The sequence below is a fragment of the Xenia sp. Carnegie-2017 genome, unplaced genomic scaffold (assembly GCF_021976095.1).
Source record: "Xenia sp. Carnegie-2017 unplaced genomic scaffold, XeniaSp_v1 HiC_scaffold_22, whole genome shotgun sequence".
NCBI lineage: Eukaryota > Metazoa > Cnidaria > Anthozoa > Malacalcyonacea > Xeniidae > Xenia > Xenia sp. Carnegie-2017.
The window spans coordinates 4,146,923-4,405,136 of record NW_025813485.1 but is presented as its reverse complement, the minus strand read 5'-3'; the positions used below and the strand labels follow the sequence as shown (position 1 = coordinate 4,405,136).

The 258,214-nt window shown below is 33.8% G+C and overlaps 23 protein-coding genes and 9 long non-coding RNA genes across 37 annotated transcripts in view; 12 read left to right on the top strand and 20 right to left on the bottom strand.

Moving 5' to 3' along the window:
- Positions 1-16,932: 16,932 nt before the first annotated feature.
- On the bottom strand, positions 16,933-30,703 carry LOC124446573 (nuclear factor related to kappa-B-binding protein-like). 2 transcript variants are annotated; one of them, XM_046997416.1, is made up of 30 exons: positions 30,542-30,703; positions 29,096-29,173; positions 28,146-28,201; positions 27,957-28,024; positions 27,152-27,222; positions 27,015-27,071; positions 26,703-26,758; positions 26,531-26,590; positions 26,068-26,098; positions 25,958-25,985; positions 25,700-25,875; positions 25,527-25,614; positions 25,215-25,416; positions 25,048-25,141; positions 24,613-24,639; positions 24,354-24,453; positions 24,134-24,205; positions 23,889-23,965; positions 23,783-23,817; positions 23,076-23,136; positions 22,918-22,998; positions 22,588-22,731; positions 22,438-22,494; positions 22,108-22,231; positions 21,923-22,002; positions 21,465-21,685; positions 19,729-19,973; positions 18,935-19,075; positions 18,532-18,612; positions 16,933-17,554 (listed from the first exon to the last, which is right to left on the bottom strand). In XM_046997416.1, exons 1-30 carry the CDS (start codon positions 30,599-30,601, stop codon positions 17,520-17,522), a joined length of 2,706 nt encoding a protein of 901 aa, XP_046853372.1. In that variant the 5' UTR covers positions 30,602-30,703; the 3' UTR covers positions 16,933-17,519. The 2 variants fall into 2 exon arrangements, with proteins under 2 accessions (XP_046853372.1, XP_046853373.1); XM_046997417.1 differs by lacking the exons at positions 28,146-28,201; positions 29,096-29,173; positions 30,542-30,703 and having other exon boundaries at positions 26,073-26,098; positions 27,957-27,978.
- A 2,251-nt stretch (positions 30,704-32,954) lies between these two features.
- LOC124446631 (peroxidasin homolog) lies at positions 32,955-38,921 on the bottom strand. Its single transcript, XM_046997477.1, has 6 exons — positions 38,776-38,921; positions 36,050-36,613; positions 35,388-35,844; positions 34,934-35,154; positions 33,584-34,687; positions 32,955-33,345 (listed from the first exon to the last, which is right to left on the bottom strand). Exons 1-6 carry the CDS (start codon positions 38,840-38,842, stop codon positions 33,320-33,322), a joined length of 2,439 nt encoding a protein of 812 aa, XP_046853433.1. The 5' UTR covers positions 38,843-38,921; the 3' UTR covers positions 32,955-33,319.
- Positions 38,922-43,406: 4,485 nt separating this feature from the next.
- Positions 43,407-45,923, bottom strand: LOC124446292. The gene is made up of 2 exons (XR_006948388.1): positions 45,557-45,923; positions 43,407-43,717 (listed from the first exon to the last, which is right to left on the bottom strand). It is a non-coding gene; the product is annotated as an uncharacterized LOC124446292 (long non-coding RNA).
- A 1,139-nt stretch (positions 45,924-47,062) lies between these two features.
- LOC124446290 (histone acetyltransferase KAT7-like) lies at positions 47,063-54,870 on the top strand. 2 transcript variants are annotated; one of them, XM_046997128.1, is made up of 16 exons: positions 47,063-47,684; positions 50,402-50,513; positions 50,739-50,851; positions 50,963-51,044; positions 51,240-51,575; positions 51,639-51,651; positions 51,733-51,778; positions 51,941-52,018; positions 52,178-52,432; positions 52,949-53,134; positions 53,232-53,321; positions 53,406-53,546; positions 53,619-53,712; positions 53,785-53,931; positions 54,273-54,379; positions 54,506-54,870. In XM_046997128.1, exons 1-16 carry the CDS (start codon positions 47,622-47,624, stop codon positions 54,617-54,619), a joined length of 1,977 nt encoding a protein of 658 aa, XP_046853084.1. In that variant the 5' UTR covers positions 47,063-47,621; the 3' UTR covers positions 54,620-54,870. The 2 variants fall into 2 exon arrangements, with proteins under 2 accessions (XP_046853084.1, XP_046853083.1); XM_046997127.1 differs by lacking the exon at positions 47,063-47,684 and adding an exon at positions 50,035-50,290 and having other exon boundaries at positions 51,639-51,778.
- Positions 48,931-52,955, bottom strand: LOC124446291. Its single transcript, XR_006948387.1, has 3 exons — positions 52,629-52,955; positions 52,239-52,346; positions 48,931-49,134 (listed from the first exon to the last, which is right to left on the bottom strand). It is a non-coding gene; the product is annotated as an uncharacterized LOC124446291 (long non-coding RNA).
- Positions 54,871-55,314: 444 nt separating the features above from the next.
- Positions 55,315-106,199, bottom strand: LOC124445395. Its single transcript, XM_046996118.1, is given in 91 exon segments — positions 55,315-55,839; positions 55,918-56,084; positions 56,224-56,421; positions 56,615-57,418; positions 57,501-57,663; positions 57,950-58,113; positions 58,356-58,520; positions 58,764-58,850; positions 59,115-59,342; positions 59,815-60,099; positions 60,191-60,424; positions 60,785-61,285; positions 64,643-64,922; positions 64,987-65,234; positions 65,319-65,596; positions 65,684-65,972; positions 66,060-66,130; positions 66,133-66,235; positions 66,705-66,949; positions 67,378-67,546; positions 67,618-68,065; positions 68,251-68,464; positions 68,684-69,175; positions 69,267-69,595; positions 69,935-70,137; positions 70,242-70,379; positions 70,461-70,606; positions 70,704-70,899; positions 71,035-71,223; positions 71,535-71,950; positions 72,039-72,159; positions 72,358-72,534; positions 72,666-72,827; positions 72,962-73,263; positions 73,732-73,866; positions 74,202-74,609; positions 74,750-75,235; positions 75,238-76,077; positions 76,178-76,473; positions 76,717-76,979; positions 77,116-77,567; positions 77,930-78,114; positions 78,116-78,212; positions 78,543-78,887; positions 79,047-79,592; positions 79,679-80,229; positions 80,497-80,761; positions 81,056-81,268; positions 81,549-81,719; positions 81,892-82,137; positions 82,837-83,004; positions 83,576-83,956; positions 84,728-84,850; positions 85,149-86,051; positions 86,403-86,741; positions 86,973-87,104; positions 87,244-87,579; positions 87,671-87,925; positions 88,353-88,526; positions 88,649-88,918; positions 89,057-89,368; positions 89,520-89,722; positions 89,864-90,242; positions 90,344-90,457; positions 90,591-90,834; positions 91,011-91,249; positions 91,372-91,722; positions 91,808-92,281; positions 92,725-93,129; positions 93,323-93,549; positions 93,633-93,789; positions 94,116-94,644; positions 94,920-95,028; positions 95,222-95,669; positions 96,079-96,408; positions 96,537-96,845; positions 97,175-97,993; positions 99,000-99,113; positions 99,223-99,407; positions 99,886-100,014; positions 100,667-100,945; positions 101,049-101,217; positions 101,916-102,293; positions 102,397-102,525; positions 102,802-102,926; positions 103,205-103,274; positions 103,427-103,840; positions 104,274-104,499; positions 105,127-105,214; positions 105,772-105,892; positions 105,997-106,199. Coding segments are annotated over 91 exon segments (25,251 nt in total). The 5' UTR covers positions 106,088-106,199; the 3' UTR covers positions 55,315-55,547.
- A 1,952-nt stretch (positions 106,200-108,151) lies between these two features.
- LOC124446127 (zinc metalloproteinase nas-6-like) lies at positions 108,152-111,631 on the bottom strand. Its single transcript, XM_046996942.1, has 5 exons — positions 111,441-111,631; positions 110,146-110,283; positions 109,080-109,200; positions 108,535-108,710; positions 108,152-108,410 (listed from the first exon to the last, which is right to left on the bottom strand). The coding sequence occupies exons 1-5, from the start codon at positions 111,532-111,534 to the stop codon at positions 108,169-108,171; spliced, it is 771 nt and encodes a 256-aa protein (XP_046852898.1). The 5' UTR covers positions 111,535-111,631; the 3' UTR covers positions 108,152-108,168.
- Positions 108,336-109,088, top strand: LOC124446128. Its single transcript, XR_006948348.1, has 2 exons — positions 108,336-108,440; positions 108,555-109,088. It is a non-coding gene; the product is annotated as an uncharacterized LOC124446128 (long non-coding RNA).
- A 2,457-nt stretch (positions 111,632-114,088) lies between the features above and the next one.
- Positions 114,089-114,940, bottom strand: LOC124446587. Its single transcript, XR_006948486.1, has 2 exons — positions 114,777-114,940; positions 114,089-114,698 (listed from the first exon to the last, which is right to left on the bottom strand). It is a non-coding gene; the product is annotated as an uncharacterized LOC124446587 (long non-coding RNA).
- On the top strand, positions 114,587-120,884 carry LOC124446582. The gene is made up of 8 exons (XM_046997421.1): positions 114,587-114,954; positions 115,851-116,282; positions 117,341-117,609; positions 118,209-118,374; positions 118,735-118,754; positions 119,724-119,872; positions 119,984-120,006; positions 120,076-120,884. Exons 1-8 carry the CDS (start codon positions 114,660-114,662, stop codon positions 120,495-120,497), a joined length of 1,776 nt encoding a protein of 591 aa, XP_046853377.1. The 5' UTR covers positions 114,587-114,659; the 3' UTR covers positions 120,498-120,884.
- Positions 120,661-125,709, bottom strand: LOC124446583 (serine/threonine-protein kinase Chk1-like). Its single transcript, XM_046997422.1, has 13 exons — positions 125,476-125,709; positions 125,302-125,398; positions 124,615-124,738; positions 124,473-124,537; positions 124,328-124,397; positions 124,149-124,255; positions 123,760-123,841; positions 123,325-123,429; positions 122,504-122,690; positions 122,256-122,424; positions 121,372-121,503; positions 121,184-121,285; positions 120,661-120,993 (listed from the first exon to the last, which is right to left on the bottom strand). The coding sequence occupies exons 1-13, from the start codon at positions 125,535-125,537 to the stop codon at positions 120,925-120,927; spliced, it is 1,371 nt and encodes a 456-aa protein (XP_046853378.1). The 5' UTR covers positions 125,538-125,709; the 3' UTR covers positions 120,661-120,924.
- Positions 123,365-124,968, top strand: LOC124446586. Its single transcript, XR_006948485.1, has 3 exons — positions 123,365-123,483; positions 124,385-124,427; positions 124,631-124,968. It is a non-coding gene; the product is annotated as an uncharacterized LOC124446586 (long non-coding RNA).
- A 134-nt stretch (positions 125,710-125,843) lies between the features above and the next one.
- On the top strand, positions 125,844-126,312 carry LOC124446585. Its single transcript, XR_006948484.1, has 2 exons — positions 125,844-126,001; positions 126,073-126,312. It is a non-coding gene; the product is annotated as an uncharacterized LOC124446585 (long non-coding RNA).
- On the bottom strand, positions 126,219-127,335 carry LOC124446584. Its single transcript, XM_046997423.1, has 5 exons — positions 127,273-127,335; positions 126,742-126,798; positions 126,603-126,623; positions 126,479-126,532; positions 126,219-126,408 (listed from the first exon to the last, which is right to left on the bottom strand). Exons 1-5 carry the CDS (start codon positions 127,316-127,318, stop codon positions 126,275-126,277), a joined length of 312 nt encoding a protein of 103 aa, XP_046853379.1. The 5' UTR covers positions 127,319-127,335; the 3' UTR covers positions 126,219-126,274.
- A 592-nt stretch (positions 127,336-127,927) lies between these two features.
- On the bottom strand, positions 127,928-136,175 carry LOC124447071 (U2 small nuclear ribonucleoprotein auxiliary factor 35 kDa subunit-related protein 1-like). Its single transcript, XM_046997973.1, has 14 exons — positions 135,761-136,175; positions 135,156-135,247; positions 134,951-134,984; positions 134,483-134,536; positions 133,624-133,732; positions 132,513-132,653; positions 131,324-131,368; positions 131,142-131,189; positions 130,948-131,003; positions 130,604-130,724; positions 129,842-129,934; positions 129,505-129,560; positions 129,288-129,397; positions 127,928-128,942 (listed from the first exon to the last, which is right to left on the bottom strand). Exons 1-14 carry the CDS (start codon positions 135,793-135,795, stop codon positions 128,371-128,373), a joined length of 1,566 nt encoding a protein of 521 aa, XP_046853929.1. The 5' UTR covers positions 135,796-136,175; the 3' UTR covers positions 127,928-128,370.
- Positions 136,176-136,271: 96 nt separating this feature from the next.
- On the bottom strand, positions 136,272-140,616 carry LOC124446332 (programmed cell death protein 10-like). Its single transcript, XM_046997180.1, has 9 exons — positions 140,274-140,616; positions 139,083-139,136; positions 138,447-138,504; positions 137,988-138,047; positions 137,827-137,883; positions 137,289-137,358; positions 136,785-136,878; positions 136,629-136,711; positions 136,272-136,555 (listed from the first exon to the last, which is right to left on the bottom strand). Exons 1-9 carry the CDS (start codon positions 140,358-140,360, stop codon positions 136,468-136,470), a joined length of 651 nt encoding a protein of 216 aa, XP_046853136.1. The 5' UTR covers positions 140,361-140,616; the 3' UTR covers positions 136,272-136,467.
- An 87-nt stretch (positions 140,617-140,703) lies between these two features.
- LOC124446330 lies at positions 140,704-142,887 on the bottom strand. Its single transcript, XM_046997179.1, has 2 exons — positions 142,735-142,887; positions 140,704-142,662 (listed from the first exon to the last, which is right to left on the bottom strand). Exons 1-2 carry the CDS (start codon positions 142,750-142,752, stop codon positions 141,097-141,099), a joined length of 1,584 nt encoding a protein of 527 aa, XP_046853135.1. The 5' UTR covers positions 142,753-142,887; the 3' UTR covers positions 140,704-141,096.
- A 1,938-nt stretch (positions 142,888-144,825) lies between these two features.
- Positions 144,826-146,573, bottom strand: LOC124446392. Its single transcript, XR_006948420.1, has 2 exons — positions 146,354-146,573; positions 144,826-145,000 (listed from the first exon to the last, which is right to left on the bottom strand). It is a non-coding gene; the product is annotated as an uncharacterized LOC124446392 (long non-coding RNA).
- A 391-nt stretch (positions 146,574-146,964) lies between these two features.
- LOC124446389 (plancitoxin-1-like) lies at positions 146,965-151,048 on the top strand. The gene is made up of 5 exons (XM_046997233.1): positions 146,965-147,147; positions 148,283-148,539; positions 149,361-149,651; positions 149,745-150,076; positions 150,764-151,048. Exons 1-5 carry the CDS (start codon positions 147,005-147,007, stop codon positions 150,884-150,886), a joined length of 1,146 nt encoding a protein of 381 aa, XP_046853189.1. The 5' UTR covers positions 146,965-147,004; the 3' UTR covers positions 150,887-151,048.
- Positions 151,049-151,436: 388 nt separating this feature from the next.
- LOC124446391 (COX assembly mitochondrial protein 2 homolog) lies at positions 151,437-154,634 on the bottom strand. The gene is made up of 3 exons (XM_046997234.1): positions 154,444-154,634; positions 153,317-153,388; positions 151,437-151,694 (listed from the first exon to the last, which is right to left on the bottom strand). Exons 1-3 carry the CDS (start codon positions 154,519-154,521, stop codon positions 151,605-151,607), a joined length of 240 nt encoding a protein of 79 aa, XP_046853190.1. The 5' UTR covers positions 154,522-154,634; the 3' UTR covers positions 151,437-151,604.
- A 4,688-nt stretch (positions 154,635-159,322) lies between these two features.
- Positions 159,323-167,935, top strand: LOC124446099 (complement C1q subcomponent subunit A-like). The gene is made up of 9 exons (XM_046996906.1): positions 159,323-159,948; positions 160,143-160,239; positions 163,125-163,160; positions 164,223-164,240; positions 165,233-165,268; positions 165,537-165,563; positions 166,099-166,229; positions 166,451-166,517; positions 166,986-167,935. Exons 1-9 carry the CDS (start codon positions 159,592-159,594, stop codon positions 167,402-167,404), a joined length of 1,188 nt encoding a protein of 395 aa, XP_046852862.1. The 5' UTR covers positions 159,323-159,591; the 3' UTR covers positions 167,405-167,935.
- LOC124446100 lies at positions 160,263-161,088 on the bottom strand. The gene is made up of 2 exons (XR_006948343.1): positions 160,976-161,088; positions 160,263-160,722 (listed from the first exon to the last, which is right to left on the bottom strand). It is a non-coding gene; the product is annotated as an uncharacterized LOC124446100 (long non-coding RNA).
- A 2,194-nt stretch (positions 167,936-170,129) lies between the features above and the next one.
- LOC124446098 (NADH-ubiquinone oxidoreductase 49 kDa subunit-like) lies at positions 170,130-176,125 on the bottom strand. Its single transcript, XM_046996905.1, is given in 17 exon segments — positions 170,130-170,574; positions 171,019-171,076; positions 171,810-171,893; positions 172,049-172,086; positions 172,089-172,143; positions 172,625-172,702; positions 172,934-172,985; positions 173,387-173,506; positions 173,585-173,670; positions 173,742-173,819; positions 174,128-174,202; positions 174,602-174,714; positions 174,872-174,992; positions 175,082-175,162; positions 175,355-175,458; positions 175,805-175,938; positions 176,002-176,125. Coding segments are annotated over 17 exon segments (1,419 nt in total). The 5' UTR covers positions 176,106-176,125; the 3' UTR covers positions 170,130-170,536.
- Positions 176,126-178,761: 2,636 nt separating this feature from the next.
- Positions 178,762-183,042, bottom strand: LOC124446976 (AMMECR1-like protein). Its single transcript, XM_046997871.1, has 5 exons — positions 182,840-183,042; positions 181,714-181,830; positions 180,752-180,866; positions 180,099-180,189; positions 178,762-179,252 (listed from the first exon to the last, which is right to left on the bottom strand). Exons 1-5 carry the CDS (start codon positions 182,989-182,991, stop codon positions 179,095-179,097), a joined length of 633 nt encoding a protein of 210 aa, XP_046853827.1. The 5' UTR covers positions 182,992-183,042; the 3' UTR covers positions 178,762-179,094.
- Positions 183,043-184,069: 1,027 nt separating this feature from the next.
- On the bottom strand, positions 184,070-216,329 carry LOC124447070 (dynein axonemal heavy chain 3-like). The gene is given in 99 exon segments (XM_046997972.1): positions 184,070-184,327; positions 184,536-184,599; positions 184,711-184,758; positions 184,943-185,005; positions 185,354-185,454; positions 185,571-185,643; positions 185,856-185,948; positions 186,050-186,109; positions 186,906-186,966; positions 187,032-187,099; positions 187,205-187,297; positions 187,390-187,482; positions 187,594-187,653; positions 187,740-187,842; positions 188,655-188,752; positions 188,974-189,111; positions 189,205-189,317; positions 189,395-189,488; positions 189,679-189,765; positions 189,844-189,911; positions 190,269-190,446; positions 190,516-190,641; positions 190,763-190,934; positions 191,115-191,201; positions 191,296-191,369; positions 191,558-191,662; positions 191,818-191,922; positions 192,005-192,085; positions 192,161-192,298; positions 192,513-192,578; positions 192,651-192,701; positions 192,774-192,860; positions 193,237-193,290; positions 193,548-193,665; positions 193,807-193,940; positions 194,079-194,183; positions 194,295-194,390; positions 194,477-194,632; positions 194,830-195,030; positions 195,136-195,207; positions 195,383-195,541; positions 195,760-195,819; positions 195,889-196,174; positions 196,257-196,390; positions 197,160-197,336; positions 197,835-197,942; positions 198,057-198,247; positions 198,369-198,506; positions 198,913-198,980; positions 199,145-199,239; positions 199,610-199,747; positions 199,891-200,004; positions 200,541-200,760; positions 200,837-200,912; positions 200,915-200,984; positions 201,069-201,087; positions 201,173-201,253; positions 201,512-201,669; positions 201,745-201,889; positions 201,968-202,153; positions 202,590-202,723; positions 202,990-203,104; positions 203,243-203,343; positions 203,498-203,541; positions 203,544-203,627; positions 203,998-204,085; positions 204,272-204,391; positions 204,462-204,626; positions 204,769-204,912; positions 205,017-205,154; positions 205,261-205,431; positions 205,553-205,672; positions 205,840-205,948; positions 206,043-206,241; positions 206,884-207,025; positions 207,094-207,246; positions 207,324-207,552; positions 207,704-207,771; positions 207,902-207,992; positions 208,174-208,277; positions 208,393-208,428; positions 208,523-208,621; positions 208,719-208,820; positions 208,981-209,109; positions 209,313-209,504; positions 209,692-209,886; positions 210,032-210,227; positions 210,406-210,536; positions 210,707-210,910; positions 211,283-211,487; positions 211,686-212,134; positions 212,431-212,626; positions 212,786-212,916; positions 213,133-213,237; positions 213,358-213,953; positions 214,247-214,335; positions 214,722-214,813; positions 215,121-215,198; positions 215,922-216,329. Coding segments are annotated over 99 exon segments (12,321 nt in total). The 5' UTR covers positions 215,946-216,329; the 3' UTR covers positions 184,070-184,181.
- A 176-nt stretch (positions 216,330-216,505) lies between these two features.
- Positions 216,506-220,215, top strand: LOC124445506 (DNA excision repair protein ERCC-5-like). Of its 2 annotated transcripts, none has more exons than XM_046996232.1 (8): positions 216,506-216,708; positions 217,291-217,466; positions 218,105-218,220; positions 218,372-218,464; positions 219,063-219,105; positions 219,169-219,300; positions 219,414-219,648; positions 219,774-220,215. In XM_046996232.1, exons 1-8 carry the CDS (start codon positions 216,621-216,623, stop codon positions 219,899-219,901), a joined length of 1,011 nt encoding a protein of 336 aa, XP_046852188.1. In that variant the 5' UTR covers positions 216,506-216,620; the 3' UTR covers positions 219,902-220,215. The 2 variants fall into 2 exon arrangements, with proteins under 2 accessions (XP_046852188.1, XP_046852189.1); XM_046996233.1 differs by having other exon boundaries at positions 216,512-216,708; positions 219,777-220,215.
- Positions 219,909-225,785, top strand: LOC124445505 (DNA excision repair protein ERCC-5 homolog). The gene is made up of 9 exons (XM_046996231.1): positions 219,909-220,695; positions 220,809-220,928; positions 222,449-222,662; positions 223,253-223,321; positions 223,454-223,529; positions 223,712-223,772; positions 223,933-224,057; positions 224,185-224,269; positions 224,805-225,785. Exons 1-9 carry the CDS (start codon positions 220,222-220,224, stop codon positions 225,240-225,242), a joined length of 1,662 nt encoding a protein of 553 aa, XP_046852187.1. The 5' UTR covers positions 219,909-220,221; the 3' UTR covers positions 225,243-225,785.
- Positions 225,786-225,888: 103 nt separating this feature from the next.
- Positions 225,889-226,606, top strand: LOC124447068 (helix-loop-helix protein 2-like). Its single transcript, XM_046997971.1, has 2 exons — positions 225,889-225,939; positions 226,328-226,606. Exons 1-2 carry the CDS (start codon positions 225,889-225,891, stop codon positions 226,604-226,606), a joined length of 330 nt encoding a protein of 109 aa, XP_046853927.1.
- A 3,838-nt stretch (positions 226,607-230,444) lies between these two features.
- Positions 230,445-235,435, top strand: LOC124446861 (dynein light chain Tctex-type protein 2B-like). Its single transcript, XM_046997747.1, has 5 exons — positions 230,445-230,689; positions 231,072-231,205; positions 232,586-232,655; positions 232,856-232,919; positions 234,992-235,435. The coding sequence occupies exons 1-5, from the start codon at positions 230,637-230,639 to the stop codon at positions 235,037-235,039; spliced, it is 369 nt and encodes a 122-aa protein (XP_046853703.1). The 5' UTR covers positions 230,445-230,636; the 3' UTR covers positions 235,040-235,435.
- On the bottom strand, positions 235,211-238,698 carry LOC124446859 (adhesion G-protein coupled receptor G2-like). 2 transcript variants are annotated; one of them, XM_046997745.1, is made up of 6 exons: positions 238,176-238,698; positions 237,583-237,695; positions 237,230-237,483; positions 236,427-236,493; positions 235,650-236,049; positions 235,211-235,618 (listed from the first exon to the last, which is right to left on the bottom strand). In XM_046997745.1, the coding sequence occupies exons 1-6, from the start codon at positions 238,611-238,613 to the stop codon at positions 235,583-235,585; spliced, it is 1,308 nt and encodes a 435-aa protein (XP_046853701.1). In that variant the 5' UTR covers positions 238,614-238,698; the 3' UTR covers positions 235,211-235,582. The 2 variants fall into 2 exon arrangements, with proteins under 2 accessions (XP_046853701.1, XP_046853699.1); XM_046997743.1 differs by having other exon boundaries at positions 235,211-236,049; positions 238,176-238,697.
- Positions 238,699-238,719: 21 nt separating this feature from the next.
- On the bottom strand, positions 238,720-253,642 carry LOC124447066 (VWFA and cache domain-containing protein 1-like). The gene is given in 21 exon segments (XM_046997968.1): positions 238,720-238,977; positions 239,047-239,193; positions 239,451-239,698; positions 239,805-239,864; positions 240,254-240,334; positions 240,912-240,947; positions 241,016-241,245; positions 242,256-242,400; positions 242,575-242,921; positions 242,998-243,186; positions 243,716-244,031; positions 244,124-244,225; positions 245,216-245,329; positions 245,332-245,395; positions 245,769-245,835; positions 246,148-246,274; positions 246,501-246,639; positions 246,753-247,033; positions 247,125-247,269; positions 247,338-247,937; positions 253,614-253,642. Coding segments are annotated over 20 exon segments (3,381 nt in total). The 5' UTR covers positions 247,623-247,937; positions 253,614-253,642.
- Positions 253,643-256,112: 2,470 nt separating this feature from the next.
- The window catches only part of LOC124446863, a 5,476-nt gene continuing 3,374 nt past the window's right edge, over positions 256,113-258,214 (top strand). Inside the window, exons 1-2 of one of the 2 annotated variants that reach the window (XR_006948545.1) lie at positions 256,113-256,689; positions 257,389-257,613. This is a non-coding gene — a long non-coding RNA (uncharacterized LOC124446863). Of the gene's footprint in view, positions 256,690-257,388; positions 257,676-258,214 lie in introns of those variants that run through there. The other variant, XR_006948544.1, reaches the window with a different exon arrangement.

The following is a 258,214-nucleotide window of genomic DNA, read 5'->3' as shown; positions in this document are numbered from 1 at the left end:
AAACGATGAGTTTTTAGACTCGCGTGGCAAAAAATATCAAACATGCTTGATATGTAAGAAAAGGTTCTTGAGCCGTAAAACTGAGTAAAATTCATGAGCACACAGCGAGTTATCGCCTGAGCTAACGGGCACAAGTGATTTTTACCTCAGCTGATAGCTCTCGTGTGCTGCAGGCTTTAAGAACTATATTATATTATTTCAACCAATCACCATGGTATATGCTATTTTCAGAATAATTTTTGTGGGTACCTATGGAAGTCGGATGTACATTCTGCGTGTTTGTAGGTCGAATGGCTACTGCAGAAATCATTTAAACAAATTATTTGAAACATTGATTTTATCACTATTCCATTATGGCATCGGGGTCTGGATGCATTACGCATTTCCACACATTTTGATGCCAAAGACTATAGTTCATGATTTTCATTCATTTTCATGCCAAAGACTATAGTTCATGATTTTCACGCATTTTCATGCCAAAGACCATAGTTCATGTATTTCCATGCTTAAGACTATAGTTCAGGCATTTTGACATATTTTCATGCCAAAGACTATAGTTTATGATTTTCACGCATTTTCTTGCCAAAGACTATAGTTCATGCATTTTCATGCCTAAGACTATAGTTTATGTTTTTTGATATATTTTCATGCCAAAGTCTATAGTTTACGCATTTCCACACATTTAATGCCAAAGACTATAATTCATGCATTTCAACGCCAAAGTCTATAGTTCAAGCATTTTCATACATTTTCATGCTAAAGACTAAAGTTCATTATTTTCATACATTTTCATGCCAAAGACTATAGTTCATTCATTTTCATGCCAAAGACTATAGTTCATGATTTTCACGCATTTTCTTGCCAAAGACTATAGTTCATGCATTTTCATGCCAAAGTCTATAGTTCAAGCATTTTCACACATTTGCATGCCAAAGACTATAGTTCATTCATTTTCATGCCAAAGACTTTAGTTCATGCATTTTCTTACCAAAGACTATAGTTCATGTATATTGATGCCAAAGACTATAATTCATGCATTTAAACACATTTCAACGCCAAAGACTATAGTTCATGACTTTCATACATTTTCATGCCAGACTAAGTTTAAGCATTTTCATGCCAAATACAATAGTTCATGTATTTTTATACATTTTCATGCCAAAGACTATAGTTCATGTATTTCCACACACTTTCATGCAAAAGACTATAAATCACGAATTTTCATGCAAAGGACTATAGATCATGAATTTTCATGCAAAGACTATAGATCACGAATTTTCATGCAAAAAACTATAGATCACGAATTTTCATGCAAAAGACTATAGTACACGAATTTTCATGCAAAGGACTACAATTCATGAATTTTCATGCAAAAGACTATACATCACGAATTTTCATGCAAAACACTATAGATCACGAATTTTCATGCAAGGGACTATAGATAACGAATTTTCGTGCAAAAGACTATAGATCACGAATTTTCATGCAAAAGACTATAAATCACGAATTTTCATGCAAGACTATAGTTCACTAATATTGATGCAAAAGACTATAGATCACAAATTTTCATGCAAAGGACTACAATTCACGAATTTTCATGCAAAAGACTATAGATCACGAATTTTCATGGACTATAATTCACGAATTTTCATGCAAAGACTATAGATCACGAATTTTCATGCAAAAGACTATAGATCACGAATATTCATGCAAAAGACTATAGATCACGAATTTTCATGCAAAGGACTACAATTCACGAATTTTCATGCAAAAGACTATAGATCACGAATTTTCATGCAAAAGACTACAACTCACGAATTTTCATGCAAAGACTATAGATCACGAATTTTCATGCAAAGTACTATAGATCACGAATTTTCATATTAAAACTATATTTCACGAATTTTCATGCAAAAGACTACAATTTACAAATTTTCATGCAAAAGACTATAGTATACGAATTTTCATGCAAAAGACTATAGTACACGAATTTTCATGCAAAGAACTACAATTCACGAATTTTGATGCAAAAGACTATATTTCATGAATTTTCCCTCAAAGGACTATAAATCACGAATTTTCATACAAAAGACTATAGATCACGAATTTTCATACAAAATACTATAGATCACGAATTTTCATGCAAAAGACTATAAATCACGAATTTTCATGCAAAACTATAGTTCACGAATTTTCATGCAAAAGACTATAGATCACGAATTTTCATACAAAAGACTATAAATCACGAATTTTCACTCAAAGGACTATAAATCACGAATTTTCATGCAAAAGACTATAGATCACGAATTTTCATGCAAAAGACTATAACTCACGAATTTTCATGCAAAAGACTATAGATCACGAATTTTCATGCAAAGTACTATAGATCACGAATTTTCATATTAAAACTATATTTCACGAATTTTCATGCAAAAGACTACAATTTACAAATTTTCATGCAAAAGACTATAGTATACGAATTTTCATGCAAAAGACTATAGTCCACGAATTATCATGCAAAGAACTACAATTCACGAATTTTGATGCAAAAGACTATATTTCATGAATTTTCCCTCAAAGACTATAAATCACGAATTTTCATGCAAAGGACTATAGATCACGAATTTTCATACAAAATACTATAGATCACGAATTTTCATGCAAAAGACTATAAATCACGAATTTTCATGCAAGACTATAGTTCACGAATTTTCATGCAAAAGACTATAGATCACGAATTTTCATGCAAAAGACTACAATTCACGAATTTTCATCAAAGGAATATAAATCACGAATTTTCATGCAAAAGACTATAGATCACGAATTTTCATGCAAAAGATTATAGATCACGAATTTTCATGCAAAGACTATAAATCACGAATTTTCATGCAAAAGACTATAATTCACGAATTTTCATGCAAAACACTATAGATCACGAATTTTCATGCAAAAGACTATAGATCACGAATTTTCATGCAAAAGACTATAAATCACGAATTTTCATCAAAGGACTATAAATCACGAATTTTCATGCAAAGACTATAGATCACGAATTTTCATGCAAAAGACTATAGATCACGAATTTTCATGCAAAAGACTATAAATCACGAATTTTCATGCAAAGACTACAATTCACGAATTTTCATGCAAAACACTATAGATCACCAATTTTCCTTCAAAAGACTACAAATCATGAATTTTCATGCAAAAGACTATAGTATACGAATTTTCATGCAAAAGACTACAGTACATGAATTTTCATGCAAAAGACTACAGTACATGAATTTTCATGCAAAAGACTACAGTACATGAATTTTCATGCAAAGAACTACAATTCACGAATTTTCATGCAAAAGACTATAGATCACGAATTTTCATGCAAAGGACTACAATTCACGAATTTTCATGCAAAAGACTATAGATCACGAATTTTCATGCAAGGACTACAATTCACGAATTTTCATGCAAAAGACTATATTATACGAATTTTCATGCAAAAGACTATAGATCACGAATTTTCATGCAAAGGACTATAATTTACGAATTTTCATGCAAAGGACTATAATTCACGAATTTTCATGCAAAAGACTATAGATCACGAATTTTCATGCAAAAGACTATAACTCACGAATTTTCATGCAAAAGACTATAGATCACGAATTTTCATGCAAAGTACTATAGATCACGAATTTTCATATTAAAACTATATTTCACGAATTTTCATGCAAAAGACTACAATTTACAAATTTCCATGCAAAAGACTATAGTATACGAATTTTCATGCAAAAGACTATAGTCCACAAATTATCATGCAAAGAACTACAATTCACGAATTTTGATGCAAAAGACTATATTTCATGAATTTTCCCTCAAAGGACTATAAATCACGAATTTTCATACAAAAGACTATAGATCACGAATTTTCATACAAAATACTATAGATCACGAATTTTCATGCAAAAGACTATAAATCACGAATTTTCATGCAAAACTATAGTTCACGAATTTTCATGCAAAAGACTATAGATCACGAATTTTCATACAAAAGACTATAAATCACGAATTTTCCCTCAAAGGAATATAAATCACGAATTTTCATGCAAAAGACTATAGATCACGAATTTTCATACAAAATACTATAGATCACGAATTTTCATGCAAAAGACTATAAATCACGAATTTTCGTGCAAAAGACTACAATTCACGAATTTTCATGCAAAACACTATAGATTACCAATTTTCCTTCAAAAGACTACAAATCATGAATTTTCATGCAAAAGACTATAGTATACGAATTTTCATGCAAAAGACTACAGTACATGAATTTTCATGCAAAAGACTACAGTACATGAATTTTCATGCAAAAGACTACAGTACATGAATTTTCATGCAAAGAACTACAATTCACGAATTTTCATGCAAACGACTATAGATCACTACTTTTCATGCAAAGGACTACAATTCACGAATTTTCATGCAAAAGACTATAGATCACGAATTTTCATGCAAAGGACTACAATTCACGAATTTTCATGCAAAAGATTATATTATACGAATTTTCATGCAAAAGACTATAGATCACGAATATTCATGCAAAGGACTACAATTTACGAATTTTCATGCAAAAACTATAGATCACGAATTTTCATGCAAAAGACTACAACTCACGAATTTTCATGCAAAAGACTATAGATCACGAATTTTCCTTCAAACGACGACAATTCACGAATTTTAAAGCAAAAGACTACAATTCACGAATTTTCAAGCAAAAACTATAGATCACGAATTTTCATGCAAAAGATTATAGATCACGAATTTTCATGCAAAGACTATAGATCACAAATTTTCATGCAAAGGACTATAGATCACGAATTTTCATGATAAAGACTATAAATCACGAATTTTAATGCAAAAAACTATAGATCACGAATTTTCATGCAAAAGACTATAAATCACGAATTTTCATGCAAAGGACTACAATTCACGAATTTTTTATGCAAAAGACTATAGATCATGAATTTTCATGCAAAAGACTATAAATCACGAATTTTCATGCAAAAGACTATAAATCACGAATTTTCATGCAAAAGACTATAGTTCATGCATTTTCATGCCAAAGACTTTAGTTCATGCATTTTCTTACCAAAGACTATAGTTCATGTATATTGATGCCAAAGACTGTAATTCATGCATTTAAACACATTTTAACGCCAAAGACTATAGTTCATCATTTTCATTCATTTTCATGCCAAAGACTATAGTTCATGCATTTTCATGCCAAAGACTTTAGTTCATGCATTTTCTTATCAAAGACTATAGTTCATGTATATTGATGCCAAAGACTATAATTCATGCATTTAAACACATTTTAACTCCAAAGACTAAGTTCATGATTTTCATACATTTTCATGCCAAAGACAATAGTTCTTGCGAAAATTTGTTAAATTGCGTGATTATTGTCTTTTTGTGAATAATTGTGAAAATTTCTGAAAATGTGTGAATTATACTCTTTGTATGAAAAATTGTGAAAATTTGTGGAAATGCGTGAATTATAGTCTTTTTGTGAAAAATTGTGAAAATTTGTGAAAATGCGTGAATTATTGTCTTTGTATGAAAAATTGTGAAAATTTGTGAAAATGCGTGAATTATTGTCTTTGTATGAAAAATTGTGAAAATTTGTGAAAATTTGTGAAAATGCGTGAATAAAAGTCTTTTTGTGAAAAATTGTGAAAATTTGTGAAAATGCGTGAATTATAGTCTTTGTATGCAAAATTGTGAAAATCTGTGAAAATGCATGAATTATAGTTTTTTTGTGAATAATTGTAAAAATTAGTGAAAATGCGTGAATTATAACTTTTTGTGTAAAATTGTGAAAATTTGTGAAAATGCGTGAATTATAGTTTTTTTGTGAATAATTGTAAAAATTAGTGAAAATGCGTGAATTATAGTCTTTTGGTGATAAAATTGTGAAAATTTGTGAAAATGCGTGAATTATAGTCTTTTTGTGAAAAATTGTGAAAATTTGTGAAAATGCGTGAACTATAGTCTTTTTGTGAAAAATTGTGAAAAATTGTGAAAATGCGTGAATTATTGTCTTTGTATGAAAATTGTGAAAATTTAAAATGCGTGAATTATAGTCTTTTTGTGAAAAATTGTGAAAATTTGTGAAAATGCGTGAATTATAGTCTTTGTGAAAAATTGTGAAAATTTGTGAAAATGCGTGAATTATTGTCTTTGTATGAAAAATTGTGAAAATTTCTAAAATGCGTGAATTATAGTCTTTTGTGAAAAATTGTGAAAATTTGTGAAAATGCGTGAATTATTGTCTTTGTATGAAAAATTGTGAAAATTTGTGAAAATGCGTGAATTATAGTCTTTTGTGTAAAATTTTGAAAATTTGTGAAAATGCGTGAATTATAGTCTTTTTGTGAAAAATTGTGAAAATTTGTGAAAATTCGTGAATTTTAGTCCTTTTGTTAAAAATTTGTGAAAATTTGTGTAAATGCGTGAATTATAGTCTTGTTGTGAAAAATTGTGAAAATTTGTGAAAATGCGTGAATTATAGTCTTTGGTTGAAAAATAGTGAAAATTTGTGAAAATGCGTGAATTATAGTCTTTTTGTGAAAAATTGTGAAAATTTGTGAAAATGCTTGAATTATTCTCTTTTTGTGAATAATTGTGAAAATTTGTGAAAATGCGGGAATCATAGTTTTGCATGAAAATTTGTAATCTTTAGTCTTTTGCATGAAAATTTGTGTACTAGAGTCTTTTTCACGAAAGTTCGTGTACTATAGTATTATGAATAAAAATTCGTGATCTATAGTCTTTTGCATGAAAATTCGTGATCAATAGTCTTTTGAATAAAAATTCGTGATCTATAGTCTTTTGAATAAAAATTCGTGATCTATAGTCTTTTGCATGAAAATTCGTGATCCATATTCTTTTGAATGAAAATTCGTGATCTATAGTCTTTTGAATGAAAATTCGTGTACTATAGTCTTCTGCATGAAAATTCATGATCTATAGTCTTTTGCATGAAAATTCGCGTACTATAGTCTTTTACAAGAAAATTCGTTATCTATAGTCTTTAGCACGAAAATTCGTGAACACGAGTTGAAAAATCACGAATTTTCATGCAATGGACTACAATTCACGAATTTTCATGCAAAAGACTATAATTCACGAATTTTCATGCAAAAGACTATAGATCACGAATTTTCGTGCAAAGGACTACAATTCAAGAATTTTCATGCAAAAGACTATAAATCACGAATTTTCATGCAAGACTATAGTTCACGAATATTGATGCAAAAGACTATAGATCAAATTTTCATGCAAAGGACTACAATTCACGAATTTTCATGCAAAAGACTATAGATCACGAATTTTCATGCAAAAGACTATAGATCACGAAATTTCGTGAAAAAGAGTATAGATCGCCAATTTTCATGCAAAAGACTAAAATACACGATTTTTCATGCAAAAGACTATAGATCACGAATTTTCATGCAAAAGACTATAGATCACAAATATTCATGCAAAAGACTATAGATCACGAATATTCATGCAAAAGACTATAGATCACGAATTTTCATGCAAAAGACAATAGATCACGAATTTTCATTCAAAAGACTAAAATACACGAATTTTCATGCAAAAGACTATAGATCACGAATTTTCCTTCAGAAGACTATAAATCACGAATTTTCATGCAAACGACTATAGATCTCGAATTTTAATGAAAAAGACGACAATTCACGAATTTTAAAGCAAAAGACTACGATTCACGAATTTACAAGAAAAAGACTATAGATCACGAATTTTCATACAAAAGATTATAGATCACGAATTTTCATGCAAAGACATAGATCACAAATTTTCATGCAAAGGACTATAGATCACGAATTTTCATGCAAAAGACTATAAATCACGAATTTTAATGCAAAAAACTATAGATCACGAATTTTCATGCAAAAGACTATAAATCACGAATTTTAATCCAAAAGAGTATAAATCACGAATTTTCATGCAAAAGACTATAAATCACGAATTTTCATGCAAAGGACTACAATTCACGAATTTTCATGCAAAAGACTATAGATCATGAATTTTCATGCAAAAGACTATAAATCACGAATTTTCATGCAAAAGACTAAAAATCACGAATTTTCATGCAAAAGACTATAGTTCATGCATTTTCATACCAAAGACTTTAGTTCATGCATTTTCATACGAAAGACTATAGTTCATGTATATTGATGCCAAAGACTATAATTCATGCATTTAAACACATTTTAACTCCAAAGACTATAGTTCATGATTTTCATACATTTTCATGCCAAAGAGAATAGTTCTTGTGAAAATTTGTGAAAATGCGTGATTGTTGTCTTTTTGTGAATAATTGTGAAAATTTCTGAAAATGCGTGAATTATAGTCTTTTTGCGAAAAATTGTGAATATTTGTGAAAATGCGTGAATTATAGTCTTTGTATGAAAAATTGTGAAAATTTGTGGAAATACGTGAATTATAGTCTTTTGTGAAAAATTGTGAAAATTTGTGAAAATGCGTGAATTATTGTCGTTGTATGAAAAAAATTGTGAAAATTTGTGAAAATGCGTGAATAAAAGTTTTTTGTGAAAAATTGTGAAAATTTGTGAAAATGCGTGAATTATAGTCTTTGTATGCAAAATTGTGAAAATCTGTGAAAATGCATGAATTATAGTCTTTTTGTGAATAATTGTAAAAATTTGCGAAAATGCGTGAATTATTGTCTTTGTATGAAAAATTGTGAAAATTTGTGAAAATGCGTGAATTATAGTCTCTTTGTGAAAAATTGTGAAAATTTGTGAAAATGCGTGAATTATAGTCTTTGTATGAAAAATTGTGAAAATTTGTGAAAATGCGTGAATTATAGTCTTTTATGAATAATTGTAAAATTTGTGAAAATGCGTGAATTATTGTCTTTGTATGAAAAATTGTGAAAATTTGTGAAAATGCGTGAATTATAGTCTTTGTGAAAAATTGTGAAAATTGTGAAAATGCGTGAATTATTGTCTTTGCATGAAAAATTGTGAAAATTTGTGAAAATGCGTGAATTATAGTCTTTTTGTGTAAAATTTTGAAAATTTGTGAAAATGCGTGAATTATAGTCTTTGTGAAAAATTGTGAAAATTTGTGAAAATGCGTGATGTCTTTTATGAAAAATTGTGAAAATTTTGAAAATGTGTGAATTATAGTCTTTTGTGAAAAATTGTGAAAATTTGTGAAAATGCGTGAATTATAGTCTTTTTGTGAAAAATTGTGAAAATTTGTGAAAATGCGTGAATTATAGTCTTTTTATGAAAAATTGTGAAAATTTGTGAAAATGCGTGAATTATAGTCTTTTTGTGTAAAATTTTGAAAATTTGTGAAATTTCGTGAATTATAGTCTTTTTGTGAAAAATAGTGAAAATTTGTGAAAATGCGTGATTGTTGTCTTTTTGTGAATAATTGTGAAAATTTGTGAAAATGCGTGAATTATAGTCTTTTTGTCAAAAATTGTGAAAATTTGTGAAAATGCGTGAATTATAGTATTTGTATGAAAAATGGTGAAAATTTGTGAAAATGCGGGAATCATAGTTTTGCATGAAAATTTGTAATCTTTAGTCTTTTGCATGAAAATTTGTGTACTAGAGTCTTTTTCACGAAAGTTCGTGTACTACAGTATTATGAATAAAAATTCGTGATCTATAGTCTTTTGCATGAAAATTCGTGATCTATAGTCTTTTGCATGAAAATTCGTGATCTAATCTTTTGCATGAAAATTCGTGATCTATAGTCTTTTGCATGAAAATTCGTGATCTTTAGTCTTTTGCATGAAAATTCGTTTATTATAGTCTTTTGCATGAAAATTCATGATCTATAGTCTTTTGCATGTAAATTCGTGAACTATAGTCTTTTGCATGAAAATTCGTGTACTATACTCTTTTGAATGAAAATTCGTGATCTACAGTCTTTTGAATGAAAATTCGTGTACTATAGTCTTTTGCATGAAAATTCGCGTACTATAGTCTTTTACAAGAAAATTCGTTATCTATAGTCTTTAGCACGAAAATTCGTGAACACGAGTTGAAAAATTGCGAATTTTCATGCAAAGGACTACAATTCACGAATTTTAATGCAAAAGACTATAATTCACGAATTTTCATGCAAAAGACTATAGATCACGAATTTTCGTGCAAAGGACTACAATTCAAGAATTTTCATGCAAAAGACTATAATTCACGAATTTTCATGCAAAGGACTATAGATCACGAATTTTCCCTTAAAGGACTATAAATCACGAATTTTCATGCAAAGGACTATAGATCACGAATTTTCATACAAAATACTATAGATCAGGAATTTTCCTTCAAAACACTATAGTATACGAATTTTCATGCAAAAGACTACAGTACATGAATTTTCATACAAAAGACTACAGTACATGAATTTTCATGCAAAGGACTACAATTCACGAATTTTCATGCAAAAGACTATAGATCACGAATTTTCATGCAAAGGACTACAATTCACGAATTTTCATGGAAAAGACTATAGATCACGAATTTTCCTTCAAAAGACTATAAATCACAAATATTCATGCCAAAGACTGTTGTTCATGTATTTTCATGCCAAAGAGTATAGTTCATGCGTTTTTACGCATTTTCATGCTGATGACTATAGATCACAAATTTTCAAGCCAAAGACTGTTGTTCATGGATTTTCATGCCAAAGAGTATAGTTCATGCGTTTTCACGCGTTTTTATGCAAAATAGGTAAATAATGCTCTTTTTCAACTTTTCATGCAAAATCTTTGGGTGAAGATTCCTCGTGGGCGATTCCTTGAGTTCTTGCCATATAGGGTTATGATTTAGGCCCCCGTGTACACTATACCGGATTGCTATCGTAGGAAGTATAATATTCTTTGTATTAAAGAGAAGTGAAATTGTTCAACGTAAGAAACACAATCAAATAGACTAAATCTATCAGTTTAATAAGCTTTTACTCTGAACAGCTAATCCTTTAAAGCAAATGAAGATGTTGTGATGAGCGAATCCGGTATAGTGTAAACGCAGCCTTAGTTTTATAGTAGTTATAAGCATGAACGGTTTCCGTTGTCTGTTGAGATATTGTGGTGTTGTTCCTAAGCCTTTCAGGGTACTTAACGACTCCAATTTATCAGTTATCAAAGGGAGATCATTACAGTGTTTTCTAACAACCTTATTAGGCAATATATATGTTCTCAACCATTATGTTATAAATCACGGAGGAAGTTCAATTTACCCTAGGGCATTATACTCAATGCGTTCATTCAGCACCATTCTAATAAAAAATCTAAAGCTTGTTTAGAGCTTGAATTAGAGTTCTAATGTGAAAAACTTTACAACAGTAGACGTGTTTTCTCTAATACGCTCTTTGCTGTGTAGTGATCTTGTAAACCAAAAGAATGGAACAATTGGTTTGTGAAACAGTTATCGTCTAAAAACGGAGGATGGTTCAATACTTAAACCAAACACAGATATATTCTCGAAGTAAATGATCAGAATACTTTTATTTTGTCCATTTTGGGAGCTCTGCTTATAACATTTATAATAATATGAGATTACTTCCAGTTATACCTTTTAGTATCTTTTTGTAAGATTTTATTATACAAATGATCTGTATGGTAGAATCATTACGTCGGAAATAGTTATATGAAAAGACAAGAGCCACCAATTTTATAAAAAGCATAAAAGAGATGTATTTTGGATAAGATATACTTTAGAACTGCTTAACAATGCATTTGCGTGTATGTATGTTTTTTTACCTTTTATATCATATTGAGAAAGATTTATTGTTCTCAATTTTCTTTATTTCATAAACAAAAACCACGTTCATCACACAATTTCAATAAATTTGAAATGAAAAAAAATTGGTGAATATAATTGTATAACCATCTTACATTTCATGAGATGAATGAAGAAAGAAAAGGGGGTCACAATATACAAATTTAAATTTGTTTCAGTAAAAACGTCTTCTGGGCGAAATAATGTCAAAGAAATTCGTAATCCTTTAGAGGTCCACATGTCTTTATCTCCAAAAGTATACCCTGAAATAAAATTACTATATATATAATATATACATCCCTAATAAGACTTTCCTATATTACATTAATGTACATATTGAAATGTTTTAAATTACGTCATAACAAAAAAAGGAGACAAACGATTTTCATAGAAACATTTATGCTCCAAGTATGAGGAATTGGAGGAATTTCAGGACTAACTTCACAATAAAAACAGTGTATTGGGAATCGAACCCAAAGACTAAATTATACCGTTCATTTAACGTGTCCGTAACTACTATTTTGAAAATTGGGTAATTTAGAAGACTTTGTATTTATTGAAAACATTTGGATGTATTTTTATAATTCAAAATTAAATCTTCTTGAAACTTTTGCAGCTCAAAGTTGGTAAATTATTGCTTGACCTAGTAAAAAACCTTATCGAGAGAACAGATTGGTTACAACAGGAATAGACTTTTAGATAGCATCTTGTTGAAAGCAAACTTGTTTCGTCATCTTAAGATATTAAGTATTTGCAAAATTGTCTAAAGTCCTTTAATTCTCTAAACTATAGTGAATGAGCAGAATACAAAAACATAAAATTGGTCTTAAGCGAGAGAATGTGAAAAGAGGGCTGCAATTTTATCTTATTGATGCCATGTCGCTCAGCTTAGCATAAACTTCAAATGTTATTTCTTTTGGTTCCATGCATGGTTGTATAATGACAGCAGTACAAGTTTAGTCCCACACCAAGGTCACTGTTTTTTTTAAGACCTAACCGAAATAAAAAATCCCTAATGGAAAAACCTGAACGGTTGTAAACCAACACCGAACACAAAGGCACGAGAACTTGGAGAAAACTGAACAGGAAAAAACCATTAGGGATTTCAGCCGAAGTTCCGCGCCCCGGGGGACCTTAGAAACAAAAATCTTTACTTACCTTTGCAACGATGCAAATACCAAAAAAAAAAAAACCGTCATTTCTCAAAAGACACCTTCAAGTCCAAAAATCTTTCAAGTATTTTAGTTATGGATATAATTCGCCATTTTTAACGTACATACAACGTACGTACAAACCGCCACATTTTAGTTTTACCGCACGTAAACCGATAAGCGAACTCGACAATTTTCTACTTTGGACGAGAAAATTGTTTAATTTGGATGGGAATTTCTTTCAACGTGTGTTTTTCTTATCTAATCCACATCCGAATCAGTCGCACCTAGCGCCACCTTAGCAGTCCCTATTTTGCACTGTTTCATTCAGTGCTTGGCGCGCCCGGTGCCACTAACGCTTAAAGTTGGAGCAAGCGCTTGCTGCATGACATGGATTAGATAAATGTACTTCAAAATATTAGATAAATGTACTTTAAGCAGACAGACGAAATTTAATATTTTTTGAACAATTTAGAACATTTGAAGAAGCACACGTTAAGTTTGGTTAATGAGGGACCGTGGATGGTTTAACCAAACAACCGGCAGCGCTTAATTTAAGTTATGTTTTAGTTTGACAATTATCACATAGATGACTAGATAGCAACGCGAATGGTGAACATGGAAACCATCGTGTAACTATTTTGTATCATATGTGACAACGTCTGCGGTTTGTCTTCATGGTAACCATCAAAGAAAACAAACAACGTGCTTTTATTAAAACTATGTTTCGTGTTAGTTTGGTTAATATGAAGCCATTCCGCATACTTAGACCTGGTGTACTAAACATTTTTATATGCCTGTTTTTGCTGTGGCTTGCTGCATCGAAATTCCCAGGAATGAAGTTTTCTTTATAAGAAAACAACATATCCATTTTTACATTTACAGTAATTGCCACGCCGCTCCTAAACTGTAAATGTCTTGACAAACTGAAGACTATTTGAGTTTCAATTTGTCGATTTTAAAATGACTGACAAGATTAAAGTTTCCTTCGAAAGATTTTGAAAAATTTAGTCATTTCTCTTGATAGTGGAGTTCATCCTTTAAATTTATAAAGGTTGTAACCCCATACTCATTATCTAAGCGTAGCAACTACCCGCTGCAACTACAGCGCATGCCTAAGCTATCTAAACTTCCTACCTGCGCATGGCACCGGAATTCCGCCCTGAAAAGGAATGCCCCTTGAAGGAGGTAACCCTTCATGCCCTTAACTTAACTTAACCTAGTGCATGTTGCACCTACGGGTGACCTCCAACTGGGGTGGGTTGAACTACTCATGCATTATAGGGGATACAGCCTCCAGGAGTGCCTTAATAGTCACTGTAGAAAGCCATTCATGAAATTGGCTAACTACAACGACTGCATGCTTTTACCGTACTAGGGGAGAGATTTTTTCTTTCCACCAAAACGACCATCTTTCCTTTGTCTTCAATAGGACTTGCTCGCTTGATCCAGTCTTCTAAGGTCTTCTTACAGATGCTATTTGCATCCTCTACGCTAAGGTACCATTTGTACCCACTAACCCCAAGTTGAAGTTGCCTTCCTTTGGCCAAACTTCACTTGCATTTCCGATTCTAAGCTACATGGTCCTGTCTATCCTTCTGCGAAGCAACAACCGCTGCGATCATGCGTAGCTTCTTAAAGCAGTATATTCACACAGAGGTTTTTCAAATTCGAAGTTAAATTATATAGAATAAACACAATTACATGTCGATCACAGACTCAAACGTTGATACAACTTCACAAATGCAAATATACAAATTTTAAATTTTATTAATAATAGAGTAAAAAACGCTTTTATCCCCTCTCAATCAAGACTATTTTTGAAAATACAGTTGTAAATTTCTTTACTAAGATAAAGTTATTTGCATTCCTGCATTAAAAAAATAGTCTTATAGTGGAATATACTGCACACCAGGATTTGTTTGGGCTATTAAGTGAATTTTAATAGAGATTCGACCTGTTAACAGGCTTAACTCTTATCAAAAGGTGTTTTTATTACACTTACGGTTTTCGACGAATCCTTGGCAGTTTGATGTTTGACTACGATAAACGACGAATCCTTTGCCAATTGTGAAGGTGAAATGAGCGGACGCTGAGCACGGACAGCCACACGGAAGCCCAAAACAGTTTTTTTTTAAAAAATTCAAAAAGTTGATGGAGAAACCATCGAATCCAATTTTCAGGCTACCTGCCAAACATCCCCGATTTATGTCGACGACGGCAAGCACAGAAGCAAGATTGGCCATTTCTTACAACTGTGCATGTCGCTTACGGCATAAATATCGGAAATATCGACAGTCAGTCGGAAAATTAGGATTTTTAAGTTTTGTATTTTCATGCTAAAACAAAATTCCATGTTTTTATACCGAAGTCTTTTCAATTCAATTTCAATTATTGTCAAAATCTGGGCTTTTGATAATGACTTTGTTTTATTCTTCTGTGAACCAAATTCTCATACCACGATAAATCAACGCTTGCAATTCACTTCTTTTGACCATGCTGGAATCGCAATGTTTTCCCAGGAAAAAACCAGAAAAGATGTTTTAGAGCAGCCAATAAAACGGTCCAATAAAACAATTGTCCGTATACACACGCGGACACAATACTTGGAAACTGTTCAAAGGCAGTATTTAGTGTTTGCCTTTTAGCTTGTGATATGAACCTCTTTAAGGACAGAAGTCTAAGTTTTAAACTTCATTAGCGTAAACATAGTCCATCTTGATCGTTGTTCAAGGTATCTAAATGAGATAATCGAGGATATTACGTCAGTTCACAACATACATCTTGCAAACTTATAGACAAGAATATGAACGTTAAAAAGATACTTACTTTGAACATTTTATTCAATAAAGCCGTTTAAGGGAAGTGGAATTTCATTGAAAGTTATAAAATGTACAGCTGCCTAAGACAAATTGTTCTTTTTATGTGTAGCTCAGCCCACAAGGGATGTTCAACAAAAGCCACATCCGTATCCACCGAGAACAATGACCACTTTCTTTACTTAAACGAGTACAGCATCATGTTGAATATAACGCACCAACATTTGTTCGTTGTTTCTCAATCTTATTTGGTAACCACTTGTCGTTTATGGTTTACCAAAAATATTCAAGTCTAAAGTAAAACATATAACAAATATTTGATTCCATAACGAAAACTTTGCATAAGTAAAGGTCACTATATCGTTCTTATTTCACACATTAATGAGAGAAATAGTACTCTGTTAAAACGAATAGCAAAACACACATTTACCTATACTTGGAAAATTCTCAAGATATTGAGTTTCAAATTCTTATGAACATTCTTCGTGCTTGTAATGATGTACAGAATCAAATGACAGATTCTAAGTCCGAGTTCGTTTTTGAGCATTACACCATGCAGTTGCATAAACGTGTTGTGTTCTTATAGGTCAGTTTATACGTGCGTCATCAATTGTACATGGTATTCAGTTAAAAAAGGAATTATTAACTGCACCAACAATTATATTTTGAACAGGTGTATAAAAAAGATGACCTTTAAGACGATATTTCAATAGTTGCATGATTACTACGCCAATCCCATTCGTGCAGTACTGTGCATGTTTTGACGTTAGAACTTATGTCAAATTTCAAAGAGCAGAAAGCTTTTGCGCTTGTGACCAATAAATGATAAATTCGTATGCACAAGGGCTTTGCATGCACGATGTCCCAAAAATATCCCCACAGTACAAAACACTCTTGGGCGTTATTGTACGTCGAAGTAATTAATCGCGATGATAGAAGCAAGCAAAACGATTTTACAAATGAATGGTTTTTTTGTCTCAGAGGTAACAGAACGAGCGTTCCATAAAAGATGAGTAATCTGCATATGGGGACAATACGTCAATTTCTGAAGGTTTTCTTGTTTTTATACACCATTAACATTGTGGTCCCCCCAAATATGACACAATAGAACACATCTCATTGTTCATTATTAATTTCAACATACACAAACAGCAGTTAAGGCACAATGAAGTTATTTCTCTATCGTCATTTTTGAAGAGGATTAGCATGTTTATTTAAAACTGTTTCTCTTTAAAATCACCATACGACAATTAGAACTTGAAGTAATTTATCTTCAAGCAGGAGTAAACGCTACTGAAATGAATTGCATTCTCGAGACTAGCCATGCGCAGTAGACACAGTTCGTATGCCTTATTTTATTCAATTGCATTGGTAGATACTGAGGCTGCGTTTACACTACCGGATTCGCAAAAAGACAAAATGACTAAGAACATAATCATACATATATACCACACAGAAGTAGACAAGTTTGTTATTGCAACCATGCAAAGTGGTTAATTTTTCAAAAACATAAAATAGTTATACAATGTAGCACATGCATGCAGGAAACTTAAAAGGAGACAACCATAATACACATATCAACAATTTTCTCTGCTTAAATAAGCTTGGTTTCATTTAGGAAAACACTTAGTTAAGATGCTCTCATTGGGCTCGGAGTAGAAATTAATTTTTTGATAATTGCTCGTCTTGCTGAAGTGAGATGGTCAATATCCGCCAAATGAACTGCCACGACCCTGTGCTGTAAATATAGTTTAAAATACATAATGTAAGACATGCAAAATACCTCAACATATGAAAAACAACTGTAAGAAAAACATAAAATGACAACAACTTAAGAAAGACAGGGTGTATAAAAAAAAGAACCAAAACGTAACAAACAAACCTTTTGTAAAATTGGTTATGCCAATTCCTATGGGCTAATCCAGTTTATGCTAATCCTATCCACTAACAATATTATATGCACCCGTGGGATTAACATATAGGAGAGAGGCATTGAAATTATCACAATACAATTTCTAAAGGTCATTTTTTTTATACACCATGTATACATTTATCAGAATTGTTGACAGTGAAATACTAGGAGGGATCGAAATCTCAATACGTATAAAGATCAGAGACCACTCTGAGGCCAGTAGATAAAATATAGGTTTAGTAAGGAAAAAAAAGAAAAATGACTATATTTTTGTCATAACGTGAAACTGCCATATTTGGACTGCAATAAAAATTGTGAACGTAAACTATAGACATGGGAAGATCGATAATAGGAAGCTGGCCGTGGGATACTTGCATGCTGTATAATCCGTAGAACTCAATGTATTTCAAAAGAACTTAACACATCCTTCATCATATGAAGACCCCCCCTCTTTTAATTGTTGATCTTCCTTCCTACATTCCTGACTTAAGTCGTTAAGGATGCTATATTTTAAGGAAGAAAATATGGAGGTGCAGTAAATTGCAATAGAAATTGGTTGAAAATATATTGGAAAAACATATGATAAATAAAGTCTGGATCGTTTCACTAGTCAACATGTATACATAATCCTTTTCAAATGAAGTCAAATGTTGTCTTAAACGACGATGAAGACCAAATGCCAGCCAATGATGATTTACGTAACTTTGACTTTCTGTTTGATACTAGATTTTAGCTATAATCAAAGTCTGTTTCCTGTTCGACACATATCTAAGCTTGGGGTACGTTGAATGAAAACATTTTACCTCGTGGATTGCTTTGAAACATTGACATAACACTGTTGAATGGAAGTCTTTGTTCTCTTGTTTGTGATGAAGTAGAAGAATCTAATCACAAATGTGGGAAAGTATGTCAGAAAATTTGCTATTGAATGACAAAGAATTTCAGATGCATTTCAATAATTTGTCGCTTATCATGTGCAGGTTTTTGAACAAATTTTTATTTTTTGTACAATGCTGCTCGTCACAACAAGATAGATACTCCGCGGGGAATTCTTTTATCGTTAAAGAAATCTTGGCAAAAGTGAAAGTTTTGTCAACAGGAAAATTGGTATAGACATATTTCGAATTTTAGATAAATCATAAATGAACATAAATCAGCTAGACATTAACCAAGTATAAAATTAAATCGTAAAATCAACAGTAATACCTTGCGGCCGAGAAACAGGTTTTACAGGAATGGATTTATTTTCATCACTGCTATCTGTCTCAGTGTCGCTGTCAGCAGAACTACTACTATCAGCTTCATTCATTCCAATGTTTGAAGATGAAGTTAATGATCTATTGAATTCTTGATCAGGAAACATTAAAATAGTCTCATAATTTGAAATTGTTAACTTTTTAATATTTAATGTATAAAAACTGGCTAAAACAATGCTTATATTACTTCAGTAATTCATAATTTTGCATTTCATATGTTTTATACCAATTTATTAATTCATAAAGTGTTTTCTATTGAGATGTGAAATGAGAAAATGAGAAAGTATTGCAATCCCCTCAAGATTATCCTAAAGCTTGTTTTCCACTAGCCACGCATCGTAACGTATCGTAGCAAAACGTAACAGGGCGCATGCGTGCTTATGAATTTGATGGTCAATAGGCGCAAGCACGTATGCGCCATGTGCCTACGATACGTTACGATACGTGGCTAGTGGAAAACAGGCTTAACACAAATCACAATTGTATGATGTACATTTTTATCGATACCAAGTTTGCCATCGCCTCATATAAATATAGATAAATTAATTCACTTATAATATTGTTACAAACATCTAAAAACAAAAGGCATCAAAGCGAAATATATTGTCTAAATAGTGAACCAAATACTTATATCAATGCAGAAATTAAATGCATGTTAAAAGTAGCGTAGACAATGTCGTCAATAAGCTTAACACCTCATAAAATGAACTGAAAAACGCAAGATATGGGCAAAAAAAGTCTCACCTGGTTGGTTCATTAAAGGCGTAGTCAACGTTGAGGCAATATGTAAATTTCCAACAGGTCTTACACGTTGCATAACATTTCGATCTTGGTTCAAAATCCGACTGAAAGGATCCGTTAATTGTTTCGTGTGAGGTAATGGTAGTACGGGACGAACAAGCTGTACAGAAGGTAAACTATCCACCTTGGACACAGCAAGTAAAGAGGATTGCGATAGTGTTGCCAAGTCTTTAGTACTGTTCAACATGCTAAATAAAAGCATTAGATTGCTATGAATGTTACGTGTCCAACATACTATATAAAAACGTTACATTGATACGAATTTCAAGTGTATTAAATAATAGGTAAAAATAATGCAGTAAAACGTTCACTGATATAAAATTTTTTTATTGAACAAGCTTTCGGCTGTCTGTCTACAGCCGTCGACGGGTTATAAAAGAAATGAATAGGGTGTAACACTATATAAATACATAAAAAAAAAGCCGAAATAAAGTAGTATGATATAATGTTCTATGTGATAGGTATAGTTACTGTTTTTTTAAAAGAATATTATATTGTGGTGGAAGTGATCTTGAGTTGTTATCAGCTGCTTTAGTTATTCCAGTGTGCCATGATTCTAAAGTTTTTCGTGTTCTGTAGTTTCCTCTGTCAATGATACAAACATTTTCGAAATCAATTTTATGGTTATTGTCCCAAGCATGGATAGCGATGTTTGACCCCCGAGTGTGTCCCAATTTGATATTCCTCGTGTGTTCTTCCTTTCTTGTAAGGAAACATCTTCCTGTCTCACCGATATAACCCCAATCGCATTCTTTGCAGAGTATTTTATAGATGACATCGGTTTGCTCTTCAATAGGTGGTTTGAGTTATGGGAATTCTTGTTGTAATGTCTTAAGTGGTTTGTTAGTGACTCTTATATCGTATTTTTGTAAACTTGTTCAATAAAATTTTTTATATCAGTGAACGTTTTACTGCATTATGTATAATCCTGATATCGGATCACGCATTTTTCCTAATAGGTGAAAACATTAAGATTGATAAGAATGTCATGAGTTTAACATACTACAAAAAACATTAGATTGATATGAAAGTCACGTTGTTTAACATATTATATAAAACATTACGTAGATTGATAAGAAAGTCATGTCGTGTATTACATAAAAAAGTAGATTGGTATGGAAGTCAAGAACTCAAGGCTTTAACAAACTAGACAAAACATAAAATTGATTTAAAACTCTCGTTGGCACGTCAATAATTTATGTTATGAATTAAAATTTATGACAAATATGTAAATCATTAATTTTAGTTTGATCTCGGCTTGTCATAATGTACACTTCATCTGAATAAATCATTTTAAGAATAAGATTCGCTGTTCAATAATTGATAAGGTTCAAGTTGTTATTTCACTGTTCTTTTGAGAACCCAATAAATCATTTTAAGAATACGATTTATTGCTCAAAAATTCATAAGGTTCAAGTTGTTATTTCACTGTTCTTTTACACGACATACACACTGTAAGAGTAACTTTAGATTCGACAAGTACTCTCTCTTTTCGTATTGTAATTCGAAAGAGAGAGTATTTGTCTCATGAGAGTACTCATTTCTTATGGTAATTTTCCCTCTCTTTTATCCGTTTATCAAAACGGCAGCGATATGTTTGAATTTTGAAATGCCAATGTACTTGAAATAAATTGAAGCTAAGAATCAGTACATCCAAAGTACAAGAATCAATTTCCTACCTTTCTGATGGTACTGTTTTCGTTTCTTGCTTTTTCAACAGAGTGGGAGGCGTTCGCTTTGTTTTGTTAAATATTTTGGCCTTTGTCGATTCAGTTGAGACGAAATTTGACGTCACTAATTTCGCGTTTTGATTGTCGCTGATTTCGTGTTTAGGTTTTTCATTTAAACCTGCAAGCGATATGTCCGCTGTACCAATGATCGCTGCCTCTTTAACCTTTTGCTGTAATTGTATGAAAGCAATGATAGCAGAATCATTAAATGCAACATTTCCTATATTAGCAGCAAACAGCAATTCGGCATGGCTTTTTAGAGTCTTCAATTATTTCCACATGATCTCAAAAGCACCAGATTAATTATGCATTTAAAATTGACGACTTCAATATTTGCTAAGTGCTAAACCACACCACCAATTTTCGTGAATGGTTATTATAAAAGCTCTTTGAAACAGTTGTCAAACCTGTTGTTTAATCATCTTCTGCTTTTGATTTTGCTGTTTTTTCGCACGGGCGGCTGCAGCACTTGCTTCGTGAAGCTTTTCTATAATTGTCAAAAACATGAATATAAATCAAATGGTTAAGTTTTAATACGCAGTAAAAACAACAGCAGCAATCGAAAAAAGGGTATATTTTTGACAGAAATTACCAAATTCTTCAATAGTCCTGGTCTTATGAAGATATATCCAAACTTTCCGCGCATTATCGTACTTCACACAAGGATCTTTCTCATAATGCAGTCGATCTAGTGCTCCACTTACGACTGTGTGGATCTATATATAGGATTATCTGCCGTGGTTTATATTGGTAGAAGTTTAACTCCGTTTATAAAAGTTCCTTTAAACTGTTCACTAGCTTTAGGTAAATATAGTAAAAATATTTTCATTGCAAAAATTTGTCCCAAATATTCATCAGAAGAAGGAAAGGCTTCATATGTTTAACGTCAATTTTTAGGATGAAGTACAAACGAAACTTATACCTGCCCATCAGTCGCATTTGGACTGATGTATTGTGAATCCTTCAGCAAAAGACAAACCTATAGATTAATCATGCATGCATTAAAGAACGAGACGGAAAATCAACTTAAAAATAAAACGACTTTCACTCATAAACCAATGTCCATAAGCACCTCAGCTCTAGTTCCTTCTCCATTAGGAAGTCTTGCAGCAGCATCACGTACTAATGTTAAAATGGTGACGTATGGAGGTCGTTTGGAAACTAATAATGAATGCTCTCTTGCTTTGTTTAAATTGGATTCTTTCGTAAATACGCCCTAAAACAACGGAGATTTTTAAATCATTGTAAAAACCATATAATGCATACATATGACGCGAGTATTTACGTACTTTTTCAAGACACATCAAAACTTTTAAATACAAAGATATAAGGAATTTAAAAATCCAACAAATTCTAAAGGATTGATTATCATATTGAATATGTATGATAACTATATACGAACCTTTACTGGAGCGACTATCGATTCAAATCCATGCATCTTGTAAATAAAAGGCTTGTGAGGATTTTCATATCGTAATTGTTCCTGCAGCAAAAACAAAAGTTTTCTGTGATGAAAATTATGAAAACCTTTTGTCAAAACCCAATTTGCACGCAACAAACCTGTTCTTGATACTCAGATTTCTCAATATCTGTACTGGGTTCAACAACATAATCAGTGCGTCTGGATGTAAACAAACATAAACACATAAAGATTAACGAAATTTCGATGAAAAAACACATAAAAAGAGATGAAAAGAAGAATGGATACCCAATGGGGAAATTTGTGAAAGCAAATGGACACTGACATGCACAAGACCATTCATAGTAGCGTCAAAACAGAGTTTTTTTTACATTCTTAAGGAAAATTATGTTTTAAAAATGAAACGAAGGCGAGACCAATAGCTTAGTCGAACTCAGTCCCAAAAAGATGCTAAATTTGTTATTTTGAGCAAGTTTTCGTGTATTTCTTCTATGACACGGAGCAGCCAGAAACGCAGGCTCTAATCAGCAAAACAGTGCCAAAAGCCCCACGCAAAAAAGAGCGAATCAACATTTGCTTTCATGTGTTTCTCCTTCGGTGGGATTGTTTCCCCAAATTGCGCTATCTTATCCAGTCTTTAGGCAAATTCTCATAGTCCATAATCTCATTTTTTATAAGGCTTGAATTAAATAAGGCAAATTGTTATCTGGCGAATAAGGCGAATTCTGCACGGCTGTTGACAAGATCATTTCAACAATACATGAAATCCATGTCAAACAATGAGATGAGCTGCAGAGTTAAATTTTTTAAAATTTCGACAAACAAAAATACACATATTTTGACTTACGGTATTACTGTTGCAGCTGAAGATGGCGGATTACCCTGCGATAAATGTCAGTTAAAAATGTCAATGTATCACAAATTCATAAAATACAAATCAAATAATCACACACCGTAATTGCATTATCTTTAAAGTCAAGCCAATGTTCGAACAAAGGAACAAGATCACTATCTTTGTCACGCAAAGTTCCTGTACAATGATGGTGCGAAACATAAAGTATGAGCGGACATGTTAAAATTTTTCATCCCAATCTACCCACAATTGCTAGAAAATTATTTCCACGGAATTACGATCCTATGGTACGGTTTTTAAAAACATTACTGATACTATGATTTAAATATATAGAAAGCACGTTACCAATCCATTTCCACTGATGAACCTTCTGCTTGAAGATGACCATAGGAATGTATGGGGGACAGTTGTGTACATCTAAATAAATTAGGAATAATGTAATACACAAATCGGTCATACAGAAAACGATAGACACGAAAGAAGATGACATAACATGCAATCTACTCTATAATTTATACTGATTTTATTTGATTTGAAAACTGTACATAAATAAGACAAAAAGAACCTTTTCCACTGCCAGCAAGGAATTTTAAAGCACATGGTATCAAGTCAATCCAATTTTTTTCTTTTTTACTCCAAGCACTGGCATCGAACGAGGGTGATTGCTGAACAAATTTACAGAAAACCATTATCTTATGATATCTTATGATTGAGCTTTACTGTAAAAGAGAGTAGGAATTACCGTAAAAATTTTAACCTATATATTGCTAATAACGAAGACAGTCTTCGGTGCCAACAAGATTTTGTAAGTTATAGATACGTACCTGCCAGTCACGAACCATTCGTTCCAACTGAAATAAACAAAAATAACATCTTATGTACAGCAGGATTCAGCAGTAGCAAGAGTTCATTATAAGCAGGATTTACGTCCTTGTACTAAACCAATAAACATGCAGTTCGAACCTAAGCCACCACCGCTAAATTAACTTTGAAAAATTTCAATAAAATTTGAAGTTTCCATTTTTCCAATTGTTTTTACGTTTAAAATATTTTGCTATATGAATATTTCTAACTGAAGAAAATATCTGTGATAATATTCAAATTCGTTAACTAAAATGTGCAACTTAAAATTTATATGTACTTACTGATCGCTGGAACCTTTCGTAAAGTCACCATTTACTGAATAAAAGTTCTCAATCTCTTTGAATAGAACTTTACTACATGCATAAGAAATGAAGAAGTGAGCATACTGTATGTACCTGATCAAGATCAGCGGTAGTGTCAGGAAGATCCAAAAATATATCACGCAATAACGAAAAGAAAGATGGACAATTTCTGCGCATTAATTTGAGGCTAAATCAATGAAAAAAGATCGTTGCTTTTTTTTAACATTATTTACGTTATGTATTTTTAAAAGTCAATCAACCTTTTAACATCATCTGCACCATCAATGCTAAAATCGACCAATGTATCATCTATCCTAGGTTTTTGGAGAGAAGAAAGGCTAACAGCAGGCAAAGTGGAAGCAGAAGATTGATTTTTTGTAGCTGCGCTTGGTACAATGCGCTTTTTCTTCAACATCTTTTTCTTTTCACGTTTATCTTTCACTTTGTATTTTCTTTTTATGACTAAATGAAAAGGATTTTTGTTTTTCTTTCGCTTCAATACTTGAACAACAACATATTTTTCCGCTGAAGATAAGCAAAATACATGTAACACTATGAAACGATAAAAGAACCTGATTTTGAAGATTTTCTTGCGACGACATTTGTCCTGGCAATTACATCTTCCAAAGTTATGTATTCAGTTTCTAGCTCAGGTGAAATCTGTAGAGTAGATCCCTTTTATTAATAATAAGTAATCAAATGTATCATACATGCAGATTTTCTTGTATCATTAATCATAACATACCTCTTTATTAATCCGTTTTTTCCAATGACTTTGCAGCAGTCTATAATAATCTTCTTCAGAAAACAGACGCCTTGAATCTGGAGTTACGTTACCCGTTTTACGGTCGCCATTATGACGATTTGTGCACGGAGCTCTACTATTACCATTAAAAACAAAATGTGTTTCTGTGTTAATATCTATAAGAAAAATAAAAAGATTGAAAAATAATATTCGTCTAAAATACATAATATGAATATCATTACTATAAATAAAAAATACCTTCATCGTCTGAAGAAATACTCTGATCCTGCAAAATTCAAAAAGAAAATACAACAAACATAAAAATTAAGAAAATAACAATTACTCATTTATCCAAGATACACATTAACCTCACACTCATCTTTTATCTCATTCAAGAATCTATATAAATTTACAAAAAATATGTCAGTTGTAATTGATGTCAGACATAAAACATTCATTTTGAGTTTCATGGTGACTACGCCAGGTCAAATTAACACACTGCATGTAACGTGCGAATACTGTATACAAAATTATGGACGTAATCTTTGGTCAGTTTGGTGAGTGATTTTGTTAAAGTTTTTCCACGTAACAATGTTAAAATAAAAATATGGCTGCTTGCTTGAGGGTAGAAGGATGGTGCGAACAAACATATCAACAAATATAATCTCCCTCCCCTCAAGGTAAAAAGATAAGTACGTTAGACAACTTTAAGTTTCTCAGTGATTCCATGAGAATATACACAAAAATGATGACAAAATCTCAGGGGCAAAATGACAAAAAGTTCCCAATAGTTTCGCGGAAATTTGATAAATTTACATAGCGGTGCATTACCTTCTATATTTTGCTTCGAGACTTCCACTTAAAGCTTCATGTCGAGCTCGGTTGTTATAGCTGCATATAAATAGAGATGCATTTGATATTTAGGATCAATCAAATTGAATAATGTTCAAGCCAGGAATCGCAAACATAGTAAAAGTTACAATCTAATGGACACAATAAAGACCTTAAAAACATTGATGTCATTAGTTGAGCGTTTGGAATGACTTGAGTCATAACTTCCTGCAAAGAAAATATCATTGCAATAAATAGATGTCATACGTGCGAATGACGTATATTGAAAACGAATGTGTTTTAGTAGTGTTAAATATGAATTTTTTCCAACTGAAAACTATCAATCATATTTGAAATTGAACAAGTGAGCTTTTATGACATTTATATCTACATTTCTTTCAATTTTTGAGAAGCATTGGTGATGAAGAGCAAATGAATTGAATAAATAAGTACTAATTAACATCCATGTCTTCGTATATGATACCTCTCTGGAGAGAAGAACGCCCATGATTAAATTGCGATAAAATTTCTTCAACCTGAGCTAAATGTTAAAAGATACAAGAAGATGTTCAACAAAAAGATTCAAAGAAATAAATACTCATTCAAAAATGATAAACCTACCTTGTATTCCTTCATCTTTGCTTTCTTGCACATTTTCCTGTAATTGACGATGTCAGACGTGTAAAGGCCATCTATAAAATAATGTTAAACATATTGAATACAGGAATTGAGGGATTTAGAAGAAGCTACGCACATTCTTATAATCCGTGCTAACTTCACATCACACATTACAATGAAACTATAGGCGAAGTCTAGCCTGCAGCAAACATATCCAACGCCCCCCCCCCCAAAATAAATTTGAGAGATTAAAAATCTTGCACCAAATCCCTAAAACCACACCTACATAATGTAACTGCGATGTTCCACAGTAACTATTTGATAGACTTCTTTTTTGTATCCGTACAGGAGATCAAATTTTAAAAGTATACCTATGCGCATGCCCTGGGATCTCCTTACAAATTCCATGCCTCCCCCCCCCCAAAAAAAAATTTCATAAAGTGTCCGCCACTGATTGCACACATCACATTTTAAGGATTCAAGAAGCAAAAGACATACAATTGTATCAATTCGTATCTTCCACTGAATACTCAGTCTCCATTAAGTTATTTATTATATTTTTCAGTCTCCCATTAAAAAATAATTCTATTCTTTCGTTTCCCATAGCAAAAAAGTTCTGTTCTTCAGTCTCGTATTAACAATTTCAGTTCTCAGCATTTGTCGATAGTTGCAGATACGTAACTAGAGTGGATTTTCTTACTGTACAGTTTATAATCCAGACGACAATTTAGTCAAGAATTAACGATAGAGCAATCATATTAAAAATCAGGCTTTCCACTCATATTTCCATAAAACATGCAGCCAATACCGTGGAGTTTTTGTTGGAAAGTTTGCAATGGATTGCCAAACTTAAAATTCTCTCCATTAAAAAGCGATCTATAGAATTTACAAAATCACAAAAACATAAACGTACAGTGTAATTAAAAGTTTAAAACAATCGAAAAAGTAAAGAACAGATCGTTGAGGTGAAATATAAATAAGCATGACAATAACTTGCCGTAGATTATCTTCCTGCGCATGCGGGTAATCAGTAGGAAGGACAGGAAGGAATTTCTGCAAGTACAGAAAAGAAAATTACGTACATGCTACAAATTATTACAATAAATAACAAGAAAAAGGGAAAACGATAGTTGTTTTGGCCAAAAACTGCCTGTAAGTAATAAAACAAAAATAATGGCGAAATTCATAGTTAGAAGCGTTTTTCTAACTTGGCTGAGTAAATATCCCTATTTTACGTTTTCATTTTGGTCAAAAAGACCAAAAAGTGTTCAAAAGTTTAAGTACAGTGAAGAATTCCAGGAATCCAGACAGCAACGCACCAAAAAGTGCAACATATGGCACGATGCGGAGCTGCAACTATTTGTAAGGGAAGAGAAAGAAAAAGGAAAGAGGAGTTCTGAGGAGCTATATAATCTGTAAAATTGTTTTGACAAATCAGTGGAGTTCTGAAAACATAAAGGACCTAAAAGAAACTTAGAGATGCACAACTTCAACTTGAACGACGAGTACTCTAAACTTAGTCACACAATGTACCGTTGCCAATCTTACTGTAGCTAATCCTACTGTAGCTAATCCTACTGTAGCCAATCTTACTATAGCCAATCCTACTGTAGCTAATCCTACTGTAGCCAATCTTACTATAGCCAATCCTACTGTAGCCAATCCTACTGTAGCCAATCTTGCTGTAGCCAATCCTACTGTAGCCAATCTTACTGTAGCCAATCCTAATGTAGCCAATCTTACTGTAGCCAATCTTACTGTAGCCAATCTTACTGTAGCCAATCCTACTGTAGCCAATCTTACTGTAGCCAATCCTCTTACTTAGCCAATCTTACTGTAGCCAATCCTACTGTATCCAATTCTTAAATGTAAAGCAAGTCCTACTTAGTATTGTTCTCCCATGTTTCCAAAGTCAAATGAACTTAAGACAGACATGTCAGCAATTACCTTTAAATGACTTTTGTTTTCTGGAGTTAAAACATGCTCCCATGTTTCCAAACTGAGTACAGATGCAAACACTTCAGGCTACAAAAAATAGAAGAAATTATTTAAAAATTGGTAATTTTATATGAACAACAGAACAACTTGTTGCAGGTTTAGTTTATGGCACTAAATCCTCAAATCGAGACCAGAGATAATGTGGCACTACTGAATACAACAAGAATAACATTAAAGATGCATAATCTACAAAAAATAGTTTGAATCTTGATTATGCATCAGAATGGCAGGCATTACACAGATTGCTTGATAGGTTTAGAATGCACAATTTAGCAACTCTCTTTGAGCATTATCTTTCATGAAAAGGGATGTAGATAGAATTGTGTAAGCACATTGTAATTTCAAAGTTCATTTCTATAATGCAATTCATTTGTATAATGATAAATATTATTCTCTGATACCTTTATTGCAGTGGTGCCAGTAAGGGGGAAGCAAGGAGTGATGACTGCCCCCCCAAATATTTTGCAAAGTTAAGTCTTTATAGATGTAAGTTGAAAATGCCAGTGTTATCGAACAGAGCGTAATATATGTAAATGACATTTTGGTGGTGGTTTGCTCCCCCAAAATAAACCAAACAACTGCTTTTTTTCCAAATAGTAAAATCAATCTCTCTTGTGTTTGGTTACTCTGGAACATGACCACGTTTACACACCTACGCGCACTTGGCATTTACTTCTTGTAGGCCCCAAATTTTTGCTTTCTCTATAGCAACTTAGGAAGGTACATGATACACTGTATAGCATTAGTTACTTTTATCCTAGATCCCAGGGCCCTAAAAAACATGAGGCACTTGGCATTTGCAGCATTTGAAACTATGTAAAACCTGTGCTTCTCTGAAAAGAATAATACAAAATTGTCACACTGGCAGCATATGCATGTTTAGTGGGCTAAGTACGTAACTAAATATTGTACTTGTATTGAGATTGCATAGGTGACTTGCTAAACTGACACATATGATTTGACTTATTGTATTGAATTGAATTATTGTATTTATTGTATCGAATTAGATTTCACATAACCACATTAATTATTACACTGTACACACTAAACATCTTGTCAAAAGACAAATTGACAACATAATTTCCAGACTGAAGGTTGAGCAAACATGCAATATTTCAATCAAAATGTTGAATTTAATAATATCTATGATCAGTAGCTGAGCCTGCAGAAACTACAAATAATTGTTTTGAAAATTACGTAATGCAAAACCAAAGTGATCTAAGGCTCTCAATAAGTTATGGTAAGACCAAAATAACCTAACCCCTGACAATAAACACAAGTAACAAAAGAAATATGTAAAATGTTCCACTAAACAAGAAGTCCTAGCCTCGTCCCAGACCCCAGTCACCTACAAAAATGAAAAATGTAGCATTGAAGTTCGAGTTTTTAACGTACGTTTTCAATTAGTTCAATAGGAATATCAATCTCCGTCCCATGAATATTACATTTTTCCATCTTTAATAGCAGGACTAAAATTTAGATCAAAACATACTACCATATTGCCATAACTCAAATTGATTTGTATTGAATTATTATTTGTTTGTGTTGAAAATGGTGTTGAATTGATTATTTGATTTGAACAATTGATGAGTCTCAGACTTGTCAGCGGAAATTTGCAAACACCCACATCCTTACTTCATATAACGTCGTGTTTTTAAAATCTAAAGACTCGACACTTTAGTCATAAGGCCCCGTTTACACTATACCGAATCGCTATCGTAGCAGGTTGAATATTCTTTGTATTAAAAGGCAATGAAATTGTTCAATGTCAGAAACACAATCAACTAGAATAAATCTATCAGCTTAATAAGCTTTTACTCCGAACAGTTAACTTAACCCTTTAAAGCAAATGAAGATGTGATGAGCGATCATGAGCGAATCCGGTATAGTGTAAACGCAGCCTTAAGATAGACTGGTGCTAGCTTGTGAATTTGTTAGTTATTTTCAATTGTGCTATTTTTCAATGCTTCATAGCGTCCTTCGAAAATCTTGGTGTGACATTTTTCAAAGGAGAAACTGAACCGATTATACTCTCCAACTGAAATAGCGGATTATTTTATCTAACACAGATACTACAAATGTTGCTACAAGCATTCGAATGTAAAGTTGTTTTGGAGTGCGTAACCCTAGACGATGTCACTCAAAAATAATCTCATAACAATAAAATACGAAGAATATTATAAAAAATAAAGGATAAAGAATATATAAAAAATAAGGAGCTTAATGTTCAAACGCTATTCATCCGACATAACTATTTATGTCTTAAAAACTTAAATAAACATTAACCAAACTCTGACCCTAACCAAGATTACTGTAATATTTTTACGTTTTGGTTGATAAAAAATGAAAGATTAAGTCGATTTTGAGAACGACAAAATATCTGTATAATTCGATAAAATCCGACTTACCGGGGTGGGGTTCGAACAGTGGCGGATTACTAATTTCGGAGCCTGTAGGCTAAGACAAAGTTTTGGGCCTTTAAGCAATATTTATTCCTCCCACTAAGTTCAGTTTTTCTGATACACGAAGAAGTCTTAGAAACTACACATTTATCTTAACCCTATTGTACTTTAAATGTATTATTGCATATTGATCAGGGGATTCAGGGCCATGAAAATGTCTGTTTTACACTTTACGTTATTGAAGTTATATAAAATGTATTTAATGGAGTAGACTTGTACCTAATTTGTATAATTTACAAATAAAATTTTGACTAAAATAGCTAAATTCATATTATATTCATTGTTAATTTGTGCATGTTAATTTTATTTAATGTACTGTATTTACCAAATTACCATAAATGAACAGTGTAAAATACGTTTTATGAAGTTCAATGGCTTTGCATGCAAATAACTGTTTAGTTACCTCAGGCAGTGAGTGATAACTCGTGTCAAAAAATTTTGTAAGCAGTGTTTCACTTTTAAATTTAAAGTGAAAACGAAAGTTAATACATGGTCATTTTTCGCCATCCTGACTTTCAATCAACACGTTCAAATCACATCAGCGAGGACATTTTCACATTTTATTAACGGCGACTTTCAAAGTAATTAGAGCATTACTTAAGTAAAAACATTATTGCCTCGGGATCTTTTGTTATCACAGGGATATGATAAGTCTCGTGAGGTTTAGTAAAAGTCCAAGGGCTGCGACTCCATCGGACTTTTACTAAACCTTCCTCGGTTTGCGGGACATTTGATCACTAATATCTCAGAAAGCATGCGTTTACTTATAATAAATTTAGTACTACTCAAACAGTACTACTTCTATCCCAATCGTGAGGAAATCTATTACAAGTGGTATATTGTCATGCTAAACTCATTCTTCATAAAATGTTCAACCGGATTTTCAGAGGACTTAAACTTAAACATAAGATTTTGTAGCTTTTCTTGTTTCATATGCAATGCGAATACTTTATTTAGTATAGTGAGAATACTTTTATTGACACAACAAAGCACATTTTAAATACGCAAGTAAATACTCAAATGAAGTTATTAGTAATACCTGTTACCTATTGACATAAACTTCTGCTGTTGCACTTGAAAAAAACTAGAAGATTTGGAAAAACATTGTGGATTCGTAGGAATATTGGTATTCAACTGGTTTGTATTACCCCCTCCCCCACCCCTTCCTAATCTCTTCTCTGAATTTGCCTTTATGTGAGAGCACTATCTCTTTTTCAAATTTCAAATTTATAGCACAAGTTTATAAGTCGTTAATTGGTTAAACTACGTCATGAAAATTACGTTAACTGAAGATTATGAAGAATTCGAAGATGTAGATCAAAAAATATCTAATAAGACAGACATACTTTCTCTTTCAGTAACTTTTGTTTCGCAAGATTTGCATGAAAATTGCACGGAGAAAGAAGGATTACACGAAAATAAATAAAAAGTACTCTATAAGATATTTGAAATACATGCAATTTGTTAACACAAGCAACTTTTTGCTTGTCTTTGCTATACCTTGAAATACATATAATAATTATAAGTACATGGTTTCTATATAAGTTGTGTTTGATTGTCCTGAATAGAAAATCTACATTAATTGACTTATTCTGATCTATTCATATTTAATTAAAATGGCTAAATAAATAACAAAAAAGTAAATGAATAGCTAAAATCCATTTTGTCTAATTGATTGAAAGACTTCAATTCTCAGCACAGTGTTAAAACTTTACACAGCAACCTCTCGTTTTTTTTCTGCAAAATAATTTACAATTTGTGAGAGATTATATACAGCAAATCAATTTGTTTAATATATGCAACCTATGATAATTGATAAATACACTTTTGCAGAAAAGCACCGAGAATTTTATGTAACTGAATAACTGATTAACTGTAATCATAACTTCTAATCATATTAGTATTGTTTTTCCTGATACATTTATCATATATTTATCATGTTAATATTAAAACATGAATAAATAAGGAAACTAACCTTTCCACATCTTGAGGTCAAGTTTCGGGATTCGCTCGCACGCTATCCTTTGATTTGTAGTTAGGAAAGCGTTCTTTTGAATAGAGACGATATTCAGGAGGTTGTCACAGTAAACTCGGGATAATGAAGATTTTTTAATTTCAGCTAGTTGTTTTCGAGAGAAAACAAAGTCGTTAAGATAAAAGAATCGATCGCCATCTCTGAGAGCTTCCATTTGTTTCTGGATAATACATTTTGCAGTTGGTCCAACAACACCACCCTCCACTGGATCCTCCGCCAGCAACGATACCCATAAATCAGCTATCCCTGGATCATCGTTGTACAATTTACTTAAAATTGATCTAGTTGTTGAGTTCTTAATTTCATCGCTAGTTTCATCAAATGTTGCAGCATTTTTAAGAAAACAAGCGACTCTAAAGCTGTTGTATCCTGGAAGGCCATGATCACGTCCTCGTTGGATGTTCAACGCGGCTAAATTCAAACCAGGAGAGTTAGGACGTACAAATAAGTTTTCCAAGAGATCATTTGCTAGTTTACGATCAAATGACTGCGAGCTATTGGCAATAAGTCCAAGAAGAAATGGCTCAACTCCCAGTTTATTTATCAAAGTGTTATTAAAAAATGCAAGCCTTAAAGGTAAAGGATCTGCTATCGGATCAAAATTTTTATTAAGCATATCGAATGTAGGTCTTATAAGACTGTGACCAAATCTAAAGGCAGCCGTAGCAAATGAATTAAAGATGCCTGGATTGACATTAGGTTGATATAATTTGTATGGATTGAGAGGGTTTGGACCCAAAATTAGAGGAAGGAAATCTTCATATGTAATTTTTTGTAAAATCGCTCCAACAATTTTCCTTGCTTCTTGATATTTCCTTTCTCCATCCCAACATGGGTTGAGTTTTTTCAACTCGTTCACAATTCTGTTGTGTTCACGAACGAATAACGTGTGCATAGATAGTAAGTTCAGCTGCTCATTAGAACGAGCATCACCAGCCAGAAAACATCCACCCAATTCCTCGCAAAAACCTAGTGGTCCTTCAAGTTCATTACTATCCAATGGAGGAAGATCACCATTTAAGGTAGTTGTAACATTAAGTAAACCTGCAAGGTGAATTGAGTAAAAAATAATGTGGCATTTGGCATGTCCCGATGCATAATCAATCAAAATTCATAAAATAGAGTTGAAAAATTCTATGAAGCAACAACTTATTATACGAATGCTCTTTATAGCTTTGAGATTATAGAACTCAACAAGATAATGATGCAGCTATCTTTTCTGTATTTTTGGCTAGTTTTTTTAAGGTTTTTGTTGTGCTCGATATAAAATTAAACTGTGAAAAAGTATACCATCTGAACTTCGTAGCATTTTTGCAAGTTCATCCGTCGAACCGTAGACTTGAGAACCATCAACGAATGCAGTAATTTCGTTCTCTTGTTCACGATGAACTAACCGGCCGAACTCATCAACAAGACACGTAGCACTTGAGCGCGTAAAATTTATGCACGTCTTGCTTTTTTGATCCACAATGGTGAAACAAGGAGGGGTTGTAGATATTTTGCCGAAACACCTAAAGGAACAGTGTGAATACTTAATTCCTTACATAGCAAGATTAATTCATTTACAATTAATTCCTGCAGAGGATATTTTAAATTGTCGTACAAAATATCTGTACAAAACAGTTGGGCAAGTATTTTCACAAGCTCTACAGAAATAAGAAAACAATAAAAATTTGAAAACTGGTGAAATATCCTAGACATAAATACCAAATCTGTACAAATGATTTCACAATTTTATACTTACTTAATGTTACTTGAACAATTTTCATTGCCTTCGCCTTCAGCAGTAAAATCAATATCATGATCTAGAAATTGTCCCCACTGCATCACAGCGTGAGAAATCAGATTTTGTTTAGTTGGCTGATTCACTTGACCAATAATAAATTTTTGTGCAACTTCTAATGCTGAAGGGAGTTGAGGTGCAAGAGGTTGATAAGGATAGCCGATAGGATCATTTATACCAAGGACATCAAAATATTTTGCGGGTACCAATCTACGAAATGCGCTCGGAGCAGAACCATATGTTGGATTGAGAATATTATTACATGTTCCATTAATTGTCCGGTATTTTAATGAAAGACAGTACCGTGCTGTCGCTTTTGTTTCTGTTAAACTTTTGCATTCAAATTTATTGCGAACTCTCTTCAATAAATGTTGAGAAAACAAGATGTTATATGGAAGGAAGACACCTTTGAGGATCGCTAAATAAGTGACAATTGAACAAAAGTTATCATGTTATACTCTTTACATCAGTTCGTTAATCAACAATAGTAAGTAAGAAACCGTTGTAAAATTGGAAAGTGAATAATAAGATCGTAATAAAATTAATAAATAAAAACTCGTATAAAATAATATAATTTTGTCAAAAACTCGTCCTTCAGCGGATTGTTAAATTTATAAAATTACCTTTTGAAAATCTTCTCAATCTCAATTTAGTTTTAGCCACAACTTTATCATAAGCATCATGAAGTAATTCTTCAACAGCAAAAGATGACTCTGCATCTTTTTTACCGCGTTTAGAAAACGTTCTTCTAATTGTGCGTAAAAACCTATGCAATAAGATTGCCTTGTTAGGTATCCGTGGTCTAAAACGAATCTTTAACCTTTTTCTTCTTCCGATTAATTTCAATAACTCCGAATTGCCATAGTTTATCGGCAACACAATTACTATGACAGTAATTCTCAAAATGATTTTTTTATTTCGAAGTATTTGAACGGTATGTCGAAATAGTGAAGTTCTTCGCACAAATCTCGAACGAGATCTTATCCAGTTCACTAACCCAGTGTTAGAATCAATACTGATGATTTGGCTTTTTGCAGAAAGTCTAAATTTAAGACCCGAACAATCAGCACAAACGCGACCCAATGGACCTTGTCTCAAACCAGAAGATACAATAAAATATGCAGTTCGTCGACGATTCATTCGACGAAATAAGAAGCTTCTTTCTTCAACGTCGTCATCGTATGCGTCTATAATTATTTAATTTATAATTAATAAACAACAAAAGTAATTTTGGTTATAAAGGGTTACCCAGCAAGTGAGTTACCATACGTCAATATGTTTTATAAGAAGCCTTAACATGCTGGGAGCAGGGTTTTCTTATCACGTTGATATGGGGTATCCTAGCAGTAGGACTATGATTTTGTTTACGTAAGTCATTTCGTCATTGAAAACACGTGAGATAGGGTACCTGTCAGCGGGTTATGTTCACATCAGATCTCCTGAACATATTCACATGTTAAACAATATCGAGGATAAATTCCTTACAAAGCATATAAATGAACTACACGAGTTTACAGATTCAAACAATGAAATTCGAGGCCATGCGCGTCTAAATGGAAGTTTGGAGACGGCAATGAAGGTTTTGGTTCTCTGAAGGCTAATTATTTAATGAAAAAACGCTCAATATTAATTTGAAACTATTTTCGAATTATTCATCCATATAAATGTATGCCTCATGACCGTCATAGAAGCCGAAATGTTTCGTTTGCAGTCAACTACAACATGATGTGCAACTGTCTTTCACACCACAGACCTGTCAGCGGTAAGATTACCCTTCCGAAAAAGATAGCCTGGCAATAGACCTTTTCAAGGTTACCGTAGCCATATTGCAGGGGGTGCAAAAACATTGGGCCGAGCGCGCGGTCACGCATGGCGTCCATATAAATTACTAATAAATGCGCAAAAATTACCCTTATACATATTGGCCATTTCTTTCAAAAATATTTCTCAAACTCATCCATTTTAATAGTCAAATTATTATTTGCGATTTTTTATACACGTGAGTCCAATTTTGTGGTAATCAAAAAGCGGAAAGTTAAAGAAAACATTTGTTTTTTTTGAGCAACTTGACCGTCGTTTGAGCGATGTTCTTGAGTTTGCAAATGTGCGGATCTTATAAGCCAAGTCAAACGAACTAAACCCTAAACTAGCCGAGTAGCCGTGAGCAGTCATAGCCGAAATGGTAAAAAATGCGCGTTGTGCAGTTGGATATTGCGATAATGATAAACGCTATCCCTATTATTAAGTTAAGAGGTCTCACGTAGAAAATTCAGTTTTCATTAGTGGCCCAAAGATCAAGCACTTGCTGAAATTTGGCGAAAACAAATTGCAAACAGCAGAGCCGATGACTTTAACCTAAAGCCTGGTGCCCAAGGTACTTTAGTTTGCTCAAATTATTTTCCCTTGGTAAGAAGAACCCCAAATAACCGCGGAACGGATTATCCTTCGGTTTTTATTACGCTATCAGAGTACGAGCAATCGAGGACTCCGCTTAAACGTAAAGGAGGAGAAACATGGACGACATCAAAGCGTCCTCATCAATCCTATGACACTGAGTATTCTGATTCAAGTTTTAATGGAAATCCAGCAAAATCTGAGGCATCTTTACTCCCTGTCCCTTAGGAATTTGAACAGTTGACGAGGGAGTATGATGTAAGGTTTCACACCGGCCTGCCATCGACTAACAGTTTTAAGTGTGTATTTGAATACTTGGCTGTTTCTTCTTCTGGCTGTTAAGACGCCTTACATAATAATAAAAATAGCAATGTCACTTTACAAATAATTGGAAATACTAATAAGAGTTTGCCGTAGAATAGTTCCTCGTGATACTTGCTGACTTTGCTGTAGACATGTGCGTGTGTTGCGAACTCAAGAACATCGCTCAAACGACGGTCAAGTTGTTCAAAGAAAACAAATGTTTTCTTTAACTTTCCGCTTTTTGATTACCACAAAATTGGACTCACGTGTATAAAAAATCGCAAATAATAATTTAACTATTAAAATGGACGAGTTTGAGAAATATTTTTGAAAGAAATGGCCAATATGTATAAGGGTAATTTTTGCGCATTTATTAGTAATTTATATGGACGCCATACGTGACCGCGCGCTCGGCCCAATGTTTTTGCACCCCCTGCAATATGGCTGCGATAACCTTGAAAAGGTCTATTAGGGGTTACCCTACCTCATGTAAACGCTCGCCAATTTTTGAGTCGCTTGAAGCTAGGGCTTCATGTAAACAGGTCGTCATTGACATCAAATGAGTTGGTAATCGATTATTGATGACAAATTTCAGACATATTAATCAATTAAGGTAAATAAGTAAAGTCAAAAAATAAAAAGTTGTACTTACATGTCAAAAATAAAAGACAGCAAACAAAATAGACAAGACGGATGAAGAGATTCGCGTTCCAAACCATATTTTGGCAGCCTTCCTTCTCTTTATGACAGTGAAGTGTGCTTTGTGATCCGCAGGAACACAGTCACGTCTTTTTAACGCTATGGAATTCAAAAACAAAATGCATGACTACACATTGGAATTAAAAAAATAGTTTCATGTCAAGACTTATTTACATGTTATATAACAAATTTAACATATTGAGTTTGTATTTTACTTTAACATGCCGCTTTCAACAGTCATTTTAAGGGTTTTTGAATATAGCACTTTGAAACAATTCAGCAGGTATGTGCTTCGTGTATATAAATATCTCTTAATTTTTTTTCTTCTTATCTCTGGAATTTTTGAAGCAAAAAAGCTCATTGTGTTTATATCAAAATAGCAAATTCTAGCAGTCTTTAAAAAAGACGTTATTTTAAGATAAGAATAGGGATGTAATTAACTAATTTACCAATGAATGATTTATGAAGAAAAAACAAACGTTCTTTACGGTCTTTGAAAATCATTTTTTCTAAGTTTTTTTAACTGAAGTTGAGAGAACGATTTAAGCCAACCACAACACGAAACCTTTTTCGTAATAGTAAAAAATGCTGACTATTTTTGATCAAAAAACCGATACCTCTCATGCATGTCATAATTACATGTAAAAACTTGCCGACTATTCTTTCAACACCCACACTCCTCGCTTGTTATTTCCCTGATGTCATAACACCACAGTTATCCAACTAATCAAAACAAGCACTTGAGATTGCAATGTTGTTAGTTATTGCTTGCTCTTTGCAGCTACAATTACCTGTTTTACTTTTTGTAGAAATCAAGTCGAAATTGAATAGAAATTCGTCAATTTGCTCTTAAAATATTATAGAAATGGTGAACCAAACAAAATCATAAACCAGGAGTGCATGTGTTCGCTTTATCCGCTCCTAATTACGCATTCTCTAAAACTTTATAATACTGATCAATTATATGATATAGTTATGAGGAATGAAAGTTCTGTTTCTTTCTGAAGTATATGTCTTTTATTTTCTTGTAATGTCTTGTATTGTCTTATAAGTGTTTTATTTTACACAAAATGCTGTAGAATTACCAACTACCATATTTTTCGGGGTTTTTTGACAGATTGCTAGTATAGCCTTTAGTTGAATTTAGTCTTTGCAACTTCAGGATTCATCTATTCTAGCTTTATATAACAGTCTACTTCTGTGTTGGAAACTTGCACTAATTAAAATATGAAATAGAATTAAGCAAAATCCAGTTTGTATGAATCAATCATGCTATTCTAAGACGCTTTGTAAAACTTGTAGTGGATGTGTTCTGCGTTAAAGTATTCAATTTGTTAATGTCTTCTACTAATATGAATTTATATAGATTCCATTTCAAGTGAAAAGCCGAAATTTGACATTTAACAAAATCAAGTCATGCAACCAAGGAAGAAAAATGCGCAAAAAATACGTAAAAGAAAATATTATAAAGTCAAAACGGTACATTGAGAAAAGACCCTCACGTTTTATCACTTATTTTTACAGGTCGTGTAGGAACTCAATGTTCAATAGAGTATTTAATGTCGCTAAATTTGAAGCAAGCAGCAACATATGCAAATATACATATCAAATAGCAATGCTAATCTAGTTTAGTTTTTGAAAACTCACTTGACTGTTTATAAGTTTCAAAAAAGTGAACATTAAGTTTGAAATTTTCATGATAAATCAGCTAAAATAATATTTATTTTACGAAATTTTCAAGACAGTGCTATTGCCATGCACATGACTTCAATACAGGATGATCTTTATAATATAGCTATGGTCCAGTAATACAGGAGCAACCACTGCAGCTATACTTTTGTTTCGTTTTACGATCACTTTGTTCTTCATTATAATTCACTATTAAACATTTCAAAAATTCCTTTAAGGCATCTGCTCCTCCTGATGCGAGATCTCACTGTGATACTTTCTTTTCTAAACGCCATTTATTGCTGGTTACTATATTTTTCTTAGCATGCATTCTACCTCAGCACAACTTTTCAATTTGATTTCTTACAACCTATATACCAAAATAGCTGCATGTTTACTTGAAAATCATTTACACAGCATGTGCTGGAATGCAATTAAAAATCAAAATATTAACACATTAAATATTTACTGTTGTATGAATGCGGTGAAAAAATCCATTCAACTTAACATCATCGAAACTCTTCAAATACCACACTTGTATAATTATGTCACTTGTACATCATTATTATCAGTACGAAAGATCGATGAGAGTGCATTCCAAATCAGACAGAATAATTAGAACCATTCCTCTTATTTTGTTATTCATACACTACCTTAATTATACGTAAATTCCGTTTTGTAGTTTTTGCTGCAAAGGACATCAGGAAATAGAGTTTTGTTCAAAAACAACTTGTGATTCAATTCGTTTAAATCACTCGTCGCTAAAATAGCCTGTGAATGGCTGTGATTTCAACCAGGAATTAGCTTTATAGTTTATCTCGAGCCCTTGTGGCTGATTGTAGGTCTTTACAATTAGTAGCTAACATTTTTAAAAGCAGTCAATGACAGTTCTGCTTAAAGCTTCGTTATTTGTTTTGATTGTCGTTGAACTTTTGAAATACTTAATGAACCAAGTATTCAATGTTCCGCTTATGTTACTAAATATAAACGCATAAAATAACAAATATGGCTAAGATTAATTTTTGTTGATAAGTGTTACATAACTTTTCGACATTGCAATTATCATGGAGCGAACAAACCAGATATAAAATCAACCACTCGGTTACTTATTGCAACTCAAAGCGATATCTACAATGAATATTAAAACACTTTCAAAGAAGCTCATATAGGCTAGAAAACAACAAGGCTGGAAATAGTTTATACATCTTGTTCATCATCGATTATCCTCGTTATGAACGTTGGCCATTCGTTCAATATAAATCTACAAAAAATGACTAGCAATCACCGGATAGCTAAAAACAACATTTCATGAAGATTATTCGTACAACTCTTAGAAAAAATTCTTTGGTAATAACAAGAACCTTAGGTAGAAGCATTTTCTTCACCTTAACATGATATGCATCAATAGATCTGATTTTCAAACTTGCAACATCCACTTCATGTATCACTTATAGTCGATGGAAAATATAAATATGGAGTAAAAAGCAATAATAGTCTATCAGTGTCACGAAACTAAAATTTCAGGTCAAATCTTTAAAATTATATTACATATTATGATGGAGATACAAGCATATAGATTACACTTAGCTATAGAATTAGTTTTTGCGACTACATAGATGAAACAACAGAGCCTTCTACTTATTAGTTATTGCAACTAAAAAATCAATATGAAAACACGTCAAATATTTACAACTATGTATGAATGCGGTGAACCCAGTCGTTCCACTGAATAACGCCATAGAAAATTTTCAAAATAATAGCACAGTTGGACATAGCTATTAGTACGAGGGCGTTCCAAATAAGATAATACATTTTTAGTATTCACCTTCAAAAAATAATTGCAACCACTCAATTATGTTATCGATTCGATCACTACTTACGTATATTCCTGGTATTTTGTAGCTTTTCTACAAAGGCTTCTTTCTTTGCATTTATATACAGGTTTAACATCGAGTAGTTACAAAGAAAATTCCAGCATTTAAAATATTAGTACTAATGTAGAAACAACTCAGGAGTTTTAAATCATTCGAAAAATAACCTGTGATTTCAACCAGGAATTAGCTTCATGGTACACAGAATATCCCAATTGTACTGCACTATTTTCATTCTCCTTCATAACATGGGATTTATAATGCATAAAACGATTTTGAACACCACTAGTCAGTGATTATGTCCATGCAGTGCCTTGTCAGGATTGAATCGTAGGGATGCAAGCAAATCAGTCACAATTTCGCGATTTTCCTCCCATGTAAAGGGCACTGGAAAGTTGAAGGGCACTGGAATACTACCTTAATGTACTCAAGAATGAAGATGATGGATTTTTCAAGTAATAAGGCTTTGAAACGGAATAACGAAAGCTCGTTGTGTTTATGTCAAAATAGCAAATTCTAGCAAATTCTAGCAGTCTTTAAAAAAAGACGTTATTTTAAGATAAGAATAGGGATGTATTTAACTAATTTACCGATGAATGATTTGATGTTAGGACAAACTTTCTTTACGGTTTTTGAAAATCATTTTTTTCTGAGTTTTTTTAACTGAAGTTGAGAGAACGATGTAAGCCAACCACAATACGAAACCTTTTTCGTAATAGTAAAAAATGCTGACTGTTTTTGATCAAAAACCCGATACCTCTCACGCATGTCATAATTACATGTAAAAACTTGCCGATTATTCTTTCAACTCCCACACTCCTCGCTCGTTATTTCCCTGATGTCATATCACCGCAGTTATCCAACTAATCAAAACAAGCACTTGAGATTGCAATGTTGTTAGTTATTGCTTGCTCTTTGCAGCTACAATTACCTGTTTTACTTTTTGTAGAAATCAAGTCGAAATTGAATAGAAATTCGTCAATTTGTTCTTAAAATATTATAGAAATGGTGAACCAAACAAAATCATAAACCAGGAGTGCATGTGTTCGCTTTATCCGCTCCTAATTACGCATTCTCTAAAACTTTATAATACTGATCAATTTTATGATATAGTTATGAGGAATGAAAGTTCTGTTTCTTTCTGAAGTATATGTCTTTTATTTTCTTGTAATGTCTTGTATTGTCTTATAAGTGTTTTATTTTACACAAAATGCTGTAGAATTACCAACTACCATATTTTTCGGGGTTTTTTGACAGATTGCTAGTATAGCCTTTAGTTGACTTTAGTCTTTGCAACTTCAGGATTCATCTATTCTAGCTTTATATAACGGTCTACTTCTGTGTTGGAAACTTGCACTAATTAAAATATGAAATAGAATTAAGCAAAATCCAGTTTGTATGAATCAATCATGCTATTCTAAGACGCTTTATAAAACTTGTAGTGGATGTGTTCTGCGTTAAAGTATTCAATTTGTTAATGTCTTCTACTAATATGAATTTATATAGATTCCATTTCAAGTGAAAAGCCGAAATTTGACATTCAACAAAATCAAGTCATGCAACCTACGTAGAAGAAAATATTATGAAGTCAAAACGGTACATTGAGAAGAGACCCTCACGTTTTATCACTTATTTTTACAGGTCGTGTAGGAACTCAATGTTCTATAGAGCATTTAATGTCGCTAAATTTGAAGCAAGCAGAAACATGTGCAAATATACATACCAAATAACAATGCTAATCTAGTTTAGCTTTTTGAAAACTCACTTGACTGTTTATAAGTTTCAATAAAATGAACATTAAGTTCGAAATTTTCATGATACAGCAGCTAAAATAATATTTATTTTACGAAATTTTCATTACAGTGCCATTGCCATGCACATGACTTCAATACAGGATAATCTTTATAATATGGCTATGGTCCAGTAATACAGGAGCAACCATTACAGCTATACTTGTGTTTCGTTTTACTATCACTTTGTTCTTCATTATAATTCACTATTAAACATTTCAAAAATTCCTTTTAAGGCATCTGCTCCACCTGATGCGAGATCTCACTGTGGTACTTTCTTTTCTATACGCCATTTATTACTGGTTACTATATTTTTCTTAGCATGCATTCTACCTCAGCACAACTTTTGAATTTGATTTCTTACAACCTATATACCAAAATAGCTGCATGTTTACTTGAAAATCATTTACACAGCATGTGCTGGAATGCAATTAAAAATCAAAACATTAACACATTAAATATTTACTGTTGTATGAATGCGGTGAAAAATCCATTCAACTTAACGTCATCGAAAATTTTCAAATACCAAACTTGTATAATTATGTCAGTTGTACATCATTAGTCAGTTTGTCAGTTGTCAGTTTGTGCATCAGTACGAAAGATCGATGAGAGTGCATTCCAAATCAGACAGAATAATTAGAACCATTCCTCTTATTTTGTTATTCATACACTACCTTAATTATACGTAAATTCCGTTTTGTATTTTTTGCTGCAAAGGACATCAGGAAATAGAGTATTGTTCAAAAACAACTTGTGATTCAATTCGTTTAAATCACTCGTCGCTAAAATAGCCTGTGAATGGCTGTGATTTCAACCAGGAATTAGCTTTATAGTTTATCTCGAGCCCTTGTGGCTGATTGTAGGTCTTTACAATTAGTAGCTAACATTTTTAAAAGCAGTCAATGACAGTTCTGCTTAAAGCTTCGTTATTTGTTTTGATTGTCGTTGAACTTTTGAAATACTTAATGAACCAAGTATTCAATGTTCCGCTTATGTTACTAAATATAAACGCATAAAATAACAAATATGGCTAAGATTAATTTTTGTTAATAAGTGTTACATAACTTTTCGACATTGCAATTATCATGGAGCGAACAAACCAGATATAAAATCAACCACTCGGTTACTTATTGCAACTCAAAGCGATATCTACAATGAATATTAAAACACTTTCAAAGAAGCTCATATAGGCTAGAAAACAACAAGGCTGGAAATAGTTTATACATCTTGTTCATCATCGATTATCCTCGTTATGAACGTTGGCCATTCGTTCAATATAAATCTACAAAAAATGACTAGCAATCACCGGATAGCTAAAACAACATTTCATGAAGATTATTCGTACAACTCTTAGAAAAAATTCTTTGGTAATAGCAAGAACCTTAGGTAGAAGCATTTTCTTCACCTTAACATGATATGCATCAATAGATCTGATTTTCAAACTTGCAACATCCACTTCATGTATCACTTATAGTCGATGGAAAATATAAATATGGAGTAAAAAGCAATAATAGTCTATCAGTGTCACGAAACTAAAATTTCAGGTCAAATCTTTAAAATTATATTACATATTATGATGAAGATACAAGCATATAGATTACACTTAGCTATAGAATTAGTTTTTGCGACTACATAGATGAAACAACAGAGCCTTCTACTTATTAGTTATTGCAACTAAAAAATCAATATGAAAACACGTCAAATATTTACAACTATGTATGAATGCGGTGAACCCAGTCGTTCCACTGAATAACGCCATAGAAAATTTTCAAAATAATAGCACAGTTGGACATAGCTATTAGTACGAGGGCGTTCCAAATAAGATAATACATTTTTAGTATTCACCTTCAAAAAATAATTGCAACCACTCAATTATGTTATCGATTCGATCACTACTTACGTATATTCCTGGTATTTTGTAGCTTTTCTACAAAGGCTTCTTCCTGGTATTTTGTAGCTTTTCTACAAAGGCATTTATATACAGGTTTAACATCGAGTAGTTACAAAGAAAATTCCAGCATTTAAAATATTAGTACTAATGTAGAAACAACTCAGGAGTTTTAAATCATTCGAAAAATAACCTGTGATTTCAACCAGGAATTAGCTTCATGGTACACAGAATATCCCAATTGTACTGCACTATTTTCATTCTCCTTCATAACATGAGATTTATAATGCATAAAACGATTTTGAACACTACTAGTCAGTGATTATGTCCATGCAGTGCCTTGTCAGGATTGAATCGTAGGGATGCAAGCAAATCAGTCACACTTTCGCGATTTTCCTGCCATGTAAAGGGCACTGGAAAGTTGAAAGGCACTGGAATACTACCTTAATGTACTAAGAATGAAGATGATGGATTTTTCAAGTAATAAGGCTTCGAAACGGAATAACGAAAGCTCGTTGTGTTTATGTCAAAATAGCAAATTCTAGCAAATTCTAGCAGTCTTTAAAAAAAGACGTTATTTTAAGATAAGAATAGGGATGTATTTAACTAATTTACCGATGAATGATTTGATGTTAGGACAAACTTTCTTTACGGTTTTTGAAAATCATTTTTTTCTGAGTTTTTTTAACTGAAGTTGAGAGAACGATGTAAGCCAACCACAATACGAAACCTTTTTCGTAATAGTAAAAAATGCTGACTGTTTTTGATCAAAAATCCGATATCTCTCATGCATGTCATAATTACATGCAAAAACTTGACGACTATTCTTTCAACACCCACACTCCTCGCTCGTTATTTCCCTGATGTCATAACACCACAGTTATCCAACTAATCAAAACAAGCACTTGAGATTGTAATGTTGTTAGTTATTGCTTGCTCTTTGCAGCTACAATTACCTGTTTTACTTTCTGTAGAAATCAAGTCGAAATTAAATAGAAATTCGTCAATTTGTTCTTAAAATATTATAGAAATGGTGAACCAAACAAAATCATAAACCAGGAGTGCATGTGTTCGCTTTCTCCGCTCCTAATTACGCAAAATCTAAAACTTTATAATACTGATCAATTATATGATATAGTTATGAGGAATGAAAGTTCTGTTTCTTTCTGAAGTATATGTCTTTTATTTTCTTATAATGTCATGTATTGTCTTATAAGTGTTTTATTTTACACAAAATGCTGTAGAATTACCAACTACCATATTGCTCGGTTTTTTTTTGACAGATTGCTAGTATAGCCTTTAGTTGAATTTAGTCTTTGCAACTTCAGGATTCATCTATTCTAGCTTTATATAACGGTCTACTTCTGTGCTGCAAACTTGCAATAATTAAAATATGAAATAGAATTAAGAAAAATCCAGTTTGTATGAATCAATCATGATATTCTAAGACGCTTTGTAAAACTTGTAGTGGATGTGTTCAGCGTTAAAGTATTTAATTTGATAATGTCTTCTACTAATATGAATTTATATAGATTCCATTTCAAGAGAAAAGCCGAAATTTGACATTCAACAAATTCAAGTCATGCAACCAAGGAAGAAAATTGCACAAAAAATACGTAGAAGAAAATATTATGAAGTCAAAACGGTACATTGAGAAGAGACCCTCACGTTTTATCACTTATTTTTACAGGTCGTGTAGGAACTCAATGTTCAGTAGAGCATTTAATGTCGCTAAATTTGAATCAAGCAGCAACATATGCAAATATACATACCAAATAGCAATGCTAATCTAGTTTAGTTTTTGAAAACTCACTTGACTGTTTGTAAGTTTCAGAAAAATTAACATTAAGTTCGAAATTTTCATGATAAAGCAGCTAAAATAATATTTATTTTACGAAATTTTCAAGAAAATGCCATTGCCATGCACATGACTTCAATACAGGATGATCTTTATAATATAGCTATGGTCCAGTATACAGGAGCAATCATTACAGCTATACTTTTGTTTCGTTTTACTTTCACTTTGTTCTTCATTATAATTCACTATTAAACATTTCAAACATTCCTTTTAAGGCATCTACTCCTCCTGATGCGAGATGTCACTGTGGTACTTTCTTTTCTAAACGCCATTTATTACTGGTTACTATATTTTTCTTAGCATGCATTCTACCTCAGCACAACTTTTGAGTTTGATTTCTTACAACCTATATACCAAAATAGCTGCATGTTTACTTGAAAATCATTTACACAGCATGTGCTGGAATGCAATTAAAAATCAAAATATTAACACATTAAATATTTACTGTTGTATGAATGCGGTGAAAAAATCCATTCAACTTAACGTCATCGAAAATTTTCAAATACCACACTTGTATAATTATGTCAGTTGTACATCATTATTATCAGTACGAAAGATCGATGAGAGTGCATTCCAAATCAGACAAAATAATTAGAACCATTCCTCTTATTTTGTTATTCATACACTACCTTAATTATACGTAAATTCCGTTTTGTAGTTTTTGCTGCAAAGGACATCAGGAAATAGAGTTTTGTTCAAAAACAACTTGTGATTCAATTCGTTTAAATCACTCGTAGCTAAAGTAGCCTGTGAATGGCTGTGATTTCAACCAGGAATTAGCTTTATAGTTTATCTCGAGCCCTTGTGGCTGATTGTAGGTCTTTACAATTAGTAGCTAACATTTTTAAAAGCAGTCGATGAGAGTTCTGCTTAAAGCTTCGTTATTTGTTTTGATTGTCGTTGAACTTTTGAAATACTTAATGAACCAAGTATTCAATGTTCCGCTTATGTTACTAAATATAAACGCATAAAATAACAAATATGGCTAAGATTAATTTTTGTTGATAAGTGTTACATAACTTTTCGACTTTGCAATTATCATGGAGCGAACAAACCAGATATAAAATCAACCACTCGGTTACTTATTGCAACTCAAAGCGATATCTACAATGAATATTAAAACACTTTCAAAGAAGCACATATAGGCTAGAAAACAACAAGGCTGGAAATAGTTTATACATCTTGTTCATCATCGATTATCCTCGTTATGAACGTTGGCCATTCGTTCAATGCAAATCTACAAAAAATGACTAGCAATCACCTGATAGCTAAAAACAACATTTCATGAAGATTATTCGTACAACTCTTAAAAAAAATTCTTTGGTAATAACAAGAACCTTAGGTAGAAGCATTTTCTTCACCTTAACATGATATGCATCAATAGATCTGATATTCAAACTTGCAACATCCAGTTCATGTATCACTTATAGTCGATGGAAAATACAAATATGGAGTAAAAAGCAATAATAGTCTATCAGTGTCACGAAACTAAAACTTCAGGTCAAATCTTTAAAATTATATTACATATTATGATGGAAATACAAGCATATAGATTACACTTAAAATTAGTTTTTGCGATGATGGAAATACAAGCATATAGATTACACTTAAAATTAGTTGAAACGGAATAACGAATTATTCACGAGGCCAAAAAGTAGCCAATGAGAAATACACGGGGAGCAAGAGTCTTTTGGTTCGTGGAAACTTTTCAATAAAAATGATATTGATTTACAGTACATAAAAGGATTTCCACTAGCAGAGTATTAGTTCAATTCAGATATACTTTGGTGAAGATGAAAACCTTTCAGCCAAGTAGGTCTCTTGTACTGGTGGAAGATGTAAGAAAAATGTTACATTCTGCTGTATTAATTTGCCAAAATGCAACTGAGTTTTCCACCTGTTTCAGCTGAAAAACTTTGTCAGTAGCGACGCACACATGATTTTTTTAAAACAATGAATGGAGTTTATTTTCTAAAAGAATGAATAATAACTTTGATGAAATAATTTTGTCCTATCTACCGCTTTTTAGCTCTAACCATTCTATTCAACAGCTCACTCATAGTACAAAGTAGTTTGCCAAATCTCACCATATCTCAAATTCCTATATTCTGTCAAATACATTGAAGATCAAATACAAAAAACTTTTATGTATTTGATTCTCAATGTTTACCTCAAATCGAATGTACTCTATCTGTTCGTAGTCTTCAATCAGAGTTTTGATTGGTTAATAATGCAGAAATATGGCGGACAGATTGAGTTGAGGGCAGGTCGTTGAATTGATTTTTAGTCTTTGTGTGAAATTGGATGAAAGAAAAGTAAAAGGAATAATACCCAAGTGTATATAAATTTATTTAGTTCATATACATTTATTTTTCCTTTGTGCAGTCGAAAAAGTTTGTGAATTTTATCTTATTATTTATTAATTTGCTTGGTATTTTATTTATTTAACTAGTTTATCCGAACTAATTAGTACGATAGTTGAAGGTTTCTTTCATCTTATATAGATACTGATAATGACTTTGCAGCCTTTGCTTTGCACTCTATGTAACACAGAGGTATTGAACAAGGCTGACGACAAATTTGAGTTTGTCTCTTGTTCAATTTGCAGCGACTCGTGTAAGTTTATATAATTGCTAAGTTCAGTTGTCGAGTTGTGCATCTATATTATTACTTGATTATTTCATGCATGTGAAGTACAATTGCCATAGTTTCAATGTTAATCAAAGGCATTTTTTAGTCTAGGAATTACAATAGATGACTCTGAATTGGGTTAAAGGAAAAGAAATTTAGAGTCATCTATGGCGAATCTAGCTGTTGAACTGTCTGTTTTTTATATTCTAGTTCATTTTTCGTGTTTAAAATTACCAAGAAAATTAAAGAAAATCATCCACTCTTATTCCTGGCAATGCAATGATTGTAAATGCTGTGAAATCTGTAAAATGGACACTTTGGAGGTTAAAGATTTACAATATTTTTATTTTAATATTTATAGAATTCAAATTATGTACTGAATCTTTACAGTAAATCATATGATACACATTAGCAATTTATGTTTACTCATTTAGAGGAAACTACTCTGTTGTGATGGGTGTGATCGTAGTTATCACACATTTTGCTTGGAACCTAAATTGGATAAACTACCAACAGGTATTATAAAGCTCAGTATAGAGGTGTTGTTGTTGGTTAAGAAGCTCAGTTTCAGGCAACTTTTATGAAGGCTTTTTTCATGTCTACTTTGCTTTTCAATTTCAAGAAATGTTATTTCATATGTGAATGGCTATTTTGCAATTGCTTCATGAAATTTTTCGTGATGATATTAATGTTGATATTTTTTAATAATAGGAGAGTGGTTTTGTAGTCAATGTATGGCTTGTAGCAAAGACATAAAACCTTTATATGACAAATCATCTAGCAGATCCTCTTTTCGAATGTCCAAACGTTCACCACTTAACAATGATATCAACTCTGGAATGATCACTATATCAAACAGCTCACCATTAAGTTCCCGGAATAGAAATGCTTGGAGCTTAAATGAGGAAACTTCTTTGACCTGCACAAGATCCAAAAGAAAAAGTTCACAAATTTATTTTTCTACATCACCCAAAAAGAAATTGACATTGTTGAATAATAATACAGGGAAAGATGATGATGAAAAAATGAGTTTAAAAGTTGAAAAAGGTGAAAGTAATGTGTAATACACCCCTAATTGTACAATGAAATTTAATTTGTTCTTCTGTATAGGTCTAAAGAGAAGGTACAATTATCGCAAATCCTGTCATGCGCCTAATTGTGATGAATTAAGTCAAACAAATGCTTCACTTATCTCTCATCATAGTGCTTCAGGCTGTACCAAACTTCACAGAGATCAAATGAAAGCAGAGGTATAGCTGCTTATGTGTAGTGTAAATAAGTTTAAGCTGCAAATCCATAATGAAGATGCGTGTGCTTGCTTCTGGCTCATTTGATGACCATCTTAATTTTTTAAATTGATTTATTCAGTGAAGATTCAACTAATTGTATACTTACGTTTTTTGTCCAACAAGATAACAGGGAAGAAAAGCGAGGAAAACAAAGAATTAAACAACTGTGAACCCTTCAGGAGACGAAGCCAACGTAAGACGGTAAGAGGGAGAAGATCTAATTTTATTCAACTCAAACAAGATTATACGTCTTACTGTAACGCATTGTCGGATTCTAATTTGTATACAAAACGTCGTTGTGACGTTTGTATTTCTCTGGTTTGAAAGTGTTGGTATACTTGCTTACGCATTTTTTAACAGATTTCAATTTCAAATCAAATCACGCAAACTCACACACTGAAAGTAAACGTATCTTCCTTACCCTGGAAAAACAATAAACAATCTCCCAAAAAACTTGCAAAGCCTGAAACGATGACGCCAGTGACGCAGACTCCAGTCTCTACGGCCTCTTATAAGTTGATGTTTAGCTCTGAGGAAGAGGAGAAATTGAAAAAATTAGTTACTGAAAACGACTTTGAAATGTTTATGAATGCCAGAAAAGCGACTGAGATTTTGGTAAGAATATATCTGTAGGAGCTATTTTATATATGGCTATGAAGACTTTACTAAAATAATCTTAAACCATTCATCTCCATCTAAAACTCGTGTTTAACTCTTATTATGCATTAGCTATGTATTTTAACCTCCCTCAGTCTAACTAACTTTCCCTAAGATTACTATGAAATAAAAAAGAACAGAAAATGTAAATTACCTTGCGAGAAGAACTTTATTTCGGAAGCAATTCACAAAATCTTCATCTGTTTTATCTCCATAGATACAGTGAAAAACTATAACATGTTTGCAGATAAAGCTAAACATACCATACCATAATATATCCTGTACTTTATAAAGTCTTGATTATTATCTACTCTTGCACCTAAGAATAGCAACAGAATTACAATGTGACTTTCACACAAGTGAATGGAGAATTGCCCATATTGTATCAGGCTCTCCTAAATTTTTAAAAGAAAGTTTTTTTTTGTTGTTACGCAGAGTTTAATATAATTAAAAGCAATCGTATTTGATATACAGGATAAAATGAAGCCTACATTTACCAGTACAAGTTGTAATGTTCGTAAGATCGAGTTTGGAAAGTTCAATATTGATGCATGGTATTCATCTCCTTATCCTCAAGAATATTTTCATCTACCAAAAGTGTACATATGTGAATTTTGTCTCAAATACATGAAGAGTTTGACCATCTCAAGAAGGCACATGGTAATTATGACTTAACTGCCAGTTTGAATGTAGAAATGTCAGCGTTATGATTTATGAACGCGTGCTTTATTTATGCAATTCTCGATTATAAATACAGGCGAAATGCTCAAGACGGTATCCACCCGGCGATGAAATATATCGAAAAGGAAATATTTCGTTCTTTGAAGTTGATGGTATTAAAGAAAAGGTGTTGGAATGAATAATGGCATTTTTTTGGATGGCAGATTTCCTACTGACATTTTATTTTCTTGTTTTTATTACACCATTCCAGACGTATTGTCAAAACCTTTGCCTTCTTGCAAAACTTTTTTTGGACCATAAAACATTGTACTATGATGTGGAGCCCTTTCTCTTCTACATTCTGACTCAGCGTGACAACACTGGTTGTCATATAGTGGGATATTTTTCTAAGGTGTGCATATACATAATTATTTAAAAAAGATTTCTATTGCTTTTAATTTTTCTTTTGGTTTCATTTTGTTAGGAGAAAAAATCGCGTTTCAATTACAACGTTTCTTGTATACTATGTCTTCCACCTTACATGCGTCAGGGGTTTGGAAAGATGCTTATTGCATTTAGTAAGAATTGATTAGATTTTATTGCTATTGCCCAAAACACTTCGTTAATGCATGTTATTTTTATTTTTGTAGGTTATTTGTTGTCACGCAACGAAGGTAAACCGGGATCACCTGAGAAACCTTTGTCAGATCTTGGGTTAATAACTTACCGAAGTTATTGGACTGACATAATTCTTGGATTTTTAAAAAGTATCAAAGATGACGCTGTGTCAATAAAAGGTTTAAATTGGAGATTATATTTATTCTTCACAACTTGTGTATGTTGAATAAGAGCGTGTTTATAATTATTGTTATAATTAATCTGTATACAGCATTGCGCATGTCTATTTCATTTACGACGCGGCCAAAATACTCCTGTAGTTTTTTACTACATGCATTGTCGGTTTGTTAATTCGTAAAGCAATTTCACTATGCATGGCCAAGCTTTAGTGAGCAATCTTTATAAGTTACACACATTTTAACCCATGCATGTAGCTATTGAGTTTAAGTTATGAACGCGATGAACACGAATGTAATGAGGACGACATACAATTGATTATTGTATTCTCTTATTATCACAGACATCAGCATTTTGACTGGAATAAACAGTGCTGACCTTATTAGCACATTGCAGTACATGGGAGTTCTGAAGTATTGGAAAGGATGTCATATCGTTTTAAAGTCCGAAGTTAGTTCAGTTTTTACTCATTAATTTACAACGTATTGTACACGTTCACACACAAGCATTTGTAAAAAAATTATTTATCAATTTTTTTATTTAACTAACTGAAACAAAAATTTTTTCATTTTATAGGATTTATTCAACGAATACGAAACAAAAATGAAGAATCGTCCACCCGACCACAGGACAGTTGATCCAAATTGTCTTCAATGGACACCACCCAACAAGAGAGACGAAACGTCTTAATACAAGACCAAAATGCTTTTCTTAACAATTTCTTAGAGAGAGTTTTTTTCATAGATCAATTTGGAAAACTTTCGTGGGGTACAAACTTGAAAAATGCATTGCAATATAAAGAAAGATTGTAAACAACAACGATTTTTATATTAATTATCAATTGTTAACTTTGTTGACTTTGTATGGCGAGGGAAACGCTGTCAGTTGTCGCATATAATTTTGTTCGTTTAAATTGATTCTTATAAAATTTCGTTATTTTATGTCACTGTTATCAATTCCTCTTGCACAATTGGTCTATGTAGTTTAAACTTTCATTAAGTCTGTTTTCCACTAGCCACATATCGTAACGTATCGTAACATGGCGCATGCGTGCTTATGAATTTGATGGTCAATATGCACAAGCACGCATGCGCCATGTTACGTTTTGCCACGATACGATACGATACGTGGCTAGTGGAGAACAGGCTTTATGCGAATGATCGAGGTCTACTACGGTTTTGCCATATAATGCTACCCTGCTTTATATTAGAAAGGAAATCCCTCTCGTATATTAAACTGGCACCGCTATAACTTAACTCGTCTCATATAGCATTATATAGCAAACTGTAACTTTCCTAATGCAAACATTTTAAGTTAGTTTAGTCTGTTTCATTCACGACGCTATAAGTAAAAGTTTATAAACATTCAGTATACATACACAGGTGTACATCACAAGCACCTTTATTTCCCTCGTTTTTTTGTGGATTGAAATGGTCGGAGTCGTTTCCATACTTCTTATAAGACATCTAGAGACATGACAGGACGTAAATAAAATAATAACAAAATGCCTACCAAATATATTTTGTAGTAATTCTAAATGTACTACTATACATGGTCTGCTACAACTGCTACAGATATTACAATTTACGGTACTTAATAAATATGGTTAAAAATTATCTTATAGAAGGCCAGCTTCTTTCTTTTTCTTGCTAATTTCGTCTTCCAAAAAGGTTATTTTCTTTAGCAACATTTCTTTTTTCATGGTAAATCCACCAAGCTGAGCCTTTTTCAAACTCCTTTGATGTACGTCAAATTCGCCCTCGTCACACACCGATCGTAACTGGGATTCTTTTTCAACGACTTGAACAAGCTCGGCATTTTTATTATCAAGTTGCTTTTGAAGCTCATTTAGCTGGGCAAGAAGCAAATCATTAGGAGACTTATAGCTACTTCTGGATCTTTCGTTTGGCCTAATGAACGAACGAAATGTTTTATCGATACTTGAAGTCACTATAAAATGATATTTATGTCATATAAAACCTCCTTACCTAGAAATTTTTGATGATGGAGCTGAATTCGGTGGCTTCAATTGTTGCAGACGGGTCGTGGCAAATTCTTTCGTGGCCTTAGTGGGTGAGTGAAGCGTTTCTAGATATCCACGCAATTTTACATCATCCATGTAAGAGTTTCGATCGATCATACGTTTATTAATAGCCTGAATGAAGCATTTTTCCTTTTCAATTTAACTTCATGATATTTATGCAATTTGAATAATTCATTTTAAAGACAAAAATATAAAAGTAGTGTAGAATTATCATCAGCGTTACAGAGAAGATCATACTTGCTCTACATACCTGTGGTGAATAATCAGTATCATTAATACTTGAAACTTTAATATTGAGCAACTCACTGACAACATTGGTTCGTTCAGACATCGTGGTCACGTGTTGGAAGGCGTTTTCAAGAGGCGTTTTGCTATTAACTAAAGTGTGGGCTGCATCAGTAGAACGCGCTCGAGCAAAGAATAAATCTTGACAACATATCCTCATGGCCTGTATAAATACAACACATGATATTAAATAATCTGTTCTTTCAATTTATATAATTGAACGAAATTTTTGATTTCGGACTACAAAAACTAACATTTACACTAAACATAGATGTTTAAATGGATGCATTAAAAGTAAGATTTCAATGAATATGCAACACGTTAATATATATAAGAAAAAGAGAACACTGACAAACCTTATAAAATGCACGTAAGAAACTTGGATTCTGATCATCAGATAAGTCGCCAACAAGTATATGGGCCAAACAATGCATGATTACTACGATAAAATCACCAACTGATTGAAGGCGTTCCTCACGGACAAATAGAATCTGTCGGCTATGTTCGTAGAAAAATGAATTTCTGAATGCGTTATTATCATAGTTATTTGGAGGAATGTTTGATGCAAGAAGTAAAGTGACTGATGGTACATTCATACGGTTTTCTAAAAGTTGAGTGACAAACACACCAAAACGGTACACAACAAAGTTTGCTGGTGAGAGCTCGTTTATATCGACCGGATAAAGGTCCCCGGAACAAATCCACTGCGCATCCTTAAGATCTATATAAGGTCTTCCTTCGCCGGCTCCAAGAACTCCGTTTCCTCCGGCAAATGAATTTTGGTTTAAGAGTTCTTCTATTTGATCAACAGATGCCAATACAGGGGAAGACATAAGAAGTGACAGCAAATCCCTTTCAGTTAAATTTTCAGCAAGGCCCACTGTCACAACTGGAGAACCACCAGCAACAGGCATGTTTTCATGCTTAGCTTGATCATCAAAAATCCTGGACGTTAACGCATAATGCGCATGCTCAATTCCTATTTCATCACGAGAACTTTCTATAGATATTTTATGTAAATTTTCTGGTTCTTTAGACTCTTTCCGCTTCTTCCGTCGTGCTTCCAATTTTTCCTTAAGTGCAGCTTTCATGCGTTCTTGTTCGTTTTGAAGATTCTTTTGAAACTTCGCCATGTTTGCTTCATGCTCCTTTAGAAGTCGCTGATATAAAATACATAAAATTTTTTGATAATAAATATGCAAATGAACGAATATTTTTATGGAGTAATTTTATAAAATTTACCTCTTTTTCTGGTTCAGCTTGCCCTTGCTGGGCAAGCTCAAGTTTTCTCTGGGCTTCTTTTTCCTCATTCTGTCTTCGTTTTCTATATTTACGTTCTGCTTCTCTCTCAGCAAGACGTAAACTTTCACGCGATCTTTCTTCTTCAAGTTCTTGTTCCATTTGCCTTCAACACAAACCAAATGAAATAAGGTAAATTCATTACTGAAACTGTTATGTGTGAGGCTGTTTTACCTGTGTCATAATTATATTTCATAGGCTATAATCTGGTTGCAGTCGACAAAATATTAAATATTAAAAATAATACAAGATTACACCATTTTTTCTAGATGGTTTTAAAAACACAATTAATGATAAGAATCGTAGAAAATCATCCTATTCAATATAAAATACTTCATGTTAATAGCTTTTAGCACTTAAAGTATCTTTAAAAGTAGACAAATGATGTTCACCTGATTTCATTGTCCATCTTTTCCTTTAGAGTGAAGCTTTCTTTTCGCCTTTCTAGTTTCATTTGCCTGATTTTCTCCGAAATAGCAAAAGTTGTACGTTCTCGAAATTCCTCAGCATTTTGAGCAGCTCTTGCGGCCTCTTCTTCATAGGACTTGCTTAATTCCTTCAAAACAAAAAGAAACATTTTCGTATACATATCATGCATATACAACATTTCGACTCTTTTTATCAGGAGAGAATTTTTTGTAAATTTTCAACTAATCGACTTTCCTTGCAGACCATATATCCATCCCAGGCAGCATTGCCAAACATAAAAGTGACAGTAAGTGATTTTATATGATTATATTGCACGCCACCTGCATGCAGGTTACGATATCTCTGATTTCATAATGCTGCATGATTTACCTCTTTCGTCATAAGATCATCCATGTTTCCCGCCAATTCATTTAATTGTCTTTCCCTAAGGCGAAGACGTTCATACGCCTGTTTAACTTCGAGTGATGGTTCAATATAGTTTTCTGCTTCTTGCAAGCGAGTTTCTGTTTCATTATCAAATTGATCCAACTCTCTCTACAAACCATTCATCAGATTATTGATAACTTAAAACATTGTTGGCAAGTAGCTACCACAATTGTGTAAATTAAATTTCAGATCATGAGCACCATTCTAATTTTTGAAATATATTGTTTTCAAAGTGAGAGGAGAGAAAAATATTTAGCTAAAAAATCTTTAATTTAAGTTTATATCCATTTTAACAATGAGCATAACCTTCTCATTGTTACTTATAGACGAACAATAATGGCGTGTACATACCTTATGTTGTATTTTTAGTTCAGCTTTCTTTTGAGAAAGTTGATTCGACGTCAGTCCATCTGGGTTCAACAGTAGCTCAATAAATTCCTATCATAGATAAATAATACATACAGTGAGCGAAAACAACCAAAAACGAAATTCCATGCAAAACAAGATGTCAGTCAAGGTAAAACGCCATCCTTCTGGTGGTGAACGAAAACGTCTGGAAGACTGTGTTATAACGATGTAAACAAATTTTGCTAAGCTTTAACGAAATAATTCGCTGACAATAATTCACCAACTTAAAGTAACAAATAAAATATTTCCCCATTCTTAATAATAATAACGTGTAATAATAATTTTCAACATTACTTTTTCGTGTTCAGCAACTTTGTCATCTTTTTCCTTTTGTCGCTGTTCACAAATCATCGCTCGCTGTTCGTCTTTTTCCGCTTTTGTCTCACTTCTGAACTGTTCTTCAAGCTGAATCTTTTGATGAATATGATGTTGCTTAAGAACCTCGAAAATCGTATTTTCGGCATTCTTTGAATCCATATCACGTAATTTCTCAGCCAGTACTTTCTTGCGAGTTTCGACAATCTATTTGAACAAATTTTGAATTAAAAATAATCACCAGGGCAAACGAAATAGAACGTCTTAAATCTTTACTTCCTAATAGAAATAAATCTGATGTCCGAGATATCAAAACTAGGATAAGGCGTTTCTTAGTTTTTCTATTTAAGGATTATTGAAATTAAAGCGCTGAGGTACAAAAAGCAGTGATTTTGACATTTTCCCAATTTACGGCTTGCTCGACCAAGGAGGCATTGCAATACTGCTAGTTGAAAAAAATGAGTGAATGTTAGCATTCTGAAAAGAGCTTTTAAAAACCATATAATTCTAAGAAAGAATGATGAATTTTACGAGGTTTTAGAGGTTAAGGTTATCAAAGAGTATTTGCGAGAACTCTATCATCCATGTATTCACCATGGTAGCTAATAGAGTATAACTGCGCGAAGTTATATACAATGCTAAAGAAACGCTGATAAAAATCTCATTATTATGATCTTACGTGATTATCTTCAACTTCATTTCTTTCCACTTTTTGTGTGACGAGTTCTTTGGAAACCTCAGCTTCGTGTTTTTTTGCCAAGATAGATACTTGCATCTTTCGCCTTTCAGCAATCTTATTGGCCAAGGCGTTCAATTGTCGATCTTTTTCCATGTTGATATTCCTACTTAACATGTCCAAGTTAGCTGTGTGTTCACTCATAAGTCGCTTTGTTTCTTCTTCCGATAAACGATTGTTTTCGTCATGTATCTTAGAGTTAAAGTGCTCCCTTTCCGCAGCAATCATCTTTAGAAAATAATAAAAGATAAAGAGTGTAAACGATTAAATGCATGTGTGAATGTAGTACTGACAAACAACTCCAAGCAGAACGCTATACCTTCTCTTTTTGAATCTCCAATTGCTTCTCGATAGTACTTATTCCTCTGTTCTTGGTATTCTGCAATTCATTTTCCATATGAAATATGTCTTTCTTATGCTTGATTTCCATATCTTCAAGCTTCGATGTTTGTATTTCTTCGAGCGATTGCATTTTCTCAATCAAACCTTCTTTCATTAGTTCTTCGGTTGTTTCTAACACATCATTGGTGTAGAAATCTTGGGATGTTTGAGCCTAGAAGATATCAACAATAGATAAGATAATCAATTCTCAGTTTCAAACTATGATTTTTCAAAACAAATTTTTATATTATTTTTAATAAAATAACTATAATATAAAAATAATTTTATATTATATTTAATAAAACAGATTGTTATATTTGGAAAAAATACATGCACGAGTGAGTTTCATTAAAAAATACATGCATGCACGAAATTGCACTAGTCCGAAGGACCTCATTGCTTGACTAACTAATCAGTGGCACTTTAAATAACATCTTACAGAAATTTGCACTGGGATTTCGTAAAAAATTGCACTGCTCTAAACACATCAGAATGGGAAACTTTCTAGAAAATTGTTAATTAGAAAACTCACATGTTTTCTTGAGAGAGCCACGGCTTCGTCTTTCATAGCTTTTTCTTTAGCAAGAGTCTCCTTCATTCTTCTGCGTGCGACTATCTTTGCATCAATAATAGCTTTGTTATATTCTCTTTTGCTATCTAATCGTTCCCTAGCTTCGGTCGCTTGTTCGAAAAATTTTGCTACAAACGAACGTTTTTCTTCATCAGACATCGCAGTTTTATGCAAAAGGCCATTAATAATTTCCGTCTTTCTATCTTCAACTTCGTTCTCATTTATTTTAGACATGACATTATCGATGAGATGTTTTTCGCTTTTCTCCCTTGATCTTTCTCGTTGTTTAGCCAATTCAATGATATTTGCTGCTGCTTCAGATGCAGGATCAACAAGTGCTAAAGCTTCCTCTTCAATTTGTGTTAATCGAACACCTCTACCACTTAAAGCACGGCGCTTCTCTCGTTTTGATCGCATTTTGTCTTTTAGGTCCTGGTGTCTGATCGATATTTTACCGGACACCTGAAATAAACATGTAAAATATAAATCCTTTTATCAATTTTGAAAACTATATTGAGCCGTCAGTTTCCTTTTGAATTAATATGGTTGGAGCCCGTCTTGCAGTACAAACAACATCCTCAAAATTTACTCCTGATGGATAAACCCGTGAGTATAAGAACCAAGACAAAATTATATCAGATTATCAACAGTAAAGGAGCGAAAATTTAACACTGCGTTTACATTTTCATTCAAAATATAAAATATACGATATTTATGACAAAATATATACAATCTTTATGTCAAAAATATACGATATAATGTCGTGTATCCAAGCTCATATTCGTATCAAGCGAATGATGATAGGTATTCTAAACATACTACATAATAGTCAAACTCAAAAATACAATACAATTATACATCTGATATAACGCGATAAATTTAGTGGTAATTGAAAAGCTAAATTATTCTTCAATAACACACTTAATTATTATTGGTCGATAAAATACCTTAACATAAATGAATGACACACAACTTTGAAATCAATAAAAAAGTAGACTCCGAGACAACAATCGCTTCTCTCGTTATTCATAACATTGAACTACAGGTACATCGAATCACTTCAAGAAAATACTCGCGAGAATGCTGAGACTCAACATGAAGTGTATGAATGATTTAATTGAGACATAACAATTAAGGCAAATTATGTAGGAATTGCTTCAATGATCATGAATGTACATATTGACAATGTTTGAGATGTTTCGATAAATCTTGGCAGTACAAAAGAAAAACTGTTTTATACCTTAATAAAGATTTCTAAATACAATTTTTTTCAATAATTTACATATCATAGTTGTAAAAACGACATTCTAGTGTTCAACATGAAAACTTTACACACAATGTACGTACCAACGTACAGAAAATGTAAAAAAATGTGAAAATACAAAAGTTTATAAAGCGACATTTGTTAGTCCAAAGTAGAAATCATACGTTAGAAAATAGAAAATACTAGATTAAATACACATGCAATATTGGGCTTGTACAACGATGACGTCTTGAACAAAAATATTTACATATAAAGAGACGAAAAAAGACTCTTTGTAGAAACTAAACATTAAAACATAGCAGAAAAATGAAAATGTAGCTAGCTATGATAATGAGAATAAATTAATATTAACAGCATCCTCAAAGTTGCTCTATCGTTAAAATATATATAGTAGAATATAACTGTTTCAGAATATACTACATACTATAGTAATGATTTTTTGTCTTGGATTGAATTGCGTATAACGGCTGTTTCTTAGTTCAACGCGTAGCTCATAGCCTCCGTCTCTTTTAGTATTGAATTTCTATCTCTATGATTTACTTTCTAATGAAGGAATTTGTGGCTATATTTGTGACTACATTAGAACGTACAGCACGTTTTTAAGTTTTACTAGGCGTCTTTCAGAATATGTTCATTTACATAATAGCTATATATGCAGCCATCTCTAAGTTCTTTCATACAAAATTAATTGTATCAAAAAATTCTGAAAATTGACAACTAGCTTTCTTCATATTCAAGATAAAAGTGTGCAAAACTATTCTGTTTCCAAACTCTTGTTCAAATCTTTAATATGGAAATAACGTCAATTTTTGTATCCTTTTTTTTGTGTTCAACAGTTGTTTGAGATCTGCCCCATTGACATGAATTGACACGTAGCCCGTTCACACATATTAACTTATCAAAACACTTATCACGAATACGGTCGAATACAAACAGTTCCAGTGATTCGCCAGGCGGAAAACGAACTCGTAATAATAAAAATTCAATGCATAATATAATCTTTTAATCAAAGCCTTTTTGGAAATAATTGAAAAGGCATTTGATAAACAGTGACCTTAAAAAATAAAATTTGTTTGAATATGTAAATTCCTTAGTTACTTTACAGATACCTTAGTTACAGGTGATAAATTTCTTGTATGTTAATTTTGACGATTCGGATGTAAAAAATAAATACATACAATGCGAATGATGTGATAACGTTAACAATAACTTTGATGATTTCATAATCTTTTCCCAATTAATCCTTCTTTTTTTTTACTTTATGGTCCATAAAAGAATTTCCACATTTAAAACCTCTTTCAACTTTCAAGGTATACTTCTATTTTACTGGATATTAATCACTATTTCCTCGGTCGTGAATTTGAATCCCAAGTCACATCGCTCAGTCACAACACTTTATTTTATTTTTATGTAAATTTGCATTTTTGACTTGCAAGAAACTTAACACCTGTAACGACGTACATGTAATTTACATATTTAAACAAATTGTCGAAAATAGAAATGATGTATTTCGTAACATGCAGAGCGTTACTGTTGATGAAATACAATTTCAATTATTTTTAAAAATGAGTTTGTATAAAATATTAAGTTGGGCATTGATTTTTGTAATAGAAGCGTTATTAATCTAATGACGTCTTCAAACACTATAATTAATAGTTCAGAGAACAAGTGTGAATCAAGCCACTTTGTAGGGAAGTTATATTTTATACTGAGATTCAATTTAAGATGAATAGTGCACAGCAATCCCTTATGAAACACAGGATATCTATATTATCTAAATGTACCTTTGACAGCCGACACAACTTTGTTCACCAAATAAGGTGATTTAAAATATCTTCCACACGAAAAGACCAGTAACCACAAGAGAAAATTATTTCACTATTTATAAAGGGATACTTCGACGTATTTGTAAGCGTATTTTGAAAACTCGTTCCCATTAATTGTTCGCAGTGAAAACTATGCCCAAAGAAATTACCATAAATGAAAAATCTCTGTAAGTTGTTTTAGCTTTATAATCTAAATGGAAGAAGTTAGGAACCAAGCTCCAACTCAGATTGAGTCAATTTATGACGTCATACAACAACAAAATGACCATCAAAGCGTGCAACTCTTGAAAAGTTTTAATGACAAAAATTTCGTACAGTAACTAATCATGTAAGGGAGCTTCACTTTTTAACAATGAATATCAACGATTTTTCAAAAATGTTCACATATAGGTTTGAGTACCCCTTTCAATAATTTCTTTACGCTTCATGATATGAGTTATAAAAATTTGCATACACGGAAAGCCAAAACTTGCTCAAAGTAAAATTTATCAATTAGATTGATAGAAGTCGACGTTAGATAAATAGACGCCGACAAACGCAAAACTGCACATAAATCGTTTATTTGTGAAAAATGAAATGTATTAATTTGAAGTATAATATTTCTTATTTACGAGTTTGCATGAGAAAAATGAAAATTCTTAATGTGTACAATCATCAGTCCAAATTTGAATGAAGAGGAATCCGTTAAACATCATTCATTATTTAAAAGAGAACAAAATAACAAATTACCTCTCTTAATTCATCAATAGCAACCTCGATGTCTCCAGGGGGGACCAATGTACTCATAGCACGAGCTAATGCTTCCATTTCTGCATCAAACTGTTCTTTGCGCAATGTATCAAAGGTGTTTTGCAACTCATCATTCTCGTCAAATTCCTGAAGATCAATCAAAAGCCGTTCTTGTTCTCTGGCAAGTCGTAGTAAATCTTGTTCGACTTCGTCCTCATTTGGAAGATCCAAATCTACCACCAATTCAATCCCAGCCCTTCTGGCCTCCTCCTTGTGACGGCTACGAAATATTTATACAATGAATTGAGACATGTCAAATCAATGAGAATAATACACACGCATACTTATATAGATCTTTCTTCTTTTTCAGTCGATTTCGCTTCAGGCGACGCCGAACCTCTTTCAAGTTATCATCTTTTTTAGAATCCAGGTCTCGAAAGGCATTCTCTATTTTGATCGAGTATTCACTCAACATATTTTCCATTTCTTCATTCGAAGAGGCTCGAAGAACTTTCTCTCGCAGTTCTCCATGAAGTTCATCAAATTCGGCACGTTTTGTTTGCTGACACTCCTCAAAAACATCTTTAAACGCCTTTAATTCAAACATAAAACTTAGCTTGTCGTAGAAATATAGTGTATATTATTAATATATTTATGCAAAAATACCAAAGTTTACCTGTATCTCATCTTCACGCAAATCATTTTCAATCTCAACGCATTCTAACATGTGTCTTTCACGTATATTTTGACTTAGTTCATGTCTCGTGTTTTCACTCCATTCACCAACAGCGGCTAGTTGTGAAACGCTAACAATACCGCTACTGAAGGTTTCACCAAGTTGATCAACTTCAAGACTATTTATAATCTGATCTGCAAGAACTGACGGATCTTTTTCATTTTCTTCATCCAACACCTTTTGCACTTGTGAAGGATGAACACTTTCTTGGAACGATGCTTTATTAACAGAAGATAAACCACAAGTTAGAAAGTAAATGATGAACTCTTCATTTCAACAATAATTTTGATCTATAAGTAACTCACTTTCACGAGTAATGTCTGTCGATGGTACATTAAACATGTCATGATGTAAAGCTACTGTCCTTCTGTTCGGTTGTTTATCATTGACCATTGTAATATCTGCAGAAACTGTAGAAGTCAACTGATCATCAGAAGCAGGAAGACCTTTCTCTTGAATTAAAGCGATGGCACGTTTTAATAGCGGAATGAGCTCAGAACTCATCTCTGTCTGCTGCTGGATATCGTCTCCAAAAACTCCGTTTGATATGAAACTAAAATCTCCAGCATAGGCACCTTCTCCGCCAAGAATTAACTGATTAATAAAATGTAAGATAAATTTTACACTTATCAAACTATTTCACTAAAATGGATTATTTTTCACATGTTTTAAAAGGCTTACTTTTGCCTCACTTAGAAGTAATTCAACTTTCTCTCTGACGTACTCCAGGGCTGCAAGCTCTCTATCGATTTTTCAATTTTATTTTGAAGTTGGTCTTCAAGTTCACTTCGAAATCGATTTTTCAAATGATGAAATCTTTCAGTAACGCTTGCCTCAGCATCAGGATTAAGAGCACCCTGGATAAAATTTACCGAGCATTTTACCATATATTAATCAGATGAATGTATCTGCTAAATAAGATATTAAAAGAACTTCAACTAAAGCCATTGTCAAAAAAAATATTCGAGAGAGTGGTCACTGCACAAATTTTGGCTGGCAATCTCTAGCATATAGTGCCAAAATAGACCTTATTAAAGTGTCGTATAATTAAAAGCATGATAAGAGCAATAATAATTACCATGTAGGCAAGAGCTAATCAGCACAAACGACGTACAAATGACATTTATGATGAGCAAATGCGCAACAGGGAACTTAATTTAAGGCTATTTACTACAAGTTTTATGGTTGCTGGCCATTACCTTTCTACATGCAAAGACCACTAAGGGAGCGTATTCATCACTAAGTTTTTTGAACATAGCAAACAGTAAAGCTTGTTTGACTTTTATCCCACGAGGCGAAATTTATGACTTGAATGTCAATTCATACCTCAAGTTCATCCATTCTTGCTCTATATTTATTTTCCTCAATTTGTACTTTGGCAAAAAGTCTTTCAATAACATCAACAAATCGTTTCTGACAAGTTTGGTGTTCTTCTTCCTTTTCTTTTTCAATAGAATCAAACCTTGTGATCCAATGAAGAATGAAAGGTGGCAGAGTTGCCGTTTGCTCGATATTTACATCAGCACGACGCTGCGTCTCACGACGTCCTGCATCGGATAGCGACGATGCTCCTAAAAGATATAACATATAATCATCTACGTCGCAAACGCTAAGAATTTTTGAAAAAGGAACACAATAGATGTTGCACATAATACATTATCAGCAATGAAGACATGATACCATAAGCAACAAACACATGAGAGAGCATTGCATACAATGTATTATCAATATAGATGACATTTTGCAGGAATAATAAGCACATAGGATATTGCACACAATACATTATGAACATTGAAAATATGTTAAAGCAACAACAAATACAGAGAAATTTATAAACAGCATATTATCAACAATAAATATAGATGTTACGTACACGAATAACAAATACAGAAGATATTGCATACACATATAAAGCAAATTATCAACATTAAAGACTTGTCATTCGTTTCGAGATTCGTATGGTGCGAAAGCAGAGAACACATCATAATAAATAGCTTACCTTCATTGAAAAACTCCATCAGTTCATAGACGTCATTCGAAGTTACATCATAGTTGACTAGAATTTGTTTCACCAACTTTGCTTGTGTTTCTGATAGTTCTCTCTCACGATGACGTTGACGACGCCAAAAACTTTTTCTTGCAACATACTCTTCTTCTAATATGGAAAGCTGTGTCGGCAAAAATTTATCTCTTAGTTCCAAAAAATACACTGAAACGAACATTTATTGAATGAACTAACCATTGCAGGATGCGCCTTGCGTTTTTTCTTCAGTGACGACGACAATGTCACAGGCTCGCATATGTTTAAATCCTTGTTTAATCGAATTCCACAAATTGTTGACATTTCGCCTGTTGCTGGATCTACTGCGGTCTCGCCAAGCATGATGGGAACGAGACCATTGCCATGGGGATCTTCAAGTGACCCCCCTAATGGAATGATTTCTTTTGTTTCAGCGTCCTTATCAATACCAAGAATAGGAACATCAAGTCCAGAACCGGAAATATCTCTCATAGTTGTTCCAACCAATATAGGTAGTAACTGACCAGTTGCAAAATATTCGTAAAATCCTGGAGATCCTCCAGATTCCATGAGGAACGTAGTCTGCTCTTCGTGTTTTAAGATTCCGTGTAAACGTCGCAAAAGATGCGTTTTGACTTTGATTTTCGATCGTGAAAGCTCTTTGCACCTGAAAATTGAATAATTTTTATAGCATTACCGATAAGAAAAAAACCTCAATGGCCACGCATATTAAATTGAGATGCCACGTACAAAATATATTTAGTTTCGCCATATATCTCAACAAAAGCCTTATACAAGAATTGCTTGTCACGTTGATCAACATCGAGAAAGCATACCCCACCAATTCCTCACCTAGTCTCCAAGATACTTTTTTGATGTCGCCATGACGATGCCTCATTTCCAATGACTGCTTCTTTCCACTCACGAATGGCATCAATGACACGTGACTCATTATACAGTTCACTCGCATCAAGTGCACTCTGATAGCCACCACCGATTGACTCAAGTTCTGTATCCTCGCCCGTTTCATCTATGAGTCGTGCTCCAGTAACTTTGAGAAGATGCCCTAAACAATACAAAGGCGGTTAATCTATTTTTAAAGTAATTCACAAAATAAGTCACATTAAGACGGTACAAAATTTTCTTTGTTTAAATTATACACAAATCATCATACATAAAGCATCCATTTGTCAATTCAGGCAAAGCAAGCATTTGTAAAAGGTTAACAACACTAAAACCATTTAGTAATTGTTGCAGCTACTGTATACTACCAATTTATATATACCTGATAATGGTTCAACAAAGGACTCGCCAATTATGACAGGAATCTCTTCACCTTTTCCAGATTCTGCCATGTTACCTCCAACAGGAACAACGAATCCTGTTCTCGCATCAATAGTCATTGAAACAATCGGAACTGGCTGATCTGTTTGAGGGTCGAACATCATGGATCCCAGCTCTATAGGCACAGGCAACCCAGACACAGGGTTTTCTTGACATCCACCAACGGGATGAATTTTACCAGAATCGGGATGAATAGTTACTCCCAATATGGGAGCAACGAGGCCAGTTTTTGGGTCGTTTGTTGGTCCACCATACTTAATCTCACTTTGTATAACAGAAGTTGTAAAGTTGTTTTTCACAAGTTTACCTGTGTCAGGATTGATTGGGTAAGGGATGAAAGGAATCGGTGTTTCGCTGAGGTTTCCAGCCTCGCCATTTGCATTATCAGCGGTTACGAGGAGATGAGTCGTCACGGAGTCATAAACAACATTACCTATGAAAGACCTTATTTTTTTAATTCCCTAATTCGAATAATAAAAGCCAAAAGTTAATTACAAAATATCATTTCAATACACTACTTTCACCTTCAATGGGCATCACTTTGGCTGTTTTTGGATGAACAAAGAAATGAGGTGGAATGGGCACGACAGTGAATTTGTCTGCTAACATCATATTACAAGCTCCATATTTGGGCACAAACAGTCCAGTCTGAGCATCAAGCTCAACCAGACCATCCGATAGCAAATTTCCATCAGCGTCAAAAATATCATTATAATAAAGAGGTTGTCCATCTATAGTACATAACTGAGCACCAGTCGTTTGACCAAGTAGAGCCCATGCTCCACGTCTCTGGCATTCTCTAGTCACTTCCACCGTCATGTCTTGCAGCAATACATCAATTTTCCCGCTCATCCTATGTAAAGACAAGATTGATGAAATTGAGACATTAATTACAGAATTTTGACACGATTCAGTGATCTATTGAATGAATGTATTTCATTTATTGCAACTTAATTGTCAAAAAAAAGCAGGGCTAAAACGATGAATATGCACTTCCACACATGATGCATATGTCATCCTAAATACATGATGTATTTAGGGTACATTGTTATGAGGGGAAACAATGTATATGTGTACCTTGTATCTCCCCAACATAGAAATGTACACCATTTATCTGTGTACAATATACATATATACCATTGATCTGGGCACCATGTATAATAAAAAACTATAAAAAATTTAATGCATTTACCTTTGTCGTTCTAATTGTGACAAAGCCATGTTACTTTCAGTGGTTTCATTCAAAATACGCATTGCTTCTGAAAGGGAAGAACTAAAGCACACTTGATGTTCTTGGCGTTCTTGTTCATCTTCATTAAAGACATCCAGTTCTTTGCGAAGCAGTTGTTGAAAAGTAAATCCAAGATCTTTCCTACGTTCAAGCTCGTCATCAAGCTGTAACAGAATACATAAATAATAAAAATATTATTTATCATATGATCATATCGTCATTTGCGCAAACTATACACTTAAAACAGCTTTTTTGGCACTCTGCAAACCTCTTTTCTTTTGTTTTCGTAAAGCTGTAAGTCCTCTTGTGATGCAATTGCTGATCGACCACGAAGATTTAGCTTTGCAACCCACAAACCACGCAATGACTCTGTTTGGCTGTTCACCTTTTGGTAAAGTTCTTTAGCCTACAAATCACAAGGATTGTATTTTAAGGTGAAATATTAGATTTTTATCGTAAATTCATTATTTCAATAAAAATATGCAACCTGATCCTTTTGCCGAGCAATAGATGACGTCACGTCACGTGACTGTTTCGATAAAATCGAATATAGCTCATTACAGCTAAAAGCTTCCAAATCTACTTGCTTTTCGTAGTCCCAAAACTCGTCAGACTTCATTTCGTTTTCAACGCCTAAAAATAATGACAGGAGCTTAGCTGGACCAATGGCCCGAAGATTGATTACACGACGTATATCGATTGTGATTTATAAAGAGGAATGCAGAATTACCTTCAAGTGATGCCTCCGTCTTTCCTTCAATAGTGGGCGCACCATCAATAGCGTAGAAATTCCTACGAAGTTTCTTTAACGGATGAACAGCGGATCCTTTCGAGGAGTAATCATCAAAGTTATACAACTTGTTTAACTTTCTGTATTTAGGAGATGTAAACACCATTTTTCTCCAGCCGTGTTTGCGGAATATTAACTGCAAATATGATTTACAAATGAAGGTAAAATCGACATCAATATTTGTCGTTAGGGGTCACATACAACTTCAAGATATATTTGCATAATCTATCTATAAGCAGCATGCTCTAGAATCAGGAAAACCTTGACATACCAGTCCAATAGCCAAAACGACCATGAGTAACAACAAACTAGCCATCATCAATCCAATCAACAACCAATCAGGCATGATTACAATGTCTTGTGACAAGGCCATGCCATTTTGAATAACTGCACGAGGAGTAGTAGAAAAGAATGGCCCATCTTCTGCACATTGAGCACCAAGGGCCATAACACGAACATACTACAACATATGATGAAATAAATATGATTTGTAAATAGTGCAGTAAAGATTTGAACCAAGGATTGAAGGTTTGAACAGTTCATTAATTGAAGGTTTGAACATTACATTGAACATTTTAACAGTACACTAAAGATTTGAACTGTACAACACTCAAATGTATAAAACAACAAAAGATATAAAAATTTCACAGTCATATTACATTATAGTAAACCATCGCCAAAAATGGCATAGCTAAAAAGAAACAAAAATATTTTTCCATCGTGATTATGACTTGCAACAATGACACATACGGATCATATTTGTTTACTAACCATTTTGTAGTCAGCATATTTGCTGGATTTGAAGACGTAAACTCCAGGTGAATCAAACTTAAAGGAAAACAAAGTAGAGTTTGTATTCATGAGCAAGTGCCTCTCTCTTAGGTCTCGGAAAGGTCCAGAGTCAAAATTAGCATTGGTATTATACAAGTTCTGTTCATCGTATTCCGGGTAGTTATCATTATGAACGATGAACATAACTGATGCTCCATAATCTAAACATGTAGTAGGATTGACAATTCCAGACAATGCATTGGTTGATGATGTAACAGCCAGCAAGCTACGTCGTGCACGAGATGAAGATAAAATGTTTGGTGAGGATGATGTAGAATTATCCTGTCTGCGATTCTCATTCAGTAATGTTCTAACGAAGTTTGCCGGAGGGTTATACACACCTAAAAATCCTCTTTCTGTTGCAAAAGAGATTTGATGTATGTACGGTCGTTAGAGCAAAGTAAATTAGCACAAAATAAATTATAGATAAAAACGAGCACTAACCTCCCATTTCTACTAAATTGAACGGATAACCAGTTGAATCAAGTCGAGGGCACTGATCTTTGTTAAAAGTATTGAGAAAGTTAGGAATATTGCTAAATGTTTCCAAATCATCAAACAAAATCTAAAAATATAATGAACCAATTACGTTAGAATAAAAACATTTTACATTCATAAAATGCAGGTCTATTTATCACACCAACTTATAATTTATCATTGCAGTACATAAAAATAGTCGGAAATTTATGCGTATGGAATTTAAATACTAACTTAACCTTAATTTTCTCAAATCACCAGTTAAACAACTATAAATAATTCTTACCGAGCCTCCTTCAACTGTAGTTATCTTCAAATAGGGCTTGTTTGCACAAACAAGTTGAAGGCGATATTTCTGTTCTCTGCGACACTTTTTATCACATATATCCTCTAAATCATCAACCCGACATGTACATAAACCAAGCTGACGATCAAAGCCAATAAAGTTTCCTTCATCACAAACCTAAAATGTAAATTCTTGTTAACAATAAACCCTTTTGTAGCAACACTGGTGTCTTTACAGTAACAGTAACTAATGTAAAAAAAAATAAGAAATTATAGAGGATATTTCCTTTAAAGAAACAAAAAGCTTACAGAAGAACAATGGTCTCTCCATTTGTTGGTGTCAAGACAGTTTCCAGATTGCGATCTCCAAGTTCCTTCACCACAAAATGGGTACAGTTTTCTAACACAGTCCAATTCATTGCCGTTCATTGCTCTAAATCCTTTCTCGCACAAACAACTTTGATCACTTGGCTAAAAATAAAGAAACTACTTATAGCAGTCTTTAAAACAAGAAATCAACAGTTTATCACTTTTGAAAGAAGCTGAAGAATGTGTATACAGAACTATACGGTGAAGGAGTTTTCTAACAATGACAAGTTACAGACCATGAAAACACGATGTGATCCAGAGCACTGACATTTATCTTGCCCAATAATTGGTTGTCTGGCCTGTGACCCGCAATGAAAACAAGCTGACTGCCCAGTTAGATGATTGTAGTGGTCTTTTTGACAAGGTAAACAGTTCTCTCGACGGGAGGCTCTCTCTATAGGATTGTAGGTTTTGTTTGGACATGGTGTTGGGATTCTGTCCCCTGATTCGCAGTAATATCCAACAGGACATGGAAACGAATTAGTATAAAGTAAACCATATCGCGAATTATTTGCCATTGGTTCGTCCGTAGTTGCACCTATAAAATTTGTTTAAAACTAATCTCATTCTTACAACAGGTGAGTTTATGTAACTACAAGCGACAAAAAACAACTTCAATTTAAACTGTTTTAGCATAGTTCAACTAATACATTAATTCAATTAAAGACACATGCAGTATAAACGTTGATTTATCATAGAAGTGTCCAAGGTTTATTTGTGTACCTGGTGGAAGTTTGAGGAAATAACAATTGTTATTGAATGTGTCATTGAACATTATTGAAAATCATAATGTGAAGAAATTTTGTTAATGAAAAAATCAAACAGATTTCAATTTATAGGGAAAATTGTAAGATCTTTTTATTAATTTCTTTATTATTTTCCAGAAAATCAGAACTACTATTTATTTCAGCTCCAAATGGAGACACACACCATAGTAAGTTATTTCTTATAAAATGTCACGAACGATCCATATGCTTAATATAAAGACACAAAATTCGAATACTACCTTGCAAGCAGATAACGCCAGCTCTACATCTCCTACATGGATACTTTCCAGGATCATCGTTGAAATAACCCGGTTTGCAGATAAGACAGGTGTCGTTAAATGTCTTACGGTGCGAGCCAAGGACCTCTTCATGGCCTAAATAAAGAAGTATACAGCATTAAAGCCTTGTCTGACTATCATAAGAAAAAGTTTTCAAGATTAATTGTTGATAATAGATCGTCAATAGTCGTCATCTGTTGACATCAACCAGTCGTTAATTGTCCTCATTTGTTGATGTAACTATGAAAAAGTCAGCAAAAAGAATTTTAAAAGAATGCTGCCTTATGCAAAAAATCATTGCCATGCATGTAATGAACAAATATAAGAAAAGACAACGTTCATAAATTAAATTTACTAGGACGACCAGCTATGACAGCTAAATTATCCAGAATCAAGTTAAATAGATGTTAGCATTCTTATAAAAATAACACCTTTTGGACATAAACTTGGTTTAACAACTCCACCAGTGCCATTCAGTAGTAATGGATCACAATAATAGCCCATTGGACAATGTAAATAAAAAGATGAAGCTAGAGGACAATAAAAGCCAGGGGGACAAGGTATTTCATATTTTGATCTAGGACAGTAAAATCCTGGTTGACATAACCGCGGTTGCACGGAACCACTAGGACAAAACGTTCCGTTTAAACAGGCCAAAGGAGAAGTGGTCGCATTTATTGGACATATATAGCCCCGAGGACACGGAAAGCATTCTTCAATAGAACCAGCGCCGGTTGAATTTCGATATGTGCCATTATCTGGACAAGATGTTGGCTCAATAACTGCTTCGTTGCAGAAGTAACCCACAGGACATGGACTGTTTCTATAGTTACTCATTGCTACAAAAATACAAAATAATGATAAATCAGTGATAATCAAAACAGGAATTGTTTTCTCAACATTTACACATAATCAATAACTATTTCATTAAAATAAACCACAATTCAATAAAATTTTGCTGAATTTTACTTGTCTTTACCTGTCTTGTAGCACCAATAACCGGCAGGGCAAGGTTGACATGAACTGCTGTTTGTTGCACCGACGGTGTCAGAATATGTTCCAATAGGACATGCTTTCATTGTAGCATTGTATGGACAATAAAACCCGATTGTACATGGAACGGCTAAAGTGTTATTTTCACTACATATCTTTCCAGCAGGACACAATTGACAATCCGCAGATGACTTAGCACCAGACTTATCAATAACCAAACCTCTAGAGCAGGCTACTTTATTTAGAGCTCCTTCTGGACAGTAAAAACCATAAGGACACATCTCACCAACTGTTTTATCAAAGCCATTGGGTATTGGCGTGGGATTGCCTTGGTAACAAAGATAACCAGCACTACATGGACCAGATATTTCACCACGCTGGCAAAAATGACCAACAATGCAGGGTGAGCATTGTGAGGCATTATATAATCCTGTTGTATTATCCGAAGTGTAAGTACCATTGGGGCAAAAATTGGTTGATAAGTGCTACCCGGACAGTACGAATGTGATGGACAAATTTCAGGGATGCTTGTATTCCCGAGACAAAACCTTCCAGGTGGACAACTAAGACAAGTGTCATTGCCTCGATTTGGTTGATATAGACCAGGATTACAACCCTTAGGGTCAGAAGTACCCGGTGGACAATAATGTCCAGATGGACATAAGAAATTCTGAGGTTTAGAAACCTGAATAGGAACATCTTCAGGACAGTAATAGCCTCGATCACACTCTCCAGACGGTTCTGACATACCAGCTTTGTCGCAATACTTTCCAGGTTCACAAGGTGCGCAATCTTCCAACTTTGTTCCACCTGTACTTCTGCGCATGGTTCCTTCAGGACAGAGTTCTGCATGAGTTGTACCATTAATACAATAACTCCCCTTGGGACAACGTTTGTTTATCGAATCATTGGGTGTCTTCGATATTGCCCCACTTAAGCAGAGATACCCTTTAGAACAGTAGCCCTTAGGTTTTTCCAAACCAGGACGATCACAATACAAACCAGCGTCACAAGGCAAGCATTCGTTCATGTAACGTGCAGATGTATTTGTCATGTAAGTTCCTGTTGGACAAGCTTCACCTCTATCATTGCCACCAGAGCAAAAGTGACCAGCGGGACAAGGTTCTGGTACGATTGTTTTGTAATTGGGACAGATGCTACCTGGTGGGCATGGTACACAGGAAGCTAGACCCAACTTAGGACCATACGTTTTTGGTGGACAAGGCTCTTCTTTGACAACACCAGACAAACAGAAATGACCTTTTGGGCATTGATAACCTTGAGAGCTGTTTACTGGGTTGGGTACAGTGGAACCTAATTTCAACGAAATGAAATTTTTATCATTAATACCGTAGTCAAATCTATAAGAAAATGTTGATAATCAAAAGATTTGACAAATTGGACTTTAACTTACCAATTAAACAGACAAATCCAGCTTCACAATCTCTTTCTTGCATAACACCATCAATAGGAACACAATACTTGCCAGGACTGCAAGGCTTACAGTCAGTTTTGTTTCCATTACCAGTAGAATTTGTATAGGATCCCCTTGGACAAGATATCGGACGATAACTTCCCCTTGGGCAAAAGTGCCCAATTGGACATATGCCCTCGGGTGGATTGGGCATTTTTGTACCATTTTTATCACAATAAAAGCCAGGAAAACAGAAATCTTGAGGTGATGTTAGCCCTGATTTTTGGCAATAGTATCTACATAAAATGATCGTGATAAAAGTTTCATGTAGTAGAAGAAATGTGTAAAACAAACAAAAAGGTTTCTGTGTAAAACTAGGTTGAAAGCGTCGGAGACAGATATAATCACATTGTGCTATGAAAATATCCTTTTGATCAATCGCAACAATGTTGGTCGAAACATCACTCAACAATTGACTACTAAAACAATTTAGAAAATTTAGAAAGAACAATTTAAAAAGTCATTCAAGTCAAAAATACCTTAATGGACAATCAAAACATTGCTGGGGGCGAATATGTCGTGTCACATTGCTCCATGTACCAGGTGGACAAGGAAATTCAGTGGCAAATCTAGTGCCACGGGGACAAAAATGACCTTCGGGACATTCCAAACCAGTCAAGTTGTTTACAGGAACATTGGTATTATCACAATAGTAGCCCTCTTCACAAATGCGACATGAAGTACTGTAATTTTGAGGTTCGTATGTACCGTTGGCACAGCGCTTTGGTTCTGGAGATCCAGTCTAAGAAAGTAAAGTAAATTATTTCCTTAGGGTAAGTCAAATTTAACTTTACAATAACTAGATGTGTATACTCGATAAAGAAATCATGGTTTCTTTGATATTCAATACCATCGAAAGTATCATAACACCAACTAACCTTACAGTAATGTCCAGACGGACAGAAATATTGAGTGGGTTTTGATGAGCTCTGACCAGGCGGACAATAATACTTCTCAGAACAGAAATCTGTAGGCTCCGTCAAATTATGCCCACTACAGTACATACCAGCCGTGCAATTGATGCATTCTGACTTTTGGACATGATTTGTGCCCGGTAAATAAGTACCAGGATCACATGGAGTAGGATATTTACTTCCAACTGGACAAAAGCTGCCTGGTGGACAATCCTTTTGTCTTGCAGAAGTGGATTTTAATGGACAATAATAACCTGCATCACAATAATTGCCAGGTACAGACATACCCGAAACAGGACAGTAACGGCCCTCGTCACATGACGTCATAAAAGATGAATTTCTTGGACAATAAAAACCAGGTTGACATTTATAAGAAGATGGTTTTGATTCAATGTTACCTCCCGGACAGTAATAACCTAAAATGAAATGAAAACACAGATGTAAGTCGCCTTAGAACAATGATACAATGGAGATCGCCTTTACGTAAGATTTATCTTTACAGCTCAATAAGAGCATATGAAATTGCCGAAAAAAATTTTCTCCGCGGTCAACAATTCTGTTCAAATGCCTCGATAATGGAATGAACAGCAATTTATTTCTTAGTTTAACATTCAAAAACAATTGCCTTGATAATTCAATGAACATCAGTATAATTTTTAGTTTATCATGACAAGGAGCATAAAACGTCACAAAACATTTGACAGAAAATATAAAACGTTTACGTTTTATATGGAAGATAATACGAGATCACATAAGAATTACACTTGTGCAAACATACCTGGAGAACAAAAGTTAGAAGGCGCAATATTTCCCCATCCAGAACAATAGAGACCAGGTGTACATTGTTGACAAGCTGAAATATTCTTTCCACCAAGGAGATGATTGTAAGTACCGGGAGGGCATTGCCAGTGATTAGAATCAGGAGTATTTTGCAGGCAGTAATGTCCCTGAGGACATGGAAAATTTATAGTCTGTTGTGTTTCCCATGCAATAGTAGCCACTAGGACATTGCTTACAGCTTGAACGACCTTCCTCGTCATTGTATGTTCCAGCATCACAACCTGTATTGAAATATTTGACTCAAATCTTAAAACGCAAATTACACGAAAATTATGATTTGTAAGATGAAATAAAAAATGTGTTAATACGGAGGCAAGCGTGTATAAATTATAAGTGAACTTAAGCAAGTAATCTTTTTTAGACGAACATTCTTCGCAATTAGCTCATGTCGTACATTTTTAACATGACAACAAAAGCAATGAAATCAACTGAGTTCTATAAACAACTGTTTAATTGATGTAAATAGCACGAACTTGATACATTTAAAGTACATCAACAAGAAATCCTTGCATCAATAAGATTAATACATCACATTCAGTGCTACAACGTACCTTTGTACATATCACTTCCTTTTGGGCAATAATAACCACGAGGACAAATATCACCAATTACCAAGTGCGTAAAATTTGCTGGACAATATGTGCGATTGATCATGATTGGATTAGGTACTGAAACACCACGTGAACAGAAATAACCAGCCTCGCATTGCCCACTAGGGGCAGTTAAGTTTGTTCCACGGCAAAACTTGCCAGGGTCACAAGGTTTACACTGTTTCACCTCATATAAACCATATAAATCATTGTACGTTCCAGGTGGACAAGCGTTCAAATCATACCCAGTTCCAGGAGGACAAAAAAAGCCCGGTAGACAAAGTGTTTTGACCGTTAATACGACACCTGACATAAGAAATAAAAATATTGTACAGTTTCAAATTTAAAAATGAACTTTTTAAGGCAGTATACACTCTATATTTGCTTAATAATGAACATTACACTGCACTCTATATATACAGAAAAATGAACTTTGTATTAAACACAAAACGACAAACACTTTACCTGGAATGACATTCTCCGGGATGCAAAAGTATCTTTTTGGACACAAATCACATTGAGATGCTTTCGTGTAATCAGTGTACATTCCAGCTGGACATTTTCTGAATTGTGAACTTTCCGTAGGACAATAGGTTCCAATGGGACATTCAACTGCAGTCTTGTTTAAGCTGCCTCGAGGACAGTAATAACCGTCCTGACATATTCCAGTTGGCATTGTAAGACCACTAATTTCACAGTACTTACCTGCTGTACACTGAATGCAATCTCTTTCTGTTCGAGCCATAGTTCCATTAAAAAATGTCCCAGCAGGACAAAGTTTAGGATAATGCGTACCACGTTCACAGTATCGTCCTGATGGGCATGGTGTTTGCCGTGTGCTGGACGAGCCTTCTATACAATAAAAACCAGGAGAACATAAACCAGCGGTTGTCACCATAGCTGTCTCATTACAAAAATGTCCGCCGGTGCAATTTTCGCAATCACTTAGTATTTGACCACCATTACTAATTCTGAACGTTCCGACAGGGCATTCACGTGGCTCATCAGTTCCTGAAAATTTTAAGAGAGATTTTGGAAGAGGTGCGTATATTTGGAAGCATTACGTACATCTTTTTTTAATGTCAAAGGCTACTCACCTTCAGGGCAGTAATATCCGGGAGGGCAAACATTTGCATCACTGCCATAGGTTGGTGTCGTGATATTTGCACCCTGTCGGCAATAATAACCTGCAGCACAAGGCTTATATGGAGAAGATAGTCCAGGTTCGTCACAAGAATATCCACCAGTGCATAGTATGCAGTCCCTTTCATCACGTCGAATTGTCAAATTATTAAATTTTCCACGTGGACAAGGAAACTGGGTTGCATACGCAGTCTGTCGAGGGCAGTAATATCCAGTGGGACATGTATAATTGAGATAGTGTGTTATGGGAATGTCGCTACAATAGTAGCCAGGCTCACATGGTTTACACTCAAACTTGCCAGCTTCATTCTGGTAAAATCCAGGAGGACAAGGCTCCGGTTGATCATGACCAGAACATCTGTGTCCCGTGGGACATTGCTTCCAGTCCTTTCTAGTGGCACGGCCATCACAATAATAGCCAGAATCACAATTATCCGTGGGGTTAGTTAATCCAGATCCACCACAGTACCAACCCTCAATACAATCTTGACAGTCTGTAAGGTTTCTGAAAAATGAAAATTACATAACATTAAAAATAGAAACAAACGGATCTACTGCTACAACGACGGCAAAACTTTATAAGTGCATCTTACTTACTTTAAACAATCACATTAACATTCACACATTGGGGGGCGGGGGGGAACAATACACTTCCAATGAATCGAAAAATCACAAAATGTCAAAACTACGGAAATATTATGCCAAAATTTTTCAATGTTGCTTTTTGATTAGTAGAATTTATTAAGTGAACTTGATGTAAAAATATACATACCTGTTACCGGTTGTGTTAAGAAAAGTTCCTATTGGACATAGTTGAGGCGTTCTACTTCCTTTTGGACAGTATTTTCCGGTTGGACAAATATTTCCAGTCTTGTTGTCAGTTGGCTGAGATTCAATGGCAGCTGATGTACAATACCAGCCAGCTTCACACTCATGTGTAGGTTTGGATAACTGATCTGATTGACAGTAATAGCCAGGATCACATGGCAAAGGATGTGAGGAGCCATTAGGACAATAATACCCACGTAAACAACGTCCTTGGCAAAAAATACAGGATGTTTGTCAGCAAGGAGAAAAATGTTGTCGATTGACATGTAAATGTATTCTTAAACTCTTCCTGACTTTGTGTTACAAAAAATCGCCTTTGTGCTTGAAGCTGCTATGCATGTTCATTGTTTTGCTAAATGCTAAATGTCCATTTTATTCAATACATCTGACATAATACAAGACGTGAATAATACATAACACAATATGAAAAGAAAGAAATCGAGCTTATAACATTTTTCCAAACTGGCTGCAATGTACAAACAAAAGAAAAAATTATATGCTACCTGCAACAGGTTGAGGCTCTTCTGAACCACCACTGCAGTACCATCCAGCCGAGCATTCATTAGTTGGATTTTCGTTGCCAGTTCCTTCACAGTACATACCCGGAGTACAGCTAAGACAAGCTGAATGATTGGTTTGGGCTGTTTTAGGATTGAACGTCCCTGGTGGACATGGATATTCTTTTGGTCGAGTGGTATTTAAACGACAAAAATGACCTGTATTACGAGAAACAGTATTTACAAAGATTAATATTGAAACTGTACATTACCAATTCTGATTGGATAAGTTGAAAGTACCATCACATAGCAAACTTAGGCAGATATAAAACAATTGCCTTGAAATTAATTTATGAACATAGATTTTTTATGCCATAAGCATTATTTTATTTATTTCAACGTATGTAACCTAGATATCTAATCCACAGATGACATCGCAACTTTAACTAAAGTCGAATGTTGCTTTTTGCATAAGAGTATTTCATTCAACTCAACATACCTACAGGACACTCATTACCAACATAATAAGAAGCATTGTAATGACAATAATAACCAATAGGACAAGGTTTACAAAACGTTTTCCCAAGGTCATCTTGATAAGAGCCATCAGGGCAACCGTATTTTTCTCCGTTTCGACAATAATGTCCAAGTGGACAAATGCCACCAAAGCCTAAAGCAAATGATAAATAAATCACAAAGATCGAGTATACAACAAGTTTCATATTATCATATAAAATCTTCATAAACATAATCTCCAAAAAGTCCAAACCAAAACATTGAAACTTCAATTGCACTTTGACAGAAACACCCTAATAACATGAACATCATTTCTGTTAACTAACCTGAATGGTGTCCATATATGCTACAATTGTTCGACAAATCGGTTTTGTTCCCAGCATGCATTGGATCAGGTCTGTCCACACCAGACTCGCAATAGTATCCACCAAGACATTTGGCAGTCGGTTTTGTGGCATTAAGTTTGTCACAATAATAACCGCGGTCACAAGGATTACATTCTGACTCTTTACTGAGACCAGTTGAATTGCTGTATGATCCTTTCGGACAAGGTTTCCAATTCACGCCTGTTCCTAAGTTTCAAATTGTGAAAGGAAACTAAAGAAAAAGCTGCAGTAGAATTATAACTTGTGAACGTTATTTAATACGTCAGGAAGAAAAACTCGCATTTCAGAATTCTCATTTAATTCATTAAATCTATTTTTGATCACGATACACCATGTCTATCAAAGTATAGCTTTCGAAGATCCATCAAGGTGACTTTACCCCTGCCAATTTCAAAAAATCAGCATAGTGGAAAACAGATTGAAAATTAGTGTGTACGTAAAGTGTGCAAGCACTGATTGGGTACAAAAATGCAATAATAGTGAACATACATACAGTGATGGTGTACATGCATGCACTGATAGTACATACATGTAGTGATGGTGTACATGCATACAGTGATGGTGTACATACATGTAGTGATGGTGTACATGCATGTAGTGATAGTGTACATACATGTAGTGATGGTGTACATACATGTAGTGATGGTGTACATGCATGCAGTGATGGTGTACATGCATGTAGTGATAATGTACATGCATGTAGTGATGGTGTACATGCATGTAGTGATAGTGTACATGCATGCAGTGATGGTGTACATGCATGTAGTGATGGTGTACATACATGCACTGATAGTGTACATACACTGATAGTACATACATGCACTGATAGTGTACCACACAGTGGAAGTCTGGGACAAGGTGAGTTATATATGAAGTAGTGCTTACCGGCAGGACAATAGAAACCGGCAGGACAAATGCGATAGCCAGACTGTGGATCACCTTTGATTACGTTCTGAGGTAAACAATAATATCTCTCTGGACATTGCTGGCAGATTGCTGATCGAGAAATGTTGGTAAAAAGACCGGGCAAACATTCCCGAGGGCTTCCACTTCCTGGATGATATAGAAATAGAAGAAAATGTAATGATAAGATTTATCACAGTAGATGTGTTTAACGTATCGTTGATTATTATACGTATCAGATAAAATATCTTGTTCTTTCTCCAATTTATTTAAGCAGCGGGTAAAACTGATATCTGTATCATACAGAATTTAAGTAAATACTGTAAGCTGATTGGTTTAAAGCCGTGTTCATAGGACGACAAGTTAACGCAAATTTCCAGCTGGAAACTTCACTTTAATTCGCATGTTTTTTCGTATCTGTGGAGAATTTATTGTAACAATACGAGAAAATTATCAAGTTGAATTTTGTGATTCTTTGGTTAGATTACACCTCTTGGTCGTCGTCTTTGTACAAAATTTCAGGCGCTCGCAATTTTCACTGCTGTTAATATAACTACACGTATAACAACATAGAAAATGTCTTACATTTTTCTTACTTTAAAAGGAAAAGATTTCACTAAAAGTTTACCAAAAACTGGAGCAAATGATATACTAAAGGTTGATAAATTATGAATTTATGTGTATATTGTTCATTGAATAATATCAAATTGAGTAAGTATACCTGAAGGACAATGAAATCCTATTGGACAGTCAACTTGCATCATGCTCTTTGATCCAATAGGACAGTAATAACCACTTTGGCATTTACCAGACGGCGACGTTTTACCGTCCGAGTCACAGTAAAAGCCAGCCGTACAGTTAGTACATTGAGATTTTTTCCACAAATGTGTTTGATTGGAAAATGTTCCAATCGGACATGAAATTGGTTGACCGCTTCCAGTAGGACAATAACTGCCTTGAGGACATGTTATTTGTTGTGAAGATGTTGAATATTTGGGACAATAGAACCCTTGCTTGCATGGTCCTGTAACGTTGGTCCAACCAGGAAACTTGCAATAATAACCTTCAGTACAAGGTGTACATAACGAAGCATTTTGCAGACCTAAAGAGAAACTACATATAAACTTGAAAAGCATTTGCAATAGTATTTAAAATACGAGAAAGAGCGTTTAATCAGATGACTTTCAACCCGCCACATTCTGGTTTGATTGTTTCATGCTCAAAATGTTAACTAGCATAAAATATTATAAAAGTATACATAATGAACGTGAAAATTAAGGTGTCATGTACTTTATCAAACATAAAACCATGACACGTAGTAAGTTGTTATGGTTTACTTCATCGAATGAAATGCTTTTTAAATAATTGATAATTTTTCGAAAAGTAATTAAACTATAAAATGGACAGACCAGAAAACCACGGTAGACGACAAAAAATTATAGAGTTCCCAGGAATTCTGAAAACTAATGAAAACTAACAGTTCTAAAACAACAAAAAAACCCAAGACAAAAGCAAGTAACCCCAAGAGAAAAAAGAGAAAATCTAAAGAGTTCTGAAAAGAACCTGTTTACAAATTTGAGACACACATCTTTATTTCTTTTCAGAACTTTTCAAATTTTGTCTTGTTTTCTCATGGGTTTTTGGTTTTCTAGGGTTTCAGTACTGTTGGGTTTCTATTAGTTTTGAGAACTCTTGAGAATTCTATAATTTTTGTTCATTTACCATGGCAATTGCACTTTTCAAGACAATATTTACATTTGTCATCATTTGTTTACATAGCTTCATAGACATATACTACGTTGTATCACTTCTCTAAAACAAATTGAACCAGTATAAAGAGAGACAAAAAGTCAAACAGACGAAGCGCACTCGCCTGTAAGATTACTAAATGTCCCAGGGAGACACGGTTTAGGTTCATCAGTTCCTTCTTCACAGTAACGACCAGCAGGACAGATGTTGGCCTCTGCATTTTGAGAAGGTGTAGATGTCCTAGCTCCTAAAATACAACAAAATGTAAAAGATGGAATCACGTAAGTCTACGTCTATAATTATGTCAAACTCCGACGAATTAATCTCTAAAAGGATATTGCAATAAATATCAAATGAAACCCATGACAGCAGTTGAACTAAAGGAAACGAAAGGATTCGAGTGAAAGTAAGCAAAGATAGCACCATAGATTTTGACCACGGTCTGAAATCTTAGAGTTAACTATTTGAGCAAAGGTTTGTTCGGCTTTTCTTAGTTGTATTAAGTACGTTATTACACTAAAAAGCACAGTTGTAAATAAGTTTACCTTTTTTACAAAAGTATCCAGCAGCACATAATGTATTGGGATAAGTCAATCCTGGATGACCACAATAGTACCTGCCAAGACACTGTGAACATTCTTCTTGCAAGGCACGTCCTGTCAAGTTATTAAAAGTACCAATTGCACAAGGATACTCTTTAGCAAATTTAGTTCCAGGTGGACAGTAATAACCCTCAGGACACACAAACGAATTGTAGTTCACGACTGGAGCTACAGTAGCATTACAATAAAATCGTTTAGGACACTCCAGACACGAAGATTGTCCCTTGCGATCTTGGTACGTTCCAGAAGGACAAGGTCGAGGTTCACCATCACCTTCCAAGCAATAGTGACCGACGAGACATGAATAATTCACAGGAGTATTGCTTTCCTGACCACCAGGGCAATAATAACCGTAAGAGCAATTACCAGATGGTTTTTCTAAGCCAGTACCGTTACAAAACATACCAAGAGGACATAACTTGCAAGATGCATTGTTAGTTGCTTCATACGTGTCAAGATAATAACCTGGAGCACACGGTTTTGGAGATTTGGAGCCTTCTGGGCAATAATAACCAGGAGGACACCTTCCTCCAGTTACACCATCAATAGGGTTTGATATGCTAGCACCCAGAGTACAGTAAAAACCAGCTTGACATTTTGCAGTGGGTGAAGACAATCCCGATTTTGCACAATACCAACCGCCATCACAAGGTTCCATTTTAGAAGAGTTGCTGGGACAATAGTTACCAGCTTCACATTGTCCGCCGTGTGTTATCGTCATATTCCTGGTTGCACTACCGTTACAGAACCATCCAGAGCTACAAGGTCCACTTGGCCAAGATAGTCCGTTTCCTTCACAAAACATCCCAGGAGTACATGCAGTACAAGATACTTCAGATTGCTGACCTAATAGAGACACAATAGCCGTTAAATGGAAAATTGTTTACTTTGGAAAGAAATCGTTAAATTGTGACATTCAAATCCCTGCACAGCTCTCGGAATTTGTTTTTTCAAATTGATATTTTAAAAAAATAGTCGATTTTCACTATTTTAAATGCTCATACAGGATGGCACTGGCAAAAAAACCTACAAAACTAAAATCTTTTACAGCTCAATTGTACTCATCTATATAATATCTTACATACGTGTATAACACTTAGTGTTACAATATATACACTTCATACTCTTTCAGTGCTGAAATTGGATTGCAGGAAAAGCTAAATGTTTTAACTAACAAGGTTCCCAGTAAAATCATACCTGTTAAAGCATTATAGGTTCCTTCTTTACAAGGATATTGACGAGCATGTTTGGTCTTATTCAAACAATAATGTCCAGTTGGACATAAGTTTCGAACAAACGAGACAGTTCCTAGAGGACAATAATAGCCCTCGGGACAGTCTTTGCACACGCTACGTCCCTCTTCATCATTATATGTCCCAGATGGGCACTGTGTCGGTGAAGATGTCTCTGCCAAACAATAATGACCTTTAGGACATACATCTCCAATACCAATATATTGACCAAGGTAGACGTTTAGAGGGCACGTATAATTGCTTGAATTGTACGATCCAGTGTACGGTTTAGAAACAGCCACACCTGTGACAAAATAAATAATTTGATGAAAAAACAAAAAGTCACTCCATTACATACACCCCCCCCCTCCTCGACCTCTCTCCTCCTCAAAATTGACATTTGAGCTCGAAGTATGTGCCGCAGTTATATACTTAAGAAAATACATTTTTCAAAAAAAAAACACCTCCATAACAGCTCTGAGCATCTCAAGATTTATTGCTACGTGTCTTAATGTCTATTTTTATCTTTTAATACCTGAAACACAATAATATCCAGGAGCGCAAGGTCCTGACGGAGACTTTAAACTGTGACCATCGCAGTAAAATCCAGGCGTACAATCAACGCACTGACTATGTGAATATAATCCAGTTTTGTTGCTGAAAGTTCCTAAAAATTGATAAAAACATGGCAAAAAAATTATATCATGATAATGAATGGGCGAGAATTCTCATAAAAGAGGAACATAAAATGATAAAAATGACAGTTTATTGAGATGATATTTGAGTAAAGAATAAGCCACATATACCTGGTTTACAAGGTTTTAAATCGGCCCCAGTCCCTTGTGGACAATAGAAACCAGCAGGACATATTTTGTAGCCTTTTGTCAGGTTAGTCCGACCGCCATTATTCCAGGTTAACGGTAAGCAGAAATAGCCAGAAGGACAAATTTCACATTCGCTACGCGAAGTTGAATTAGTGTAGTAACCAGCAGGACAGGATTTTGGTCTCGAGCTACCTTCAGGACAATGAAAGCCCGAAGGGCAATCATATGGAGTGGGAATACTGGAGTTTGTTGGGCAATATGAGCCGTTAGCACAGGGACCAGTGACATTTCTTAATCCTGGAGTCTCGCAATAAAAACCTAGAAAAAAATTATCGTGGTTTGGAATAAGAATGAATGTAAAGATTATACAACTGCATGAATGATATAAAATGAAAATATACAACCAAACCTTGTGTGCACGGTAAACAATCAAGTATATGATCTTGATGTTTGTTAGGTTGAAATGTACCAACTGGACATAACTCTGGTCCGCTACTTCCCAATAGACAAAAGGCTCCAGCAGGACAAGGATTCTCGTGCTTGGAAACCGAGCCTGGAGGGCAGTAGTATCCGGGATCACAAAGACCGCTGGTCGTGTTCAAGCCAGCTTCAGCACAGTAATAACCGGATGGGCACGTTTGGCATTCCTCTTTTTTCTTAAGAGCTAAAATATGCAATAAAAAATCATCATGAAGTCGCCACTCCTAGGAAAACTTCCGCTACAGTAACTGGGATCTTAGAATAGTGCAAAGCTTAAAAAAATACCGATCACAATATTGATCACACATTGTTATCTTGATTAAGTAAGTGAAAGGTAAACAAGCACAAACCTATAGATATGTCGAAAATATCAGAGACACGCTTTCGAAAAAGTTAATATAGTCTAATATATAGTTCCTATACTAATCACCGTACACATAACAACACTGCAAAGTTGTCAAGTACTAAAATGATAAAAATATGCGACTCCATTTCACAGTTCCACCAGAAATGCGATAAGAATAATTAAATCTTACCACTAAGTTCATAATCTACTTAAAAACAGGTCTTTTGTATCAGTAAAAATTGTCGTCAATTTTCCATAAACTTGCCTGTTTTGTTGTTTAAAGTGCCCTTAGGGCAGTTGTACGGTTCTCCTGTTCCGATGGGACAGTAATGACCTTGAGGACAAATGTTTGCATCATATCCTTGATTTGGAGTGGGAGATGACGCCCTTCGTCTGCAGTAATAACCAGCTTCGCAAGTTCGATTAGATTCTACCATACCTGCAAGAAATTTACCAATCAACGTCATATCGGCATAAGAATAAAAGTTGAAAGTACTACATATTTTTAAAAATGAAATATAATGTATTTCAGCTCTTGCTCGATAAAAAGACAAATTTTACCTGATTCTGAACAATAGTACCCTGGCGGACAAGCCAAACAATCGTTTTCCTTGGTCCTACGAAGACGACCATTAAATGTTCCAGGTTTACAAGGATTTTCATAGGCAGATTTACTTCCGTTGGGGCAGAAATATCCTTTCGGACAAGGGAAACTGTAGTATGATGATTGATTTTCAGGACAATAATAGCCTTCCATACACAAGTTACATGCAGATAGACCAATTTCTGAAGCAAAACGCCCGGCGGGGCACGGTTTAGGCCAAGAAGAACCTAAAAATAGCATTTACATAGTTATTTATTTACATAGGGTGTAAACAGAGAAACACAGTTAAATTACAGAAATCGTTTGTTCAGAGAAAAAGACATCGTTATACGACAATCTTATAAGACCTTTAATACTTTTTATACCTTCAGGGCAGTAATGTCCCACAGGACACACGCCTCCAAAACCCGTCTCACTGTCATCATAATGAGGACACGTTGAGTTACATAAAACATTGGTATAATTCTTTCCATAAGGTTTAGGTCGATCAACGCCGAATGCACACCAATGACCTGGTGAACACTTCGCTGTTACATTTATCATATTGGGTGAGCCACAGTACATTCCAGCATTACAGGGTTTGCATTGAGATACGTCATAATACCCTTCATGAGGTCCATATGTCCCACGAGGACATGATTTCAAATCTTTTCCCGTACCCTCAGGACAATAATAACCTACAATTGCAAAACGTATTGAGACTACAGTTAAATTGCTATTTGGGAAAAATTAAAAAAATTGGTAAAGTAAAAAATTCGTTTGCATCCATACACGGACATTTCATCGACATTATCCAGAGTGCAAATTACAAAATACACGATCACTCACCTTTAGGACATGGTACAGTTGTACCAGCAATTACACAGTAGAAACCCGCTGGACAAGGCTCACATTCGATAGCACCAGTATAGTTTACGTACGTATTATTGCGACATTGTATAGGTTCAGCATCCCCACCAGGACAATAATGACCAACTGGACATTGAAATCCCACTGGTTTAATATACTTTGAGCCAAATGGACAGTAGTAACTAAAAGATAAAAACAATTACTTATCATTGAAACAAATATCATAGTACACTTGCGAATGTTTGAATAATATTCAAATGAAGCTCGAATTACTTCATTTGTAACAGAGGTTTTTTTGCATACTATACACAAAGGAGACTCACCCAGCGCCACAACGACCCGAAGGTTTATCCAATCCAACTCCATCACAATACCAACCAGGTGTACAGTTAAAACAGTCATAAATATTTCTTCCTCCAGTTATATCCCTGTATGTTCCAAATGGACACAGTTCACCAGACTTGCTACCGTTAATACAGTAGCTACCGTTAGGGCAAACCAAATAATCTGGGCGATCAGCACCGGTAGGACAGTAATAGCCAGCCCAGCATTTCCCAGACGGTTTGGTCAAACCGAACTCACCACAAAACATCCCTTCAGTACAATTGACACATTCGTCTTGTGAAGTAAGTTTAGTCTTGTTGCTAAAAGTTCCAGGTGGGCATTTTTCAGGCTCAGCAGTGCCTTTCGGGCAGAAACGACCTAAAGTAAAACAAACACAGACGTTACATTTCCAATGGAAACTCTTCATAAAACATATAAACACCATTTAAACACCGTTCAAACGAAATATGTATCCTTACCTCGAGGACATGGTCCAGCATTAGAAAAGTTGAAAGAGCCAGGTTGGCAAATTGTAGTATTATCTGTATACCTCTCTGGTGTGCTGACAATTGCACCACTTCGACAGTAATAACCTGTAAACAAAGTAACCTAAAATATAAAACTTGAAAGATATGAGCAAAGAATTAAAGGATAGGATAAGAACCGAAACTTCGGCTAGGAATAAAACAAAAAAATATGAATACTTTCAAAATCCAACACACGTACCAGCGTCACAATAAGATGTAAAAGTTGATTGTCCCAGCTCAGCACAATAATACCCCCCTGGACATGGAAGACATTGTGTTATATTTTCCAATCCAGTTTCATTACTAAATGTTCCACGTGGGCATTTGTTCTGATATGCGCTTTTTGTACCAGCAGGACAGTAATGACCCACGGGACAAGAACTGTTCTCATATAATACAACGGGACTTAATCGATTGTCACAAAAATACCCACGAGGGCATACCTACATAAAAAACAAAAAAGTTTCAACAATTAAATAGCAATTATAACAAAGCAATTTAGACAAATTATTTGATACGATATGTATTTTCTGGTTAAGATTGTTCGTATTTGTCTCTTCAATTAAACTTACGAAGATTTTTTTGCAATGGCAATTGGAGGTGAAATATAGTTACGAACCTTGCACGATCCTTTCATTACTTCATCTTGATAAGTCCCAGAATCACAACGTAATGGTCCTGTAGAACCTTTGGCGCAAAAATGTCCTTTGGGACAGATGTAATCGTTAGGATTTGAAACAATTTGTCCTGGAGGGCAGTAATAGCCAGCATTACAGTCATCTGTTGGAACTACATTCCCCCATCCTTGACAGTATTTTCCAGAAGTGCAATTGTTACACTGAGATACATTTACATTTCCTGGAATAAAAAACATGTCGTTCCAGGTTACCCAAGAATTAAGTGAAATAGAAGAAAGACAAAAGCTGTCATTTAGAAAGTTTAAGAAAATGAAACGCTTATTTTTATAAAATTCTACATACCTTCGCTATCCACGTAAGTTCCAGGTGGACATTGTGTGTAATTAAAACTACCCCTAGGACAGTAAGCCCCACGTGGGCAGGTATTACCAACAATACCATTTGTAGGTGTAGGTGTATCAGCACTACCAAGACAATAGTAACCAGGGTGACATTCTCCATCTGGATGAATCAATGTATACCCAGTACATGTCTTTCTAGGTGGACACGGTATTGGTGCAGGAGAGCCTGGCGGACAATAAGTACCAGGCAAACACGGTCCTCCACCTTCTTCAAGATTTCCCGGCGTCTTGCTGATCGATCGGTTGCGGCAGAAATATCCTCCATCACAAGGACCAGTCACGTGACTTAAACCTGTTCATAGAAAGTTGTTGAAATAAAAACATTAACATACCAGATAAAGCTGCGTAATTTATATATTGCGAAGGTTATCGTGTACCTTTAGTTGAACAATATGAGCCAGGAATACACGCCTGACAATCACTTAAGGATGTGCGTGATGTAAGATTATTGAATGTTCCTTGAGGGCAAGGATTGGCGTCCTGGATCATAGAATTTAGCGGGCAATAGTACCCGGGAGGACAGGGAAATGGGGATGTAGTGTTTATAGGACAGAAAAAGCCAACAGGACAATTTTTGCACGTTTCTTTCCCAATATCATCGTTATATTTTCCTGCTGGACATGGCTTTGGCCAATCACTGCCTTCCACGCAAAAATGACCAGCAAAACATTTCCCTCCAAGTGTGGTATTTGTTGGTTTTGGAACATGAGATCCTTCTCTACAATAATAGCCCGGAGCACATTTTCCAGTAGGACTACTCTGATTACCATATGCACAATAATATCCAGGAGGACACGTGTCACATTCATCAGCACTATTTAACTTATTTCGACCAGGTTTCGCAAACGTGCCTACAAAAAGTAACAAGATGGCCATCATCAATCTACTAATATTCCATCACAAAATATATTCTTATAAAGCCAGTAGGATAGCCAGCCTGCAAAATTTAGTCCTGCGTTATCATAAAATCATTATCATTTAAAAATCTTTTGTTTTGCAGTGAATTAAAAGAGAAAACTTTGCACAGCACGAAAAAATTTGCGAGCTAGCTACTCCACTGAATAAAGCATTTTTTATTTTAAGTAAACACATAGCATTTTTGATCCTTGTAATAAAATTGTCAGTACTTTCTACACAGTAAAAGTGTTGGTGTTGCTTTGTATATATCAGAGCATTAAAATTATTCATTACTTTAGAAAGCTATTGTTTTTATGTTTTACATAGAGTAGACACAGAGAAATTTTGCATAGCCGAACCAAATTTACAGGATGGCTTTGCCACTGTTTTTACATACCAACAGGGCAGCGCTCAGGTGTTGATGAACCAGCTTCACAAAAGTATCCCCCTGATGGACATGGTCCAAAATTACCACTTCCATCATCAATAGGATTAGGCGTAATTGCCTTTGATTTACACCAATAACCAGCATCGCAATTTCCACTAACACGTGATAACTTCTCTTGATCGCAATAGTGTCCAGGTGTGCAATCTGTACATTCAGTCTTCATTTTTAAGCCTTCACGAGCAGCAAATGTTGCCTTTGGACAAGGTACAGGGTTACCTGTTTCTCGGATATCATCTCCAATAAGACAATAAAATCCAAGAGGACAAGTTTGAGGAAACTTCGAACCACGAGGACAGTATTTTCCCGCGGGACATACCTTGCATTTTGACAAGCCATATTCATCAGCATAGTAGCCTAAATTTTATCACCATTATGACTTGTTAACAATGTAATTTATAGGGTAGAACATGGAGTTACCTTTATTTAAATAACACAAAACGTCGTACAACATTTTCGAGTAGATAAAGCATTTTTAACGTCTTTAATAATAATTTGCAACCAACACGATGTTCATATTAATGTTTTAGACGTACGAATATGACATTACCTTGCGCACAGGGATTATCGGGAGTCTTGGATCCCTGTTCGCAAAAATTCCCCATCGGGCATTGCCCACCATTGCTACCATTGTTTGGTGTGGCCAGATATGAACCTCGTAGACAATAATAGCCAGGTAAACAGTCGCCAGTTACTTCGTGTTTACCAGTACCGTTACAAAACTTTCCTTCGTCACATAGAATACAATCATTTTTACTTTCTCCACCGTTGGTTGGCCTAAGAAGAAGACAGGAGCAAATGTACGGTGCATGGGATACGAAAAAAGGTTTATCTGCATTAAGATAATGATAATTTTCTACCTATATGTTCCTTGAGGACAAGGTATCTGATACGTAGTACCTTGTGGACAGTAGTGGCCCGGATCACATCGTTTACCCCACTCCAATTTTCCTTTAACAAATGCGGGATCCTTTGCCTCAGCTCGACCAAAGCAAATATGACCAGCTTTACATTCCCCTGAAAAATACAACTATCTATTTTGGTACTATTTTATTGAGTAAAAATACATATTACGCCTTTCAACACTACATATCTAATATATTCCATAAAGACCTTTTAGAAGTACATACATTACATATTTAAAATATTTTTGTTGCCATACTACATTGTTAATTTGGTAATATCAATGCGTTGATTTTTATTTCCAAGTATTACGTATTTGCAGAAACATATGTGTATTTAAAAGTATTAAAAAACTACTATAATATTGTGTAACACACAATAGCATCAGCTAAAAAAACGAACAGATTATATTGTTTTGATACAAATAGAACGACGTTTACCTGTTGGAAGGACATTTGCAGTACTTTGACAGTACGATCCAGCAGGACATGCAGCACAACTGGCGTTCAGAGATGATCCTTTGGTGTAGTTATTAAATGTACCCGGTGGACACTCATATTCTCGATCACTGCCACGAGGGCAATAAAAACCTCTCCTACATTCTATGGGGTGAATCATCTTGTTGGTCGGACAATAGTAACCAGCTTTACAAGGGAGACATTCACTTTGTTTATTAAATGGATTGTAGAAGCCAGGCTGACAGGGTTGTGGTGCAGATGATCCAGCAGGGCTAAAGTAGCCAGGCTCTGTTTGCGTCTGATTTGGTGTTCTTGAACCATTAACGCAATAATGACCAGCTGAGCATGGACCATCAGGACGTGGTTGGCTAGACTGAGCACAGTAAAAACCTTCGTCACATTGCGCACAATCCTGGTTATTTGTAGCTCCACCTGTCACGCTGTATGTCCCTGGAGGACAAGCCTTGGATTCAAATGATCCAATGATACAATACCCTCCACGTGGGCAAACCTGTATATTACAACAAAAGTTTATTTCTCGCAAAATGGTCAAACTGAACAAAGAATGCTCAAAATGAAGACTGGAAGTAAATAAAAAACAATGGTATTAAAATGAACAATGGTAATATAAAGAACAATAGTAACAAAAAGAACAATGGTAAGAAAATCAGATATTATCACGGAATAAATTTTTCGAGCAAAATTGTGCTTCAAAATATAAATATACTTTGTATCATGCAACCAGTTGAATTTTTTTAAGAAAACATGCTCTAAATTTTTTCTCACCATGCCAGTTATACCATCCGTGGGCGAACTGGTATTGGCACCACCGAAACATAAATAGCCGGCATCACACTGACCTCGTGGCGTTGGCAAACCTGGAGCATCACAATACCTGTAGTAAAAGATGTTGTTTTAAAGAAAAAAACTTTCCTTCTAAAGTGTAACTTCTAAAACACTTGTTTAAAAAACACACAAAAAGTCATATGACTTTTTGAAATTAGAATAGTCCTCATCATGAGCCCATTATCAAATAACAATTTAGGGAGATGACAGAGTATATATCTCTGCTACAAAGAATTACATACCATCCTTTGGTACAATTGGTACATTCTTGTAGTGCACTAAGTTTAGCTCTTTCACCATACGTTCCAATCGGACATGGTTGAGGCTCACTTACTTCAGGAGGACAATAATATCCACGTGGACAAACTTCGGGTGTTTCGCTACCCTGTCGGCAATAATATGACTGCGGGCAAGGGAAACAGTCATTGGTGTTACGAGCACCAGTTATGTTACGGAAAGTCTTAGGTGGACAAGGAATTTGCTTGGGACCGTACGAACCAATAATCAAATCAGACACACCGTTTGTAATGTTAGTTGGACAATAATATCCTTTTTCACAATACCCTGTAGGGTTGATCGACATTTCTAAACAATAATGTCCAGCGGTACAAGGTAGACATGATGATATACTTGAACCGTTTACTTCAGGATTAAACGTTCCAGCAGGACACGGTATCTCTTTTGCAACACCTAACACGTAGACAAGTGAGGTATCTTTAGAGATGCAAGATGTTGACATGAGAAGATATTTAATCCTACTGATATGATTTGTACTGTAGCAACATCACTTCCATACCTGTTAGCACTTTAATATCAAAGGAAAATTGCCGACCATACAGAGCATTTAAAAGTTTCTTATAATCAATAATTGTCGCAATAATCAATAATTGTTGCAATAATCAATAATTGGTGCAGTAATTAATAATTGTCGCAATAATCAATAATTGCTGCAATAATCAATAATTGGTGCAATAATCAATAATTGTTGTAATAATTAATAATTTTCGCAATAATCAATAATTGTTGCAATAATCAATAATTGCTGCAATAATCAATACTTGTTACAATAATGTTGGTCGAGATAAATTCATTTGCTTACCTTGGGGGCAATAATGCGCTTTTGAACAATCAGTTGCTTCGTTGACATCCTTCAATCCACCACTACAATATTTACCAGCAGGGCATGTCTTGTTTACTTCCATTTCATTGAATCCTGTAGCTTCAAGATCGCAATAACGTCCAGCGGGACAAGAGCGACAGACTGACTGTCCAGATTTACTGTATTTTCCTTTACCACATGGAAATGGTGAAATAGTTGCATTAAGACAGTAAAATCCCATCGTACAAGGAAGACAATCAGCCTGATAACCAGCTGCAACACCATTGGATTTACTACTTGTCACGTTTTTTCCATATGGCATGTACGTACCTAATGAAATGTTATTGAAATATGACGATGGAGAAAAATTTCAAATGATTTTCGAACCATCGGACAACTGTAGCAAACATCGAACGTCAGACAATAAAAACACGCATTATTTATATTTAATAACATACCAACAGGACAAGGGATTGGTTGAACAGTACCAAGCTCGCAAAAATGACCCAAAGTACATTCTTCACATTGACTTTCATTCCATTTTCCGTAGTGAACATTATACGTTCTGTTTGGACATGGAAATTGCTCAGCAAACTTCGTTTGGACAGGACAATAATGCCCGGGAGGACATAACCCACGTGGATAGGGTTCTCCTCCAGGACAATAGCTTCCCTTGAGACAATGAGTGCAGTTCTCTGGTGCATAAAGATCAGAGCTGTTTGAATACGTTCCAGGAGGACAAGGATATTTTGTTGGAGATGCTGTGCCTAAGTATGGAAATTCATCGTAAAAATTAAGTTATTGAATAGCTTGAATTGCTAATATCTAGAATCGCCATTTTAACTAAAACGCATTGTCATGAATTATCAGAAACTGCTACATATGTCTTCACATATGTATTGTTTCGTTTGAAATTGCTTTTCATCCTAAGCTAATAAGCTCTTTGTATTGGCAACAAAACTTTCTAACCTTAGAAAGCTTGTAAAAACATGTCTCTATGCTATAACTTAAAAAAATCTCGATTCCACACACGAGTGCAATTATATTATTATAAACTCTTCCCTTCCTTTCCAAATATTTATAAATTGTCACTAACCCAGAGGACAGTAGTGTCCCTGTTGGCAATCCTTCCATTTGTTGAAAGATACAGCCGTTCCCCAGCCGCATGATTTACCACGTGGACAAGGAGTACATTCTTCTGCGCTGGTGAGATCAGTACGGTTAGTATAAGTACCAGGAAAACAAGGATATTGGGATGGTGAAATAGTGCCGTTTGGACAATAGTAACCTTCCTGACAAGTATCATTGTATATCTTCTGACCCGAACGTGGACATGCATAACCAGAAGGACAGGGTTCACAATTTAAAAGATATCCAATCCTTGTTTTCGTGTTGTAGGTACCCGGAGGACACGGAGTGGGAGCGACGGTGGGTTGGTTTTGCGATCCATCAGGACAGTAGTGGCCAACTGGACATTCAATACATTCTGTTCCATTCTTTAGCCCAAGGATAGAGCTATATGTTCCGATGGGACAAGCAAACCTACGAGGGGCTCCTGTACCCTGAGGACAGAAATATCCAGCAGGACATATTTGACCAACTTCCGAACCACGAACACAATACAAAGTTTCGGGACAAGGTTTACATGCTTCAATTGATGTTTGATTTGTCAGACTTGAGTTTGTTCCAGCAGGACAAGGAAATTCGTCGTTACGTTTTGTACCAATGGGACAGAAGTAACCAGCAGGACAAATGTAATTTAAATATGAATTTAAACCACTGTTCATGCAGTAATAACCAGCTGGACAAGGGATACATGCCATAGAGGACGTGGATCCATTGTGAGGATTGTATGAACCAACTGGACACGAATAGAAAGTTTTGCCATCACACCAACCTCCAGACTCACAAATACCTATGTTGTGAAGTGTGTATTTATATGGTATTATAAAAACGGAAACGACGTCCATACAAACATGTAGAAGTGTGTACTTCACAAATAAACGACGTCATAGCCATTGATCTTCACTGAAAATTGGGGAGCAAAGAGTCACACACCAGAGGCGTGCTGGAACTTCAAAAAGAACAACTAATGGCAGCATTTGAGGGGCTCGAATGTAGGATTAAAACTTTAAAATTCACTATTTTGAATGAATTATAACAACCATATAAGCAAAAAGAATATGAGCCCTCCAATTATCGATCATCCTACGCCCATGAAGGGGCCAACAGAGCCAGGGGCCCATAACAAGTTTTCGTTGTCTCGTCGGTGGCCAGCACATCCCTGTCTACACACTCCCAGAATTAAACAATATTTTCAAGAATATAGTCTTTGTTTGCACAATTAAATAGTAAGTTAGTAAAATGTAAAAGTCATTATACGTTTTCCCCTCTCCCCCAAAAAAACATTGCAGGCGCTACAGACCTTGTGGAAAACTAATTATCAAGTTGATATAATGCGTTTTATGGCTTACTTATACCTAAATACGTCAACATAAAGGTAAGTCAGGTCTACATTTGATAACCACTGGTATTTCGGGTAACAATTTTTCTGGTATGTGCCAAAAAAAATTTAACACTTTAAAAAGACCAAAAGCAGAAGCGGAGCACTCCAAATGCGAGACACACTAGCGAAGTCCGGGGCAGGCTTCCTCGGCAAATTTTTAAATCAAAATATTCGAAAATGCCATTTCCTGGACTTTGGAGAATGAAATACTACCTCCAACTGTATGATTTCAAAAGCGTTTTACTAATCCAAATAAAAATTTGATGCCCAATATTTTTATTTCTGCGCTCCCCAAAAATTAAAAGCTCGGGAGGGGTTGTGGCCCTTTGCCCTCTACCAGCACGCAATTGTTTGATAAACGCTATCCAAAACACAATGAGGAAATAAGGTATATATAAATATAATCTTCACTTACCTTGAGAGGGTCTTGATGATGACGAACCTTCTTGACATATATAGCCAGCATCGCAAGCATAACATAGTAAAGAGGCCGGACCAGAATATGTTCCACTTGGACATTTAACAGGAACTAAAAATGGCAAATCAATTAGAAATACAGGACACAAAATTTTATCATCTGTGTATATTACGTAAATTGGAAATAACCTATACATAAAACAGTCATAAAATTGATATACCTGCTGGGTTCGAACATTCATATCCTGCTTCACATGGCTTACAAGTAGGTGAATTTTTTTCACTGTAGTATCCAGGTTGACACTTTTGCGGGCCAGCATCTTTTTTTTCACAGAAAAACCCAGCATGACACTTGCTGCAATCGATTTGACCCCCAAGAGAGTACGTACCATTTGGGCACAACTCTCTAAAAAAGTGAGAAAGAAAATCTTCTCGTCGGAACAAAAAATGCAACATGTTCGCAATTCAAAATTCTTTTTGTTTATAAAAACAAACCAACGCGGGCGCTATACAAACCGATCAGAGCTCGACCAATCAGATTAATCAATCAACCAATGAGAATTTGCAAATCAATCATGAATACATTTAAGAGGAAAAATCAAAACGTTTGTTTAAAATTTGTCTGTTTTGCATTATTCTTATTTTAGAAAAGAGATAAAAGATGTTTTTCATGTTCGCAGTGGATTATGAAAACCTAGGAGAGGTTGGCGAGAACTTTTGAGCAGGTACAACCCTGAACCCTCAACCTTCGGTCAAAGGCTTGCACTGATCTGCTCTCAAGTTCTCCAAAGACCTCCTCGGTTTCCAAAAGCCTATGCAAAAACAGTAAACGTGTTTTATTACTTAAACAACATCAACACCGTGTAACTATGTAAGATACTTACTGTATATCTTGATTTTTGTATGGACATTTATAGCCAGGAGGACAACGCGTACATCTTGAAGAATTGGATATTGAGTAATAACCGTTCTCACAAACAACTTTTAAATTCATATCCGTTCTCGGACAATATCTATAAACACAATATAACAGTTTACATCAAGAGTAATGAGCAGCATTAAAAGTGGGTAAGCGAATCATTTTGAAAAATGTCAGATATGCTTTTCCAGTAAGTCTACCTATCACAAGTTATTCAAATTCTATGCACTCTTTTCAGTAACATGCAGCAATATTAATACAATTTATAAATGGAGCTACGTACAAAATCTCAAGTATAAAACATTACCATAAAAAATACCATATCATATGAAAAAAGAGTGACAATAATGAAACTGGCAAGTAATATTCTAGCTTAATGGTATCATACAATTTTATTCGCGCGTCAAATAATGAGACCTATGTTGCTATGACCCGAATAAATACAATATATACATATATATAAATATATGTAGTGATGTTGAACAAAATCACGAAAACTACAGTTTCATCCCGACAAGCCTGTTTCGTGATTGCTCGAAGAAACAGGCCTGTCGGGATGAAACTGTAGTTTTCTCGATTTTTTTCAATATTACTACATATATTTACGCTCTGCTCTCGCTCATCGAGCCCTGTTTTATACGGAGAATCGTCACACATAAACTTTCCATACATAAATATACACATATATAAGTACATATATAAGTAAACATTACTGCACAACATTTAGAGTGTCCAGTTTTACTTACGAGCCAGCCGGGCAATTTGTACAGCTAGTTTGTTTTCCAGTTGAAAATGTCCCAGGTTGACATGCAATCTTAAAATTGCTCGTGACATTTGGACATGAAAAACCAATGGGGCAAGGTGTACAACTGATTGCTTTTCCAATTGAATACTCCCCCGGGATGCAGTCACGAATGCCGGTGCCATCACGAAATGGACACATCTTACCCGGGGGGCAATTTGTGCACATCGCTTGACCGCCATTTGAATAGGTTCCAAGAGAACAAGGAATTTCAAGAGCATGCCTATACAAAATGATAACCGAAGTTTTAATCACAAGTTTACGACATATTTATACAATACGTGATAATATTTATTCATTTAAAAATAAAATAACACGTGACAAACCTTATTGAAGGACAATAATGTCCACGTGGACAAATCGTGCATCTGATAGCATTTCCAGTAGCATACTCTCCCGCAGAACATAAAGTTTTGGTAGCAGCAGAAGCATTTGCGCATGCATAACCTGGTGGGCAACGAGTACAAACCGTTTCACCAGCATTACTGAACATACCTACGAATAAAAAACAAAAATAAGTAAACATAATAAGAAAATTTTCATTCAATATCAAGAAGCATAAGTAATGTCTAAAATCTATTCCAATATTATAAACCCAAACTCCCACAGCAATATCAAAAGCCGCAAATGATGTACGTTACAATGTACAGTACATGCAAATATTTACGTATTGATCAAAAATTTTATAATGGCATGCAAAAAGGACACTGCGACGAAGAATGTCTGGGAAACAAGATTTCCGAGACTATAACGTCAAGACTCTGGTATTCATGTGAACAATGCTTGATTCGAAGATACAGCATTGTTTTACCTTTGAAATTTAACTAAAAATTTCTTGTACTTTCCCTTACACAAACTTCTGTATATTACAGGGTAAAAAGACAAATAATTTCATTCACATCACTCTATAAATATTGAATCATCTATACATTCAAATGTTTTGTCCATTTTTTTCAGCAGGCAACCGTTCGTTAAATTTGAATTACGCATTTTGAGGTGATGAGATTACTCGTACTGCAACTGGCTTAATGAAATGATACATGCAATAATATATGTGTAGTAAAGTGTACCCATGTCAGTAAAATAACGTCATATATTAAAATAATACACATACACTGACACATCTTAAAATCACTTTAATTCTTTCGTTTTTGTGTTGTAGAGAAAATACATACGATGGCAAATAAACTTACCGCTAGGGCAAAGCTTTGGAGAACTCTTGCTATTTGCACAATAAAATCCTGCGGGGCATTTTGTACATGAAAGGGAGTTCTTGTTTGATGCATACCAGCCAGATAAACATGCTTTTGGAAGGTTATCTTTTGTAGGACATTCAAATCCAAGGGGGCAATTACTACATTGAGATGAGCCTTCTAAACTCCATTGACCCTGTGGACAACTTTTCTCTTCAAAATTTGCTGCTGCTGAGCAGTAATATCCAGCTCGACATGGAGTGCAAAATGTTCCATTGTAATTCGGTATCTCCCCATTTTTGCAACTGCTCGGAAGAACATTTGATGAAGAACATATTCGACCAGTAGCACGGTTTGGGCACTTTACACAGTCAAGCACTAACGAAGGTAAAACAATCAAAAGCAAATATAAAGCACTGCATGTCAAACAAAATATCTTCTCAACATTACAACAATAAATTATGAATGGAAAAGCTCTTACTGCTGGCAGTGCTGTAGTAAAATCCAGCATCAGCCGAAAAAGGACAAGGTTCTGGCCGTCCATTTCTGGGACATCGGTAGCCAGCAGGACAAACCGTACACTCGACAGAAAAATCTTCAGAATAAGTACCTAATTAAACGAAAAACGCACAAATATATGCATAATAATCCAAGACATGAAAATGTACAAACTTATTAGCATTCTTCCGCAGTAAGTGAAAGAACGATTTGGAAATATTTTGAAACACTTGAAATTTACAGCAAAAATAGAGTGTATTGAGAATATTGCACAAAATGTAACATACGATGAGTTTTACTTTACCAGTGTAGTCGTGTCTCCCACTCGTTTAAAAGAACAGAAGACAACATTGCATCAGAATGTACATTGTTCAACATAAATATTTACCTCCAGTACATGATACGGGAGAAGATCCACTGTAAGGACAGGCAGTACCAGCACGACAAGCTGTGCAATTGTATTTTGCTCCACCTAATGAATACATTCCTGCAGGACAGGGAACTTTTGAAAGCCTACAAATCCAAAATAAGTCAATTTAGTTAAAATATTTCGATTTAACATAATTTGCTAATAAAAGATTGATGTTATGTGCATATATTCTCCTCTAACAATTCCGATGTCTTGTCCAGTCACTTGAAAGTTTACCAATCAACTGATAAACTTTCCTCTGACATTAGAAGCAACGTAGAAAATGGTAAGAATATTAAATGACAAACGTAAAATCCTACGTATACATGCCTATATGGTGAGACATTTACGACGATAACCAGGGTGATATGGGTTTACTTACGTGGCGATTGGACAATAATACCCAGGTGGACAAGGAATACATTCTGTCCGAAATGAGGAGCTTAATGTTCCTAAATGAACAGCATGGCTATATATTAATAACTGCAAAACCTACGTATCAAATACAAACAAAATAAACGAAAAACTTGGAAGCGCAATTCAAAATAAAAAGATTAACAAAGCACCTTAAATCATCATCAATCATATCATTATCAATACGCACCTGCTTCGCACTGTTTACAGACACCATCACTTTTTCGAGAAAAAAAACCTTCGGAACAATTGACTGGTGGCAAGGATGGATCCAAACATTCGTTTCCAGCTGGGCATGGAAGGCAAACCGATGCTAAAGTCTTGCTGTATGTTCCAGACGGACAACGAGTGCAATTTATTTGTCCTTCACCACTGTAATAACCAGCCTTACATGGCAATGAATTTATTCTGTTTACACATTCTCTGCCAGATTCACATACCACGCAACTATCTTGACCAGGGACACTGTTGTAATACCCTTCCTCGCATTTCTCAGGGGCGTCAAGTCCTGCACGACTGCATTTGAAACCAGCAGGACAAATAGAACATTTTTCAGAGCGAACATAAGCATATGTGCCAATTGGACATTGTCTTGGCGAAGTTCCTTTAGCAATGACGGACAAAATTAGATACGGTATGTTGGATGATCAAAAAATTTTTCACAGATCAAGTAATTCTTCCTATTCATTTTGTTGAGACAGGAAAGTAGGGTAAGGGTTTACTTTGACTTGAATGGGAACAGGGACAAGGATAAGGACAAGGATTGGTAAAGAGATAGGGATCCATGGGGATAGAGATAGGGATGGGGATAGAGACTGGGATAGGGATGGGGATATGGATGAGGATAGGGATAGAAACATAGATGGGAATAGGGATGAGAATAGCGATGGAGACAGAGGTGATAGGGAAAGGGACAGAGATAGCCTTTTCAAGGAAAGTTACTGATCCGACAAGTAACTTTCAAGGATCGATTTCATAACTTCAACATAAAGTCATAACCAATAATGAATTACTTACATCTACAATGATAAACTCACCATTAATACACTCATAACCACCAGGACAAAAAGAGCATGTGCTGTTTCCAGCCTGACTAAAATCTCCAGGAGAGCAAGCTATTGGTTTATCGCTTCCACTAGAACAACGGTAACCTTCAGGACAAAGGGAGCATTTGGTCTGTTTTTTATCATCAGAATAAAAACCATTTTCGCAAGGAATTGGTGATACATTAGTTGTTGGACAATAATGACCAGTAGGGCAATCCTGAAGTAAAAATCAAATACCAAAGATTACAATGTAACAATTAAATTATAAAGATAACAAATTTCTTTTACGAGAAATGTTGCACATAGCAAACCACTTCCTTGGTCATGCTATAAAATATTCTAAAATATACATAGCATCACAAAACTTGCTAGATGGCTATGCTTTTGGAGACAATAAGTAAAGATTTTGCAATTCTATTCGTGCAATCAGCCTGTAATTATAGTGCCAACATCAACAGATGTTTCTTCCACACAGTGGAATAGCTAGCCTTGATAATTGGGAAGGTCAATATTAATATTAGCAGACAACAATTAATTTTAAAGGAGCTCAATGCAGAAGATGCATTAATGAATAATAAAAGCTATAAAAAAATTTCAACCACCATGGAAGGTGGTCAGGAAGAATGTTGGTTTGCTTAAAAAAGTGATCTCAATCCAGCTTATTTCTAAATTGTTTTTTTTATTATTTAATGCCATAATAGAACCACTCAAAAACTGGGTTCAACAGACCTTCAGAAATTCTTGATAATTCTTTAATACCCTTCATTAAAAAGCTTGTTGATGAAGATTTTCATCCCTATTTTGGGCTTGAAAATTTGGAAAAAAAAACTAGATTATTCCTGACCTTGCAAGATTGAACATCTGACTGGCCAGTCAAATTATTGTACGTTCCAAAAGGGCAAATTTCCGATGCATTTTGTCCCCCTAAACAGCTAGAAATCAAATATGTTTAAGATTGCACAACAATTTCTTCATTACAATTCACTAACTTTCATTACCAAAAGCAAAAACAACATCTTTTACAACATTACTCAACTGAAAGACGGTATACGAGAATGTGATGCTGTGTAACTTGTGTCGTGATTGCAAAATTCATGAATTATTAATATACAGCACTACTCAGGAATCGCTTGTCCTAAATCGTGATTTCATAATATTTTGTATTTAGGCAAAATTTTTAATCACTTCTTAAAAATTGAAACTATATCGATAGAAAAATTACTTTGGTTAATGCAATTTTACAAAGTGCTGGTGTTTTCAAACAAAATCCTTCAATGTTTAGATTATAAATAATATAGCAAAAAATGACTTGGTTGTCAAGGAAAACAGAACAGAAGAATTTTGTGAACTAATAACGAATGCAAGGTTAATAATTGCAATTTTCAGTACTAAAATATAAAGAAAAACTAATTATAAATAACACTGAACAACAACAATTTTTATACATTCAAATAAAAAATCACAAATACACTTTAAGTCTATTGCTTACTAATGGCCCACTGGACAGGCAACACACACTGGATGACTATTATTTCCAACAAGCACTTCTCCTGGATTGCAACCAACAGAATCAAAACAAGATTTCACACATGAAGTGCATTCGCAGTTTCCTGAAATAGAAGTTGGAGAAATAATGGGATTATGCTATCAATCGTCGTGACATTTAAACACCTCGACATATGAAACACCGATAAACTAATTTCAACAAATTTACCTTCAATAGGTACCATATTGACATTTAGTTTCACAAAAATCATCATCCAAAAAATGCGAACATTTTGTTGTCCTGTCGCGAACTTCTTCATCGTATGTATTGGTTAGTAACACATTTCCTTTATATCAACAAACACTCCAGCAGAATCCGAAATTCACGAAACAGTTTTTCAACAATTGAGGTAAATAAAATAGTCAATAGTCAATAAATTGTATACTGTTTATTCCTGAACAAATCTTGCGATTAAAAACTTTAGAAAGAGACATAATAAATAAATCAATGTCATTTACAAATTTGCTACAATTTCGAAGGTCATTGGCTTTGTTGTCATAGAAACTAAAAGATAACAGACATATATTTAAATGTTACTAATCTGGTTCATCGATATTATATTCAAGTTTAAAATCCGAGTATATTTATTAAAAAAATATTTTATAGCAGGTACGTTTATATTTTATTTAACATCCCAAATGGCCAAAATTCTATGAATTTTTTAATTATCGAGACGGCACAATATGCATAATTCAAGCGCATGTGCCAGTCAGTGAATATTTTACAAAAACTTCGTTTTCTTCTGCTTGCTGATTTGAGAACGTTATTATAATTCATTCAGATATATTCGATCATTAATAGCAGCATAAGCGTAGGAAGCGAGGGGAAGCTACAAAGTCTTTACCCTAAATATTCTAGGGCTAATTCCCCCCTCCCCCCCTCCCTTAGAATGATATGATAACTGTCATTGGTTTGGCTTTAGCGAATATAATTTGAATTAGCACGATTTGCGACATCATGAACTAGTCTGTTTTTGTTAATGCTTAGTAAAGCTCATAAACTTCTTTCAACCCATTGAGTGTCACTGAAATAGTCATTATGATTACTTGTTAAATTCTTTGTTTTGTGTAATATATTGATTGTACTAAACTTGATTGTTGCATTAATTGTATTGTGTGTATTGTAATGAAGCACAACTAAATAGTACAGATTTCATAACTTGCTCCAAATGCTGGGTTTGTACAGGACCCTAAAGAATATTTTAAATCTACAGAGCCCCTAAAGCTTAAAAGAATAAGAGTCAGACTCACCATTCGTCGACTTCAGTCCCCACCCGCTAAAAAATTAAATTTGTTCTTACGAGTATGACTAACATAAAATGCAATTGTTTAAAATAAAAAGAAATAAAACTTTTTTCTTCATATAGGTGACATTGATCAGTTTGGTTTGATTTCCGTCTTTATTTTGCTTGCACCTGAACGTGAGCGATATTTAACGCTTGGAATTGTTAAAAAACTATCAGTTCCTTTTAAACTGTTTTTTTTATCATGCATTTGCTCATTGCATGAATAAAAAAACTTATGTTTGAAATAAAACCAAACCATAATGTTGTCGTAAAAATGTCATTGACGAAATTGATTCACACCAGAATTGATGAGCAGCCTAAGATTATACATATTTTATACATCAATATATCTCGTTTATATCAATGTATATATTGCCACGGCACTCTCTCTGCATGCCACCTCGTTGGTCCAATGGCCTGAAGCATTGGCAAACCCTGTCGCATAGCGTGCAGGCCACAACGAAAGGTTAAGATGCGACACTCTAGTAGTGCTTAACTGTCTCGGGGTATCGGGGGAGCTTAGTTCAAACAGGATTTTTTAATTTTCAAAATTTTTCCATTGCCTGCAAAAGGTATTTTCATAAAAACAGCAAAGTTTCAAACAGCTTTGGATAGTAAATGCTGATGGTGGCTCCCTATATGATACATGGCAAAAATCTCTACCAGATCTCTATAGTACATGGCAAGAATCTCTACCAGATTCTCTATAGTACAGGGCAAGAATCTCAAACAGATTCTCTATGATACAGAGGAAGAAACTCGATCAGATTTCCTATGATACAGAGGAAGAATCTCAAACAGATTTTCTATGATACAGAGGAAGAATCTCAAACAGATTTCCTATGATACAGGGGAAGAATCTCAAACAGATTTTCTATGATACAGAGGAAGAATCTCAAACAGATTCTCTATGATACAGAGGAAGAATCTCAAACAGATTTTCTATGATAGAGGAAGAAACTCGATCAGATTTCCTATGATACAGAGGAAGAATCTCAAACAGATTATCTATGATACAGAGGAAGAAACTCAATCAGATTTCCTATGATAAGCTCTTACTTTTGTCTTTTATTGTTTTTGTTGCAGCGATATAATTTGTTTATTTGTTTGACATCGATCTTAGAAAGCTTTCTTAATTGACCAAGTTTCCTATACGGGTTTTTTAAAGATCTTAAAGTGTCCCTTCCATTTTTAGAAAAGGCTTTGTTATCATAGTGCATTATTGATAAGAAATCATAAGGCTCGCCAAGAGAATCAATTGGTCCATGTTTGTAACTCACAAAATTCCGATGCATACCTAAAGAAAAACATCCAAGATTGATGAAAGGTATCTATTATAATCACGAACTATACGCACTCGTGTAATGGAATGTATGACTGTAAGAGTTGCATGGTGACAGATTGAATTGCATTTTATGTACCTTTCTGTATATTTCTCCAGAAAACTCTAATATACTTGTCTCTATCACTGCGTGAATGTTCGTGAAAGAAACCAAGGGCATGAAGAATTTCGTGCATAACTTTGCCACGATATTTGCAGTCGTCGTGTAGTGAAATAACTTGTCGACCACCAACTCGGCCGATGGATGAGTAACAACTAGAGATATTATCAATTATGTTTTATCATCTCTTGCAATTTGCATATATAGTTTGATTTGAATATATTTTTCGTGATATTAGGTGTTGTTATGCTTCTATAGATCTTTTGTGTTTCATTCATGCACGCATAAAGAGGATTACTTTAAGTTCTTATACGACGTGTTGAAAACGATGAAGAAAAGCAGACCAGCTAAATCTGTATGACTTCATATAATTTTGTTCTTATTTGGCAATTAATCATCACCTTCACGTTGAATTGAGTAATTTGTGTAATGACAGTAATGTATGTTAAAAATATGTTGTTTCACGTCCTTATATGTGTTAATAAATCGTATCCTATCCATTTGTTGACGAATTAAACCATTACCCTTTTCCATTGGTAAACAACACATAATCATCATGAGAATTCGACCTGGGCACAAATCTTACACATGATCGTTTGGATATCTCTCTGAATGCGCGCCGAATAACCTTACGACCTCTGTTAGCTGAAATATGAAAAAAAATTGGTGAATACACGTAGAAAATGTTAAATTTTTTGATTTTCATTACCGCTATCAGTCACATTCTTTTTTAACAATCCATGAAGCATTTATGATTCCTAACGTAAAATTACATTAAAACCGAAGTTGATATTTAATTGCATATATGACTTGAATCTAAGGAAATACCATGTACTCAATGTTCATTTATATTTATTGTTGACAACAATATAATTAAGCCAATACAACATGCCATTGCATGGATTCATCAGATGAATTTCATCACGTCACAAAGTTAGGTATTCACCATGATGAAATGCATAACCATCTCAACTTTAGTGAATGCATGTTGTGTTGACCAGTGGCATGCTGGTAAGGGGATGGGACAGGAAGCCGTGGGCTGTTGATTTTTTGGATAACATAAATAAATCTCGGGAGTCAAACTTTGAATTTGGGTTGGGAAAACGCATTAATACAGTTAATAATAAAGTCCAGAAAATTAGAGCTTCTTTATTTAAAAATTTTCCGGGAGAGCACAAGCCTTGTAGTACTTGCATCTGTGGTGCTGCAATCGGGCCTTCCACCATTATTTCTAAACTGAAATCATTTTTTGGTGCTTTAACAGAGCAAAGCGACTGCCCCCAATCAGAAAAATTGCTCCCAGCCCGCCATTGGTGTTGATTAATAATTAATTTTGTGATTTTTTTGATAATTTTTACATAAAAAATGATGATGGTTGATTTTTCCTCTATACATGCATTCATGTGTTAAAGTTTGGCAGAAATTCAAACTGCTTGGACACCTGCTTGAGGTAGGTTTTGAAACGTTTGTGCATGCATTATATATCTTGTGGGTAAGTTAATAAGAATAAATAGGTATAGTCACATCATATAACTGCTTAATTATTTTAATTTGAATATAAACATGCAGATTATTTAAAATTAAACTTACAGATGTCAGCATCAATTTCGTATGGAACTATTCCTTTCAACCAAAGAAACATTTTGTTTGTGAGAAGATCTCGACGTTCACGTGATAGTGACAATACTCGAAACCTTTTATCATAGACGATGTCGCCTTCAATAAGACCTACAAATTATTGAAGATTCTTGTTTAATCACCAAATAATCACACATACAATTATATTGCCTTGTTTCTGATAGGTATTTTATATGACCATCTCACAATCATCGTGAAGTTGGTAAAACGTCTGTATTTTTCCTTAACCAATACTTGACAGTACAAAGTTTATAAAACAAAATATTAAACAACAAAAATTAAATCTTTTCATTAATTGTGAAAAATCATAAAAAATTTAGTCCTTCGATTTAAAGAAATAATGCAAGACAATATTACAAAAGGAAATTAACTTTATTATTCGTGAACTATGAAAATTTTTGCCGCGGGTGTTTCACGCCAGTTAAGTATTTTGACGTACGAATCAAAAATTAAGTCTTAAAAGCTGCAAAAACGTCACACAATTGATTTGAAACAGATAAATAGGAACTCATTTCAATTTTGTCAATTTTAAATGCAATTGGGTTAAGCGAGGATATCTTCTGCTGGTTATTGCCATCCCTGTTTGTCTAATATCTATCTTTTTGAAATAATTCAAATGAACGACCATTTACAATGTGGATTGTAATTTAATCCATATAAATGCACTAGTTTATTTATTACTGTCTACCTGTGCATTTTAAATGAAAGAAACGGTCATGTAGTAATATAAATATATAATCAAGCAATCACAGTTAGACATGTGCTAAAGGAAAGCTTAGCACATGTAGCGACATTATATTATTTTTTCATGAAGATTCTTATGGAATATTTCCTCAGTTTTTGTTGATAGTTAATGTATTGTTCATTTATATATATTATTTACATAAATATCGTCTCCTACATCAATTTAATTTATAAAATAACATTCTCAATAAAATAAACTATTTTTGTGCTAGTACAAAATTAAAATTATTAAAATTCTCAATGCTCTTAATGATAAAAAGCCTAAAGTATAAACGAACTGTTTAATTACTTGTTAAAATTCGTGACTATTTATGAAGAGATTGACTTCTGCGAAATTATTATTAAAATATCTTTTATTTTATCAATTGCTGTCTTATCACAACAAGTATATTGAGCATTCTCTCTCATTAGTTAATTGTACAATAAAACTTTACTTACATATAGCTAATAACAATTGATATTTATTTGATTTGTAAATCATTAATTACATCGGTAACACTTACTTGGTGTGGAGAGTGTTCCAACTCCGTGTTCGCTCAGAAAAATTGCAATCAGACCAAGTAAAAAAATCATTTCTGTGCAACGTTGCTGTTTCATCAAGATATTGTTAGAAATATTTAATCTTAAACTCGCCACACGCGACAAAAACACAATTCAGCCTCCACTGATTATCGCAAATTGCGAACTGTCTTAAATAACACAAATTATTTTGGATCGAATCCATCATGAATAATGTGATGAAAGATGAAGTAATTTTGTGGAATTATCTTACAATCTCATATAGTCATTTTACGTTTCATTTAAATTAATGTTGCCAGCCATAAGACATATTTCAAATTGAAAGGGAAAATCACTTTTAAAATAGGTAGTGTAGCAGCTGTTAGCCTGTTAGGGATTAAAATAATTTTACAAAATCCAACTGTTCCGTTGTGCGGATACCTCTTTATGATTTCGACATGACCACAAGGTCTGAAAAAGGTTGATATTCACAACTATTTCAGCCATTTGCTGTCCTAAGTGTTAAATGAAGGATATCCTGTTAAGATCCGAGATCACAAGACTAAAGGCAAAATGAATCTGCAGAAATGTAAATATTATCATGAGCACTCAATAATCTGTCATTAGCAAATTACATTTAATCGCCATAGATTAAACTACCTCAGGGTCTCAGACATTACTAAAAACATAAAAATATTGATGGAGAAGACCGACAAATGCGATAATGCTATTGCTATTGTCGACATTAATAGTCATTGTAGATATCAATCAAATGTTATTTGAAGGAAAGTTTTGCCTTATCAAATATGGCTATGTATTTGTGGAATGTATGGGTGACATCTTGTTTTAATGTTTTTGTACAAAACTTAATTGAGATCTACATTCATGATTCAAGTACTTCAACAGACAAACAAAAAATCGAATGAGCGTTTTGAATTAAACTCAATCAATAATAGACTTGCTGTGAAGCCTGTGGTTACAAAAAATCATTAATCAAGTATAACATATTAAAGAGCAATTTCAATATCTATTTCAGCTTATCAGCTTTCATTCCATAATGCCAGTTGGCTGTTGCAACACGGCTATACTTTTAGTGAAAGTCTACAGCAATTTCCCAAACCATATTAATTGATCAACCTTTCAGTTTAAACAAAGCTAAGAACACCTGTTGAAAACAACACCTCAACTTCTTGAGATATATTGTAATGTCATTTATAAAGGTTCACATGGGGTCAGATTTATGAATGGATATTTAATACATTTACAGGTAAAACATTTATTTAATGAAGACCATGTTAAATTTTCCGTCCGCCTTTATCGTTTTCCGTTTTGTCATAAACACGCTTATGTTTATTTATCTTTTAATCCCTATTGAAAATCATTAAAAACGAGGGACGAGTTTTTTAACAGGGCTAGCAAGTAATTTCTTGGTTTATGTAGTAAGATTTATGAAGCCGCCATATAGAGCGAATTAACAAAACAGAGGATTATCTTGTATGCAACTAAAAAGTCACGAAAACAAATGCGCAAGAGTAGCAAGACAAAGTTTCAAAATGATTGGTTGATCATAGCTACCAGTTTATGTCTAAACAAAATTATCATGCATGGTTATTAGAATCCTTATTTCCTGTTCAATTTCGTGACAAGACCTGACTGACTAAAGTTGTTAATTGACATTAGTTTATTCTGTATACTAATCTCATTATAGATGGCATGCAGACATTTCAGCATGTGAGTGTCTTTGTTTACTATTTTTATATTTTAACCAGTTTGAATTGCTCGATCTGATTTAATTAGATCTTAGTTTCTCTTATTATGCTCGTATTCGCTCATTTATGATAAATCCATGGTTCCCTGTGTATAAAAAGTCAAATTCATTGGCTTGATTTCAAATAATGTAGGACGACTGTCTGTGTGAGAAAAGACGTTTAGACCAACATGATTAATCAAATGCATGAACTTTGCCAGGTTGTATAATACAGTTTCATGCTCTTGAATAGACTTCGCACGAAAATTAGACTAATTAAGCAAATTATGACTATAACCATTGGTATTAACCAGAGGTAGATGGTGGCTGCAGAAACACAAAGAAAGATAAAACATGACAGCTTTCGACTTAATTACGATTCATTCTCTTTGTTTTGATTTATTTTCTGAAGCATGGAACAGGTGTCATTTAAAGACTGAAACTTTTTAGAAATTCACTTTAATGAATTTAAATTATCCAATAAAAATAAAATGCAACAAAATCATAGCTGACTGCAATTCTATGAACAAATATCGGTAGGGGTGAGCTAATTCAAACTGCACTTTTTTATTTATTTCGCGCGTTGTAAAATTTGTTAATATTAAATTGGCCTATTTTGACTATGTCTGCATCCCACAATTAAAATGAACATCAAGACACGTTTGAATGCTTTAAACATTTATAAATATCGGTCATTTTTAATTCTGCTATTTCGATAATTTGAAGTTCCTGTTGCTTTAACTTTTCCCGTTTCACCTATGAAACACTGAGGAAATAGGGGTCTCAACTGAAAGTACCGATGGTGTAAATACTGAAAAATTTTTCCGTCTCAACCTTTAGGTAAAAAATGGCAAATTTTAAATCAATGTCTCAATTAGCCAACTATACAACGATTACACGATTGTGTATATTGTGACGTTGTCACTCCAATATCATTTTAATTATTAGTAGCTACTTTGTAAAAGAATCAGTTTATGATATTTTATTAAAGAATAGCTCTTTTGCTTATCATTCACAAGACTAAAAAATTTTTGGCCCTTTTGCGATTACCTCCACAAATACATCTTTACATGCTAAAATAAGTTTGTAAATAAATTAATGTACATACAATTGAATAAAAATTACCAAACTGATATACTTTTGTCCATAAAGATAAACAATGCCTCGTCATTTTCCTCTCCAGGCGAAATCATCTCCAAGTGTTCATAGTGACTCGAGCTTTCGCGTAGGAATGGTAATTTTTTGGCTTTTTTTTGTACACAATGTGTGAAGAAAAAAGTCATGGTCGCTTTCAGTAAATAACGAAACAAACAATAAATATTTTTATGAAATTTTAATATGGATGTCATAAGATTTGAATGTTTACCCTGTTGGACATTTATCAAATTTCAGTTTTATAAGACTATACGAGTTTAGACTTGCAGGGAAACATTAGCAATCTGGCTTCATCATATATCGTCGATCTAAATAGGTTCTGATGGGTGGACGAATATCAACTCTTCTTCTGTGTGTTTATCTAAAGTATTTATCATTGTGTGGTACCGTAAACTTTAACTTAACTCGAGGACATATTGACAAATTTTCTAACGCTTACATCAATACTTCATGTGAATCAAACTGTTCAAGAAACGCCTGTAGTCCGTACTTCAGGGCATCCTGCATTGCTCCAAGTTGTCATAGTTGTCGCTGTAATAAGCGTTATCCTACTTTTAAATATAATAAAAGTTCAATTGGAAAATGCGTGAAAAATGAAATAATCTCATATTCATCGAGTAAGTGGTACATCACACATTAATATTCCAATGTTCATGTGATGACATGCATGCATGAAAACATGTTTTCAACTGAACTATATGCCTGCATAATTTCTATGAGATAAGAGTAATATTTTCAGTTTATGTAACGTGTATGTTCCAGTAAGTCTACATAAACTTGTTTTAGCGAGCACTAATAATTATTTTAAATTTTATTTCATTATTTGCAATTTATGAAACCTAGTTCGATCATTATTTGCCAGCGAATGCGATAACTTGTCTGAAGATGGAAATTATTTTAAGATGTATTAAGATAGATAGAAATCATAAATACATTCAGTCGCTGGCAATTAATAGATCAAAAAACTTAGTGGTATCAAAATCATCCGTATGAAGTTATAGTGTTAAGTTTAAATAATTCAATAAACGTTCTTTGTTTAAAAAAGCCACTTTACCGATAAACGCCAGGTTTCCCTTGAAGCGTGAGTTGGACGTTTCTCTCTTACAAACTCCACGTCTCTAGCCGACATTATCATAAATAAGAGTCACCACTACCTTAGCATTATGATACTATAATAACTTTGTTGAGTTGTCATTTGGACTTAGAAATCGTATATTTAGAGCTTATTTTTAAAGCGTAAAATGATGATGGATCAAGTTCGATAATTAGACGGGTGGGGTGGCGTATTCACATTCATGTTTGTTTTATGGGTATATTATTCAATTCTCTTGGTTGCACCTATCTCTTTGGTGTGAATTTAAGTGCTCGTGACGATAATATTAAACTTGATAAAAGAGTATAACGAAAGTCCTCGATATGGGTGCACTTAGTCCTGATGAAGTACGTGATTAAACTATCATTATCACAACTGTCATCGATTTTTTCATCTTAACACAAACGATGATCTGCGTAGGTAAACAAGACTGGTTCTTAACCTATCACGTGCAGTGGAAACTTTGCTTGGAACCACGATTGGACATGAGAAATCTGAGGTTGACGAATTGTTATTATGGAAATAGAGCACAACAGTGGATGTGGACAAAACATGGTCAACTTTTGAATGTGAAAACAAGGAAATGTCTTCAAACCTCGGGAGTAGTTATTTTTCTCTATAACAGACCACATCCCAAAGTAGTTTTAGCCCAATGTAAGGCAGTAGACGTGAGGCAAAATTGGCAATGTCAAGGAAAAAATGGTTTGTTCTACTTAAAGTATCACGACGCTTACTTGAATTATGACAAAAGTAGACACTATGTAATAGTATTTAAAGGTACAGAACTTGGGGGCTTATGGACCCGCTATGGATCAAATGAGTCGTTATGCTCCTCCATTTCACGTAATAAAGGTAAGTTAGAAGTGTCAAGTTAAAAAGTCAAACTATCGAATGCTGCATTGTTCTTTGAAACACGTGCACGTTTGGACTTCCCAGGACTTTTGTCCTTATATGAACTGGAAGGGATTATAGTGTTACACAATTTAGAAACTCGCTTATAGTGCTACAAAATAACCATGCAAATAGAGTTGACAATGCTGATTTTCGTAAGGAAGAATCCGTTGCCCAATTAAAGGACACAGAAAAAAACAATTGATAATTTTTCCTCCATTTCAAAAGAAATTGCTTCTTTGCTCTTTATTCATTTATTTCGTACTAAACATTTCTTGCTTTCGTTCACCTGTCCAGAAAACTTTAAAATGCCAATATGAGGCTCAATGAAATAACTCCTTTAGACAGTTAAATCGATTTTAAGAAGTTTGCAATGTATTTGGATAGGTCGAAAATTTTACCTTTATGAGCTTTTTGGGCATAGAAGGAGGTTACTTTGCGCTGGAAGTGACGTAAAAAGGAGAAAACGCAGTTCTACTTATTATTTGCCTATATTTTTTAAAATTAGCACTGTTCTTCATCAGAAAATCTTGAATAAAGACAAACAGCAATGGCGAATTGTAGGTTCCGGCGGTGAACAAATATTCCGGTTCTGGAGCATACCGACGACAAGGAGGATTTTCTTCCTGATGCAAAGACCGATAAATATAAAATTTTCGTCCAATAAAATACATTGCAAAAGTTCGATTTAACTATTTAAAGAAGTCATCTCACTGACCATGATATAAGTACTTTAACAGTACTTTTTATATCGTGTAGCAGCATATTTACCTAAACTACAATATACTGCAGAATGTGTACTTTTATATACCAGTAATCAAAGTCATACAGTATCAATTTCAAAATGATGCTATACATTTTCCCCAAGCAATAATTGATTTTTAGACTATAATGTATTTAATGAAACGATATACTTATGTTTAAAATGACAAAAGGATTAATGAAAGGTCGGTCGGCTTGTGCTTACAGTTACATAAATAACTTTACAATTATATTTTGTTCTTTTTCTTTTAACAAAGAATGTTATAAATACTTGGATGGATCAAGCATGTTTACAATCAAAACAATGGATCTTAAAAGATGTATCAACAGTTCTTCAAGTAACTGTGTAATAGAGAAAAAAGTATCAGCACCAATAGAAACAACAAATGTCAAATGTGTAATTGAATGGCACAGAACGATGTTTCTCAACTACGATCAATGGAATTCTCTTCCAAATAGAGTTAAATACTTGCAAAACAAATCATTTGAGTTGGTAAAACAAGACTCCATGAAAGCGACGTTAAAGGTAAGAATGTTGAAGACCAAAACATTTGGTAATCTCAAGCAAAATGGTGATGAAGGAATATATAAAGGGAGAAAAAGTTATTGCTTGTTTAGACTCTTCTCCTTAGCTCTGAAGACTGATAAACATATTTTATTATCAAGCACATGATGTATTCATTAGATTTTTTCATTCGACTAGTTTTCATTTCACTGTATCCATTACTGTCTTAAAAATCACTTTCAAAGTGACAAAAAAGAACAGTAATAGGTTTATCTGGCTTTAAAATGAAACAAATTCACCATTCTTGCAGCTGTCGCAGTTCATCGCTTCAGCTCAAAATGAACCATCCTACAGTTGGTAGAAATTTTGTTGCAAACATCCCGATCCAACATGCAAATTTGTCAAAATTTGACATTTCATAGGCGCACACCACTGCCCACGCACATTAGTTGCGAGCAATTGAAAATTCATGTTCACATTATGAAATAAGTTTAACTTACAAAAATCTAGATATCTTATTTCGATAGCATCCGAGAAACTTCTATCGTCAGTTGTCCAACATATTCCTTCATCATGGGAACATGAAGCATTTTCTAACATACTGTTAATAACTACCACAGGTAAATCTTACATCATCGCAGCACTTCCGTGGACAAATAATTAAACTGTACATTAGCTGCTCCAAGCTTTACTATAAATATGAACGTACAAATCAGACAGCTTGGAGAGACGGTCAAGATGGAGAAGTACAGTGCATATTAATAAAGTTCTCGGGAAACTTCAAACGTAAGTGTAATATATAATAAAAAACTTTCTAGGGTAGTTAGACTAACATGCAGTAGCAAATTATTTTGTTTGAGCAATACAACTTCATGATCAACCATTAGTAACAAACAAGTGATGGTGAGTGGTGTTGACGCTTTAGTGGTGGCATTAATGAACTGATGGTAGCACTGACGTACTGATGGTTGTGTTGACTCTTTCATGATACCGTTGTTTCACTGGTTGTGACATTGCTGCTGGTCAATTTGGTCGGAATACTTTTTGATCTCAGGCTTTATATACGCAATAAAATCTTTTATATTTAAATGCTACTGCATTCATCACAGGACAACCTCAACTAATTTTCTCTCTTTTTGCTTCTAGCCAAGTTCTTCAAAGAGGAAGTAAGTACATAGTTTTTGCGTATTCTACCATTATTTTATCAAGCACAGCTTCAGTATTCATGCTTGATAAAAATATGAAGATACAATGTTCTTCTAGCGTTTTAGAATGACTGTAAAAGTTTCGTCAGACATTGGATTAAAATCGCGTTTTGTTAATTGCACACTAAACAAAAATTATCGGGGATTCGAGCTACTTTCTTTTCAACTTTTAAATTTCCATTTGAAGACTTTTCAAGTGCGAAAATATCAATTTTGAAGGACTAAATTTATTACACGTTATTCCAGTGGTATTCCTCATGTGTTTTATAATAGAGTAATTACTGTGACACGTATACGCGTACACAAGACAGAAATTCTAAAATTACTATCGTAAATCTGAGGCAAATCAGAGATAAATTGCTCTCAATGGTCATAGTCAAAACGCAAGCAGTTTTTAAGAAGTTTTAGCATTTTATATTTTCAAGGGCTTTTTAAGTGCACTTAAAAGTGAGAGTTTGATTCAAGGGCTTTTCAAGGAGTTCAAGGAGTACCGCGAGCCATGAATCACGTTCCAATGGCTGCTGTGTGTGTGTGTGTGGGGGAGGTGGGAGGGAGGGAGTAAGCTTGGTTCGTAAAAACGTTATTTCATGTGACCCATGTCCAGGGCCATAGCCAGAACGTTAATGGGGGAGGGGGGTTGTATTCATATATTCAGTTATGCCCTGCTGATTTTTTTAAACTTAATTTACATTCAACAGAAATCAGTGGGGCACAACTAAAAACATGAATATACACCCCCCAATTAACGTTCTGGCTACGGCCCTGCCCATGTTTGAGGGGAACAGGCAATATTTTGGTTATTTGGTCTGTGACCTTCACCGCAAATGAATAATTGAAAAATATGGCTACTTAATATTACTACTGCTTTTTGCCAACCACAAAATCAAAATCTTAAGAGTTATGAATGTAAAAGAAATGATTTTTCTTCAGAAGAAAACTACACAGACCGTCCCAACGACACCAAGAGATCACAACAGACCCAATTCATTAACTACGAACGTCATTGTGGCAACTACGAGCGTTTTATCTTTGTTGATAGTCGCTGTGATCATTGTTTTTATTATCTTAAAGCAAAGAAGGTAAGTATGGAAAAGTATGTTCTACTTTTCAATGATACAAAGACAGACACTGGTAACATACAATATAAAACCCAGCAATTTAAGCTGCTAAATTTATAATTTCGTTTTTAGACAAAACACTGTACCAGGAAAAGGTAAGCACATCAATGTACCTTACGTTCTTCCTTTGGATACAAATTTCCTGATGTCATTCCTTTACCTAGTCAATACAGCTCTAAAATCATCTGAGAGAAAGAAAAAGGAGCGTCGACATCACCAAAAGGGCAAAAAGCTAACTGAAGCCACGAAAAAAGCAAATACAACCAACTGGCATGAGCCAGCGATGTACGCTGCTACAACAGACTGCGGGCTGTACGCATCAACATTTCGGTTAAATATTAATCCAGATCATACAACAACAAATGGAGCATCAAGTGAATGTATAATATACGACACAAATCACAATGGAAAACATAATATGGAAAGAAAACAAGTCGATGCTGCTTCAAGTGAAAACGCCAGGTACCATTCACATTCTACAGAAAATACTTATAATGAACCACATTCGTTGGTCAAAATGATGAAAGCAAGTGACAGCAACTCGAACGATTCCAGTTCAAATATACATATCTACAACGAGCCATAGCGAATGGAGTATGGGCAAATTTAAGCGATTCATCTTTAGAAAAAGTAGGTCGTTCGGATATAGACAAGTACCGTTATTTTGATATACTGCTAATTTGGAATTTATGCCAAAAATATTTATCGCACGTTGCAAGAAATTTAATGTCAAGTAATTTAATAATTAATTTTTATATTTCGAATGCATTTATTAATTAAACATGTTTTTCACACCTTTGAACACAGTGCAATGTTTACATAATTACTGTAGGTATGTGCTGATGTGTATCAAATGTATGAAAATACAACAAAACTTTTAAAAAATTAACACTAACTATTGTTTTGTTCTTGTCAACATAACGTGTATCGATAAAAAAGCAATAAATTACCCGTAACTCCTATAGGGTTCATTCTACATACAAATAATGAAATTTTCTATCTTACTTACGCACTCATTTAACGATATCAACCAAAGCTTTCTTCATTTCCAAAAATTGATGTTTGAACTCAATACCATCACCCTGAATGTTAGAAAAAGCTCCTTTATAATGATTTGGTAATGAAGCACTGGAGATCTCTACCTCAGACACCTACTTGCTTATATGCCCCTGTGAGCAAATCAAAACACACAACAACTAAAGGGTGATATGAAATTGTGAATCCCTTGCCATAAAAACAAACTTCCCAACCATGAACGGAAAATGAACATACCTTAGATAGTCGGAAGTCAACCAACACAGAACCATGCATTTCCATTAAACAAGCTTTAAATGACAATGGATTTCTTCTTCTGTCCACAGCAAATATACTTATCTGATCAGTTAAATAAACAAGTCACGAAATTCAATGGTACTTGGGTAAACTAACGAGAATCTCATGTCTCTAAAATTTAGACTTACCACTTTGGAATTATTAACCTTGAATTGATAACTCAATTTATCTAACACTAAACGCAGTTTTTTAAGAGTAGATTCTGCGTCAACTTTTGATGTAAATCTTGTCATTCGCTTTACCAATCTTTGGAAGGTTGTCTGGGAGTAAAGTATATAGCCCTGCATAAGTTGGTGAAGTGCTTACGTAGATGGTGCATGAGTTGGTGAAGTGCTTACGTAGATGGTGCATGAGTTGGTGAAGTGCTTACGCAGATGGTGCATGAGTTGGTGAAGTGCTTACGCAGATGGTGCATGAGTTGGTGAAGTGCTTACGCAGATGGTGCATGAGTTGGTGAAGTGCTTACGCAGATGGTGCATGAGTTGGTGAAGTGCTTACGCAGATGGTGCATGAGTTGGTGAAGTGCTTACGCAGATGGTGCATGAGTTGGTGAAGTGCTTACGCAGATGGTGCATGAGTTGGTGAAGTGCTTACGCAGATGGTGCATGAGTTGGTGAAGTGCTTACGCAGATGGTGCATGAGTTGGTGAAGTGCTTACGCAGATGGTGCATGAGTTGGTGAAGTGTTTACGCAGATGGTGCATGAGTTGGTGAAGTGCTTACGTAGATGGTGCATGAGTTAGTGAAGTGCTTACGTAGATGGTGCATGAGTTGGTGAAGTGCTTACGTAGATGGTGCATGAGTTGGTGAAGTGCTTACGTAGATGGTGCATGAGTTGGTGAAGGTTTGGAGGTTTTCCTCCCCCATGACAAACCTTGTCATATCACCAACATGTTTGTACATTCTTACTTTCTGTTAACAAATCATGTGTGTTGAAAGATTTGTGTACGTATACTACATACATGCGTACGTATGTACGTAGATACTGCAAATATAAACTACTATTTCTATACCTGTGGTGTCTGGGTGGATGGAGACTGACTGCATAGCAACATATGATCTGGATGAACAGGTTGTGAATACCATATACTGCCATCATCACAGTCTCTTTCGTCACCAGTACTGTCTAAATCCACTTTATTAAAACGACGAAATTCGGGTTGAGATGCTGACACGTGACCGCTACAAAAATTCAAATATTCTATTTCAAAAAGCGCGTTATTAATAAAATCATTTTATTACTGTACATGTATTTTCTTACTTTTGATAGGAAATATCTTCTTTTTCATTGTTAGTGCAAACTTTCTTGAATGGTCTGGACTGACAGGGAGACTTGTTGGGAGATTGTTTATTCTTACTGAAACTTCTTAAATACCATTTGTGATTTTTTATTTGTTTCACGGTGTAACGATGTTTTGGTTTTTCGCACAATATTTTCAAAAGCAACCCTAAATTAAGAACAACTTTAGTTCTGCAGACTGCAGTGCGTCCAAAACCAAAGTTGCAGATCACAGGTAACAAATTACAGGTCAATCAAAGATGTCACATTATTACAAATTTCTCGTTTCTCGCGAAAATCAGTCTATACTGCGTACGTTAACCAAGAAAGGGGGCATATTATACAATAAACGTCAACTAAGTAAAAGGGGGGAGAGTTATTCGACAACTGCCTTAAGTTATGTATCTGTCTAAAGGATTGTGATATGTACTTACGTTATTAAAAAAATTGTTTGAACAGAAGGTGTAGTATGGATCTTAGCATATCTCTGATTTTGCATATTCTCATTCCTTATTTGATATTTGTCAGTGTATGTTATATGACTTCCCAGATCTGTAATTTGTGACTTGCAACAAACAACACGTAACCTGTGACCAATAGCTGTCATTTTAGACAAGCTGGTTGATTTTAAAAGTATATTAACAAGCCAAATAATATTTATTTGAAGAGAATAATATATGCATGTACATAAAAGTTGGCTAAAAGTACATCAGACTCAGTAAATATGACCTGTTACAAAACATCCTGTGTGTTCATTCTTAATACGCAAATATTCTATAAGCTTTCGTTATGCACTGACTTACCAAAGGCTAGTGGATTGATTTTATTCCAAGGTGTGAAATGGTAGTCCTGTAATAACCAAGCATTGAATTCTGCACATTTGCAAGATGGTTCATTCCATGGCAATTCTGCAGAGAAAATTCAAACAATTTATGTGATGTAGAAAACAAATGATTACAAAGGTACGTATATATGGGAGGATTACACTATGAAATGAATGTATGTAAACTACAACTGAGAGTTAACCAAATGTTTTTCACTTGAATTGTTTCATAATTTGAAGTTTATATTTGTGAACATTTGCCATTTTTTCAATTGGGATTCATTTAATCCATAATTCAAATCAGATTCCACCAAAATGTTTTTAATTGTATTCACATTTGAAAAAATGCAGAAATCTACATTTCTTTATAACAAAAACCAACAATTCATTTGTAAACAATATCTTTTTATGTTACCTCCAGCCAACATTGCAACCAATATGATGCCACAAGACCACAAGTCAGCTGGTTCTGCTGAATACTCTTTTCTTGAGAACACCTGAAGAAAAAGCAAATTTATTTGCAAAAATAGGATGTTGAAACATCTTGATAAAACATCAAATCTAAACTGCAAGCCAAATCCATAAAATACACCAATACATACTATGTATGGTGTATGCGGATGTGTGCTCAAATTCAATCTATTTTAAGTTTAAAATCCAATATAGCATGTACGTATAATACACAGGCCTGCTGAGAGAGGAAATAATGGGGAGCATTTTCCATAAGACCCACATACATATTCCTTCTGGCAATTCGGAAAGTAAAAATATATGCATACTTTTGACAATCACAGTAGAACATACCTCTGGAGCAACATATGGAGGACTGCCACAACATCTTCCTAGTAATCTCTCTTTTCCTTGATGTCTGAAGACTGTGGCAAGTCCAAAATCAGTTATCTTCAAATTGTCTTAAAACATAATTGAGTTAAAGTTTTAATAGATTTTGTTAAGTACAATATAGTAAAATAACTTAGTCGCACCATTGTCGTCCAATATGATATTTTCTGGTTTCAAATCTCTGTGTGTTACACCTTTAGAATGAAGATATTCCTATACAACAACAATTAAGGTCAAGAGAATGTGAGTTTTAAGTAAAATAATGTTAGTTGTGTACGGATAACTTACTACTCCATCTAATAATTGTTTGAAATACTTTTGGGCTTGCATTTGAGACATTCCAATATCAGGCTCTAAAAATATAAAATGGTTTAAAATCAAAATTATTTCCTTTCATATACAAAACACATGCAACTAAAACGAACTTTACCTATTTTATCAAAAAGCTCACCACCTGATGCATATTCAAGAAACAAGAATTGTTGGTCACCATCTGTTCTACTTCCATAAAAACGTATAATATGGACATCTTGCAACATGCGATGAATACATATCTTGAAGAAAACAACAGTAAAATAAAATTAATCAATCAATAAATAAATCTATGGACAAAGGCCAACTGGAGTCAAGATCTATATAATTAAAAGGATAAAGACATGCATATATCTCATTTTTGAAACAAATTAGTAACATAAGAAAAATCTAGAGCATACGACTCTGATGAAATAAATTCGAAAAGGTGACAAATCAGAAATATTCATAGCAAATAAAATTTCCTGATGAACAGATTAGTAAAATTGGGTTTGATGTTCAGTGTTCACAATAAATGAAGTCATATCAGTATGAAATGTGATTTATTGCATGATTACGTCTTTCAAGGTCCAAAATATCAAACACATAAAAATAAAGAACATTCACAAAGCAAGCCACAGCAAAAGCAAAATTAGCAAATATACATTAACAACATGACTGAGCTATTCATGAAAAACAAACGCCACAAAAACGACACTTGGGACCTGATTTCATCATGGAATGGACGATATTCTTTAAATAGTCAAACAAATGAATAACGTGGAAAAGTAATTCATCACTTTTAAAATTTAAAGTCAAATCATACCTCTTTACGAATATCTTCAGGACATGCGACTTGCTTCATATTGATGACTTTAACAGCAACGGCTTCCTGGGTTTCCTGATTAATCGCTAACTTCACTCTGTGATGTAGTATGAACGATTGACAACAATGTAAATGGATACAGAAGTAAAAAAAGGATATAAATGAAACACGTACTCGCCAAATGCTCCTTCACCAAGTGTTGCAACAAAATTCCAACCCTCTACAAATGATTCCATCTCGAGTATTTTAAGAGAATCGAGCGCAGTAGCCAAAAATTATAAATTCGAAATTGTAATACATAGAATAAAACGCATTTCATTCTTTTTCTTGCATTTTTTCATAACAGCATCGTATCCATTGCCCATTTGATCTAACAGAAAAGCGGAATGCTTGACCTGGATCTGATAATCGCTTCGGTTTTCGCGCCTTATTTCGCCAACTGGTGCTTCCATGTCACTAATGACAAATTGGAAATGATGATAACAAAGTTTTTCGCGTACCAATCATTGAGTTCTATAAGACCTGGAGGGGAAAAGGGGCCTGGACCCTGTGGTCAAAAACATGGCGGTAATGGCCTCAAGTAAACCAATGAACTTACTCTTTACTTTTTTTAGATTTATTAAGTGAATAAGATTTACATGCGATATACTGCTTGTCTGTATACAACTATTTAGTGCAAATTGTGAATTTCTCCAAAAAGGTAAAAGCAATCCATATAATATGTATGTATTAAATGTTATGTCAATGTTGGTCTGTATCTTATTATAACAGGGTGCTGTTAAAGCAGTTGTAACAAGTACAATCAAAAGAAATTGAAAAAGAAAATGAACTTGCCAAGGTAGAAATGAATCCAAATATATATTAAAAGAAATATGTAAAAATATAAATAAGATAAATTGTAATATCAAATAAAATACAATAAGCAAATATAATAATAATACAATTAACACAATTAACTTTGTTTTTCAATAAACTATGTTAATTTGCCTTTAAATTGGCAATTTTTGAAAACATTTGTTACTCTTTTTTGAGACAAAATTTTTCTGCTTAAAATAGGGCACATTTGTTTAACATGCCCTTTTCTTTTGCAATATCGACACATCATTCCTAAAAAATATTAATGTTTCAGTTTGTTATATTAAAAACAAGAGTCTATACTACAAAAATGTGAACCTACTTGCTCTGCATTCGGTTATGTGGTGCCCAAAAAGACCACACTTCTGACATCTGCCTATAGAAATTGAAAAAATTGTAATTCTTACAAGAAAGTATTTAATAAATTATGATATTATGAACCATACCATGAAATTCGTTTCTTCTATCTGTAATGTAACAAAAGTAATACAATTTTAATATATTATTAATCAAGTAGGGTCATAAAAAATTTTTATATTTCAAAATATTTTAAACATATTCAGTAGAAAAAGATTAATGTCATACTTTGGGATGGACCACCACCAGTCCCCACCACACTTGTAGTGCTTTTTTCTTCATGTGCTGCAATTGGAAAATATTGTCTATTAAAATATAAGTTATTACAACAAAGTCTTTAATGAATTGCAATATAAAGTAAATGGTTTGAACCCGGTTTTATGATACACACCACAGCATTTTTTAATATAGTTGGCAGCGCATTCGGTTTTAACACAACTCTATTCCCAACTGTTTCCTTCATATGGTCAGAAAAATGTTCTGAACAAATCCGACCCCATTTCTTTGGGGCAAACTCATTCATAGTTCGAGAGTTTTGCTTAATGCTAGACACCCACATCTCCAAAAGATGTGGGTGTTTTGCTGCATATGGAAAGCTATAATGAGCAGAAAGTTTGAGATAAATACAATTTAAATTAAAGATTATGCTTTAAAAAAATTAGAAAAACTACAAACGAAATGGTATCACGCCATCAAACGACAAAATTACAAAAACGAGGTGCTTTTTTATCGAGCAATAAATAATATTATTTTGCCTACCGGTGCCATGAAAAGTTTCCATTTCTTGTACTATTTCCACAACCATACACCACACAAGTTATAGGCATAGGATAAAATTGAAAAATAAGTTTCGAAAAGAAAGGTATAGTATATCGCCAATGTAATTGCAATTGTAATCACTATTGTAATCGCAACAAAGTGGTTGTCAAAATCCGGGTGGGCGATAAAAATTATATTTCGTGAGCCCGCGTCTCTCCGCTGACTTTGACAACCAAAACCGCCATGTTTTTGACCACGCGGCCGCGCGCTAATAATTTTTAGTAATTTGGTTGACGTTTCCCTCCAGGTCTTATAGAACTCAATGGTACCAATAAGGTACCATGTCTGTTTATATTGATACTGTTAATATCATGCAGTACGCGAAAAAGCTATTTTTTAAGCTAAGGTTGATCAAGGGGGAAGGAGAAGATCAAAATAAAGGCAGTAGCACTGGCAAGGGGGCAAGCGCATGCAAACTCAACAAAATTTTAATGTGTTTTCAAGATTATAGTCTGACGGTATTCGTTTGTACAATCATAAAAACAAGTTAAAAAATAATATGCAACAGCCATTTTTTGCTCGGACTTAAAGCGTCCGCTTTACAGGCAAAATGATCATCATTCAAATTACAATAAAAGAAGAAAATTGTAACGTGTAAGTTTTTAACCTAATGGTATAATTTTTAAATTAAAAACATATAACATTCTTTCATGTGGTATAATTTTTGTTTAGTATATGGTTGGAGAAGTAGACCAAAGTAAGTAGTAAGCGTTGTTCAGGGCTCCTTTTTAATGAAGTTGATAACTGGGGCAATGGGATGAACAAACACAATAGTAACTATTGACGTTACTAAAAAAATTTGAATGCTAAGAATTGGAGGAAGCGCAAAAAATTTTCCAAACGAAAAGCCACCTTCACGTTCATGGAAACCAACCGCTGACTTGAATCCTTTACTCTAACCATCTTCATGACTTCTGCATTCTTTCACCAGTTTTTATAAACGTATCATGCACACAGAGTAATTGGTTGGACAGTATTTTAAAGGGGATGATACAATTTTTACATTCAATACATACGTATGTCAATGATTACACATTATCAATCTTTTATACCATTTTCAGATTCTCTTTCATCTTTAGAACGATGCTTGCGTTTCTTACGCTTTTTGGACTTATGACGATGAGATGAACCAGATTCAAGGCACTCAGACTCTGGAGTTCTTGAACAATCTTTACTCCGCTGGTTGCAATCAACATCTTTGTTTGATTTGCGGTTTCTTCTATCTTTACCTCTCGACGATCCTTTACTGTGAGAATATGGACGATGGGCCGACTTTTCGTAATCACTGTCGTCTGAATTGCTGCTACGATGGGATCTCTTTCTTTTCTTTGTATGTTCATTGTCACTATCACTAAACGATTTATCTCGATACTTTCTTCGTTTACTGTCATTTCGATATTCTCTATCATCATACCTAGAGCGTCGCTTTTCACGAAAATATTTATCATTTTTACATCTAGAATTTCGTCCGCGTTCTTCACGACGATCATTTTCATCTCTGCTGCAACGACGATTTTCCAAACATTGTTCGGACCAATCATCTGGATTGCGATAGACATGAAGAAAGTTGCAATTTTTACCACGTGGACATCGATTTTGTGCAAATAAACCTGTGATAATGGTAAAGATAACGATATGTCATATGAACATACAACCACATAGTCCTTGTTGGTCAAACTAATTTGACTAACTGTTGAATTTAGTAAAAGAACTTCCATTTAGTAAAGTACTTTAACAATTGTTAATATCTGTTAGCTATACATCTAAACACGATAAAACACAATTGCGATGTACGCAGCATAAAAAATAGAGCTTCCAAAGTCGTGAAGAGAAAACATTGTATTTTGTACACATGTTGTGTATGTAAAACCGTATATGTTTGCATGGTATCACTAGTTCTTTTAATTAGAATTTCAAGAGAATTTTATATCATAAATATATATAACTATAGTTACCGCATATAGCTGACTTCCAATTTGTCACAGGTGAAAATTCACAGGACAACTGTCTTCCTGCATACCATCGACCATTGAATTCAGCAAATGCCTTTTTGCAATCTTCTTCTCTATTAATAAATTTGAAAAAGCTTGAAAGAATTTCGCACTCAAAATTATCATTTCATTCAATAACATGTTTGCGTAAATTAAGGCTGAATAATATAAACTGAAATACCTTAAATACTGGACATAAACATTTCCACGAAGGTGCAACTCGTAATTACAACACACCTATGACATGGCAGAGGGGTAATATGGATAAAAAAATTCGTATACAGGATAAGTATAAATAATGAGATATTCAGCTTGGTTTATATATGATGTTTGAACGGCATCGTTACTTGAACAACATAATTATAAATGAAGTCGAGCAATATAAATTGATATATTTTATGCCGTAAAATCTATCGATTGTAACTGTTAGCAGACTTCTTTTCATGTCTGCTATTACGTACAGAAGATCAAGCAAACTAAAACATAGTTTTAAACTGAATAAAGTCCCATGTAATTACCGTAAACTGTGATACTCTTCCGTATTTTTCAAACTCCGGATACACATCATCATAAAATACCAGAAAGTTCTTGTACGCATCTTGCTCATCAAACTGAAATAACGAGTGTTATTGCACTGTATATGCAAAACGTTGATGTTTTGAATGTTGATGCAAAACTCCATTCTCTGTGTTTAATGATTAAAGCTTGTTTGGTCCTGTGGCGAGGCCACCTCGATAATTTTTTTTTTTTGGGGGGGGGAGCAATATACATATATTCATGATCTCCTGTTGTAAGTTTCGTTGAAATCAATTGTTTTCTGCGGATTATAACATGCATATAGTATATAAATATTGTCTCCCCCCCGTTTTATCAATGTTAAATACATTCGGTCCAAAATCATTCAAAAAGCAAGGAATCGAATTCACATTGTTTTGATCATTGTAATCACATCTCCATTCTCCATGCAGGTACAGCGCGAAGTTGTAGGATTATTTTAACTTGAAAAGTTAAATATATTTGCTGCCAGCATCTTCAAATAAAAATATTGTAACACTGTGATGCTACTGCGTCACTACATATTGTCCTTAAAGCATTTCTTTCCACATAATTTCAAACCATATACATGCATACGTTGCTTATCAGAGAAAAGAGCTTGGCAGCGAGTTTGTTAAATTCGTTTCCCAGTAAGAGCCAAACTTTTACATACTTTAACACAAAATTACGTTCTTAACTCTTCAACATTCACGAGAACTCACACTTATTTGTAAATATGTATTTACCTCTAATCCTGTATCACGATCAGCGATATCTAAAGCACTTTCTATGTGTCTTATATCGTTGTACATTGATGGAATAAGAAGTGTTGTGCTACTAGATGGTCTAGGATGCTGGCGGGAACATCTAAGAGTTTAATAAAACATAGGAAGCATAATTATTCTGTAAAACCAACAATATAAGCATGTTTACATTCGTTAATTTCGTTTTCCACTATTTTACCCAGGGTTTTTCATTAAATAAACAAAATCAAAAACGCAATGAAAAAGCAAGTATCTCACAAGCCCAGGGTGCATTTTCACGAGAAAAAAACCCAACCAAAATAGAGATCAACCGATAAATATTATACCTTTCACCAAATCTGCAGGCACCAGTTTTGAGATAGAATGAACAATTAACAACATCCTAAAAAAGTAGACGAATATCAACTATCATGTATGAGTTTTTGCACGCATATCTAAAGTATTGAGTACATACATACATACTTTTCAAAATCGTATTCTTAAATAAACATTTGTAACGATGAGTTCTGGTCATACGAACCTTTTCTGTTCCATAATTTTCAGGTGCAACAGGATTATGAAAACGATCCTTAAATGGACATTACGATTTGAAAATTCAAAAATGTCATTTATAAACAACTGGAAGAGAAATTTCTCCACGACCTTCGTGTGTGTTGAGCATATTCAAAAGGTAGTTACCAAGAAACCACAAATGAAACTCACCTGGGCAGACGGGACGTCTTTTTCTAGTTCTCTAAAAAGAGCATCCTAGCAAAAGAGTTAAAGAATCCACAGTATAACCATGTACTTAGATACAGTAAAGTAAAAATTAGTATATATATACATATATATGACACCACAAACGCAATATACGTATAACAAAACTGATTTCCCCACAAGAGAGCTAAAGAATCTTTTAACGATCATATAAACTAAACTTGGATACATGATAAGGATCAACTAATGTTACTCTACAAGACACGACATACTGAGGTAGACGAAGCTTTGACTATATAAGCATTAAGTCCTACCCCAATATGAGATATTGGCAATACAGCTGTTGACAATTTTAAAAATAGAAATGTGTATGTAAAAATTTATTTAGATCATCAAGAAGGGAATCCCAGGTTTCGAACGACAGTCTCTTCTACTCCCATGATTTTGGGCTTTTGATTTAAAGCAGAAAAAAGTCTCTAAAATGGTTGGCAGTTGTAGATGCGAGCACTGACTTCTGACTCAAGCATCAGCAACTAACCACCAATGAATTGTGGGATAAAAATTAGTAATGTAAAGTTACAAATAAAGTAAGGATACATTGAGCCCTGATAGTTAGTTTATCGTGGATAGTTCCAACATCAGATCCAAACGCAGCAATATTTCAGCAACATTCGTTGTAGCTTTATGATAATCTGTGACGTAGTTTTTGTTAAGGAATCGTATTCTTTAGAATATTCTATTTTTGTGTATTTTTAATAGGTAATCATTGCCAAACTGGCAAGTAAATTTCGAAAGTTTAAAAAGATAAACATCAAATGTAAACGTTTAGTGACGACCACATACATGGAACTGAAGAATATCTTAGAAGATCTTGTTTTGGGTGATATCTTAGAAGATCTTAGTCAACATTGAACAAACTGACTGAATATTTTAGTAAAGTGCCAATATCAGGGTCAGAAAAATAACTTCCTAACATAGCTTAATGGAATTTAAGAACATTTTAGAACTGCGTTTTCTCCTTTTACGTCACTTTCGGCGCGGTGTCACCTACTTCTAGACGCAATAAACTCATGAATATAAAAATTTTCAACCTATCAAATATATTATAAAGAAGTTATTTCTCTGACAATGATACACCCACTTTAACATTTTCATGTACTGTAAACAGTCATTTGCAAGCGCGCAACAGTCAGTATTTTTCAATTCCTTCACAAAGTGTTATTAGATTCAAGTTTTTTTCTGTACGTACCTCTTTATCTTTTATCTCTTTTTCTTTTTTCTCCTTTTCCAATTTCTCTTTTTCTTGTTGCCTTTCCCATTCTAATTTTATCACCTTCTGTGAAAAGAAGCAACAGGCTTCAAATTATTGCATGATGCTAGTTGATCAATGACTGAAAGGGTACACCACGCATTGTTGGGGTACACCATGCATAGTTAAGGTACACCACGCATAGTTGGGGTATACCACGCATAGTTGAGGTACGCTACGCATAGTTAAGGTACACCACGCATAGTTAAGGCACACCACGCATAGTTGAGGTACATCACGAATAATTGGGGCACCCGAAGCCAGTGATGGTCCATGAGGTCGGCCCTCTCCATGCGTACAACCTCGATCTTCTGATAGCGTTAATGTTTGAATAAATAAATAATCAAGTCCAAGACTTTGAGTCAAGCCTTTTGTATCGTCTAAAGTGAGACCCACTTTCAACACATATGTTATGAAATTTTAATTAATTTAGCATAAAAAGTGATTAAGATAATTTCATTCAACAATTAACTTATCAACTGCTCAATCACAATCTAATTCACGATGGAATCCTATTATGAAATCAATCATCAGTTTTCTTGCGAACTATCTTAAATCTAGAACAAAACAATTGCACAGCTGGGATTTTTTCATTTTCACATGAGAGTACATAATTTAAGTTTACTAGTTTAAAAGGAAATTTTTTTACACGTTTTACATCTCAATGATGTAGCCTAACATTATATCTACCTTTAAACAAAATGTGCAGTGTTTTTGGAAACAACTGTTTTTGGAAACAACGTTTCATGTCAAGATGACATTATCTATGTATAAACAGCTTGTTGATATTGCCACATTATAAACATTGCACCCATTTTTCCATAAATGTTCAATTGTTGGGCATTTTAAATATACGTAATACGTATGTATATCGCACGAATTTAAAAAATTCAGATGTAAATTGGTTAATATAATGGCAGGTCACCAAAAGATCCTAGCAACTTTGCACTAAAAATTGCACCATGTGAGCTTACTTATGCATGTTGAAATTTTGTACCTCTTGCTCTTCTTTTACTTTAATTTTTCTTTCCTCTTCTATTTTCTTCTGAGCAAATTCCTCTTGAGCCTTAGCCTCACGTTCTAACCAAAGTTTCTCCTTGTTTTCCCTGTTGACAAGATATATACCTCAAACATAATGTTTATTAAAACGATAATTGGCAGCAAGGAAATTTTTTTTTAATTTTTAATACACTATTAGGTAAATAAAGCATGAAACTGCATATCTCTCTTTGAAGCAAAATTTGCAATGAACTTCTTGATAATACTTTTAGCTTTTATATTCTACAAGTATTGATACATTCTACGTGGACACGTCATAAAGACAATAATTAAAAATTTCATCAGATCTAGAATGTTGTCCATTCTTTCTTCTTTACCACAGTAAAGACTTACCTACTTCGTATCTGTTAAATTTTATTTTATTTCAAAGGTTTGTCTTTTACCAAACAGTTAGCTCAACATTATAAGCCAAGAAATTGTCAGGAGTTGAAATAACAGCATTTGGTAAAAAATGGAAGGATATCAAAACAATAGGAAAGATGCAAAACTTTTATCACAACTTCTGATGAAATATTAATAATGCAAAAAATTCAATATTACCAAGTTGTATTGCCATGTGAGCTGATGTGACCTGCATACAGCAATCCATACATAATGATATAATAATGATTCTGGATGAAGACAGAACATGCATTCTATGATTGAAGTTTTTCCACATTATTTCATGTGTGTATGAGTGCAACCAACAGCAAGCAGTATAAACTAAAGAAGTACTTTTGTGAAAATATTTCTTAGTTTTTTTATTTTTTTTTTATGTTTCAAAAATTGTCCATTAATGATTGACAAGATTGACACACCTTTCAAATTTTTCTTGTTTTTCCTTTTGCAACTCATCATCTTCAATTTGTTGTCTAAATTTGAAAATTCAAATATAACTTTGAGTATCTTGATTTCAACCAATTACATTGAAGCTAAGTGACAGAGTGGCAATGCCAGCCCAATCGTTTACAAATACAATGCAAATTTTCACCACAATTATTATTAAATTTCTTTAGAAAATTAATTACATTCATTGTTTTTCGAGTGATTAAGCATAAAAATATTTGCGATGTAGAAGTAGAAAACAACCTGGCTTTGCTATTGTTGCTTTAGCCATATCATGTATAAGATCAAATGGGGCAATTAACTTAAGTTATACCTTGTTCAATCATGCATCAGTGATAAAGCTATGAAATGTGTTCATTCTGTTTTTTGTAAAAATAATCAAAACAATGGAAGAGTGTTTAAATTTTATACAGTATTAAATAGTCAAGCGGCACTTGTACCTGTAATCATGATCATTTTGAAGACGTTCCTCCTCTATAAAAAGTAAATTCTTTTTCAAACATTTTTTCAGTAATAACAAATTTCAAAATACATACATGTATGTATAATTTCACCATAATATTTTACTAACGTAATATTTACATTATGTTTAAAATAAAGTGACAACACCAATGACAAAATGTTTACTGTATGATAATTTGATACCTTTTAATTCTGCCTGCCTTCTTGCTTCTGCAGCCTTTTGCCGCCTTAACTTACGTTTTTCTTTCTGGAGGAGCCTTTTAAACAGTTTGTGGCTGTAACATCAGAAGAAAATGTGTAAAAAAATGAAATGTAATCTACATAACATGAGAATGGCATTTTTGCCTAACAGATATAGATTTATGGAATTTTTCAAAAGAAACAACCACAAAGGTGAAGTCAAAAGTAATGTAGAACAAATATCTTTTTTTGATTCTTCAAGCCCTCAGGTGTCTCCTCTACTATTTGTTAGCCAGAAAATATGGAAGGCATAACTAATGTTTTTAATGAGGCAACACTAAATCTTTAACCATAAAAAGTAAGGCATTCATTACACAGCAGGTAAAAGTAAAACTAGCCAAGATAAAACTCCTGGAAACAAAATTACAGTACAGTCAAATTTATTTGCTTTAAGATTTATAACAACGCATTTTGGTTGTAGGTTTTTCTTAGCAAGTTAGCAGCCACAGTGAATGTTTGATTGCGTTCAAAATTTACATGCAAGTTTTACTTCAACCAAAATTTATTGTTGTTTAAAAATAAAGGGAATAATAAACAAGTTAGATTACCTTAGTTTTTTTGCTGTGTTCAAATTGTCCGCCATGATAGTTGGTCAAATGACTCAAATCTCAATTTCTTGATCGGACGTAATGATCCAATCTCTAAGCCAAACTGTGGATTGTTAAACTCGCACTACTTATATAAATCAGAATTGGGAGTATAAGGATTAGGATTTGCTAGATCATTACTGCCAATCCTTTATCTCCAAGCATTAAATTCTCTGCAAATACGACGAGGAAAGGAAACCATTAACCAAGTTAGCGAACACAGGAAGATCTTTCAATAAAACTAACATGAAAATAACTAAGTTACAATTCAATTTTAACAAAACCAAACAATGCTGAAGAGTTATCATGTAGATGGGATTCTCTAAACATGAACCATTACCTGAAATTAACTTATTTTACTTATCTTGCATAAGGTCATAACTTATAAGATATAAAATAAGGTTAATGTATTGAGAACAAACCCCATCCCATTTAATGACGCAACATTCATCACCAATACGTAAAAGTAAACTACAGACGCGTCTAAAAACTTCAATTTACATCAAAAATAACTTGCACAAAAATAATGTCATAAATTATCTTACAACAGAATGTAGGAAATATTGTCAATGATACTTAGGATTATGGCTCATGTCTTATTTAACTCAACTTATATCTATTCTTATCTTTTGTCATTATTTACATTGATTTTTACAAAATTACAATTATCACTGCCTCAGGGCTCGCTGGAATTCTTGTATGATACTATTTGTCTGACTAATCAACTTGTTAGCGCTATAATAGACACTATCTTCCCTACAGTAAATAAAACCATAAAAAAGTCAACATGTAATAAAATTGTGGAATTATTTCAAAAAAATTCACTTACTTTGAATCTTTGAAATATCGCTTCAATGTATCACTGAAACTTCTGGAATACTTCACAAACTCCTTTTTATGAAATTCTAAATTCTGGAAGATCATTATTTTATAACTTTGAATTATGTTATGAGAATATCACCGCGAAAAGTTACTAACAACATACTCTTTTATGTTCCATCATTCGTCCTGTTGTAATATAACTCTTAAGAACGTCATTTACGGAATCAAGCAACTCCTTTATCGAACTGGCAATTTCTCTAAAATACATAATTATAACTACCAACTTACTGCACTCACTGACTAATACATAAAATATAAGCATTGCAAAAATATTTGGGCTTAGTGCATAAACCACAACTAACAACCTGCTATTTAAGATCTTTACAACCAAACAAAATTATTACAATGAGCAGTACGTATAGTTAACCAGTAGAATAAACAGCAATAAGAAAGATTACAAAAGGTTGAACCGGTAAAAGAAAATGACAGTACAAAAGCAAAAAAAACAAATAAAACTGAGAGTGAGGGTAAGAGATATTTGTAATAGTTGAGAAGGCAATGACAAAAGATAACGACAATCAACAAAGTCAATACAAAAAGCTACAATAGCATATTTGCACAGTATGTTGTGGAAATTCAGTAATTAATATACGTAAGGTTTACAAACTTTATTGCTTGTAGAAACTTTGATCTGTCGTGAATTTCTTTCGGAATTTGGCACAAAGTCTTTTTCAGCTCTGAACAGGATAATAGATCAGAATTTTTTAGTTCAGTGGTCACAGTGTGAGAATTAGTTCAGAAAAAACGATGTGCAATTTTTTTGACAAAAGTGTTTCTTTATAGGCATAATCAAATCGATATTACGTTAATTATTATATAGCGCTAATTGCTAAATTAATGTTTTTAAACGTAAACAAATTCATATGATTTACGACAGTGTTTTTCGTTAAAAACGCTGATTTTTGCACATCGTTTGAAAAAGTGATGTGCAATTGTTTTCATTTTAGCTAAAACGATGTGCAAATTGCACATTGCACACCGTTAATTCACACACTGGGTCATATGGTATACTGTATAAACACGGTACGATTGATAACGAATATTGTTGACAGTAACTGAAACTACTAAAAATCAATGATGTGAGGCCTAAGATCAGATTACTTTATAAATTCCTTCAAAATGGATAATTATTCAGCTTTACTCACTTTGTGCCTTCTTGTTCAGTGTTTGAAATCCTGGTTCGGGTCGATCAATAAACAAAGCTACGTAGTCATAAAAAATAAGGAAAAAATTAGTTGGATTCAGGCATACCCAAGCTAACTTTAATTGTACTGTAATAGCTCATAGACACAATATAAATTTATACCATCAATTTCTTTTTCAGACAGCAAAAGAAGTATCTCATTCATGTTATGAGGAATGGATTCTAACGGGAAAAATACATTTAAAAATAAAAGAATTAAATATTGGATTCTCCGTCAAACATGTACTTTTGACAAGACTGTTACAATATAAATTTCAGCTTAGTAAGATGTCATAGAATAGAATTGCACAACTACATGAAATGTTACTTGGTTCATGCATTCATGAAAGATAATTAAATGGCTTTGTATCACTTCTCAAACCAAAGTTTACAACATTCCTACATACTTCTCAATGAAAGAAAATGAATGAGTGAATCTTATAACTAGTCAGACAAATTCAACATTCTCTTAAAAATGTGTTCAACATTGAAATTGAATGCAATTAAGTACATGAAGAATGCTTGCGACATTATAGCAATTATTGGTATTTTGTATACGTACATGGACTACAAAATACAAACCTTGCTTGAGAATTGCAGACACAAAATCTTGACATACTCCAGGTGCTTGCAGCTCAGCCTTAAGTGAAATTAAGAGCTAGAGTTAAAGTTATTTACAATCCATATGTAAGAGAAATAAATTTCAAGGATCATTATAACTGTGCCAAAGTTGGACAGAACATGCTATCAACAAAGAATTTGGAAACAAAAATGATAACACTATAGCTATTGTAAGTTTGCAAAGTAAAGCAAAAACACAAATTTTGTAATGTACGTAAAACAATACCATAAGGTATAAAAATATCTCAGTGGCAGTCCATTGTATAAATATTAAAAGTGATTTTGAAAGTGAATAGAAAAAAGGCCCTGCAAAACACATGCCAAAAAATCTTTTTAACTTTTTAGTGTTCTTCACAAAACATGTACATCATAGAGAACTTATTGCATGTACAAAGTTTGTTCTCCGGCATGCAAAGTTTCCAAACTTAAAGTAAGCAATAGAGCAAAGAGACGGTGATGATTATCATTCAGGAAGAGAGGTTATCATTGATAAGTCACAATGGAATATATAGTGGGTGACATCAATAATTGTTGAAGCTGGACAAAATATAAGACAAACTTTCTTCATTTCATATAATGAATTAAATAAATCTCCACCTTCTGAAAAGCTCCCTGTATCCTATCTAGAATTGTTTGGTCAACATGATGGCACTGCAAATAAAAAGCAATAGCAAAAATCAAAAAGGCCTTTCTTTAAGTTTTTAAAATGAGTAAGGCCTTTGTAAACAAAAAAGCCTTTAAAAAACTATTAAAAGTTGAAGCATTAGGCATATTTCTTTTAATAGGAGGCAAGTTGCAAAAAACAACAAGACAAAAATATACTCACTGAGTTTATACTAAAAACATAAGCAATGAAACTAAGTATAAACCGGGACTTATTTTACTCCTTTTTCCTAACAAGAATAAACTATTCTATAAAATTCTTGGCCAGAGTGCAGAGTATGACATATTTTGACATATTTTAATAAGACCTTAGGTGCCCAAAATGGCAAAACAGAAGTCCATAAAATTTTTATTCGGAAGTGCTGTGGAGTCTGTCCAGAATAATGGAGAAATATATTAAGTGTGGCTAGTTTTTCTATAAACTACATCTTGGATGCACCATTGCCACACTCAGCAATCTGGATGCTGTAATACGTAGGAACCTGAGAGCTTAAAGATTAATTTGTAAGCCATGCTTATTTTATATATTAAATTACATACTTCAAACAATTATATAAGGTAAGTGGTTTAAAAAATATTTAACAATCACAAATTATGACTTATTCTTAATTATTGTATTTCACAATAGTTATTGGTCACAATTAACATAGAATGTAATGAATGTTCTCCAACACCAGCACAGCCAGCATAGTTCTACAACTTTATACTTTTCTGGTTTAACAAAAATATGTGATGTTAATGTTATGCTCTCATGTTACTCTCATTAAATTCGTTATTTAACACTGAAATGTTTTTAACAGGTATTTTTCAATTTTTAAAATAAGAAATCCTCGCTAGAACCACATTTTGAAATGCCCTGCATTTTATTGAGCGATATAAATGACATACACTACATTCATAATAAATTACCAAGCATACGTAGTACGTATTTCAAAACTTTCGCTTTATTTTTTGTGAAGGGAAGATCAAGATACAAGACGATGTAACAGAGTGTTGTCGAAAGTAAGATGACATGTTTGTAATATTCAAATTTGAGATCAGCAATAAAACTCGCACAGTCTTTTTAAAGACTTAGAACTCAGTTACGTTACACTGAAATTGTAAATAATAGATAATTATGGGTACCTTGGCTGTTTCTTTTATTGCAGGTATAAGTAACGCATTCAGAGCCAAGTTGGGTATGGGAACTCTTTCCTCGACTTCTGCCGCCATTTGTTACAACTTTACTGCTATTTTTAACAATATATTGAAACTTGGGATTTTAAAATGACCTGAAGAACAATACTTTTTTCAGCAATTTACGTATGTAGAAATGTTAACTAAATTTCCATATGAGTGTACACATCATTGTTCTTCACAAACCCAGGCCATTCGCGGCCGCATATATTTACTATGTACATGTAGGTAGACTATATACGTAAGGGGTTGAGGGCATACGTACTGCATATTCCCCATACTGTAGTACCGATACCAAAGTCATACCATGGAAGTGGTGGATGGAAGCTTGCTTCTAAATTTCTGCATAACAAACTTTCAATATGATTACGTATGCTAATTTTCATAGAATTAAAAAGTGTTGTTATTTATTGTGGCATAATTATCAGTAACAAAAAATTAATATTTTAAAATACATACTACTTATTTATAATAACATAACACCTGTGAAGTAGTGCTCTGATTGGTGTGACAACCATGTTTTGAATTTTAATCAAGCCATTCATTCAATTCCAAACATAGTAATTTAAACTGCTGATTTTAAAAATGAACATGTCTATTGGCATAGCAAGTCCACAAAATTGTGCATGCTAAGTAAATAATTTGTGTTCAGTCACTGTAAAAAATGGATTTTAAAGAAATGAATGGTGCTAAAGATGAAAAATTAGCATGAGCAAATTTACATGTTTGTGGATGTAGATCATCCAGGTTAACAGAGTCCTGAGAATGTAACTTAATATCTGTCACTTTCATGATCAATGTCAACATCACTATCAGGAACACTGTCAACATCACTATCAGAAACACTGTCAACATCACTGCTGTCCTCATCTATATCATCAAGAACAATTGCACCTCCATTACAAGCAACAAGAGAACCATCATCATTAATATCTTTACCATGAGCATTATCTGGTGAATACTCTCCCCAACACAATTCAAGCTTTGTTATGGCAAGTTGGTGTTGTGCTGTTACAACGCTGCCTTTCAGAAAGCTTAAGTAACCATAGTCACTCCTAGGTTTCTCCACGTGTAATGAACCACCATTGCCACCATATGGACCAAATGGAGTTCCTTTATTTGTTATAAATTTAAGACGATCAATCATCCACCCAGAATTGATTTCAGCTTTCACAATTCTCTCATCATCACTCAAATGAAACTCATATACACTAATGCCTTCATCCTCACTCATACCATAGTGACATAATTCAACCTCTGAGTTGTTGTAAAAAACCATTATTCCACCGATTACATGGCGACCATCCCAAAGACGGGTTACAATTTTCATTCCAGTAATAAACAAATTGGTAAACCCCATTTCAATTCCAAATTTTTCTTTTTCAGGGCCAACATGAGCATTACCTGCATGGATTTTATGGCATTTGAAAACTAAATGACTGTAATTTCGTTCACTTCTCCATAATGCTGGAGCATCATCATCTGCCCCTTCATTTGCTCCAGATTCTTCTGCTTGTTTAATGGCTTTCATGGTTCCATCACATTTGTTATGTGAAATAAATTGCTCAAATTTTTCTTTACATTGAGATGAAAGTGAATGGTAACACAATCCAGGCAACAATTCACTCAACATAATATCAATGTTATCACTTTTTGCATTCAAAGAAACATATTTCAGCACAACTTCAAGAATAAAATCTTCTTGCACTTCTGCTGATGGCAAGAAGTCTTTTTCAAAATCAACAACAACAGCATCGCATTGAAGTATTTGCTTCAAAAGGTTTACATCTAATTTAGAAAAAAATTCTTCTGATTGTGCTATTTTATAAAAACGTTTTGCTACTTTAGGCATCAACACATTTTCCAACAATTCAGCCATTTGATATTTTTCAGCAAAAACAAGCCACGATAGAAAGTTACTATCGTCAATAAATTCTTGAATGAAATCGTCATTGGCAATCCACTTGCGAATATCAGAGAGGTCTTGCAACTGAAAGTAATCGCTCGCTTTTAATACAGGCATAACGTTTAGCTTCGTGAACTTCATCTTGCCTGTGTAGGCATAATCAATGATGCATTCAATGGTAGATTTATTAAAGTTACTGATATCGACAACATCACGAGGTTCGTCTTCATGACCACTGGGTCGTTGTAGTTTAGTAAAGTGAAAATGATCTTCAAAATACAAACTAAAGGAGCTCAAAATCAATTTGTGCGTCTTAATCTCACCATCACTAACAATAAGAGTAATGTCACATAAATTACTTTCCTTATACGACTTGTACATTGTCTCAAGAAGATTATCACTGTGACCCACTCTATGGTAAAATATTTCATTCTAAAAGTACAAAATGAAAATGAAATATAATAAACAGCCCCAGCAAGATAAGTGAGTAGTATTATGACTTACTAATGGTTTTCGTTCCATAATTACCAATTTGTGGCTCGGCTGTGTCAGTGTACTACAACTGTTAATGACAAAATTCTTCCCTTCAATGATACAAGGGTAAAACTTTCTTATAGTCTTACCATGCCTCAAAGACAAAATTTTGATATTGGGCCAGCCAATATTTTACATTTACAACGTGTTCTGCGCATGTCGTGTTTGATGACGTTTTCAGTAGTAAAAAAACAAAAGTTCGGAGTCATCGCAATTTCTCTGTATATCCTTATGCAACAGCTAAAGACGATGGAAAAACTATATTACAACTTTTGCTTTTGAGCAATACATTCTGAAATATTCTACATTACAAGTGTTTTAAAAGTGCTGACTCAGCACTTTTGTTTAGTGTTATTGCTCTTTCTTAAATACATTGGAAAAGCGCCTAACCAAGAACAGTAATATTAAAATAATTTTAATGCCATCGTGTTATTGACAATCACCCCCACAATTACACAAACGAGAACAAACTAAGTGTGCTTTGACGCATTTATACAACGACTAGAACATGAACTTTTGCATCCTCAACGAAGCTGGGATTATGATCTATGTTGTCAACTGCTGCAGTTGTAAACAATCCTTTCCGTAACTTCAACGGACAAACAACGTCATCACTCTCGTACCTTGCTATTACTTTATTAGCAATGTCGGAAGAAACAGATAAAAGCCGATCGTACGAGATGCACAATCCTAACTTGAAAAAAGCGACGATAAGTGATTTATCTCTCTTAGTTCCATGAATTTTGAGGGACGTGTATATTGGTACCGGGCATTCTTTTTCTGTAGTGTGATGAGGTCTTGACGCTTCTCACTCGCGTGAAGTGTAATTGAAGACAATAAGTTGAAAGATGGTTAAGCAAGCTTGTTTTGGATCTCTTTCTGCCCGTTGTTTGATTACAATGGCCTCTTTAAGTATCATTAAATAACAACTTTTAATGATGCTGAAACAGAATCCTTTTGACAATCTTCGAAGAATTTTCCGTTGCATGAGTTCTTTGTTTGAAATATATCTCTTCTTATAATCATAGCCGCTCTTGCTAAATGCCATGCTTCCGAATCTTCTTTTGCCCTTTTAAGGGCGTTTCCAATTTCATGTTTCAATACAAGTATAGTGTCTCTTCCTTGACTTTGATCAGTAAGATTGGGAAAAACATTCAAGATTCTTTCCTTAAGTCTGGTAGTATTAATTGATCCACTTTCAACTCCAAATGCCTTCAACTTCATTTTAGAATATGTTGTCAGCTCCGTTATCTTAAGCAAAACTAAACAATCTGATTCTAGTCGTTTTTCAATACAAGCAATAAGTTCAGCAAACGCTAGCCCATCAAGGTTTGGTCCTGAATGTTCAGAGTTTGTTTACGTCGCAGTCCTCATTGCCCTAGCTCGATTATAGAGAGAAATAAGACATTTAGGATGATACTTTGCCTCCATTGCTACCATATCACGATTCGATACTTTTGCTATAAGTTGTCCGTCATTTAGCAAAACAGCACATTCCCTAACCTTGCCATCTATCTCAAGCGTTGAAGCTGCACGAAGGTTTGAAGAGTTGTCTGGTTTATCACAGAAAATGCACTCGTTCTTGGAAAATGCAGAGAAGCTTGCTCTTCTGGCTTTAATTGGACTTCCTTTTTCGATTTCAGATGCTTGTTCTTCGTCTGTCTTCTCCGCACTGAAGCCTCTTTTCAGGGCACGTTGCAACTTTGTATTGTTGAAAAGATCCCTGCGTGACTTATGCCATGATGCTTAGCGTTTCTTCAATTACATTACCTCCATCGAAACCCTTTATGTCTAGATTCATTGGTAAGATATCAATTTTAATAAATTCTTGCAGATATTTCAAAAATGAGAAGTACCAAACTCATGCATCCTTTCTTTTTGAGTTTGATGGACATTGTAGACGTTCTGCAGTGTCTTTTTGACAAATTATGCATAGTTTCCAGTCCATGAGTTATATAATATTCTACGAGGGAAGCAGTTATTGACACTACATGTGCATGCTTTGTTGTGTTTACATCTTGATCAAAAAAAGAATCTTCTAGATTAAATTGAACACGCAAATTATGAACGTCATTATATTACTATCTTAAAGCAAAATTTTACAGCAAGAACAAGTAAGGACATAATAATAAATTACTTTATGGGTTGGTCAGTGCGTACGATTTTTATGGACGAGTTGAGAATCAATTAGGTGATTGTTTTGAAGCGTTTCCAAACATTGAAGTGACAAAAAGTGCTAAAAACCAGAAATGTTAAAAGATAGAGTGAGTAAGTATTCTGAATGCTAACACAAGTAAGGTAATAAATCTTAAAGAAACTTAATTGAATGTTCTTTATTGTTTCAATACGATTTATCATTGCACTATGGTGAAAGCCGGGAGGGGCACATTGTTATACACTTTATATGCAAAGCTCACCTTTATAGGTTTGAGCACTGTGGTGACTCTACAATACAATCCATACAATGTGTAACCGTATGTCCTGTGTCCCAAGTGCAGGAGTCACCATTTTAATATGGTGATCGCCGGGAGGGCACATTGTATATACACTTTGTATATATATATATATAAGTTTGAAAATTTGTAATCCAGGCATTGAATACATAAAAGATAACAGTTTCTCCGGAGAATCTGTTATCTTTTATGTATTATTTGGGAAAGTATTGACCAAAAGAAAAAGTTGTAATATAGTTTTTCTATCATCTTTAGCGGTTGTTTAAGAATATACAGGGAAATTGCAGATTTCTCTGAACTTTACTTTTTTTACTACCGACGACGTCATCAAACACGACATTCCCAGAACTCGTTTTAAATGTAAAATATGGGTTGGCCCTATATCAAAATTTTGTGTTTCTAAGCATAGCAAGAATGTGAGAAAGTTTCATACTTGTATCATCAAAGTGAATGGTTAGGTGGGGTTTTTTTGTGATTAACAGCTGCACTAGTGGTGCTGTGCTTGAATTGAGTGAAATTTTAAAATAATGACTTATTAATTATATAAAATTATATGAATTTTGCAAATACCGAGGAACCGAGCCTGGTGGCCGAGCCAAGTCATGGTCAGTGGCAGCCATGTGGCAGCCTATTCAAGCAGACTCATCTGGATTGTACCATTGTACCAGTGGATTGTACGGTTTGTACCACCCACTACGGACTACATTGCATTCATTGCCGCTCCACGAAGGCACAAAATTTAACAGTTTAAATTTGAATGGTTCCCCTTTAGTTTTGCCCCTTGTACTATAATGGCATAACACCACCAGCTTTATGGAAAATATAGATTATATGCTTTTGTTGCTTCATTCAATAACACCAATATTGCTGAGACAACGAACATAACGTATTCACACATTTCATTACATGCAATAGACCTTGCAATCGTTTGGTAAAGTCTTGATGAATTCCTTTTCTAAACATGAAAACTGATTTGAGCAAAGGTCAAAGGTGGATGTATAATATTATATCAATAAAGCAGTCATTGTTGTCAAGTTAGATGATCTGTTTACATAAGCCACAGAATAAGGATTGTAATTACGTATCTATTCTGTGATATAAGCGTCAAGCAATACTGACACAACATATACGCTCACCTTGGTCATGCATCAAACGGGTTGAAAAACAAAAAATGTTAGAGAGATGCATTACTTTTGCTCGTTCATCCTACATAAGTACTTTAATTTGAATTTCCTTTCTCCTAACAACTTTCTAAGTACGTAAGACTGAAGAAGTGCATGATGTGATGTCGATATTTGTTTCAATTAAGTCAGATTCGATTTCTTTTCCAACCAGTTTCGATTGTTTTTCCTTGGTTTGCTCAACCTAACTTTTAATGAAAAATGTCAAAAGCAAACGGATCAATATGATGATGAAAAAATCTCAGTCTATCATTGAGCTAACGTTGTCCACACTTAATGGACAATATAATTTTTTCATCCGGCTCTCAGATTATTAATGGGAGAAAGTAAAGTACAAGTAAAAAGTCAGTATAGTTTTACCAAAATCACTCATGAGGCATAGAAATGTAATCTGTTCTGCAACCATGCAATCAGCCTTGCACTCTAGTATAAGCTGGGTAGTTTGCATTAGAACAGAGTTCTGTAATGTGATAACTGAATAAGTCTGAAGGATATTTATAGAAACTAGAAAATGATTCCATGAAATTTCACGTGCAAATCATGCACATCCCGGAAGCTATATATAAAGACTTATCTTTCGCACATCAGTTTCATATCAATTTTCCAATGTGTCCGCGTCAAGTCCTTCATACAACAAATATGCGCCATCTTATCAAAAATCTCATTGTTGCTTTAGTTTTTTATCAGCAATTTGTAGAAATTCAGTCTAAAACAAAATGTGTTGGAGAGTCCGGAGAATACGTTGATTGGTAAAGTAGAATTATGTCATTAGATACGTAGAGATTAAGAACATAGTACAATACTTTATATATCAGTATTTTTGGGTTATATTTACAATAAGTATTTCTTCTTGTTTACTTATCTTGCATATTACTTATCAAACTGTCGTCAATATGTTGTAATACAAAGGATGCAATGAAATAGCGTGATATATATTGCTATTAATCAGCGTCCTAGCGCATTTATTAATGTTCCGTGCATCATGCTGCATGATTCTATTCTATGATTATATATAACGAGCGAGAGGTTATATAAACGGGAAACTATCATCCTCTCAAGCCCCTAAGTTTTCGTGCAAACCGAAGATCATGAAGCAATACTTAGGCGGAAATTATAATATTATAAACAGATCATTTAGGCGGAAAAAACGTGGCAAATCTTGAAAATGGCATCTCGTTTTCGCTATTGTGGTTTTCGCTTTCTGCTTGTTAATAAAAATTTTTGCGCTTTTCTATAATTCAATCTATATCTTCGTTTCAAAACCTAAGAGTTGGATCATTAATTTCCCAAATATACGTAATCAAACTGAAATAGGATATGTTCGTCGTCACTGAGCGGCAAGCTTGGGTCTTAAATAAATTTTTTTCTAAATATCGTCAATAATTATAAAAAAATTTCACAGCCTGTTTGGTAATTTTTGGTTTGTCTTTGGAACAAAGATAAATGAAAATACTATCGACTCTGTTCCTTGTTTTTTCATCTTGATTGTCAATAAATGGAGGTGTCATTATTTGGAATTTGTTTTATTCTGTATTTTCAAAAATTTTATTTTGTGTTTTCTAAATTTGTCTGTTTGTCCTTGTTATTCATAGCTAGAACGTACAGTTCTTGCTGATGCTTACGAAATTTGGAGTTATATGACATTGACAACTAAAGTTGTACCTTTTCGTCACAATAATTAAACGCACTAAATGGAGGAATTGCTTTGGTTTTTGGTTTCTTTCGTTATCATATTAAACATCTTCATTTAATTTTCAAGATTTTGTACAGAGTAAAGTTTGGTACAAAAATGTGATTAATTTTAATGAAGAAGCTCTGAATATGAACTTTGAATGAATCCTCTCTCAGACAACTGGTTTTAACTTTTTCATTCGATTTCGCTAGGTATATTGTATACAAACTGCCAAAAATTAGAGAATCAGATTTTTACTATGTAAAAGAAGGTCTCGGTTATGCATATATGGACGAAAACAAAAGACAATTTGCAATGATTGACAAACCAATCAGCAGTGATAAGAGTGCAGTGGGACGGACATTACAGCAGATTTATCAATCTCGATATAAAGTAAATGGTTTGAGCCCGGGAAACATACAATCTCGACATGTTGGCTACGTTATGTATAATGATGCTAAACCAGAAGGTATGCACCTAACATTTTCTTTGCATCGGGTGAGGTCATAGATACTGTAGTTTAGAGTTCGATACTGACGAATAGAGTAGAATAAGAAACATAGGCTCATATATACGTTGCACAAGCAAAACTAATAGCCTGGCTTTAGTGCTTCTGGAGCAGTTGAGTATAGAATTAATATGCACGATGTACCAAAATATTGCCGTAGTGTAAACCGGTCTTGATTCTCTGCTCTTCATGAAGCGCTGTTTTGAAATAAGTTAAGTCACTTCTTGTAACTGGTGTTTATAAGTATTGTTAAGATAAGTTGTTGCATGTACCATGCAATCAAGAAACTTGGCCGGCTAAGAAAAGCCCACATTCTTTTAATAATAATAAATTAAGTTTGAAATCATGAATGCGTTTGAAATCATGACATACTCGACTAATTCTCTTCTGATAAACATGATTTATAATCCACGAGAAACATCCGAAATATATATGTTTACATGCTGTAATTACGGGATTAGAAAACAAAGTTGAGAAGTTTTCTATTTGTAATAACAATGCCGGTACGGTTGCATTAAAAAATGAAATGATTTCGAAATGTCTATAGAAGTGTGTAGAACACCAAAATATTACAGATACTTGTGTTAGTATAAGCTCTTCAACATCTGAACGAATCTAAAGAGAAGAACAAGAAGAGCGACTGGAAAAGATGTGTGCAATTTTAATTAGCGCAAAAAATTTGGTTGTTTTCGAAAAAATGAAAATATAATCAGCCGTCCAAGATCGTAAACTTCTACATTTTTCTTTCAACTTATAAACTATGCATGTTATACTAATTATAGAGCACGGATCATCTTTTTATGGTCATACCAAAGGTGATCTAGCATTCGATGGAACATCGGGATTCTGGCTGGTTCATAGTGTTCCAAAATTTCCACCTTATGCTGATGAATACTACGACTATCCTGAGTCAGGAAAACGTTATGGACAATCGTTTTTGTGTGTTTCCTTTAACTATTCTATGTTTAACGAAATTGCTCTCCAACTTCTGTACAACGGTCCTCAAAAATACGATTACTATCTACCAGATGTTATGGCAAGTGACTTGCCAAACATGAAAAAGGTTGTCGAAGGTGAGAAATTTGAACAGCACGATTATTTAGGCACGTTTATCAATCGTACATTATATAATATGTGTAGTGTTTTTTAATCAAAATTCGTTGTAGGTAAATATTGGTACGGACAACCATATGCACATGTTTCCAAACTTCATTCTATTGGTGGCATGACTTACATAAGTTTTGCCAAAAATAAAAATTTTGACAGTGATTTATACAGCAGTCTGGTTGCACCATTTTACGCTACTGATCTTTTGGCGGAGACTTGGCAAAACGGCGAGAGCAAACTGAAGTCAAATTGCAGTGAATATTCAGTAGAAAATGTTAACGAGGTGAAAGTTTGCGATAACCATTTTAAAGAAACCGATGACCATTCAAAGTGGGCAATTTCCAAATCTTTGGAGACAAATGCTGTGTGTATAGGTGACATAAACAGAATGGTATGTTTTTATGAATTCATTTCATTGCCTAATAATGAGTGTGGGCTACTTTGTTTTCCGTAGCCAGAGGGGAAAAGGAGCATTTTACCCAGGCGCCCAACCTAAAGAGGACCCGATTTAAGAAAGCACCTGAAATTAAGGCAATCTTTGTTATTTTGACTTTCAAGACATTTTGTATTATTTGTCATCACATGCAGCCGCATATGTTTGAAATCATGACGTCACGGTGCCATAAAAAAATGCATCCTCGGGCCCAGTTTTTTACGGCTTCTCTAGCCGTAGCACAATGCTATGAAGCAACTAGTTGAGTTCAGTTTCCACTATCATTTCCGTCGCAATTTGCACGTGTTTAATTCACTGAAAAAAAGGTACATGTTCTAAGGCAAATATCAATGGCAATTTTTTCATCATTAAAGATACAGATACTTTCATTCATGAATTAAGCGCGTGCCTATCATGCACGCACTCCTAGCCATTAGAAAGTTCATTTATTATAAAACGATATAAAAAAAACTTAAATCGATTTTGCACCCTACAGTAATTTATTCTTAAAAGAGTCGTTTAAATTAACTGTGTAGTTTAACAAGATTTATTGCTTTGTTGAATGGGCGAAAGTAGCCAAAGTAACTGACAAACAGCGCATGCTCAATGACATGTATATGTTTATTCAGTTAATATATTTGATAGGAAAGTCAATTCAAACGCGGTGGTGGTACATTATGTACAGAAAATATGGAAACGTGGAGAGAATTTCGTAAAAGTATATTATCCTACGAATCGTGTGATGTAAACTACGACCAGGTGATTTAAAAAACATGAAAAAATACCATATGTTCATATTCAACAAATTGTTCAGAATAATTGTAGAGTATGTGTAGCGCAATAATCAAATAATTACGTAATGTGAACTAACGAAGATTTTAAATTCAACAATACCTGCATAAATATATAATCTCTCATTTATTGTCTCAAGATTTGTGATTTTGCTTTATACTACGTCTCGGTGTATGCAGGTCAGCAGGTTTTCAATCAAAGCCGAGCGACAGTAATAAAATTTCAATATTTAAATCTACCAATTATGGGGTGGCTCACCAAATACCAAGTCTTGTTCACATGCACTTAAAAAGTTTCAAGTATGAGCCAAGAAACCAAGGTAACGGCGTTATGTCTTGTAGCTATATATAATATGCTAGGTAATAAGTTAGGTGATATGTACATAACACCATCTTCATATGAAAACGCATTTCCAATTGTGCTCAATTTTGTTCACAACAATTTTGAACACTCAACAACAGTTGGTGTTCAAGCTAACCATGTCATAATCTCAGCATGGTCACCATTAAGTACGCCCGCAAATCAGTTAGGGGTAACTGATAAAACTTGTCAATTTTTCAAAATACACAAAAAATTTTTAGCTTTAGTGATCGCTCCAATGCCATTAGCGTTTTGAAATCATGCAAAATATGTAACAAAATTATCGGCGCGCGCAAGCAATTATACCTATTAATCCTATTAATAAGAAGTCATCCTAATGATCAATGAAACTCTCGTGTTTTTTCGTCCACATTTCTTTCATAAGTTTCGCTTTCTCTGCATTTGCTTTTCTCTTTTTTTCTCTCTATAATTGGAATTTCGGTTCGTTTCGATATACACATGTAATTAATAACAATACGAACGCTATAAAAGCAAATTGAGAGTTAGATTATCAAAAAAATAGTACAGCATGCAATATCTATGGTCCTAATGTTGCGGTATGTACAAATACACAAAATTGTTAGAGCCATTATACAATGACACATGCATAACGAATGCTCTGATTGGTCAATGCCGTAAAAATAACCACTTTTTAAGAGAGAATTGTGTTATAGGGTTAAATCATAACACCTGTTGTTCAAGCTAACAAAGTAAGAAATTTGGCTAATGCGTATGGTTATTTTCTTTTGCAAGCTATTCAAAAGTGCTTCTTGTTAATCAAGGGCGTAAGAAGCACATTTAAGGTGGGTAGGGAGGGGGGGCATAAGCCTAGGGTGCATTTTCCTGGTGAAAAGGGCATTTAATGTTGCGACGTATTCTTTTTTACAGTTTAAATACGTTTCCATGCCAATGCTGGAAACCGGTATTACCGTTCCTTGTCGTTGAAAATTTGAAAAACACTTAAACTGCATTCTTTTGCAAAAAATTCTTTTGCAATTGACTGATTACAAATCGAATCTTTTATTTGTTTGTTCATATCTAATAAAAAGTTATTGTACTGCTTTTCTGCGCTGATGATTACAATAAAGGAAGGAACTACACGAAAGTCTTTCACCTCCAACAGTGAGGAAACCAAATTTCCTTGATTTTAAAGACAATGTGCCTTTACTTTGTCTAGGCATAATTTGGCAATTCTTAAACGTGTAATTTGCATCATCCAAAAATAAAGTTTTTCCTAAGGATTAATTTGAGATGCTACTCTTTTTCCCGACTACCTTTACCTCAATCATATCACCTGACTTTTCAATCTAAAGCATTACATGCAATTACAGAATCACCCCCGTTTCACAAACGCACATTTCCAAATTTAGTATCTCCTTTACTTGGCATTCTTTTCACAAAAGGCTTCCGTTTTCTCAGAACAAATGGGTTTTTCACCGAATTGTCTTATTATATATTTGATTTTTGTTTTTTGTTTTTAATAATATTACAAGTGAAGACTACTGGAAGATCATAACAAGATGGTAATGCCACATCTTACAAACTTATATTTACTTTGGTCATTCTATTGGTAATTAAACTAACAGTAGCATACTTTTTCCCACGAGTTTGCCACATTTTTTATGTTAAATTAAAGTTAAATTAAATTGCTCCGTTGGCATAGAATAATAAACTTACCGAGGGCACTACATACAGCTCAAGATACAGCTCATTAAAAAACCTTTTTACCAAAGTAAAAGAGCACATTTTGGGAGATTTTCAAAGTTGGGAGGGACTTGGCCCCACTGGACGCCCGGTTCCAATGCCCCAGTTGACAACACAATTCTCACTGTAAAAATGGTTAGTACTCGCGAAAATTTTACCATCTGATGATCTATTGAATGTCCAACCACCTACTCAACAAAAGGTTTTTGCAAGTCTTGCATGCTGATAATTTTAGAGATGTTTTCCTATTTGTTCATTTTTTTGTAGACCCAGTATTGCAAGGCAAACAACGATTTACTTATGAAAAACCCAATCAAAATATTATAAAATACCGAATTTTACCTCGTGTTTCAAGCACTTTCTCAACTGACGTTCCAACTCATTACATGCACCAAAAAACTTTCCAAATGAATGCTAAACAAAAAATAAATACAATTTTGTAACTAAGTTTGCATTTTCCAAAGTGAAACTGTGTAAGTGATAAAATGAAATGGTTTGACAAGGAACAGAGTCCGTTTGCCACTTCTCCCCAAAGAACGACTGCAAAGAATACTTTTTAGTGAGAATTATAAATATTTCATTATATTTTAACAAGGGTATTTAAAGGAGCAAGTTTTCAAAATACTATGGAAATTTATATGAGGCCTTTCTACTTACACAATAATGTTTGTACTTAAGATAAAGACAACTAACTTAATACATAATACTTTTACATCTGATGATGAACCACTTTTTGCGTAGTTTAGAAATTATACTGAAATTAGTGCAATTATACAATTCTAAATAAAGAAACATAATCTTAATGCTAGAATCGTAATTAAAAAAAATTCTTAAGAATAGGAAATACTTTGTATATTGATCTATTGACTGAACACAATGATTTTTCTTATGTGATGTGTTATCACTATTCGAAGTGTTTGTCATAGAAAAGGCACTTGCACTTGTTTTTACACAAGCAATGTTCAGACTTGATATTAGCCTAGCAACAATCAACATTATCACACAAAAATTACATTTTGATGGGGAAGAAATATAGCAAATGCTCCCTTTCATCTGTATTAAATTTATATCATTAAGCTGAACTGAACTTATAATGACTGGAATACTGTAAGACACACTATAAAAGCAATTTTGTGCAGCTCTTAAGTATTTTGTTACAAGTAAACTTTGTTTTTGTCGCATTTTATTCGACTGGTTGATGTCTATAATAATACGGTCGATAAATTTTTGAATACAAATGTTCGTCCACAGGATAGTCTGAATAGACATTCAGTCACATCATCTTGTTGTTTGTTTTAACTTTGCACTAAGTAACTTGATCAGATACCAAAAATAACTATAATATCTATCCGATTTAGAAGTAACAATTTCTGAGTTTAATATGCCTCGATCAGGCATACAAGCAACCGTTCAATCGTTCATGTGGTCCATAATTTCAACTATTCTATTCACTCAGTTGACACACATACCTGTTCATGGCAAGTTTTCAACATGTTAATGGCATCCAGACACTCCTCATGAAGATGTGGAGCTAAGCTAGAATGCATTGTTTGTTTTTACACGCTTCTAGCCAAAAGAGCCAAAACTCTCCTACAAATTGTCAATTGTCAACGAATATTACAAACAACTTACGCAACCATGTCGGTTTTGTCACTAGCCTGCATGCAGGTGTCAGATGAGCAAAAAATTTCGCGCGAGCTATACTTGTCAGTGGAACAAGCAGTTGAGAGCTAGACTGTGAACTGGACAATGCCAACGAGGAAAGACCAGTTTTGGTAACGTGATGGTATGACAACAAAAGTTTAGGTAGAGTCTGTTAGATCCACTTAGGCCGGTGTAGTACTTGCAAAAACTAAAGAGATTATTCGTGAAAATATTCTTGCAAACGGTTAGCATTTTTTGAGTGATTCTTAATGTTTTGCATTTTGTGTTAGTTAACACTGTCACTGAGTGAGATCTTTTAGAAGTTTGGCGGTTCATTTGGATGTTTTTAGACCTTTGTATATTCTGCTACGTTACGGAGTTAGAGAGGAAGCAAGGATGGCACCCCTAAAGTTATTAGTGAGGGGGGGGGGACTTTAATTTGACGTTGTAGCTCCAAGAACTGGTGTAGGCTGACGTTCATCGAAATCCTTCCCCAAACTCAAATTTATGACATTCTAAATCATATTTTTTTATTTTGTTTTTTCAATCTTAAACTGACAATAAAGAACCTCGATGATTTACGTCATGTAGGACATTATTACATGTTTATAAATGTCGATCGTCCGGGTTGGTATAGTCCTGAGAAGGACTGTTTTTGTTGTTGTTGACTGACGTTTCGACAACCTTAGCGGTAGTCATCTTCAGAGTCAAATGAGGAGTAAACCTCAGGTTAGCCGTATTTGTTATCTGGTTCTTACGTCATTGTATTGTGTGTACAGGAAATGTGTATTGTCATTGTGAATTAGTGCGAAGTGAAATGTTTTTAGTTGTGAAGTGTGATTTAGGTGTGATGTTTTTAGTTGTAATGTGTGGGTGCCAATTGTGTATTGTCATTGTGAATTAGTGCGAAGTGAAATGTTTTTAGTTAATCCTTTACTTGTATTGTGAATAAGTCGTTTGTAAGGTGCCGGTAATTGCTGTGACTGTTCAAGGGGGTTTGTTCCAAGTCGGTATACCAATTTCCTAATGTAAGCCGTTGTCTATAGTCATTACTGTAAGCAATGCATTTTGCCGACTCCCAGTCATTGTTGTGCTTTGTGATTCGGTGATATTCGGCAATGTGATTAGTTTTGTCTTGTTTCTTAGTAGCTCGTTTGTGTTCAGGAAGTCTTATGTTTAAGTTCCTGACAGTTTCCCCGATATAGGAGGCGTGGCAGTCGGAGCAGTTTATTTTGTAAATTGCACCTTGTCGTTCGTTGGGTTGCCTTTATGTTCGTTAGTACTTGTCGTTCGTAGTTTTTGATTGTCATGTTTTACTTATCCTTGTCTGATATTCATTTGCAGTAGACTTCTTTAAACGTCTTAGTCATATCAACCCTGACAGTGATGATATTTGTAAAAAGACCTTTTACCTAACGGAAGATAGAAACAGCTTGGTAATTAAGTTGTACTTCCTACATCTCAATGGGAAGATTTGAATGCTTTGTTATTGAAGTCATTTCACTAATACCCAAGAATCCTTAGTTGCATATGATATATTTGCTTACTACATGAAAAAGGGCTAGAGCAGTCCAGGCTAGCTGGGGTATATAGCGGAAAAATTAAAACATGCAATCTGGAATTTTTATCATTTATACAAAAAAGTGATATTTCTAATAACCATATCGTAACACGAAATATCAAGTTCGTTGTTGATCAAAACAAACTCCTTAAACCCATCTATTTGACATCTAAATGATCTCATGAATTATGTTGGCTTTCAACAAACTTGCCGTAAGCAATTATAAATTACGTACAGCCTGTCCGTTATTTTATCGTAAGTGTAGAAAAAAGCTCAGTATTTGGACTTGATCATTTTGCTAAGTGACCCTTTGAAGCACAACTTGAAAATGTTATAGATGCAAAAAACATCAAAGCACATGCTGACATGAAGGCTTTCTGCCCTCAAGTTATTCCGACACTAAACTAGTATAATGACTATACATTGTTCAATTTTGCTTGTCGCATTAATCTTCCTTTCATTTGACAATTGTCGCCGGTTTTCATTGAATAATTGACAAGTTTCAAAAATTATTCTAGCGTAGCTAACGATGATTTGAAATGTCAAGTAGCTATAAAAGTTTAAAGCAAGTTTTATTTTATATGATATCATACAGTTAATATCCTAAGTATTGACCAACATAATGCTCCTCCTTCATCTTGAAGATGCAGTTTGTTTGAACCATTGGGACATATTGGTTTTTGTTTGCATAAATAGTAAAAAACACTCAAATATTTCAATAATGACTATAAAACACACTTCAGTATAATTCAATAATTACTTTGAAACAAAGTCGAAATCATTGCTATAAATCTTGTCTCTAGCTGTTAGCCTGTATCTCGAATCCTGAGTTTGTAAGATAAGTTTTTTGAAGTGTGTTTTATCATTTATTTTTTGATAATGTCTGCTGGAAAAGGTCGGATTTTGTTCGCATGCAATCAAAATAGCTTTTGTTTGTGCTTGTTGGATTAAATATACTGATTTTTTGAACATATCTAAACTAAATTAACTATCATTCTGATTTTGCTCTTTTCGACTTTTGTCATTTTATATCAAGAGCACGTGTGAGCCATTAAATTATCTGTAAATATAACAACAATTTTTTGATAATGGGTGAGCCATTGAATCACAGATACTCTACAACATTAACATAGTTACCCATATAAAGAATTCTATGACCACACTAATATTATAAGCAACATCATTAAGCCTGAAATGTGTCAATCACTTGAAGAAATTTCTGTGTTTGGGTGGCCCTGATCCAGACTCGGGTTTCGTCATGTCACTGATCAGAGCACTTGTTATATAATATATTTTGACGACATGATGGTGTGGGTTAGCCTTTATACAACATGGCTAAGGCTGACTAAAAGTCATGTAAACGTTATCAGTGCGCTGGTTCGAGAGGGGGAAATAGAAGGGAATATTTTTCACGGCATGGTTTTTATTCAAACAACATAAAAATATTAGTTAAACATATTTTCAATATGAACATAAGAGCCCAACATAAGACTTTTAAAAAAGCCATCACAATAATAAAATAGAGAAGGATTTATTAATAACGTTTCGTCTTTAACTTAAGACATCTTCAGATTATTTAAGTTAATTTATATACACGAGGTTTTAAATAAAAGCATATATTACAGGGTGATAAATTACATGTGAGGGAAGTAGGAAGTTTAGATGACGGAATTAAGTGAGAATGGCGGTATATTAAAGAAGGTATAAAGTATATTACATTCTTTAATATACCGCCTTTCTCACTTAATTCCGTCATTTAAACTTCCTACTCCCCTCACATGTAATTTAACACCCCGTAATATATGCTTGTATTTAAAACCTCGTGTATATAAATTAATTCAAATAATCTGAAGATGTCTTAAAGACGAAACTAAATCCTTCTCTATTTTATTATTGTGATGGCTTTTTTAAAAGTCTTATGTTGGGCTATTATGTTCATATTGAAAATTCGCTTTTCGCCTGGCAAATCTCTGGCCACGAAGTTAAACATATATAGCTTATATAGGTTATATTTTGGGATCCATCCTTGCTAATGCCACGAAAATGAAACAAAAAGTTAGTTCTAAACACAACGCTATCATACCATCTAAACGAGCCATCAACCCACCTTTTAAAAATAAACTGTGGAGAGTTTTCCACCTATAGAATAGTTAAATCACAACTGCCACACAATTAGAATTTAGAAATTAGTGGTGAAATAATTTTAAATCCAACTAATATAATTTTGGGGTTGCAGAAAATACCTTCAACAGTATGCTTGACCTCGCACATCTGACAAAAATTCATTGTTAAATATTCACTTAACCTATTTATGTTATGATTTTTTTTGTTCTTTTGATCTAAATCAACACAGACACAGTCATTAGACGTCATCACTTGTCTAACAGCCTCAAGCAAAACCCTAAAAATGTGGCACCCTTACAATCTACGAGTCCCCATGCCGAATAACATAAAGTTCAACTTTAATTGAAACTTTAAAGAAGCAATTCTCACTTTTGTGGGATTTATTGCAGTTGTCAGCTCTCAGCCGTTTAAGCTGTATCCGTCAGTTGCACGCGCGAAGAACATTTTTACCTTGTGTTACTATTTTCGTCATATATTTCAATGGATTTCCCGACGCTCAACAGGACGCGCCAGTGACCATGAAAATTGCTATTCAAGATGATAAAACATCCAAACAGTTCTAATCACTAAATAAATACTAAAGCCCGTAATCTGAAACTTGCATCGAGTATCTTTATTTATGATAGTTTAAACGTAAATTACTGTCATTTAGCTACTTATGTTATTTTTCGTATGGATCTACATTGATAACATAGTATATTTGCTGCGTATTGGCAATATAAGTTCACTTAAATATATATTGGTCGTTATATTTGGAATAAATGCTTAGTTAAACACTAATTCGAACGCAATTACTCATAGTAGCGCTAAAAGCAATCACCATGAATCTGAATGACAAATGAGGAAATTAAAAGACATTGGATAGTTTTCTTACGTGCGATGCGATTGGACAGTGTTGCCTCAAAGATCACTAAAGGATCGAGTAATTCAGATTTAAGCCAATCATAATGTCTGCTTTGGTAAAGAGCTAAAATCACCCTACCATTGGATAAGAGGATGCCTTTACTCTATAGTACAGATACTTTAATACAGTTAACCTTATCGTTTACACGTGCAAAAATCTTCCAAGAATACAATTGTTGCAAAACAGGATCATTAATTTTTATATTAAAAAGCAATTTGGCACGTGTTGGATCTACATTATCTTTATGTAGGCGCTTTTGAAGGCAGAACCTTCAAAGTGTAAGGTCCAATTTCGCGCAGCGTTTATAGGCCCGTCGCATGGAACATGAAAATGTTTTGAGTGAGAAGCAGCCACAGTATATGATATCACAGCTATATACTTGCAATGGGAGATACCGAACAGGATGATATTCATGACGATTTTAAGTGTGAAATTAAAAGACTAAGCCCAACCAACACTCCAAAGGACACTGTAGTTGAATACAAGACGTCAAATCGACGGACAGCATTAAAAATTGGACTATCTGTGTCCATTGGATTTAATATATTATTTGTCGTTTTGTTCGTCGTAGTATTTATTATGTTAAACAACATAAATGCGAAATTGTCTCGACTTGATCAACATATAACTAAAGGCAATCTCACAATATTGAATTCAATGGGAACGAAGGATGCTATAAGGGATCGAAAGGTCTCTACGTCTAAAGATTTTACGGGACCAACTTCACCACAGAAGCCATCGGTAATATTTGGAATATATGTTTTCGATCAAAGTTAATATCGCAAGTATACACGTCAATATGGCTTAGTAACAGTGTCTTGAATATCCAGTTTTTATAAGACTATTGTTGTTTAGAAGATATTTAGTTGCGTTTCGTGAATGGTGTTGCGTATTAGAGTTGACCCTTTTCTTTACGCTAAATTTATATCTTTTAGAGCAAGACGCCTACTTATACTCATACTCCAAGCAAATATTCTACCACCGTACCAACTATTGTAGATGTGAATACTTGCAAATGTCAGGGCCCGCAAGGTATGTATTATAGTTTGAATGTATTTGTTATTATTTATTGAACTGCACATTTGCCTATCTTCGTATCCAAGTCATAAATTGTTTATTCTTTGGGATGAGTAACCACATTTGAGGTTAGAAAGATTAACGATTTTGATACATTGGCATGTATGCATAAATTAGTCGATAAGGTCTAATGTGCTTGGTCAATATAGGAAGTTTTCAATTAAATACTTGTCTATAGATACCACTGTTCAACTAGCATATTGTATTTTCCTTTGCGCACACGGTGCAAGCAATTTTTACGTATACAAGCTGAGGCGATATTTCCTGCGTCGCTGGATTATTGATCGGCATGATATCAGTAATTGATATTTGGATGAAGCAACAGTTTAAGTCGCTCACTCGATCGGAACGAGATCGACACGTTTGCATTGTATTCGCAAAACTTTACGACATCGATTAAAATGTTGTGCCAGCACTACTTATTTCGAAGGAATGTGCCTAGAAAATGAAAAAAAATTGTTCGGCTTACTCTGTAAGCAAACAACAAGCGTACCGAAGCATATCGTGTTGGAATCCCAAACATCGATTTTACATGTAAACAATAGTGTGAACGAAGTAAAATCAGATAACAGTGTAGACACGAGCTAGTAGGTGGCAGCATGCACCTCCCTCAATCATATTGAAATCTTTTCAAAAATACTGTCGGTCTTTATAAGTTCGAGAAGGAAAATCATTACTAGTAGCGGCAAACCTGTTTCTTATTACGATTTCAAAACCATTGAGTCTGCTTGTAGAGCTTTCTGTTCGGCAATTAGTTGAAATATTGATCACTCCAATGTATTTTAAGAAAACAACTCGTAATTTTGAAATATTATCAGGGTTATCTCACCTAGAATAAGAAAAATTAACTTGGTTCTTATAATTTTCCATCATATTAGTCAAATTCAAAAACGTACCATTTTTTGATATGTTTGTTGAGAGCTGACACAAGAGTTATATCCTGAAAGTAACAATAAATTAACACTACAGCCACGATAGATCGCAGTGCGCCTATCACCACTGTCTTAAAACTATAGCGTATCTTAACTGCCCATATTTAAATTGTGGTACACTTTTTCATGACTTAAATCAAAGTTTGCTTATGAAGAAATTGCAACGTACAACAACACGTGCGCATAACATTATTTCTGATTGTATTTATTTAACCACAAGGGTATTGCTCTATAATAACAATTGTCAAATATTGTCGAACTTGCTATAAGAGTTTGACCAGATATTGACATCATTTGACTTAATGCATAGTTTTTAATTTTGACGATTCGCGCGGAATTCTTGTTCATGTGAACATACATGCTTATTTGGTATATGTGTTGTGTCGAGATTATTCTGCAATTATTTTTTTTGCACGATATTGTAATAACTCACGAGAATATTGCCGTAACGTAATATTTACTATTCTCTTTACTTTAGCTTTTATTATTACTCGATTTTGGATAATTTCGAACAAAGTTCCACTGTAGCATTTAAGCGTCCGCTTCTTAAACTTTGTTTGTATTGTGCATACATAAGATTGATGAAGTGTTTAATTAATGAGAAATATTTTGTAGTTAACGGTCACTCGGAGTTTCCTTATTTAAAAAAAAATTACTTTTACTTTTAAATTTACTTTTTACTAAATAAAATTTACTTTTTTACTGTTTAAAATAAAAGATATCATTTTATTTTTGTAACGTCAACATTTAGCTACTCGGAGTGTGAGAGTTTCGTTTCGTTTCAGTTCATGATTTATGACAGTTTTGACACTTTACTAGAAACGGGCATTCTCTTCATTGGAATCTATATTTATACTCCCAACGTAAATTGTGTTAAACGACTCGAACAATTTGAAATATATAAATATATTTTTGCACTGGTAACAATTTGATAAAGTTGGAAATGGTTGTCAATTGAACATTCAGTGGAGTTAATTAATGCTGTTAATGTAAGCTAATGGAATTCATTGATCGAATATTTGTTTGGCGTATTTAAACCGTAAATTTGTAATAACTGTGATTAAATGAGATAAGTACTATCGTGTGATACGATCAACAAGAAGACATGCAAAATGAAATATAGCAAACTTATAAATAGCATTAAAATTTGATAATGATCGCCGCGTAAATGTTCGAGTACCATACTCTTGCAATCTTTGGAAGCAAGCTAAAATCGAATGTGAAAGTTATGGAAATTATCAAACTTGATCAATACTCAAAGTGAACATACCTCTAAGTAGCTAGCGGATTTCATGTGTTCAATTTGTTGATTGACTGATTATAATAAGAATTGTTATCAAGTATCAACTAGGACGTGCTCTAGTGCCTGTCTCCTTATACACTTTCACCAAGCTTCAAAATATTGAAGGTTTATAGACAAATTATTATATTAATTGCAAAGCATTCGCGAGTTTCAAATTTATAAAGAATGTTAGCCAATATAAGACAATTAAAAAATCATTACTCCAGAATAAAATCAATATATGTGCATAATTTTAGAATACAAATCGGGTGGCTGATTTTGTTGTTGTGTAGTTGTGATTCAAAAAGAGTGGCTCATATTGTAGAATTCTTTGCCCTTTAAGCTGTCAAATTATTTACTTATGTACTTCATAATTTCTGTTAACTATGTGTCAATCTGTCTGTTAATTGTGGCACATAAAGATGCAATAATATCTAGTTGCTCATCATACATTAGCTATGTTGGTAAAATAATGTTATGAATTAAGAAGTTAAATATAATTTTCACGAGGAAAAACATTATGACGTCATTCAAGCCACGACGTTTAAAAATTTGGAGAGTTTATTGCCTCTATTGTCGAAACGCCTTTTTTTCTTCGAGATAAGCTATTTTTTGTTTCTTTTTAGGTGAAAAAGGTGAAAAGGGTCACAGGGGAGCCAGAGGTAAGCATAGCATGGAATGGATTACCTTTCCTTTTCTAGGACATCTTTCATTAGCTAATATATTAGAACTTTATCAGGGGCAGATTTAGCTGTTGGCAAAAAAAGCTATGTATTGATGAGATTTTTATTTTTTGAAATTAGTCACCATTGGTATAAGTATTGTGTGTAGGTGTTTAATGTTTCCTAACCGCTACTGGTCGTTATGAACTCTTCGTACAACTGGGGGCAACCTTCGCATTTGTTTTAAAGACTGTAGAAAAGTAATAATAATCAGTTTGATTTTCCTTTAATGTACGAATATTCGTTTTTATAAACGTTTGATTTTGATTCATTAGCAAATTAACAAGTTTCTCAGATTACTGCAAGTAAATGTCAATGATATATCAAATGAACTTTGTTTGGTTCAAAAACATTCATTTGGGAAATTTTTGTTTCTAGTTTTGGTTTTCTTTGATAAGTTTTGTCCGATATTACAATTAATTTGTCTTTTTGTCTCTACTAATTTCGTCATTGTCAATTACCACAGAAACTGCCATCATGCCAATATCGATGATTACAAGGCATGTGTTTGTGATATTTGTGTGATGTTTTAAGATAAGACGAATAAATTATAGCGGTAAATGACTTGATTTCAACGATATTTTTTGATTTTACAAGTTTAGGAATCAAGTGTTCTGCTACTTTGTGCTCAACATTTGATTATTGGCACAGTAAAAAGTTTAGTGTATACTATCGTAAGAAATGTGATTCATAAGTCTAAAATTTATATAATCCTATCTGACGCGATTTACCTTTATAGTTGAACCAGTATTTATTATTTTCGACGTTATGATTTCATTACCAAGTATACTCTCTTTGAAATGTTTTGTATTTTGTTTTTTTAACCAATTATTTTATTTTGCCTAATTCTAATTTACACTTCAATAGCAATGTCGCATTTAATTTGCTAAAAACTTTTGTATCGGCGTCGGTATGTTCTGTTACACTTTAGCTGCCACGTGGCAGTTCATATGTACAACATGCAAATAAGTCATTAATGTTTTGCATATTTCCCATTATTAGGAAAGAAGGGACCAAAAGGTATGTTAAATTTTTTTTACAGACATTCTAACTTCAGCAAAAGACGAATTATAAAATCTTTGTAAAGAACATAAGATTACAATATCACAAGCTCTTCAAATCAGCGAGGCATACCTTCTCAATCATGATATTCTAGTATATTGGATTATAATACACGTCTCTCATGGAGACAATTTTAAATTGAATGTGTGAAGTGCATACGTTCGAGCGAGCGAAATTTGATAAACATCGGCTTATGCAAAATGCTTTATTAAAACCCTGCATGAATTACATGTCTATTGTGCTAGATAATTGGCATTGTCTAATTTTACCCTTCAGCTGTTGAAACATATTTTTTATTGCGGCATTTCTTTTGTCTTCCACTGAAAATTGTCTACGTATCAGACATTGTTGTTTATTATCTTATTGAAATTATTATTTTGTTATACAGCAGTAAATATTCTTCTTTATTACTATTCTTGAAATTATCGTAAACGTTACTTGCAATATAACTGACAATTTTTGGTCGGAGTTACGGTTGCTAGCATTTCATCAAGGTTAAAATGATGTTAAAATGCGCATCTGGTAAAATTTCTAGATTAAATTGGTGTGATACTAATATAAATTCGAATAGTTGCTGTCACCCATTTATGACACATATAGAGAAAATGTTACTTACAAAGAATCGTTTCTTTCTATCGAGCCTGTAGAGGTTACGTTTGAGTGATGTAAAACACTAAAATCATAGATTTTTTGTTATCGTTTTAGGTTGGGCACTTTACGAATTCTTTCATTAATTAATGATTATATTTACTGATACGTTTTAATCTTGTTCTTTGAATTTCAGTCAACATTCATCTTTGCGAGGTTCAATTGTTTCAAATTGATTGAAAACATAAGCCTGTGGATATAGTCTCTGCAATCAGCAGGGTCAATTCGAACACCAACGTAGAATCCAAAAAACTTAGGAAAAATTCTGACCTCTTTTGTCAAATGTTATTTTATTGTTGTAGGATCCGTCGGCCGAATTGGACCAGTTGGTGCGAAAGGTAATAGTCTATTTTAATGAAAAATGAACATATATACATAATTTTAAAGGTATAGCCAGAGAAGCATATTTATTATTTAATAATAGTAATGTTATCCATCATTTAACTTACGTATATACCAGTTTTGGAATGGTGAAAATTGAACATCCATGCAAGAGCGTATACGTCATCTATATTTTTAAAATCTTATTATGGTCTTATTTATTGATGTTAAACGTTCAACGAAATTAACGTTGAAGTGAGACTTGCGTCATTTTATTTTTTGTAGGTGACGCTGGTGAAAAAGGAGAGAAAGGTTTGTTTTTCTTCATGTTTCATGATATTCAACGTACAAATTTAAGTAGAACTGGTAAATAATTTTAATGTAGAGAAAAGGGGATTCCGTCAAAGCTATAATACTATTATTATAATATGATTATTTTTTGAACCGACGATGGATGTTAGTAATGTCTTATACAATGAATATTATCGCATCAATATTTATGTCAGTTTATTTAGTCTTATGTCGGTTTTATTAGGATTATGCAGAAACTAGTTTCATTTTTACTGCAAAGAGTAAACAAATAACTGTTTGAGTGACTACTCTTACGTAACTACTAGTTGCATAATTTGTATTCGCATATTTTATATATTTTAGTTGTTCGATGTACTGTTTGAACATTAATTTATAAAGATACTTGCATCCAAAAACAAAAGGCTGATTGAAAATGTCAAGAATGTTCCTAATAACATTATTTGCTGTATCACATTACTCAATTGAGTTTCTCTTAGAAGGCCTGATTGACTGCTGATAAAGCGTATTACGTAATCATAATGATTATTCATTCAAGGTGCTCATGGAAAACCGGGACCTATTGGCCCGCGTGGTTTAAATGGCTTTCCTGGTCCATCAGGCTCAAATGGATCGCGAGGTATGAAAGGTGAACCAGGAGTATGTGACGCCTGTAATATATCGTTAACGGTAAGAACATAATTTAATTTGATTTAAAAGTTGTGCAACTACCATATTTCATTTGAAGATTTAGATTAATGAACACTTTCCCATATTTATGACTGATGAACACCCGGTCAACATCTTTAATTTCACACTGTAAACTTTAGTTCATAGTTTAATCAAGAACTTGGCATCATACCCGTATTCAATAACTCTACGTATTTGACAATCCTATTTTGTTTTTCAAGGCGAAAAAGGAACGACCAATTGCACATTTGATTGGTATCTTCGATCAAAAAGGAATGCCAACATATGGTAAGAGAAATACTTAATGCTAGTTCTATCCATGTTTCTTTCATCTAAAAGTCTCACTGAGATTCGTTTCACGTCTTTATGCGTTAGCGAATGGCTGCGCTATGCAATGCTTATTGTACCTCCCTGTGCTTTATTCTACTGGCGTAGGTAACGAGAGCAATTAGTACTAGCATTGTTCACTAATCAAGGAAGATCGTACTTTCTTAACGTACACAACAAAATATTCCCTATACAAGGGCGAAGAACCATATGAACAAGGGGAAAAGCATTTCGGTAGTTACCTTACTGCACTGTGCTGGCTTTAAAATACACAAAAAATGTCGCTGAAAGTTGTCACATTACTGGACTGACTGATTTTTGCAATATAGAAATAAGTTCAATTCGTAATCAGTAAGCTATAAAAATAATCACTCACATTGTCCTATTGTTTTAGTATCAATATATAAATATATTGATTTTTGTTTAAAGAAAAGCTTGACGTTTGGACAATAGGAAAATATGGTCAAGCCAGTGCTGGTATGGTGAACTTTTTTACTGAACCCGGTAAAATCAATATCACGGAAAGCGGGAACTACTTCATTTACAGCCAAGTATATTTTCAAATGCCTTTCGGGGATCCAAAGACGGACGCAAAACTTTCTGCAGATGAGCAAAGTTACATGTCACATTTTGTACTGCGAGAATCTAAAGGAGAGATAGCAGTTCTCTTAAAGGGCGTTCAAACAAATGCATATCAGGGAAAGAAGGCAGGTTTTTTTACGTCGTTTGTCAGTGGTGTATTCCGTTGTAAAGTGGGCGATTCACTTTTTGTGGGAGTCGATAAAAAGTTAAGTGCGGTTGTAAATACGAACATGGATTCGACGTTTTTTGGTGCATTTAAGCTATGATTCGTCGATTTTTTTCGACGTGGAAGCGCGAGATTCCTTCATCTTTGATCACCATCCTTCTATATGACCAGGTAACCGGGTGTAATCAAGTTGAAATAACCTGTTTATGTTCCCTGCGAAGCAGGTTCATGGACCTAACATGTTGTAGGACGTGTAATAGTACACCGTTTGTGAACTTCATACAAACTGCTTGTTCATTATTTTTATTACTTCGTGCACATATGAAATGAGTCAAAATTTGACAGTACTTTCAACTTCGTTAATGCAAGCTAACATTTACTAACACAGTAAAAAAAATAACATTCTTCTGAGAGCATATTACAAACATTTTCATTGTTAACAAAACCTCAAAACGCATACAACATATGTCAGTGCTTTTGATAAGTATAGACGAACATAGGTAATGACCATATCAATCCTTCCTATTTGTTATAAATAAAATCAACCATCTTGGAAACTTTTACCCTCTATGCAGTCAATCATAAACTTTGTTGACGTCTAATTTTATCATTAAAAAGCACTTGATTAGAACAGAGTATGTAGAAAATATATTTTATGGTACATATGTATATATATATATTTTCAAACTTATATATATATGTATATACAGCTACAATATGTAGATCACGTGTGGTATGACAAAATGTGCAATGCATAAAGTGGATTACAAGCAAACTTGATAATGCAAAATGTGTTAAGTAGTTTTATCACATTAAGATGGATAATAGGTTGCTAGCGCTAGATTATTTGCTTAATAATATATAATTACATTGTTTACTTATTGACTGACAGACATAATTTTACGATGCGCTTCTACATTAATGATTTTGGTGAATATAACGTCTTACAGCATGAAGCCTTATGCAATGTATACTTGAGAAATACCACATCGTTTAGTCGCTAATGTAATCAGTAAGTTCGCTTTTTTGAGAACAAACTGGCGAAAATTTTGTTCCAGTTAATCTCATTCGTGAGGAATGTTGTTCATTTGTTAGACTTTATAAGAGTACAAGCATGAGTTAAGTTGCCAATTAACAAATTTAGCTTAATGCTATATAGTAACCAAGAATATTTCATGAAGATGCATTGAAAAGAACGACACTAGTTTATATCATGTGAAGATATGTGCCAATAAACACAACTATATTTTTAATTCTTTTTTATAAATATTAAAATTTCGATTTCAAAATTTTAAAAATATCTTATTCCCAAATTACACCTTACCCACGATTTCTTTTGATTGAGAACAATATACATAATTGATTCCATGCGAGAATTCTTGGTTACTAAAGAGAGCATAAAAAGGCTTTGCAAGTTATGTTATTTATTTGTGTTTACAGACAAAGGATATAACAAATTAACATTGTTGTACAATGTTTTTTTAGTAGAAAACACGGTCAAAAGCAATGAAAATATGCGTAAGGATTAGCAAAGTAAATATTTCCTAAATATTTCAAGGTTACTGTGTGAGGCATTTATCCGATTAGAAGATTTGGGGAATGTGTCTTTCGTTTAAATCGAGGCAGTTAAGTTGAAAAATTCCCCACATCATGGGTAAACATCAGCTCGCTCCAAAAACCGATCGAATTTTATGTAAGACAGATCACAACAGCTACTGCACTTATAGTTTATATCTTTTATTTACTTCATTCTTTGACCTTGTTGACTACAACTGAAAAATCCGTTTATATGAAATATACGATAGGTATAGGAAGAAATCCTTAGGTTAATGTATAGTAAACACCTCTATGTTAGATAATATTAATAGCAGAACCTTTATGGGTTTACACTGAATTAGACAGATATAGTCTAATGAAACGCGACCGTTGTAAATAGTAATTCCTAGTTATTATTAGATTGAGGTTTGAGTATGTATTTCAACTGTTAAGCCTGTTGCAGATGAGCAAATATATGACTGTAAGTCCTGTCATCCAAGAAGTATTTAGAAGTTTCTTGTTTGGTTAATCGTGTTAGTTTAAGCATAGTGGGTTTGTTATTCGTTTTAAATTTGCTCTTTTGTACCTGACTTAATGACATTTCTCAAAACCCTACCTTGTATCAAGGCAAATAGTGCACTCTAGACTGTAAATAAAGTGAAATATTAAAAAAACCGTGGTTATTTTCACCTTCACACAATTTTCTTTCTCGTCTCGCATGGTTCATAAAAGGGGCCTTTTTAATACGAGTGATGTGATGGAGTACCATTTAACAGTAATAACACGGATGAGGCAATGGTCTAAATATGTCACACTATGAGGCGAAGGTATAAGCATCTTATGAAACGAAATCCTATTATTACTATTATATTAGGTGTCACTAATATCAAGTTTCATTGCTATTGCAAAAAACATTCCAAATAGTTGCGGTACAACATGAGTGTGGAAGTTGAAACTGTGGTTAAACAATGATAAAATGTATGCTTCATTTAACATTGGCGAAACTGTGTATTCTATGTATTGCTAATTTATGTTCTAATAGTTCTAATGTTGATTCATAGAAACGCAGGTCATTAACATACAATGGGTGTAGAAAAACTGACCATGTCATCAATAACATTTATCCAATATGTCCGTACATGAAATAACTTTTCAATGCAATAGATGTAATGAATTAATTTACGATGCCTGCTTGAAGAAGGTATAAAGTCGGAGAAGAAAAATTATAAATAAGGACAATTTTTCAAACTATACGTCTATAGAAAAATTTTAAAGGTAACCAATTTATGTATGTTGGTTAAATTATATTTTCTTTAATAATGCGCCAAGCGCGATGAAAGAATGAGCTAACATAAGGAAGGATGAGTAACAATGTAATATAATTATACACATCAATGTATTTAAAAGCTGGTGCTAGCTTTATAGACACATATACATATTCATATAAATTTAGCAACTTTGTTATAACAAGGCAAGCTAACAAAACTTCGTAAAGGTTTTTAAGCTACAGATATCACATCATTTACTTTTGATTTCAGTATACTAATACATCAACAAACTCTGAAATTTTGCCTTTCTTAAGAAATCCCTAGGATTTAGGCAATAAAACTCTATAAAGCCCAATTAAACAACTTAAAAACCACGTTACGATTTGTAGTTCACAATTATAACAGCAAATCGACGGAAACGTTAAAGTTTACCGATCTACTTCACCGAAAACGACATCCATTGTACCTAAAAAACATTTCCCAAAAATTGTTCAAAAGAGATCGATCCAATAAAAATTTTAAATACAGGCGATTTCTACCATTATGTATCTTATATACCTAAGTGTTGTATATGAATTAAACAAAATATTTCTGAGAAAGATACTGTAAAATACTTTGCCGGAACTGACACTTGCTAATTTGCTAACACGAACTTGGCTATTATAGTCTGGTAAAACCATTCTATTTTCAATATTGTTCTAAATTTAAGACTTTAAAAAAAGAAATCAATCCGCAGACATCATTGTGCAATTTGTTATGAACAGTTGATTGACATTTCCATCGAGCAGTAGGTTCTTTAGCTGTACACAGTATGTGAGAAGGAGAAATCAGTTGACAAGCGCAGAAACATGTTGTACATGTTTGATGTAGAAACAACAAACACCAAGATAAAAATGAATTCATTAATTACCTATGATTGCAACAACATCAGCAAGCATATGACCCTTGCTCATATGATGTAACCCAGCCTACAGGTGAAAGAAAACAAAAAAAAAACTTAAAAAAGAAAACTACGATTTTAAAATACTTCAGACATATTTCTCAAGCAAGACCAGACTAAAAAAAAATCAATAATCAACGGAGTATGTGGGTGTCCTATTGAATAATTATTTACTCAGCAGGAATAGCCAATGAAGTAATTGAAGAAGACAACGTCAAGTGTTAGTTTGACAGTACTTATCAGTGATGCTAATCAGATCAACGATCACAAACAGATTTGGCTGAGTTTATATTTAAAACAATGGTTAAATTATCGTTTATTGCCACCACTTACAACTTGGTATTGATGCAGTGGTTGATTTCAATTAGCTAAATCAGCCTGTGATAGATAGTCCATTTTGGATGGATGGAAAGATTGAGCACATCAACATACAAGGGCGAAAACTGAGAGTGGCACAAAATCATGCATTTTTCAAAAAGCAAAACTTTTTAACTCGTAACCAACTTATTAAAAGAGGAATCATCGTTTAAAAGTACAGACGTAAGATTAAAATAGAAGACATTTTTGGAGCCTTCACATGTACATATATTAAGTATATTTAAATAAAATGTAATTACCCCATAAAAATACTAGTAAATAAAAATAATGATGGCGATGAAAAAACTTGATTAAATTCAAAAAATGAAAGAACAATTCTTTAAATCATTTATCATTTATTTCTTTTGTTAACGAATTAAATTCGAAAGAATAGAAGTACGTACCAAATGGGAAAATCCTGGTGCTTTAATCTTGCAACGGTATGGTCTACTTGAACCATCAGAAACGAGATAAACACCAAATTCACCCTGAAATTTGTTAAAATTCAATATACAGATTGTTGTACCTATGTAATAACATGTTAAAAGATACAGTTTGTTGTACATAAATATCTAATGTCTTGGTAAATGATAATTATTAAAAGAAAAAAATTAGAATAAGAAAGACACTCATTTCAACATACTTTAGGTGCCTCTATTGCTGTGTATGTAGCCCCTGGGGCACCTGATATCCTTCCGTATAAAGTTTAAAATGATGAATTAAAGCTTCCATGGATTCCTGCAAACATCAGATAACAACAAGTTTTATCTGCATTGCAGACATGTTTGAAATCAATACTGACGTAGACAGATCATAAAATAGCTAAGTACTATCGTGCGAAGATAAGTTAAATATATGAAAACAGAGACTTTGTCGTTATGAAAAATTCAAAAGTTGTCTTAAAAAGAGCAAATACCATGGTGAATGGTCAAATACTAACGAAATAGTTCTTAAAAGAACTGTTTAAGCCAAAACACCAAACCAACAATTCTAAAATAACTTTTTTAAAGGTAAATTCGGCCATTTCGGCAGACTGCTCATCAGGTGTCAACTTTTGCTAAACGAGAGCTTCAGAATCATGCGATATTTATAATACTACCAAAAGTCAACGTCATCTCTAAATTGAGAGATGGCGCTTAAAACGCTCTTTTTAAGTCAATTTTGAAAATATATGAAATCTCCATCATTCATAAAGGTAATTTTCCAGGGGGGTGCTAACCTTCATTTCAGATCTCTTAGGAGGTGATATTTTGGCATCATCAATCTTCACTTCACCTTCAGGCATGCGATTCAAACACTGTGTAATAAACAATATAATTATACACAGGGTTATTACTCAAATTTTACGGCAAAGTTAGTCATTTGATGATTTTCATCATCACTGCATCATCATCAACTGGAACAATTTAATGTTTTACCCAATATAATTATACACAGAGTTATTACTCAAATTTTCCAGCAAAGTTTGTGATTTGATGATTTTCAGCATCACTGCATCATCATCAACTGGAACAATTTAATGTTTTACCTGTATGATAATGTCACAACTTTGCCGCACCTCCTCGACGCGACACAAATATCTGTAATGCGTCATGATGTAAACGATGAATAGATAAAAACATATAAGTAATATGATTTACGACAAACTATGTAGCTACTCATTGGTCTGCATTCGTCGCAGAAGTTTGCACGACCACAGAGGTCATCCAAAATTAAAAATGCGAAATCTGAGGATGTCTTTTTGTGAATCATTTCTTGTGTTCCAGGTTTTCAGATCAAAATTTCCCAACTCGACTTCATGTCAAATGCTCTACACTTACATAAATCTATTTATGCATAGTAAGAGCCCAAGAAAAACGCAGAAATCGAAAAAAGGTTATAGCAACGTCATTTTATACTTATGTTACTTCTGGCGCTTTTCAATTATTACGTCGAGACAAGCGTTTTGTTTCTTTTGCGCATCCTGCAAACTCCATATTACCTGTCATAGCAATCACCGTTGACTCCAATCGGAACATCAAAATCCACCTTATCGTAAACATCGTAAGGTTGTGACTTGCGTAAGTCCCATTTAATACCAGAACCACGTACCATAACGCCGCTGTGAAATAATTCGTGCTTTAAACATTAGAATTAAAAACGAAAATTTGCAATTACGTGACATACGGAAAAATCATACCTGAAGCCAAGATTTAATGCATCTTCTGCAGTCACGATACCAATATCCACAGTTCTTTGTTTCCAAATACGATTGTTCGTTAACATCTGTGAAGTATCTTGCTTTTCGTTAACTTCATCATAAAATATTCAAATAACGTAAACAGTTGATCATGTACCTCTTCAAGTTCATCCATTCTTTGGGGAACTTTTCTTATTACTTCATACATATCATCCATTAATCCCAGTGGAAGATCCTGTTTGATTACAAGGATAGATTTTAATTAAAGATATGGTTTTGTAGCAAGTAGGCTAAAACAAAAATATATAGCGGATAACAAGTTCAAACGCAAATGTACATCAAATTATAGAACACAAGTCATAAAAATATGTATAATTTCATGCTGTGTCTAACTTCAGTCTTTAGCACATATTGACTATGATATTGGCTGCAATGTGGAATGTGTATGGACAGGTGTACATTTGCTTGAATACAACACAGTGGTTTTCATGAAAACAGGCTACTTACAAAAATTGATTATTTCAACATGAAAAAAGTTAACACCTGTGCTACACCTCCTGGACGTACATATGCTGCATGCATTCTTGCTCCGGATACGCGCTCATACAGTTCCATCATCTACAAATTAAAGAAAGATGTAGTTGATGATAGCAAAATTTTGTAAAATGAGGGATCTTCTTAAAATATGTTTACATTCACAATCAAAAGTATCTGTGTTGTGTGTATTGCAGCATGCAGCAAGTATATTATATTTATATGGTCAGACTGTCAGTACAAAAAAGGATGGAATCCCATTTTGCTAAAACGGATGATGATGAAAATATAGGCAATGGAACCCAGGTCTATAACATAAATCAACATGGCAATGTAGTGTAGACAACATTATACTTTGACAACTATTATTAAACACAATATTGTACAATGAAACAAAACACTGAAGAAGGAATATGGCATTGAATAAATTGTAATTCACACAGATCCCATTAATGTATCGAAGACAAACAACTAATTATTTACTTTTTCTCTCTCTTCAAAAAACCAAAATACTGGGGTCATTGCTCCAACATCAAGGGCATGAGTGCCAACAGCCATCATATGATTTAATATACGAGTTAGCTCGGCATACAAAACTAAAGTTGTTCAATATAAAAATAACAAAGTAAGAATATAAAACATTCATAAACAAACACTTGTGGCAATTTCAGACAAGTCACAGGAAACATATGTATGCATATTTTACAGAAAGATGTGCCAAACCTACAAAAGATATGTAGATAATGTAGTTACCTCTAATCCACTTTGCTCTCTCTGGCACCTCAATATTAAGAAGATTTTCAACAGCAAGAGAAAAACATTGTTCATTAGCCATCATAGAAACATAATCAAGTCGGTCAAAATAAGGTAATGCCTGCAGGATAAATATTTTCATTATGTACATGTCAATAAGCATATATATGTCAGAGAGCAAAATTGTTAATCTACTTCAATGACAAAAACCTGAAGATATGTTTTATATTCAATTAGTTTTTCTGTTCCTCGGTGCAACAATCCAATGTGTGGATCTGCTCTTTCAACATTCTAAATTGCAAAATCAAAGTGAGTGCAAATAAGTCAAACTCCCTCTCTCTCTCAAGCAAAACACTATTGGTTTGATAATAAAAATTGAAATGCTTTTCTATCAATACAATCAAAGGTTGTGTTTAGTTCATAGTCTCTAAAAGGTAATAATATAAAATTATCAAGATAAAGCAAGATGAATATCATAAATACCTCTCCATCAAGCTCAAGGACTAAACGTAATACACCATGCGCGGCAGGATGCTGTGGTCCAAAATTTACAGTAAGATTAGTAACTGCAGCTTCTTCAACAGGTTCTAAATGACATAAACATTAACTTGTAGGGGCCTAAAAGTGGAAACATACTTATTCTATATAATTAGGTATTTTTGTTTTAGTAAATAATATCATTTGTGATTACATTATTAAAGTGTTAATTTCTCATTATTGTCCAATAAACACTGTCATAGAGCATGAGTTCATGAAAAAAAAACACACACAAGGGAAATGACAGATTAAATTGCTTTCGCACATGATTTGAACCATGAAGCAATAATGAAATACATCATGGCTTCAGTACGTGTGCAGTGTACCCAAGTCTGAACTGATCTTTTGAGGTATAAAAATTATAAAAAGAGATAGTCTTTACAAACTATTATTCACCATTGATATCCCATTTTCTCGACTCTTCGTCAGGATATAGAACATTTCCAGTCCAATCATTCAGTTGGCCAGGTAATTTATACTGAGGTCGAAGTTCCTCTTCAGCTTCTTCACTGACCACACGTTTTAACGTCCTGCAATAATTGTGCACGTTAAGAGCACGTTTTTGCTGTCAATAAATGCTTTCACTATCTTGCCTCAATGGGATTAATGAAGGAGTTCGCTTTAGAGATCTTACGGTGCTTGCCAATCCGCCCAATCGACCAAATACATGAGAAAATTGAGAAAGAATCGGCGCCATCTTGAATAATATGACATTGCAATGATTGCATCATCAGAAATCCTACGATGTACCTAAGTATACATGAAAAAACTACGACTGCCAAAGATAAATGTTTACTTTATTCGGAGTGTCATTTGTTATGTGTTTTACTGAAAATATTTCAGTTATTTAATCGACTTTATAAATATGTAACATCGCCAGTTCAATAGACCACAATCAAAAAAAGAAAAACCAACGACAAATACACCCAAAATATTTTCTTCTCTTATGTAAGAATTTTTATGCTCATTCTATGGAAATGTAAAAAAATTAATTTTTTGAAAAAATGAACTATAATTATGCTGAAAAATTTGCATAGCAGATGTAAAAGTTTTGGCTTAAAATTTGGTGATTCCAAGCAAAGTTTTGGTATGAAAAAATGTTGGTAAATCTAAATAAATTTAAATCAGTGAGTATGATATTGAAACAAGCTATAGTAACATTAACCAAATTAGCAACATTCATAGGCGTAGGAGCAAGGAGAGTGCTAGGAAGGTATAAGCCCCCCTGAAAATATAGAGTAACAATGCCAAAATCTAAATCATCCTTCTTGTACTTAATCTCTGTAACTTTTCCCTGATATATGCGATTTACCATCGCACAGATTGCAGGAACTCCAAGAACAAAGAAAAATATGACTTAAATTGACAAAAGGATAACTGTCAATGTTTTAAAATTTAGTGAAGACCGTTAAAAAGCACAAGTTATGCTAAAATGAAATCCTAATCGTGGATATAATTTGAATCAGCACGATTTGCGACATCATAAAGACGTTAATCTTTGTCAATGTTTAGTAAAGCTCATAAACGTCTTTACGCCCATTCAAGAGTGCTTCTGATATAGTTCCATTCTTAACTTTTCAGAGAGTAAAAACGTTACATTCGTGTTTCTGTGGAGCAAAAGCGTCCTCACCGTCTAGTCATAATACATTCTAAACTCAGTCGGTACCTATGATGCAGATCTACAATGGCTTACGCCGTTTATTTGTGGAATCCTAACAACTTATTTTTCTTCACCGATTTTCTTACAGCAAACTTTATCTTCAGTAGAGTTTAGTATTTTTACAATGCAGACATCTTCATAATGATAGGGATAGGCTTTGTTGTGCATTAATTTGCACAATAAAATATCGATACTTGTAATCTTAGTATACTTTGCAAAATGCAATTATAAGCACGTGTGAAAGTACACGTTAGGTAAAATGTTGCATCATGATGAAATCATCGAGCACTACGATACTAACAATCAAATGTGTTCAATTAATTGTAAAAGTTTGTACACAAATTAAGGCTGAAATGTAAAAAATTGTTACATGCTGATTGCTATCGTCACGTTTCATAAAACATATGTACGTCTAGCTGTGTTCTTGGTTATAAACAGTGGGGATAATTTTTAGCGAATAAATCACAAGACATTTCACACATGATGTCAGCAAATATTTCTGTTATTTGTGGTAATCAAATTCTTGTGTGGTAACACTAGTTGACATGTGACTTCAGTCATGTTCCTCAAAACGTGTTCCAATTTACTTTTTTCACAAAATAAAACGGCGGATTTATAAAATTTCACTACCGTGTTAGTTTTGATGCGGGCCTTGGGACTTGAATCTCGGCCAATCAGAAAACTGCATTTTACTTAAGTTTATATGCAGCTTAAGTACGAAAAAAATTTCTTATAACAATGAGCAACTTCTCAGATATTAATATCAGCAACCAAACGTTCGATGGAGAAAATTAAATCATTGTTTTTATGGGAGTACTGGTAGGTGGAGTTGGGTGGACACATGGTGGTCTTATCGTTGAAAGATAATATTTTAACAGTTTGTCATTAATTATTTTCCCGCAGTTAATTTAATTGAAACTATGCCAAATATTTAGCTCATCAGCCAAGGCAAATCACATGTATGAAAAGAGGAGTGGCCGGAGTCAAGTAAGATTGACTGACTGCGAATGAGTGAAAACAATAGCGGACCTGTTCATTTTCCTCGAAATCGGCCAAAATTCGAAGATTTCACGTGCAAGTTTTCCAAAATGTGCAATCCTATGAACGATAGGAATAACCAAACAAAGCGCACCAAGAAAGTCGTACAATTTCATGTTCTCATTACAAACCGCATTTTAACTTTAGCCTAGAGTAAAGCGACGTCTCAAAGGTGAAGATTTAACAGTGGTTTATGTTTTGCACTGGACTTTGAAAAATACATTTGGCCTTGTGTTTCAGTAAAGCAGTGTAGTGTTTAAAACAACAGAACAGGAAGACTGACAAATGACAATGAAGGAAAAGACAACCGGTCAATCTTCAGTGCATCATGTAACAGGTCGCAAATTTCTTCTAGAACATACATAATTAGTAACTTGTAATAAAATTACTTTTCTAGAATATATTTATGAGATTTAATCCCAAAGATGTGATTAGTAAATTGAATGATATAGAATTATTTCACCAATAACCTGAACAATTCGAGAAACCTTTTTCCATTGTTGCCAAGTTCATTTAAAAGTGTTGTCATGTTTTCTACAAAGTTCTTATACTCTCAAGTCAAAGCTGATTAAGATTGAATAATATATGAACTTCAAAACAAACATGTAATATTTTGAACGACCTTGGTAGCCAATAGTGGAAAAGCAATACAAAATAAACTGTAAACATCCATCACCTTTTATTTGTTTGCAAAATGTACATTAAATACAATAAGTTTCATACATGATTGAGATCAAAAGCTTTCAACCCTAGCAAGTATTTTCAAATGACATGGGTAACTGCAAATATTACATGATAAAGCAGCACTCTTCGTAAAATGAGTATTAAATAAAATAAGATATTTGGAAAGCTAAGTATTTTCAATAACGTCAATCGAAAACTTGTGAAAATAAGACCTTCTTGGTGATTAACAACAATTTTAAAATATCCTATCGTTCTTTATAATTGTGTATAAATATAATAAAAGATAAAATAGTAATGAAGAATTCTAACGTTGTTTGGAGCTGATGTACTCACTATAATGAACAGAAACCTTCTCACTACGATACCTAACTAGCTTGGTAGCATTACGAACTTGTGGCGTTATTGTACCTCTGAAGCCTCCTTTTCGCAAGAGCGAGTCAATTGCTTCAACTTTGGTCCAACCTTGAAAGAATATGCATGCTGAAGAATACTCATCAACGCTTAAGCTTTGGTATACAGCTACCCAAAAAGAAATGCACTCAAGCTTTGAATAGTAATTATAGATAGCGATGAACATCATCCACGTCAAAGATTAACTTAATAGAGAACATGACAAACATATGCAAAGCTTTAACTAAAGCAAGGAAAGGATCCACCAGCTATCAAATATACTACAATTTCTTGTCGTGTAGCTTATATCGAATGTTTTGGAACTTTCTCCCAATTTTACCCAATTAAACAATTTTTTGCTGGTGAGCAGGTTTTTTTTGACAGCAGGTAATATTATGGCAAGCCATATTATTATAATATCAGTTGTCACTAAATGTATTTCGTGTGTGGAAGGTGAGGTGACGACGGGGTGGGTGGGTGGCGGCTTTTTTGTATTTGACCAACTTGGAGTCCAGGTTCGCAAGTGATCCCAATCATTGAGAGCCTGACCCCCGACTACACCTTATCACACCGAATAAATTTCGGTGGAAAGGAAAATGACAAAAAAATTTGTTCTGTATATCAACGCAACGTGTCGATAATGATGACCTAATGCAATGCCCGTGAATATATCATGCGATATGCGATACTCGTTTCCAGTCTGCGCGCGCCGTTCACACGATATTAACCTTGGTTACTGCATAACCTCATTAAACACATCTGAGGACATGCAAGTCAAGTTACAAAGGTCAAAATATTTGTGAATTTGTTAGAAAACACATTAGTTTTTCGCAAAAACAAATTTTCATACCAAAATAATACGATGTAATTTAAAGAAAGTAAATTACTTTTCTGGCACACATCACAGTTATACTGCACCTTGTTCTTTAGCCACCTCCGGTAGATATGTTGCTGTCTTTTTGTGTCCTTTTTCATTATAAAATTCTATCCTTATACCATGAACACCAATCTAGTAAAGTGCAGATGAAAAAACTAAAAAACACATGGTAAATGAACATCAAACAGAGAAAATCTTTTAAAGAACAACCCATAAAAATCTTCGCTGAAACTGAAAGGAACGGTTTTATTGGATTTATGTATAATGTTAGCGATGTTGTATGGAAGTGAGAAGTTGCGTACGAGGGAAAATGAAATGGTAATTCTGAAAAGAAAAAACAATGACGAGAGCATTGTGTGGTGTGTAATTGATGGAGAAAAATAAGACTGACATTTTGGTAAAGAAGTTGAAACCAAAAAACATTGATTCAGATGGCAAAGGCAAACTACGTGAGATGGTACGGGAATGTATTTAGGAGAGACATTGGTATGCTCTATGAAAAGTATTGAAGTTTGAGGTGAAGGGCTAAACGTGGAACAATCCTTTGATAAAAGTGAGATTGTGAGATTAAAAGTTTGAGTAAAAGAGATTATCAATGTAGCGAGGTGAACTTGGCAATCTGTGTATGAGGATAAACCAAAATCAAAATCTAAAATTAATTGATTGATTAGACATAACTATTCGGAAACTGTACCTCCCAATCAAAACAGTTATCTCCATCTTCAAAATTTGTTAACAATGACACCGAGCACGACAATCTACACAACTCATCAAGTGTTACAGGAGAAAATCGATTATCTCTCAAGGCACTGAAAAGAGAACACTAAAATAAATGTATATTTTAAAAACAATCTTTCATTGAGCTCGGGTGTGGTTGCGTACATCAATAGTTACAAAGGAATAAAATTTCATTGAATTTTATGTAGATGATCTGAAAGGTGCATGTTGTGGTAAGATAACTATTAGTCTACCAAGTGGAAACAAAAATTAAACTTTTAAGCGATAAATCTAAGCTTTTCTCAACTTGTAATCAAGTGCTTCACAATGTGTGTAACACAAAATATTTCAATAAAGTGGTTCACTTTTTCTTCTTTTCTTCCTTAGGGAATAGTCAAATATACACTTCTACCTAAAAGACGTCAATGTGACGTCACTTACAAACTCCAATACCACTCAGCCAAAAACGTCAAGTTCCAATAGCAGATAATTTGTACGTATATATTCCATGAATATTTTCATTCTTGTATGACATGAAATTTTTCTTCAATAAACACAACCCTTTGGTCTTATATGACTTGTCTTTGCTGTCATGATGACTGTCGACCTTAATGACACTCTGTGCTTTCGAACTGTGTACTTTGTGGGAAAAAAGACATCATGCCTGCAAACTCCCTTTCCCTCCACCCCCCACCCACTGACCCCAGATGTCACATTGACGTCTTTTTGGCTGAAATGATATTTGACTCTTTCATTATATGTACTATGATTTGTATATAAAATATCCTCCATAAAAATCTATAAAAAACCAGTGAAACATAAATTCTAGTGAGAATGTGGGCTGAAATTTATTTAAAACAATGACATATGCTTTAGAAATCTTCACCGACAACAAGATAGTTGACATCAATGACGGCAAGTTTTAAATGTCTGTAGTACCTGGATAATGTATAGTCTTTTAAACCAACATGTAAATTAATTGCAGTAAATGTTCCAATACAACCACGTAGCTTTTTTTCAGAGCCATTGCTTATTTTCCACGTGACAAACAAAGGACTGGAATTCAAAACAAGTAATAAAAGTTATGGGGCTGGATTGTTTGAGTTTCACTTGGTTAATCCAGTAGTGTAGCCAGCCCGTAGATTTTTTCACACAATGTAGATTTTTTCAAGCAATGTAAATTTTTCATCATAACCATTATTGATTCATTTATTGTTTTTACAGTGAGTGAACACAAAACAATTTACATGGCATGAATAAACTTGCAGACTGGGTACATCACTAGTTCTTGAACGGCAATAACATTTTTGTTGGCAAGAACAATTTAAATCATCGCAAAGACAAAAATATTATCAAGATATTTATGAATTTATGATAAAGATATTTACAAATAAGAATTCTACAATTACAAAATGGTTAAATAAAAATGAACAGCACGCCATTTCATTAGTATGTTTGTTACAGCCATTAGTGTTGTTTTGAAAGTTTTTGGCAATTAAAATTAGTGTGCAATAATTTATTTCAATAAATCTTGATTCGCCTCTTGATTTTTTAGAGTCTATTATTATTATTACCATATATTTCAGTAGGAAGCTACATACACAACACAGTTAGTAACATTTGGAAGTGCACAGTCTTGCTTACTTTTAACTTTTAGTTGTTGAAAAAAGGCTTGAACAGAACTATCATATAATTGTTTGTAGTGGGTGCAAATTTGATTCAAATAAATTTTATAATGTGAAAATTTGCAACTTCAGTGAAGTACACAATTCAAGAACTATGATGACATTCATGCCTAAAATGTGAACAAAATAATCAACTTGGGAAAGTCATCAATCAACTACTGTATATTTTTCCTTAGTTCTTACACAATTTTGTATTTTTTCAATAGCATTAAAGCCAAATATTGAATAATACAAAAATATTTATAATTTAATAAATTTATATAGATCTTTTAACTAGGAAAATGCCATCGACATGATAAATTTAAAGAAAAATGCTATCACAACACAGATCGAACGTAGTTTAAAATGATCTCAACAATAAAAATATTTTAATTACTTACAAAGCTGAGTTAGTGAATTTTGGTGGTTGCGGTGATCCTAAACGCTTTAAATGTGCTTGCAATACATCAAAACAAAAGAAAGCCATTTCTTTATTAACTATTTGATCTGTTTGTTGGCTAAAAGAAGCATTTCGTCCTTGCCAACAACTCATTATAAAATAAACTCGCTTCTGATTAAATATTCCCTATTAAAGTCACTACTGCTCGCTGGTGTTATTCTACCGGAAGTAAAATTTTTCACTCAAAACAACGGAAGCGGTTATCGTTGCTGCAGACTGCAGGTGCAGGCCACTATAGCAGGCGTACATTTCGTACATCGCACTGACATAGCACCACGGGCACCACTCAGTGGCACCACCGTGGGTACCACTGCATGCATGGCACTGACCATGGCAATGACCCAGGGGTGGGCCAGCGCTATGTTTTTTGGGCAAAATTTAGCCGAGTAGCGACGTAGATTTGTCGACTAAATTGCTTAATGCAATGGGACTAAGTAGCTAATGATACTTCTAAGCAAACTGTGAAAAAAGTAAAAATAAGCATGAAACACTGTATGATATAAAAATTCTTTGTGCAAGCAAGCAATGTTGCCCATCAAGCCCGGTTTCCACATAATCGTCAAATCGTCAGTCGTCGAAGAAACACCTGATATTGGCTCAGCGATTAAATGGAAACATAGTTGATGGTCAGGAATACGGATCGTCAAGACGATCGATCGTCGATATAGAATACATCGAAGGCGCTAAAGCATAGCAAAAATATAAAAAGCTTATGACATTATTTAACCTTGATTGTGCTGCATTTTTCAAAACGGCTCAAGCTTTCGTAAGATTTAAAGGGGGTTCTCGACATAATCTTTGTTTGAACAAATCTTCATTTGAAGAATGCCAATAAAATAGACCAGTTTCATCAGGCACATATAAGTCACTATGTCAGATTTATTTTGCAATAGATCTGTCTAAAATTTAATATCGTTCAATCGTTCATAAAACTGCGTGTTGGATGCTCATAGCCTGGACACCAAAAATAAATTTGGACTAGCACAAAACAAGTGATGCGGTGACAACACAAAATACAGTTACAAATATAAAATGATGACATGGCAAAGATTCTCACTAAAAAAACACCTTAATCACAAGTGTATAGTTTAACCGCCATGAGAAAAAAACCCTTAAATGTATATATGTTGTAGTTTTTAAGTTTTTTTTAATAGAAAGGAAAAGAGAAAGGTGGAAAATTTATCAAATTTATATAATTTAATAAATGCTATTTACAAAAATCTACAAAGTAAACTGATATACATTGATATATGATAAATTGATATGAATACGAGAAACGCTGCTTATTCATTTAACTGGCACAGTAAAGCAGCACCTCGAACAATCCAGTGATCTTGAGATTTATTGGTGGGCAAATGAATGGTAAAAACATAATTTGTAGAGTGACCAGTTGTTGAAAAAGTCCCATGTCGAGCACTAGTCTTGTAAACTTAAAAACAACAAATCTTATCTTCGAATACCAATGATAACATTATAGCTCTTACATATTGGTCAGGAGAGCTCCCCTCCCATCAAGTAAGTTTTGCTCAACAGCACTGTTTGTGCATCAGCTCTCTTGAAAAACTGTGCTCAAGAAGAATCAAGTTAGATTGCATTTATAGGCTATCACATTTTATAGAAAATTCAAATAGATATACCTGGGCAGTCATAATAACCAGCTACGGATTTGCCATGCGATTTTATTCTAGGCATGATGCATATCTTTGTTCTTTATTAAGATCAATAATGACAAAAACATTATGATTTATGTCAAAGTAAAATTTAAATATTTGCGCACAGTTATAGTATTTCCAGACATTATAAAAAGGATACAATAGGAAAGGGATCGTAAAGTTGTTTGAGCAATGATTCGCCAATCATCTTAAAAATGAGAAAACCTTTAAATTACGGTATAATTATGCACAACCTAAAATTTATCCATTCGATAAGACAGTTTCATACATGAAATTGGCTACTCCCTGATTCTCTATTTATAGCACATCCCGTACTATGACCCTATCTTTAATGAAGATTGTGTGCACAAGCTTATACGCTTAGTGCTTACCATTTTACTTCGATCCCATCTTGCTCCTTCCATGAATAAACCGTTAATGTAAACGTCATTTTCCTACGAAAGAAACAAAACCCAATTTTGAAACATCTACAAACCCATGCACCAACACCGCATCATTTGGTGTATGGAGTCAAACAGTAATATAGGTATTGAATAAAATTTATTCAAAATTCTATTTGTCTTCAAAAAATAATAGTTTCCACTTTCCAGCTTATTTGCATGGAACCTTTCGTTGGTTACATTTGAACTACAAAAATTTACAAGTGATTTTATTTTGCCAGAAGTAAGTACCCTTGAATAAATGAATAAATGAGGGTTACATTTCAAAAGGTTACACAAGACAGCTTGAATTGTTTATCTTAAACACGAGGAAAAACTTTAATGGTTCTAGAACGTACGTACATGTTTTGTAAACACTTGAAAATCATCTGGTTGCACTTCAAAAACAAAATCCAAGTGGTCAATGGATATCTTCTCTTTGCGTGCATAATTCTGGGAGACACCTTGAAAAAATTTTTCCTACAATTTCATGTTCACATAAACGCACCATAATAACTGGATTGCGACAAACGTAAATATTAAGTTCAACATGAAGCAAATATTTTTCATTTTCTCTTACCAGTTAAGAAAGATTGTGTGAAATAAAACCCAGAGAGCCAAAACACTTTAGGTGGACCATAATTTGACCATTTCTAAAAAAAATAACAATTATAGTCGAAGATGTAAAATGAACACAAAAAAACAACAGTGGTTACATATAGGAAAGTAGAAACATGGGATATGTTTACAAAATATAGAAAGAAATTAAAAATACCATATACCAGTAAAAACTACTAATGAAAAGGAAATAATTCATGATAAAAATATTGTGTTTCTTCTAAAATCATCATTATCACTGACATACCCGAAAAAAATCAATTCTTTGAATAAGATCGCTGATGTAACCCCCAAGAGGTTTCAGTGACGGATACGACTTTACCGCCCATGTATCTGGAATCTTGTGAAAACAATTCAACTCTCAACAAAAAACTTCACTATAGCAAACTTTACTATAGCAGCTTCCACTTTTAATGCACAATATTTAAAATTGACTCTTACCTTCCCCACCAACATGCAGCTTGAAACATTTTCCAATTCCGATGACATTATGACGAAACCCTTAATTGTAAACATGTGTGTTATATTGTTATTTACAGGAGAAATGTTTCTGTTACGTATCTTACTTCTTGATTTTTTATAAGTATAAAGAAAACTTGAACAAACAATAAAATACAAAAATCTTTTTCTTTCTACTTGCGGCATTTCATTTTCTACCGGAGGTAGACAAAACAAAAATATAGCCTCCAACAAGCAATAAAAGGTTGGATAAATATATCATTACATTACTTGATATTATATTACGTGAAGAAACTGTTTTGTTTGGGGTTTGAAAGCTTATATACATTATAAATTTGTTCGGTTTGTCCAACAAGACAATGACTCCCAAAACACAAGAGAAGTTGTTTCAGAACATCTCACAAATTAAAGGTAGACGTGATGCAACAGGAAAACAATTTACCAGAGTTCAACCTAATGGAAAAGGTTTTTTTCTTACATTTCTTCAAGTTTGACGAGCAATACACTTATTAACGTTATTTTTATGGGGGACCTTTTTTACCACCTCCTGTACTTTACTAATTTTCCAGAAACTTGAGCTTGAACAGTATACATGGTAATAGAATTTCAACTAGTTTGGAAACGCACGACAGAAGAAGTGAACAGTACAATGTGGCTTGTTCCAATACTTTTCATCGAAGTCAGATCAGGTGGTTCAGTTATGATTATTTTAGTATAATAAAGTAGTTACATTACAGAATGTCAATGTTTGGTAACAGCTTCCCAGTATCCTTTGCAACTAACATAGTTACATACACGGCTTAAAATAAATGGAAGGAAAATAATAAGAAGGAGCTACCTTGATAGCCTTCAGCAATTCCCTACAGCTTGACCGTATGACTTGCATGAGTTTGTTAAACCTGCAATAAATTCAAGCAAACATGCATAACGCAACACATAATATAGGCAGAAATTTTAGTTTTACCTCAATAATTCTTGATGAAGAACTGTGTTCATAGACTCCTCGTAATTCAGGGAATTTTTCCTGCATATGTTAAACAATCATATAAAGAAGGACGTCAATTTCGATCATGCAAATGAACCATACAATGTTTCAATGAACAGTAGCCCAAAATATTCCTTCTAAAGTACCTTGATCACTTCAATATCAAAGTCTGACGGAAACTTCGACAAAATGTCTACAATAAGTTCTTGCACTGTAGATTGAGATGATACACCACCAATCGATAACTGATGATGTAAAAACATTTTATGACTATCAGAGTTACTATATTTACTACAAATGTAAAACAAAGATGATTTCTCAATTCATACACAGATACCTGACGTGGCAAAGTTAAGAGAATTGTCTCAAACATTTCATTAGTTTCCTTTTGTTTTTTGGTGATATCTGCGTTTTCATGAAGACCAAACACCTGCAAAAATGTGAAATATCGAGATGCTTATTGATTATTTATTTATAAAAAGCAATGTTTGAATAGAATTTAGTTATTTTTCTGTCAGCAGATTTAAAAATAAGTAATTACCTCAGGATTTTCCATCAAAGGCAGTTGTTTGATGAAATCAATGTAACTCTCATAGGAGCCCTTAAGATTGTATGTTAGTGTCTGTTAAATTATATCACGTGTATCCTAAAGTATTTTATGACATGTGAATGACAATGTTACTTCACCTCATCAGGTGGAAAGTAGCACCCACTTTCAGAATATTTGTAGTTCGCATTTGTGATCGCTTTTTCACAGTAAAAAATGGACAACACGCTCAAAATAAGACGCCTTGAGTAAAAACAAATAATAAATAAAAAAATTGCAAAGTAAAAATTGCAAATTTATTGAACGCACGAGGATGTTTCAAAACAAAAATCAACCAGTAATACTGAACATTGTGAAAAAAAACAACAACTAGAGATTCAAGGTCAATTCAAACTTTCAAAAACACTGCCAATTGACTAGTAATTTAATCAACCATAAAATGTTTCATACATTTATTTCATTTCTGTTTTAACTCCCGTTAAATTTTGATTCATGTACCATGATGCAAACATCCATTGCATGAATTCATGGTAAATAATAACCACTTGTTGTCCACGGTTTCAGTAAGAAATTTTCTATTTGTTCAACGGGGTAATGTACAATACTTTATATTATGCATGGTTGGGCACGGCAAACCGATAACGGTCATTGAGGAAACGATTTTGAAATTGCATTTGTTGAAGCAACCTGAAAGGACAACACGCGAAAAGTATACGACTGAAAACGACGTCCTATCGACCAACTAGTGAGTTCATAACAGTAATTAATTCTGGATCTTCGTTTACTGATTTCGGACTAACTAGCTCACTAAATCTTAAATTATTAGGAAATCATCTGTGCATGCGCAGTTGACTCGACCAATTGTCTGAGTTCATGTTCATGGCAACAATCAATAGGATCAACTAACACCAATTTTGAGTAAATAGCTCCCTTTTTTAATGTAGTAGAGAAATTATGTACGCATATGTGCAGTTTGCATACAAGCATGCGCAGTCCACTTGAGCAATTTTTCGAATTCACAGTCATGACAAAGTTGTTAAAACAAAATATTCTACCTGTCCCATATATCCGTAACCCTACCACCATAGTTACATTCACCAATAAGGTACGTTAACGCTTCCAATGGAATGTCCTTGTAGTTATTAAGAAACATCTATGAGACAAGAAACATTAAAACAAACATGAGGAATAAAAATCATTAAAACTGTACCGAAGTGTAAAGTACAATTGTTTTCATGCAGCAAGGTATTTTTCTGGAATCACAAAAGATAAACGTGCCTTGGACAAAATTTTGAGAAGACACAAGATCACTGCGAAAAAGTACCTATAATAATATATTTGATAGAAAAAATTTTGATTGTTAGCTGTTCACACCTGTTGCTGTCGGACACTAATTCTGAGATCAGATTCATTAAATTCATAAGGAATGTTCCAACCCAAAGAACCAAAATGTCTTCGTTCTTGTACAAGTGCATGAAAAAAACACAAACCAAAGAGCAGTTTCTTCCAAACCTAAATGTTAATAAATGAGCGTTAAGTTGACAGCAATCTGGAAAAAGCACTGTACTCGCAAAACACAGAACACAAAACATGTAGAGTTTATACCACGGGTTTTTTGCAACCGTTAAAGAAGGTTGTATCAGATAAAGGAAAATTAAGATAACTTCTCAGAAGATTGGCACGAAGACCTTTGGGTGGTTCATTCGTCATCTTGATAGCTGATAACATTAATAAAATAAATGTAAATGTCACAGATGACACACAAATATAATAAAAAACTCCGTTGGGATTATACCATTTTGAAGAATTGTTACAGGAAAATCTTTCGTCGGATAACTTGTTAACCACAATCGAAAATTTGGATGAACGGCTGCCTCTGATGCGAGTGACTGCGATGGACAATATAAAATAGATCAAATAAAAACTGTTTTGTTTTAATATTTTGAAGCTAGGTTTCTATCATTAGCACAAAGAGAGGATGATTTTGGCGCCATGTGAATATTGCCTACGGAGTATAGACAGACACGTAAATTTACTGCATTATTTTAAAATAGTAATTATTTTAAAATTGTTGCTTACTTCTACATAAATCTTTTCCAAAGTTGGTAACCACGAAACAGCTAAATGACAGTTTTGTAAAACTACCCATTTCCCGTTCATTTTAGCCTTCAATATAGATAAATGTCACTCATTAATCACTTACTTACAAAAAGCTTATTTGAAAAAATCGTTAAAAAATTTTACTTCGGCAATAACTTTTTCTGCTACTGGACCTTGACCTTGTCCCAGCGATACAACTTCAAATGTCGAATCTTTGGCAGTTAAAAAATAATCATGGGGAAGTAATACCTTCAAGCTATATGTCATCTGATAGAATAAATTAGCTTAGGGACGTGCTGACCATGGGAGAGGCAACGAGAATTGATTGTGGGCCGCTGGACTAATGGGCCTCTTACAGATCATAAAAATTATAAAAGTTAAAAAATTATGAAAGCAACTTCTGTCCAAAAGATTTATACTAGTTATATCGAGTTTCTATTCGTTTTAATAGTGCAATCGGGCCCCTAAATGCCGTCCATTTGTTGTTCTTTTGAGGTTCTAACCTCCCTGAATTAGCTTGAATTAAACAAAGCACATAACTATCGCTTAACACTACCATATAAACCTACCATTATCATCAGCAAACTTCAATAAAATAGCCATAGGGTCAGTACCAGGAGAAAGTATAAATATCAAAGGTATACGACATGTTGAATCTTTAAAGCACTCATTCAAATCAAATGTTGGTGACTCAACGTAAAGGATGCTCAGATTGTTCACAATGAAATCTTGGATTGCAGTTATCATCTTCATGAAATCAAAATTTGAAAATCACCATGAAATTTCCAGTGACATAATTACAATAATAAATTTTACCTTTTCAGGTCGCAGACATCGTAGAATCAACAACTTTTGAAAATTATCCAAGTCCTCATCCCAATGATCGGGCAAGACTTCTTTATGAGGCTCATACGAGTCATAAATTTTTTTCCACAACTCAATCTTACAGAGATAGAAAACAAAATATAATGGCTTTTATAGATTAAATTCCACATGTTGACCTTGCCATTTGATGAATACTTTATGCAAATGTTTGAACTTTTTATCTTATTTCAAAACATACTTTCTTTTCAAAGTGCTGACGAAGACCTTTAAACGAAGGTATATCGGAGCATCGGACAATTTCAGCCCAAGATCTATCCGCCAGCCATGTTGATGCGGGATTACGGTGTTTGTTATCCAAAGCTACACCACCGGTCAACAAAAACTGCCATTCTTTATCGTCTAGTTTTCCACTGGTTAATATATAAAGTGTCAGATGATTTTTTGCAACTATGATTGTAGACTATTATTATACACATGAAAGCTGCAATATAGATTAATAGAATGGCATAATATAAATCATCTGCATTTCAGAATCGCAGAATGATATACCACATGTCATCTGCATTACAGAATTAAAATGCAAAACATACCTTCCTTTTAATATTTCTATACAAAGAAGGAACGAAAATACCAATTTGTCTTTTTCAAATAATGATCGATTCACATTAACGTATACGCTAAAATCAAAAACAATGAATTTCACACCAAAACTTGAATATATTCATGAAATAACGACAAGAACAATTGGAGGAAATTGACGATTACTTTTACCTATACGTGAAATGATCATTTAGATTATAGATTCGTGTTGCTATGTCGTTTGATTTCTCACTTTGGACAATAGACTATATACAATAAGAAAAAGATCTTCCTTTAAAGAGCAAGTTGACAAAATCTTGTGCTAAAATGTAAAAATGAACATTAACCTATGTCATGTAAGAAACATGATTATTGAACTAAATACGAACTTTCATGAAATATTTACTTCTTGCCCTAATATACTTAGTAAAATATTAAATTGTGTAAAGAATACCTGCAAAAATAATTTGACAAATCCAGTCAATGAATACTGATACATTGACTCAATATTTGCCAGAGATGAAATGGTGAAAAACAGAATAGAAGCATGCTTTGCAACCTACAAAAATTATTTTTAATCGTTTAATTATTGAATATTTCAAAAATTTATGGCATCGCTATTAATAATTCTATAGAAATGAAGTCTTCAAATATTATACATTGAACAATTCAAAGAATGATTAGAAATTTGAGAATATTTTATCTTCAACGTACAGGTTTGTAACCGTTTCTTGTTTGATCAATTTCTTTTTCAGTTCTCGTAGCAACGTCTTGCTTATGAATGATTTCCTTTGCCAATAACTTACTCGAAGACAGAACCTAGAAAGTTATTTTCTTCAAAAATAACCTTCTTTGAAACTTTGATACACGAGAAAAGAGTATTTTTCAATTTTATCACTACCTCAATTGCTGTCTCGTCATCCAAAATATTTCCTTTTGTCATTGAAAGAACTTCAAGAATTTTGTCTTCGATTTCCTTCAACTAAATTTCATTAATACAACGGTAATGTTGGGAATGTTTTGTTCCTAAATCAATCTGATCGCATGTTTTAAAAACCTGTTTCTTATTGTTAGCAGCCTCTAAAATCAATGTATTTTTCATTTCTTCAAGTTCTAGCTTTTCATTGGCAACAACAATTCCCAGTAACTGATCTTCCAAACCAAGTGGAGTGATCATAAAGTTCAAAAGCGTAACCTGGTTTGTCAAACTTTCGTTAGTTTTAAGACGATCTTATTTATGCTGTGATATATAAAAATTGTCATTAACAAAGTCATTAGTCTAAATGATATTTCATATTTCGCCTATTTCAACTCCTTACCAAGAACAGTTTTATCACAAACACGATTTCATTCATAATCTTAAATACAGATTATCAGATTTCAACTTCTCCTGTTCTAAATTTACATACCTTAACTGAAATTTCTGGCAGATAATGTGGATTTCGAAGTCTGCTTGTCATGTAGAATCGAAAATCCTAAAAAAGGATACGTTAAACTATTTGTCATTTTTTCGCAGATATTTAATAAAGAATAGGTCTTTATTATACCTTACTGAATTCAATTATATTTTCGCCCATCTTAATGTATTCCGCTCCAGCCTTTATAAATATTTGATGTAACATGTAATTACTACACTTTATCAATTAAATGCATACAAGTGAATAACTTACTTGCTTAAACGTTTGCCTGTGAAGTAAAGGATCCAGTAGAGGATCTAATTCTTCACCAACATTTTCCAAAAGAACAGGAGTTCCAAACTAGATAAAGAGTTCAAAAACTATTTAAGTGGTATTAAGCATGTTGTTTCAAGAAAGCTAGCCGCATTTTGTTTAAGTTCTTTCTCGCGTTAAAAACTTAGATAAGCTTGCGAATCTGATAAAAATAACCGGACCAGTTGTCATGGCAACGGACGAAATGGAAAAATATTGAACCGAAAAAGAACAAATCAGAAGGCACAAACTATGATACAGAGTTGTAAACATCATTTTTTGGACAACGCAAACAAGTCCAAATTATACGGCGACAGACAAATATAACAATGCAGATTCTTTGTAACTGATGCAATCAAAAACTTTTTCACAGCACAAATTAGTTTTTCTAAGCATTTTCACGATTCATGAGTATAGCATTTACCTGAATACAATTTTCTAAGCTTCTCGCGTAGTTTGAATCCGTCAACTTGATAATCTGTAACATTGATAATCCAATGAAAAATTGTTATTGAAGCTTTATTTTTGCCTGCATTTCCTATGACGTACAGGAAACAGTCTCTAAAGAAGAAAGTCGCCTCAGGCAGACATTTATCTAAGGTTATAAACGTCTCAAAGATGGACACTTCTTAAAAGGTTGCCGTGTCATACAATATTTTTAAGGAAATATACTTCTCTGTAGTTGACGCCTGCTTAAATTGGCCCTATTCTAAATACCTGAGAGACTACACTCACCTGAAGTTTATTTGCTTTTTCCATATTTTTTATCCAGTTATTTGCCTGTCCTTGTGGATCGATCATTAAAGGCCATCTTTTTGAATTAGTTACTATTATGGCATTGTCAACAGAAAAACTATAGAAAAAGGTTTCATGAATATACATATTTGTAAACGCTTGTCTTTGCTCGGATACATGCAATGGGAGTATAAATTTGAAATAATTGCATGGACAAGAATGATTTAAAATGAACGTCGGGATTATGACAATAGTTAACCTGTCAACAGGAAGGCCAGCCAATTGCCAAACTCTAATCTTTAATGGGTCACCGAGAGTTTTACACAAGGAAAAGTTGTCGGAAACAGGAATTCCTTTTTCCTCGCACAAAGCCCACCATTTCAAAAGACATTCCTAAAGGCAACGTTGTACATTCTTCATTATTCTCAAAAGTATTACAATTATGTGATAAAAATTAAAAGAGTCATCTACATTACGTAAAAAGTGCATTAAAGATCATTCAGCATTATATAGAACATGTTTGTTTGTGACCTGTCGAAATTCTGTGGTAAAGGGTCCAAGATACGCAACGATTGCTGATGATAATAACACATCACCGACAATATTGTTATATGTTTCTTCAAGGTCTTGGGAACACTAAATAAACAAAAATTAGAATATATATCACGTGACATCGATCACGTGTTTAGATTTAAGAAAATAATTGCTTGATAAAGTATGCACACAAAATATTTAACACAAAATTACCTTAGTCCATCTAGTTTTTTCCCCACCGAGTTCTCTCAGAAGTTTTTCAGCTCTATTCAGTTTCACAGAACATAATTTGATGTTCCTTTGTAAATCCTACAACAATTTTCGACAAAAAGGAGTAACATTGTTTATTTCTGTACACAACTATCGTTCTGACTTTTTGTGGTTGAGGTACAAACCTTTTTTTTGGTACTTTTCAATTCCAAATCGTCGTTCAAAGCTTTCAGTATTCCTTCTACTTTAGCAAGAACGGTTCTTTTCTCTTTCAAGTGACTCATTTGAAGTTCTAAATCTTCTTCGGCTTCCTTTAACTTTTTCCTTTTGGGAGCAACCAACTGTAAAGTTAATATAAAGCATGCTTGCATGGGTACAAGAGTGGTTTTAGTTCAAGAAGAGAAAAATATGAGGAACATTCTAAATAGTAAATAGTTATAGAACACTCAAACGACATGTGAAAATACATCTCTGTCATACAATAATAATTTTCGAACGATATTTCTCATATATATATTTGTGCGATCAATTAAGTTACCTTTGCAATCCTGTCATAAACTTCAATAGCTCTCACCCATCTACATAACCCTTCACAGGCAGAAGATACGTTCTTGATCAAGGCTGGATCAAATGTTGGGTTACACACGTAACTTTCACGAATATTCTTTATTGCTGAACTAGATATGTTATCTTTGTCAAAATCTTTAAGACTCTCAAGAAACTTTAGATCACCTAATAACTGAAGAAATAACAGATTACTTTGTGGAACAGAAAGTTTAATGATGCAAACAACTTTGTACACTGTGTAAGAGCCTATATGTCAGAATGCATCACATAAACCTACCTTTTTAGATGAAGTCCAGTAGTCGTCAACTAACTTTCCATTGCTATCAATTTTTCTTTCAGGTTTTACTCCCTGGTAATAAAGAAAACAAGCTTAAGAAACAATAAATTTGACATGATGAGAGAAGACAGAGACAGACACATTAATCAGCTTAAAAATAAATGATCAAAATCCAACAATGATTTCATTGTTTTTTGTAAACTATGAACAGATAACATGTGAAAAAGCAGGATAAAAAAGGTAGCACCTTTAATATACATATTGCCTCCATGACCATTTTAACTCCAGCAGGGGGATTTGTCATAGATTTTACCATTGATATATCTGATTGTTTTAATGTATTGAGTGCAGCTATTGCCGAGTGAAGAGCAGGTATGGCCACTGACAGTTGCTCCGCACATTCATCCTTGAAAATTGAGCATCGTGATTTAATTTAGTTTGGCTCTAACACAATATTCAAGTATCTTCATTATAAAAATTTTTCCAATAGTTGAAAATGTTGGTTTAAACATGGAATGAAAAAGTGATTGCTTGATGACTTTCCACTTTAGATCATCGCACAAAAATTAAATTTTATACTAGTACGGAATCTGTTAAGAATTATTGTGGAAATACTAAATTTACCTTCAATGCTTTGGCCTTGCATGTAGCTTTATTCGCTGTCTCTTCATCGGACTGCACAATCTGTAAGAAAAATGTCGATCATGCCAAAATATATAAAATATGTGTAACATAAATTGGACTAAAGTTGACCATTTTCTTTGCAGCCACTTCTGATGTCTCTTCTTCTATCTTCCGTATAAGAATTTCTGTTTCACTACTTGTGTGAATAAGCTCGGGATGTAGTTCAGTTAATTCTTGCTGCATAACAACGACCTGCTCAGAAGCATACTCTAATTTTTCCACACCAAGCAAATAACGATTTCTCAATGTTAGTAGCTCGAGCCTTTTATCATCGAGTAATGTCTTGAATGTTTTGATCAGTTCAAGGTATGAACTTGGACTTATGTAGCAACGTCTTCGCATAACTGAGAAATATCTAAAAAGAAGTTTTATCGCAGAACAGAACATTATCAAAGTAGGCTAAAAAAAGGATAACGTATACCAAGAAACAAACTAACCGTTCTGATAAACTTCGTACACTTTCATGAAAATATTGACACATGTTTACAACCTCTCTTCGTATTTCAAATGGCATTTCAATGTCGTCCAAGGACTTATGAGCTACTTTTTCCAAAGCATCTTCTGGCCAAGCCTTAAATACAGATGAATGACACAGAAATTGAAACTTAAATAATCAATTTCAAATACATTTGCACACTTCAATTGCATATAATCATTTAGCTATATTTTGTAGTTGGTTTTTAATAATTTTATTGTTTTTGCTTTTCCTTGTAGATCAACATCATCTAATTGTCAAAGCATACATTAGAATCAACGATTTATGTATTTCAACGTGTAAATACCACAACGCATAAATACAATACCGTACAAGCGTGGATTGAAAATATTAAATAAATCAAAGAGGTCGAACTATGTTACATATCAAGACGTTCAAAGATAAATTATCTTTAGTAGGATAAATTGAGCTACGAATCAACCACTTCATGATTACAATGAAACCTTGTTCAGTTGGGTCCGTGTGGCAAATAATGTATTACTAATACACGTTTGGAGTCTATGCAAATAATCCACGTGTCTTATTTGGTAGTTACAAGTAAAATAGTCGACAAGTTGTTACTCTACATCCCTGCACATTTACTAAGTTTCACATAACTTGAGATCGGTGAAAATCTAATGCGAGCATGCTTGCACTATTACTTATGTAAGATTCGACAAACACCGAGAAAGGTTTATCGCTTGCTTCAAGTTAACTCAAATGCTCCTCAGTTTATTTGAGCTTTGTTTTCAGTTTCTTTCATCTTTGTACGAGAATGAGTAAAACAAAAATCGAATGTCGCTAAAAGATGATTAATTTTTGGGGTTATGATCTTGAGCAATACAAAAATAAACACGAAACTTACATGAAACCAATCAATTGTACAACAACTTAGTAAAGAAGGAAACTTTCGTAGTCGGTTTCGAAATGCATCCCCAATGGAACTCATTGTCAAAACAAGATGAAGATTTTGACGTATTCGCTTAACAAAGTTGTTGTACATTGTGGATGGACTCAAATCACAACTAAGCTTGTCCTTTTCCTCCATGCCTGCATCTATAAAGAAAAAATACTTAATAAGGTAGTGAAAAGTTTTGTGTAGTGCAACAAAACTTGAAACATTAATGAATAAATGTTTAAATAGCGTCAAATTTTTTTTTCCAATTCTTCAAAACAGTATAAATCCCCGTTCCAGAAAAACATCGCGTTTACTGACTGAGCATATGCGCGTTTAAATTCAAATGCTCGATTCACTTAATATTTTCTGTAGAGTAAATAGTATTTCGAGTTTCACCAGAATGCTGGAATAACTCAATTAAACATTTGTTCGAAACTCATTAGATGGAATTAACGGATAGCTTTAAATTAAACTTGTGACAGTAACAACAAAAAAATACATTTTACAAACTATAAAATCTAACTTTCGATCTATTGGACGACGAAAGAAATTCAGCAACCAGCTAGACGAGATGCATAAATATCATGTGAAATAGTCAATCCTGTTCATTAGAAACATTTATGGATTTATGGGAATGTAAACAAAAATCGTGACCTTTTCAATTATTTCCATTCGTTCGTCATTTTCAAATATATTTGGTACATCTCCTTTGTTTAAAATCATATTAATATCTTCCAAAAATTGCTCATCCTGAAAAATAATGAGTTATTGCAATTTTTCGGATAAATGTATACAAGATAGTTTTCAGTAAAATATATTTCTTCCTATGCGCAGTGCGTTCGTTTTTAAAGACAATAATTTCACCTTAATTTGATAATCACCAAAGAGAAAAACTGTTGGAATTCCATCACACCCAGTTTTAACAAGTAGCTTCTTTATATCTGATATCCACTCCGTTAAACCATAGTGTTTGTTGATCTCAATTTGAAATAAATCGTAGTCTGAAATAAATGCCGCAAGGCGTGTGAGACTAGATCTACCTGATCCACCAATACCTGGAAATGAAACAATATTCTTTAATATTTCTAAGGCAGAAAACATTTTGTTGATTCAAAGGAGAAATTTTCATCAATAACTTTTGTTGTAAATTGAGAAGCATTAAATACAACAACAAACCAATAAGCAGAACGTTGCCATTTGGTTGACGTAAAACTCGACAAATTCTTGATACGTGTTCGACGGCAAACCGAAACAATACCAGCTCCATTGGTGCTTTACTTGAAGTATTATAATCGATAAGAAGTGTTCCATTGTCTGAATTGCATATAAATAATTGCTTTAATGTGTAAAAATATTTTCTATCAATACAGAGACAAAAAAGCGAAAAATACCCTTCTCATGGGCTACAAGCAAACGATTTGACGGCAATCAAAAGTTATGGCTGCGTTGCAATCAAGTAAAAGGCCTCCATGCACAGAATATTGTTCATCAGCATGCACAGAATATTGTTTATTGTTTAACAACGCTTCTTCACAGATTGAGTTGAAGCAGATCATTTTGCCACCAACTGATTTCATTAGAATCCATCCTCCCCCCTCACGTCACCCATGCTACACCTCTGTGACTCTGTCTCAGTAACTTATAAAGTAACATATCAAACAAACATTATTATAGCATTGTTTCATAAACTAAGTCGCAATGAAAACCTTGTATAATGCACTGAGATCCTGAAATTCGTCATACACTTTCTCCGATCCTTTCTTGCGACAATAATCTCCAAAATACAAGCTATTATGAAAAACAAGACATTAGTTTTAACAGCAGTTCGATGATCAGCAAAACAAAAAACGAGAAAAGCAATTGTCAGTTAAGATTGCAAAATCAATGAGATGCATAATAATTTATCAAAAAAATAAACATAACTATAATCAAAATAACTCTGTTATTATTACCTTCGCAAATCATCAACAGTAACATGAATTCCGGTGGTTATTAAATGACCACAAACATTGTTTATCTTTTCTTTGAACTCTGATCCCAGAGCGCCCTGCATGTTAAAAGATTTTAGTTTAGTCTTCACATGTAAGACATCATACAACATCTATTATAAAAAAATCGTCCAAATCATTAGAAAGAAAACTTCACATGCATTAAGCAAGTAGAAATTTCACTATACCTGCAAAATACATTTCAGTGGAGTTTACAAAAATCTAGGCGTTGAAGTCTTATTTTAAATGGGTCCTTATATGGACTAACTATGCTGTATTATATAATGGTACTTTAATGTATCAAAATAAAATAATTTGTGTCAAAGCAAAATGGTTTTATTCATTATTCATTATGTTATCCAATTGTGATAAATTAGTTATGATAAATATTTCATTCTGGTAAATGTCAAATAAAGAAACTTAACGAGCCTTGACAATTTCAAAAAACTTGTTTTGATCTTCTTCATCAACCAAGCGATCATTGAAAACTCGATAGACCTCGTGTAACCAAAGTCTTGGAATTTTATGTTTTTCCGTGGCACAACTTGCAGGAAAGAGTAAAATTCCCTTAAAAAATTTCATAACAAGATTGTAGTGACACATTCTCCAGGTCAAGATATGTCTCATATTATAAAACATCGTCAATAATCTAGCAAAAAAATCTTAGCTTTCATGGGATGATTCATAACTGATATCATAAGCTGTCTTACCTGTAAAACTCTGAAGAAATCTCGAACATTAAAAACATAATGTGATTTAGCAGGAGTTGGAAGGAAAGTTGTTATTGCTTGAGTATATACCAATAAAGTTGCATGGATAATTATCTAAACAAGAAAAACTTTAATTTTACATACTGTCTGTAGAAATAAGGCCTGCTAAAATTCATTGAGGAGCTATATCGAGGGAACAAATAGCATGTGCCCACTTAAAATTGAAACTATATTCAACGCAATAGTTGTAATTTTTAGTGAAAATATTTTTAAAACCTTGAAGTGAATCTCCTAGGGAAAAATAAAGTGAACATTGAAAAATGTACGTAAGCACGTGAACTTATACGTAGAATAAATTACAACAGCTTTTCTTTTAAATTTTTACAAATTAATGTACCTTAAAGGAAATGCCAGTGATGATTTTTTTTTTTTGGAAATTCATAACCAATAGTTGTGATAATACTTTAAAGTCAATTTTGATTCAGAGTTTCTATAATTTATTTTAATTAAAGTTGGATCTACCATTTTATGAATTTTTCATTTTGCCAGCCAAACTCATTAAACACCTCACTAATCCCGGTGATACTTTAACGAAGCGAAACATCGTGCAGAGAAAACTTTATGGCTGTTTTTTCAACTTACATACTTACTCTGGAGAATTTTTTAAGCCGAGCTTCGAAACCTTTACTAAAATGCCAGTCCATGATAACAGAAAAAATGGCGCGCAATGTATCATCCGTAAATGTTTCGATGGCAATTATATTGAAATGACGGAGTAGTCTTGAAGGTACTTCGATACGGCCTCCTCCGAGAGGACCCGCAGCTGACACCAGTAGAAAATCAACAACATTTATGACTGACAAATCTTTACTGAAAACAGAAACAAATACTGTAACTTTATACGTACACTCAATGCACTTTTTCTTGCATGAAAAAAAATATTTACCAATCAAAAAGAAACTTATGATCAACCAGTTGTCTCAAAACCTCAAGAGGTGGTTGAGCACCAAATTTCTCTTTGCAGGTAAATTCAAATCATCAATAAAAATGAAAGCTTTCTGTCCAAGACCTGGACCATAGACACCTTTTTTCGCCTAAAAAGACAACATATATTAAAGGAAAAGTTTTCTGGACAAACATTTTCATGCCAGTTAATGTTTGGCAACAATCATAAATACATAGACACTATGTAAACAACTATACATATGTACATTGCAGGGTACATATGTACATACATATGTACATAGAAGGGTACAGACCACTGCTGGTAATTCTACTTCACCTTTCCAGTTTGGCGAGGATTGAATCTTGCGTATGTTTTGCAGATGTTCGCCCTGAGAAATTTAAACAGTTTGCACTGTACCTTAAAAAAGAGCATATTTAATATTCAGAACAAAAGATGAAGTGATATGACGCGTTTCGTGTAGAAAATGTAACCGTTTTGGTGAAATAGTACGCAATGGTATCATAAAAAGTTGATGTACAGTATAGTGTGATCACGCTAGATTATACATAATGACTTAGGAAATTTTAGGCCGAAATAAAGCTTTGGTATTAAACACATCTTTAGATATATTTCATACTGTGTTCATATTTTAGTGAACACGAATATCTGAATTACTTATTCTGGTCCATGCGAAGAATGTAGTCCAAAATAACACTTGTTTTTCCAGTTCCGGTGGGACCAACAAAAAACAGATGGTTCTGATGAGTCAAGAACAAATCCAGGAAAAATTTTTGTCGTACAGTGTCAACTGTCGGAACGATCAATTCGTTAGCCTATCCATATGAAACAAGCAAGAAATTATTTAATGAATATTTAAAAGAGAAATGAGAAAAAAGTAAAAAGTTCACCTTCGCATCAGGAGGAATTTCCAGTTCAGGAATGTTTTTATTCCAACTGTGCCACGTTCCAAAATTATTCTTATCAAAATAAAAATCATAGATGCTGCCACTGACAGGAAATGTATTATTGCGTGGAAGCTTTAGCTCTCTTGGACTAAATTCAAAAATGAAAAAAATAGAATATTTTTATTACCATACAATATCATATTAATTACATGCCAACATGAATTACATTGGATGCGCCTTATTTTTTCCTGCTAAAAGATTCTTAACAAATTCACTAAATTTATTCCTTGATGTAGAATCAATATGTCCACCAGTTGACCAACATAGTGAAAAGAGAAATAACGATTGTAACCACTGAATTATATCATTTTCAGAACGAAGAGGGCGTTCATCACCAAATTCATCACTTTCCCTAAACAAAGAAAGTCTCAATATTTTCCAAAGAATACAACATTTTCCCACATAAAATAAAAACCATAAAAGACGTGCACTGATTGGTCAAATAAAAGACGTGCACTGATTGGTCAACAATTGAGTTTGCATCAGCCTGTGCAAACTGCATGTTTTCATTTATCTGTTTGGCATTATTGTTATTTTATAAAAGGAAAAAAAATCTTTTTGTGTGCTTATGCAAACCTCGGAGACGTCTCGGTCTCGGCCTTGCCTGATCTGCTCTCGAGATCTCCGAAACGCTTCGTTGGTTTGCATAAGCCTGTGCAAACACAATAAACATCTTTTACTACTTAATGCAATATAGCCACCATTTTCATAAAATTGTTTTTTCAAAAACAGCAAATATAGGATGTCACTTTTATTCATAATAAAAACAAAAGAAAATGCACACAAACCTTAATTCGTCTAACAAAGCGTTATACATGACTAACATTTGTTGTACTAAATGCATCGACGATAAAAAAACAAAATGTACACAGCATTGTTGCACAAAATCTAAAACAGGGGGGAGTAACCACAGAAACATGTCCTAAATAAAAAGAAATTTTCTAAATTACAATCTGAGTAGCAGTAGTATAACTAACGCACGTATGAACGTATATGTTTACTGACATTAGCATTCGCTGAGTGGGACTTTAAAATCACCTCATCATTATACGAAGAAAATATTATTTTCACTCCACTGAATGTTTGATTTGAAATATCTTAGCATGCCATTGATTAAAAAAGATCACAATTTTTATTTGGCACCCAGGGAGTGCAGTTGTTAGTGAAAAACAAATTTAGAAGCACTACCTGAATTATTCTCTTCATATAAACAGGTAAATTTGAAGGAAAGGAAAATGTTAACCATGACTCAACCAGTGCTTTCCAACCAAGTTCAACAGCTTCCATGTATATCATTCCACATCTTAAAGTAGTTAATTAAGTTTATAATTAATACACATGACAATTCTTAAGCTCTCATTGGTTAGGTCTAATTTCCACTGAATTATACATGTTTACTTTATTAAATATGACACACAAAACATTTTAGTCTTTCTTATACCTGCTCACTGTCGCAGGCGATGCTTGCTCTAGATCTTTCGTTTCAAAAATCATGTTTTGCTTTCTGTTCATTTGAATTATTTCCCCACTCATCAGACATAACTGCAACATAAATTATCATTAATGTAAACAAAAAGAAATTCGACAATCCAATCACCTAAAATACAATTAAAGCAAACTTGTTGACTATGATGGCAAATACTCACAAGATTGAACTTTGAATTGTCGTCAAGAAAATACTACACAATATACCAACCTTTTTGTTGTCATCTAAAACTGTGTTCATATTTTCAATCCAAAAGCATCAACTGGCCCATCAAACACAATCCATTTGCGTTCAGATGTTGTTGAAGATGAATGTTCTCGAAATATATTGGCAAGAATACCTATGCATATCCAAGTAATATTTTATGTAAAAATAGAAAAGAGAATCAAATCAATGCAGAGGACAATTGTAGAGTATTTAATGTAAAATGAAACTGACTTTGATTTTCATTTTTCAAAATCTCACCAAATAATCACGATGCAATGACATAATCGTTTGCATAATGTTTATCATAGTAAAGCAAATAGCCGTGTGTCTACAAACACTTGCTTGGATGTGTAAACAATCTAGTTTATAATTTTTCCATCCTCCCCTCTCTCCATTGATATTTATTAAAGAAAAAATCTTAAATAAAAATTTTGTTATTTCCTCTTCGTGCTTGATTGCAGTCTTTTTTACGCAGAAATAATTCTTTTGGGCAATGAACATACCATCATTCCAGTCATGTGATATAGGATCAAAGTGACCATACAATTGTGCAACAGTAACAGCTTTAGGATAAATAAGGCTATAAGTAATCTTAAAAACAAAAAAAAACATCGCTGTTATGTACTTGTACAAATGCAGTATAGTTACTCTCATTTTAAAATGTTAAGTTGTACTGTATTTGCAACAAACAAACAAAACAAATATTGTAATTTTGACTGTTTTTTAGTAAAACATGAAATTGTAGTAGATATTAGTAATTGAAAGTATTTTACAAACCGAATCTTGGCTAGAAATATCAGATAACGAGGCAGATAAAACTTTATATGCTGACGTTTTACCACAAAGAGCATCTCCAACAATCATAAAACCATGACGAACTAACATCATCTCATAAATCTACAATGAAAACGTTTTATTGCAATTTCTGACGTTTGCTAAAATAACAAAAATACTCAATTCCCGTAACCTGAACTACTTTTTTAATGAACCATTTGACAGGTTGTAGTTGCATCTTCAAGATGTTTTCTTTGATGGCATTTTCCAAAATACCATGAACGGACTCAGTAAAAGTTAAAATAGGAAATAAATCTGAGACGATTCCTTCGAACAATTGCAGATCTTGTGAAATAAACTAGAGAAAAATAAAAAAAAATGAAAGAAATTTTAAATCCTTTATAAGTTGGTTTCTTTAGATCCGAGTACGACTCACTATAAACGTGAAATTTTTCCATAAATTATACTTCAAACGTAAAATGGTGAAGAATTTTTGATACCTTTGGCAAATTTACTTCATTGATTGAACGCAAGACAAGTAAATCTTCGTCACTTTGAGGATATTTTAGTTTGAGATTCCCAGCAGCTGTAAGTACTGACTTTACTGCCCGCATACCGTAGTCATAATGAGGTTGTATTGATAACTAAAACAAAAACCATAGTAAAATAATTGTTAGTCAATACATATATAGAACGTAATACCCCTCGTTATAAGCACACATAACGTCTTGGAAGATAAAATGAGCACCTGTTCGGAGCAAAGACGATACACAGCAACAATTTTCGCAGCTAAAGCACGAGCCTTGACGAATCCCGTGGAATAAAGACTAATTTCACTTATAAGAGCATAATCTGGCACCATCATCGCTACAGGACGAAACAGCACCTAAAATATTTTACAGAAATCAATACCATTCGTGGTGGTAAATCTGTATAATATATCACAGATACAGATACAAATAGTATGTAAGTACTCTATGGGAAATTGTAACCTTTAAATTGTCAGGTAGTTCTGCTCTTCCAGCATAACCAGGGTTCATTGTAATAAATATTGTACACGTGCGATCAATAGAAATTTCAGTGGTTTCAAAAATAAAAGATTCTGCTCCATTCATCACGGCTGTTTGAATAGTTTTAATTTGTTGAGCTACAACTGACAACACCTAAAATACACCACATGAATTTGAAATGAAAATTGCTGGGCCACATTGGTAAAATTCGACAATAGTAGTCTTTGACTTTACAAAGAAGAGCACAAAAATGCATACGAAAAAAATCATTTACCTCAAGTTCAATGCGATTGAACTCATCGAAACAAGCCCAAGCACCTGACTGAGCCAAACCTTTGAAAAACTTCCCCATTGCTTTATAATCTAAACCATCTGAGCAATTGAACACAACACACTAAAAGAAAGCGGTAGGCAAATGTAAAGATTGTTTTTAAATGTTCTTTAAAAAATGATTGCATATCATTATCGTTGATTTGAACTTTAGAGAGCGAAAACATTTGAATGATTGGATTTCAGATTTAGTCCAACGAAAACATTTTTCTATCTCGATAGTAAACTAACCTGTTTTGCAACTGCTTTTGCGAGATCTTTACACGTTTCCGTTTTCCCTGTGCCAGCAGGACCTTCAGGAGCTCCACCGAGGTGAAGATGATACGCCCCCATCAAAGTCCTACAATATAAAATGATGCTTTAAAACTGATAACTGTAAGATAATATTCTATTTTATGTTTATTCATGATACAATATTGCACTTGAATAAAAACCTGTAGCATCTGTCAGTAAGTGGCGTTATCACAAGTCGGCTAGAGTTACCAAGATATTCATATGCATAATTGACCACAGTTGATATCATCTTCACATATACATCTCCATTTTCCCAATAATATCTCAACTGTCGAATCCATTTAAAGTCATCACTGTTCATTGATTCATGATGAGCTAATTCTTCCACGACATCACGACCTGTTAACAATGTTTACCATAGATAAGAGTGAGTTTTAGGAATGTAGCACACTTTTTGACAATAATTTGAGTGTGGCAGGCTTGATGGATTAGGTCACCAGAAACCACAAATTTTCTAATAAAACTCGTTTTATAAAATTAGCCAATTTTTAGAAAACAACACCGACATCATGTAGGCACAAGGCAAACACCACAATATAAATTTTGCGATAAAAGATAAGTTTTGGCAGGCACGCCAATGTTTGGGAAAGTCGAAAGCCAGTGGAGCTCGCCAGACATCGGCTGACAAAAAGAATCAAGAAATTTAAACTCATCAAATTTAAGAAAGGAGCGGTATATGAAGGGAAGTGTGGCGAATTTCCATGCAGCTACGCACATTGGACAGACTGACTGGAATTTCACAACACAAAAAACACAAAATTTGCAAATGACACACCAACACAAAGGATACCAACAATACAGTAGACGGGATAATGCTAAGTCTTTGGGTTTTTGATGTAAACTACATTAGTGAAATATGAAACATCAACTATAAGTCACAAATTTGTTCGGGGAGATCACAACATATATATTGAAAGTGCTACTTTTCGTTAAAGAAAAAGACACATTAAATACTATAACAAAGAATAAAATTTCACCAACCATGGACATCAAGAACAATCAAAGCTCCAAGAGTTATTCTTTCCATCTTTGATAACTTTCCCCTAACAAGTTTGACAATATCATCAATCTGATTAGAGCACATTTTATGATACTCTTTCAGTCCACAGTTCTTTGACATTGCCTAGATGTAAGACCAAGTTTTATGTATAGTCAAATGAACTGTTTCACTTGTTCAATATAATTTTTTACCTCAGCAACTTGTATTGTCCAATAAATCAAGTTAACTGTCAAGACAACTTGACCAGGCCAATCAAGAACCCAATCAACGCGTGACGTTTTTGAATAACTAGCCATCCCATCAGTCATGATTTTCTTTAAACTTTCTTTCATTGTAACTTCAATCTGATAAAAACAATGATTGAATTGGATTTAGCTCGCTCAAAAATCAACAATGTACGCTAATTTCTCTAGCAATATACCTGAGCTAGCCACTTTTCAACCAGACCGTTCGCTTCCGCTGGAATTATTTTTTTGGAAAACTGAACTCGTTCATTCTCTGCTGAAAACATTGCTGATATTGCTTTTGCCGGTGTGAAATCTAATTTCATAATTCCTTCAAAACATTTCTTCAGATGAGGTTGCACACGAAAGGGGTCTTTTGTTTCCGAAAGAATTTCAAGAAGTTCATCGTTTGATAAAAAGAAAAACCTGTTGGATTTAAAAAAAGATGAGATTGATAAGAAGAAATCCCTAATGACTGGTATAAATATACAAAAGATGAGGTTGACAGGAAAACATAGGTATTAAAATGGTAAATTTTGGATGTAATGAGTTGATTTCCTGTGTGCTATTCACAAACCTTGGAAAAAATAATCTTTTCTTTTCTAAATATTCATTTAGACCTTTTTGAATTCCCTCCAACATGCACTATAATCGAGAAAAAACAAATTAATTCAGTTATCTCGAATAAGACTTCCCTCAATCAAAAAAATATGGCGAAATAAATGAAAAGAAAACCTTTGTTGATTGAGAACTAAACTAAAATGTTGAAAAGTACCTCTGATTCTCTTAAACGTTGAAGTATTTGATCTTGTGACGTCACAGAGAAAACTTTTGAGTCTTTCGTCAACGATAACATAATCGCTCTCCTGCAGTACACAGAAAAAAAATCATCTTTAATTGGTTTGTTTAGAAATATTTATTACTAGAATTTTAAATTTCCAGGTACGTACATGATATGTACCATCTCATCTCATATATACTCACAATACTTCATTTAACTTTAAACAAAAGATTCGCAATCGTAATTGAAAATGATTACAAACTAACCAGTAGTTATCAACTATTCTAAACTTTCGTCCTTCTTCAGGCATTTGAGCCTGAATATCTTCTGAAGAGAAAATAGGTTCGAGGTAAAGCCATCCAGCTTGTACCTATGTATTGAACAAGCCATTATTATCAACTACGTACAATAACAAAATTTGCAGTATTAGATCGAGAGACCTTTGTAACCAAATAAATTTGTTGTTGACATTATTATGTTCATACCTTCAAGCATGAATCCAAAACGTGTTGAATATTTATCTTTAAATGAAAACAATGATTAGTTTAATAAACCCTTAGTTATCACAATAGTATAATTGCACGTGTGTATTGTGTATAGTTATTGATTGCTGACCAAATGGCTTTCCCATTGATTGATTTCCATCTCGTAAACGCTGACAAAGGGTGACGCTTTTATGGTTTGAGTTTTTACAATTTGGTCTTCCAGCAAAATCTGGCAAAAGTATGAAACCATCAAAAATAAATACGACCTGGCATAGACTCTTTTTACATGTGCTTTTATTATATATGTACGTTGTTCTGTTCAGAACCTGAATATCGTCAACAGAAGATAAAATGTTGATGCCAGTTTCTTTATAATTCACAAAACTGAAATGAACATTCTCCCACTCATCTTTTATTTTCGCTAATGCCTGAAATAGATATCAACAATATAAGATTATCGTAAGATAATTAGTCGACTTCATAACTTACTTTACAACAACATAACAAAACCATTTTGTTGGAAAAGTATAAATATAATTAAGGGAAACAATTTGTTCAATCAATCCAAATTGAAATTTCACAATGAACCTTTTCCAATGAAAATTCTTTTCCAGCTTTGGATGCAATTCCTTGCATGTCTTCGAGGTGTCTATCCAGATTATAAGAAAGCATTTCATGAAGTTTTGTCTCGGGTAATGGAGCAATATTGAACCCCACCTAAAACAATGATAACAGTACAAAAAACATAAAGCGATCTGTAAAGCACTGTATACGTGTATAAGTACCATATTTCTGTCAAAAAGGAATTTGCGACATTTTACTAGGGAAACATTTTTTCCACAAGCTAATTTGTCATCTTCATATTTTCCTTACTTCTACAAAAATTAGTGTCACAATTATTTCTTCATTGTTTTACTCACCTTTTTACTCATCATATCCCAGTGACGATCTTTCATACCAGCGGTACACAATACATTAATCAGTGGCAGCTGGACTTTGAATTTCTCAACCTTTGCTTTCAATGAGGTCGCGACACGAAAGGGACCCATTTGATCTTGTTGACCAAAAAAGGATTTTGTAAGCTTGTAACTTAACTTCCAAATGTCAGATATCTAAAATAAAAGGGTTTACAAAATATCACATGCAGAGCAGCAATGTAGTCTACTCCAGTAAATCTGACGTTTATGGATGTGTTCAAGGCCGTCGGAAGATGACTATTGGTTGGTGGGTGGCGGAGGGAGGGGAAGGGGAAGGGTGGTGGTTCACATTCATGTATCGCGCATGTCAGCGATTATTTACCTCTTCCTCTATGTCCTCAGCATCAAGTGTAATCAAGCTTGCGTTCAGCCATTTTTCCTGTTTCTCGTTAAATCGTACGACAGACCTCCACAGTTTGTCATAAGGTTCCTTCACATCCATTATCTCTTGGATGAGAGGGAATGAACTCTGTTTCTCCACACCTAATATCTTTTCTTCTAAGTTTATTTTTTGTTTCTGATAAAAATGCAATAATTGCAAAGCTGATATGAAAAGACATGTTGAATATTTGATGTCTATAAAAGTAAATCGCCTGCGATACTTAGCTGCACTTTGAACAGTTACAATATTTTGGGCGCATGAAAGTTGTTAGTGTTAGTACCTCAGCTATTAGGTTTTCAACATCTGCTTTTAAGTGATCTAGTTTTTCAACGTGACTGCTCGCTTCCAATATTCTTTCTTTGGAGTGAAGTTCCTTTGCTTCTTGTAAAACTTCTTCAACTTTGGTTTCAAACTTCTTCAGCCAACTTTTTAGTTTATTGACAGCAGAATGATGTTGGCGATTGACACGAAGGTCGCTTGAAAAACATTTTTTAGCTTGTTTCAGTAGTGTACAAAGCTTCAGTTTTGCATTGTGCTAATGATCATAAATAAAATCTTCGCAATTATCGAAATATCCGTGATGTTCCCTTTCAAATTATTAGTCCATCATAATTAACACGTCATGCACTCGCTCCTATTATGATAAAGTCTTACCTGCTTCGAATTAAAGGAGTAATTTTTTCAGGCCATAAAAAAGTTGTGTCATTAAGATTGATATGCCAATTTGTAATGAATGCATAATCCAGAATAAACAATAGCAGCTCTGCAGCTTCTTCTAACTGATTCTAAATTTAAAAAAACGCGGAGCCTGTGGTATCTGTTGGCACCATACTTGAATAAAAACTCAAAATGCTGGAATGAAAACATATGTGTATGGAAAAATGATGTTGAACATTCTCCTAACTTTTTTGCCGAAAGAAAAATACAACAAAAAATCAACACGTTGCATACAAACTTGTAAAGAGGGTAAAGGACCAAACGGAAGGTTTTCGATGTATTCCATTTGTTTAACCAAACTGCTGGTGTCATTGAAAGTTTTGGTTATTTGATCAACAATCTCATCGTACTGCAGACAAATAGTTTTGTTTACTTTGATACTTTGTTCAAGTAATTGTTGCGTTAGAAGATCGTAAAAATATTGTCCCTTCACTTTGAGATCCTATAAAAATAAGAAAAAATAATTAATCATAGCCAAAACTTACAGCAAATAAATCGAAAACAACTTGGCTTTTATAAATTAATGGCACAATTTATCAAAAATAGAAAACAATTTTTCTTAAAGTGCAATCAGATTCATGTGCTCATATTTCGACGAAGATCATTGATTTATAATATGAAAAAAAAGTAAAAGAAAACCTGACTGCATCAACGATTAAATCCTTATCTTCATATAGGTAGGCTAAGTTGATTGTTTGAAATCAAATTGATTTTACGCTTACGGTATGCGCTTCCTTCATTGTATTAAATTTCATCAAAAGACGTAGACCATGCAAACAAGTAGCAACATCTTTCTAAAAAAAACTTTATTTACCTGGTTGACGAGAGTACAGTCGAGACAAAACAGTTGCATTGGAATATGTACATCCAAACTTTTCACCAATGAATTTAAATGCTTAATTTCGTCCAGTTTAAGTTTATATTCTGCAAGCGTTTTATCTTCAACAAGGAAATTCTTCAAACGCTCAACAGATGACGATGAAAGTAAATATTCAAATTGCGAGTACAGAGAAAGAAAACTAAAAATTGAAAATCTGTTATTTTTACAAATGTTATTATAAGTCAGCTTTTGCCAAAATCAACTTTACTTGTCACAAAAATCAATAAACATGTGCACTAAGGTGTTAAAAACATGTCTGTAATGTGTCCTATAATGAAACCTTTTCCTTTATTTTGATTTCCAAACGTGCATGTCAATAAAATCAGTGAAAACCTACCCATGAGGTCCGTCTGTGTTGACATCAATAATGCTTGAAACTTTTTCCTTTACCATCAGGACAAACTGGTCTGATAAATCAGTAGAGGGAATAGTTTTTGTAGGGTTATTGTCAGCTTGATAAAAAAGCAAAGACTCGACCCTGGTAAGGTTATTAACACTGAGAACAATCGCATTTATGATTTCATTCATCGATATTTCTATGTCAAAAAAAGATGGACTGAAGCTGATTGTTTCTTCCTCATAGTCTGGGACAACGTTAACGATGATCATCTGTTGTATAATAGGAAGACATCTTTTGAACACTCCTTCAAATCCGTTTCCATCTTTGTACATTTCAAAAAAAGAAACCAAATCTTCCAAGGAACGATTCAATAAACTTCTTAAGTTATTTGACATCAGTATTGCTACACAATTAAAGAAGCTGTCCATTTTTCGAATTCTTTCATCCTATATACATAGACATCACAAAAAGGCCTTCAGTTAACGAAGATTTTCGGAGATGAATTTTAAAGTTCTCGTGTAGCAAACAGAGATGTATACATATATAGACAGAGATGCATAATAAATGAAGTTCGCTTTAAAGAAGACAAAGTATTGCAAATATAAACTGTCCTCTAGCACACAATTTAAATTCAAACATTTCTAAACTACGTCATTTATTTAGTGGGGCCAGAAGCTTGTAACCGTATCAGAAGCTATTCAAAGAGAAAAATAGAGAAGGCAGTTACTTTACGACAACAAACCTCGTTGTATGGCATCCATTCTTCGACATCCTCTCTTTTTTCGCTGATCAACGCAGCGCATTTGGGGATCCAAACTTCTCTTAAATGCTGAACAGTTTCTTTACAATTCTTCAGAACCAATCTTGAGAAGTGAGGCATGGTCAAAGGCATGTGCATAACTACTTCTTTCACATCAATTAACCTCAGGTGAGCAAATCTTGATAGAAAAAGAATGAAGATGAGTTCCAAAGAAAGAATTTGGACTTTAAAGACCAAAAACGCTAATTCAAGCATGAGTTTAGATTTTACGGTCTTTAAAACGATGATCATGAGCAAAAACAAAAAAAAAGACATATAAAAGTAACATTATACTAACTCAGTTTCCCATAGACATAGTAACACACGCATAACTATATGAGTTATATGAAGATTATTCTCCATAGAAGCTCTTGCCGTTGCCATTGATTCGTGCCATACAAAAGATTCTCTGCCAGCCGTTTCTGTAATCTAAAGTTAATGAAAATACTGCCATAAAATACTGAATTTTTTGTTCCATATGTCTATAACGCCTATTCTACTGCAAAAGTCCTTTTATTAATCATTCCAACCATGTTTATTGACCACAAAAATAATTTTTATGTTAAGGAAATGCTTAAGTTATTAGAAAAATTCTTTTGTGCTACACACATACTCTAAAAAACAATATAATTACGTTATAAAAACCTTTTTCGCCATCGTCAAACCAAGTCTTCCTTGTTCGCTTTTATCCATTAAAACATAGTCAAGGATAGATTTTCTAATGCTTAAGGTATAGTCATCCTCCATTTCCTGAATACGTATATTCATACACTTATTACTTTGTTAAAAACAGGTGCACACATGATTCATTTTTTCACGACACTCACACACCCACCACAGGATTGGAAATGAAGTTCAGACAAAACTTACCTTTGTACATTCCATTAAAATGTTTAAAAACCTATGTCGTAGAACTTCAGGAACAAAAGAATAAGCATTTTCTATCCATACAGAGGATAGGGGTGTGACAGCACTTGCATCAAATGCATTATGTATTAATGACCAATATCTTACTCTACTATCGATATTCTCAGGAGAGGAAGCGCGTTCCAGTCCAAACGTACTTCCTGATGTGGCAAAAAATTTTGTTTTAAGAACATTTGAACTTTCAAAGTCATGTTCTGTTCTTCTTTTAAGGTCAGTGACTTTATTATCAACGCCAGGATGACTTGAATTGTACAAGACATCGTCAAAAACATTTTCTGATGATATTTCAACGCACTCTTCCCTGACAACTTCCTTCAATGCGCTTTCTGCATATTGATTGACTCCAAAAGCTGGCAACGGTCGTTTTTCCCCGTGTCTGTGTAATAATCCTGATTTTGGCCGCATTTGAAAATAATCTTTCGACCTGTCTTCTCTTTGGATTTTGGAGGATGAAGATTGACGACCTTTTTCATGTACGTACAAACTTCTATTTCGCGGAATTGCTTTACTGTTCGTAGATTTTGTCGTCAAAGTACCAACTTTTCAATGAAAAATTGCAAAAGTAATGGAGTTGATATAAACTAAAATATCACGTGTGTCAATAACAGAGCTTGTTTCAAATTTGCCTGTTTTGCATTATTTTTATTTCATGAAAAAAATGAAACATGATTTTGGTGTTTGCGAACGGCAAACATCTTTTATTTCTTAACTAATAATATAAATAAATGCAATTATAAAAACAGGACTCTGTGCTTCTTTGACCAAACTTATTATAGCTATAGTATATTCTTTTGTAAATTCTTCTATACAGACGAACAATAATCACACTAACCGTTGCTACGTGTTGATCGTCTTGCCTCAAAAATAGTAAAAGCACTCAAATCTGAAGCGGACGGTGTGTAATTATTGGCAATGGAGTCACTATAGAGAAAATGAGGCATTCACAATTATTGGAGAATACAACTTCATTAATACTGTACATCAATATCCCAAGCAAGGATCATATGTAATTCCCCATGTTTGGCTTTACTTTATAGATAATGAAATTTACTGAAGCGTAGCTATGTATAATTCGACGTTGGCGAAGTCCTATATTTTAGCTTACGGACGTAATGACGTTTCGTTTAGTTAAACTTTGAAGGATTGGAACAAGAAGCATTGCTGGTTTCAGATTTTGGAAGAGAAGCCTTCTAGTTATATAATGTCCATTTTAAGTTTATTGTTGTATTGTAAGAGATTGAACAGAGTACATGCAAATGTTTCGCGTGGCTTTGACACATGAAACATTATAATAAATACTTCCATACCTAACACGGCGATGAAATTTCTTCTCCTTAGTTGGAGAAGCTTTTGTAAAGGCACCAGCCTCGATAATTCGAGGTCTTTCACTGAACATGCGCTGAAAAGAACATTAAGTAAAAAGTTTTCACAAAAGTTTCAGCGCTTAGTACAATTTTTGTACACGAAAGTTTTTCACAAAGAGGCAAAAGATTTTGTTTTATCTGAATAAGAATAACATTTGAGTAAGGGATATATTAAAGCCGGATGTCTCCTTGAGTATATCTTTCTTGCATTGATTCTAGTAAAATTTAATTCAATTGACTGCACACGTTGAGCACATTTAATAGAAAATTAGATTTTCAAGAATGTCTTAGCCATGCAGTGGAAATTCATCCTTAAAAAGCCAAAAAAACATAGCTGCGTACCTGCTCATGACTCAGTGGGGGCAGGTGTTCAAAATTCTTCGGACGATCTTGAATATCAAACACTTTAACGTTGCTATTCTTAACAATAATGTACAAAAATAAATATTATCACATCATAGCTACTGATGACTGTCCTCCAAAAGATGAAAACGAAATGAAATAAATTTAAACAATAAAGATCCTTTTTTATACTTCTAAATGCTAACGTCTATCACATTTAATTATAATGTGTTTATTGATCTACTTTGTAACGATGTGACCACGAAGCTAAACAAATAAACGCGTAGCGCACCTATTCTTTAAATAAGTGTAATAAAAGAGTGTATGATTTGTGGTGTGGTCGTCGTTTCCAACCGTCATGTTTAGCATTCAAATCCATCTGTCACGTTAAACATGAAAACTAAATGCGAATACGACTAAACACAACTAAATTGCATTACTCCACAACACACCTTCAAACTGCTATCGAAAAGCACCTTCCTACATAGATTTATGGATTTATAAACCTACTAAAACATTTTTACTTTATTTTTTTGAAATAACACATTCTGAAATTAATAAATTGAACTGAAAAACCATTTGAGCCAGACGTATAACAAAGTTACATTTTCAACTTTTCTATAATTATCACGAAAGAAGCCCTCTTTGCTATTTTACTACGAGCTATTTACGCATTTAGTGAAATTCGCTAAATTATGGGAGAAAATCTGCGATTAATAATCCTAAAAGCGCATTGCAAACAAAATTCGTTTTCGTCTTATTCGTGGTGAGCTTAAGCTAGCTAATACAAATAAACGTTACCTCTGCATTCATGAAATTTTCCATTTCATAACTAATTTAAAGAGAAGAATGGTTCACATGGTTTACAATATTTTCTTCAGAATAAATACCAATGTTACTTCGAACGACTTGTAAACAATGTATAATTAAAAGCTTTATAGCTTCCCTGTCGTCTGGCCAACAAAGCATAAATTATAAATTAATTGGGTCAAAACATTTACTAAATAACACTGCGGGCCTCTGGTCCATTCATCATCTGTCGTCACACCATTCAGGTTATTCAACCACCACTATTTTACAAATTTAACTTCCAAAGGATTGAAGCTGAAGCATTCCACCATTCCAGCATTCAAATCGAGACAAAATGTGCATGTATACACTGTAGAGCAGCAGCCGTTATGCAACTTCATCTCAAAATCACTTGTAACAACTTCCATAATATGCACATTGATTGACATAAATACTAACCAACAATAAAAAATATAAAATTAAAAAACATAAAATTGTTTGGAAATGTCGTGGAAAATGTAGTTTCTTGTTTACTTATATGAGTCATTTCATTTAAATAACACGAAGTAGCCTTAAAGTTAACTTTAATTTGTTAAGTACATTTCGATCACCTAGAGTCCGAAGAGATTTCGTGATTTTTGTCAAATTCGGATTAATTAACCTCAATAAACTGTTTAAACCGGGTTTAGAGGAACAATTAATTTATGAACTATGGGTGTAAATGGCCTTTGGAAATTATTGGAGCCAGTTGGCCGGTCAATCAATATGGAATCTCTTGAAAATAAAACACTTGCTGTTGGTATCTTTTAAATTACGTATTATGTAAAGTTAAATAGTTTACCGTCAGTTCGGCCAGTTGTAGCTTGTATATTATAAATCAAGCTTTATTGATTTATTAGTATTGAGTGAGAAGTTTATGATAATTGATATAATGTTAATGTTATTCATCAGTTTTATTAGCTAGTTAGTAAGATTTGGTTTTAGTTTGGTGACAACTGACAAACAGCATCACAGGTTTATAAGTTTTCTTCTGTCCAAAGGTTGTCTGCATATGTGTACTTTTATGTTTAGTTTTTGTACATTTTGCTACTGCCCAGTCTTGACTGGCTTGTGGTTAATTGTGGCAGAAATCACGGAAAAACCATAATTGGGGGCTATTATTGATGTATGCATGGTACTTTGAAGTCTGTTGTTTTCAACAAATTATAACATGCATAAATGAATATTAACCCCCCCCCCCAATTATTGATCTTCCACAGTCCCTGCATTGAAAATAAATCATGGATTGTTCTTCATTAAGTGGTGTGAATTTTCAATCATTGATTCTTCTAAAGATGCAGTACATGTTTTTTACTACTTCCTTGACAGATATTACATTTAGATGTCAGTTTATGGCTTAACCAGGCTCTTTATGGGATGAAAAATCAGCATGGAAGTTCCATCCCAAATGCTCATCTTGTACTTCTTTTTCAAAGAATTTGCAAGCTACTCTATTATAGAATAAAACCAATTTTTGTTTTTGATGGTGGTGTTCCAGAACTTAAGAAAAAGACATTGGTGGGTTATGTTTAGTGATTATCACTATACCCTTGTTCATCTTGATAGAACCAATCTACTTTCCATTCAGAACTCCAAGCATTGTTAAAGTATCTTAAACATTGTTTACAATGGGACCTTAGCCAGAACTTTACTAGGGGAGAAGAGTCATGCTTGCCAGTAAAATTATGGCCCAGAAATTCAGTCAATTTTCACTCTTTGCTTTAAACAAGCTTTTGTTGAAAAACTTTGAATTTTCAGACTTAAAGAGAAAAATATTTAATTTTGATGCAATTCTTTTTTATGTTGTGTATTACTATTTACCATTTACAAGTATAATAACTAGCAAGTTGCTAATCAAACCTTAAAAATGCTGCACAGATTACAAGGATAGGTCTTGATTGTGGCATCTTTGAAATACTGTTTGAGTGCCTTTTCCTTTTTCTAATTTGTATTTTTTAACAATATGAAAATGAAAAGAACATGCAAATTGCTGTTTATTTTTGCCAGTCTACTTTCAAAAATCCCCGTTCAAAAAGACCATTGGACGGGTCTCTGGCTAAACCCTTGGTTTACAATGCTGGCATTTGGCCATGATTGATTTCGCATGTGTTTTGTTGTTAACATAGATCAATAGCTTTTGGTTTATATCCTGGTAGGCTGTACGTAGAACAATGCGATTGACTGCACAGACCAAAGCTCAAAAATTATCAGAAAAAGTTTTGAAAAAATACCTGAAATCTCGTGCAATTGGAAGTGTAACTGGACGTAAAAGGTTAAATATAGTTTGCACGAATGCTTGTGATGCATGTTACAGTAGAGCTGAAAGAGGTCAAAAGTGCTTTTCCCGTTTAATTTGTATCAATATTGAATCTGCCCATACATATATGTAATAATTGTCATTTATTTTTACTTTTGATACCTAGCCAACGATCATCAATAAACGCCTTAGATGAAAATGTATCAGAAAAAGATTTATTTGAATTACCGCCATTACCAGATGAGATTCAAACCACCAGGTATAGAAGTGATGGAAGTAACGTATCTATCTCGACTTTAACTCCCGTTATGCAAATATTTTTGTGTTCATTGACCACGAGAGCTATAGACTTCTAAAGAAACGAATAATGGTAATCTTTCAGCGGGAGTAATTCTGCTACCTGGCTGCACTATTGAGAGATGGTCCGATTCCTTGAGAACATACATTTCTTAATTTCTCCACGTGATATCATCATATTTTCTTCCGCCATATCCCAGCTTTATTGAACAGTTCATTGGGTGTTAATTTAAACATGACATACAGCTACACGAATGTTTGAGTTGCAATTGAAATAATTTTTTCTCGATATGTTTCTTCAAACACCTTACTTGCTTGTGTGATTGAGTTACACTTATAAAAGTAATAGATAATTGTAAAAAAATGGTTACACACGAAACGATATTTTTGTGAAAATAAATGAAATTACCAACCAAAATTCATTGTGAACTCTTCTATTTTCTCAAACCAATAAACCTTAGCGTAGAGAACAGTGTCGGCTTAAAAACATTCCAGACCCATTTTGTAGAATCTATTAAGCAATTGTAATAAATTAATCTGACTTTTTTTTGTATTTTTAGCGCAGTTCAAGATGAATCTTTCCTCGGTTCGCATCATATACAGGTGTGCGTTTTGATAGACTTTGTTAAATCATCAACTATACGGTCAAATTATTCCCTGCTTTAGGATACCACTGATGTTAATATAGACTCTGAAGAATTTCGAAGTCTACCTTACGAAATTCAACACGAAATGATCGTTGAAATGCACGAGAAAAGCAAACGACATTCACGTTATGAAGAGATTGATATGCCTGAGGTAAACACGTATATTGAATCCATCATTGAAATATCTCAAAAAGATTGTTTTGTAGTTATTTTCTGGTTGTGCGATGGTACGCATTGTGTATGGATTGTTGCTTTTTTATACAGGAATCAGATGATTTTTCCAATTTTCAACTCAACCATCTTTTGAAACGTGGAAAGTTGACTCAGAGATTAGGAACACTGCGAAAAGTAATGAACGATAAACGAGCTGGAGAACTTGTCTACGACGTTGTTGATGGCGATGTGAACTCAAAATATGTTGTTGAGTCACAGAAAATAATGTCTGAAGATACAGCTCAATACATCTTAATCAAGCGAAACGAGGCACATCAGACTAAAAGTACATTGTTCATCTCTGATTTTTGAGCGCTTGCTCTTATAGCCAAGTGTTTCCAATCTTTTTGAACCATTTAAATGCAACTCTCTACTGTATTTATTTCTTGACAGTTTCCTATTTTGTTTTAGTAGTAAATAATGAAGAGACGCAAATGGCGGGAGGTTTCTTTCCTGAAGATTATGTGAATAGCAACATGGATGTTCAACCATTTGTTTTGAAAGACTTACCTAAAGTTTCTTGTGCATTGATGCGGTAACTGTGGATTCTACTGCAGATGAAGAAGCAAGTGATGAGGTGCAAGGTGTTCCCATTAATGCAAATCTAACTGAAGCGCCGAAGCATTCAGAAACAACATTTGAACGTGAAATTCCACAAGAATTCGCTTTGAATCCTTTACGTGAAGCCTGTAATTCTTCCTATTCTGAAACACAAAGTTCATATGACATTACTGGAAGACTAAAGGACGTGACTAGAAAAGATAGAAATTCGGAATCAGCTGTGTGGAAGAATGAGGCATTAATTTGTTCAAACGATAAGCTTAATTCGAAATGCGCTGATGAAAAAACTGATGATACTATGAATGTGTGTATTGCTGAAGAAACGGAACTAAAAAATATCAAAAATTCGTCAGCAGTTAGTCCGACTTTCGTCAGCAATGAAAGTTCAATCAACACATCAGTTGAAAATAAAGCAATTCGGCCTGCAATTGCTTCTACTGAACAAAACCAGACATTAATTGAAGAACAAGTTTCATCCCAATGTGAGAGATCGTTTGAGGCTGAGCTTGATGATTTAGAGGAAGAGATAAACGAAAAAAAGAGATTAATCGAGAAGTTACTCTCCGGTAGAAACGTTTCCCATATCATGCATTCATCAGAATTAAAAAATGATATTATAATTTCCAAAGGTGCGCTTACTTGTGAAAGTGGGTCTATCCAGTCTACATCATCCGTTGCTGATGTTTTTATTAATGCTGAGAACCTGGATGAATCTCCGTCTGTTGAAGGTGAAGATCCTGGCACAGTAAATGAGTTTGAAGGAAAAACATATGTAAGAAACGTGAAGATATGTCTGTCATAGACAAAATGCACGTTTTACTTTATAATGAAAATTATCATTTCTCGGTTTCGTTTTTTGCGATAAAACGATTTTTTCCTGGACAGGAGGAACTTGATGAAATTCAGATGAGATTAGATGATGATCTTGAGAATTTGAAGGAAGAAAGAACACGTCAGAGTCGTCTTGCTGCCACGGTCACGGACGAAATGTATAAAGACAGCCAAGTGAGTCAGATGGACTAGAAAGCTTTTTTATTTTAGTCAACTGCAATCTATGTTTAGTTTTATTTAATATCTTTTGTTACCATACTTATCACATGAATAGTTAGGTGCAAGCATTAGCAACCTGGCACATATTTTGGGTTGATTGGAGTCCTTTACTAAGCCACAGTATAGAGAACATACAGTAAAGCAACTCCATTGAATTTTTGTGCCACGCATATCTCATTGCGCATGTGATAACCATAATGGCAACCAGTCAATTGGAATTTCTGATCAATAAGAATGATGAAATGGCTTACGGTAGCCAGTAATCTTATTAAATATAAAGCAGCCATTTGCACAGCGAAGTGGCCCTACTGTATATTCCCTATACTGTGGCTAAGCTATTATCAAACATCATCATCGACAGAAATATTTTGGCCGTGAGTGTTGGAGGGTTAGCAGATTCCTCCCGGTCGCAGGTTTAGTGGAAGCCTTGAAGTTGTAGCGAGCCTTACATAAAACCATTCATTGTAACAAGACATATTTGGACGTTGCGAACATAAAAACTGCAACTACGCTCTGAATGGTTTAGAAATTGTACTTTGCATTTTTGCTAATCGATCCGTCGCACATGGCACGTGAGCACTACAGAAAAAAATCTTCACATGACGCATCTGTTAATAATCTAAGGTCTGGATGGGGAGCCATCTTACGAACTTCTCTAACCAACTTAAACTCTTTGTAACCAGGGTTGAAGCTTCAAGCCTGGAGTCGCTTCAACTCCCCAAACTTAGCTAGTACCGAGAAGCGTCAAACAGGCCGTCGACCGACACATCTGTCAATTGCTTTCAACCTCAACCAATGAAATTACTCTGACAAACTTTAAAAAACGCTTTGTATGAATGCAATTCAAACGGTAAAATGAAGCCAACATAATTACCCTTCCAGATCATACATAGAAAGTAGCTGTTTGATGGATGTGTGGACAAAGCAATGGACGCTTTTGATATCCACTTATATCCCTCAGTGAACCTGGCCTGTTTTAATGATCAGGGGAAGTAGCATCTAAGATGCATTTTCTCTTTGTTAATACCGTCATTATCGCTTTGGTCTCTTGTGAATTCTCTGCTGTAGTGATAGCTGAGGGATTATGATTTCCTGATTGCTCGGTAGATAGAACCTGAGCATGCGTACTTCTTCGTACTGCCATTGCCGAAGAAACTGCTTCATCCACTGCAGATTGTAGGCCAGCACAAAACTCGTCCGCTCGACAAATGACCCTTGCGATGATTCCCTTAAAGAAGCTTCTTCATAAAAAAATTTTGACGCTCTGCTTGCGTATGCACCAGCTGTCCAGCTTCCTCAAACTTAGTCACTTTCTTCCTTAATCGGTCCCAGGCTGCAACTGTTTCCTTTCACAATAACTTTGGTTACTGTGTAACATCATTAAAACATAATGAAATAGTTGTTGATGATTCAGCTTTTTGATCTTTCAGAGTATTATCATATTTTACTACCATTACTTTATTATAAATTTGTAGGAGTTACTACAGTTATTTGGAATCCCGTATGTTGTTAGTCCAATGGAAGCTGAGGCTCAATGTGCCACCCTGAATAAAAATGATTTATGTGATGGGTCTATTACTGAAGATAGCGACATTATTTTATTTGGAGCAAGAAAAGTTTATCGAAACATTTTCAATCAAAAGCGTGACGCAGAGTTGTATGAGGAAGATGATGTCAAGTGTATGTTGGGTAAGTCTATATGTAATATTACATGAAGCATTCACTTCATTTCATTTCATTTCAATTGTTTTCTCAAATTTTCCATGTGAACGGAAGAAATTCAAAGGTGATTTTTAAAATTTGTTTTACACCCATATTTTCTGACAATTAAAACCGATTCAAAAGCTCAAATAGGTAGAATAACTCACAATAAGTAGCTTAGTGTTAGAATATGTTAGAATAACTAACTTAGAATAATTAAATTGGACTTACTAAATTAAAATAACTAACTTAGTGCGTGAATGAATATATAGAGGTGATAGCGAGGGAGTCCACACCTCTTAGTCTTAGCTAGATGGGTGAAAGAGAGGTGCCAATTTTCTTACAAAATACTAGTATGCGAAACCATTAAGCTTGGAATAATTATCTTATAATAACTTTAAACGACCAACTTGCATGCAAATACCTAAATTTTCATACCTCAACTTTGAATAATTCATTGCGTAGATGATGATTTATGATAAGCATTTTTGCCCCTAGTGGTATTTTTCTTGTCCTAAAGTCGTTGCGCTTTGTCATGATTTTTATTGCTAATGTTTTTAGTTTTTTGTTTACTTAAGGACTGGATCGTTTGAATTTAATTCTAATTGCAATGCTTGCTGGAAGTGACTACACTGAAGGTGTTCAAGGTTTGTTATTTTCGTTATCATTAAGATTCCTGTATTGATGATAAAAGCTGTTGTGGCTATCTACATACATGTACAACATGTCATCTGTTTACCAACAAAATTCTTTTGTGGCAATTCCTGAATTTGCGTCAGGAATAGGGATTGTTTCTGCTATGGAAGTGATTAATGAATTTTCTGGAGAAGGAATTGTGAAATTACAAAATCTGAAGTAAGTCAATCATCGCGCTTGTGGCAAACACTTGACGAACTATGAGGATTTGGGGAGGGGTTACAATACTTCAATACCCACCCCTCGGACCTCTTGAACCCCCATATCGTTGTGTTTCCTCTTGTCGAAAACTTAATCTGTTTTTCAAGTTATTGCAGTTCATACGTCTGTTTGCATAACAGGAATTGGTTTTATGAAAAATCCTCTCGTTCTTTTCAAGAAAGTAAAGTAAAAAAGAAACTGGTTAGTTTTTGTCGATAACTGCTTGTTGGCCTACTTAATATGTCTTTCTACGCAACATCAACAGTCACTAACTTTTTCACGAGGGAAATTTTCACAACTTGTTCATTTTTATTAAGATTTTTTTCGTTCTTTAAAGTTTAACTATATGTTTTTAATTCAGAGAAATGCTAAACTTCCTCTTGGTTTCCCTTCTGAACAAGTTTTTGAAGCTTATCTCAATCCACGTGTTGATGATTCTAAAGAGGCATTTTCATGGGCAAATCCGGACCTTCATGGCCTAAGATTATATCCTTTTGTTCAAAAGAAAATGAAACATCGAAATATGTTTCGTATATAAAAAATATATGATTGCCATATCGTTTTCTTATTTTGCAATCATTCTTGTGTCGTATTTTTCTTTAACTATCTTTACGTATGCTTCAGAAAAGCTTGGTTGGTCCAAAGTAAAGACAGATGAAATTTTATTGCCGGTTTTAAAACGTCTTAACAGCAAAGAGGTAAAAAACGAAGAAGTTATTATCCTAAAAATTTTTTACAACCTCATTGAAGTTAGTGTTTCTATAAAAGACACACATGACGTGGGTTCTTGCTTTGCTCATGTTGAGACAAATGACGTGGGTTCTGCTTTGCTCATGTTGAGAATTGACGCGTGGATAAAGTGTTTTTGCGTCAATGGCAACTCCCACAAAAAAATTACGTGGATTCAACGACGAAGAAACACTGTTGAAGTTAAAAGTTTCTTCGAGCGATATGTCCATACATTTTGATTTTGTAGTTGACTAACTGGTTTAGTAGTTTTGATTCTTTACCGTTCTCATCATCATTTCACTCTCCAGCGTAGCTACATTTTCTCACGTATTAAATTGTAATATGTCTTATTCTTCATTGGCAACAATTTTCGCTATTGCAATCCAATGCATTGGACCTGTTTTCCAACAATTTATAATCCTTATTACAATCAAGCGATACATAATATAGAGTATCTTGGTCTTTCATGCTATGTACGCTCTTTATCTCCATTCATTTTTTAAGGTGAATTTGAAAATTGATGCTTTTTTCCCCGTTCAATACAAAGGCGCTAAAAAAATAAAAAGTAAACGTGTGAAGCGAGTTGTTAACCGCCTAATTAACAAAGAAAGTGAAGACGATGAACATAACACTGTAAAAAAACGTAAAATGGTGAAACAATCCACTAAAATCAAAACGACACAAAAACAAAGATTGGATAATACTAGCAATGTCAATGAACTTACTTTTGATGAACGATCAAGTGCCATGATCAATGTTCAAAAGTCATGCCGAAAGAATGCTTCATCTGACTCAACGTCGGACACCAGCGATGAAGATCATAATTACATTCCTTTCAACGAGAAGCGTGGCGGAGTTTCGTCACGGAGTAGAGGCGCACGCGGAGTGAGAAAGACAGGAAACAGGCAAAATGCAAAAAAACGTTTTCAACATGATTCGTAATGCAATGTATTAGTGCTTGCCAGCTATAATCCAAATCAAGAATATTGAAAGTGAGAAAAAATATTTTTAAAATTACCAAATTGCCAGACTTGTAACGGTTTGGTGTCCTTGGTGAAGTACTCCATTACTCCTTGCACAAGATGACATAAAATATTGCGAAGTTTCGGAAAATTTTTAGACTTGGAATGGCACGGTATCGTTGGTGTACAATTTAGTTATGTGATCTAATGTCAAGTTGTTCGATGTTGGCAATTTTATGAAGAATCGCGGGGAACAGAAAGTTTTGAATTCAATGTTTTGCGTTCATTGTATTTCCTTCTGCCACCCTTTTATCATGTTCTGGTATTTCCTTGCCAGCCATTTGGTCGTCATCCTTTGAATGCGGGATGTTTTGTTACTTCTTGCGATTCCGGTGATGAGGATAATCTACTTTATAGTTTACATAGGTCAAGTACACTCTCGGCTGGTTATCTCGCAGTAAAAGTCGGCCTAAATTTAGTGGTAGCAAGAGGTGTTAATCAAATAAAGATTGTTACCCTAAAATCTTTAGTAAGTGATCTACTTAAACGCAACCAGGGAATAACACCGACGCTGAAAAAAATTACTTTTATATGCTATACACGAGTGCAGTACCAAGTTTGTGTCGATGGCGACTAAGTCAAACGGTGATGTGCCATTTGTGGAAAACTTAAAAGTGGTACATTGTTTAAAAAAATGGATTTTGCAGAGATATATGCTCGTAGGATGGGCCACCGTTAATGCAAGTACTATCTTATTTTAACCTTTTAGCGGCAGACTACAAAAACTACCCGACCAAGAACGCGTCATTTTTCAATAAATACGTGTGTAGGTGTTGTGTTTAATTAATCCAATCCTTCTATAAACGCTTCTAATGTGAACCGATACTTTTGTTTCCACCTTACAAAATCGTGGTGTCATTTACCGTGAGCTGTCAACGACCGAACAAACTGGTTTAACTCAAAGTTCGGCCTGGCTGTATGTACGAAAAGTAAGTCATGCCTCGGACGCTTGGAAAGAAAAGCACGTTTGCTTCATCTTGCTCTGTTTATCCAAATTATTTTCAGGTCAATTTTTACGACAAGGAAAGTTCAAGTAGACAAATGGAAGAAACAGAGAAACCTGCAAAAAGAAAACGATACAGACCAAACGCTGCGTTAAAAGAGCGTGAACGTCAACGAGTATTTCGCGCAGCATTTGCCACGTTAAGAGAACATCTGCCTTTAGATTCATCGAAAAAAATTCCAAAGAGAGACATCTTACGACTTGCTGCTCAGTACATCAAGTATTTAACTTCTCTTCTCGATCAACCTGATATACGTTATCTCATAGACGGTAACATGTGAATAAACAGCTTTTTGATCATTTGCGCCTGGGTCACTGTATATAAGAACATTTTCAAAATGGAAGAAATCAACATGGCACATATCTTCAGGAAGTGAATAATTTTACATATGACAGATGTTCTCGACTGTATAACCAACCATGATTGATGCAAGTTGCAGCTTATAGTCAATTGTACTATCTCAGAGTCGAAAGTAAAAAATAGTAAAACTTTAGTAATTGATTCCAACTGTAGCTGCTTATTATATCATCTATATAGCTGTTTGACGTAGTCGATGTTGATTGATATGTTTTAGAATAGCTTTGCACTAGAATTGTTCGAAGTTTTGTAGTTAGTCATAATTTTAAATATGATTGAATAATTGTGTCATAAACTTCAATGCATCACTATATGCATGTGTATTTATTTCATTTAGTTTGTGTGAAGATTCGAATTTCGAAATACTTATTGACTGTTTATTTCTTTCTTTATTTGTTTGTTTATTTTGTTTTGCTTAGAACGCCCAAAACTTAGGCAAAAGAATATGAAACACATGTTTGCAATATGGGTTGCAAGTACCAAACATGGCCGCTATAATGACAAATACGACATACTGACAACTACGCTTGATAGTTTTATTTGACAGCTCTAAAATCAATTTGTCGTTGTATTTATTCCGAATGTTTGATCAGTGCTAAAGAGTAGTTTTAGATTTTTGTTGTTTGTCCGCCACTGTAGCTATATTTCGACGTTTAACCATTCACAAGTGAATTCGTATTTGTAGTTAGTTTTAATGTCTGTACTTTAACATTATTTTTTACCAGCTAAACTCCATTCTTGAGATTGTACTGTTTTTGTATTTCTTTCGAAACTTTTTGCGCCAGCAGATTTTGTAATAGGTTTTTCAATAGGAAATTCCTGTGAATGTTTTTGCGAGCGGAACGAAGAATTAGTGTCAATTTCCTTTAAATTTCCGCAAAAATTTGTTTGACAGTTCCAGTGATTGTCTTCTCCTCAGTCCATTATATATAGAGAGAGAACAGAAATGACTGAAATAAAGTACGCACGCTCATGGTCTGTGGTCTGAAGTCATCTTGCTCTACGTAGAAGTAAATCATGCCGCTAAAAGAATATTCCCCGAGCTCGAAACAATTGAACCAAAATGCTATGTTTTATGTCAAAGATGTTACGATGAACAAAACAAAAAGCAAAATTGCCAAGAGAATTTGAAGTTAAAAATTTTCTTAAAAATGACAAGCATATTAAGTTCTTTAATTGATCATTATCAACTTTCATTTTTTGGTCAGGTTATTATTACTGTAAACCTTCCGTACGGTCTAAACACAAGCACTCAGTTAACATAAATCAACATGTTGATTGTTATTGCCCAAAACTAGAAATCTTTACTCTTTTATTGAAAGGTGCCGATCAAACATCTAAAATCTACTTTCTATAGATTCCCATTAACTAGCGTAATGCTAATTGTTATGTTATGTATGGTGGTTTAGACTACCGCACATTTGCAGCACTAAAATGTTAGATACGTTCACGAGATTTCAAACTGTTTTCAATCATTGTATAGAAGTAGTTACATCTACTTTGCCCGATACGAAGACATCATCAGAAACTCTTCTCGAAACCAACGCAGTTGATGGTAAAATCTCAAGCTTGTAAAAGATCTTTCTTCCTTCACTAAACGAGTGATTGAAGCAATCAAAATGCAACGTTGGCTGCTGTTGCTTGTCAGTTTTTGCTTTTTCTGGTGAAGAATTACCCATCCTTTGAACATCGAGTTTCTCAATTTCTGTGTTTGGTGTTGATGATTTATTGGTGTTCCAAAAGTTATTGACATTATTTTCTGTGAAAGTTTTTCCAACCCTCTGTTCGTTGCGATTTTTCTGTTTTCGTATAAATTGACGTAAATGATTTTGCGTTCCAGAAGGAAGAAAAACAAAAAATAAAAACACAAAGAATCCTTGCAGAGTATTAAATATGGCAAAGAGATATTGAAACACACGCTTTGCATCATCTATTGCAAGAATTCCAAAAATCCATGTGAGACCAAGAAGTACCATGATAGCGATACCTTGACGAGCTTGTGTAAAACCAGAGATCTTTTGATTAGAGGTCACCTTATTACCAGAATTATATAAAGATCTGATGATGCATAAGAATGCGACAAGATTAACAAAGATGATGATAACGGTTGGAGTGAAAAAAACAATGATGAATGGAACACCTTTCAGTCGACAACTATTTGTAAAAAAAATGAAGAAATGATTTGCCAAATATGTCAGATGATAACCAACAGACTTTCCTACATTTTAAAATGAACTCTTTTTGAGTTGAGAAAGAGCCTTTTTGTGTTGAGTAGGCACAGAGGGAGTAGGACACATGTTGTACAATGTTGTCATTAGTGTTATGTTGTAGAGTAATGTCATAAGTTTATTTTATATGGTATTAGTGCTGTGTTTTATATTGTTGTCAATAGTAATGTTTTATGTGGCGTTGTCAACAATAAATTATGAAGAATAGTGTTTGGTTATTTCATACATAATTCAAATGAAACAGAACAAACGTGGGAAAGCTTTTTCAAAGCACTGTTTTCTTTGCAAACTCTCAAGAATGCAATTCATTTCTTTACCAGGTGTACAATTTCTCTTTTGAACTTGTTTGCCATAATTGCACGTTTTACTGCTAGGCATCGCATCCAGTAAACCCACTTTCATTGACTATTTCATGCATAATTTCGACATACGCCATTACAATCAATAATTATAATATAACTACATATCAAAATTTAATAATTGCAATAAGACAAATCTTCAGGTTTGCACAAGTTTTTTCTTTGTATCAGATATTACCAGAGCACATATGCCATGTCTACATGTTTTTACAGCCATATAAAGATTCATTACATCGTCTAGTATGATGTATTATCAATCTAATAAAGTTATGTTTGGCCAATGCCTATACAGGAACGCTCACCTCCCAAATCGCAGTATATTAGGGTTGTTTCATTTTTAAATTTCATATTAAAATGCCAATTAAGCATTCGTTTAACTCCTCGCATGCTCAAATATTTGTTTCACTTGCAATTTAGTAATGCGCAAATAACTTTTGCTAGCATCATTTAATGTTGTTATTTCAACTTTTAAGATATCGTAGCCTTGTTTGTATTACAATTACGGAAGATGAACACACATTGAAATGATAGATGAATCATTTTAATCCCTATATATGTGTTACAATTGTTTATAGTATGGATTATTTTTTGTTACAATTCATTTCAAAAGTGCTTGTTGGAAAGACGATTCTGATATCAAAGTCATTATTACTTGCAACTACTCATTTTTGAATTGCATAAAATTTTAATAATTGGCTCAGTATGAGAGGCGGCCGACGCAAATTGCTCTTGGGCGGCACAAGTGGAAAAGTCCATCGAGCAGAGCATCGTAATTGACCCAACAACAACTATTTTATTAGGACACCACCGTGTGCTGTTTGAGCACAAATTGAAAATTTTGAAGAAAAGTATGGTAAAACGAAAAACAAGGAAAGGCTTTTGTTTCATATAATCGTTCTTCATGATAGAACAGTAATAAGTAATTAAAAAAGACACAAAAAACTATAAGCTGATATAAAACTTATAAGCATAAGATGCCCGAGAAAGCAGTGAGAAATGCGATCCAGTGTCCACCAAAGATGCGGCTGGAAACGAGTACAATTTCATATACATAATGTGAACGAAATTTGATCAAAAATGAAAAACTTTTCAATATTCACTGAATATGCCACTGTCACTACGCTCTAAAACTTCAATTTTTCGAATTCTTTGGGTAAGTTTGCCGTAAAACTTTCCCGTACAAATCTTGCACTCGGTTAAAAATTCGTAAAATTATAAGATAAGATATCGTTATCATCGTTATTTTTATTCCCGACTTTGCAGTTTTAGTTTCTATGGAAACGCGTGGCAAACAAAGCAATATGGCGACAGCATAAATATCTTATAAATAAAACAGAAAGCATCCAAAACAAAAATATCCTTTAAAATGTCCAAAGAGGTCGAAAATACCTATAAAATTCGTCCAAATTTCAAAGATAAGTAAGTACTGCAATTCCTCTAATCAAGTAATCTTTACTGAACTAAAAGGTTTAGTTCTGACTATATCAACCATAAAACTTTCACCAAATTTGATGAAGATTTAGATTAGCTTAAGGTAAAATGTGTGATATTTAGACGTTTGAAGCATTAAGACAAGTTCTTACTTCATAGGAAAGGATAGTTTAGTTGAAATGAACTTTTACAAAGTACCAAGTTAAGATTGGCATTTGTGCAGTTATACTGTTCTGTTGTTAAACATAATCTTTATTTTTGTAATTTAAAATAATGTGAAACAGTATCATTTACTTCCCTTTGAAACAAAAATCAAATTGAAATATGTTTGTACCTGAGTACATTTCATTTGTTCTTCCACATGTGACAGATTTCGTCCAGCTACCGTAAAATCTCTAATTCATAATGTTTTGCACGAGGAACTGGCTGGAAAACAATACAATAGCGATGAATGTACCTTATGGTCAAAAAAATTATCCGAAATGATAAAAGGAAAAATAAAAGGTTGGTATCTTAGATAATATATGTGATTGCTATCAGTTTTTTAGCTGGCCCACTAGTTTAAGTCCTTCGCAAAGAATATGTCATTTTATAAATCTATTGCTTTTTAAAGAGAGTGAGCACAAAACATTTGCATGATAAGCTTTGTATAATAAGCGCAAAGAAACAAGTCCACATAGTATGGAATGCATGTTTTGTGTTTTTGAAATATGTCAATACTCTATCACAACAATGTTTAAAAGATGAATTTCAGTTTGTGTTGTGTCATTCTTTGCTTTTAAAATAGTTTGCACTGATTTTGGCATGAATGAAACAAGACACTAAAGTGTAAATTGTTCAATATTGTTGTAACATATAGAAATTCATGCAATAGTTTTTTCTTACTTGTTACTTCATGTTTTATTTTTTTTCCTGTTATTATTCATTCCACCACTCTTCAATTGCCAGTAAATTAACTTTTCAGGTGGAAGTTCCATAAGCTTCAATCCACCATGATTTTCTTTTTCTTTAAGTTTTGCATGAGTTGCTGAGTTTAGGATTTTTAAGTTACAGGTAAGAAAGTAAATTTTCCTCTCACATAATCTTTGCTTAATGATAAAGCATATCTTTGGAGAATAATATGGTTATTTTTTTAAGATTTACTTTCATCGTTTGCAAAACCTTGACGTCGTTTTAACTTAAGTTTAAAACATGAAAAACCAATGGGAAACCCCCCCCGGCTATTCTGTCTCTGAACTTCGATGTTTCCACCACCATGCTTCAAACTTCTAACTTCAATTTGTAGGTAAAAGGTGAAAACTATTTTCCAATTTTCCATGCTGTAATTTTGAAATTTTTGCACTTAAAAATTTAGTCCCCTTTCTTGTTGGACAAAACTATGGTTTAGAAGCTGCGCTCTTTCTTTTTGGCCACTTGTAGTCGTTTTCTTATTGTTTTGCTGATTGCTTTCTGTCGTGGTTGACGTTAAGGATAGTGTGGAAAGTTTGATTTGCAGCACAGCTCCTGTTAGAACTCACAGGCATTTATGAGTGAGAGAAACTAAAACTTTGATCTGACGATTCATTTCAATCTTGAGCCGTTTGAATAATAGACGTAGAGAATTTTGAATATTTGCTGGCATTTGTTTATTGTAAGTCATTATCCTTGTGGGAAGCACTACAATTGTCACCAGCGATAAGAAGAAACTGTAACTGTATGTTTTGAAAGACACATTTTCCTTCAGAATTTTGTCGAAATTGTGACTGTATTCTATTTAGCTTATAGTGTATGTGTGGGCTGGTTGTCTATACTACTGATTGGTAGAGTGGTTGCTTTATCTGATGAACTTTATCTTATTATCTGATTCACAATCAACTCAAGTATTGTGTATAAAAACTTTTCAAGATCTCAAGCTTGACAGATACAAGATATTAGTTCAAGTTGTAATTGGTGAACAGAAAGGAGAAGGAGTTAAGTGAGTTGAAAACTGTTACATTGAGTGAGTGAGTTACATTGAATATGATTTGATTTGTTCAACATTGACTAAACCGTTTTGCAGTTTTAACGTTTAAAAAATTCAAGTTTTAAATAGCTTAAAAAATTATTTTGTTGTCTTGTTCCAGCCAGTACATTCAAGTTTGATTTTAATTCATTACTGTCAATGTTTTTTTAAAGAGTTGCATGTCGATGTCTTTGGGACTCTGACACTGACAATTACGCACAAGATATATTCATGACGGTGAGATTTGTTCAGGGACGCCGGAACGGCAAAAGGGCAGGAGGGGCAAGCCTTTGTGGAAGGGCACATTAGTGAAATATACTAAAAATAATCTTATATTGATAAACAGCAAAGAGATGTGCTACATGCAATACACTGTACTGAAGCACATGTCTGCAGTGTTGGTCGATAAATATTAACGATAATATAACTATCAAACGATGTAACGTCACTAAATCACAATTTGTCATGTATTGTATTTTCCAAAATATTTAATTCTTCTTTCATTTCTCTGTGAAAACTCTTTGGCAATTACGTCTATTTCCACCATATCCATGTGTTGCTTCTGAATGTTGGAGAACATAATATCATTTAGATGATTTCCTTCAGTGTTTGACCGCAGCCATGTTTTGAGACGACGCATTACGCTGAATGTGCGTTCGCACGAGGCAGATGAGAGTGGCACTATGTAGTATAGTATAATTAGTTTGTGGATCTCTGAGCACCTTTTCTTTGCTGACGGCATGGCATTCAGTATCTCTGCTATTGTTGAAATACGCGTGACTTCTGTTATTTTTTTCTTCTGATCCGCGTTGTAAAGCCCAAGAATGATGGGAAGATCATCAAGCTGCTTTCTTAGAGCATCTTTATCAATCAAAGAATTGCTTAATCCATCTAAAGATACTCCTCTTTTTTTCAAAGAGTTAAGTAACAGTTTCTCGATATATTTGATCTGGAAAAGATCGTCTTCTTCAAATCGCGATCCTAGACCTGAGATGATTGCATCAATGGCTTGGTAGTACGAGCTTCGCATTGGTGTTATATTCACACTGTTGTAAACTGAGGCATCTGTGACGTGAAGGCTTTCTGTTATTAACACTTCTTCATTATTCATCCATCTTGGAACTTTTCTTAGTCTAGTGCCAGTGCCAAAATTTTCACTAAATTCCAGTGGAAACGACATCATAACACGAAAAACTTTCTTAGCGTCATCAAGTGTACGCTCAAACTCTTCTTCGCTTCTCATCTCATGAAGACGTTGCAGGACATGTCTTATTGAAAATAGAGCGTACTCAGCTGAAATATCAACCGCTTGGAGCTCTTTAGAAAGCTTCTCGAGTAAAGCCAATAGCTTTCTTGTCGCGTTTAAATTAAAGATGACGATTAAGGAAGACAGTTGTCGCCTTAATATTCCTCTAATCTTTGCTTTTGTGTCTGCCGAAATGCTAGGATCTTCCTGCAATTTTTCAAGGGTTGCATGTAGTTCAGCCGATTTCTCGAAGATGACGTCAGCAGCCTTTACTCTTGTTGTCCATCTCGTTGTAGAAAGACTTTGGAGTCGTAGAACTTTGTAATCGTTTGTTCCTGTTTCGTTTCTAAAATCTGCCTGTATTTCTTCGAAAAATAAAATACGTTTTGGATGGGCACCTACGATTGCATACAGGGATTGGCATAAATCCAGTGATGTAGACAATAAATTAGATTGCTTAGCTGCATCCTGTATAATAAGTTCATTGCAGTGACTGAAACAATGAACATAAATTGCGTTTGGTGCAATATCTTCCTTGAGCTTTCTTGCGAGGGATTTCATTGCTGAAGCCCCATCAAAGCCCATAGCTTCCAAAGCCAAATATTAAAGGAAAACTAATATAGTTACGACAATTTTATTGCTAAGCTAAAAAGAATGCAATATACCACAACGGTTAAGTAGTCTTTATCTTGGATTAAAAACAATAAACTTTCAACCTGTAGGGCACTTTTGCCCCCCCTGCCCACCTCCAGAAAAGGCAAGGGGGGCCGTTGCCCCCCTTGCCCCCCCCCAGTTCCGGCGTCCCTGGATTTGTTTAGTGCGTGTGGTATATTAATTTGTTATCAGTATGACTTTCGAAATTGAATCTTTACTACCATTATTTTTGTATTAATTTTGTTGAAATAATTAATGGCATGAAGGGTTAACGATCTTGGTTTTTAAAATAACCTTTCTTTCGTGATATACACTACATTACATACAGTTGAAAATGTAATCCAACAATCCAGTGTTCCCTTGTGGCGTTATTATGTACATTGACATATTTTATTATGTTTTTGTTTAGGATACTTTTTTTTGTGTTGCGTCAGTTTATGGTGTTTATCATTATTAACAGAGATATTCATTCATCACAAATTGAAAACGCTGTTCCATTTCAAGACATTTTTGCGCGAATTTCAATCATCAACTGAACAATTATTTTACCGACACTGCAAATCCTGATAAATTTGCAGATTCAATTAGTTTTCAGTTTTTGTGTTTGAAACATAGAACTCATCAGAAGTAAAGTTTTTAAATATCATAATCAACAACAACCTACTAAAAGCTTGTTATAAATTACTTTAAAAACATGCCATGGCGCTCTATGGACAATTTAAACATCTAAAATCTAATTTCTAATTCTATAAATCTCACTTATCCTGACTTTTATTGTAATGTCAGAATGTTCATAGTGATTTACACTACAATGCAGTACTGAAATATTACATGTATGTACGTTCACGAGAAATTATTTTTCAATCGTTGTACGGTAGTAGTTGCATCCGCTGTGCTTGACACTGTGACGTGTTACATTGAAGACGTCATTGGTTGCTCTTCTTGATTCTCTATGTTATTGAAATTATTTCCTGTGTTCGTCGCTTCAACCCTGTGTTCTTTACGATTTGCCTTTTCCTTTGTATGTTTTTGTGTAGATTGATTTCGCGTTTTAGAATCAAGAATAAAAAATAAAAACCCAAAGAATGCTTGCAGGGTATTAAATATGGCAAAGAGATATTGAAACACACGCTTTGCATCACCTGTAGCAAGAATTCCAAAAATCCATGTGAGAACAAAAAGTACCATGTTAGCGATAGCTTGAAGAGCGGAGGTTTTTTTATCGGAGGTTTTTTGATCGGAGGTTTTTTTATCGGAGGTTTTTTGATCGGAGGTTTTGATCGGAGGTTTTTATCGGAGGTTTTTTGATCGGAGGTTTTTTGATCGGAGGTTTTTTGATCGGAGGTCACGTCACTACCATTACATAAAGATCTGATGATGCATAAGAATGCGACAAGATGAAAAAAGATGATGATAACGGTTAGAGTGAAAAAGCCAATGATGAATGGAACACCTTTCAGTCGACAACTATTTGTAAAAAAATGAAGAAATGATTTGACAGATATATCAGATGAGAACATACAGACCTTCCTAATTTTTAAATTGAACTTTGTTTTGAGTAATGAAGACTGAAAGAGCCTTTTGTGTAGAGTAGGCGCAGAGGGAGTGGAGTTCATTGGGAATATATATCATGCTTTTATTCCTTCAAAACTGGAATAATTGAAAACAACACATACCGTTTACGCATTTCTATCAAAAATAAAACTTAGTCTTATCACCAAAACTTATTTTAGGTACTTTTTCAGTGGATTTATATAGACTGAGCTATTCTCCCAAAAGTTTTATCTCATTTTATTCATTTATTAATGACCCGTTAAACGAATGACTTCCAAATGAACACTTACAATGTGTTGTCGCCATATTGATCCAATGAAGTTGCGACGGTTATTATGACAATCGCTAAAGGACAACCTAAACATTTCATAAAATATGAAAGAAAATTAAGAAAATAGCTACGGAGATAGAGATGCAACTATTTCGTATCACTGCATTTTTAATTGACATCTATATCTCCTAGTCCTAGCTTCTGTTTTATTTATATGATCACTTAATACTGCAAACTTATTAGAAATATCTTGAAAGGATAGAACGTACTAAATGCATATAGAAGCACTCAGTCATATGGCGTACTCAATATCTCACCCCAAGCAAAAATGAAACACCTCTTTATGAAGCAGGAGGGGAGGTCAGAAATACGAAATAGTTTAACGAGTGCCAAATACATAATATATGCTTCAACGGTCATCCAAAATAATGCTGCCAACAGAAAGTAGTGAAGTGCTATTGCAGCCACTCTACAAGCAACAAATGAAAAATTTTATTGTTTAACGAAGTAGAAATTTTTCAACTTAGTGTATTTAGTCAAGTGAAGCATTTGTAACCTGGAAAATTATATGTTCCATTGAAAATTTTTAGAAGTGCAAACGGACCTTAATATGAGAGTAAATTTTTTTTTAAGAACGACGGTTCTGTTAGGACTACAACTGTTAAGAACTCAATGAATTGTTTATTGAAATCAATATTTCTTCAACTATATTTAATTTTAGATTATTATCATTTAATAATGTCGTTATGTTAGAAATACGTTAAATGTACTAGCGTACGAAATACATGTAAGAAACACTCGGTAATATTGATGTATTCTCACCCCAAGCAAAAATGTAACATCCCTTCATAAAGCTGGAAGGGTTGGAAATAGGAAATACTTTAACGAATGCATCAACGGCCATCCAAAATAATGCTGCCAACAGAAAGTAGTGAAGTGCTATTGCAGCCACTCTACAAGCAACAAATGATGCTGTCTTTGATCTCTCTACTGCAGCCAAAAACACAATTAACGTTAACGTTAAGGCGATGCAGAAATTTACCACGATATGGTTGCGTTCACGATTAGGCAGTTTTCTAAAAAGAGAATATTAAAAAGATTAATATAAAATATGAAAAAGCTGTGGCTTTAACTGATAGAAGGTGAAAACACACTTTTGTGTCAATTAAAATTACCTGAACATGAGAACCAATATTATTGTAAGAATCGATCTTATCAACGAAAGTGCGCATCCAATGTAACTTACGATGGAAAGAGCCAGGTCATGTGTCTTCTCAGGGTAAATATGCTTTTTAATGAAAGATTCACAGAAATTACAAAACACCATTTCTTCTGCATGGAGCGTCTGGTTATCAATAAAGCTTGTTGCAGTTATTGTGATTTATATTGTTATTGTTATTTGTTATTGTCATTGTTATTGTTATGGTTATTGTCATTGTTATTGTCATTGTTATTGTCATTGTTATTGTTATTGTTATATTTATGCAACGTAGCTACTGCGTTTAGTTTGTCTGCAATATTTTGTGTAGTTGCTCTTCCTTTGTTTTAATATGAATTATTTGTGTTTATATATAATAAATTTCCTTAAGCTGGAACGTTTCACAAATTTTTGTCGTTATAATTTTTGTTATATTTATCAATGATTATTGTTGAGATTAAAAAGATAATTCTATTAAAACTTATAACTTATACACATACAAAGAACAATGAACAATAGATTCATAATATGAATGGTCTTGAATTCAATAATGATGAACATATATCTTACCATTAACATTGCGAAACTTGTAAGATGATCACAACTGCAAAGTATTCTACCATCTTCTAGAGTTCTTATAAAACTGCAACCTTCTTGAGACCAATTGCTCAGTTTAAAATCCCAAAATGAGCATTTGGCACTGGTCGTGTTTCCAGGTTCAATTTCTTTCAAGGCAATTTCTACTGGTGTCTCTAAATTTCTGATAGTCAAACCTTTAATACTTCCTGCTATTACCAAACTATTTAAACGCCCAAATAGACTTCTTTCTTGAAATATTGAGGTCGTAAAAAACTTTGTTTCTTTGTAAAATGCAAAAATGGCTGTCCGATTATTCATATTATTATTACTGATTGTGGATTCCTCAAATAAACTTTTTGGTATGCTCAACGAGGCTGTTGTATCTGGTGGAATTCTCACACTAAGATTAAGTGCGATGTTATTTCGCATTAACGGTAAGCTTTTGAGATTGTTTTACTGTACCAGAGAATGACAATCCATTAAAATTTTGTGGATGTACAATCTGTAGATCAATCGCGTAGTTTTTTCACTCTTGTTAAATTGTTTCTTCGAATTGTATGCTTTCAGCTAAATTGTTCAAAACATCAAGTATTCTGCAAAAATCATAAAGTATAAAGTTTTTCACTGAATAAAATTTGTTAAATGGCTGAAACCAAAAAAAGTAATATAGCTTAGCTGTAATGTTATAAAACAAGTACCTTGACGACGAGTTGGTTTTTTGTTGACTTTCAAAAATGTTTTCTGAGCTTGCATCAAGGATGTTATCAATTGTCGTAAAAATATCTTCGAAAATCTATAAAAAACAACGTATTTAATATTTATATCTCATCTTTATGATTCATTATTCAATGACTACGCAAACCTCATTAAATTTCTTCCTGACCACAACAATTTTTTCCAAAACAGTTGCTATCAAACCAATGTCACCTGCTGTCAATGTTCGTCCTTGTTTCACCAGTTTTGATAATTTTCGACTTACCTCCACAATATTACTTGAATTCACATCAGTCTATATTCCGAACACGCAATAGTTTATGAGAAAAACATTCTATAAAAGTCACTTAATCATCGCTGTACTTCAAGTATGTATTATTTTAATGAATATTTGAGGAGACAGCCTTGGGGAATTTTTATTTTATGTTGACTGAAATTTTAGGCGTGGCGTACTTTACTGTCGTATAAATTTAGAAAATATAAATTACGGGTTCTTAAAAATTTTCTCTTACTAATGTTTCTGTCATTAGTTTTACTGCATTATGTACATACCTGTGTTAAAATAAATAAATTTTTACTTCTGCGACTCTTGAATTCACATCTTCCAACGTCAATAGGACCCCAAGCACCTCCTGTTCTGGTTTCATTAGTCTGCCGACATTTACGGGTTGCGTATGATTTGGAATTATAAGGACAAGAAATCTTATAACTCGTGTTTCTAACAAGACCGTTTGGCCATCTAAATATTCCGTATGCTTCCTCTGTACCGATAGTCTCGTTCAAACAGGAACCTGAGGTAACTTAACTCATGTTATTATGTGATGAAGAAATCAACTGTAAGACATTTTCACAATAGTTAGTACATAAGGAAACGTTGGTGGGTATATTTAAGGTTTGTATTCAAACCTGTTGAATTGTATTCATAAGGCATGGTTTGTGTAGTTGTTGTTTTAGTTGTGTTGATTTTCAGTGAAAAAAAACAGTAGATGCTAAAAAAGTTTGAAAAAATTACGTCGCTAACATATTGACTGTTTGGTAAAATTCAACTTTTTCGCAAGACCTGCACGTTGCAATAAATCAGGTTTGCAGAAATTCTTTTTCGATGATCATTACGCAAAAGTGATGCTTTTAGTTTAGTTTTGCAACTTGCTCTTAGAAAACTGATAATGTGCAAAATTAAAGAAAATTGAAAAAATAAGAGTACAAAAAATGCTATCATCCCTGACCATCTTCCAATTGAAAAGACAATAAAGCAATCTTCAATCTAAGACCGATTCCATGCATTGTTCAACATCTTTAATTGTTAGAGTGAGTACACGAAAAAAATTTGATGAAGATATTGGTCATTCATATACCTGTTGAATTATGTCTATATTGTGTGGTCTGAATAGTTCTTGTTGTTCTTGTGCTTTTGGTTGACATTGGTGAAGTAAATGTTACAAAAATTTTAAGAAAATATAAGGAAGAGCTTCGATTTCGATACATTCTAGCTGAGGACGATTGAGGTTTTTGTGGTAAAACTTGTCGAACATGATTTAAAATGCATACTTATTCATTAGAACCTTTATATAAATACTATAGTTAAATCCAGTAATACAGACTTGTAGACTTTAACCCAACGTCCAATCCATCAACACCCTCTAACCACCCCTAGTTTCAAAATGAAATTTTGATGGTCATTTAGCAAATGATTCTTTTCGAATTTGGTTGTGCAAAAATATAGTGCAAAAATCAGTTAAGCAAAAGGGCAAAACGAAAAGAAAACACGAAAAAGCTGGTCTGACATTGTTCGCATATAATGATAAGGATAATAGAATAGTCCATGCATACCTGTTGAAATAAAAGTTTGGTAAGAGCTCGAAATCGCTTGGAAACATTCGCACTTCGTGCTCGTGCTTGAAAGCAGATTCTCGTTTCTCAAAAACCGTCTCGCGTGTGTCTTAGATGTTACTAATAATATACTTGCAATAAATATAATAGTAATTGAAAAGTGAACTTATACGATACACGTACCTTCATTTCTTGAGTAGAGAATAGATCTTTTGTTTCCTTAACATAAATAATCATTTAATAAAAGACACATTCCATATTTTAAAGTCTTGAAAAACTGTTCAAACCTTGGACGCCACCATAACATTTCTCAGAATTTGTGCAATATGGAGTTTTCAAAGATGTCGACGTTTCGTTGTTATAAACACACCAAGTACATGATCTTAAGCCATAACAGGATTCCTCAGCAGTCCTTCGCACACAACTTTCATTATAACAGTTATGCAAATCTTTAGGAGGATCGAGAGAATTCCCAAGATTGGAAAGTAAGGGAGGAGAAACCGGACACAAAGGATCTCTATGATATAAATTAACGAACGTTAATAGTTGCCTTAACGCTGAATCCGTTACTTTTGTTAAGCGCCACAAGTTATTCCTGTTGTAATTCTCAAACTAGGCAATATTGGTTGTTGTAATTTTAAATGTTTTGCGTAGTAATTAAATCAGAGTATTTTGAAATTGCTTAAGAAAATTTATCTGATGATGAGTATTAAATTTTAAAAATCATTCAACGTTTTGCTGGGCTTATGTAATCAGCCCCTAAATACATTCAAAAATAGTTATGAGAGCAGTCCAGTGTTGCCAGATCGTGAACAAAGTTCACAGATTTATGAACTTTTTCCTCTCTTCATAAACATTTCATGAACATTAAAAGTTTGTGAACTTTTTGTGAACTTTTCTAAATATTATGCATTTTTGTATTATCATCATTTTCATAAAGAACGTATAGATAAATCATAGTTCAATGAAAAGAAAATCTTCAGGAGGTTGAGAAAATTTCCGAGGTTCTCCGAAAATTCCCGAGTTAATCCGTTAACTTCCGATTTTAAAAATTAGATGTAATATGAACTTTTTGCCACTTTTGTGAACTTTTGACGCAAGCGAGCATGAATATTATAAATTTTCATCAGGCAACACTGGAGCAGTCCTGCTATCATTCAAGTATTGTTTTTATTGCTGTGTAAGCCTGGACAGATTTTCTATCTTGTGCTAGTGCATGGCATCAAATAAAGGTAGTGTGCAACTATTCCCTTGGGAGTGAGAGAAGAATGGAGCTTTTGTCATGTTGGATGACACTTGGATTGCAAACTAATGCTTTGTTAAAATCGTCTGACATGGCAGTCATGACGTATTTTGCACATCAAAAATATTGAAATTATGAGTTCGCTTTATTCACGGTATTCACATGGCGGTATTCACATGAACGTGGTTATACCAGGGCTTTAAAGCCTTGTGGGATCTCCAGTGCAGCACTACGTCAACATTCGGTTCTTTTATCAATAAAACAGTAATTTGCTCTTTTCATACCTGCTTTTTGGAAAATAGTTTTCGCAATAATTGTAACGTAGGGATGATTTGAATGGACATAAACATTTTTCATTCACTTTTCTGTTGTAGATACCATCTGGACAATAACACGCACCACTGGTTTGACGACAAGTATAGATGATGCCTAGGGAAAATTTAATGGACTAGATTTCAGACATTGCTTCAGTAAGGATAAGTCATTCTTACATCGTTTCATAATTTTCATTCAGGATAAGTCGTTCATATACATGACTTCCCTCGGGATAAGTACACTTGTATACATCAGTAGGACGCAGGTGTATGATTATTCATATCTTACCGAGATAAACTGCTGTACCATTCACCCGACCAATTTGATATTTTGGACATTGTTCTGTATCAACATAAGCATCAGTGGTTATGTTTACTACATAGAAATTTTTATTGGTTATGTCTTTGAAGTTTTTACATTTCTTTCGATACATAAGTTTTCTCTTAATCATATCTGCAGCAACTGATTGCTCTGCCTGTGTGATATGAGTACTGCCAACGTTTTGCGCCAATTTTTTCAAATCCAACACTGACTCCAATTTGATAAAGTCATTGTGGATTAATAAAAACCCGCTTTCATCCATCAGGAAGCATCTGTATCTTTTCTCGCATTCAGGATATGTTTCTACAAGAAGTCTAAATGCCAGGAAGAGCAAAAATGTTAGGATAGTTGACATTCTGATTATTGTAAAATCATTACATGTATTCCAACCTGTAAAATTTAAACATATCAAAACTGGCGTCTAACACAGCGATTACGTTATCACTGACGTCATGTTGTTGGTTAGACTTCCCTTCATAAAGAGTATGAGAAACACCCACAATAAGACCAGCACCGAAAGAGTCAAGATACGGAGTGGTTATTGTCAGCTTTCCTTTGCTATTTAGAGCATTTTGAAACCTGAAAATTTAAATTTTAGAAAATGATTAACTTCAACTTTTTTCAAGTTTGCCGGCACGTCGGCGATGAAATTTTTGTGAATTTGTTTTTCCCATTTAATGCTCTATATTTGCTGGCTTTTGAACAGAAATGTCGGACGCTTGGCAATTTTACTTCGGTGTCTCAACTTTTTCCTATGTAGGCTATCATCACATGCAGCTGACGAATTTGTAATATTTTAGCATTTGATCTATATATATTTTATGTGTAATCAATTCATGTAAAACTCAGTCAATAAACACGAATGTTAAAGCCTTCAAACATGTAATAAAAGTAAAATTAACTTCTACGGGAAATAGCTGCAAAATAATTATCTTTGGGTCGGAAAATTTTTAGGGTCTAGAAAATTTTTAGGAGCCTGGTAACCAGCACGTCACTGCCATGAAATCAGAAAGCTTAAGGAGAAAGTATCTTTTGCCTCCCCATAAAATCGCATTAATGCCACTACTTTCACTACAAAAAAAATTTGTTGATTATAACATATACATACCACGAAAGTGTTGTAGGATTATAGCGCTTATTAATAGCAACACCTGGTTTAGTATATATCACCCCATTGGTTGAAGCAAACGTTAGAAACGATGTGTAACGTTTGAATCTTGATTTATTCCTGTCCCAAATGCTCTCAGTTTCTAATGCAGCAAGAGCCATTCTTCGAACTCCATTCACAAATTTTGGTTCAATATTAGGTCGACCATTTATAATGTAATTCTTAAATCCTTTAATTGTTTTATCTGTTTCTTTAAGAGATATATAATCATGGGGCCTAGCAAAGCATTTTGGAGAAAACTTCATAGTTCCTCTTTCTAAAATGTGAAGAAATAATATGTAATCACCAAATTTGTTTCCATAAATGAGAAAGTAAGATATGAAGAGTTTTTTGTTTGTATAAAATCACCTGTTGTGCCTTTAATACCATATAGAGAACATATTTTAAAGTCATTGTTTCCTTTGGGTGAGTTGACTTCAAGATGATAGACAAACGAATTTTTTTTGGAAACTAAAATCAAATTGTGAATGTCATGTGATTCGCACGTTATACAAGTGAACCATTGTAGAAAACATGTGATTTGCACGTTAACACAAGTGAACCAGTGTAGAAAACATGTGTTTTGCACGTTACACAAGTAATCCAGTGTAGAAAACATGTTATTTGCACGTTATACAAGTAAACCAGTGTAGAAAACATGTGATTTCGTTACACGTGAACATGTAGAAAACATGTTATTTGCACGTTATACAAGTAAACCAGTGTAGAAAACATGTGATTTGCACGTTACACAAGTGAACCAGAGTAGAAAACATGTGATTTGCACGTTATACAAGTGAACCAGTGTAGAAAACATGTGATTTGCACGTTATACAAGTGAACCAGTGTAGAAAACATGTAATTTGCACGTTATACAAGTGAACGCCATGTGGCACGAATATCCACATGTAAAACACATGTAATCACACATAAACCATCACTAGATATGATCATATGAATTAACCCTGTGAGACACATGTGATTTCTATATATTTTTCCTCAAAGGCCTCAATTAAGCTGTAAATTTCATAAACTTAATGAAGCCAGTTTTTCAAATGGCTTAAAAAAACATTCAAAGTACGTATGTACATTATTATGTATCAATTGTAAAATTTTTCTCCTGCTGTTTCATTGGTTAAAAGTGTATTATGTGATTGTAAAAATAAGCTGTTTCTTCACGTTGCTTGAGATAGTACGTTGTTTACAATAATAAAAAATCACGTTGGTCATCACGTAAAAGTACGACCTTTGATTTTGACCAACTGAGTTCGACCAGAAATGGGCGAAAGGGTGGAAATAGTGAAATCTAATCGAGAAAAAAGTGCTTCAATGTATCATTGAAAACAATTAACAACTTATCTCTTTCATTTGGTAAATGCCAGATATTTTGACGACATCAGTCAAAGCATGTACATACTCAAGTTGGTTAAAAGTAATCATTAAAACTTATTTAAATCTTACCAGTTGAAAGAGCGTCTAGCCTACTCTGTATTTCATTGTTGGCAAGAACTACACAGAAGCTCAAAGACGTTCCTTGAATTGCCTGCCAATGATATGTTGAATTTATCAAAAGCTCTTTACACCTCCACTACCAATCTTTGAATATCTTCTACTGATAAAGTTTCTACTTCCTTCTTTCTCCTGAGCAAAGCAAACGAAACATTAAGGTCTAAAAGCAAGTCTAAAATTTTAAGAAATAACCTGGTCTTACGGTGATCCAACAATGGAGAGAGATGAGTAGCCTCAAAACGTTTGTATTGTTTTTAGTTCTTTCTAAACTTAGACCATGCATAGTCCCGAATTAAGTTATAATTGCTAAATACTATTGTGGCAAAACTCTTGAAAATTTTTCATTATTGTCCACTATTATATGAAGAATTTTTCTTCAAAACATATTAATATATGGGCACAGACCTCAGAAAAATTTTGCATGCTTCAGTTTTTCGAGATTGACCATTTCATTTTTACAATTTGCCTTTCTTTCTTCTTTCCGAAGAAAACTAGGAAAACTTACAACTCTGTCTCGCATGCATTTGTAGTTTATGCTTGCGAGAACTGCATGTGATATATTTATTTTATTGCTAGTGGAGGAAAACAATCTAATCATGAATAAGATCACTGGTCAATGCTCAATGCTTTTTAATAAAAACCCTGTCAAAACAAGCTCGCCATCTTTGAAAAAAATTGTGTTAAAACTATTGTTTCAAGCCCAGCCTATCGCAATTATATATTATAAAACTTGATACCTCATCATTGACGGCAAGACAAAATCGTTAAACTCATCTTCCTGCTCTAAAGCTGTAATATGAAGCAGAACTATATCGTCATTGACAGCAGTAGTTCTGGGCATATTTGGATGGTAGAGTGTTTCCAGTGCTGCTCTCAATCAAAACGCATAAGAATACTGTCCGATATAAAATAACTGTACGTCAGAAATTAAATCTTCAAACACGACATCTGTGCCCACAACTCCAATTACTTTCTTTGTAAAACATGGGGCGAGTATGGTCACCATCTCACCTAGAGAAGATGAAAGACAGTTCATTGGCAATCTAAAATATTATATGAATGCTTTAATACAGAAAGTAAATTGTATATTTCATTTTGTCATTGATATCACAGCAAAAATCCTTCGCATATTTTAGCTATTAAAGCCTGATAACCATCAAGCTGTTTAAAAAACTGAAAATTAGCTTCCTTATTTGAACAACAAGAAACTACAAAAAAGGAGAACAGAATGTATTACCTAAACCTGAAGCATCAAAGTGAGGGCTTGTTATGTAATAAGAAGCGTATTTTGTCGTTCTTGCAAAGAAATTGTAAAAAGATGCAAAGACCAATCGTAACTCATCTAAATTTTCTTGAGTTATTTCTGTAAATCTTCCCTAAAAACAACAAATATTTTATTAAGACTTTAGAAGTTGTCTAATTAATACTACCAATTCTAATTAATACGACTTTCTGTAACTAGATTTGTAGTTGTTAAGAAATAATCAACCTTTGTTCCTTCAGCTTCTGTGCCTTCGGCAATTTTCTTCAAAAGACTAAAATTTCCTGATCCTATTCCATAAGCAAAGATGACAACATCCTTTGAGGTTACATTCTTAAGATATTTTTCTCTTCCGTGAGTAAGGCCGTAAATTTTCATTAATATCCGTTGGTTGTCCGTCGGTGAAAATAAAATCACTTTCTTTCTTGCGTTCTCGTTTCCACTTCCAGTGGAATTTGTTTTCAATAAAGAAAACGCTTTACGAATAGCATTTCCATAAACGCTGGGACCTTAAAAGCATTTAAGCACAGTCAATTCAGTCAAGATACCTTTAAATTATGGCTAACGATAAAAATTTAATATACATAAATAATTATTTACCTTCTGTTTTTATATTTCTCATATACTTTTTCAGGTATTTCAAATTAACTCCAACAGCAGTTGCAAGCTCGTTTTTATAACATGTACTAGAGCTTTTTTCGCCCGGTGGAGTTTCTACTTTACTATTGAATGTTACTAAACCAACCTGCAACAAAAAAACGTTGAAGAATAGGATTAAGAAAATTATTTATTTAGCAAGCATTTCTTTCTCACTCGATCTTGAGGATTTAATGCATCTAGTACAGTATCCACAGCAGACTGAGCAATACTTATCAATGTTTTTCCTCCGCTGACCATTGCCATGGATTCACTTTTATCCACAACAATAACGATATCTTTTGCTTTGGGAGCAATACCTTTAATGTACCAAGGACGAAGACGGTTGTCGTAGCTATCACAAGATGAAAAGTTACTTGAAGGATAAATCGATAAAATTCCTTCTTGTGATCCAAAATATTGCCATCGTAAGTCAGGATTATTTTCCAAATTATTTTTCATGGTTCTTTCCAAGCTTTTTGAAAAATGTTTTGCACCTTTATAAGTATATTTTGCACGGATTTCGCAAACTGACCATTAATTATCTTTGTCTTGAACCTGTGGTCAGTTGTAGTTCCCTCAACTGTACAACACTGTGGGTGATGATGTGACATTGTTGTATTCGTAGGATTTTTCAACAGTTTCTTTAATCTTTTGAACGGCTTGAATGTTTCCCTGAAATCTTTGCCTCAAAATGTTTGCCAGTCTATTCGCGTAGTATTTCCCATTCACATTAGGCTCGTCAACACGAACAAAAGTTGATTTATCAAAGAAACTCTACGAAAATGTAAAAAAAGAAGCGTCATTTGTTTAAAGAAATAAGATTGCATGAATGGTGCCATAAACATAAGCAAACCAAAGTGACTAAATTATCATTAAAAAATTAATAAAAATCTTTTCAGCCTCAATGAAAGTGAAAAAATTACCAACGAGCTAATTATAACTTATTCAACTAAAGTTTCGGAATCTGATATTCTGAATTTTGTACTCGCAAGAGTCTGAACTATTTCACCACTCTGTCTTCTAAAATACTTGAGAACTCGAACGAGTTTAAAACAGTTATAGTGGCCAGTATTTTCCCCATGCGAAAAAAATGATCAAGGGTTGCAACTATTTGGAATCTGTATGATCAGCGTCAAGAAATCTGTAAAAACTATTTAAAACTAAAAATCTGTAAAGACTGTGATTGGTTGATTGTACTGTAAAGCAAAAAAGTGCAATTGCAGTGAATTGTACGTTACTTTGTATAAAGCAGTGAGAGCCAAACAATGAGTCAAATAAAATTCCTTTTAAATAAAGAAGAAACATGGCGACCACAAGACTTCCACGATTGCACTGTGTGAAATTCAAGAATTACTGAGCAATTCAAAGAATACACAACAGCAAGTACGGTATTTTTTGGTGTATTACAAAAGTTGTGCCCTGCAACAAGGCTTTCCCGAAGCTATAGAAGAGAGTTTTAGAAGAGAGAGAAGTAAGCGGCATTTTGCGAAATATTTCAACTTCGAAGTATCTTATTAGAAAATAATGGTATAGCTTCTCGTACAATTCCAGATAAACATGAATTAGTGAGTTTTTTAATAAATTCCCCTTAGTTTGCAGAATATTAACACTAATATCCTTGAAAGCATGTGTTTACTTATAAAAAATTTGTTTATTAGCTATCTGTATGCATATTCTTTTATTTGGTCATTGCTATGCCAAGTAATGACAGTTAATATGCTAATTGCAGCTCTTCAGTGTTTAAAATTGTTATTTATCAATCCATCTTGTACATGTTCCCATGTACCTCAGTTCTACTTAAAGGTCTAAATATTCTTTTGCCTGTCTGAGGATGACTGAGGCTGACATGTGCTTCAATCTTTAATAAGCATGCCCTCTAACTATCAATATCAATATTTTGACAAGTACTGTGTCATCAAAGAAGAAAATGTTTAGAATAAATGTTTGCTTCGCGCGGGTGTCAATCGTTTTCCGTTTTACTATAATTGAACGGACATATTGCACAAGTTATATGAAAAAACAAAACACGGAGTAAGGAAGCTAAATTTGCGCATTTTGTTTATTTGGCTGATTTGACAAAATACAGTTAAAGCTATCATTTACTTATCTCGCAACTTCTTTCACGGAATAAATTTCATTCATACGAATGTTTTCACCTAGCCAAATTTGCTTTGGGCTTTACTTGTGTCCAGTGGCGTAGCTATGGTTGGCTGGTCGGTCCAGCCCGACCAAATATTTTCTCAAAATGAAAAATTTGTTTTATTTAAAATTGGATTTGCGAAAATTTTATATTCCGCGACTCTTTGGAATAATCCACAGTCTATTAGTGTAATATTTGTCAAATTGCGTCGTTTTTTGCAAAATTATCATATTTTTAAACGTTACTTAGCAACAATGACAAGTGCATTTCTAGTGCCAGGCATTACACAAAAATCTATAGTGGGATTATCTGCAATCTGATTGGTTGACAGCAACCGAGCAAACTCAAAAGCGCTTTTTAACAATAACTAGTCGGGCTCATTTTCAAAAGCGTGACTTGAATTTTGAGCTTCGAAATATACGTTCGGAAATCGTGATAATTTACATTACAATGGCTTCGGCTAATGAAATCGATATAATAAGTCAACTACAAAAGAAACCATTTTATTTTTCGACAATCAAGCGAGCAAAATATACTCGTAAAGCAGCGGCCAATTCCAAATTTACAAGCGACTACAGGCAATAGAAGCTTTCAGGAAAGTTGGTACTGAAGAAAGATTGGCTTTGTGGTAGCTCAAAAAATGCATTGTTCTGTTGGCCTTGTCTTTGTTTTGCCCTGGATCGTCATCTTCATGGACGCAGACGGGATTCAAAACATGAAGAATTTCCTATCCGATTGTAAGAAGCATGAGAAGGCAAAATCGCACATGGGTGCTTACAAGACCTGGAAGACCTACGGTTTTCAGCCTCGTGTCGACTGTCTCATGTCACAAGCTAGACGTGAGGAGATTCAGCGTCATAACGAGAAGGTAAGGCAAAATAGGGAAATGTTGAAACCATAACAGAAGCTGTTTTATACTTGTCTAGGCAAGAGCTTGCATTTAGGGGCATGATGAATCTAGTGGCAGCATGAATAGAGGAAATTATAGAGCTACTTGAAAGTTTTGCCAAGATGGATTCTGTTTTGAAAGCGATTACATGGCAGGCTTGCTGAAACCCACCTTGCTGGGGGAGTGCAGTTTACTGGAGTCTCTCCTGATATTCAGAATTTGATTGATTGTCTTGATAAGATAATAGAGGGTGAGATTTTAAAGGAAATAGATTGCTGCACTTTCTTGAGTATACAGGTTGATGAGGCAACTGATGTTTCTACCAAAGAAAATTGAGTGTAATTGTTCGAATGGACAAAGGAGAAAGTGTCATTGAAAGATAGCTTGGGTTTGTTGATGTTAGTTGTGATAGGACTGCAACTGCTATATCATCAGTGGTTAAGGGTAAGTTAAGTAATAAATAATAAAGAGAAATTTATTGGACAGACTTATGATGGTGCATCTGTTATGTCTTGTCATCTCAATGGTGTTCAAGCTCAAATTCAGCAGGATTATCCTTATGCTCAATTTGTTCACTGTGCTGCCCATAGACTAAATCTAGTATCATGTCGAGCTGCATCCTCCATTTCACCTGTTAAGATTTTCTTTGTTAATATTAGTGCTTTCTGCACCTTTACTAGCAATTCCCCCAAAAGAAAAGCTTTACTATCATCCCATAGGCTTGAGTTTCCTAGTCCTGGTGACACAAGATGGTATTATAGGGCTCATGTCATCAATGTCTTGCATTCTAACTATGAGAAACTGATAGACATATTTGAAAATCTTACTGATAATCCAATAGGTTGGGATGATGAAACATTAAGTAAGGTTACTGGTTTACTTGGCTACCTTAATGGCTTCTGGTTTTGTTTCTTGGTATTTGTTTTCCAGAGAATTCTTGAGCAGTCATCCATACTTTATTCTATCTTGCAAGACAAGGACACTGACTTTCATTATGGAGTGAGTAGGGTTGAGAGATTCAAGGCCTTTGTTGCTTCTCTGAGAAATGATACAGAATATTGTCAGTGTGACCTGGCTGTTGAGAAAGTGGGACCACCAGTAACCAGGTATGACCAACGGCATAATTACAAACAAATGTATTTTGAAATTCTTGACACAACTGTGACTATGCTGACTGAGCGATTTCAGGATATGGAGCGTTTTAGATTTTTTTTAACCCTAGGGTGTTTAAAATGTGGAAAGGTGAAGTGCCTTTAGAAAAGATAAATCTTCTAAAGGAGGTTTATGGTGATATGTTTGACATACCAATGCTAATTAGCCAACTTTGTTTTATTTACAGAGATAAAGACTTTCACCGTGATTCATGCGATGAACTATTGAAATATATTTTTCAGTTCCATCTTCAATCTAGTATTCCAGAAGTTGTAAAACTGTTTAAGATAAATGGGGTTTTGTCAATTAGAAGTGCTTCAGTTGAGAGGTCATTTTCTTGTTTGAAGAGGGTAAAAAATTATCATAGAAATACTATGAGCCAAGGACGTTTTAGTTCTCTTTGCAGGATTTTCATTCACAAAGACATACTGTCAGAGAAAGAAGACGCCAACACATTGCATGATGAGGTAGCAAAGAAGTTCATTGAAAAACCACGAAGACTGTCTTTCTTATACAAATAGGTATTCATATATGGCTGATAGCAAGCTGATGATGTCTTACGTCCATGCCATGTGAGAATTTTTCCAGGAACTTTTTAATGCAGCCAATGATGATTGTCATTTCAGCAAGACAATGAACGGCATCACAACTTTTAATAGTTGTTGATGACAAATCTGAGCCTTTTCGGTTCTTTGTCAAAGTTTCTTTACAAGATGCACATATTCTATTTATTGATAAGAAGAAGAAAATACATTCATCTCGATAATTTACAGGATTTTTCAGGGATTTAATGAATCATTAAATCCCCTGAAGAGTGAGCAATCACGAAACAGGCTTGTCGGGATGAAATTGTAGTTTTTGTGTATTTTCTTCTTCTTATCAATATTTACGCTCTGCTCTCGGGCATCGAGCACTGTTTTATACGGAAAATCATAAATTATAAACTTCCTAGGTATCTATTTATGTATGTGGTGTTGAGAAAATAAATCACATATCTGCAACTATTTTTGAACTGTTTCTCTGCTTTACTATAAGATCCTTCGGCAATTTAAATTAACCAAAATGGTTCTATTTCATGCATAAATATCACGCATTTGCTTTCTAAGATAGCCGTTTCCGACGTTCTAGGGAGTCTAAATTCGGAAAATTTTCTCGCTCAGCGCCAACCATGGTGGCGCCTCGTTAGCCCGACCAAATGTATTTCGCTAGCTACGCCACTGCTTGTGTCATAAAATATCCTTTATTTCGCTCTCTTATAATGTTTTGACATCTACCGGAACGGTTCAACCTACCTAAATAATTTGATCATTCGGTATGTACAACATAAAGTTAAACAATTTGATGACCTAGATACCCGACCTCGACGTAGTTTACGCATTCCTGTGGTAAGCTGAAGTTGTGTTTGGTAAAACGTATTTTACGCGGTGGATGTTCTCGAATCATCAATCTAAACACCCACGTCTTTATTGTATTGAGAAACTCTGGTGATCTACTTGCGTACTTATTCAGAAACTCAGTGATCCATGTTTATTATACACCCATAAACACTGATGATTAAAGTGCTTTCAAAAATTAAAGTAAAAAAAAACAACTTTGCACTTTCACAATCTTGTTTGTATATGTAAATGTTGTTTTCATTTTGAGGTGGAAACCTATCTTATATAGCACAAATTAGTTAATTAATTAGGGAGAACTGCATTGATAGCATAATATAGTTAATTATTATTCAAGTTGACGTGTTCTAATTCGTGGAATGTTACTATGCTGTACGAAGAATTGTTGGGCGTAAACCGAACGGTTGGTTATTATTGCCTTCACTTAATTTTAACACAAACAACATCATATTGAAGAGCATATTCACATGGGATCAATTTTTTAATATTGCAGAAAGTTGTCTTTGATCTTCAATTAAATTGGTTTTAGAAAAAAGCTAAGATATTTCAAAGTTGAGAATGAAAGTATTTTAAGCATATAACACTACGTATATACTTGAATCGAAAAATATCTCGTGCAAAATCTTTAAAATGATTTATGTACGATCTAGTATTGCAATTTACATATAAAATTTGGTGAACTAGTAATTTTTTCTCTATTATTGACCGAAAATGATAAAATGTCGAGTTATTTCCATTAAATTATTACTTAAATGATTGAATCAACATCCGTTTGTATGCAAAGCCAAATTTTTGGTAATTTTCAACTTTGCCAACTCTCCTAATCAAAAAATAAAAAAGTATTTATTCTTTTTGGAAAAATGCTTTAAATTTACCTGCATTTCCCAATACGTCATTTTTACTTTTAGAACATTTGATAATGTTGCGGTTTTCAGTCTGTTTGCATCAATACACTTTAACATCATTACAAAGTACCACAATATCCCCAAGTACATCCACATATTCATTCTTCAATACAAATAAGAAAGTTTACTTCAAATGATCACGTCTCTGAGTACTCTGAAGGTTGAATGTACTTTAACGGAAAGCTATTTTGACTTTGCATTAATAACGGTAGCACTGGCATGTGTATTGTTGTTTAAACAAATTTTATCATTTATTTACATGATTACGTCAGTACAACACCCATAAATCTTTGGTTATTGTATTCTTAGCATCTCGTCATCCACTTTCATATACCCATTCAAAAACTTTTTTGATCATTTCTACATGCACATTTCATGGCTATAAGCTTAACTTCAAAAAACAAGTAAATTAAAAAACTGTGCTTTTCCCCGTCATTGCTTTATTTGACTTCTGCATAGTAAATGATGATGGCATGCATTGTGTATTGTTATTGAAACAAATTTACATGAAAACATAGCTATGACAACACAGTATGCACACTTTATAGACAGGTGTGTTCCATTGAATCGTTATGCGTTGATATCTATTTTGGAAAAGGCAAACCAGGAACAGGTTACTAAAACTGCTTTTGCTGATGTCACTGTGTTACAGTTTGAGTGTATAATGCACTGATTCATTTTGAAATATGCTCTGTGGCTGCTGGATGTATTTTTAATAAAGAAAGAATGAATCCACGCTGTTTTGTTGAAGAATTCATCAAGAAAGTTGATAGGATTCCCCGTCATTGCTTTATTTGACTTCTGCATAATAACTGATGATGGCATGCATTGTGTATTGTTATTGAAACAAATTTACATGAGAACATAGCTATGAAAACACAGTATGCACACTTTATAGACAGGTGTGTTCCATTGAATCGTTATGCGTTGATATCTATTTTTGGAAAACTAGGCAAACCAGGAACAGGTTACTAAAAACTGCTTTTGCTGATGTCACTGTGTTACAGTTTGGAGTGTATAATGCACTGATTCATTTTGAAATATGTTCTGTGGCTACTGGATGTATTTTTAATAAAGAAAGAATGAATCCACGCTGTTTTGTTGAAGAATTCATCAAGAAAGTTGATAGGATTCCCCGTCATTGCTTTATTTGACTTCTGCATAGTAACTGATGATGGCATGCATTGTATATTTTTATTGAAACAAATTTACATGAGAACATAGCTATGAAAACACAGTATGCACACTTTATAGACAGGTGTGTTCCATCGAATCGATATCCGTTATCTCTATTTTGGAAAATTAGGCAAACAAGGAACAGGTTACTAAAAACTGCTTTTGCTGATGTCACTGTGTTACAGTTTGGAGTGTATAATGCACTGATTCATTTTGAAATATGTTCTGTGGCTGCTGGATGTATTTTTAATAAAGAAAGAATGAATCCACGCTGTTTTGTTGAAGAATTCATCAAGAAAGTTGATAGGATTCCCCGTCATTGCTTTATTTGACTTCTGCATAGTAACTGATGATGGCATGCATTGTGTATTTTTATTGAAACAAATTTACATGAGAACATAGCTATGACAACACAGTATGCACACTTTATAGACAGGTGTGTTCCATCGAATCGATATCCGTTGATATCTATTTTTGGAAAATTAGGCAAAAGGAACAGGTTACTAAAAACTGCTTTTGCTGATGTCACTGTGTACAGTTTGGAGTGTATAATGCACTGATTCCTTTGAAATATGTTCTGTGGCTGCTGGATGTATTTAATAAAGAAAGAATGAATCCACGCTGTTTTGTTGAAGAATTCATCAAGAAAGTTGATAGGATTCCCCGTCATTGCTTTATTTGACTTCTGCATAGTAACTGATGATGGCATGCATTGTATATTTTTATTGAAACAAATTTACATGAGAACATAGCTATGAAAACACAGTATGCACACTTTATAGACAGGTGTGTTCCATCGAATCGATATCCGTTGATATCTATTTTTGGAAAATTAGGCAAACAAGGAACAGGTTACTAAAAACTGCTTTTGCTGATGTCACTGTGTTACAGTTTGGAGTGTATAATGCACTGATTCATTTTGAAATATGTTCTGTGGCTGCTGGATGTATTTTTAATAAAGAAAGAATGAATCCACGCTGTTTTGTTGAAGAATTCATCAAGAAAGTTGATAGGATTCCCCGTCATTGCTTTATTTGACTTCTGCATAGTAACTGATGATGGCATGCATTGTGTATTTTATTGAAACAAATTTACATGAGAACATAGCTATGACAACACAGTATGCACTTTATAGACAGGTGTGTTCCATCGAATCGATATCCGTTGATATCTATTTTGGCAAACAGGCAAACAAAAACAGGTTTTGCTGATGTGATGTCACTGTACAGTTTGGAGTGTATAATGCACTGATTCCTTTTGAAATATGTTCTGTGGCTGCTGGATGTATTTTAATAAAGAAAGAATGAATCCACGCTGTTTTGTTGAAGAATTCATCAAGAAAGTTGATAGGATTCCCCGTCATTGCTTTATTTGACTTCTGCATAGTAACTGATGATGGCATGCATTGTGTATTTTTATTGAAACAAATTTACATGAGAACATAGCTATGACAACACAGTATGCACACTTTATAGACAGGTGTGTTCCATCGAATCGATATCCGTTGATATCTATTTTTGGAAAATTAGGCAAACAAGGAACAGGTTACTAAAAACTGCTTTTGCTGATGTCACTGTGTTACAGTTTGGAGGTATAATGCACTGATTCATTTTGAAATATGTTCTGTGGCTGCTGGATGTATTTTTAATAAAGAAAGAATGAATTCACGCTGTTTTGTTGAAGAATTCATCAAGAAAGTTGATAGGATGCACATCACGAACGCATGCATATCATCGAGCGATGCTTGAAGTGAAAAAGAGAACAAAGGTCTTTTGAGGAAAATAACTTTGAGAAAAAGCCTTTTAAAGTATATCTGGTTTTTTAACACCAAAATCATTACGAAATGAAAAACTCTAATTTCACAACGATGGTGCGTAAAGCTGATTTAATAATTCTCATTTCCAGACCATCTCCTGTTGATGCTTTTTTTAACGACGATTTCTCAATTTTAGCATTGACGAAGAACGCACTATCGATCACGCAATTTTATCTAGTGTAATACCATTACAAATACCGTAAAAAGCTAAATTAGATCAGAATTCAAACTATTCATCTGCCTTGATCTTTCTGTTTAATAATTCCTGTAACTGTTTGTTTATAAGCTGAAACATGACCATTTTCATAGTTATTGAACATGAAAATGACAGCCAGTTTTTGAACATAGCGAACATATATCGCCCGTTTGATATAGACATTACTCTTCTTCAGTTCTTGATTGGTGGTGGCTCATGATAATCACGTTACTTCGATCTTGCGTACTCCTAATCCACCATGATAAGTTTTCGAAAAGTCTGCACTCACCCTCCGGGGCCATATGAATAAATTTAATAAATTCATTTCTCTAGCTAGATAAAAGTAATAGGATGTTGTCATCAATCACAATGTTGGTAGAAAATCCCATAAAGTGAAAAGAATTTAAGTTGATTTAATGCTCTGTTGAGCACAATTTGATTTAATCTACAACATGGCCGCTTGACGTCACATATGGAAATACTTCATTAGAGTTTTGTATGTCATTCTTTTTATTATCAGGAACACTTATTTTACTTTGGTGTTTTGTTCAACTCAGGTTTCATTGACATTTATGCAACTCGTGAGACATTTGAAGATTAATCCTCAGAAAGAAAACGTGTCATTTGATAGCTACTTAAAGAAAGAATTACTGTAAAACGGGTCGACTTGGTTGAGGAAATTTGTGCTTCTTACATCAATATACATGCATGAAGAATGGTCAGCAAAAGTAATAACCATTTGTTTGTGTAATATCTCGTCGAGTTATTTGAACTAAGTTCAGGTAATTGTGCTATTTGATGTAAAATTGAAACGACAATATATGACACTTGAATATTCTTTTTTTCTCAAAATTTTTGATTTGGGAATGTTTCTTTTATTCTTGATTATAGAGTTTAAAATAATCATCAAATAAGATTGCGAAACAACAAACAAATATTGGTTGTTTTTATTCACCATAACTATAGAAAGAAAATTATTATTGTCGACAGTGAATATGCATTGATGTGGCTTTTGTTAACCACTCCCTTGAGGCTGAGCTAAACACAAAAACAAGCAATTTGTGTTTTTGCATTTTGATTTTTGAACTTGGAAATAAGTCAGAGTAAAATATTTAATTTAGGTATTTTTTTTACTGAACTATGACAAGAATGGACAAATACTTTTTAACGAAGTTGAAAACACGTGATTTTTTTTGTCCACTAACCGTTTACGTATGACAAAATATAAAATATTGACATCAGTTCATCACAGTGTACTATCCACAAATAACTGTCACTGTTTAACTGGGGCCGGTTGCACGAACCCTGGATAACGTTATTTAGCATTTTTTACAATTTTGAAAATTTTTGCTATCCAATGGATAACGCTATCCAGGCTTCATG

Excerpts from the sequence above, each read along its gene's own strand:
- LOC124446332 (XM_046997180.1), bottom strand. The coding sequence starts at position 140,360 with ATGGCGGCAGAAGTCGAGGAAAGAGTTCCCATACCCAACTTGGCTCTG. Across the intron at positions 139,137-140,273 it reads CAATAAAAGAAACAGCCAAG|TGCCATCATGTTGACCAAAC; the intron begins GTACCCATAATT and ends TTTTATTTGCAG. Across the intron at positions 138,505-139,082 it reads TACAGGGAGCTTTTCAGAAG|GCTGAGCTGCAAGCACCTGG; the intron begins GTGGAGATTTAT and ends ATTTCACTTAAG.
- LOC124446582 (XM_046997421.1), top strand. The coding sequence starts at position 114,660 with ATGGGTGGACGAATATCAACTCTTCTTCTGTGTGTTTATCTAAAGTAT. Across the intron at positions 119,873-119,983 it reads ATTATCTTAAAGCAAAGAAG|ACAAAACACTGTACCAGGAA; the intron begins GTAAGTATGGAA and ends TTTCGTTTTTAG. Across the intron at positions 120,007-120,075 it reads AAACACTGTACCAGGAAAAG|TCAATACAGCTCTAAAATCA; the intron begins GTAAGCACATCA and ends TCCTTTACCTAG.
- LOC124447068 (XM_046997971.1), top strand. The coding sequence starts at position 225,889 with ATGGCGACTAAGTCAAACGGTGATGTGCCATTTGTGGAAAACTTAAAA. Across the intron at positions 225,940-226,327 it reads TTGTGGAAAACTTAAAAGTG|GTCAATTTTTACGACAAGGA; the intron begins GTACATTGTTTA and ends AATTATTTTCAG.
- LOC124446859 (XM_046997743.1), bottom strand. The coding sequence starts at position 238,613 with ATGCGAAATAACATCGCACTTAATCTTAGTGTGAGAATTCCACCAGAT. Across the intron at positions 236,494-237,229 it reads ATGTTACATTTTTGCTTGGG|GTTGTCCTTTAGCGATTGTC; the intron begins GTGAGAATACAT and ends TGAAATGTTTAG. Across the intron at positions 236,050-236,426 it reads CAATATGGCGACAACACATT|TTGTCGACTGAAAGGTGTTC; the intron begins GTAAGTGTTCAT and ends TTTTACAAATAG.
- LOC124446976 (XM_046997871.1), bottom strand. The coding sequence starts at position 182,991 with ATGAGTTGTTGGCAAGGACGAAATGCTTCTTTTAGCCAACAAACAGAT. Across the intron at positions 181,831-182,839 it reads AAATTCACTAACTCAGCTTT|TCCTTTGTTTGTCACGTGGA; the intron begins GTAAGTAATTAA and ends TTTGAATTCCAG. Across the intron at positions 180,190-180,751 it reads ATAACTGTTTTGATTGGGAG|ATTGGTGTTCATGGTATAAG; the intron begins GTACAGTTTCCG and ends GCACTTTACTAG.
- LOC124446290 (XM_046997127.1), top strand. The coding sequence starts at position 50,411 with ATGACTTTGCAGCCTTTGCTTTGCACTCTATGTAACACAGAGGTATTG. Across the intron at positions 53,135-53,231 it reads CCATCTCAAGAAGGCACATG|GCGAAATGCTCAAGACGGTA; the intron begins GTAATTATGACT and ends TTATAAATACAG. Across the intron at positions 53,932-54,272 it reads TGACGCTGTGTCAATAAAAG|ACATCAGCATTTTGACTGGA; the intron begins GTTTAAATTGGA and ends TTATTATCACAG.
- LOC124446584 (XM_046997423.1), bottom strand. The coding sequence starts at position 127,318 with ATGGTTGTGGAAATAGTACAAGAAATGGAAACTTTTCATGGCACCG. Across the intron at positions 126,624-126,741 it reads TGGTGGTGGTCCATCCCAAA|ATAGAAGAAACGAATTTCAT; the intron begins GTATGACATTAA and ends GTTACATTACAG. Across the intron at positions 126,409-126,478 it reads CATAACCGAATGCAGAGCAA|GAATGATGTGTCGATATTGC; the intron begins GTAGGTTCACAT and ends AATATTTTTTAG.
- LOC124446127 (XM_046996942.1), bottom strand. The coding sequence starts at position 111,534 with ATGAAACAGCAACGTTGCACAGAAATGATTTTTTTACTTGGTCTGATT. Across the intron at positions 110,284-111,440 it reads TGGAACACTCTCCACACCAA|GTCTTATTGAAGGCGACATC; the intron begins GTAAGTGTTACC and ends AATAATTTGTAG. Across the intron at positions 108,411-108,534 it reads CTGGAGAAATATACAGAAAG|GTATGCATCGGAATTTTGTG; the intron begins GTACATAAAATG and ends GTTTTTCTTTAG.
- LOC124446573 (XM_046997416.1), bottom strand. The coding sequence starts at position 30,601 with ATGGAAAAATGTAATATTCATGGGACGGAGATTGATATTCCTATTGAA. Across the intron at positions 25,417-25,526 it reads AAGAAAATCTTCAAAATCAG|TCATAAAAAGAAAATACAAA; the intron begins GTTCTTTTATCG and ends CTTTTCATTTAG. Across the intron at positions 24,206-24,353 it reads CCTTGCTGGCAGTGGAAAAG|ATGTACACAACTGTCCCCCA; the intron begins GTTCTTTTTGTC and ends TAATTTATTTAG.
- LOC124447071 (XM_046997973.1), bottom strand. The coding sequence starts at position 135,795 with ATGGCGGACAATTTGAACACAGCAAAAAAACTAAG. Across the intron at positions 130,725-130,947 it reads GCCTGCAGATTTGGTGAAAG|ATGTTCCCGCCAGCATCCTA; the intron begins GTATAATATTTA and ends TTAAACTCTTAG. Across the intron at positions 129,935-130,603 it reads ATCGTGATACAGGATTAGAG|TTTGATGAGCAAGATGCGTA; the intron begins GTAAATACATAT and ends TCGTTATTTCAG.
- LOC124445505 (XM_046996231.1), top strand. The coding sequence starts at position 220,222 with ATGAATGTGTGTATTGCTGAAGAAACGGAACTAAAAAATATCAAAAAT. Across the intron at positions 223,322-223,453 it reads CTACACTGAAGGTGTTCAAG|GAATAGGGATTGTTTCTGCT; the intron begins GTTTGTTATTTT and ends AATTTGCGTCAG. Across the intron at positions 224,058-224,184 it reads GACCTTCATGGCCTAAGATT|GTATGCTTCAGAAAAGCTTG; the intron begins ATATCCTTTTGT and ends AACTATCTTTAC.
- LOC124446583 (XM_046997422.1), bottom strand. The coding sequence starts at position 125,537 with ATGGAATCATTTGTAGAGGGTTGGAATTTTGTTGCAACACTTGGTGAA. Across the intron at positions 124,256-124,327 it reads TATCATATTGGACGACAATG|ACAATTTGAAGATAACTGAT; the intron begins GTGCGACTAAGT and ends TTATGTTTTAAG. Across the intron at positions 123,430-123,759 it reads GGTTGCAATGTTGGCTGGAG|AATTGCCATGGAATGAACCA; the intron begins GTAACATAAAAA and ends TTTTCTCTGCAG.
- LOC124446861 (XM_046997747.1), top strand. The coding sequence starts at position 230,637 with ATGTCCAAAGAGGTCGAAAATACCTATAAAATTCGTCCAAATTTCAAA. Across the intron at positions 232,656-232,855 it reads CAGAAAGGAGAAGGAGTTAA|AGTTGCATGTCGATGTCTTT; the intron begins GTGAGTTGAAAA and ends GTTTTTTTAAAG. Across the intron at positions 232,920-234,991 it reads CACAAGATATATTCATGACG|GATACTTTTTTTTGTGTTGC; the intron begins GTGAGATTTGTT and ends GTTTTTGTTTAG.
- LOC124445506 (XM_046996232.1), top strand. The coding sequence starts at position 216,621 with ATGGGTGTAAATGGCCTTTGGAAATTATTGGAGCCAGTTGGCCGGTCA. Across the intron at positions 219,106-219,168 it reads TCGGTTCGCATCATATACAG|GATACCACTGATGTTAATAT; the intron begins GTGTGCGTTTTG and ends TCCCTGCTTTAG. Across the intron at positions 219,649-219,773 it reads CGAGGCACATCAGACTAAAA|TAGTAAATAATGAAGAGACG; the intron begins GTACATTGTTCA and ends ATTTTGTTTTAG.
- LOC124446631 (XM_046997477.1), bottom strand. The coding sequence starts at position 38,842 with ATGGTTTGGAACGCGAATCTCTTCATCCGTCTTGTCTATTTTGTTTGC. Across the intron at positions 35,155-35,387 it reads AATTGTTCAAGTAACATTAA|GTGTTTCGGCAAAATATCTA; the intron begins GTAAGTATAAAA and ends CTGTTCCTTTAG. Across the intron at positions 34,688-34,933 it reads AATGCTACGAAGTTCAGATG|GTTTACTTAATGTTACAACT; the intron begins GTATACTTTTTC and ends TTCACCTTGCAG.
- LOC124446391 (XM_046997234.1), bottom strand. The coding sequence starts at position 154,521 with ATGCATTCTAGCTTAGCTCCACATCTTCATGAGGAGTGTCTGGATGCC. Across the intron at positions 153,389-154,443 it reads TGAAAACTTGCCATGAACAG|CATTCATTTGGAAAGTTTTT; the intron begins GTATGTGTGTCA and ends TTTTTTGTTTAG. Across the intron at positions 151,695-153,316 it reads GAAAGTGCTTGAAACACGAG|AGAGAAAAAAAGAGAAAAGC; the intron begins GTAAAATTCGGT and ends TTCCAATTATAG.
- LOC124446389 (XM_046997233.1), top strand. The coding sequence starts at position 147,005 with ATGTGTCCGCGTCAAGTCCTTCATACAACAAATATGCGCCATCTTATC. Across the intron at positions 148,540-149,360 it reads TAATGATGCTAAACCAGAAG|AGCACGGATCATCTTTTTAT; the intron begins GTATGCACCTAA and ends TACTAATTATAG. Across the intron at positions 150,077-150,763 it reads TAGGTGACATAAACAGAATG|GAAAGTCAATTCAAACGCGG; the intron begins GTATGTTTTTAT and ends TATATTTGATAG.
- LOC124446099 (XM_046996906.1), top strand. The coding sequence starts at position 159,592 with ATGGGAGATACCGAACAGGATGATATTCATGACGATTTTAAGTGTGAA. Across the intron at positions 159,949-160,142 it reads CTTCACCACAGAAGCCATCG|AGCAAGACGCCTACTTATAC; the intron begins GTAATATTTGGA and ends TATATCTTTTAG. Across the intron at positions 165,269-165,536 it reads TGGACCAGTTGGTGCGAAAG|GTGACGCTGGTGAAAAAGGA; the intron begins GTAATAGTCTAT and ends TATTTTTTGTAG.